Here is a 288358-nt window from a genome sequence, read left to right as displayed (position 1 = left end):
CCTCCTGTCCAGTGCCCCCACAGCAAGCAGCTTGCTATGGGGGAACCCGAGCCGAGTCACAGCTCCGTGTGTCCATACAGACACGAAGACGTGGCCCGGCCCCGCCCTGCCCCCTTTCTTCCCCAATTGGCTAAATGACTTTGATTGACAGCTGTGGGAGCAAATGTCATAGCTGCTGTGTCTCAGCCAATCAGGTGGAGACTCCTAGATGGCTAAGACTCTGGTGGACATCGCTGAAGAGAGATGGGACTCAGGGAAGTAATTAGGGGGCGCTGGGGAGGCTGCTACACACAGAAGCTTTTTTATCTTAATGCATAGAAAGCATTAAGATAAAAAACCATCTGCCTTTACAACTTTAATGTAAAGTCTTAAATTATTGCAATTTCTCTCAGCTGAATACAAGCAAATCCTGGAATACAATTCAAGTAACACTGTACTTCTCAATGCAATTCTCAAACAATAGAAATATGCATTTCTGCCACTAGGGTCACTGCAAGGGAAAGGCTTCAGTTTAATTTGCTTTTGGGCTCCATCTTTTACCTACTACAGTTGGGTGATTGTTGGGATACAGTAGATGAGTTTCTGTCCTCTAAGGCCTTAATTGACAGGTAAGAGGGTTCAATTGTCTGCAATATTTGTTTATTTTTTTAACTGAGATTCCTATCAATATTCACCATCATCACAGCATAAAATTTCCCTATATATAGTCTGTTCAGTAACTTGTTTTTTCTTTTTCCTCCTCTCAGTAAAACGATGAGACCAACAAGCTGCAATTTGCAAATATTTGGAGAAGAAATATTCTTTTCCAAATGCTACAAGGATAACAAAACACATCCTGGCATGCCAGAGGTGCCCTAAAGATATTAAAAATACTTTATGAAATTAAATGATGAGGACCATAACCAAAGTGCAAGTAGCTTTACTATCCATAACTCTCATTCCAGAAACCATTTCTGCTGCTTTTGTTACATCACAAAGTGTTTCTTCACCAGAAGCATGTTCAAGTAAGGAAGTGTTGCAAACCACTGCCTCCCAAAAAATCATTAATTTAAAGAAAAAATTACACCTGAAAATCGGGAGAACATTGATCAAGCTCTTGCAATAGCAATATATGCTACTGGATGAGCATTGTCAATTACTGAGAATGCATATTGGCAGGAAGCCTTTAAATTATTATGAGGGGAAGGGGGGTGGTTACCTGTTCTCATGTATATTTGAAAAGTCCTTAACATATACAGTGCTTGTTAATCCATTTGTAATAAATACAATTTTAAAAATCGTTTTGTTTATTTACTGAAGAAGCTGTGCTTTTATTTCAAGCATAATAATTTTATATACACTGCATTTCACATCCCCAGTGTAACAAAACGACTTTTAATTTGTAAAACTACACTGAATTTTTATCAGTTTTTCCCAAAATTTCATTTTTTTCTGGAAAAAAACAGGGAAAATGTTTTTTTGCCATGGCTTCAATATTTCCGGAAGTTTTTCATCTCTAGTCACTATACTAAAGTTTGCCAGTAAGGCAATACCTGCAAACTAAGATTGTTAATATGTACCTTTGCTTCTGCCCATGCCACTGCTTACTGCTCAGAAAATCTAACTCTAATGCCGCGTACACACAAACGCACATTCCAACAACAAAATCCATGTTTTTTTTTCCAACAGATGTTGGCTCAAACTTGTTTTGCATACACATAGTCACACAAATCTTGTCGGAAATTCCGAATGTCAAGAACGTGGTGACGTACAACACGTACGACAAGCCGAGAAAAATGAAGTTCAATAGCCAGCGCGGCTCTTCTGCTTAATTCCAAGCATGCGTGGAACTTTGTGCGTCGGAATTGTGTACACACGATCGGAATTTACGACAACAGATTTTGTTGTCGGAAAATTTGAGATCCAGATCTCAAATTTTGTTTGTCGGAAATTCTGATGGAAAATGTTTGATGGAGCCTACACACGGTCAGGATTTCCGACAAAGGGCTCCCATCGAACATTTCCTCTCAGAAAATCCGACCATGTGGACGTGACATAAGGCTACTTTCACACTGGGGTGGGCGGGCACCGGCGGGCACCGCTTTACTGTTGTTTCAGACACGCTATTTGGCTGCTAGCGGAGGGGTTTTAACCCCCCCGCTAGTGAACGAAAAAGGGTTAAAACTGCCGGCAAAGCGCCGCTGCAGCGGCGCTTTGCCGGCGGTTTGGCCGCACTGCCCCATTGTTTTCAATGGGTAGGGGCTCTTTAGGAGCGGTGAATACACCACTCCTACAGCGCTGCAAAGATGCGGCTTGCAGGACTTTTTTGACCGTCCTGCAAGCGCACCGCTCCAGTGTGAAAGCACTCGGGCTTTCACACTGGAGACACAGGAAAGGCTCTTTACAGGTGTATACAGGCGCTATTTTTAGTGCTGAAGCGCCTGTAAAGAGCCTCAGTGTGAAAGTAGCCTAAGAAATCCTTCTGCAGCGCAAGTTCTACTGGCAAACTGACACTTCAGACGGTGTTATTCTCCTGGGTCCCCAAAAGCTCTTACTGGTTCCTTGTACCAAAGCTGGTCCATACAGCAGTAGATTTTTTAACCAACGTTCATATAAACATTGATTCAAAAATTCGTCAAGTCATCAAATACATTTGATGACTTGACGAATATCACTCAAAAGTAATTCAAAACTGTATTTGCTTTTAACATTCCATTTTGAAACAAATAAACTTTACTGTAGGAGGACCATATTCACTATTACAAATTAATTCCTTCAAGAAACATTTTCCATCCTGCTCCTTCAAATTTTCTCATGACAGCAGTCAAAAAACAAACATTGATTTGACCCCACTAACCATTACAAAATATAACAAATGTTCTTCTAATTTAATTTTTTAAATGGTATTCTACTAGTTTATGGCCAGCTGAGTCTCCATATCACTATTGTTTCCTTTAGCCTAGGTTCACACTGTGGACCACATGGGAATTGCACAGGAATCAGAGTGCATTCCTGTACAAATCACATGCAATTCTGTGCCATACAAGTTGAGCACATTCATTCTGAATGGCTCAAATCACACCGCATCGAAAAGATGCAGGCAACTTTTTTAATTTGCACTAGAACCAGATCACATGGGTGTTTATACCCATGTAATCCAGTACAGGCAAACACACAATGTTTGCAACCTGCAGATTGTAGTGCAGTGCACAGTGCACAGGAGACGCTGCATTTCTCGCACCGCATCAGTGCGAACCGGTGGCTTAGTGATATGAAAACCAGAGGGAGATAAGTATTTAAAGTGATTGTAAAGTCTTGTTTTTAATAAAAACAAAAATAACAAACATTTTATACTTACCTGCTCTGTTGCAGTGGATTTGCACAGGGCAGCCTGGATCCTCCTCTTCTTGGGTCCCTCTGCTGCTCCTGGCCCCTCCCTACGGTTGAGTGCCCCTACAGCAAGTAGCTTGCTATGGGGGCACCTGAGCCGAGCTGCAGCTCCGTGTGTCCATTCAGACATGAAGCTGTGGTCTGGCCCCGCCCCCTCCTTCTCCTGATTGGCTAACTGACTTTGATTAACAGCAATGGGAGCCAATGGCGCCACCGCTGTGTCTCAGCCAATCAAGAGGGAGAGTCCCAGACGGCCGAGGGACATGTGGACATCGTTGGATAGAGATGGGGCTCAGGTGAGTATTAGGGGGGTGCTGAGGTGGCTGCTGCATACAGAAGGTGTTTTATCTTAATGCATAGAATGCATTAAGATAAAAAAAACCTTCTGACTTTACAACCCCTTAAGGCTCCATGCACACTGGGCTTAAAAAAAGTCTGTTCTCTTTGGAGTAAAAAACGCTCATATAGAGCATTTTTTGTACAAAGTTTAAACGAGTTTAGGAGAGTTTTAAGTTTTTGCTGCCAGTGAGCTCCAATCAGAAACGCGAATGAGAAGGGTTTTTTTTCTGCCTCTAAACGTCCATCTCAAAATATGCCTGTAATTGTCCTAATGTGCATGGACACATAGGATAACATTGAGTTTCTTCTACAGGCAGAACACAAAACTCCTGTAGAAGCAACGATTTTTACGCCAGCGTGCATGGAGCCTTAAACTTTTCTTTTAACAGGTATAACTTTGGTGTGAAACTTTAATCAGTTCAGGTCTATCCTATAGCAGTTTTACTGCTACAGGGCAGCACCTGTGCATTGGATCACGTATATATACGTAATCTAACACTTTTCGGGGAGGAGGCGCACATGCACGCTGCTGGTGGTTTTCTCCCGCTGTGTGTAAGCACACCGAGAGCCGCTTGGCAGGTACCGGGGACTCGATGTCCACCAGCACCCACCAATTGTGAGGAAAAGACACAGAACTCTGATCTGCCTATGTAAACAAGGCAGATCGCCGTTTTGACAGGAGGGAAGTGATGGAATGTGTGTCCCTGCGAAGCAGGGACTAAATTCCATGTCTTCCCCTAGTAAAAGCACCTCCCAGAGTATAGTAAAACACTGGCTGGCCACACAGTTAACCTTCGATCGTCCCTGATTCTTAGCCCCTTCCCAGTCAGTGTCATTAGTACAGTGACAGTGCATATTTTTAGCACTGATTACTGTATTGGTGTCACTGGTCCCCAAAACGTGTCAAAAGTGTCAGTTAGTGTCAGAATGTCTGCCGCAATATTGCAGTCCCGTGTGTGCAAACCAATCAATATATGCTTATTGGGATTTTTTACTAAAATATGTAGCAGAATACAAATTGACCTAAATTGATCATGAAATTTGATTTTTTTAAATCTTTTTTTGGATAGATTTTATAGCAGAAAGTAAAAAATGTAGTTTTTTAAATTTTTTTTTATAGCGTGAAAAAATAAAAAAACACAGAGGTGATCAAATACCATCAAAAGAAAGTTCTATTTTTGGGAAAAAAGGGCATAAATTTTATTTGGGTACAGCGTTGCATGGCCACGCAATTGTCAGTTAAAGTAACGCAGTGCCATATCGCAAAAAATGGCCTGGTCATGAGGGGGGGTGAACCTTCCGGAGGCCAAGTGGTTAACATAGCGTCAGGATCGTTTTAAGTGTATGGGGTAACAAGTATCTGTCTTTAAAACATAATTTCATGTAGTAGGTTTATGCACTCAAACACCTATAGCACATGTTAGGAATTCCTCAAATTTGGGATTTTTCCTCACTTTCTGTCTTAGTGACAACGGTTTCCAGGATAAACAAGAGGGTACATTTCCCCAGCAAGGACACAGTCAGCAATAAAAACATGACAAAAAATCTAAACACTAGTAGAATTTTGTTTGAAATTTTTTATTTTTAAGAACATTTGTTTGATTTTCTAAAGCAGGCCATAGATTATGCGATTTTCCTTCAGGAAAGAAAATCAGTCGCTTCCCCCACCAACACTGTCAGTGTTGATGGGGAAATCCCTCCCATGGAGCTGTTGTGTTCTCAGGGCAGGAGGGGGGGCACGGAGAGCTGTTACTGCTGGGAGAACAAGGTGATTACTGCTAGAATCTTTAATCACTGGCAATAATCGCATGCTAAATATCCGACATGCTGGTTGTACCCAAGTCAATCGATGGATTGATGGACCTGTTAGTGGGGTCAAATCAATGTTTGTTTTTGAATACAGTGTTAAGAAAATTTGGAGGAGCAGGATGAAACATTTTTCTCAAACACATTTTAAGAGTGAATGTGGTTTACATTCAGGAAAATAAATTCACTCCAAAATTGAATGTTAAAACAAAGCTTTAAAACAAAGGAAGTAAACCCTCTGGAAAAAAAAAAAACACCCTGCAAGACAAAGGCATAATGAGCTAGTATGCATAGCATACTAGCTCATTATAAATTACTTACCTGAGGTTGAAGCCCCCGAAGCGGTCCTCCTTCCCCTCCTCCATCGCCACCATATCTCCCGGAGTGACTTCCGGGTATCGCGGCTCCGGCGCTGTGACTGGCCGGAGCCGCGATGACGTCACTCCCACGCATGCGCACGGGAGCCGCCACCAACGGCACGATCGCCCTTAGAAGCGGCACGCTCAGTGCGCCTACGCGCTGCTGTCTACGGCGCATGCGCCATAGACATCAGTGCCTGTCTTTTGCAAATATCCCCTAAACCATGTAGGTTTAGGAGATATTTCTTGCACCTACAGGTAAGCCTTTAACAACCACTTTAATGGCATTTGCCATGCTGATGAGCATTTTTGTACAAATGTTTGTATGAAAGTTCATTTGAAAATCTACTAGTGTATGACCAGGTTTACTCTACTACTCTTATGATGCTTCTTTTTTAAAGTGGGAGTAAACGCCCATGGTTGACATTTACCTTTAGGTAAGCCTGTAATAAGGCTTACCTATAGCATAGCTCCAACTGTCCCTGGTTTTGAGGAACTTTCCCTGATTTGGAACAAAGTCCCTCTTTCTCACTTTTCTCCTCATTTGTCCCTCATTTTGGTCTGATCTATATAGTTGTATATAAAATGCACTTTTTATCTTTCAAAAAGTGTTTCCCTGTGCTAAACCTTTCATCCAATTTCTAAATTGCTGCCTTTGTAAATTCTAAAAGCCAATATAAAGGAATAACAGTGGTTAAAAAAAGCACTTGTGAATTTAACCAATCTTTTTTTTTGTACAATTTAACTTTAAGGGGGCGTTGCAGGTTGTGTGTCCTATCCTACATACCTTTGCTAATAGGTGTCCCTCATTCCCATTTCAGAAAGTTGGGAGGTATGTCTATAGGTACAGTAAATATCACCTATACGCGCACCGTTAAGATGATATTTACTTGTGAATGGGCCAGTGACGTCACCGACGCAAATGTGCTCTGAAAGTACGGCCACCCGAAAGTTCCGTGCCGTGAATAATGGCTCCCACGCACATGTGAGGGATTGACACCTTTGCGGCGCGGCCAATCAGAAGGCCGGATGACGTGAACCAGGAAGGTAGACGGGTGATAGAAGACGGAAGCCCTGTCAACAGTGACAGTGCATCGCTGGAGGGCTTCGTTTTAAGGTAAGTTTCACATAATGTGCTAGTATGCGATGCATACTAGCACATTATATTTTTACCTTGCAGGTTTAAAAAAAAAAAAAAAAAAAGCATGGCGGTTTACCACCGCTTTAAGCTAACAATGCTTGAAAGTATTGCTAGGACAATATACATATCAGTTAGGACTAATATTAATAGCTTAAAACATGATTTAACATAGTGAAACTATAAATTTCCTTGAGTGGTAGAAGTAATTGTCAACAATCAAGGAACATTAGCACAGCAGCCATTGCTCTGCAGTGTCAGTTACAGCTTAATAATTTGACTGTGGATATGAAAGTGCAGCTAGAATGACTGCTTTGATGGAGGCTATTTAGTGAATTGTGTGAAATATAAAGCAGACAAAGGTGCTCACAGCCTGTCTTGGGTTCTTCGACTTGTGTTTGACAGCAATGCCTTTTATTTGCTGGGTCTTTGTCTATCACACACAGCCAGGACATCTCAGTACATTTTAGAAGCATATCTTCTGCATATCTGTTCTTATCTGTCTTCCCTTCTGAACTGCCATAAAAGTCGCCCTTCCTTCTTTTCTTAATCCTGCTTTCTTTCCCGAAATAGTTTTCTGCTGCTCATTAAAGGAGTTTGAATGAAGAGATATCACAGTTTCACAGCAGCTATTGATCGCTAGGCAGTTGCATGTAGCTTCTAAGAAAAGAATATCTATAGAACAATATACATTTCTCAAGAAAAAAAAAAAAACACTTTTTTTTTTTTATAAAGCTAGGAACACAGTTCAATAACACAAGGCAGCCAATCAGAAATGTATAGTCTATGTAAAAATCTTTTTTGGGTGAGATCGTAATAGTTGCTAAGGGTTTCTGTACCTTCTAGATAGTTGCACCTTTGGGATAAAGAAGAAGAGCAAAAACATGCCTATAGAATGCAATCAGGTTTCATTTTTCAGAGGAAACAATATATGTTGCTGCTTCTTGCTCATTGGCTTATTACATATAAATTCAAGATTATATACAATAGAAAAAATAAGCACTAACATGAGCACAACAGTGATGAACATTGGTTAGCCAAATGGCAAGCAAGTAGGTTTGGGGATTATACAACATGGATCTGTCTTCTCAAGAGTCCTTACTCTACAATGTTTTCCAGTTTTCACAATCACAACCTATCTTTGCTTTGATTGTTCTAGAATGTGTTTCAGGGAGAGGATATGAACTTGAAATGAAAAAAAGCTAAAGATTCTTTTTGGGCATAACACTGGGGGATTCTGAATTGACTGCGAGATATCATCCACAATTATGCTCCAGGCCTGCTCTTTTTCTTTCTAGCTGACTGTGCCTGAAATTGTTTCAGTATGATTCTCCCCAAAGCACATCTATTTGAGATGTCCAAATTAATTCCTTGTAGTTTGAAGACAGATCTCTCAGGTTAGAAAAATGTATTGCTGAACATGGCCATGGCTGCAGGTATAGGAGACTATGGGGGTTATTTACGAAAAGCAAATCCACTTTTCACTACAAGTGCAAACTACAAGAGCAAAGTGCACTTGAAATTGCACTGAAAGTGCACTTGGAAGTGCAGTCGCTGTAAATCTGAGTGGTAGATCTGAAATTAGTGGAAGCTCTGCTGATTTTATTATCCAATCATGTACAAGCTAAAATGCTGTTTTTTATTTTCCTTGCATGTCCCCCTCGGATCTACAGTGACTGCACTTCCAAGTGCACTTTCAGTGCAATTTCAAGTGCACTTTGCTCTTGTAGTTTGCACTTGTAGTACAAAGTGGATTTGCTTTTCGTAAATAACCCCCTATGTGTGTAATGCATAATGCCTTTGGCAGCGTGAGTGTCAGTGCATATGATTTAACATGCGCTGACAATATGCATTGCAGTGAATCTTTGCATGCTCTGCAATCTGTTTTTTCACATGTATTGCATTGCATTTTATTGCTTTTTTACATTTAAAAGATGCTTTTACTTTTCCTTTTATCTAATGCATACTTCAACACATCACAACATGCTGCACTGTGTTCAAATGTGATCTTTTTTTTTTCTTGTGTTGCACAACACAGCCCAGCACATGTGATGTGAAAGAACCCTTAGACACTGGGTTCCCCACTGATGTCCCAGGGGAAAAAAAAACAACAAAGACTTGATGTTACAATTATTAATTTTTTTAATTTTTTTTTTTAATTCTGTGCATTTAGGTTACATATTTATCAACCAAAACAGAAACAGTAATATAAGATACAAAACAAAGTAAACAGCACAGTGATACAGGGAAATGTTAGTGAGTTATTAGATTTCATATTCCTGATCGCTAAACACAAAGGTTTGAAGGCACTGTATATATATATCTATACATATCTATATATATATAGATATATATCTATATATATAGATATATATATATATATCTATATATATAGATATATATCTATATATATATATATATATAAATATATATAGAGATAGGTATCTATATCTATCTCTATATCTATATATATATATATATATATATATATACACATTGCCTTGAAAAAGTATTCATACCCCTTGAAATTTTCCACCACCAATAACATAAATGTATTTTATTGGGATTTTTTTTTTTTTGATATATCAACACAAAGTGGAACATAATTGTGAAGTGGAAGAAAAATTATAAATGATTTTCATTTTTTTTTACAAATAAATATCTGAAAATTGTGGCGTGCATTTGTATTCAGACCCCTTTACCCCAAACTAAAATCTAGTGAAACCGATTGCCTTCAGAAGTCACCTAATTAGTAAATAGAGACGACCTGTATGTAATTTAATCTCAGTATAAATACAGCTGTTCTGTGAAGCCCTCAGAGGTTTGTTAGTGAATCAACAAACAGCATCATGAAGGCCAAGAAACACACCAGACATGTCAGGGATAAAGTTGTGGAGAAGTTTAAAGCAGGGTTAATTTATAAAAAAATATCCCAATCTTTGAACATCTCATGGAGCACTGTTCAATCAACCATCTGAAAATAGAAAGAGTACGGCACAACTACAAACCTACCAAGACATGGCCGTCCACCTAAACTGACAGGCCAGGCAAGGAGAGCATTCATCAGAGAAGCAGCCAAGAGGTCCATGGTAACTCTGGAGGAGCTGCAGAGATCCACAGCTCAGGTGGGAGAATCTGTCCACAGGACAACTATTAGTTGTGCACTCCACAAATCTGGCTTTTGTGGGAAAGTGGCAAGAAGAAAGCCATTGTTGAAAGAAAGCCATAGAAGTCCCATTTGCAATTTGCGAGAAGCCATATGGGGGACACAGAAAACATGTGGAAGAAGGTGCTCTGGTCAGATGAGACCAAGATTGAACTTTTTGGCCTAAAAGCAAAACGCTATGTGTGGAGGAAAACTAACACTGCACATGAACACACCATTCCCACCGTGAAACATGGTGGTGGCAGCATCTTGTTGTGGGAATGCTTTTCTTCAGCAGGGACAGGGAAGCTGGTCCGAGTTGATGGGAAGATGGATGGTGCCAAATACAGGGCAATCTTAGAAGAAAACCTATTAGAGTCTGCAAAAGACTTGAGATTGTGGCAAAGGTTCACCTTCCAGCAGGACAACGATCCCCTAAACATACAGCCAGAGCTACAATGGAATGGAATGGTTTACATCAAAGCATATTCAATTGAAAATCGATGGCAAGACCTGAAAGTTGCTGTTCACAGACGCTCTCCATCCAATCTGACAGAGCTTGAGCTATTTAGCAAAGAGGAATGGGCAAAAAAGTCACTCTCTAGCAGTGGTGTCTCCAGCTTTCATATTTAGGGGGGGGCACATGGGGGGACAGGGACAAAAGTAGGGGTGCAACTATAAAATGTATGTATATATATATATATATATATATATATATATATATATATATATATATATATAAATATATACTGGGGCGCTTTACTACGACCCCACAATGGTCCTTTCAGATGTTCTGCAGTGAGCACCCTTCCTACTGTATTGGGGTCCCCCAGGGTGGCAGAAAACAAGATATATATGTCACCAGCATACCAAGAAAATATAAGGATCCAAAGCAGTGGGGGAACTATCAGGGTTGCAAAGGTTGTCTTGCCTCCGGGCCCTGGTGTTCTGCCACTGTGGGGTTTCCCAGCCTCCTCTTGCTGTCCTGCCCCTGCTATTGACTGCTCTGGTCTGGCATCTCTTGGAATTTACAGGCTGGTTCTCCTGTCCTAAGGATGGGAGAAATCAGTCTGTTTTTTCAGTAACTGAGAGTCCTGGTGGAGTCCTTCCTGCAACTCGCTCTTCTCCCTGCCAATGAGGATGCAGGGGAAGGAGCAGATCGGGTGGCCGTGGTTGTGTGAGCGCTTGCATTATGCAGTGTCAGCAAGCAGAGGGAGGGTGGAGGAATCACCCGCAGGAGCTGACTGGGGATTCTCTCCCTCTTAGACATTGATTTTTTATAAAAAAAAAAAAAAAAATTTTATTGGGGGGCACATGGTGGGGCACAGCATAATGTTGGGGGGTCAGGGCCCCCTCTAGGGACACCATTGCTCTCTAGATGTGCAAAGCTGGTAGAGAGTATTGACTCAGGGGGACGGAATACAAATGCACGCCACACTTTTCATGTATTTTTTTGTAAAAAAATTTGAAAAAAATGTATAATTTTCCTTCCACTTCACAATTATGTGCTACTTTGTTTTGGTCTATCACATAAAGTCCCATTAAAATAAATTTACGCTTTTGTCTGTAACATGACAAAATGTGGAAAATTTCAAGGGGTATGAATACTTTTTCGAGGCACTGTACATATATATATATATATATATATATATATATATATATATATATATGAACACTGACAGGTTAAATGAATAACATTATGATTATCTCCTTACAATGGTATCTGAAAACTTGTGGGATATATTAGACAGATCAAAATCCCCAAAACTATACCTCTCACACGTGTACAGATAGAGATAGCGGCGCTAATGTAAATTGTGTAAAATAATGGGTCAGAGCAGTATAATGCCTATGACCCTCTACTTATGCATAAAAATATTAATAATAATAGTGTCATGAAAAATATTAATTTTATCATGAAAAGAAATTTCTTTAACACCCAGTGAAAAGTGTCACTATAAATAATAAATTACAAGAAATTAATGATCAAGTTCAACAGTTGTTTTTCAATCTTCTTGTGAAAAATCTTCTACTCTTCCACCACACCACCGTGATAGTGACACCACTCCCTCTGAAGAGCGCACTCACCAGATTGTATAGCCTCCCACTCTCGTGTTTGGCAAAACAGCAATTGAACCACACCTGGGTTGCATGTGATGAACCGTGACTCCAATCAAGCCAGCTCCATATGTGAAAAAATGAATAAAGTGCTCCACATAGCGTGATACCATTTTGACAGATTTATTAAAATCACTTCAAACACACTTCAATGGTTACACTCACTTTTAAACTGAAACATAAAAGCCTTTAAAAAGAAATCCACAGCAAGCACAGCAAGCAACAGGATCAGTGATCCAACGGTGCACCGCGGTCACAGCGGACCTGAAGTGTAAACTGGTGTATCTCTCACCCAACCTTCTAAGGCCCAGCCATCCGATCGGTGTAGTCCTCCTCAGACAGCGGCATCTAATGTCAGTGCGATGGAATGCCGTGTAACCATGCTTGATATTTACGTCACCGCGTTTAGAATGATCGGATTTTCCGACAACTTTGTGTGACCGTGTGTATGCAAGACAAGTTTGGGCCAACATCCGTCGGAAAAAATCCATGGATTTTGTTGTCGGAATGTCCGATCAATGTCCGACCGTGTGTACAGGGCATAAGTGTTTTGTGCACAATGAGTGCAGTGTGTAAGCAAAGATTACAAAATGGAATACAGAACTAACAATTTCTTTCAATGTTTATATCAGTTTTTCATCAATTTTCACATTCGTTTTAACAGCCCTTGTCGGCATCCTTAACAACTATAACTGAATCTGCTGGATTCCCCACTGACAGCAGATTGTAAACAAAAGATCAGACAAAATGAAAAAGAAAGCACCGTGCAGGTCCCCCTCTCAGTTCATATCAGGCCCTTTGGGTCTGGTTAAGATTTTTTGTGTGTTTATGTTTTGCAAACATAAACACACAGATCATTGTTCTTTCAAGGGAGAAGAGACAAATCGTGTGTTCATACTATGTGAGAACACCGATCTCTCTCTCCTCCTAGACAGTCCCATCCCCCCACAGTTAGAACACACCTAGGGAACACAGTTAACCCCTTGATCAACCCCTAGTGTTAACCCCTTCGCTGCCAGTGTCATTTACACAGTAATCAGTGCATTTTTATAGCACTGATCGCTGTATAATTGATAATGGTCCCAAAAATGTGTCAAAAGTGTCCAATTTGTCCACCACAATATTGAAGTCCCGATAAAAATCGCAGATTGCCGCCAAAACTAATAAAAAAACATAATAATAAAAATGACATAAATCTATCCCTTATTTTGTAGACGCTATAACTTTTGCGCAAACCAATCAATATACCCTTATTGTGATTTTTTTTACCAAAAATGTAGAAGAATACATATCGGCCTAAACTGAGGAGAAAAATAGTTTTTTTGATAAAAAATGTGGGATATTTATTATAGCAAAAAGTAAACGATATTGTGCTTTTTGCAAAATTGTCGCTCTTCTTTTGTTTATAGCGCAAAAATTAAAAACCGCAGAGGAGATAAAATACCACCAAAAGAAAGCTCTATTTGTGGAAAAAAAAAGAAAAGGATGTCAATTTTGTTTGGGTACAGCATCGCATGACTGCGCAATTGTCAGTTAAAGCGACGCAGTGCCGTATCGCAAAAAAATGGTCTGGTCATTGAGCAGCCAAATCTTCCGAGGCCGAAGTGGTTAAAGGCAAATCCACTCTGCAATACAAGTGTACTCACTGTAAATCTGAAGGGAAGCACTGGGGATTTTATCATTCAATCATGTAGAAGCAAAGATGCTGTTTTTTTACTTTCCTTGCATGTCCCCCTCAGATCTCCAGCAACTGCACTTCCAAGTGCACTTGTAGTGCAAAGTGGATTTGCCTTTAGTAAATAAACCCCAAAGTCCAAGATACCCATTAATTTGGGGTGTACGCAGCAAAATGCTAGAGTACAATATACCTAATGGGAAAACTATTAAGATTGACCAGTATGTCCCCAAGGAAAGACATTGGTGGGGTTTTACCCTCACTTCCTGTTTGGCTATGTGACAGGAAGTGAATAAATGTGAAGGACAAACCTATCAGGGGTGCAGACATCCCCAAAAACTGACAAGACTTCTAATCCCTCTGCACCCTATCCCCAAGCAAAAATAAGAAAGAATTTCATTTAGTTTAACTTTGCAAAGACACATTCCTAAGTTCAACTGTGATGCATGTCAATGGCCCATTTAGACCTTGTTTAATAGAAAACACCAGTTGCCTTTCACTAGAAACATTTGTTACTCCAGTCCCGGAAATCTGCATCTGCTTTACTATTAATTTCCATAAAATTTGAGTTCCTGCAGCTAGATGTGCCAAATGCATCCAGATGTGCGACCGCTGTGTATGTAAGATGCACAACTGCTGTGTGCACGGAGGCATGTACCTGTGGCGCATATCTGGTACCCGAAAGTGGTGGCCAGCACACAGGAATGACATCCTCCAGGAAGTTGCTTGTACTGCTGCTTATTTCTTCCCACCACCATGCCCCGCTCACTGTTCTCTGAGGAAGAGATGATCCTTATTTGCAAATAAGATAATTTTTTATTTATTCTTACATGGGGTGGTGTTTGTGTGGGTCATGTGTGTATGTCTAAATGATTTGGCCTCAAAACACACCTCTACCTCCGTATGTACAGATTCACTTCCGGGACAATGTATATTGCTTCCTGCTTCAGTGTGTGTGTCTATATAGATATATCTATATATCTATATATAGATATATCTATAGATGTAGGTTCTTGTGTCCACCAGCAGAGAGAAGTTGGGTAGATGCCACACTCCCAATTCTGGAGGCATAATAATGGTCTAGCACAGGGGTCTTCAAACTATGGCCCTCCAGTGTTCAGGAACTAAAATTACCATCATGCCTAGTCATGTCTGTGAATGTCAGAGTTTTACAATGCCTCATGGGATGTGTAGTTCCGCAACAGCTGGAGAGCCGTAGTTTGAAGATCCCTGATCACTCTAGCATGTCTTGAAAAAAGATGGTTTCTCATGTGCCTTGTATAATGCCCAAGAAATATCTTTTGGAAAATACAAGTGGGTCATGGCACATCTACATTCCAAATTTGGCACTTAAGATGGTCATGCACTATGCAATCTGATTGGCCAGTCTCTGTACAACTCGATATTAAGGCAAAATAGGTAATAGGAAGACGCACTTGAACAATTAATTCAAATTATAGGAAATCAAACAGGCTCTTGCACTAAATCAATTTTTTTTTAAGATCTAACTGATTGCAGTGTATGGTCACCTTTAAAAATCATCAAGATCTGAAAATATAAGTTTATTGGGTTTAGAAACACTTCTCTGTTCTTTGTAATGTATTGAAAGATTTGGGTAAAAAAGAAAAAAACACATTTCAAAGATATATTAGAAGTGATAGGAATGAGATTAGCATCAAAAAGGTTAATTAACTGACAACACCTACTAATTGCCTAACAAGACACATCCAAAGAGATGAAATTAACCAACTGTATTATCAATGAGAAAACCGCAGTTACCCTAGCGACAGTTGCAGTTTACATATGCGGGTATTTATTATCATTATTTGCACTTCAATGTGCGGTTCGATTAATGACTTTTCCGACGCACCAATTAATGTATGAACTGGTGCAGTGCCTTCTTCTTAGTAAATCACTTCCAGTATCTCATAAAATTGAGTACACCCCTCACATTTTTGTAAATATTTTATTCTATCTTTTAATCTTGAAACACCCAATACGAGGACAATATGCGACCGGTCTAAACTATGTGGCATGTTCACCAATGCCAGGAGCCTGGCGAACAAGATGGGTGAACTAGAGATACTGTTGTACAAGGAGGATTTGGATTTTGTGGGAATTTCAGAGACCTGGTTCAACAGCTCTCATGATTGGCTGGCAAACATTCAAGGGTATACCCTATACCGCAAGGATAGAGAAGGTAAAAAAGGGGGAGGGGTATGCCTATATATCAAGAATAATGTACAAGTGAATGTGAGAGATGACATCACTGAGGGGGCTAGGGAGGAGGTGGAATCTTTATGGGTAGAGCTCCAAAGGGATGAAGCTAAGGGGAAAATAATACTGGGAGTATGCTATAGGCCCCCTAACCTGAGGGAGGAAGTGGAGACGGATCTCCTATCACAAACTGGATTAGCAGCAAGGATGGGAAGTGTTATCATAATGGGGGATTTTAATTATCCAGACATAGACTGGGCGGAGGGAACTGCGCATTCATTTAAGGCTCGCCAGTTCCTTAGTGTCTTGCAGGACAATTTTATGGGTCAGATGGTAGATGCACCAACTAGAAATAAAACATTACTAGATCTACTGATTACCAACAATACAGACCTGATAACAGATGTGGAAATACGGGGCAATTTAGGTAACAGCGATCACAGGTCAATTAGTTTCAGTATAAATCACACAAATAGGAGACATGAAGGGAACACAAAGACACTGAATTTCTAAAGAGCCAACCTCCCTAAACTACAAACCTTGCTAAAAGGCATAAATTGGGATAAAATATTAGGAACAAAGAATACGGAGGAGAGATGGGTTTGCTTTAAGAGCATATTAAATAAGGGCATTAGCCAATGTATCCCATTGGGTAATAAATTTAAAAGAGCGAACAAACATCCTGGATGGCTTAACTCCAATGTAAAAATGCATATAAAAGCAAAGGAGAAGGCCTTCAAAAAATACAAGGTTGAGGGATCATCCACAGCATTCAGAATTTATAAAGAATGCAATAAGAAATGTAAGGGTGCAATTAGGATGGCTAAGATAGAACATGAAAGACACATAGCGGAGGAGAGCAAAAAAAATCCCAAGAAATTCTTTAAGTATGTAAACAGTAAAAAAGGAGAACAGACCATATTGGCCCCATAAAGAATGAGGAAGGACATCTGGTTACAAAGGATGGGGAGATGGCAAAGGTATTGAATTTATTCTTCTCCTCAGTCTTCACAAGTGAATCGGGGGGCTTCAGTAACCAAAACTGCAGTGTTTATCCTCATGACACAACACAGGAAGCACCTACATGGTTAACAGAGGACGGAATTAAAATTAGACTTGAGAAACTTAACATTAATAAATCACCGGGACCAGATGGCTTGCATCCGAGGGTACTTAGGGAACTCAGTCAGGTGATTGCCAGACCGTTGTTCCTAATTTTTACAGACAGTCTATTGACTGGAATGGTACCAGCTGATTGGAGAAAAGCCAATGTAGCACCAATATTTAAAAAGGGCCCAAAAAACATCCCTGGGAATTACAGACCAGTTAGCCTAACATCAATAGTATGTAAACTCTTGGAGGGGATGATAAGGGACTATATACAAGATTTTAGTAATAAGAATGATATCATTAGCAGTAATCAGCATGGATTCATGAAGAATCGCTCTTGCCAAACCAATCTATTAACCTTCTATGAGGAGGTGAGTTGCCATCTAGATAAAGGAAGGCCCGTAGACGTGGTGTATCTGGATTTTGCAAAAGCATTTGACACAGTTCCCCATAAACGTTTACTGTACAAAATAAGGTGCGTTGGCATGGACCATAGGGTGAGTACATGGATTGAAAACTGGCTACAAGGGCGTGTTCAGAGGGTGGTGATAAATGGGGAGTACTCAGAATGGTCAGGGGTGGGTAATGGGGTTCCCCAGGGTTCTGTGCTGGGACCAATCCTATTTAATTTGTTCATAAACGACCTGGAGGATGGGATAAACAGTTCAATCTCTGTATTTGCAGACGATACTAAGCTAAGCAGGGCAATAACTTCTCCGCAGGATGTGGAAATCTTGCAAAAAGACCTTAACAAATTAATGGGGTGGGCGACTACATGGCAAATGAGGTTCAATGTAGAAAAATGTAAAATAATGCATTTGGGTGGCAAAAATATGAATGCAATCTATACACTGGGGGGAGAACCTCTGGGGGAATCTAGGATGGAAAAGGACTTGGGGGTCCTAGTGGATGATAGGCTCAGCAATGGCATGCAATGCCAAGCTGCTGCTAATAAAGTAAACAGAATATTGGCATGCATTAAAAGGGGGATCAACTGCAGAGATAAAACGATAATTCTCCCGCTCTACAAGACTCTGGTCCGCCCGCACCTGGAGTATGCTGTCCAGTTCTGGGCACCAGTCCTCAGGAGGGACGTACTGGAAATGGAGCGAGTACAAAGAAGGGCAACAAAGCTAATAAAGGGTCTGGAGGATCTTAGTTATGAGGAAAGGTTGCGAGCACTGAACTTATTCTCTCTGGAGAAGAGACGCTTGAGAGGGGATATGATTTCAATTTACAAATACTGTACTGGTGACCCCACAATAGGGATAAAACTTTTTCGCAGAAGAGAGTTTAATAAGACTCGTGGCCACTCATTACAATTAGAAGAAAAGAGGTTTAACCTTAAACTACGTAGAGGGTTCTTTACTGTAAGAGCGGCAAGGATGTGGAATTCCCTTCCACAGGCGGTGGTCTCAGCGGGGAGCATTGATAGCTTCAAGAAACTATTAGATAATCACCTGAATGACCGCAATATACAGGGATATGTAATGTAATACTGACACATAATCACACACATAGGTTGGACTTGATGGACTTGTGTCTTTTTTCAACCTCACCTACTATGTAACTACTATGTAATGTGACAATACTGAAGAAATGACACTTTGCTACAATGTAAAGTAGTGAGTGTACAGCTTGTATAACAATGTAAATTTGCTGTCGCCTCAAAACAACTCAACACACAGCCATGAATGTCTTAACCGCTGGCAACAAAAGTGAGTACACCCCTAAGTGAAAATGTCCAAATTGGGCTCAAAGTGTCAATATTTTGTGCGGCCACCATTATTTTCCAGCGCTGCCTTAACCCTCTTGGGCATGGAGTTCACCAGAGCTTCACAGGTTGCCACTGGAGTCCTCTTCCACTACTTCATGGTGACATCACGGAGCTGGTGGGGGTTAAAAAAAAAAAAAACAAGCACACATATGTAACGTATATATATATATATATTATATATATATATATATATATATATATATTTATATTTATATATATTATATATATATATATATATATATATATATATATATATATATATATATATATATATATATATATACAGTGGGGACGGAAAGTATTCAGACTCCCTTAAATTTTTCACTCTTTGTTATATTGCAGCCATTTGCTAAAATCATGTAAGTTCATTTTTTTTCCTCATTAATGTACACACTGCACCCCATATTGACAATAAAACAAGGAATTGTTGACATTTTTTCAGATTTATTAAAAAAGAAAAATTGAAATATCACATGGTCCTAAGTATTCAGACCCTTTGCTCAGTATTTAGTAGAAGCACCCTTTTGATCTAATACAGCCATGAATCTTTTTGGGAAAGTTTTTCACATCTGGATTTGGGGATCCTATGCCATTCCTCCTTGCAGAACCTCTCCAGTTCTGTCAGGTTAGATAGTAAACGTTGGTGGACAGCCATTTTTAGGTCTCTCCAGAGATGCTCAATTGGGTTTAAGTCAGGGCTCTGGCTGGGCCATTCAAGAACAGTCACGGAGTTGTTGTGAAGCCACTCCTTCATTATTTTAGCTGTGTGCTTAGGGTCATTGTCTTGTTGGAAGGTAAACCTTCGGCCCAGTCTGAGGTCCTGAGCACTCTGGAGAAGGTTTTCGTCCAGGATATCCCTGTAGTTGGCCGCATTCATCTTTCCCTCAATTGCAACCAGTCATCCTGTCCTTGCAGCTTAAAAACACCCCCACAGCATGATGCTGCCACCACCATGCTTCACTGTTGGGACTGTATTGGACAGGTGATGAGCAGTGTATGGTTTTCTCTACACATACCGCTTAGAATTAAGGCCAAAAAGTTCTATCTTGCTCTCATCAGACCAAGGAATCTTATTTATCACCATCTTGGAGTCCTTCAGGTGTTTTTTAGCAAACTCCATGCAGGCTTTCATGTGTCTTGCACTGAGGAGAGGCTTCCGCCGGGCCACTCTACCATAAAGCCCCGAGGGCTGCAGTGATGGTTAACTTTCTACAACTTTCTCCCATCTCCCAACTGCATCTCTGGAGCTCAGCCACTGTGATCCTTGGGTTCTTCTTTACCTCTATCACCAAAGCTCTTCTCCCCCGATAGCTCAGTTTGGCCAGATGGCTAGGAAGGGTTCTGGTCGTCCCAAATGTCTTCCATTTAAGGATTATGGAGGCCACTGTGCTCTTAGGAATCTTAAGTGCAGCAGAAATTTTTTTGTAACCTTGCCCAGATCTGTGCCTTGCCACAATTCTGTCTCTGAGCTCTTCAGGCCGTTCCTTTGACCTCATGATTCTCATTTGCTCTGACATGCACTGTGAGCTGTAAGGTCTTATATAGACACGTGTGTGGCTTTCCTAATCAAGTCCAATCAGTATAATCAAACACAGCTGGACTCAAATGAATGTGTAAAACCATCTCAAGGATCAGAAGAAATGGACAGCATCTGAGTTAAATATATAACTCCGTGACTGTTCTTGAATGGCCCAGTGTCACAGCAAAGGGTCTGAATACTTAGGACCATGTGATATTTCAGTTTTTATTTTTAAATAAATCTGAAAAAATGTCAATATATATATATATATATCATTCAAACAAGGATTGCTGCATTTCAAATTTATTCTGAGTCCAAAATAGACAAATGTTACATGTTATGTTCCAAATAGCTAGCTTTCAGGCAAAGTACAGAACACCCTTCCTCAGGCTAAAACATCATCTGAATAACATACATGTTTCACAAGTACAGTATATATATTATATATATATATATATATATATATATATATATATATATATATATATTTAACAAAACAATTAGCTGAACAAGGAACCACTGAAGTAATTATCTTGTATCCATAACACATGATTCTTTTGTTATTAGTGGGTATTAGCCTAGGTTCACATTGGATCGATTTCTCATGCGATTTGAGAGATCAAATCGCATGACAAGTCGCAGCCTATTGCAGTCAATGGCACTGTTCCAATTGGTGCGACAACGGTGCGGCACCGACTTGCAAAAGTAGTTCCTGCAATACTTTTGCCGATTTCAGGTGCGACTTCAATAGACGTCTGTGCATGAACCCACACGGATGTCTATCAAGTAGCACCTGAAATTGCGCTGACCTTGCTACTTTAAAATCGTGCTACTTCAAGTGAAGTAGCGCAATTTCAAAGTAGCATCAATGTGAACCAGAGCTTAAAAAGATAGCAGACAAATGGCAATCACTCTCCATTCCAAGGGGAAGAAATTAACCATGCTGATCCTATTGTAAAAAAGTAAAATAAGACAAAATGAAATAAAATAAAACAAAATAAAGAACCTTAATCCCAATTATCCATTTAATAAACCATTACAGTGACTTGTGAGTTGTTATCACATCTCTAAAATACACAAATATGTATCAATGTATCACAAAATAAATGTAAATCAAAATGAAAGTTCAAACCCCCAGGAATAAGGGTATCTAAGCGATGGATCCAATCTACTTCTAGTTTTTTTTAATTCAATTTACAATCTCCCCCTCGTCTACTTTTCTTTGCTTCGTCAGTTATCATCTAACTATGAGACTGAATATCCTTTTTCTACAAAGTGCCTGGCCAGAGGTAACTGAGTCAATTTATCCTTCACCGAACATTTATGTCGGGACAATTCGATCTTTAACCACTTCCGGACCGCCACACGCCGATATACGTCCTAACTTTGAAGAGGAATACCGTTGTTATGGCAGCGGCTAGCTGCCATAACCCCGGCATCCTCTTCTTTGGCCGGCGTTCCGGTTTCTGATAATAGTGGTCTCTGAGGCGGATTCGCCGTGAGATGACTTTTATCGGTGGTGGAAGAGGGGCCCCCTGTCACACTCCAGTGCCCTCTGCTGCTTACCGGAGCCATTGGCAGCGGCGGAGGCGATCAGATGTTGTTCCATGCTGGGTATGGAGATAAGTGAGGGGAAGATGGCCCCCACCCGTCTCCATACCATTGCAGAGCGGAAGTGACGTCAAAACGCCACTTCCACCCATAGTTCTTAAAGGGACCTTTTTTTTTTTTTTTTTTTACTTTTTTTTAAATGACAAATTTATTTATTTATTTTTTATTGCATTTTAGTGTAAATATGAGATCTGAGGTCTTTTTGACCCCAGATCTCATATTTAAGAGGTCCTGTCATGCTTTTTTTCTATTACAATGGATGTTTACATTCCTTGTAATAGGAATAAAAGTGACACTTTTTTTTTTAAAAGAACAGTGTAAAAATAAAAAATAAAAGGTAAAATAAATAAGATTTTTTTTTTTTTTTTAAAACGCAAAAATTGATCTGCTCGAACTCACCTATAGTTCTCCCTCTACAGCAGGGGTAGGCAACCCGGGGCCCTCCAGCTGTTGCAGAACTACAAGTCCCATCATGCCTCTGGGAGTAACTTTAACTGCCAGCTTCACAATGCCTCATGGGAAATGTAGTTCCACAACAGCTGGATGGCTACTGGTTGCCTACCCCTGTTCTATGGTAAGATGGTAAAGGAGGGGCACAGAACTCCAAAATGAAGGGATAATTTTCACTCAAAATGGCCCAATGTTTCTTTAAAATATTATATATTCTAAAAGAAAAAGAATGATACTGTGAGACAAACGGAATACACCGACCAGATAGTGTATTCCTATGCAATTGAGTTAAACCACTCCTCTCTTTCTGAACCATGTATAAGGGATATACTCTCTAGGTTAATTTCTGTTCAATTTCTCCCAATTTAATCTCCCGTGTAGCTGGATCAGTTACTATTCTTGTCACTCTGGAAAATTGGCTCCTAGGGATAGACTTAAATATACTTGGTGGATGAAAACTTTTAAAATGAAGCAATTGATTTTTATCAGTAGGTTTATTATATAGATAACTCACTATTTGATTCTAATGTATCCTCAAATATTTGTCTAGGAAGGAAATCTGTTCTTTATGCCACACAATATTACATTTTAAACTAGGTAATAGTTAATGTAAGTATGGAACAACATTAAACTCTCTAGCCTATATACCATCATTCCTCATGAATTGGGAATAGAAGCATGTCGCCGTTTTGATTGTCGCCCCCTATAGCGTCTAAAGCGGCCGACGTACAATGACGGTGATTCTCGTAGCGGTGCCAACCTACCACAGTACATCTGCGACAGCTGGTCGTCAAGTACTTAAACTGTATTCATTGCAATTGTATGATCAGGGGGTCAAAATTTTCTCACCCACATAGAGGAACTGACATTAGATTTAAGAATTATTTTACATGCCAATCTTCATTTGTTATATATATGTTATCAAATGTCCTTGTGGTTTACTCTATGTGGGCTAGACAACTCAGAAAGTTAAAGTTCGAATCGCCTGACATAAATATTCGGTGAAGGATAAATTGACTCAGTTACCTCTGGCCAGGCACCTGTAGAAAAAGGACATTCAGTCTCACCGTTAAAATATATGGTAATTGACAAAGCAAAGAAAAATAGACGAGGGGGAGATTGTAAAATGAATTAAAAAAAAATAGAAGTAGATTGGATCCATCGCTTAGATACCCTTATTCCTAGGGGTTTGAACTCTTATTTTGATTTAAAATTATTTTTGTGATATAATGATACATATTTGTGTATTTTAGAGATATGATAACAACTTACAGGTCACTGTGATGGTTTATTAAATGGATAATTGATATTGTAACATTCTTTACTTGTATAGTTGATTTAGGTTTAAAGCAGAGTTCCACCCAAAAAATGGAACTTCCGCTGATCCAGTTCCTCCCCCCTCCGGTGTCACATTTGGCACCTTTCAGAGGGGGAAGATACCTGCCCAATACAGGTATTTTCTCCCACTTCCGGCAAAAGATTGTTGCAGTATCCGTGGCGGTCTACACCATGTCCTGCCCCTCCTTTGTCCACCCCGCTGTCTTCTGGGAGACGTGCAGGTCCCAGGAGACAGCAGGGACCACTCAGAACATGCAGCGTGACTCACGCATGTGCAGTAGGGAACCAGGCTGTGAAGCCGCAAGGCTTCACTTCCTGATTCCCTTACTAGCGATGCCGGGCCTCCACCCGGAGCTGAGGGACGGGACGGCTTTGGGTGAGGACATGGCGGGCGCCCTGGACAGGTAAGTGTCCTTATTTTAAATGTCAGCAGCTGCAGTATTTGTAGCTGCTGACTTTAATTTTTTTTTTAGGTGGAACTCCGCTTTAAGGTTTTTTGTTTCATTTTATTTTATTAAATTTGGTCTTATTTTACTTTTTTTACAATAGGGTTAATTTCTTCCCCGTTAGAATGGGGAGCAATTGCCATTTGTCTTCTATCTTCTAATAACCACTAATAACATATGGATACAAGATAATTACTACTACATATATATATTAGAAGGACAGCATAAACTCATAGCCAGTAATATAGCAATGTCAGGCATCCCTGCCCTTTTTAGTTACCAACCTGCACCATGCACATTGCACCATACAGGCATACCCCGCTTTAAGTACACTCACTTTACATACACTCGTAAGTACGGACATACCCGCGAGTGTATGTAAAGTGGTTTTCAAGCTAAAGCTGCAGATGAATAATCCATGCACGGATAGTTCAGATTCCCTGCTACTTGGAAACACACTCCCTGACCGCCCCCACTACAGTCCCTGACCTCCCTCTACAGCCCCTGACACCCCCACTACAGCCCCTGACACCCCAGAAGTGAAAAAAGGTATTGCTTCACTTTAAGTACATTTTCATTTTGCATACAGTATCTCACAAAAGTGAGTACACCCCTCACATTTTTGTAAATATTTTATTATATCTTTTCATGTGACAACACTGAAGAAATGATACTTTGCTACAATGTAAAGTAGTTAGTGTACAGCTTGTATAACAGTGTAAATTTGCTGTCCCCTCAAAATAACTCAACACACAGCCATTAATGTCTAAACCGCTGGCAACAAAAGTGAGTACACCCCTAAGTGAAAATGTGCAAATTAGGCCCAATTAGCCATTTTCCCTCCCCGATGTCATGTGACTCGTTAGTGTTACAAGGTCTCTGGTGTGAATGGGGAGCAGGTGTGTCAAATTTGGTTTTATCACTCTCACTCTCTCATACTGGTCACTGGAAGTTCAACGTGGTACCTCATGGCAAAGAACTCTGAGGATCTGAAAAAAAGAATTGTTGCTCTACATGAAGATGGCCTAGGCTATAAGATTGCCAAGACCCTGTAACTGAGCCGCAGCACATAGCCAAGACCATACAGCGGTTTAACAGGAGAGGTTACACAAGTTGAGTGCACGTGTTCAGCGTTATATCCAGAGGTTGTCTTCGGGAAATAGACATATGAGTGCTGCCAGCATTGCTGCAGAGGTTGAATGGGTGGGGGGGTCAGCCTGTCAGTGCTCAGGCCATACGCTGCACACTGCATCAAATTTGCTCTGCATGGCTGTCGTCCCAGAAGGAAGCCTCTTCTAAAGATGATGCACAAGGAAGCCCACAAACAGTTTTCTGAAGACAAGCAGACTAAGGACATGGATTACTGGAACCATGTCCTGTGGTCTGATGAGACCAAGATAAACTTATTTGGTTCAGATGGTGTCAAGTGTGTGTGGCAAGAACCAGGTGAGGAGTACAAAGACAAGTGGGTCTTGCCTACAGTCAAGCATGGCGGTGGGAGTGTCATGGTCTGGGGTTGCATGAGTGCTGCCGGCTCTGGGGAGCTACAGTTCATTGAGGGAATCATGAATGCCAACATGTACTGTGACATACTCAAGCAGAGCATGACCCCCCCCCTTCAGAGACTGGGCCACAGTGGAGTATTCCAACATGATAACGACCCCAAACACATCTCCAAGACAACCACTGTCTTGCTAAAGAAGCTGAGGGTAAAGGTGATGGACTGGCCAAGCATGTCTCCAGACCGAAACCCTATTGACTATCTGTGGGGCATCATCAAACGGAAGGTGGAGGAGAGCAAGGTCTCTAACATCCACCAGCTCCGTGATGTCGTCATGGAGGAGTGGAAGAGAACTCCAGTGGCAACCTGTGAAGCTCTGGTGAACTCCATGCCAAAGAGGGTTAAGGCAGTGCTGGAAAACAATGGTGGCTACACAAAATATTGACACTTTGGGCCCAATTTGGACATTTTCACTTAGGGGTGTACTCACTTTTGTTGCCACCGGTTTAGACATTAATGGCTGTGTGTTGAGTTATTTTGAGGGGACAGCAAATTTACACTGTTATACAAGCTGTACACTTACTACTTTACATTGTAGCAAAGTGTCATTTCTTCAGTGTTGTCACATGAAAAGATAGAATAAAATATTTACAAAAATGTGAGGGGTGTACTCACTTTTATGAGATACTGTATTTAAAATGAAAATGTACTTAAAGTGCATTCACTTTTGGGGTGTCAGGGGCTGTAGTGGGGGTGTCAGGGGCTGTAGAGGGGGTCAGGGAGTGTAGTTGGGGGGGTCAGGGAGTGTGTTTCCAAGTAGCAGGGAATCTGAATGGATTATTCATCTGCAGCTTTAGCTTGAAAACCACTTTACATACACTCGCGGGTATGTCCGTACTTACGAGGGTATGTAAAGTGAGTGTACTTAAAGCGGGGTATGCCTGTATGGTGCAATGTGCATGGTGCAGGTTGGTAACTAAAAAGGGCAGGGATGCCTGACATTGCTATATTACTGGCTACGAGTTTATGCTGTCCTTCTAATATATATATATACTTTTGTGAGATATTGTACATGCTCTGGTCAAATTGTGTACTTAAAAGTGGGGTATGCCTGTATACAGTTAGGCCCATATATATTTGGACACAGGCACAATTTTAGTTTTTTTTCAGGTATTTACCAAAACATATTCAAGCTATAGTTATATAATGGATATGGACTGAAAGTGCACACTCTCGGGTTTAATTTGAGGGTATGTACATCCAAATTGGAGGAAGGGTTTAGGAATTACAGCTCTTAATAATAGCCATCCCCTCTTTTTCAAGGGACCAAAAGTAATTGGACAATTGAATCAAAAGCTGTTTTATGGCCAGGTGTGGCTACTCCTTCATTATTTCTTCATCAATTAAGCAGGTAAAAGGTCTGGAGTTGATTCTAAGTGTGGTATTTGCATTTGGAATCTATTGCTGTGAACCTACATCATGCGTTCAAAGGAGCTGTCCATGCAACTGAAACAGGCCATTAAAGGATTTAAACATCAGAGAGATAGCAGCAACATTAGGAGTGGCCAAATCAATTTGGTACATTCTGAGGAAAGAAGAAAGCAACTGGTGAGCTCAGCAACATAAAAAGGCCTTGATGTCCATGGAAGACAGCAGTAGTGGATGATCACAGGATCCTCTCTATGGTGAAGAAAAATCCATTCACAACATCCAGACAAGTGAAGGACACTCTCTGGGAGGTGGGTGTATCATTGTCAAAGTCTACAATCAAGAGAAGACTTCAAGTGAGCAAATACAGTGGGTTCACCACAAGGAACAAACCATTCATAAGCCTGAAAAATAGAAAAGCCAGATTAGACTTTGCCAAAAAACATCTAAAAAAGCCAGACCAGTTAGGAAAAAGCATTCTTTGGAGGTTTGGAACAGCTCATGATCCAGAGGACACATCATCATCATCTGTAAAACATGGTGGAGGCAGTGTGATGGCATAGGCATGCATGACTTCCAGTGGCACTAGGTCATTGGTGTTTATTGATGATGTGACAGAAGACATAAGCATCCTGATTAATTCTGAAGTGTTTAGAGATATACTATCAGCCCAGATTCAGCCAAATGCAGCAAAGTTGATTGGAAGGCACTTCACAGTACAGATGGACAATGATCCAAACACACTGCAAAAGCAACTCAGGAGCTTTTGAAGGAAAAGAAGTGGAATATTCTGCAATGGCCAAGTCAATCACCTGATCTCAACCCAATTGAGCATGCATTTCACTTGCTGAAGGCAAAACTAAAAGCAGAAAGACCCACAAACAAAGAACAACTGAAGACAGCTGCAGTTAGAGCTTGACAAAGCATCAGAAAGGAGGAAACCCAGTCGTTGAATGTCCATGGGTTCCAGACTACAGGCAGTCATTGCTAGTAAAGGATTCTCAACAAAATATTAAAATTTAACATTTTAATTATGATAATATTTATTTGTCTAATTAGATTTGAGCCCCTGAAAATGGGGGACTGTATATAAAAATGGTTGCAGTTCCTAAAATGTACTTGATATTTATGTTCAACCCCTTGAATTAACCTCCATGGCCGTAATCCCGAGTATGGCTCGGGGTGAATTTTCACTACAAAAAGCGGTAACCCCGAGCCACACAGGATTGCATCGCCGTATCCTGGGGAAAGTTACTTACCTTGTCCCCAGAATCCTGCAATGTACTTCCGCTGTGTCCGTGGGCTGTGTCCTCTGTCTGATTCATCACTGTGATGGGCTCCGTTCCCTGTAAGTGTCGCGACGCACGGGGATGGAGTGGCAAATTCAAAAAGTGCAAAAACCATAACACATACAGTACACTATAATCTGTAAGATTACATTACTGTATCAAATAATTTCACATCCCTTTTGTCCCTAATGCTTTGTCCAGTGCCTTACCTGCAGTTTTATATTATATATACTGTTCTTTCTGCCTGGAAACTTTAGAATGTCCATGGAAACCAAAAAGTGTCCCTTTACGTCAAAAGTGGTTTTAGACCAGCTAGAAAACAACGATAGTGAATTCAAATTACTTGCAGAATTGTATAGTGATTTGTGGGGAAATTTGTCATCAAACACTGAAAGTAATGACAGCGACAATTCTGCAACTAAACAAATTTCAGTGTTTTTGATTTGATTACATTATTGAATACATTTTATTATTATTATATTATTGTTTGGTATAATTTTTTATAGTTATTTATTATATTATAATTTATGATTTTGTGTTTCAAACTTTATCATATCCAGGATGTCACAGATTTAAGTGAGTTATTCCTAAGAATTACAGGCCTACAATAAAAACGCCAAATTTCCAAGCGAAACATTGTACCGCTTTAAGACGCAAAAACATAATCATACCGCAAGGGAGGTTAATGATGAAAGTCTACACTTCAAATTCATTTGGACTGTTTCATTTTAATTTTATTCTGGTGGCATACAGAGCCAAAAGTATGAAAATTGTGTCTGCGTCCAAATATACTGTACATGGATCTAACTGTATATTGATTATTTATTATAGTTTTTTGGGGGGATCCACCTGGTTTCTTGCATTGATAATTATATTTATCTGCTGGTGTTGTCCACCCTTTTAATCGGTTCAATACAGGGCATTTTCACCCCCTTCCTTCCCAGACCAATTTTTAGTTTTCAGCGCTGTCGCACTTTAAACGAAAATTGCGCGGTCGTGCGATGTTGTACCCAAACAAAATTGACGTCCTTTTTTCCCCACAAATAGAGATTTCTTTTGGTGGTATTTGATCACCTCTGCGGTTTTTATTTTTTACGCTATAAACAAAATAAGAGCGACAATTTTGAAAAAAAAACACAGTATTTTTTACTTTTTGCTATAATAAATATCCCAATTTTTAAAAAAAAATTTTCCTCAGTTTCGGAAAATATGTAGAAGAAAATATTCTTCTACATATTTTTGGTAAAAAAAATCGCAATAAGGCTATATTGATTGGTTTGCGCAAAAGTTATAGCGTCCACAAAATACGGGATAGATTTATGGCATTTTTAAAAAAAAATTATTTATTTATTTTTTTACTAGTAATAGCAGCGATCGCAATTTTTTTTTCATGACTGCGACATTATAGCGGACACATTGGACACTTTTGACATATTTTTGGGACCATTCACATTTATACAGCGATCAATGCTATAAAATTGCATTGATTACTGTATAAATGTGACAGGCAGGGAAGGGGTTAACCACTAGGGGGACACGAGGGGTTAAATGTTTCCTAGGGGAGTGATTATAACTGTAGGGGGAGGGGACGCATAAGGGGAGGAGACCGATCGGTGTTCCTCTGTACTGGGAACACAGATCGGTCTCCTATCAACTGACAGGACATGGATCTGTGTGTTTACACACACAGATCCACGGTCCGGCCCAGTCAACGGCAATCCCGGGTGCCCGGCAGACATTGCAGCTGCCGGGCACACGCACCAGGACCCAAGCAACGCGGCGCCCCCTAGACGGCCGGGAAGCCCAGGACGTCATATGACGTCCACTCAGGATAGGAGATCCCATCTGTGGATGTCATTTTACTATGGCCGGGAAGTGAAGTGGTTAAGCTTTGCATATATACACTGTATATACATATATATATTGTGACAGACTCGCCCGGGATAGAGGCTTTTGAAGGGGACTGAATGCAAGCCTCTTGCCGACCGATTATGGGCCCTGGCATTTGGGGTAATGGTGCTCTTTGTGAGCTGTATGCCTGGGGACTCTTGAGGTGGTATTACTGTGGATTCGGGTCCTGGTCCCCCAGGACACACAGACTCTGGGGACCCTGTGTATGCCATATGGGATGGTGACTTGGAGGGTATGTCTTGGATTGCTTAAAATGGGACAGTAATATTTACCCCCAATATCTCCCAGGATATATATGTAAAGACTATTATTGGTTTGTTTGATTCTGAACTCAACATGTTAATTGAGTGATTAAAAGGCAATAAGGAATAATTTAAATGAATAAAGTCTTTCAATATTGCAGCAGCGCTTCATGTCCAAACTAACAGGACATGCTTTCATATAAAGTTCAATATATCAAATGAATCCTGTGGTGAAGATCCTAGAGTGGCTCCTGCTGTGTTCTGTGAGTGAAGATATTCCTTCCACCAAGTGTTACACCACGTGTGGGGTACCCCTAATGAAATTGCACTCACCAGAAATCCAGCAAACATCAGCTTTGAATGGTAATACCAATAGCAGGTCTGCACCAATTTCTAAACGACCACCAGATGTCAGTATTACTCTTGGTAGCTCCAATGAAATATGTGGGAGAGATGGAATGTCCACATAGTGTGATATTGCTAAAACACTTTATTTAAAACATCCAAATATCCCCCCATAAGTAACAAGCGTACCAAAAATTGTGAATAAAAGAGCAAATAAGAAAGTGCACTGTGCCTGTTGCGTTTTCCAATTGGAAAGGTGTTAGGAGCGTTCGCTGTATACAGCTACAACTATACGCTTCCTGGTTCCTCCCTGGTCTGTGGAGCGCACACGTCACTTCCGGTCGATCACGTCCCTGACACGTTTTGTCACTTCCGGACTTCGTCTGAGGGCGTGATCTACTCGGTGAGAGGCCGGTATTTATATCAGTGACAGGCACAGCTACCAATCCAAAGAGACATAACCCAGACAGAGCCATAGACAGACGCCTACGTACAGATTACTGTCAGCAGTGAGAAAAAAGACTCCCCCACTTATCTGCTACTATAGATTATGCTTGGTTGGTGCTGAGCGAGCACCTTACCGGACTGATATGGAAGATGACAAATAAACATGACATGTAAATGAAGTACATAAACGCTTGAAGCTAATCTGCATGTATGCTGCGAACAATATTCCCCAGCACAAATGCAGAACAGAAGTAGCGTCAATTGACAATGGCTAAGGGACAAAAAGATCAAACATATGACAAAATCTGCATAGTAAACCATTCTATGAATCAATTTCTCAGTGCGGTATATATATGATAAATAATAGCCGCCGCCTCTAAGTACATAAACTGCATATTTAAAACATAGGAAATTATGTGCAGAATATTGATGTCTGCTATGTAATCACCATTAATGATATTCAAATCTTGAAGACACATTTAAATGACTAGATCTGAATGACAGGAAAATGAAAATCAATAGTAGATACCCAAATATATCATATATACACGCAATGAGAAAGAATAAGATATAAATATAATTATAAATAGAATGAAATTAAAATAGAGTAAATTGACAATGGACTGGGATATATAAACGAAAAATATATATAAAATATATTAAAAATATATATATACGTAGTTAAAAAATCACCATGAGATAAAACTAAGTATCGCTGATAAAACAATTAATATCTAGCTCTATATTGAGGCCCTTGGGGGAAATCACATCCACGGAATAAATCCATTTAGTTTCACCTTTAGATAATTCTCGGATGCAATTTATACCCCTCCAATGAGGTTGGAGATGCTCCACCCCCAAAATTCCAATCCTGTGGGGTCCCTGTTGTGTTTCAACTTGAAATGGAGTGAAACATTATGGTCCTTGTAACCTATTTTGATATTGTGTATATGTTCAGCGATTCTCACGCGTAATAGCCTTTTCGCGCGGCCTATATAAATTAATCCGCAAGGGCATTTTAATGCATATACCACAAAGGTGCTATTACATGTGATAAATTGTTTTATTTCAAAATTTCGATTGTTGGCAGGGGAACTAAAATTATCAATGCCCCTAAGAGGCCTCCCTACATGCCTTACACTTCCTGCACGCAAAGAAGCCATTCCGATCCCAGAATGTCTCAGGGCGCTCAGGGGGATCGATCACTTTTTTACTATTTTGTCGCCAAAACTCGTGGTTTTCCTGTAGATAAACTGAGGTGCAGGAGGTAGTACAGCGGTAAGTTTTTTTATCCATCAAGAGAATGTGCCAATGTTTTTTAAAAATCTCCTCAACTTCCTTATATTGAGCATGGAATTGAGAAATGAAGCCCCATTCTCTATTGCGATTTTTTTCTACCAATAATACTTCAGATCCTGCTGGATTCGCTTTTTGTAAACATGTGGCTCTAGGTATTATTGCTACTTCTTCAACAACCCTCTTCAGCATCTCTGGGTCATATCCTCTGGCTTCAAATCTCTCGTGAGGATCTTAGATTGAGCAAGAAACTGAGCATCTTCACAGCAATTTCTTTTTACCCTCATAACCTGACCTTTCAGGATGGTGTTCGCTTGAGATGGGTAGGTAACTGCTTCTGTCAGTTTTTTTAAAATAAACTTTAGTTTCTAACCTGTCATTCAACCGGTATACGTTGACATCCAGGAAATTTATTTCATCTCTATGCCAATCCGAGGTAAGTTTTATGTTATTGCTGTTATTGTTCAATGTCTGTATAAAAACTTCTAATGAATCGGATGTGCCATCCCAAATGAAGAAGAGATTGTTAATAAATAAAGGGTTTGTAGAAGACTAGTTCTGAACGTTGTTCTCTAAAGATGGTCTTGTCCTCCCATTCCGCCATAAACAAATTTGCGATGCTAGGCGCGAATTTCGCGCCCATCGCAACGCCTCTTTGTTATGAATAGAATGTACCATTGTACCAAAAGTAGTTATGGCTGAGGCAAAAGTCCAGGGCATTCCTAAGAAAAATCTTTTGGTTCTGGGGGAGGTCATCTCTTTGGCTTAAGGCCCAATTTAGTGCCAATAGGGAATCATCATGCTGTATAATGAAATAAAGGGAGGACACAGCCGCCGTTACCAAAAGTATCTGCTGTGTGCCTATTAAGTTCACACTTTGCAAACAGTTTAAAAAGTTTTTGGTATCCCTAAGATACGCACGAGTATTTGTGACACTTTTTTGCAGAAAACGGTCCAGGTACTGGCCCATTCTGGAGGAGACGGAGTCAATGCTATTGACGATGGGTCTTGCCGGAGGGTTCGAGGGGTCTTTATGGACTTTCGGTAAGGTGTATAGCGTAGGGATGCGGCTACTGGAAGGTAACAGAAACCTTCTTTCTTTATCTGTTAGAACCCCACTCCTTGATCCCATATGCACCAGAATTTCCAACTGATCTCTATAGGATTGAGTGGGATCACTATCTAGACGTTTATACGTTGCTTCATCTGAAAGCATATCCATAATCTGGCCATGATAAAACTCTTTTGGCAGTATCACCACTCCCCCTCCCTTGTCAGCTGGCCTTATAATAATGTATTTTCGTTCTTCCAGCATAGTGATCCCCTCACTGATATGTCTCATATTTAGCCCCTTATTGGGCTTGAGATGTTCTAAATCACGTAAAACTAATCCCTTGAATACCTCCACTTGATGGTTGGGGTTGTTGAGGGGATTGAAGAGAGATTTATTTTTAAGACCACTGCTGACAACTCCGCCGGGCTTTTGAACCACAGCTGTCGTACTAGGATTACATCCTAAAAAGTATTTTTTGATGTTTAACTTCCTGATATACTTGTGGATGTCAATGAAAACATCAAATTTATTGATTGTTTTTTTCAAACCACATTTTAAACCTAGATTTAAAATATTTATTTCCTTATGTGTTAGTTGCTTTTGAGTATGATTAAAGATGCCTCCTATTCTGATTCTCTTCTTTTTTTGGGCCCTAGATCCTGCCCTACAGCCCCGATGTTTTCCTCCTTTGGACATGGGTGCTGCGGATGGTCTTTCATTCATTGTGGGTGTTGATCTTTCCAATACGGGGCCTTGTGATGGTCCTGGGACTGTGGGCCCCTGTGTTGGACCCAAGATTGGGGGTGCGATGGTGGTCTCCCTCTGCGTGGAGGTTGGTTCCAACCCCTTGATGGACCCCCACTGTTGACAACTCCGCCGGGCTTTTGAACCACAGCTGTCGTACTAGGATTACATCCTAAAAAGTATTTTTTGATGTTTAACTTCCTGATATGCTTGTGGATGTCAATGAAAACATCAAATTTATTGATTGTTTTTTTCAAACCGCATTTTAAACCTAGATTTAAAATGTTCATTTCCTTATGTGTTAGTTGCTTTTGAGTATGATTAAAGATGCCTCCTATTCCGATTCTCTTCTTCTTTTTTTGGGCTCTAGATCCTGCCCTACAGCCCCGATGTTTTCCTCCTTTGGGCATGGGTGCTGCGGATGGTCTTTCATTCATTGTGGGTGTTGATCTTTCCAATACGGGGCCTTGTGATGGTCCTGGGACTGTGGGCCCCTGTGTTGGACCCAAGATTGGGGGTGCGATGGTGGTCTCCCTCTGCGTGGAGGTTGGTTCTGACCCCTTGATGGACCCCCCTCCCTAAAAAAGGACAGGGCTGGGGATAATTGGCATAATCTATTGTGCACAGGTATGTCATATGTATCAGATTGGTGATACCCATTTTGATTATTCTTCCTTCCAGTCCCCCTCGATTTCCTTCCTCCTTTTTGTATAGGGGTGGAACACCTAGCTGGGGAATTAACATATGAGGTATCCTCTATGTCACGGAACGTCCCACACTCCGCTTGAGTGCTTCCGTCATATACCACTTCCTCCCAGTCTGTATACAGATATCAGATATTCCAACCTCTCTGAGCACAAAACAAGGCGACACTTGCTTGTTGCTAACATGAGCTCACTTTATTCAGAACCAGAATACAGTCTTATATACAGGAGAAAATATTACTCTAACAATACAAATGTAACCTAATTAACCTAATTAACATGAGCTAATTAACTAATCCTTTATACAGCCTAGGTGACTGAGACATGACCTATTGCCCAGACTGAGTTAATTATCACAGGACATTTCTCACAATAGCAGCAGCTCCAATAGGAGTCGTCCCGTCTCCTACATTGTATAGAGGACAATGTCATCAGCTCATTCAATTAACATAAACGCAGGTAGTTGGAGTTGATGACACCAGCATCTCCTCACAGGATGTGTCCCAACAGTATGAATCAGTCTTATCAGCAGGGGGCTGCTGGAGGAATCCCCCCTCCCTCTTCAGGGACACAGATCCCAGATGACCACAGCAAGGAGTCCCCAACAGAATCAAACAACATACAATACACACATATATACACGACTGAGTCTGATCAGCACAGTTCAGACCGGACCTCCAATTCACCCCACAAAGAGCACCATTCCATTGAAAATCCAGGGCCCATAATCAAAAGGCAAGAGGCTCGCACCCAGTCCTCTCCAACAGCCTCTGTCCCGGCTAGGTCTGTCACATTTCTCCCCTTTCGGCAGGAGACTAACACAGGAGGAGACCCCAGATGGGTTGACTCCGAAGTTAGTCAGTAGTTCCAGTCCTCTACTGCCTGTACCCACACAGTACCCCAAACAAATTGTTCTAAACAGAGTATTACTCACCCAGCCAACCTCTGCCTCTCTCAGAGAACATATCTGCCGCTGGGGAGAGGCCTGGACTGGCCCTTCTCCCTGGAGTCCTTTCTGCCGCTGGAGAGAAGACAGGGGGACTGGGCTCACTCCGTCATGCTGTTGGGGATCTGGGCCAACTACCCAGCATCCCTGGAGTATACAGGTGGAGACTGAAGTCCCATCCACCTTCACAGGAAATCCATCTCCTGTTAGTTGAGGGCAGAGTCCAGCAGTACTCGGCCTTGTTGCCAGCCCTTCTGCTGGAAACCCCACACCATCTGCACCGGCTACCTGTTGGGGAGGGAGGCCGACTGCCCCACCTCCCTGGAACTCTGTAGTTGTTGCCGGTGATGGTTAGAGGTTGGTAGCACTCTGCCCGGTTGCTGGTGCTTCAACTGGGGAAGTTCCCTGTAACTCCACAGATACTGCTGTTGGTGCTGGGCAGAGCACAGTGAAGTTTGGCCCCAATAGCAGCTCCTCTGCTGGAAGCTCATCAGGTTGTTCTTCCTCAGCAGAAAAGTCTATTAAATCCCCTACCTCTATAACTGGTGTCTGTGGATAGAGGTTCACCATCTCCTGTCCGTGGAACTCAGAAGATGCCATCAGTGCTGAGCAGAGCGCAATGAAGTTCGGCCCTAATGCCAACTCTTCTGCTGGGGGCTCACCCGATGGTTCTTCCTCAGCAGAAAAGTCTATCAAATTCCCTGTCTCTGCAACTGGTGTCTGGTGATGGAGGTTCACCATCTCCTGTCCATGGAATCCAGGAGATGCTATCAGTGCTGGGCAGAGGTTAGCAGAGCTCTGCCCTGTTGTCAGCACTTCAGGTTTGGGGATGGCAATCTCCAGATTTCCCGCTGCAGATTCTCTGGCATGCTGCTGGACAGGCACATTCCTCCATCCAAGATCATCCCATTCAGAAACAGGATCATCAAGGTCAATCAGCACTTGCTGCATCCGCCATAAGACCTCCGCCTCCCTAGCTGTGGGGGCAGGTTGGCAAAGCACACTATTGCTCTGCCACATTGCCGACTCTTCAGCCAGGATTTCAGGGTTGTCAGCTGGCATTTCCTGATAGTCCCAGGCAAAGGGAGTCCTGGCACTGAGCAATGTCTAGCAGCCATCTGTAGGCGATCTCTAGCTCCCATTCCTGAACGGCCAGAAACTCCAAATCTTCCTGTGCCCAGTGCACTTCAGAAATGTTCAGTAGCCCTTCTCTGAAATCCATGATTTTGTCCAACCGCCACTCCAAATCACTCCCAAAGTTAGAGTCCCCTGTCAGCTTCACATACAACAGTCCCAAGCCGCCGTAGCTTAAGCCTTCCGTTGGGCTGTCATCCGCTATCCAGGGACATGCTTGGGATACATGCCACCGGAGGGCTCTGTAGCTCTCATCCAGCTTTATCTCTGCCCAGACCAGCCTGCTTAATTCAGCTGTCTGCTTCTTGTGTGGTTTTTGTCCCAAAAACCGCACCCGCAGTCCGTACTGCGACCAGTACTTTCCCTTGATGGAGGGGAGAACTTTTCCCTGGTGTCGCTGCTCACGGGCTAGTGCTTCCTTCCAGAGTTTGCAGCAAATAGGATCACACCATCCCAGCAGGATCTGCTCTGATACTGGTCCTCTCTGCTGTATCTGCATCTCTCGCAACCTCCTTCTGAATTCCTCATCCATGGCGGCTGGTATCTGTACCTCTCCTCTCCTGCTATCTGGACCTTGGATCCAGATGGAAGTTTGAATGTCCCAGACTGCAGGAAGCTTTCCCGCTGCTTGCCACCAATGTCACGGAACGTCCCACACTCCGCTTGAGTGCTTCCGTCATATACCACTTCCTCCCAGTCTGTATACAGATATCAGATATTCCAACCTCTCTGAGCACAAAACAAGGCGACACTTGCTTGTTGCTAACATGAACTCACTTTATTCAGAACCAGAATACAGTTTTATATACAGGAGAAAATATTACTCTAACAATACAAACGTAACCTAATTAACCTAATTAACATGAGCTAATTAACTAATCCTTTATACAGACTAGATGACTGAGACATAACCTATTGCCCAGACTGAGTTAATTATCACAGGACATTTCTCACAATAGCAGCAGCCCCAATAGGAGTCGTCCCATCTCCTACATTGTATAGAGGACAATGTCATCAGCTCATTCAATTAACATAAACGCATGTAGTTGGAGCTGATGACACCAGCATCTCCTCACAGGATGTGTCCCAACAGTATGAATCAGTCTTATCAGCAGGGGGCTGCTGGAGGAATCCCCCCCAGTTCTTCAGGGACAGAGATCCCAGATGACCACAGCAAGGAGTCCCCAACAGAATCAAACAACATACAATACACACATATATACACGACTGAGTCCGATCAGCACAGTTCAGACCGGACCTCCAATTCACCCCACAAAGAGCACCGTTCCATTGAAAATCCAGGGCCCATAATCAAAAGGCAAGAGGCTCGCACCCAGTCCTCTCCAACAGCCTCTGTCCCGGCTAGGTCTGTCACACTCTACATAGTAATTCACATATGTATGATGATTAGTGGATGATGACACAGGTATAGAGTGTCTTGGCTGTTGTGAGGGAGCAGGTGGCCTAGGGATGGATTGCTCAGCTGCCTCCTTACTACAAGATGCTTGTTGTCAAGAGTATATGGAATTGGTTTTAAAATCTTTCAAATCCCTATGGTATTTCTTTAAGTTCTTTTTTTGTGTGTCTCTATCAACTTTTTCCAATTTCTTTTGTATCCTAGCATTAAAATCAATAATTTGTTGGGTATGTTTATGGGGTCTAATTGCTGTTGTAGATCATTGATTTTCAATTCTAATTTAGCCAATACTGCGTTTTTTCCTTTGGAGGACTAATTCCTGTAGCTTGAAGACTACGCCGTTGAAAAAGTCAAGCCACTCCTGAGAAGAACCTTGATCGTCTAGACCATCCTGTGGGGCAATGTCCCACCTAAAGCTCTTAATAATGATGATGTATTGCTCAAGACTGCATATATCCCACCAAGTGCGTACTTGTTTTTCTAAAATGTGGCCTAGTGCTGTCATTGCTCCATTGTAATTGACCTGTGTGGTAGTGGGTTCATAACAGAGCGTCCACATCAATATGTCTGCTGCTTAAATACCATAGGACGTCCATAGCAGCAGAGAAATAAAACTAAAACAAAACGATATTAGATGTTGTAAATGCCCGCCTATTAAAACATCACTCCGCGCCCAGTACAAAATTACCAACGGTACACAAGCAAAACAAGTAAAAATAAGTGGCAGCTACTTAAATGGTTGATCGTGATTAAAAGGCAATAAGGAATAATTTAAATGAATAAAGTCTTTCAATATCGCAGCAGCGCTTCATGTCCAAATTAACAGGACATGCTTCCATATAAAGTTCAATATATCAAATGAATCCTGTGGTGAAGATCCTATAGTGGCTCCTGCTGTGTTCTGTGAGTGAAGATATTCCTTCCACCAAGTGTTACACCACATGCGGGGTACCCCTAATGAAATTGCACTCACCAGAAATCCAGCAAACATCAGCTTTGAATGGTAATAGCAATAGCAAGTCTGCACCAATTTCTAAACAACCACCAGATGTCAGTATTACTCTTGGTAGCTCCAATGAAATATGTGGGAGAGATGGAATGTCCACATAGTGTGATATTGCTAAAACACTTTATTTAAAACATCCAAATATCCCCCCATAAGTAACAAGCGTACCAAAAGTTGTGAATAAAAGAGCAAATAAGAAAGTGCACTGTGCCTGTTGCGTTTTCCAATCGGAAAGGTGTTAGGAGCGTTCGCCGTATACAGCTACAACTATACGCTTCCTGGTTCCTCCCTGGTCTGTGGAGCGCACACGTCACTTCCGGTAGATCACGTCCCTGACGCGTTTCTTCACTTCCAGACTTCTTCTGAGGGCGTGATCTACTCGGTGAGAGGCCAGTATTTATATCAGTGACAGGCGCAGCTACCAATCCAAAGAGACATAACCCAGATGGAGCCATAGATACACGCCTACGTACAGATTACTGTCAGCAGTGAGAGAAAAGACTCCCCCCACTTATCTGTTACTATAGACTACGCTTGGTTGGTGCTGAGCGAGCACCTTACCAGACTGATATGTAAGATGACAAATAAACATGACATGTAAATTAAGTACATAAACGCTTGAAGCTAATCTGCATGTATGCTGCGAACAATATTCCCCAGCACAAATGCAGAACAGAAGTAGCGTCAATTGACAATGGCTAAGGGACAAAAAGATCAAACATATGACAAAATCTGCATAGTAAACCATTCTATGAATCAATTTCTCAGTGCGGTATATATATGATAAATAATAGCCGCCGCCTCTAAGTACATAAACTGCATATTTAAAACATAGGAAATTATGTGCAGAATATTGATGTCTGCTATGTAATCACCATTAATGATATTCAAATCTTGAAGACACATTTAAATGACTAGATCTGAATGACAGGAAAATAAAAATCAATAGTAGATACCCAAATATATCATATATACACGCAATGAGAAAGAATAAGATATAAATATAATTATAAATAGAATGAAATTAAAATAGAGTAAATTGACAATGGACTGGGATAAATAAACAAAAAATATATATAAAAATATATTAAAAATATATATAAACTAAAAATATATATAAAAATATATTAAATATATATATATATAAGCAGTTAAAAAATCACCATGAGGTAAAACTAAGTATCACTGAGAAAACAATTAATATCTAGCTCTAAATTGAGGCCCTTGAGGGAGATCACATCCACAGAATAAATCCATTTAGTTTCACATTTAGATAATTCTCGGATGCGATTTACACCCCTCCAAAGAGGTTGGAGATGCTCCACCCCCCAAAATTGTGGACGCTCTGTTCACTAATTATGAACCCACTACCACACAGGTCAATTACAATGGAGCAATGACAGCACTAGGCCACATTTTAGAAAAACAAGTACACACTTGGTGGGATATATGCAGTCTTGAGCAATACATCAAAGAAAAGGTCATTATTAAGAGCCTTAGGTGGGACGGTAAAAGATACCCAACAAATTATTGATTTTAATAGTAGGATACAAAAGAAATTGGAAAAAGTTGATAGAGACACACAAAAAAGAAATACCATAGGGATTTGAAAGTTTTTAAAACCAATTCCATATACTCTTGGCAACAAGCATCTTGTAGTAAGGAGGCAGCGGAGCAATCTATCCCTAGGCCACCTGCTCCCTCACAACAGCCAAGACACTCTATACCTGTGTCATCATCCACTAATCATCATACATATGTGAATGCCTATGTAGAGGATACCTCATATGTTAATTCCCCAGCTAGGTGTTCCACCCCTATACAAAAAGGAGGAAAGAAATCAAGGGGGACTGGAAGGAAGAATAATCAAAATGGGTATCACCAATCTGATACATATGACATACCTGTGCACAATAGATTTCAACCTGTACATGAATATCAAGGAAATCAAGGGAATTATGCCAATTATCCCCAGCCCCGTCCTTTTTTAGGGAGGGGGAGGGGGGGTCCATCAAGGGGTAGGAACCAACCTCCACGCAGAGGGAAACCACCATCGCACCCCCAATCTTGGGTTCAACACAGGGGCCCACAGTCCCAGGACCATCACAAAGCCCCGTATTGGAAAGATCAACACCCACAATGAATGAAAGACCATCCGCAGCACCCATGTCCAAAGGAGGAAAACATCGGGGCTGTAGGGCAGGATCTAGGGCCCCAAAAAAGAAGGATGGAATCGGAATAGGAGGCATCTTTAATCCTACTCAAAAGCAACTAACACATAAGGAAATGAACATTTTAAATCTAGGTTTAAAATGCGGTCTGAAAAAAACAATCAACAATTTTGATGTTTTCATTGACATCCACAAGTATATCAGGAAGTTAAACATCAAAAAATACTTTTTAGGATGTAATCCTAGTACGACAGCTGTGGTTCAAAAGCCCGGCGGAGTTGTCTAAAGTGGCCTTAAAAATAAATCTCTCTTCAATCCCCTCAACAACCCCAACCATCAAGTGGAGGTATTCAAGGGATTGGTTTTACGTGATTTAGAACATCTCAAGCCCAGTAAGGGGATAAATATGAGACATATCAGTGAGAGGATCACTATGCTGGAAGAACGAAAATACATTATTATAAGGCCAGCTGACAAGGGAGGGGGAGTGGTGATACTGCCAAAAGAGTTTTATCATGGCCAGATTATGGATATGCTTTCAGATGAAGCAACGTATAAACGTCTAGATAGTGATCCCACTCAATCTTATAGAGATCAGTTGGAAATTCTGGTGCATATGGGATCAAGGAGTGGGGTTCTAACGGATAAAGAAAGAAGGTTTCTGTTACCTACCAGTAGCCGCATTCCTACGCTATACACCTTACCGAAAGTCCATAAAGACCCCTCCAACCCTCCGGCAAGACCCATCATCCATAGCATTGACTCCGTCTCCTCCAGAATGGGCCAGTACCTGGACCATTTTCTGCAAAAAAGTGTCACAAATACTCATGCGTACCAAAAACTTTTGAAACTGTTTGCAAAGTGTGAACTTAATAGGCAGACAGCAGATACTTTTGGTAACAGCGGATGTGTCCTCCCTTTATTCCATTATACAGCATGATGATGCCCTGTTGGCACTAAATTGGGCCTTAAGCCAAAGAGATGACCTCCCCCAGAACCAAAAGATTTTTTCTTAGGAATGCCCTGGACTTTTGCCTCAGCCATAACTACTTTTGGTACAATGGTACATTCTATTCACAACAAAGAGGCGTTGCGATGGGCGCGAAATTCGCACCTAGCATCGCAAATTTGTTTATGGCGGAATGGGAGGACAAGACCATCTTTAGAGAACAACCGTTCAGAACTAGTTTTCTACAAACGCTTTATTGACAATCTCTTCTTCATTTGGGATGGCACATCCGATTCATTAGAAGTTTTTATACAGACATTGAACAATAACAGCAATAACATAAAACTTACCTCGGATTGGCATAGAGATTAAATAAATTTCCTGGATGTCAACGTATACCGGTTGAATGACAGGTTAGAAACTAAAGTTTATTTAAAAAAAACTGACAGAAACAGTTACCTACCCATCTAAAGCGGACACCATCCACTATGGCTCAGAATAATCCCGAAAGGTCAGATTATGCGGGTAAAAAGAATTGCTCTGAAGATGCTCAGTTTCTTGCTCAATCTAAGATCCTCACTGAGAGATTTGAAGCCAGAGGATATGACCCAGAGATGCTGAAGAGGGTTGTTGAAGAAGTAGCAATAATACCTAGAGCCGCATGTTTACAAGAAGCGAATCCAGCAGGATCTGAAGTATTATCGGTAGAAAAAAATCGCAATAGAGAATGGGGCTTCATTTCTCAATCCATGCTCAATATAAGGAAGTTGAGGAGACTTTGAAAAACATTGGCACATTCTCTTGATGGATAAAAAACTTACCGCTGTACTACCTCTTGCACCTCAATTTATCTACTGAGACAAAATAGTAAAAAAAGTGATCGATCCCCCTGAGCGCCCTCAGACATTCTGGGATCAGAAAGGCTTCTTTGCGTGCAGGAAGTGTAAGGCATGTAGGGAGGTCTCTAGGCCTCTTAGGGGCATTGATAATTTTAGTTCCCCTGCCAACAATCGAAATTTTGAAATAAAATAATTTATCACATGTAATAGCACCTTTGTGGTATATGCATTAAAATGCCCTTGCGGATTAGTTTATATAGGCCGCACGAAAAGGCTATTACGCGTGAGAATCGCTGAACATATACACAATATCAAAATAGGTTACAAGGACCATAATGTTTCACTCCATTTCAAGTTGAAACACAACAGGGACCCCACAGGATTGGAATTTTGGGGGTGGAGCATCTCCAACCTCATTGGAGGGGTATAAATTGCATCCGAGAATTATCTAAAGGTGAAACTAAATGGATTTATTCCGTGGATGTGATTTCCCCCAAGGGCCTCAATATAGAGCTAGATATTAATTGTTTTATCAGCGATACTTAGTTTTATCTCATGGTGATTTTTTTAACTGCGTATATATATATATTTTTAATATATTTTTATATATATTTTTTGTTTATTTATCCCAGTCCATTGTCAATTTACTCTATTTTAATTTCATTCTATTTATAATTATATTTATATCTTATTCATTCTCATTGAGTGTATATATGATATATTTGGGTATCTACTATTGATTTTCATTTTCCTGTCATTCAGATCTAGTCATTTAAATGTGTCTTCAAGATTTGAATATCATTAATGGTGATTACATAGCAGACATCAATATTCTGCACATAATTTCCTATGTTTTAAATATGCAGTTTATGTACTTTGAGGTGGCGGCTATTATTTATCATATATATATCGCACTGAGAAGTTGATTCATAGAACGGTTTACTATGCAGATTTTGTCATATGTTTGATCTTTTTGTCCCTTAGCCATTGTCAATTGACGCTACTTCTGTTCTGCATTTGTGCTGGGGAATATTGTTCGCAGCATACATGCAGATTAGCTTCAAGCAGTTATGTACTTAATTTACACGTCATGTTTATTTGTCATCTTCCATATCAGTCCGGTAAGGTGCTCGCTCAGCACCAACCAAGCGTAATCTATAGTAGCAGATAAGTGGGGGAGTCTTTTCTCTCACTGCTGACAGTAATCTGTACGTAGGCGTGTGTCTATGGCTCCATCTGGGTTATGTCTCTTTGGATTGGTAGCTGCGCCTGTCACTGATATAAATACCAGCCTCTCGCTGAGTAGATCATGCCCTCAGAAGAAGTCTGGAAGTGACGAAACGCGCCAGTGCGTGATCTACCGGAAGTGGTGTGTGCGCTCCACAGACCAGGGAAGCGTATAGTTGTAGCTGTTTACGGCGAACGCTCCTAACACCTCTCCGATTGGAAAACGCAACAGGCACAGTGCACTTTCTTATTTGCTCTTTTATTCACAATTTTTGGTACGCTTGTTACTTATGGGGGGATATTTGGATGTTTTGAATTAAGTGTTTTAGCAATATCACACTATGTGGACATTCCATCTCTCCCACATATTTCATTGGAGCTACCAAGAGTAATACTGACATCTGGTGGTCGTTTAGAAATTGGTGCAGACCTGCTATTGCTATTACCATTCAAAGCTGATGTTTGCTGGATTTCTGGTGAGTGCAATTTCATTAGGGGTACCCCACACGTGGTGTAACACTTGGTGGAAGGAATATCTTCACTCACAGAACACAGCAGGAGCCACTCTAGGATCTTCACCACAGGATTAATTTGATATATTGAACTTTATATGGAAACATGCCCTGTTAATTTGGACATGAAGCGCTGCAATATTGAAAGACTTTATTCATTTAAATTATTCCTTATTGCCTTTTAATCACGATCAATTATTTAAGTAGCTGCCACTTATTTTTACTTGTTTTGCTTGTGTACCGTTGGTAATTTTGTACTGGGCGCAGAGTGATGTTTTAATAGGCGGGCGGGCGGGCATTTACAACATCTAATATCGTTATGTTAATTGAGTGAGCTGATCGCATTGGCCTCCAGGACTGGCTAGGAGATGAACAGTCTACTCCTACTATAGTTTGTTGATGACTAGGCTGAGGAGGGGGGAGATTGTTGTTTGTATTGTTAATTGTAATTAGCTCCTGCTATTGTGTTTATACTACTGTGTGAAGCTCGGTGACCACAAGTCTGTGTCCTACAGGTCATGTCTCTGAGTCATCTGGTCTGGGTAAATGATTTAGTAAACTAGCTCATGTTAATTAGGTTACAGGTAGGGATGAGCCGAACACCCCTCTGTTCAGTTCGCACCAGAACATGCGAACAGGAAAAAAATTAGTGTGAACATCGTTAAAGTCTATGGGACACGAACATGAATAATCAAAAGTGCTAATTTTAAAGGCTTATATGCAAGTTATTGTCATAAAAAGTGTTTGGGGACCTGGGTCCTGCCCCAGGGGACATGGATCATTTTTTTTTTTAATTTTGGCCGGGTTCCCCTTAATATCCATACCAGACCTGAAGGGTCTGGTATGGAATTTAGGGGACAAACACAAATCAAATTGGAAAAATTCTTTGAGCCACAATGATCTTAAGCCTTACTTGTGCTACCTCCAGCTGCATGCGCTAATCACGCTTCATATAACATGCATAGGATAAATTTACAAGTTATGCGCTGCGCTTGGGTGACCCCAAAAACAAAATTAATAGTAACCAACTCTGTGCTTACTAGTAATAATTAATATTATCGTACTAGTAAGCACAGAGTTGGTTATTATTAATTTTGTTTTTGGGGTCACCCAAGCGCAGCGCATAACTTGTAAATTTATGGAATTTAGGGGGACCTCCACGTCATTTTTTTTTTAAATTTTGGTTCGGGGTTCCCCTGTGCGGAATTCCCATGCCGTTTTTATTAATGAACTTTTATGTGTATTGTTGGACCGGCAATGCATTAATAGCCGCGAGTAGTTTTAAATGACTTTTTTTCCTTTGAAATGTCATTTTGCTGTCAGACTGTTCTAAACACGGGAAACATGCGCCCCTTTACAGGCATACTATAGACACCCCCCAGCTATGAAATTTAAAGGGATATTACACTTTTATTGTTTCACTGCTCCCGAAAAAACGTCCGTTTTTAAAACTTTTTTTTTGCATTGATCCATGTCCCCTGGGGCAGGACCCAGGTCCCCAAACACTTTTTATGACAATACCATGCATATAAGCCATTAAAATTAGCACTTTTGATTTCTCCCATAGACCTTTAAAGGGTGTCCCGCGGCATTCGAATTTGCCGCGAACACCCCAAATTGTTCGCTGTGAACTTGCGGACAGCCGATATTCGACTCGAACTCGAAGCTCATCCCTAGTTACAGGTGTATTGTTAGAGTAATATGAGCAGGAGGGGGGAACCTCATCTTCTACTGTATATAAGACTGTATACTGGTTCTAATAAAACAGTCCATGTTAGCAGTGAAACAAGCGTCGCCTTGTTTTGTGCTTATCAGCAGTTGGAATATCTGATATCTGTATCCAGACTGGGAGGAAGTGGTATACTGACGGAAGCACTCAAGTGGAGTGTGGGACGTTACGTGACATTGGTGGCAAGCAGCGGGACACTTCCTGCAGTCTGGGACATCCAAGCTTCCACCTGTATCCAAGGTCCGGATAGCAGGAGAAGAGAGGAGAGGTACAGATACCAGCCGCCATGGAGGAGGAATTTGGAAGGAGGTTGCGAGAGATGCAGATACAGCACAGAGGACAAATATCAGAGCAGGTCCTGCGGGGATGGTTTGTTTCTATCCGCTGTGAACTCTGAAAGGAAGCGCTAGCCCGTGAGCAGCAACACCAAGGAAAAGTTCTCCCCTCCATCGAGGAAAGGTACTGGTCACAGTATGGATTGCGGGTTCTGTTTTTGGGAGAAAAAACGAACAAGGAGCAGACAGCGGAATTAAGCAGGCTGGTCTGGACAGAGATGCGGCTGAATGAGAGCTACAGAGCCCTCCGGTGGCATGTATCCCAAGCATGCCCTTGGATAGCGGATGACAGCCCAACGGAAGGATTTGACTACGGCGGCCTGAGACTGTTGTATGTGAAGCTGACAGGGGACCCTAACTTTGGGAGTGATTTGGAGTGGCGGTTGGACAAATGATGGATTAATGAGAACAGCTACTGAACGTTTCGGAAGTGCACTGGGCACTGGAAGATATAGAGTTTCTGGCCGTTCAGGAATGGGAGCTGGAGATCGCCTACAGACGGCTGCTAGACTCTGCTCAGGGCGAGGGCTGGGCTCCCTTTGCCTGGGACTATCAGGAAATACCAGGTGACAACTCTGAAATCCTGGCTGAAGAGTCGGCAATGTGGCAGAGTGACCTTGATGATCCTGTTTCTGCATGGGATGATCTTGGATGGAGGAATGTGCCTGTCCAGCAGCATGCCAGAGAATCGGCAGTGGAAAATCTGAAGATTGCTGTCCCCAAACCTGAAGTGCTGACAACAGGGCAGAACTCTGCTAACCTCTGCCAGCACTGATAGCATCTTCTGGGTTCCATGGGCAGGATATGGTGAACCTCTATCCCCAGACACCAGTTGCAGAGACAGGGGATTTAATAGACTTTTCTGCTGAGGAAGAACAACCTGATGAGCCTCCAGCAGAAGAGCTGGTATTAGGGCCAAACTTCACTGTGCTCTGCCCAGCACCAACAGCAGTATCTGTGGAGTTACAACAAACTTCTCCAGCTGAAGATCTGGTAATTGAACAGAGGGTCCAAGACCTCTGCCCCACACTTTTAGCAATTCCAGAGACTGGGGATTTAATAGAAATTTCTGTAGAGGAGGAACCACCTAGCAAACCCCCAGCAGAAGTGCTGGCAACAGGGCAGAGTGCTACCAACCTCTGCCCAGCACCGGCAACAACTGTGGAGTTCCAGGGAACAGGGGGAGTTGGCCCCTCTCTCCAGCGACAAGCTGATGTAGTAAAGCTGCTACTCCCAGCTGAATCACTGGCAACAGGGCAGAGCGCCGCTGGCCTCTGCCTAGCACCTACAGTGTCTCTACAGTTTCAGGAAGCTGGAGCGATTGGCCCCTCTGCCCAGCAGCACACCAAGCCCCAGAATGTTAAAAACCACCCAACTGAAGCGCTGGCAGCCGGACAGAGAGTAAATGACCTCTGCCCCACATCTACTGAGATCAACTATTCCTTGCAGCCAAGAAAGCAGATCATGCGGACAGACTATGTGAGTTCACTCTGCCTGACTAATGCATGTCCAGACCAGGTGGAGGTCTGGGACCTTGTTAGTCAACCTTTGATGGGGGAGAAATGTGACAGACTCACCCAGGATAGAGGCTTTTGGAGGGGACTGAATGCAAGCCTCTTGCCGACAGATTATGGGGGAATGGTGCTCTTTGTGAGCTGTATGCCTGGGGACTCTTGAGGTGGTATTACTGTGGATTCGGGTCCTGGTCCCCCAGGACACACAGACTCTGGGGACCCTGTGTATGCCATATGGATGGTGACTTGGAGGGTATGTCTTGGATTGCTTAAAATGGGACAGTAATATTTATCCCCAATATCTCCCAGGATATATATGTAAAGACTATTATTGGTTTGTTTGATTCTGAACTCAACATGTTAATTGAGTGAGCTGATCACATTGGCTTCCAGGACTGGCTAGGAGACAAACAGTCTACTCCTACTATAATTTGTTGATGACTAGGCTGAGGAGGGGGAGATTGTTGTTTGTATTGTTAATTGTAATTAGCTCCTGCTATTGTGTTTATACTACTGTGTGAAGCTCGGTGACCACAAGTCTGTGTCCTACAGGTCATGTCTCTGAGTCATCTGGTCTGGGTAAATTATTTAGTAAACTAGCTCATGTTAATTAGGTTACAGGTGTATTGTTAGAGTAATATGAGCAGGAGGGGGGAACCTCATCTTTTACTGTATATAAGACTGTATTCTGGTTCTAATAAAACAGTCCATGTTAGCAGTGAAACAAGTGTCGCCTTATTTTGTGCTTATGAGCGGTTGGAATATCTGAGATCGTATCCATACTGGGAGGAAGTGGTATACTGACGGAAGCACTCAAGTGGAGTGTGGGACGTTCCGTGACATATATATATATATATATATATATATATATATACTGCCTGACTATAGCAACAAGACACAGGACTTTAACAGGGCACAGCAGGATCATCCTGGGTCCATGGACAATCCCACTAAATCTTTAACTGTTGGGAGGAATGTATATTCTGAACAGTTCTTCATCATCTGAGTTACATTTTTCCTCTAAGCTATGTCTGAAAATGTTCACACTTTAAGATGAATACATTGAAGTCAATTAAGCATTGTGTACAGTACAAAAATGCAATGCCCTAGATACCAGCTTTCTTCCACATTGCTTAATAGGTGTTTACAAAGAACAATCATTATTTAGCAAGCTAGACTGAACTGTCACTACATTCCTTAAAAATTGCAAAACTGTGCCACTGTGCTGGAGCAGAAAGCAGAAGTCTCAGTTCAGTAATGCTACTGATGGAATGAAAGGTAATAACATTTTATACCATCATGCACAGCACCTACCCAGGGGAACTAGAGTTCCTCTACATTCGTGAACCCAGGTGAAAAGTGGCAAAAATTTAGATTGCCAAGCAGTCACTTCTAATCTCATGTTACTTAGACTGTGCAGTATGTCTAATGCACTGAAGTGGAAAACTGTAAATGTTACAGCAAGCTATTAACCTTACTAGTCAACCACAACCTTTAGTTTCCTGCGCTTTCTTTCTTTAAAATGCTGTTCCAATTTTCTTCCCTTTGGAGCAATTTTAGAAGAGCAGAAGAGCTCTGCAGATCTTAAGTATTTGCTAAAAAGCTGAAGTCATGCCTATCTGTTTCTGAGGGCTTGGCTTCTAAGAATGCTGTAAACATATCTGCACATTATAATTACCAGAAGAACTTGGCTCAGATATTTCAACTCTAAGTATTTTAATGGTTCAGTTAAGTGTAAAATTAGGTGACAGGAACTAAAAAAAAAGTAAATTATTTCCAAAATGGCTTGTGTCTTGTTTGTGTTTAAAATGTTAAAAGAAGCCAGTGTAAACTTTCTATCTAGCTTAGTTGCAGTTTAACAGAGTATCTAATTGTATGCTCTCACCAGTGGTCAAGGAAATTGAATATTTAGCTAAGCGAATCAGGAAATAAACTGTAACTATTTGGCAAAGGTTAGGTAGGAAATGAAGCAGATTTCCATTCTAGATAATAGAACACAATCAAGACTGTTTCAGGCTGTGTTTTTAAATTTTAGATGTCAGCCCCTGTACAAAAGAAGCCATACAGTTATCTAGGTGATAAACTTAGCAAATATTGCACTACACACAAACAACAAGAGTATTTGCTACAGCTTAACTTTGACCTTTCAGTAACTTTATTTAAATTTGAATGAATAACATTTATGTCATTTACAGTATACAGTGCCCTAAAATAGTATTCATACCCCTTGAAATTTTCAGCATTTTGTCATGTTACAACCAAAAACGTAAATGTATTTTATTGGGATTTTATATCATAGACCAACACAAAGTTGCACATAATTGTGTAGTAGAAGGAAAATGATAAATGGTTTTTAAAAGTTTTTACAAATAAATATGTGAAAAGTGTGGCATGCATTTGTATTCAGCCCCCCTGAGTCAATACTCAAAAGAACCACATTTTGCTGCAATTACAGCTGCAAGTCTTTTTGGGTATGTCTCTACCAGCTTTGCACATCTAGAAAGTGACATTTTTTCCCATTCTTCTTTGCAAAATAGCTTAAGCTCTGTCAGATTGGATGGAGAGTATCTGTAAACAGCAATTTTCAAGTCTTGCCACAGATTCTCAATTGGATTTAGGTCTGAACTTTGACTAGGCCATTCTAATACATGTATATGCTTTGATACAAACAATTCCATTGTAGCTCTGTCTGTATGTCCAAGGCACTGTACATTTTATTCAACTCTACCTTTTATCAATAAACCTGAACTCCAGGGATGATATGTTTTGCATACTTGCATTAGGCTAGCTTGGCACAATGTAGGTATGCATAAGTGATACCCGATTCATTGTCCTCCATGGGAGCTATAAATCTCTGCAGTAGCTCAAATTACTACAGTGATGGTCACGATCTTGTGAGGAACGGCTTCCCCGGCATTGTGTCATTGTGTCGAAGGTTGCTCCTTCAACATGGCTGCCATTTAGAGAACGCCTTGCATCTTTCTCAACTTACTTAAAATTCATAAAAAGAAAAGAGTGGGAACAAGGGGACAGTGGCTGATGTTGGCCCAGCAATATTCCCACCCCGGAAAAGACTGGACTATATCGGTACAGATAGACAACAATAAAAATTAATAATTAAAAGGTTTATTACAAAGAAGAAAAATACATGTTGTACTTGTTAAAATTGCAAAAACAGAGGCTCGGGAATGCCCCAGGGACATCTGTAGTTACAGGGTATAGAATGGTCTGGTTCTCGACTAGTTTCGCGGTATTACCGCTTCCTCAGGAGGACCAATCTATGGGATAGATAATAGGAATAATACAAACATAATACATACAAACATTGTAATGCAGCATGTAAAAACCAACATAACCTAAGAGGTAAATACAGAAATGGCTTACCCTATATTTAGGTGAATGTGTGCGGCACCCAGCTGCCCAAACAAAACTCCCCCGCGGCGGACAAGGGGGATTGTACGGCATTTCCTGAAAATAGCAATTAAGGGGTCTAGTATATCAGTTGGTTAGGGGCAAAAAAGATTGGCCGTTAGCATAGGGGAGGGAGATAAATAAGGGCAAAAAGGAAAGAAGGGAATGAGAAGGGAGAAAGGAGAGGGGTAGAAGTCGGGGGGGAAAAATAGGGAAAGGGATGATTAGGATGGGGGGGGGGAAGGGGGGGGAGAAAGGGGATGGGAGAGGGGGGGAAAAAGGGGGGGTAGGGAAGGAGAAGAAGGGGGAAGGGCAAGGCAAGTGGTGGGGAGGGAGGCTATAGGCTAGAGGGGGAAGGACGGGAAGGGGGACTGGAGGTGGGAAAAGGAGGGGAGGGAAGGACAGATGGAGAGAGTAGGGAAAGAGGAATGGGAGGGGGGGGAAGCAGGGGAGGGGGGAAAAAGGGTAGGACAGGCAAGGCACAGAAACAAAGAGAAAAAAGAGAGAAAAAGGGAGGGATAAAGTACCCACACCCTCGCTAGTGGTATTGAGGCATATGGTGTAACTTACCATGATTATTAGCCCAGGGGGTGATATGGTACCAAGCCACATAGAGGCTTCTTGATAACGCAGAGGTCAGATGGCCCATAGGAAGCAAGAGCACCTACTGTGTCCACCGAGAAGGGGATCAGAGGGGGTACATGGCTGTGGGAGCCCAGCGGTATGAGGGGATACCCACAGGGTAACATGGAAATCTGTCAATGAAAGCGTATCACATATAACATGAGATACAGGATAGTATCCGTATGACGGTATCAATAGTAGATAACGTGAGGTAAAGGATAGTATCCAAGGTAAAAAATTGAGGATAAACGTACCCAAAGATGTCCCCGGTAAGACAGCGGAGGCGTCCCTTCCATCCAAGCCCCACGTGTGCAGGTCTTCAGTGTGGAGAGCCGCACTGCTCATGCCAAAAGGCCCGAGGGCCCATTAAGTGAGCTCCCCAACCCGGAGACGCCCACGACGCCGCCGTCCGGCGGCGTCTGACGTCGCCGGGTCAGTTTCCCCGCACTGCGCAGGTGCGCGACCAGCGCTACTGCGCAAGCGCGTTCAAGGCGAGCCCGTGGGCGGAGAGCCCTGGGCTCGACGAGAGCAAGCAGGGGATAAACAAAACACGTCATCCCTGCCAGGGGAAACACAAGTCCGCCGCTAAGGGAGGCAAAGGCAGCCACGAACCGCACCAGGCACCCAGGGATCGCCAAAACAATAAAATTGACATTTAAACAATAATGAAAGGAAATAATAAGTATGTAAATAATTGTAGGTAAAAATAAGTATGAGTGGCAGTGTGAATGCCACAATGACAATTACGGTGTTTGGTAAACACAGAGGGAATTGACACTCCATAGACGGCTAAGATTACAAGGGGAACCCATTAACGGAGGCCATTATGTAAGGTGAAGGGGGTAGTGCACAAGGACAGGTAATGGGTAAGTGATAAGGGTGGGGAACCGTAGCCAGGGGTGATCACTGGACTGCGGACACATTATGGATGATAGGAGGTGGGTGAGCAAAACAGATGGAAGAATAGATGAGGTGAAAGGGGTAGTGAAGAATGTAAGACAGTGAACTTGGAACAAGTGCACTGTAGGTAGAATGGTGTAGTGAGTATAAGGAATAATGAGGGTGATGTAGTGTAATGGCAACCCACAGGAGGGAGGCTAAATTAATTCAAATGGAAGTGAAGGGTATCCCAGAGGTGATAAATTTGGGGATCTAATGACATAGGAGGCAGGTATCACCATACAATGTCGTACTCAAAAATTATACAAGGATAGTTACAGATGATGCGATAGTATAACAATATGATAAGGTTAATTAAGAGGTTTATCATGGGTAAAAATCAGCTGAGGATTATAAATGTGGATAACAGAAATAATCGCAGTTGGGCCGGAAAGTTTCCGGTCCATGAAACACATACTCTTAGGTAAAGGCAGTGAGTTGAAGCTGAATAACCCAACTAATGAAGCATAGTAAGATGCACCTAAAGTCTAAACTTGATATAATAAGATGGCTAGAAGAGTGGCTGTATGGAGATGGTAAGTCTGCCTGATCCGTAGTGGGAGTATCCAGGTGTCTGAACCGTGTAGGAGGGGCAACTACCAACGTAATCGAGAATAGATACACATGAATGGTAGTAAACTTAAGAGTTAGAGGCACTCAGGGGAGAGAGAAAGGGGTGTGTTATCCACCCAATGAATATGCACAAATTTTGAGTATAGCCTCATGTAATAGAAAATAACAATTGTTTATAAAAACGTACCATCATCCAAATTAATATGCAAAAACAGAAAAGAGTGGGAACAAGGGGACAGTGGCTGATGTTGGCCCAGCAATATTCCCACCCCGGAAAAGACTGGACTATATCGGTACAGATAGACAACAATAAAAATTAATAATTAAAAGGTTTATTACAAAGAAGAAAAATACATGTTGTACTTGTTAAAATTGCAAAAACAGAGGCTCGGGAATGCCCCAGGGACATCTGTAGTTACAGGGTATAGAATGGTCTGGTTCTCGACTAGTTTCGCGGTATTACCGCTTCCTCAGGAGGACCAATCTATGGGATAGATAATAGGAATAATACAAACATAATACATACAAACATTGTAATGCAGCATGTAAAAACCAACATAACCTAAGAGGTAAATACAGAAATGGCTTGCCCTATATTTAGGTGAATGTGTGCGGCACCCAGCTGCCCAAACAAAACTCCCCCGCGGCGGACAAGGGGGATTGTACGGCATTCCCTGAAAATAGCAATTAAGGGGTCTAGTATATCAGTTGGTTAGGGGCAAAAAAGATTGGCCGTTAGCATAGGGGAGGGAGATAAATAAGGGCAAAAAGGAAAGAAGGGAATGAGAAGGGAGAAAGGAGAGGGGTAGAAGTCGGGGGGGAAAAATAGGGAAAGGGATGATTAGGATGGGGGGGGGGGAGGGAAAGGGGGGGGGAAGAAAGGGGATGGGAGAGGGGGGGGGAAGGGGGGGTAGGGAAGGAGAAGAAGGGGGAAGGGCAAGGCAAGTGGTGGGGAGGGAGGCTATAGGCTAGAGGGGGAAGGACGGGAAGGGGGACTGGAGGTGGGAAAAGGAGGGGAGGGAAGGACAGATGGAGAGAGTAGGGAAAGAGGAATGGGGGGGGGAAGCAGGGGAGGGGGGAAAAAGGGTAGGACAGGCAAGGCACAGAAACAAAGAGAAAAAAGAGAGAAAAAGGGAGGGATAAAGTACCCACACCCTCGCTAGTGGTATTGAGGCATATGGTGTAACTTACCATGATTATTAGCCCAGGGGGTGATATGGTACCAAGCCACATAGAGGCTTCTTGATAACGCAGAGGTCAGATGGCCCATAGGAAGCAAGAGCACCTACTGTGTCCACCGAGAAGGGGATCAGAGGGGGTACATGGCTGTGGGAGCCCAGCGGTATGAGGGGATACCCACAGGGTAACATGGAAATCTGTCAATGAAAGCGTATCACATATAACATGAGATACAGGATAGTATCCGTATGACGGTATCAATAGTAGATAACGTGAGGTAAAGGATAGTATCCAAGGTAAAAAATTGAGGATAAACGTACCCAAAGATGTCCCCGGTAAGACAGCGGAGGCGTCCCTTCCATCCAAGCCCCACGTGTGCAGGTCTTCAGTGTGGAGAGCCGCACTGCTCACGCCAAAAGGCCCGAGGGCCCATTAAGTGAGCTCCCCAACCCGGAGACGCCCACGACGCCGCCATCCGGCGGCGTCTGACGTCGCCGGGTCAGTTTCCCCGCACTGCGCAGGTGCGCGACCAGCGCTACTGCGCAAGCGCGTTCAAGGCGAGCCCGTGGGCGGAGAGCCCTGGGCTCGACGAGAGCAAGCAGGGGATAAACAAAACACGTCATCCCTGCCAGGGGAAACACAAGTCCGCCGCTAAGGGAGGCAAAGGCAGCCACGAACCGCACCAGGCACCCAGGGATCGCCAAAACAATAAAATTGACATTTAAACAATAATGAAAGGAAATAATAAGTATGTAAATAATTGTAGGTAAAAATAAGTATGAGTGGCAGTGTGAATGCCACAATGACAATTACGGTGTTTGGTAAACACAGAGGGAATTGACACTCCATAGACGGCTAAGATTACAAGGGGAACCCATTAACGGAGGCCATTATGTAAGGTGAAGGGGGTAGTGCACAAGGACAGGTAATGGGTAAGTGATAAAGGTGGGGAACCGTAGCCAGGGGTGATCACTGGACTGCGGACACATTATGGATGATAGGAGGTGGGTGAGCAAAACAGATGGAAGAATAGATGAGGTGAAAGGGGTAGTGAAGAATGTGGGACAGTGAACTTGGAACAAGTGCACTGTAGGTAGAATGGTGTAGTGAGTATAAGGAATAATGAGGGTGATGTAGTGTAATGGCAACCCACAGGAGGGAGGCTAAATTAATTCAAATGGAAGTGAAGGGTATCCCAGAGGTGATAAATTTGGGGATCTAATGACATAGGAGGCAGGTATCACCATACAATGTCGTACTCAAAAATTATACAAGGATAGTTACAGATGATGCGATAGTATAACAATATGATAAGGTTAATTAAGAGGTTTATCATGGGTAAAAATCAGCTGAGGATTATAAATGTGGATAACAGAAATAATCGCAGTTGGGCCGGAAAGTTTCCGGTCCATGAAACACATACTCTTAGGTAAAGGCAGTGAGTTGAAGCTGAATAACCCAACTAATGAAGCATAGTAAGATGCACCTAAAGTCTAAACTTGATATAATAAGATGGCTAGAAGAGTGGCTGTATGGAGATGGTAAGTCTGCCTGATCCGTAGTGGGAGTATCCAGGTGTCTGAACCGTGTAGGAGGGGCAACTACCAACGTAATCGAGAATAGATACACATGAATGGTAGTAAACTTAAGAGTTAGAGGCACTCAGGGGAGAGAGAAAGGGGTGTGTTATCCACCCAATGAATATGCACAAATTTTGAGTATAGCCTCATGTAATAGAAAATAACAATTGTTTATAAAAATGTACCATCATCCAAATTAATATGCAAAAACAGAAAAGAGTGGGAACAAGGGGACAGTGGCTGATGTTGGCCCAGCAATATTCCCACCCCGGAAAAGACTGGACTATATCGGTACAGATAGACAACAATAAAAATTAATAATTAAAAGGTTTATTACAAAGAAGAAAAATACATGTTGTACTTGTTAAAATTGCAAAAACAGAGGCTCGGGAATGCCCCAGGGACATCTGTAGTTACAGGGTATAGAATGGTCTGGTTCTCGACTAGTTTCGCGGTATTACCGCTTCCTCAGGAGGACCAATCTATGGGATAGATAATAGGAATAATACAAACATAATACATACAAACATTGTAATGCAGCATGTAAAAACCAACATAACCTAAGAGGTAAATACAGAAATGGCTTACCCTATATTTAGGTGAATGTGTGCGGCACCCAGCTGCCCAAACAAAACTCCCCCGCGGCGGACAAGGGGGATTGTACGGCATTCCCTGAAAATAGCAATTAAGGGGTCTAGTATATCAGTTGGTTAGGGGCAAAAAAGATTGGCCGTTAGCATAGGGGAGGGAGATAAATAAGGGCAAAAAGGAAAGAAGGGAATGAGAAGGGAGAAAGGAGAGGGGTAGAAGTCGGGGGGGAAAAATAGGGAAAGGGATGATTAGGATGGGGGGGGGGGGGGGGAAGGGGGGGGGGAAGAAAGGGGATGGGAGAGGGGGGGAAAAAGGGGGGGTAGGGAAGGAGAAGAAGGGGGAAGGGCAAGGCAAGTGGTGGGGAGGGAGGCTATGCAGTTAACCTAAAAAATATAGCTGATGTTAGATTCACTTTAATGGCAAAGCATTTTTTTTTAAAGAGCAATTACTTTGAACAAAAAAAAGAAAATTAGTGAGCTACCAATGCTACCAAGAAAAACTGTAGACATACAGTGCCTTGAAATAGTATTCATAACCCTTGAAATTTTTCACATTTTGTCATGTTACAACCAAAAATGTAAGTGTATTTTATTGGAATTTTATGTGATAGACCAACACAAAGTGGCACATAATTGTGAAGTGAAAGATAAATGATAAATGGTTTTCAACATTTTTGACGAAGAAATATCTGAAAAGTGTGTTGTGCATTTGCATTCAGCCCCCTTTATTCTGATACCACTAACTAAAATCTAGTGGAACCAAATGCCTTCAGTCGTCACCTAATTAGTAAATAGAGTCCACCTATGTGTAATTTAATCTCAGTATAAATACAGCTGTTCTGAGAAATCCTCAGAGGTTTGTTAGTGAATATTAGTGAACAAACAACATCATGAAGGCCAAGAAACACAACAGACAGGTCAGGGATAAAGGTGTGGAGAAGTTCAAAGCAGGGCTAGGTTATAAAAAAATATCCAAAGTTTTGAACATCTTATGGTGCACTGTTCAATCCACCATCTGAAAATGGAAAGAGTATGGCACAACTGCAAACCTACCAAGACATCGCCGTCCATCTAAACTGAGGGAAAGGGCAAGGAGAGCATTAATCAGAGTAGCAGCCAAGAGGCCCATGGTAACTCTGGAGGAGCTGCAGAGATCCACAGCTCAGGTGGGTGAATCTGTCCACAGGTCAATTATTAGTCGTGCACTCAACAAATTTGGCCTTCGTGGAAGAGTGGCAAGAAGAAAGCCATTGTTGAAAAAAGCCATTTGTAGTTTGCGAGAAGCCATGTGGGGGACACAGCAAACATGTGGAAGAAGGTGCTCTGGTCAGATGAGACCAAAACTGAACTTTTTGGCCTAAAAGCAAAATGTTATGTGTAGCAGAAAACTAACACTGCACATCACTCTGAACACACCATCCCCACCTTGAAACAAGGTGGTGGCAGCATCATGTCGTGGGGATGCTTTTCTTCATCAGGGACAAGGAAGCTGGTCAGAGTTAATGGGAAGATGGATGGAGCCAAATACAGGGCAATCTTAAAAGAAAACCTGTTAGAGTCTGCAATAGACTTAGGATGGAGCGGAGGTTCACCTTCCAGCAGGACAACGAACATAAACATACAGCCAGACAGCTACAATGGAATGGTTTACATCAAAGCATTTTCATGTGTTAGAATGGCCCAGTTTTGACCAGACCTAAATACAACTGAGAATCTGTGGCAAGACTTGAAAATTGCTGTTCACAGACACTCTCCATGCAATCTGACAGAGCTTGAGATATTTTGCAAAGAAGAAAAATGTCATTCTCTAGATGTGCAGAGCTGGTAGAGACATACCTGAAACAGACTTGCAGCTGTAATTGCAGCTAAAGGTGGTTCTACAAAGTATTGACTCAGTTGGACTGAATACAAATGCACACCACACTTTTTTTTTTTTTCTTTAAAGCCCCCAAAGAAGATATCTATGGAGGGGGGTGTTGGTGGAGGGTTTTTGTTATTGTACATCTGTACTCTGTGTTGCTCAGATAAACGCATTTGATTATTATTATTTTTTTAATAATCTTTATTCAATTCTGCACAATATACAAATATTTCCAAATACATAAATCTTACATGCACCGTGTACATTATAATGTATATATCACATACCATAGGTAATTACTCGCCTCTTTTTTTTTTTTTTTCTTCCCCCCCTTTCCAACCCTCCCACCCCACCTCTGATAACCTACCTACTTACCCTCCCCCCCATCTTATATTCCTTGCTAGTACACTTTCATGATTTCTAAGCGCCATATATAACTCTACACCTTCTCCTTTCTGCTCACACCTTATATAGGATACCCCATTTCCTCTAGCCATGGATTCCATATTTTTTTGAACTCCTTTAGATTTTTCCTCCTTGCATATACTACTTTTTCTTTCCAAACTGTATCGGTTACTGTTCTAACCCAATCGTCCTTTGAGGGGGGTCTCTCTGCCTGCCATCTTTGTGCTATTAATTTTCTTGCCTGAAAGAGGCATCTCAACGCTGCTTTCAATTTACTGTTGCCTCTCCCTAGACCCTCCCCAACTCCAAAGATACACAACTTTGGATCCATTTTCAGTTCTAATTTAAAGATCTTATTTATAGTTTCTAGAATTTCCCCCCAATACCGGAATAGTTTTGGACATTTCCATATCATATGGATCAAGTCCCCAGTATTCTGGCACCTTGGACAGTTGGTGTCCACCCTCCGCCCGAATTCATATAATCTTTTTGGTGTGTAGTAGGTCCTATGCAAGAGCATTAAGTGTGAGAACTTCTGAGCAGGTGAAACCGAGACCTGGTAACCTCCCACCAGTATCTTTTTCCACTGTTCATCTGATATGTTACCCAGGTCCCTTTCCCATTTACTTCTGCACTTAAGTTTTTCTGGTCTCTCCATGCTATCTCTACTTATATATGGGTATATTTCTGCTATAGATCCCCTGGGTCCTTCAGAGCTACCTATTCTTTGAAGAATGGGAGAATGACTCCACCTCGGACCTTGTTCCCCGAATTGAGCTTTTAAGGCATGTCTAATTTGCAGATAATTAAAGTACGAGTAGTTTGGTATATCGAATTCCTCCTTTAATGAGGAGATTGTTTTCAGGGTGCTACCATTGTACAGTTGGGCCAGTCTGACTATTCCCCTTGTTTCCCACGCCTTTATTTTCCCCATTGGTATTAATTCTCGTAGATTCTTATTATCCCATAGAGGGGCAAACTTAGCCATACCACCCATTCCTTTCAAGGTTTTAATAGATTTCCACACTTTTGTTATTAATTTAACCGACGGGACTCTGAAGGCAATAGAGTTCGCCTCCAGGACCTCCGGTAGTGATTCATGTGGTGCTCCCGCAGTCAATATTCCTCCATTGCTATCCCCTGATCCTATATGTTGTAACTGAGCAGCTAGGAAGTAACTTCGGGGGTGTGGGACCGCCATACCCCCTTCTCGAGTTGATAGTTGTAGGGTTTGTAAACCTATCCTAGACTGTCCCCCTTTCCATATACGCTCTCTAAGCAATGAATCAATTTTTTTAAACCATTTCCTGTGGATCCACATTGGTGTATTATGCATTACATACAATAACTGGGGCACAGCATTTTGATCAGATTACATCGACCAGCAACTGACAATGGGAGCCCTCTCCATATATCAATCTGGTTTTTAAATTTAGACAGCAAGGGAACCAAGTTATCATTTATATAATTCCCCGGATCCCTTGTTATATAGATACCTAGGTATTTTGTTGTCACTAGTGTTTCCATTTGGAGTTTATCCAAGGGGATGTCATTCTTGATTGGATCTATTGGTAATAACGCTGATTTCTCCCAGTTTATGGTGAGACCAGATAGCCTTCCAAAACTCGTGAAGATATCTATCACCTGTCTAAGTGAGTGCTCCGTGTCCCCCAGAAATATGAGGACATCGTCCGCGTATAACGCAATCCTCTCCTCTCTATCCCTTCTCCGGAACCCTTCCATAATGTGATTTTGCCTCACTGCAGCAGCCACCGGTTCCATTGCCAGGGCAAAAATCAGAGGTGACAGAGGGCACCCCTGTCTTGTGCCTCTTTCAAGTCGGAACCTATCAGAGAGAGAATTATTGACTTTAACTTTAGCACTGGGGTCATTGTATAGAATTTTAACCCATTTTCTAAAGGAGGGGCCGAAACCAAACTCCTTCAGGACACGCCACATAAAACCCCATTCAAGGCTGTCGAACGCCTTTACCACATCTAACATCATAGCCGCCCGTGAGCCTGCATTTTCTATTGGAATTTGCAGGTTTAGGAAAAACCTCCTAATATTCCTACTGGTAGATCTATGAGGTATAAACCCTGTTTGATCTGGATGGACTAATTTATGAATTATTTTTTTAAGTCTGGTAGCAAGAATCTTGGCTAAGATTTTAGCATCTGCACAAAGCAAGGATATAGGTCTATAAGACCCAGGATCTAGGGGGTCTTTCCCTTCCTTGTATAACATAATAATTGTTGCCTCGGACATTGAATTGGGTAGCCTCCCCTCTTTCTTTGCCCAGTCAAATACATTAAGGAGCTCCGGGAGTAGTACTTCCCCGTATTTTTTGTACGTCTCTGTGGGGAGGCCATCAGGGCCAGACGATTTCTGGTTTGCCATTTCCCTTACTGCTGTTCTAATTTCTTCTAAAGTTAGCGGTCCCTCCAGTATCTCCCTGCCGGTGTCTGTAAGGGAGGGCAGCACAATGTTCCCAAAGAAGCTGTCCATTTCCTCATCTCCCACCGCCCCCCGAGATTTATACAACTCTTCATAGTATTTCTTAAAAGTGTCGCCAATCTTGTCTACCGAAGACGAGACTTCACCACACTTAGTTCTAATAGCGAGGACCGTGGAGGGGGAGGAACTAGATCTAATTATATGAGCCAGCATTTTCCCAACCTTTTCCCCTTCCCCAAACGCTATTTGTTTTTGGAACAGTATCTTGTTTTCAGACTTCCTACCCATTACATCCTTGTATATTTGTTGCTTATTCTCCCATATACTTTGTTTAGCAGAGGATGGGTCTTTCACATACTCCTGTTCTGCGGCAACTAACTCCTTTCTGATCTTCTCCTCCCAGTTCAACAACGTTTTTTTAAACCTTGCGACCTGCTGGATAAGTAAACCCCTTAGGTATGCCTTTAACGTGTCCCACATCACCCCTCTTGTTGTTGTATCCTTATTGAGCACTATAAATTCGTTCAACTTAGCTGCAATCTCATTCTGATCCTCTATTATTTCAAACCACATTGGATTCATCTTCCATACCCTACAAGATTTCCTATATCCTATATTTACCGTGGCTGTCAACAGTGAATGGTCCGACACCCCTCTAGGTTGATAAATTATATCTTTAATTATTGGAGAGGCTAAATCGTTACTCAATATAAAGTCTATCCTTGAAAGTGTAGAATAGGAACCCGAATAGCATGAAAATTGCTGTGCCTCAGGGTTCCGTATTCTCCAGAGGTCCAGCAGGCCCGCTTCTTGTAGGAATTGGCCCATTCGATTTTCTTGTAGCCCCCGCCCCTGATTTCCTGGGGAGAACCTATCTATTTTGCTATTAATAACAACGTTGAAGTCCCCAACTACAATGATTGGTATGCTAGGTTTACCTGCTACGAATTCCAGTAAGCGAAACAAAACTTCTAATTTAAAAGGGGGGGGTGTAAATATTTGCTAATAAACATTCCTGGTTCTCTATTGTACAATGTAAAAAAATATAACGGCCCTCCGTATCTATATCACACTGCCTGCAGGAGAACATTACCCCTTTACCAATCAGCACCGACACACCTCTAGAGTATGAGGTGTGCACCGCATGGAATTGGTGCTGAAATCGCTTCTTTCTTATTTGGGATTTGGTGTCTTTAGACAAATGTGTCTCCTGTAGGCAGACAATACCCACCTTAAAAATATCCAATGTATCAAAGACAACTGCCCTTTTAGCAGGGGTACCCATCCCTCGAACATTCCATGATCCGATGTTCAAAACCATTTATTATTCTAAAAAATAGTTAACCAGGAGAAGCGAGACATAAAAACACATGCTTAACCTTAAAGACTTCATGGAAAGAGAGACAGCTAATACTAATAGTCCTTATAGAGCACCTTGCAATGTTAGATCCCAGACTCCGGTTGTCACTACTGCCCTTTGTGTCATATTTGCCCATTTGACCTAGGTTGCTCCCCTTTTTCAGAGAGGCAAACTTCCTCCTTATCAGATATGTGAAAATCAGTATCCCAATATTTACAAAGCATACACTTACTTTCTCACTCCAAACTTTACTAATGTGCCTATATTTTACTGTGCCCATTGTGTTATTACATATTCCAGTGTACAGTAAGGTAACCTATCTTTTGTTGTGCCCAATGTGCTAGAGCAGAATCCAGTGTGTCCGTGTATTTTCTTACCCTTTAGTGTCTCAAATATTCCCCTCCAATGTGTTCTCCTAGTTACATACCCTTTCCCCCCCCACCTCCCCGAGCCCACCCAACTCAAGATACTTGTGTTGTTTTCCACCCTCCCCCCACCCATCCCATACCATTCTAGGTTACCCCGCAAGGCTTTTTTAATGACCGTCACATACCATCCTATCCATACCGTGCTCCAACCTCCCATTCCCTCATCTCCCCTCCCCCCACCCGACGCCCACCCCACCTTCCCTAATACCGTGTAAACACTTTTTTTAAACCAACCCATTCCATTCCCACTTCCATTTACCGTATCAAAAACCCCACCCCACTCCACTTAAAAAGCAACATTATTATTTTAAATTTGTGCCCCACCTATGTGTGTCCTATTCAAACCATTTTACTAACTATTTCACAGTTATTTCATGGGTAGTTGATCTCTCTTATCCTCTAACCATGCTAGCGCACCGGCAGGTGAATCAAAAATCTGACTGCCTCCCAGTGCGTTTATCCGAAGCCTGGCAGGATACAAAAGAGCATATGTGACATTGAATTTTTGAAGGCTACGTTTGACTCCTAAGAATTCAGCTCTACGTTTCTGGAGGTCAGGGGAGAAGTCGGGGTATATTGATATCCTAGTGCCACTGTACAAGACTTTCCCCAACTCTCTGGCCTTTCGAAGAAGTCTTACTTTGTCCTTGTAATTTAAAAATTTCACTATCATCGGTCTTGGGGGACTTCCTTGTGTGGGGGGCCTAAAAGGGACTCTATGCGCTCTTTCAATCGAGAACTGTTGCGTAAATGTCTCCCTTCCAAAAGTCTCGATCAGCCAGCCCTCTAAGAATACTATCGGATCTGGGCCTTCACTCCTTTCAGGTAATCCCACCACCTTCACATTATCCCTTCGGAGTCTGTTTTCTATTTCATCAAATTTTCCTGCCAGACTATCTATTTTCTCTTTCCAGACTTTGGCCTCCTGCTTCATAGGGTACAGCTCATCCTCTATCGCACTTATTCTTTTTTTCCGTTTCCGTTACTCTTTCTACTGTTTTCTGGAGCTCATGCCGTGCCAGGACAAGCTCCTCTTTGATGTCCTTCATTTGATCTCCTAATTCACCCAGGGAGTGCTTGCATGTGTTAATTGCCAAATGAATGTCTTTCAGGGAGGGTTCTCCTTCCACTAGCGGTGTTAAGGTGGCGGGGGCCTCTATTTCTTTTCCAGTCCCTCCTGGCCCTTTACTAGTGGGGTTCTTTATACCAGAGGCACTTGTGGGCAAACTCGGGAGCCCTTGGCTCTTTCTATCCGTTGATGATTTTGTTTGTGCATGCTGCCCCCCCTTATTTGGAGTGTGTTCCGCTATGTGGACCATTCTCTCCAGTTTGGCGGTTGCTGCCACAGCCGCCGCTGTTGCACCTGCCACAGTTGGCTGAGCCCCTTTGTCCTTCTCCTTTTCTTTGGCCGATCGTAAAGATTGAATTCCCACACTCTCCTGGCTAGTGTGTTCATCTGCTGTCCTCCTTGTCGACATAGTGCCCAATCTACTAAAAAGGTTTTTTGACTGTGGTGGGGTGCACGAATACTTTAATTATCACACAAAGCACAGATAAGCAACCCCACTCATTAACGCCTGTTATACTTTAGCTATTGCAGCAATGAGATAAAAAAACAGATTATTGCTATTCTAATGTGCCCAAAGCAATGTTTTCACTCATGCTGTGTATAAAAGTCTCTTCCCAGGCTCACAGCTCGGCTTACAGTCCTTCACAATCCACATCCCCTTAGTAGATCACCCTCCGACCACAGTATTTATATAGGAGAGAGGAAAAAGGAATTTAATGCAGACAATACCTCCGTCTTGCCGAGCTGAATGTGCTTTTACTCACTGCTTTATCAGTGTACTGGTATCCACAGCATGTCCTTAGTGCCGCCCCAAACAGAGTACAGTTCTTTACATGGCTTCCCGGAAACTTTGCGGAGTGCACACACAAACGCCACCGCTGCTGTCTCCTGTTCCTGCAGCGGCCGTCCCTCCTCGAGGTCCCTAGTCTCGCGAGATTACGCTGCAGCTGTCAGGCTACAAGCGCCCTCCTAGATTCGGCAGGTGTCTACGTGTACACTGTGCAATCCCCGACAGACGCTCACAGTGGGGATAGGAGACACAGGCAGCACAGCGGTGAGAGAGGCTAGAGACACCAGGTACTACAGCTGATTACGCCAGGGACATCGTATTCGTGGAGCGGGGTGCGCACACGCTCTCACTCTTCACCAACACACACCACCATCTGCTTCCGGTCACGCCTCCCCACACCACACTTTTCAGATATTTATTTGTAAAAGATTTTATAAACCATTTATCATTTTCCTTCCATTTGATAATTATGTGCCACTTTGTGTTGGTCTATCACCTAAAATCTCAATAAAATACATTTACGTTTTTGGTTGTAACATTACAAAATGTGGAAAATTTCAAGGGGTATAAATACATTTCAAGGCACTGTACAGTCATTCAGTTTACCTTACTTTGAATTGTTAGTCATTGCCTGATTCCAGATTTAGGCTAACCCCACTGGCCTTGGTATCTCTGCTTCCTCCAATGCCAAGCACATCAAATCTTTCTAGACAAAATTGAGGCTGATTGGCGGGGATGCGGTGGGGCGGGAACTACTTACATATTTCACATGCATATTTTATAAAGCAATGTCTCAGTAATAAGTGTTCTATTATCATTGGGTTACCAAAAAATGGGAGTAAAGTCAAGTGCAAGTCAGGAATTCTTGGATGAAATACTGAAATGCAAAGCAGGTAGGTTGTGCTCCCAGTATGCACTTCAAGGTTTCGTTTTAAATTTTGATGCGCATCTTTAAAAGAGTAAATTGATCCAAAAAACACTGCGCCACGGGCTAACCTGACATTTTTTTCTACACCACCCCTGTTGCTCTTTCCACTATCCTGTGCAATATCCACAATGATGGTATATCAAATAAACAAAAATGAATGAGTGCTGGGTGTCTAGATGTATAAGTAGATGTATAAGTAATGACACCTGGCGCTCATTCATTTTTTGTTTATTTGATCTTTGAAAGAGTACCTTTAAGTTGGATGTAAACCTAATTCATGAAATTTGACCTAGGCACATAATGGGGGTAATTTACAAAAGGCAAATCCACTTTGCACTGCAAGTGCACTTAAAAGTGCACTTGGAAGTGCAGTCGCTCTAAATCTAAGGGGTAGATCTGAAATGAGTGAAAGCTCTGCTGATTTTATCATCCAATCATGTGCAAGCTAAAATGCTGTTTTTTATTTTCCTTGCAAGTCCCCCTCGGATCAACAGCGACTTTATTTTCAAGTGCACTTGCAGTGCAAAAGTAGATTTTCCTTTAGTAAATAACCCCCACTGTCTATCTGCAGTGTTTACTTATCACTCTCCAAACCACTAAGTCCCCTGTTTTTCTGCTGCTCCTTTCTTCTGTTATCGGCATGATAACTTCTGACAAGTTCCCCAACACAGGAGATAAAAGCAGCTGGAAATTTGTGTCGGGTGGTTGCTATAAATAGATTAGCAGAGGGCTTGCACAGCACAGCTCTGCAAGTTCCTTCCTTCCTCTGCCTATGTGGAGGGAGGGTGTGTGTCTTTCCTCCAATCAGCTGTCACATAGTGTATGCCAAGACTTCACTCCCACAGCTGGAACAGGAAAAAAAAATTCTAACATGGTGTGCACTTTCTAAAGAATATAGAAAGCTGATGACAGCCGATATACATGTAAAACTTATGTAGGGAGATTTGTTTCATCTCTGTGTACCATCTGAGGCTATTCAGTTATATTTTACTGGGTATAGGAGAGGGTTTACATCCACTTTAAGACTACAACTTTCTATAGCACACCTATAATCAAAAATATATATTTTCTGTTGTTCTAGAAAATTTGATGCTAGTTACTTGGTTGCCATGCTGAGCAAAGTAATTTGAAAGTGTAACATGACATAATGCCTCCTCACTGGCTGTCAAACGTCCTCTTAAAAGCCGTCCACCGTGGATTGCTCTTCAGATGGTGATGCTGATGTAAATGAGCCTATAGAGGAAAGAAAGCTTGTAAAAAAATATCCACTTGACATTATGTATAAATCATAACTTTATTGGATAATGCCATTTCATGTTGATTATGCATCACTCACACTTTTCAAAATATATTACACATTACTTAATTATGCACGTGCATTGACCAGCCATTTCAAGTCTCAGGAAAATATATCAACACACCTGTATGGTTGAATCTGAAACAGATCATGCCCTTAGCAGGAGTCTTCTGTTAATCAAAGTTTTTAAACCCTGATCACCATTTCAAAATAGTGCAATGATTTTATGTACTGGCCAAAATTAATTTCAAAATTGCATATGACTGCTGCAAACCCTTAGTACTGGACCTACCATTTGTCTTTATAATATGCTGTTTAAAAAGAGGGGATATTTAAAGTAATACTGTTGTTTATTAATATATGTCCCTGGACCTGAGCAAGAGTAGAAGTCGGTCTACCCCAGCGCATTATACTAAATTGCTATATTTTGAACAGAAGCTTAAAGGCTAAGTCCATCTTTTGCAAAAAGAATTGTAGACACTAGGGATGGGCCGAACAGACCCCTGTTCAGTTTGCATCAGAACTTTCGAACACCGCAAAAGTTCGGACCTGAATAACAAACCCCATTAAAGTCAATGGTACCCGAATGGCAAAAATCAAAAGTGCCCATTTTGGAGGCTTATATGCGAGTAATTGGGCATACAATGGTTATAGGGGTCCGGGTCCTGCCCTGGGGGACATGTATCAATAAAAAAAGTAACCAGAACCCTTTAGAGGTACTCTTGATGAAAGCAAGAATTGGCCTTGCTGTATAAAATTGCAATGATATGCACCTGTCAAACAGGTGCAGAAAAATTACTCTTTGGGTGTCAGGGGCACCTTCCCACCGTAACCCTATAGAGGTACTCTTAATGAAAGCAAGATTTGGCCTTGCTGTAAAAAATTGCAATGATATGCACCTGTCAAACAGGTGCTGAAAAATTGGTCTTTGGGTGTTAATTGTGCCCATGAAACCTATATCAAAAACATTCTTCCAGATGAAATGATTGAACACCCTCAAAGCTAGGCAACCTCAAAGTCCTGCAGAGATTCCACATCCCAAAACTTAATCAGTGACATCGGCATCAGGGGCTTCATAGCTGGTAATCCAGGACTGATTCATTTTTATAAAAGTCAAACGGTCCATGGAGTGAATGAATGAATGCTCGTTCTGAAAGCACGCTGGATGCAGGGCAGCCAAACAACTCAATAGCATACTGGACAAGTTCTGGCCAGTGGTCTATTCTCATGACCCAGTAAGTCAGTGGATCATCAGCTGGAAAGCTCTCAATCCCTGTTTTGGCCCCAAGGTAATCGTCCACCATGTGATGCAGATGCTGCAGATGGGATGTGGAAGCTGACAGCCCTGGGCGGCGAGGACTAAAAAAATTCTGAAATGCCTCACTTAGGCGGACGCCTTCTCCAACGCTCCTCTTTTGACCAACAGAAGACTCAAACTACGTTTTCCACGACACTGTAACCTACTGCAGTCAGGAAAAACATTCAAAAAGTCATCTTTAACGTGTCGTCAAGAGATTTTATCTTCTGCACTCTCTGTGGGGATGGGATTAGTTCTGAGACCTTCCCCTTATAATGGTGGTCAAGGAGGGTCGCCAACCAGTAATCATCCTTGTCCTTTATGCCGCGTATTATTGGGTCCTTTCGCAGGCTTTGAAGCATGAGGTTGCCTATGTGCCTCAAATTTGCCAAGGCTTGAGAAGCAGACTCCTGGGGGTCACTCAGGATGACAGCATCTGGAACTTCCTCCTCCCAGCTATGTACTACTCCCAAGGGTCCTGGGGTTGGAAAGCCATCGCTTACAGATTGACACGTCTTCCTCTTCTTCGAAGCCTATGAAAGTGCCAGAATCCTCCTTCTCATCTTCCTCCCCTCTCTCCTCCTGTGTGTTCTGTGACAAAGGAATGATGGTGTCTGAATAAAGTGGGCCTTGAGAGGAAAGGAAGTCCTCTTCCTCCTGCTGCTCTGCCTCCAGTGCCCTGTCCATAATGCCACGCAGAGTCACACCAGCACCAGCAGGAACACAACAGGGATTGTGCCACTGATGCATGCACTGTCATTGCTCACCATCCTTGTGGCCTCTTCAAATGGTGACAATACAGTGCATGCATCCTTAATGGTTAGCCATTGGCGTGGAGGAAAAAAAGCAGAGGCGGCCTGAGCCTGTAGTTGTGCCGTACTGGCACAGGTACTCGTTGACAGCTCTCTGCTTCATGTATAGCTGCTGCAGCATTGCCAAAGTTGAGTTCCACCTGGTGGGCTTGTCATAAATCAGGCGGTTTACGGGCAGGTGGAATTCCCACTGAATTTCAGCCAACCGAGCACTGGCTGTGTATGACCGCATAAAATGGCTACAGACTCTTCTGGCTTGCTTTAGTACATCTTGCAACCTCTTGGGTACGTAATTAGGAAACACTGCACCACCAAATTGAGGACATGTGTCAGGCATGGCACATGTGTCAACTTTCCCTGTCTAAGGGCAGACAGGAGGTTTGAGCAATTATCGGACACCACCATTCCTGGCTCCAGCTGGCATGGTGGGAACCACCTCTGGGCCTGTCCCTGTAGAGCTGCAAGAATTTCTGCTCTGGTATGGTTCCTATCCCCTAAACACACCAGCTGAAGCATTGCATGGCACCTTTTAGACTGGTTCTGGGAATAGCCCTTTGAACGCTTAGGAGGTACCTGATGTTCATAGGACAATTCTGCAGAGGAGCGCATGGAGGTGGCAGAGGAGGAAGAGCTCACGGATCTGGCATCATCACCACCAGCTGTATGGAGACATGGGGGCACAACAAGCTGCAGCACCGACCCCTGTCCTGCATTCTTTCGAGTTGCAAGCAGCGTTACCCAGTGTGCTATGAACGAAATATATCGTCCCTGTCCATGCTTGCTGGACCACGTGTCAGCAGTAAGGTGGATTTTACGGCTGACTGCCTTGCCCTACGATGCCAGAACATTCCCTTCCACGTGATGGTAGAGAGATGGAATGGTCTTACGTGAAAACTAGTAGCGACAATGGGAACCTCCCATTGTGGTACAGCACACTTTGCAAATTCACAGAAGGGGGCAGAATCCACCAGACTGAAAGGCCCGCTACAGTCTACAGCTGGTGGTGTGCTGCTGGCAGATGTGGTGCTAGGACCTGGGACACCCTGTACAATACTGTCATCCTTGTCAGTGGAGGCTGCTGAAAGGTAATGACTCAATATCGCAGGGGCAGACTGAAGTGGTTAAGGAGGAGGAGGAGGGACAGATTTGTTCCCCTTTTGTGTGAGTTTTAGGTGCTTTTGCCATTGGGCTGAGTGGTTGGACATTAAATGCCTTGTTAAGCATGTGGGACCCAAATGGTTGGTGTTTTTGCCACGTTTGATGTGCCTAAGACACAGTTTGCAGATAGCAACAGTGCGATCAGCTGCAGATGTGCTGAAAAAGGCCCAGACAGCTGAGTTTTGGAGATTGGGTCGGGAGATAACAGCTGCAGAATGTGATGGAATAGAGTGGCTGCTCTCTACTCTTTCTTGATGTCGGCCTCCTTGGGTTTGTGCCGCCTCACCTTCAGTTTCCTCCTCTGCTCTGGCACCCAAGTCGCATCAGTGACCTCATCATCATCATCATCATCTCCATCTCCTCCATCTTTATCATTACCACTGGAGACAACTTGGCAATACACTGCGGCTCGGAGAACATGAATGCCAATTTGTCTACCAGTGTTCCTCCCTCTCTCTAGGCTCATGTTCCTGTCATCCTCAACCTCAGAACCCACATCTGAATCCAGTAATGGCTGGGCATTATCAAGGAGCAAGTGGCTAATGCTGTGGTTAAATAACTCAGCTGACTCCTCTGGCAACAGCAGGGGACTGCACACTTGTCTCTACTGGCATGACAGAGAATGAGGAGGAAGAGGAAGGTTTAGTAAGCCAGTCCACCACCTCCTCTGCATGTTGTGGCTGGATAGCATGGGCAAACTAACTAAACAGAGGAAATGATGCCCTGCCTGAGTTCTGACCACAACATCCACCTTTACCCGTGGATACATTTGTTGCTGGCCCCTTAGAGTGCCAAGAAAACGTCTGCCTCTCCTTGTTGTTCTCCCAGATATTATTGGGAGGGAGGGGGCGGTGCTTATAAGCAAATGTAAAGAAGAAGTGGAAATGTGTACGTAGATGTACTTTAATCAATGTAAAGAGGTGTTTGGTGCACTTTAATTTGAGTACTCACACTACACAGACACACTCCACAGATACACTGTGATATACTACAATATAATGCGCCAAACGTACAGTGACACACAAAACTTTATTGTGTTAAACTGGCAGTAACGCATACAGAACTATATGGCGTTAAACTGGCAGTACCGCACACAAAATGATATGGCGTTAAACTGGCAGTAACGCACGCAAAACGATATGGCGTTAAACTGGCAGTAACGCACACGAAACGATATGGCATTAAACTGGCAGTAACACACACAGAACTATATAATGTTAAACTGGCAGTAACGCACACAGAACTATATGGCGTTAAACTGACAGTAACACACACAGAACTATATGGCGTTAAACTGGCAGTAACGCACGCAAAATGATAAGGCGTTAAACTGGCAGTACCGCACACAAAATAATATGGCGTTAAACTGGCAGTAACGCACGCAAAACTATATGGTGTTAAACTGGCAGTAACGCACACAAAACGATATGGCATTAAACTGGCAGTAATGCACACAGAACTATATGACGTTAAACTGGCAGTAACGCACACAAAACTATATGACGTTAAACTGGCAGTAATGCACACAGAACTATATGGCGTTAAGCTGGCAGTAACGCACACAGAACTATATGGCGTTAAACTGGAAGTAATGCACACAAAACTACATGGTGTAAAACTGGCAGTAACGCACACAAAACGATATAGCGTTAAACTGGCAGTAACGCACACAGAACTAAATGGCTTTAAACTAGCAGTAACGTAATCAGATGGTATTCAACTGTCACTACACTGACGCTATCTGAACTGTCCCTACACTAGCTATACACCAGTGTCAAGATTACTGACACAGTCTCACTACACTACACTGAAACTATATGAGCTGTCCCTACTCCATACTAATGTATGTATGAATGATACGATCTCACTACACAACAGTGAAACTATCTGAGCTGTCCCTACTCTAGCTGCACACTATGCAAATCTGAATGATGGTCCTCCTCACTACACTCACGCTATCCCTAGACTGACACTAAACTACTAACTAATAGCACTGGAACAGAGCCATGTTCTATCTCTCTCCACGCCAAAATCACACTGAAAATGGCTGCCATTGAAAGAATACTTTTATACTGTGGGGCGGGAATGAGCCATGATTGGATAAAGTCATGATGACAGTGTCCAATCATGACTCTGACAGTGCTCTGTGCCCTGTTTGGCTGAAGCTTTCACTGCTTCAGCCAGTCAGGGTTTGCAATGCACTGTTCAGCGCTGCAATGCATTGTGGTCAGTTCGGGGGCCGAACAATTGGTCAAACGACCGTTTGTTTGGCTGTTCACCGAATGACCGAACAACAAAAGTTCGGCCCGAACTTATGCTCGGGCCAAACTGTTCGCCCATCCCTAGTAGACACAGCTACATTTACCTTTTTTGCACATGAGCCTGTTGTCAGTGGATTGCAGGTGCAATCTTTCTCCAGATCTATGTCAGTATTGAGGTACAGACTTTCAGTCACTAAGCTAGAGAAATTGTCAGGGGACTACGAGTGCAGTAATCATCGAACATGTGTCCCATTGATAACTAAAGTTGCAGATAGGATTTACAGTTTATTCATACAAAGATCTTGCAAATTATAATTTTTATTAAATTTTGCATCAAAATTAATACATCATTCACATCATTTTATGAGAGCATGTCCCTAATTTTTTTTGTTTTACAGGGTATAGTTCAACCAGGCTTTCGTATCATGCAGAAACTGCCTTTATACTTATAATTCTCATACACAGTATCTCACAAAAGTGAGTACACCCCTCACATTTTTGTAAATATTTTATTCTATCTTTTCATGTGACAACACTGAAGAAATGACACTTTGTTACAATGTAAAGTAGTTAGTGTACAGCTTGTATAACAGTGTAAATTTGCTGTCCCCTCAAAATAACTCAACACACAGCCATTAATGTCTAAACCGCTGGCAACAAAAGTGAGTACACCCCTAAGTGAAAATGTCCAAATTAGGCCCAATTAGCCATTTTCCCTCCCCGTTGTCATGTGACTCATTAGTGTTAAAAGGTCTCTGGTGTGAATGGGTAGCAGGTGTGTCAAATTTGGTTTTATCACTCTCACTCTCTCATACTGGTCACTGGAAGTTCAACGTGGTACCTCATGGCAAAGAACTCTGAGGATCTGAAAAAAAGAATTGTTGCTCTACATGAAGATGGCCTAGGCTATAAGATTGCCAAGACCCTGAAACTGAGCTGCAGCACAAAACCAAGACCATACAGCGGTTTAACAGGAGAGGTTACACAAGTTGAGTGCACGTGTTCAGCGTTATATCCAGAGGTTGTCTTTGGGAAATAGACATATGAGTGCTGCCAGCATTGCTGCAGAGGTTGAATGGTTGGGGGGTCAGCCTGTCAGTGCTCAGACCATACGCTGCACACTGCATCAAATTTGTCTGCACGGCTGTCGTCCCAGAAGGAAGCCTCTTCTAAAGATGATGCACAAGAAAGCCCACAAACAGTTTGCTCTAAAGACAAGCAGACTAAGGACATAGATTACTGGAATCATGTCCTATGTTCTGATAAGACCATGATTTGGTTCAGATTGTGTCAAGCATGTGTGGTAGCAACCAGGTGAGGAGTACAAAGACAAGTGTGTCTTGCCTACATTCAAGCATGGTGGTGGGAGTGTCATGGTCTGGGGCTGCATGAGTGCTGCCGGCACTGGGGAGCTACAGTTCATTGAGGGAACCATGAATGCTAACATGTACTGTGACATACTGAAGCAGAGCATGATCCCCACCCTTTGGAGACTGGGCCACAGGGCAGTATTTCAACATGAAACTGACCCCAAACACACCTCCAAGACAACCTCTGCCTTGCTAAAGAAGCTGAGGGTAAAGGTGATGAACTGGCCAAGCATGTCTCCATACCTAATCCCTATTGAGCATATGTGGGGCATCCTCAAATGGAAAATGGAGGAGCGCAAGGTCTCTAACATCCACCAGCTCCGTGGAGGAGTAAAGAGGACTCCAGTGGCAACCTGTGAAGCTCTGGGGAACTCCATGCCCAAGAGGGTTAAGGCAGTGCTGTAAAATAATGGTGGCCACACAAAATATTGACACTTTGGGCCCAATTTGGACATTTTCACTTTTGTTGCCAGCGGTTTAGACATTAATGGCTATGTGTTGAGCTATTTTGAGGGGACAGCAAATTTACACTGTTATACAAGCTGTACACTCACTACTTTACATTTTAGCAAAGTGACATTTCTTCAGTGTTGTCACCTGAAAAGGTATAATAAAATAATTACAAAAATGTGAGGGCATACTCACTTTTTTGACCATTAAGAAAAACATGAGACCTTCTTTGATATCCCTAACATTGCTTGGACTCATAGACAGCAATGCCATCTGCGGAGTTCCAGCAAATCCTGTATTTGTTATAGATTTGTATGCTTCAAGTACAGCTGACCAAAAAGGTGCAATCCTGGGCCACCAAAGGGCCCAGGTGTGTTTTACATCTCCAATATTTGTTTGACTTTGGGGGGAATATTCTGTGCAGCTTTATTGGTTATCTTTATAATCATTTTTTCTTGTATTCTACTAGCTGTAGACAGTTTACAGTCCACATACTTGCTTTGGTAACGTTGTTACGTTCACTAACAGCCAAATTTGAAAGGAAATTCCAATACCTATAATTTAATAGTTAGTTATTATTAGTTAGTCATTATTTTGAATTTTTGTATTTTTGTTCTTTCTAATTATTGGATTTTCCTTTATTTTCGGATTTTCGAATTTCCGAATTTCCAACTTTCCGAATTTTTGAATTTCCGAATTTTCGAATTTCCAAACTCTGAATTTCCGAATTTCTGAATTTTTGAACTTCTGAATTTATGATTTTTCAAATTTACGAATTTATTAATTCTGAATTTTCAAATTTACGAATTTTTTGAATATTCGAATTTCCAGACAAAAAAAGCAGGATGGAAAAGGACCTGGGGGTCCTAGTAGATGATAGGCTCAGCAATGGCATGCAATGCCAAGCTGCTGCTAATAAAGCAAACAGAATATTGGCATGCATTAAAAGGGGGATCAACTCCAGAGATAAAACGATAATTCTCCCGCTCTACAAGACTCTGGTCCGGCCGCACCTGGAGTATGCTGTCCAGTTCTGGGCACCAGTCCTCAGGAGGGATGTACTGGAAATGGAGCGAGTACAAAGAAGGGCAACAAAGCTAATAAAGGGTCTGGAGGATCTTAGTTATGAGGAAAGGTTGCGAGCACTGAACTTATTCTCTCTGGAGAAGAGACGCTTGAGAGGGGATATGATTTCAATTTACAAATACTGTACTGGTGACCCCACAATAGGGATAAAACTTTTTCGCAGAAGAGAGTTTAATAAGACTCATGGCCACTCATTACAATTAGAAGAAAAGAGGTTTAACCTTTAAACTATCCATTGCCCTGCTTAGCTTAGTATCGTCTGCAAATACAGAGATTGAACTGTTTATCCCATCCTCCAGGTCGTTTATGAACAGATTAAATAGGATTGGTCCCAGCACAGAACCCTGGGGAACCCCACTACCCACCCCTGACCATTCTGAGTACTCCCCATTTATCACCACCCTCTGAACACTCCCTTGTAGCCAGTTTTCAATCCATGTACTCACCCTATGGTCCATGCCAACGCACCTTATTTTGTACAGTAAACGTTTATGGGGAACTGTGTCAAATGCTTTTGCAAAATCCAGATACACCACGTCTACGGGCCTTCCTTTATCTAGATGGCAACTTACCTCCTCATAGAAGGTTAATAGATTGGTTTGGCAAGAACGATTCTTCATGAATCCATGTTGATTACTGCTAATGATATCATTCTTATTACTAAAATCTTGTATATAGTCCCTTATCATCCCCTCCAAGAGTTTACAAACTATTGATGTTAGGCTAACTGGTCTGTAATTCCCAGGGATGTTTTTTGGGCCCTTTTTAAATATTGGTGCTACATTGGCTTTTCTCCAATCAGCTAGTACCATTCCAGTCAATAGACTGTCTGTAAAAATTAGGAACAACGGTCTGGCAATCACCTGACTGAGTTCCCTAAGTACCCTCGGATGCAAGCCATCTGGTCCCGGTGATTTATTAATGTTAAGTTTATCAAGTCTAATTTTAATTCCGTCCTCTGTTAACCATGTAGGTGCTTCCTGTGTAGTGTCATGAGGATAAACACTGCAGTTTTGGTTACTGAAGCCCCCCGATTCACTCGTGAAGACTGAGGAGAAGAATAAATTCAATACCTTTGCCATCTCCCCATCCTTTGTAACCAGATGTCCTTCCTCATTCTTTATGGGGCCAATATGGTCTGTCCTCCCTTTTTTACTGTTTACATACTTAAAGAATTTCTTGGGATTTTTTTTTGCTCTCCTCCGCTATGTGTCTTTCATATTCTATCTTAGCCGTCCTAATTGCACCCTTACATTTCTTATTGCATTCTTTATAAATTCTGAATGCTGAGGATGATTCCTCAACCTTGTATTTTTTGAAGGCCTTCTCCTTTGCTTTTATATGCATTTTTACATTGGAGTTAAGCCATCCAGGATGTTTGTTCGCTCTTTTAAATTTATTACCCAATGGGATACATTGGCTAATGCCCTTATTTAATATGCTCTTAAAGCAAACTCATCTCTCCTCCGTATTCTTTGTTCCTAATATTTTATCCCAATTTATGCCTTTTAGCAAGGTTTGTAGTTTAGGGAAGTTGGCTCTTTTGAAATTCAGTGTCTTTGTGTTCCCTTCATGTTTCCTATTTGTGTGATTTATACTGAAACTAATTGACCTGTGATCGCTGTTACCTAAATTGCCCCGTATTTCCACATCTGTGATCAGGTCTGTATTGTTGGTAATCAGTAGATCTAGTAATGTTTTATTTCTAGTTGGTGCGTCTACCATCTGACCCATAAAATTGTCCTGCAAGACATTAAGGAACTGGCGAGCCTTAAATGAATGCGCGGTTCCCTCCGCCCAGTCTATGTCTGGATAATTAAAATCCCCCATTATGATAACACTTCTCATCCTTGCTGCTAATCCAATTTGTGATAGGAGATCCGTCTCCACTTCCTCCCTCAGGTTAGGGGGCCTATAGCATACTCCCAGTATTATTTTCCCCTTAGCTTCATCCCTTTGGAGCTCTACCCATAAAGATTCCACCTCCTCCCTAGCCCCCTCAGTGATGTCATCTCTCACATTCACTTGTACATTATTCTTGATATATAGGCATACCCCTCCCCCTTTTTTACCCTCTCTATCCTTGCGGTATAGGGTATACCCTTGAATATTTGCCAGCCAATCATGAGAGCTGTTGAATGAGGTCTCTGAAATTCCCACAAAATCCAAATCCTCCTTGTACAACAGTATCTCTAGTTCACCCATCTTGTCCGCCATCATCCATCATCTGAAAATGGAAAGAGTATGGCACAACTGAAAACCAACCAAAACATGGCCATCCACCTAAACTGACAGGCCAGGCAAAGAGAGCATTAATCAGAGAAGCAGCCAAGAGGCCCATGGTAACTCTGGAGGAGCTGAAGAGATCCACAGCTCAGGTGGGAGAATCTGTCCACAGGTCAATTATTTGTGCACTGAACAAATCTGGACTTTATGGAAGAGTGGCAAGAAGAAAGCCATTATTGAAAGAAAGCCATAAGAAGTCCCGTTTGCAGTTTGCGAGAAGCCACGTGGGGGACACAGCAAACATGTGGAAGAAGGTGCTCTGGTATGAGATCAAAATTGAACTTTTTGACCTAAAAGCAAAACACTATGTGTGGAGGAAAACTAACACTTCACATCACCCTGAACACACCATCCCCACCGTGAAACATGGTGGTAGCAGCATCATGTTGTGGTGATGCTTTTCTTCAGCAGGGACAGGGAAGCTTGTCAGAGTTGATGGGAAGATGGATGGAGCCAAAATACAGGGCAATCGTAGAAGAAAACCTGTCTGCAAAAGACTTGAGACTGGAGCAGAGGTTCACCTTCCAGCAGGACAATGACCCTAAACATACAGCCAGAGCTACCATGGAATAGTTTAGATCAAAGCATATTCATGTGTAAGAATGGCCTAGTCAGAGTCCAGACCTAAATCCAATTGAGAATCTGTGGCAAGGCTTGAAAATCGCTGTTCACAGATGCCCTCCATCCAATCTGACAGAGCTTAAGCTACTTTGCAAAGAAGAATGGGCAAAAGTTTCGCTCTCTAGATGTGCAAAGCTGGTAGAGACATACCCAAAAAGACTTGCAGTTGTAATTGGCACAAAAGTTGGTTCTACAAAGTATTTACTGGGGGGGGGGGGGGCTGAAAACAAATGCACACCATGCTTTTAAGATATGTATTTGTAAAAAAAAATGAAAACCATTTATCATTTTCCTTCTACTTCACAATTATGTGCCACTTTGTGTTGGTCTATCACATAAAACCACAATAAAATACATTTAAGTTTTTGGTTGTAACATGACAAAATGTGGAAAAATCTCAAGGGGTATGAATACTTTTTCAAGGCACTGTATGTGCCGACAAGAAGCCAAACCACTTCCTAACTGTTGGCTACTATAAGTAGAGCTTCAGATGACAATTTGTAGGCTAAAGTAAAGATACAAGGAAGAACAGGTGCTCCAGTGTAGAAAACCCAGAAAACTGGGAAATGTAATAGCTGGACTCAAAGCATATGCACACATATTGGGCTAAAGGAAGTTCCACAAAAAACAATAATGTCCAAGAAAGATGCCAAGTTTATTGAAGTAATCAAATAGATCTTACATGGTGCTAAGCAGTAATCCCAGGCTGTGATGAAAAGTTGATTGAGAGCAGATGTAGTGTTCCGATCTTTGGTCAAACATCCAGCAAGGACAGGGAAATAGATGGCTGCCAGCCATGATGGGGAAGCTCCAAGAAACTCTAGCCAGGAAGTGATGTCACTAAAAACCCAGAAGTCCTCAGCGACTGACCCAGAGCAAACTGAAGGGACCCCAAGGAACAGTACACTAAGCCAGTTACCAGGACAACATATTTCAGGGCATCTTTCTTGGATAATATTGTTTTTTGTGGAAGGCAATGTGCATATGCTTTGAGTCCAATTATTACATTTCCCACTAATATAACAGTTTTCTGGGTTTTTTTTTACACTGGAGCACCTGTTCAGTGTTCTTTCTTGCCATTCATATGTTCCAAGCTAGCATTCAGCTGCTGAGCATGTCGATGGCTGGGACCGAATTTTTGTCGACGGTTTAGCAACCGGGGTAGGGAAATTTGCCTGCTACAATCGGATGTTGGTGTAGCAATAGCAAATTGCCCGCAAGTACTTGGCACACCTAATTTTACACCTTCATTCCTCTTAATGCAGGTTTCTGAGAGGACTGGAGGTATAGTGGAGTTGGACATCCCAGCTGATGAGGAGCAAGGAGAGGTCCACTTTGTTCTTTGGTGTAGGTCTTTTAAGTACTGTTGCCAACGGACTGCATGGGAGGTCGACATATGTCGACATATGTCTCGTCAAGCATGTGGTGCCCAAGCGGTTGCTGTTTTGGCCACGCTTGATACACTTCAGACATATGTTTCAAACAGCAATGGTGCGATCTACTGCACACGTATCAAAAAAGGCCCACACCAAAGAACATTTCAAAATACGCGGGGAGTCAGCAGTGTCCTGCACATGCGGAGCTCTGTGGTGTGATGCAGTCGGGTGGCTGCCCTTAAGCTGGCCCCTGGAGGGTATCCTGCCTCATTGGAGATGTGCCTCCTCCTCTCTTCTATCAGGCACCCATGTAGTGTCAGTGACCTCATCATCCCCTCCCTCCTCGTCACTGGAGCAAATCTGGCAGTATGCTGCAGCTGGGGGAACATGACTGCCAGTTTCTTGTCCTTCTTGGGCACCCCCTCTCTCTGGGCTCACATTACTGCCTTCCTCAACCAGGGTACCATCATCGGAGCCTTCAAAACACTGCACATCCTCCTACAGCATGTACCCGACACTGTGGTCGAACAGTTCAGGGGACTCCTTTGTGCATGATGGTGGGGCTAGGGAACAAGTAACTGATGACATTGAGCCGATGGAATAGGCTGCTTTGTCAGCTGCATTAGCAGACAAACTACTCTGAGCCTGGTTGACAGAGGATGAAGAGGATGAGGATGGCTAAGTTATCCACTCTACCAACTCTTCTGCATGTTGTGGATCAACATGGCCAGCTGCCGAAAAAAAGGACAAGCGTGCCTCACAGCCACGTGCAGAGAATGCACCGTGTCCATGACCAGCACTGTTGGCTGTAGACACAGAGCCTGCTTGCCCTCTTTTAGTGGCCTGTGAGCGTCTGCCTCTCCTTGGAGGCCTTCCAGACATGCTGTAAAATGTTATTAGCAAAACACCGCCTGACATTTACTAGAAAAAGTACACAAGGAATAGCCTGCAGTCAGATATAGGCTTGGCTAGACTGGAATGCAGTGGATATATATATGTAGGAGACTGTATATATATTTAATGCACTGCATATCACTGAATCACTTGCCTGCCTGAAAGTGTATTTGAAAACATACACCAAAAATGGCCTGCAGTCAGATATAGGCTTGGCTAGACTGGAAAACAGTGGATATATATATATATATATATGTAGGAGACTGTATAAATATATTTAATGCACTGCAGATCACTGAATCACCTGCCTGCCTGAAAGTATATTTGAAAACCTACACCAGGAATGGCCTGCAGTCAGATATAGGCTTGGCTAGACTGTAATGCAGTGGATATATATATGTAGGAGGCTGTATATCTATTTTATGCACTGCAGATCACTGAATCACCTGCCTGCCTGCCTGAAAGTGTATTTGAAAACGCAAAGCAGGAATGGCCTGCAGTCAGATACAGGCTTGGCTAGACTAGAATGCAGTGTGTATATATATATATATATATATATATATATATATATATATATATATAGGAGACTATATATTTTATGCACTGCAGATCACTGAATCTTCTGCCGGCCTGAAAGTATATTTGAAAACGTACTCCAGGAATGGCCTGCTGTCAAATATAGGCTTGGCAAGACTGGAATGCAGTGGATATATATATATATATATATATATATATATATATATATATATATATATATATATATGTAGGAGACTGTATATATATTTTATGCACTGCAGTTCACTGAATCACCTGCCTGCCTGACAGTATATTAGAAAAAGTACACCAGGAACAGCCTGCAGTCAGTTCTAGCTACACTGGATACAGTGGATGTATATATATATATATACACGAGACTGTATATATATTAAATGCACTGCAACTAGCTGAATCATCTGCCTGCCTGAAGTACATTAGAAATAGTACACCAGGAATGGACTGCAGTCAGATCTAGCTAAACTGGAAACAGTGGATATATATACATACGTAAACGGGACTTAAATACACTGCAGCTAATTGAATCACCTGCCTGCCTGAAGTATATTAGAAACAGTACACCAGGATACAGTGGATATATATATATATATATATATATATATATATATATATATATATATATATATACGAGACTGGCTGTATATATATATATATATATATATATTAAATACACTGCAGCTAACTGAATCGCCTACCTGCTCAATCTAAATGAAATGACACTCTCTCGGTCAACGCCAGCAACACACACTACACAGGGCTGACGTGCAGGCAGCACAGTGTGGGGCGCGGACTTAACCCCCTGAGCAATAATTGGCCAAAGGCACCCTGCCATTGGCCAATTATAGGCTCTCTTTGCTGAAGGCGCTGTGATTGGCCAAAGCATGCGGGTCATTGTGTATGCTTGGCCAATCATCAGACAGCAATGCACAGCCAATGTTAAGCTCATCCATAATGATGGCACATAACCTGTAGCAGACAGCTTAAACAAGAAATAAAAATACAGTATACACAAAGAAAAAGTTTTGTTTAGGAACATCACAGGTCTGATCACCATTTTAAAAAACATGGTTGAGGTAATAGCTAATGTACAGTATTTTCAACTCATTACATATTATTGTTTACATACTTTTCCTATCAATTACCATATTTGAATAATTTGTTCAATCACAAATGTCACTGTAAACACATTTTGTCTTGTTTGACATCTAGAGTTGTCTCTAATATTACTCATTAAATGAAGATTAGGTCATATTTTAGAAGCCAGTGATGCTATAATCCTGAAAATTCAAAAGAACCCATTCACCTTTGTATATGTTAACCATCGCATCAAGGTGCATTTTGAGTAGGCTCTCAATGCACCTCGGTGTATGAAAAGCACAAGGTAAGTTTAAAGCTAATAGAAACAAGATGAAACTGCGCTAAGAATAAACGATGTAAAAACAAACCATTGGAATTAGGCCAATGCGTGTAACAATAGTGAATAGTAAAGGTAACTCTGTAGTGGGGAGGCAGGTAAGCCCCAATGGTAATACCAAGTGAATGAAACACAAAAATTATAATAACAAAAATAGGTGTATATAAAGATGGGTTAATAAAACCCGAAAACTGAATTAATAACAAAAATGAAGTGATAAAAATGAAAAATAATGAACCATGATGATAAAAAACAATAAAGGTGAGTCCATATATCATATGGATATATACCTTTATTGTTTTTTATCATCATGATTCATTATTTTTCATTTTTATCACTTAATTTTTGTTATTAATTCAGTTTGTGGGTTTTATTAACCCATCTTTAGATACACCTATTTTTGTTATTATCATTTTTGTGTTTCATTTACTTGGTATTACCATTGGGGTTTACCTGCCTCCCCACTACAGAGTTGCCTTTACCGTTCACTATTGTTACACGCATTGGCCTAATTCCAAAAATAACAAACTTGTCATACTTACCTGTTCTGTGCAGTGGTTTGGCACAGAGCAGCCCAGATCCCCCTCTTCTTGGGTCCCTCGCTGGTGCTCCTGGCCCCTCCCTCTTGCTGGGTGCCCCCACAGCAAGCTGCTTGCAATGGGGGCACCCAAATCGGGCCGCTGCTTTGTGTGTCCATGCAGACACAGAGCTGCGGTTTGGCTCTGCCTCCTCTCTCTCCTCATTGCCTCTCTGACTTTGATTGACAGCAACGGGAACCAATGTCGCCACGCTGCCATCTCAGCCAATGAGGAGGGAGAGTCCCTGGCAGCCGAGACACTCCTGCAACATTGCTAGATTGAGATGGGATTAGGTAAGTATTAGGGGGGCTGCTGCACACAGAAGGTTTTTTATCTTCATGCATAGAATGCATGAAGATAAAAAAACCTTCTGACTTTACAACCACTTTAAGTAAAAAAAAAAAATAAAAAAACCCCACAAGACTCCATGAGCCACTACCCTGAAAAAAATACAAGGAGAGTGTTGTTGTGGCCCCTTTTTGTATGTAAAGGAAGTCTGTATGCAGGCGCTTACTAAAGTACTGTTGTTGCCTGTATTAATTATCTTTCTGGGTTACGTGTATTTTCTGCTGTGTTAGTAGCACTGTTTAGTTAAAGAGGTTGTATACCACAGTGGTGTAAAAAAAAAAAAAACCTGCAAGGTAATGGCATAATGTGCTAGTATGCATCGCAGGAATACAGGACCCATGCCTTCTGTACTGACAGTTTTAAAGTTTTTTTAATTGTATATCTTCTGCCTATTATCTTTATGTATTTCTGAATATCAAGTTTAAGCATTAAAGGAATTTTCACTTATAGGTGATGTCTGCTGTCTGCCCTATCCTTTGTATCTGAACTTTATGGGTCTGTACCCCTTCTTTTGTTTTTCCACTTCTGTACTGACAGAACAGCAATCTGCCTTGTTTATATAGGCAGACTGCCGAACAGCTCCCACTGTGTATAATCACAAGGGAAGCGGGCCACCAGCGGCGTGTGTGCTCCCCAGACATGGAATTGTCAGCTCACGTACTAGGTGTTCCTGTGCCTTCCACTAGTCAAAACACATCCCTTACTATCGGGGGAACTGGAGAAAGTGCAGAGAGAAGGGCAACCAAACTGATAAGAGGCATGAAGGAGCTCAGCTATGAGGAAAGATTAGAGGAACTGAATTTATTCTCTCTTGAGAAGAGGAGATTAAGGGGGATACGATCAACATGTATAAATACATAAGTGATCCATATAGTGAACTTGGTGTTGAGTTATTTACTTTAAGGTCATCACAGAGGACAAGGGGGCACTCTTTACTTCTAGAGGAAAAAAGATTTCATCCCCAAATACAGAAAGGTTTCTTCACAGTAAGAGCTGTGAAAATGTGGAATAGACTCCCTCCATAGGTGGTTCTGGCCAGCTCAGTAGATTGCTTTAAAAAGGCCTGGATTCTTTCCTAAATGTACATAATATAACTGGGTACTAACATTTATAAGTAAAGTTGATCCAGGGAAAATCCGATTGCCTCTTGGGGGATCAGGAAGGAATATTTTCCCCTGGGAAAACTGGGGTTTTTTGAATTCCTCTGGATCAACTGTGGATGAAGGATTGTGTGTATATAGAATTGATTTTTTTTTTGGTTGAAATGGATGGACTTGTGTCTTTTTTTCAACCTAACTATGTAACTACATGAATCACAGGCTAGGCACACAGTTAACTCTTTGATCACCCCTGATGTTAACCCCTTCCCAGCCAGAGTCAATAGTACAGTGACAGTGCATATTTTTTTAGCACTGATCACTGTATTAGTGTCATTAGTCCCCAAAAAGTGTCAATTAGTGTCCAATTTATCCACCGCAATATTGCTGTCCCGCTGTAAGTCGCTGATCGCTGCCATTACTAGTACAAAAAAAAATATATATCCTATAGTTTGTAGACGCTATAACTTTTGCGCAAATCAATTAACCACTTCAGCCCCGGACCATTTGACTACCTAAAGACCAGAGGACTTTTTCCAATTTGGCACTGCGTCGCTTTAACTGCTAACTGCGCGGTCATGCAATGCTGTGCCCAAACGAAATTTGCGTCCTTTTCTTCCCACAAATAGAGCTTTCTTTTGATGGTATTTGATCACCTCTGCGTTTTTAATTTTTTGCGCTATAAACGGAAAAAGACCGAAAATTTTGAAAAAAAATTATATTTTTTACTTTTTGTTATAAAAAAAATCCAATAAACTCAATTTTAGTCATACATTTAGGCCAAAATGTATTCGGCCACATGTCTTTGGTAAAAAAAATGTCAATAAGCATATATTTATTGGTTTGCGCAAAAGTTATAGCGTCTACAAGCTAGGGTACATTTTCTGGAATTTACACAGCTTTTAGTTTATGAATGCCTATGTCATTTCTTGAGGTGCTAAAATGGCAGGGCAGTACAACCCCCCCCCCCCAAATGACCCCATTTTGGAAAGTAGACACCCCAAGGAAATTGCTGAGAGGCATGTTGAGCCCATTGAATATTAATTTTTTTTTTCCCAAGTGATTGAATAATGACAAAAAAAAAAAAAATTACAAAAAGTTGTCACTAAATAGGGCGGGACTGGGCGGGACTGTAAGCGGCGCCGAGAAAAGCCGAGGACTCTCGGGTATGTGTATTTCGGCTCCGCCGAGTCCCTGCAGTCTCGGCGCCCTATTTGAATTTACACACGGCTGTGTATGTCGGCAGGGATCGCAGCGATCCCACAAAGCTGCACTGGGGCAAGGCTGCACTGGGGCAAAGCTGCACTGGGGCAAAGCTGCACTGGGGCAAGGCTGCACTGGGGCAAAGCTGCACTGGGGCAAGGCTGCACTGGGGCAAGGCTGCACTGGGGCAAGGCTGCACTGACAAGGCTGCACTGGGGCAAAGCTGACAAGGCTGCAATGGACACTGGGGCAAGGCTGCACTGGCAATTCTGCACTGGGGCAAAGCTGCTCTGACAAAGTTGCAATAGACACTGGAGCAAGGCTGCACTGACACTGAAAAGGCTGCAGATGGACACCGATAACGCTGCATTGATGGGCATTTTAATGTAAGTTTTTCTTCCTTAAACTTTACTCCTAAAAGTTTTTTTCCTTAAAATTCCCTCCTAAACTTGGGGTGCGTGTTATACGCCGGCGCGTGTTATACGCCGATAAATACGGTACATTTTGAAAAAAATTTTATTGGGTATGTTTTATAGCAGAAAGTAAAAAATATAGTTTTTTTTTTTCAAAATTGTCAGTCTTTTTTTGTTTATAGCACAAAAAAATAAAAACCGCAGAGTTGATCATTTAGAACCAAAAGAGAGCTTTATTTGTGGGTAAAAAAAAGATAGAACTGTTATTTGGGTACAGTGTTGCACGACCGCACAATGACGCAATGCTGTATTGCATAAAATGGCCTTGTCATAAAGGAGGGTAATCTTCCAGAGGTTAAGTGGTTAATGTCATCCATTGTGTACAATTGTGTTGTTAACTGTGTTTTGTCACACTGATCACATGGTACAGACAGGGCCAATCACAGCTCATCTGTACTATGTGATCATATGTGACTAATCACATCAAAACAGACCGAATTGATCAGTTTCATTCAGTAAAAATGGTTGCCAGTCAAATTTACTGATATAAACAATCATAATGTGTAAAAAAAAATATCCTGATCATGCTGTGTGAATAGGAATGCATAACAAACATTTAGTAGGGTGTTCCAATATCTGATTGCAAAAGTGAAAATATGCTTTAACCACTTCAGCCCTCCGGATGAATTGGCTGCTCATTTTTTTGCGAAACGGCACTGCGTCGCTTTAACTGACAATTGTGCGGCCGTGTGACGCTGTACCCAAACAAAACTGATGTCCTTTTTTCCCACAAATAGAGCTTTCTATTGGTGGTATTTGATCATCTCTGCGGTTTTTATTTTTTGTGCTATAAACAAAAAAAGAGCGACAATTTTGAAAAAAACACAATATTTTTTACTTTTTGCTGTAATAAACAGCCCCAGTTTTTTTAAAAAAGCAATTTTTTTCCTCAGTTTAGGCCGATATGTATTCAACATATTTTTGGTAATAAAAATCGCAAAAGCGTATATTAATTGGTTTGCGCAAAAGTTATAGCGTTTACAAAATAGGGGATAGATTTATGGCATTTTTATTATCATTTTTTTCTAGTAATGGCGGCGATCTGCGATTTTTATCAAGACTGCGACATTATGTGGACACATTTTTGGGTCGATTGACAATTATACAGCGATCAGTGCTATAAAAATGCACTGATTACTGTATAAATGTCACTGGCAGGGAAGGGGTTAACACTAGGGGGCTATCAAGGGGTTAACTGTGTTCCCTATGTGTGTGTTCTAACTCTGGGGGATGGGACTGACTATAGGAGATGAGAGATCGTGGTTCCTAGCTCATAGGAACTCACAATCTCTCCCTCCTCTCCTCGCAGAACTGGGATGTGTGTGTTTACACACACACGTCCCTGTTCTGCCTCTCGTGCCCGCGACTGCCAGTCACAAGCATCGGCACCCTCGCTGTGAACATATAGCTATGACGGTTCGCGCCGACCAGCCGCAGTATATTGACGGAGGCTGGTCGGCAAGTGGTTAACACTTCTTCTTCTACAGGTTGGTCACATGAAGATCCAGATGAACAAAATGGCAGTAACAATATAGTGAAGCAAGAATGGACCAGATGTATCCTCTGATGCAGATCTTAGAAGAAATTTTAGGTGGGTGGAGCAGGGGCGCCCGTCCATTAAGGGTGCATGGGCGCCGCCGCCTCTATCACACCACCCCCAATATGCATGTAGCGCTGGTAGATTTTCATCTACCGCTTATAGGTAAATTTCTGTTTTATACATAGTCAGATTTAGCCTCTGTTCCAGTTTGGCTGTGTTGCATGTAGTTTCACACTGTGCCTGTGGGTGTCGTTGTCACCATGGGTCGGTGTTGGAAAGGCAACGCGCTGAGGCGTATGGGTGCTCTTCTGTCCCGGAGATAACTCGGTGGAGGTGGTCCTCCAAGTTGCATTCTGGGAGAGGGTATTTATGGGACAAATGCCATGTTTTAGGGGTTTTTTTTTCATTCCACCTGCTGGCCCTCCTGGCCGACAGGTATGTATTAGGAGTACTACCGCGTGGTCCTCCGACCGGGAGGACCACTTTGCTGCAGCGTGTGGGTGGGCCCAGAAGTCTGTCTGGGGCCTACCACAGCAGCGGTCCTGTGCTGTCTGTCCTGCGGGAAGAAGCTGGACAACTGAGAAGATCCCAGGGGAGGACCTGTCATGGAAGGATCATGCAGAGTGCTGGTCTGGAGAGGGGCCTGGTGATTCAGTTGGAGGACACCTCTTAAAGGACCGCATAGTACTGCCGGGTTGGTTTAAAGGTTCTAGTGCTGTGTTTGCTGTCCATCGTAAACCATTACATCCTGTGGCAGAGGATCATACGGGTTTCTATTCCATTCAAGTCTGTGGCAGAGACTTTTGTTCGTGCTGTGTGCCGGTTGCTAGGTTAGTGAGAGAAACCTATCTGGGCGAGCAAAGATTCAACTCTAAAAGGAGAATACATTCATCTACAAGATTCCAATTCATAATATTACATCAAGGAAAGGTATTTGAACTTCCCTGCAACTCTTCTTCTACCTCTTTCCTGCTACTTCCTTCAGTTACTCATTATTAAAGCATTGGAAAAGATACTCAAGTGTCTGGTATCTACACTGTCTGGGATTAAACTCAACGGGACCCTAGACCCGGTTCTGGTGAAACTGAGGTAACAAAGGTGATGGCAACAGCCCGTTTTAAACCAGCAGCTCCACCGTGAGTTAGTGCTACATTTGGGGGCGTCATCCGGGATCGTTAGCTATCAACCTTCCGCAACCCTGAGAAGTATTTCACCGGGAGTTTATGTTAAAAGAGGTTTCTGGACTTTGTCACTTTTTTCCAGGAAAAGAAGGGGTTAAATTGCAGGACTTTATTTCTGACTGCGTAGGCTGTGGGTGAGAAGTAAAAGCCCGGGAGTTACGTGATCAGAAGAACAAGTGGGAGGAGCTTAACCTACTTGTTACCTCGTGGGACGCGTGTGTGTGTGTTGGCGCCAAAGGAGAAGAGAGGCCTCGCGATCGTGCTGAGAGGATCAGAGTACAGCCATGTCTTCTTTTCCATTGGTACCATTGACTGTGGGATATAATATGTTCCCTACAAGTACCGCTGCAGGTGCTATGCTGACCGGAACCCTGCTGACAGATACCGGCATTCGTTTGAAGCCGCAGGGGAGGTTTGTGCTATACACGGTTGGAGATATCGAAGGGCTGGGCATGCTTTGCCACAAGTGTGAAGGACTGGCCATACATCTCCGTCCATTTGTTCGCTGTTTGCAGTGCGGAGAATATTTGTTCATGGTGGAGCAACCTACCATGTTGCCCTGTGCTTATCGTGTGGATTGGGCTACAGGAATTGCCACAGTGGAAACTACTGCCATTGCTGCTGGAGAGCAACAGGCCGTGATCTTGTCTGCTACCGTGAGTGCTTCCGAGGAAGATGTTGCTGTTACCGCTTCCTCAACGGACATCACCTTTAGTTCCACGTCTACTACACCTATCCCCATTGCACCTGTTCCAAGGAAGGTGGGATATGTGAAGGCTTTCCGTGGCCATGGACGAGGCCTACCCCAGAGACTACCCGAACCGGAGCTCGAGAAAGACATGGATCCGGAGAAGTCCACATCAGGAACGGGTGAGAGTTCAAAGGGGAACATATCTGGGACTCTTTGTAAATATTTGCCAGCAGAAGAGTTGAGAGACTCGGAGATAGATTCTATGTCGGATCTCTTTGGTGATGATAATGTGTTTGAAACAATGTCACAGGAACTGTTGTGGGCCCAGGGTGAAGATGTTGCTTCTGTTTTAACCTTCTCAGAGTGGACAGCCCTGAATTCTGGGAAGATATCACCTTGTGTGGAGCCGCACAGTACTACCAAAGAGACATTGTCTAAAGTTGCTAGTTTGCTTTTGACACCCGTTGGATCTATGGTGAGTAAATCACCAAATTCTTGTGTGCCTCCTGGTTTGGGGAAAAATAGACCTTTGCCTAAACTTGCCCGTTTACAGAGAGTGCTCGCCAAGCGAGTTGTTACAGAACATGGTCTGGAATTTCCCTGTTACTCAGGACATTATGCAGTAAATCGAAGCCAACCGGGAACAGTGGTACTGTGCAGCTGTTTGGAACTATTTGTCTGTGCCAAAACCTTTCCGGAGAGCTGGGTATTCTGTTGCCATGGATGAACGCTTCAATGGATGTTTCCTACATTGGAACTATGGTTGGCACATCTATGCTGACAAAGTGGTCATTTGCAGACCCGGAAAAGATGATGTTGTGTACTTTATCACTACCGTGGATAAACTAGGAAAGAAACTGACATTGCCAGATCCTCGGTTTTATTGGTGATTATGAAAAGGAACTTTGGGGTGTGTAGTTAGAAAGTGTCAGTGTCTAGAGATCTCCATGGTCAAGAGATAATATTCACCTCAGCGTTTTTAAATCCAAAGATTCTTCGCTAGCTGGACTTTCTTTATTGAAAGGATGTAATCCACTCAAAGATAGGGATGGACTTTTCAAGTTACTTTAGTTTGTTTCCATTAAAAGGAAAATATGTGGGAAGAGAGTGTCATTCTTCTTATGGAATGATGCTTTGCTCCTAAACTGTTTAGTGATGATACTGTACATATTTAGAGTGTGTTTAACTTTGTTTTTTTTCAGGAACAATTGGATCTCCTATCAAGCTCTTAGGCTTTTCAGCTAGATAGATAGTGGGGTTTGTGACAGTTCTAATGTGATTTCTTTTGTGAATGTGAACATGTTGTATAAATGTTGAAGCTGTAATATTTCTATACTGTCTTTTTTTCTTCCTTATCCAAGTTCTAATACCTACTCTCTGGCTTGGGAGTTATTTTGACAGACGTTGAGGACAACCTCTATTGTAGTGGGGGGAGTATGTAGCGCTGGTAGATTTTCATCTTCCGCTTATAAGTAAATTTAGTGGGTTATCTGTTTTATACATAGTCAGATTTAGCCTCTGTTACAGTTTGGCTGTGTTGCATGTAGTTTCACACTGTGCCTGTGGGTGTCGTTGTCGCCATGGGTCGGTGTTGGAAAGGCAATGCGCTGAAGCATATGGGTGCTCTTCTGTCCCGGAGATAACTCGGTGGAGGTGGTCCTCCGAGTTGCATTCTGGGAGAGGGTATTTATGGGACAGACGCCATGTTTTAGGGTTTTTTTTTCATTCCACCTGCTGGCCCTCCTGGCCGACAGGTATGTGTTAGGAGTACTACCACGTGGTCCTCTGACCGGGAGGACCACGTTGCTACAGCGTGTGGGTGGGCCCAGAAGTCTGTCTGGGGCCTACCACAGCGGCGAGGGAATGGTCCTGTGCTGTCGGTCCTGTGCTGTCTGTCCTGTGGGAAGAAGCTGGACAACTGAGAAGATCCCAGGGGAGGACCCGTCATGGAAGGATCATTCAGAGTGCTGGTCTGGAGAGGGGCCTGGTGATTCAGTTGGAGGACACCTCTTAAAGGACCGCATAGTACTGCCGGGTTGGCTTAAAGGTTCTAGTGCTGTGTTTGCTGTCCATCGTAAACCATTACATCCTGTGGCAGAGGATCGTACGGGTTTCTATTCCATTCAAGTCTTTTGTTCGTGCGGCATGCCGGTTGCTAGGTTAGTGAGAGAAACTTATCCGGGTGGGCAAAGATTCAACTCTCAAAGGAGAGCACATTCATCTACAAGATTCCAATTCATAATATTACATCAAGGAAAGGTATTTGAACTTCCCTGCAACTCTTCTTCTACCTCTTTCCTGCTACTTCCTTCAGTCAATCTTTATTAATTATTGGAAAAGATACTCACGTGTCTGGTGTCTACACTGTCTGGGATTTAACCCCTTCCCGCCGACCGAACGCACATATGCGTCCTCGGCTTTCCGGGGTTATACCGGGATGATGCCCGCAGCTGCAGGCATCATCCCGGTACCGTTGTTTTCAGCGGGCGATCGGCTACCCGAATATAACAACCGATGCGGCTAAAAGCCGCTCGGCTGTTATACCGGAGGAGCGGGAGGGGACATCCCCCCCTCCCGCCGCCTCCCGCCGCTGTTACCGGGCCTCCCGTGCGATCGGGAGGCCCGGTGTCCATTCGGGAATCTCCGGCGGCTGGGGGCGGGCTGGAACGAAGCTGTGAGCGGCTTCGTTCCAGCCTTCTAATTGTAAACGCGGAAGCGACGTCATGACGTCACTTCCCGTTTACTCGGCTGCCAATGGCGCCGAATTTAAAAAAGTACACAGTATTCAGAATCGCCGTTTTCGGCGATCTGAATACTTTGAAGTGTAAAGGAGGGATGGGGGGTCTTTTAGACCCCCCATCCCTCCATAAAGAGTACCTGTTTTTAAAGCGCCCCCGTCCCCGCGAGCTCGCGCAGCGAAGAAAACGCATACGGAAGTCGCGCCCGCATATGTAAACGGTGTTCAAACCACACATGTGAGATATCGCCGCGATCATCAGAGCGAGAGCAATAATTCTAGCCCTAGACCTCCTCTGTAGCTCAAACCTGGTAACCGTAAAAAATTTTTAAAGCGTCGCCTATGGAAATTCATAGGTACCGTAGTTCGTCGCCATTCCACGAGTGCGTGCAATTATAAAGGGTGACATGTTTGGTATCTATTTACTCGGCGTAACATCATCTTTCACATTATACAAAAAAATTGGGGTAACTTTACTGTTTGGATTTTTTAAAATTCATGAAAGTGTCACTTTTCCAAAAATTTGCGTTTAAAACACCGCTGCACAAATACCGTGTGATAAAAAATATTGCAACAATCGCCATTTTATTCTTTAGACTCTCTTCTAAAAAAATATATATAATGTTTGGGGGTTCTAAGTAATTTTCTAGCAAAAAATACGGATTTTAACTTGTAAACACCAAATTTCAAAAATAGGCTTAGTCATGAAAGGGTTAACTCAACGGGACCCTAGACCTGATGAAATTAAGGTAACAAAGGTAATGGCAACAGCCCGCTTTAAAATGGCAGCTCCACCGTGAGTTAGTGCTACATGCATAATGGATAAATTCATGCATTGCAATCTATTCAGGCGTTCGGCCCCTTTTCAGATGCCGGGCGCTTGATATACAACAGCGGGGGTGGTAATAGGCTTCAAAAAGGTGGACTCGGAGCGCAGAGCATTGCGCTTGGAGCCCACCCAGTTGTGTTAGAAAAGCAAATGAATATTTGCTTTTCTAACACTGAACCGCCTCTCCACCAATCAGAAAGCGTGGGTCTAATACTGTGACCTGATTGGCTGAAGGCACAGGCGATCCTATTGGACGCCCAGCAGAAGGGAAGAAGAGACGCAAGGGAAGCATGGGCAAAGGAGCCGTCACATGTCCCGCTGCCAATCCCACAGATCACCTGCTGCCTGACCTGCCACCAAGATGGGGTAAGTGGCGGTCAGAGAGCGAGCAGGGGTCACAGCATTGGCTGCATTTGATGGGGCACAGTGGCTGCATATGATGAGCACAGTGCCTGCAGTTGATGGAGCATAGTGGCTGCATTTGATGGGCACAATGGCTGCATTTGATGGGCACAGTGGCTTTATATGATGGGCAAAGGGCCGCATTTGATGGACACAGTGGCTGCATATGATGGGCACAGTGGCTGCATTTGATGGGCACAGTGATGCTGCAATTGATTTTTTTTTCAGTATTTTTCAATTTGTTTGTCCCCTCCCAGAAATTTTGAGCACCAGCCACTACTGGAGCAGAGTAACATCTGAAAACATCTGACTGCATCTTGTCTCCTAGATCTGCAGAGCACAGCTGAGGATGTTCAGATCTGTAGATTATATCAATGCAACAAGTGGGCTTTAAATTATTATTACATCTAGGAAATATTTGCAAGCCCAGGGAGCTCCAAATGTGAGCAGAATGATGGCCCATCCCAATTCCTGGCTTCTTCAAATTTTTTTTATTGTCCCTACACACTGGACCAGGATGCTCTGCCTCTATGATTAAAGTTTAACTGCTTGCCGCCCACCTTCAAATGACGGCGGGGCGTTACGGCTATTGTTCTGGGATGCTGTCATATGACTGCGCCCTTGCACGCAGCGCGGCGATCGCAGCCACGCCGTGTTGGTAGGAGACGGCGCGACCCCAATCTCTGTAAAGAGCCACGTCCACGGCTTTTTAAACGTGATCGGCTGTGTCCAATCACAGTTGGTCACATGTAAACAAGGAGATGCCGGTAATCGGCTCTCCTTGCCTCACACTGACAGAGTGTGTGGTGAGAAGAGCCGATCAGCAGCATCTTCTCACAGGGCGACATCTAGGGATGTAATCAGGGCACTGATCATCAGTGCCCTGATTACAATAAATAAATACAGGGTCACAAAACAGTGCCCACCATTGCCAGAATACAGTGCCCACCAGTGGCAGCAATCAGTGCCCACCAGTGCAACCAGTCAGTGCCCATTAGCAATGACAGTGCTGGCAATCAGTGCCACCTATCAGTGCTGCCCATCATGGCTGTCAATCAATGCCCATCAGTGTCGCCCATCAGTGTCACCCATCAATACCCATTTGTACCACCTATCTGTGTCCACCAGTGCCGTCTATCAGTGCCCACGAGTGCTGCCTATCAGTACCCACCAGTGCCACCTATTAGTGCCCATCAGTGCTGCCTATCTGTGCTCATCAGTGCCCATAAGTGCGGCATATTAGTGCATCCTCATCAGAGCCGCCTCATCAGTGCCCATAACTGCCACCTCATCAATGCCCACCAGTTCAGCCTATCAGTGCCCATCAGTGCCGCCTCATCAGCACACATCAGTGAAGGCGAAAAATTGCTTACTTACAAAATTTACTGACAGAAAAAAAGTAAAAAACTTTTTTTTCAAATTTTTTTTTTGTAAAAAATAAAAAAACCCAGCAGTGATTAAATACCACCAAAAGAAAGCTCTATTTGTGTGAAGAAAATTATAAAAAAATTTGTTTGGGTACAGTGTAGCATGACTGCGCAATTGTCATTGAAAGCTGAACAATGGCTTGGGCAGGAAGGAGTATGTAAGTTCCCGGTAGGCAAGTGGTTAAGACAGTCTACATCTTACTCCCAACATTCCCAAGATCCTGCAAAAAAAATCAGAGATAGGGGGTTTTATGTGATTTCCATCTAACCATGTTGGTGTAGGAGGCATGATTTTCATAGCTATGCCATATGCTTGTAGCTGAAACACAGCTATTGCTTATATAAGACCTCCCAATCCAGAAGGGAGGTTAAGAGGAACAGGTTATGCAATTTGGCCAGGCCTTTTTAAATGGTCAGCATCATAACGTTTAGAGAACCATCTACTAAATCTATTTACTATAATGTATGGAAGGAGTTTTTTGAGTTTGCAATTATTAATTAGATTTATCCTCTGAATTCATTGATTGCCAACATCTTAGATCTTCTGCAGTCAGTCCTGAAGAAAAGTCTCAGTTTCAATTTTTCGAAAGTGCAAATGTCAGCCATATCAGCCGAAATTAGAAAAAGGTGTGGGTTGACACTATATCTGTCCCCATTCCAGAATTTGTCTAAATGCAAAGAAAAACAACACGGATGGCAGGGATTTTAAGGGCACCAAATTAGACAACCATTTTAAAAAAGTATACCAAAACTTTATTGTTCCAAGGAATAGAGATAAAATCTATTGACACAGAACAAAAAGTCACATACCCCACATAAAAAATAGAACCAAAGCTCAATTAAATCTATATATCTTACATAGAGTGTATAATTGTTCAAAAAACATATCCCCAAAACAAAAAGGGGTAAATAGATATTTCTAATATAGATATTATCATGCCCGACGCTTTGAGAGACTTGCTCTTCTTCAGGGAAAATCCGATGGACCTTCATAGTAAAGATGGAGGAGAAGTGAGAGATACATATACCCACAAATGTTTTAGTCACTTCATGATGTAGTAAATGTAACTACTTGCAAACTGATGAAATGCGCAATAAACAACAACATACAGTATGTGAGGGATAGCTCATGATTTAAAAATACTTTCAATGCATGCTTAATATGGTCCGGGGCAGGGAGAGCAGGGGGTGGAAAAGAAAAACCAGCAAACAAACACAGAAATCCAAGAAGGTGCAGTAAAAAATAAATAAATAAAAGTACTCCCAATTTCTTATCCATATAAGAAATATCTATTCACATCTTTTTATTTTGGGAATGTGTTTCACGCAACTATCAGCTCTATGTAAGATACAGTGCATCCGGAAAGTATTCACAGCGCTTCACTTTTTCCAGATTTTGTTATGTTACAGCCTTATTCCAAAATGGATAAAACTCACGATTTTCCTCAAAATTCTACAAACAATACCCCATAATGACAATGTGAAAGAACTTTGTTTTAAATCTTTGCAAATTTTTTAAAAATAAAAAAGGAAAAAAAAAACATTTACGTAAGTATACACACCTTTGCTCAATACTTTGTTGAAGCACCTTTGGGCACCAATTACAGCCTCAAGTCTTTTTGAGTATGATGCTACAAGCTTGGCACACCTATTTTTGGGCACCTCTCATTCTCCATCAGGTTGGATGGGGAGCGTCGGTGCACAACCATTTTCAGATCACTCCAGAGATGTTCAATCGGGTTCAAGTCTGGGCTCTGGCTGGGCTACTCAAGGACATTCGCAGAGTTGTCCCATAGCCACTCCTTTGTTATCATGGCTGTGTGATTAGGGTTGTTGTCCCGTTGGAAGATGAACCTTCGCCACCAGTCTGAGATCCAATACGCGCTCTGGTGCAGGTTTTCATCAAGGATGTCTCTGTACATTGCTGCATTCATCTTTCCCTCGATCCTGACTAGTCTCCCAGTTCCTGCTGCTAAAAAACATCCCCACAGCATGATGCTGCCACCCCCATGTTTCACTTTAGGGATAATATTGGCCTGGTGATGAGCGGTGCCCGGTGTTCTCCAGACTTGATGCTTCAGGCCAAGGAGTTCAATCTTTGTTTCGTCAGACCAGAGCATTTTGCTTCTCATGGTCTGAGAGTCCTTCAGGTGCCTTTTGGCAAACTCCAGGTGGGCTACATGTGCCTTTTACTGACCATACAATACATCTGGCCGCTCTACCATACAGGCCTGATTGGTGGAGTGCTGCAGAGATGGTTGTTCTTCTGAAAAGTTATCCTCTCTCCACAGAGAAACACTGGAGCTCTGTCAGAGTGATTATTGGGTTCTTGGTCACCTCCCTGACTAAGGCCCTTCTCTCCCGATTGCTCAGTTTGGCCGGGCGGCCTGCTCTAGCAAGAGTCCTGGTGGTTCCAAACTTCTTCCATTTACAGATGATAGAGGACCCTGTGCTCATTGGGACCTTCAATGCTGCAGAAATGTTTCTGTGCCCGGATACAATCCTGTCTTGGAGGTCTACAAACAATTCCTTGGACTTCATGGCTTGATTTGCGCTCTGACATGCACTGTTAACTGTTGGACCTTATATAGACAGGTGTGTGCCTTTTCAAATCATGTCCAATCAACTGAATTTACCACAGTTGGACTCCAATCAAGTTGTAGAAACATCTCAAGGATGATCAGTGGAAACAGGATGCACCTGAGCTCAATTTTAAGTGTCATGACATTTTCATTTTAATACATTTGCAAAGATTTCAAACAAACTTCACATTGTCATTGTGGGGTATTGTTTGTAGAATTTTGAGGAAAATAAAGAATATAATCAATTTTGGAATAAGGCTGTAACATAACAAAACGAGGAAAAAGTGAAGCGCTTTCCGGATGCACTGTATGTATATGTATATATATATGTGTATATATATATATATATATTTTTTTTTTTTTTTTTTATTGAGCTTTGGTTCTATTCTGTATATTGGGGTATGTGACTTATTGTATTGCGCTGCAAGAGCTTATGGAGCTGCTGGCACAACCAATGATACAACAATAATAAACAATAATAATTCTCAAAAAGTGCCATGCTAAAAGTAATAATGAAATCAAACATACATGAAATGACAGTGAATATTCCTATGAATAAATAAAGTGAAGAAAGGATAGTCCAAATGAATGTGCAAGTACATAAGTAATCCCAAATGGCGCAAATATCACAGATTCAAAACAATGGATGCCACAGTATTGGTTATAGTTGAAGATACTGACACCTCGTGCTCCGCCACCTGTGGTACAGTAAAACCCTTACTAAAGCAAATGGACTCTTTAGGGTAAAAAGAGTCAAATGTGTTTAAGTATCAAACTGGTCTCCTACTCAGCATAAGAAGTCTCCACTAGAATCCGCTGCAATCTCATGAATATGACATCCATGGACAAACATTATGGAATCATAAGGAAGGAAAAAGGCCAAGAAAGTCACATAGTGTGAAACCGCATTAACATTTTTTATTATAATAAATCTCTAATTACTCACAAAGGGGATAAAATATGACAAGCGCTCATCAATAAAAAAAAATCCAGTCCTGGGAATCAAACCAACAACTTCCTGGTTCTGAGATGAGTGGTGATGTCACAAGCAATGACTCCTCCCTACGCGTTTCATCATAACTGACATTGTCAGGGGCTCGTAAGTCACTCCAGCACTACACAAAACTATCTGCGTTCCACGCCTGGCTGCAATCCTAGCAAGGAATCAAGCCTTCAATTTTATGTGATGTTTTGGCCTGTGTCAATGGATTTTAGCTCTATTCCTTAATAAAATAATGTTTTTTGGTTTACTTTTTAAAATGGTTGTCTACTTTGGTGCCCTTAAAATCATTCCCATCCATGTTGTCAGCCATATCAGCTCTTACTGGAATTCAGTGGGCCTCACATACATAATAATGCAATTCATAAAGGTGAACTATAAAATGAAGACAATGTTTCCTAAATGGGAATTACCTATAGTTCCGAAAGCTATTACTAGTCTGCCATTTTATTCAGACTTCTAATTTTATTCATGGCCTTTAAAAAGAGTTTTTTTTTTTTCTAACAGCCATCACAATGACCAAAGATGCAGGCTTTCGCCAGTAGAGAGCCATGCTGCATGACAATTTCAGAAAGGGAATGACAATTTCAGAATTCATTATCAGGCTTTCTGCCGAAGGTCTCCTCCCATTTTCACTTTAAAGTCGTAGTAATGCCTTTTTTTTTCACTTGTACCTACAGGTACCCTATAATAAGGCTTACCTGTAAGTACAGTGAATATCTCCTAAACTCGCACTGTTTAGGAGATATTCACACTGTATGCAGCCAGTGAAATTACTGGAATATGTGCTCTGAAGGTACAGCATACCTCAGAGCTCCGTGCCACAAACCTGGAAGGAAGACTGGGTGAAGATGGAAGCCCTGTCAGCGGAGAGCTTTGTTCTAAGGTAAGCATTATACGATGCATACTAGCACATTGTGTCATTGTCTTGCAGGTTTTTTCTTTTAAAGAAGGATGCGGTTTACTACTGCTTTAACTAATAGTCAGCTCTGCTAGCTTTTTGCTGTAGAAGTTCTTGCCAAAGAACAAGAATGGACCAAGACTGGTCCAGGTCAAGATTATAACCAACTATTTACAAAGACTTGAGGCCTTTCGAACATCCAATAACCTATTGGTTTTTTTGATGGGATCAAAGAATCATATGGAATCTTTGGATTGCCAATAATTTTCAGTTTGCTTTAAACAGGGCTTCCTCCTCTTAATGCATTGACAGCATATTTAACCAGAGAAGTGGCAGCCTACTGGGAATGTTACATGTAGGTGTTGTTGGAGGTGGAGGAGTTGGAAGTCTCCCAATAATACCCGTTAGGAAATTATACTGTTGACTTGATGTTTCGGCGGGACCTTCCAGGTGGTGGGGGTCATCTGACTTGTCTAAGGCACGGTAAATCTTTTGAAACCTCAAGCAATTTTTTGTTTGCTTCTGAAGTGTAGTTTTATTTATCTTGTGCCTCACAATTTTTCAGATGACGTCACCGGCTGCATCCCATGTGAATATCTCCCAGACAGTGCAAGTTTAGGAGGTACAGCATTCACTGTACCTACAGGTAAGCCTTATATAGGCTTACCTGTAGGCACACATTAAAAAATGGACTTTACTTCCATTTTAACTTGCAAGAGGAAGATTTTTTTGTATTCTTTTGTGATTTACTACCGCTTTAAACAGAGAAAGGGCAGGTGAGTAGTGAGATTTTCTCGAATAATTAGGAGATTTTCCTGCTGGGTTCGGGGAATTTATGGCTGTTAGGGGATTGGACCTTTTGTTATTGAAGTCCCACATTGTTAAAATCAAAGAAGAGAGAGGGTGGACAAAGCTATGTTTATGTAAACAAGGCAGAGTCCAAAGGGGTTATTCCCTGCAAAGCAGGGGAATAAAATCCATCACATCCCTTAGTAAAAGAACCAAACAAAGTACACAGAAACACTGGCTAGGCACACATTTAACCCTTTGAACACCCTAGATGTTTAACCCCTTCTCAGCCAGTGTCATTAGTAAAGGGAAAAGTGCATATTTTTAGCACCAATCACTGTATTAGTGTCAATGGTTTCCACAGTGTCAAATGTGTCAGACTGTTCGCCGCAATATCGCAATTCTGCTATAAGTCGCTGATCGCAACCATTACTAGTAAAAAACAAAATTCCAGTATATATCCCATAAATGCTTACTGAGAATTAGTTTTTGCCATAAATATGTAGCAGAATACAAATTAGCCTAAATTTCTGAAGAAATTCGTTTTTTTTTTTTTTTTTATTTTATTGGATATGTTTTATAGCAGAAAGTAAAAAATATTGGGTTTTTTCAAAATTGTTAGCCAAAATTGCAGTGGTGAAAGAAAGCTCTATTTGTAGGGAAACAAATGACAAATGTTATTTGGTTACAGCTTTGAATGACAGCAGATTTGTCAGGTAAAGTAACACAGTGCCGTATCGCAAAAAATGGCCCGTGTCATGAAGGGGGGTAAATCTTCCAGAGGTCAAGTGGTTGACCACTTCAATACAAGCCACTTTTACCCCCTTCCTGCCCAGGACAATTTTTACCTTTCAGCGCTGTCGCTCTTTGAATGACAAATGCGCGGTCATGCAACACTGTACCCAAACAAAATTTTTATCATATTGTTCACACAAAAAGAGCTTTCTTTTGATGTAATAAACACTGGGTTTTTCATTTTTTGCTAAATAAATGAAAAAAAGACTGAAAATTTTGGTTAAAAAAAACTTGTCTTCAAATCTGTTATAACATTTTGCAAATAAATAATTGTTTTTCATAAATTTACTCCAGAATGTATTGGAAAATTAAGAAACTAAAAAAAAACATTTTCACAATCTTAGTAACATTGTACTACTCTGGGAAGTTTTCATTTTTTTTTTTTTTTTTTTACACATTATGTTTGCTTATAGCAATGAATTACATTGATCAAATACCATGTGATCAAATTGACCAATCACAGCTAGCAACACAATTGTACACAATGGATGGCATGAAAGGGGGAACAACTGTCATGTGACCTGCTGCGATTGGTTATGGCGGTCACATGGTACTTGGCAGCTAGCCGGTACACTGATCAATCGCGGGGCTGCGCAGATTGCACCGCTGAGCAGATCTTTCTGACAGGATGTCATATGATGCCCAGTCAGGATGGGAAAACCACCACCCAGCCGTCATTGTGCTGTAGGCTGGGTGGGAAGGTGTTAAGGTAAGTTCTTTATTGAAGGGCCCTTTATTCATGCCACATAAGGAACCATTTACACCAGATGCATTGGCATGTTTTTTCAATGTATGCCAACCCAAGGGCCTGTAAAAATAATAAGGTATTTGAATGGAAGCAGTTCACACTAGTGTGCTTAAACGTGCTGGTTTGCAGTGGAAAAAAAGATGACCAAGTCCTACCTTTTTTTTAGCGCAATGCATTGCAAGGTATCAACTCACAAAGGAGCAACTGGCCAGCACAAGTCTGCGGCCTCTGCCATGCCAGAGACCCTTTGCATGTTCCAGAAAATGAGGATAAAAGTGCTTGTAAAAAGGCAATGCAGCATACCAACACATGTGAGTTTACCTGCACTCAACCCATACATTGCAGTGTGAATAGACTTTCATATGTCTGAAGTTTTAAAATTAAACCTATCATCAAGTTGCTTCCCTGCATTTAGCACATAAAAAGCCTGATCACGCAAAGGAAACTCAGACTTTAATGTGATTTTGTCCAAGTTTTATTTTAAACAATAATACTAGAAAATGTTTTTCTAAATGACAAAACTGTAGAAGCAACAATGGTAATAATCGACAGTGAAGCCTTGTAAAACAGGGTTTTAAGGTTCTCTATTTCCCCCCTTTTGCTCAAAATATACACTTATTATGTTAAAAATTTCCTTTAATGGGTGATTGATAATGTAATAGAAATAAAAAAATCATTTATGCCTGTATGCTACATTAAGCTTATATTAACAACTGTAATTACTGTCCAGACAAATTTACAAGTAGCAGTTTTGCATCTTCTTTTGTACTGTGGCCTGTAATTTTCAGCCTATGTAAACCAGAAACTAAAGTGGTAATTTTAACCTTCTTTTTCACAGCGTACTATTTTTTTTTTTTTACAAGTACGTGACAGTGAGATACAATTAAACATACTGTGGCACCAGCTACTGTATGAATAAAATTAGTTCATAAAAAAATTCCATAGGGAAACCAGTATGGTTGTATTGGATTTTCTCTGGGTATTTTATTTAAGATTTTATCTGATAGTCTAAAGCAGTGGTCTCCAAACTGCGGCCCGGGGGCCGAATGCGGCCCTTTTCTTGCCTTTATCTCACTCTTGGGGCACTATTCCTCCCACTGACACCAACAATAGGGCCATAATTCCTGCACTGACATCAACAATTAGGCCTTATTCACACCTATGCAGGTTGCATACTGCAGGTACATGTTTTTCAATACACGTTTTTGATCCATTGAAGTCTATGGAGCCAAAAACCAGGAAAAAGTCCCTGGCCCTTTCCATAAAATGCACCAATGTGAACTACATCCATAGGAAGCCATGTTAAATTGACTGTAGTGTGTTTCTGCAAAACTGAAAACGCAATAAAATGCAAAGTTGTAAACCAGGCCTTAGGGACTATTCTTCCCACTGACACCAATGATGGGGCACTATTCTTTCCACTGACACCAATGATGGGGCACTATTCCTCCTACAGACACCAATGATGGGGCACTATTCCTCCTACAGACACCAATGATGGGGCACTATTCCTCACACAGACACCAATGATGGGGCACTATTCTTTCCACTGTCACCAAGGATGGGACACTATTCCTCCCACTGACACCAATGATGGGGCACTATTCCTCCCACTGACACCAATGATACGGCGCTATTGCTCCCACTGACACAAATTATGGGGCACTATTCCTCCCACAGACACTAATGATGGGGAACTATTCCTCCCACAGACACCAAGGATGTGGCACTATTCTTTCCACTGACACCAAGGATGGGGCACTATTCCTCCCACTGACACCAATGATACGGCGCTATTGCTTTCACTGACACCAACAATGGGGGCGTTTCACCCCCCTACAGTCTGAAGCACAGTAAACAGGCCCTTTGTTTAGAAAGTTTGGAGACCCCTGGTCTAAAGGCATTTTAAAAGAATGTTTGGCCTCTAACTTGTTCTTAAACCTGAAAGTTCATTCAGGCAGGCATTGTACAATATGTTTGGATCTAGTTCAAACTGTAAAAAGGAGAGTAGGGTAAATAAAAATAAAATGCAAGGGTTGGTGTAGCGACAATGACTAAATATGGCCTGGCCATTGACCAGTCCTTCCAGTGCTCCAGACATACATGCATTATCTTCTTTAGAGCTTAACTTTTTTTTAGCAAAAAATGGGAGCTTTGCTCTAGTAATTACCATGCAGTATTAAATGGTGCCAGAGCCATTTAACATACAGCTATTAACCTTTTTTTTCTCAGGGCTTACATAAGCCCAGATATTCCTCCTTTTGTAAACATCATCCCAAAATTAAAAATATTACTAAATGGGGCTACAAATTTTATATATATGTCATTTTTTCATATTACTTTACAGCAAATTACAAAAGTATCTGATTTTAAGGCAAAATGTACAGTGGGGATGGAAAGTATTCAGACCCCCTTAAATTTTTCACTCTTTGTTATATTGCAGCCATAATTGCTAAAATCATTTAAGTTCATTTTTTTTCCTCATTAATGTACACACAGCACCCCCACCTCAGAGAAAATGAGAATCATGAGGTCAAAGGAACTGCCTGAAGAGCTCAGAGACAGAATTGTGGCAAGGCACAGATCTGGCCAAGGTTACAAAAAAAATTCTGCTGCACTTAAGGTTCCTAAGAGCACAGTGGCCTCCATAATCCTTAAATGGAAGACGTTTGGGACTACCAGAACCCTTCCTAGAGCTGGCCGTCTGGCCAAACTGAGCTATCGGGGGAGAAGAGCCTTGGTGAGAGAGGCAAAGAAGATCCCAAGAATCACTGTGGCTGAGCTCCAGAGATGCAGTTGGGAGATAGTAGAAAGTTGTAGAAAGTCAACCATCAATGCAGCCCTCCACCAGTCGGGGCTTTATGGCAGAGTGGCCCGATGGAAGCCTCTCCTCAGTGCAAGACACATGAAAGCCTGCATGGAGTTTGCTAAAAAACACCTGAAGGACTCCAAGATGGTGAGAAATAAGATTCCTTGGTCTGATGAGACATAGATAGAACTTTTTGGCCTTAATTCTAATCGGTATGTGTGGAAAAAACCAGGCACTGCTCATCACCTGTCCAATACGGTCCCAACAGTGAAGCATGGTGGTGGCAGCATCATGCTGTTGGAGTGTTTTTCAGCTGCAGGGACAGGATGACTGGTTGCAATCGAGGGAAAGATGAATGCGGCCAAGTACAGGGATATCCTGGACGAAAACCTTCTCCAGAGTGCTCAGGACCTCAGACTGGGCCGAAGGTTTACCTTCCAACAAGACAATGACCCTAAGCACACAGCTAAAATAATGAAGGAGTGGCTTCACAACAACTCCGTGACTGTTCTTGAATGGCCCAGCCAGAGCCCTGACTTAAACCCAATTGAGCATCTCTGGAGAGACCTAAAAATGGCTGTCCACCGACGTTTACCATTAAACCTGACAGAACTGGAGAGGATCTGCAAGGAGGAATGGCAGAGGATCCCCAAATGCAGGTGTGAAAAACTTGTTGCATCTTTCCCAAAAAGACTTGTGGCTGTATTAGATTAAAAGGGTGCTTCTACTAAATACTGAGCAAAGGGTTTGAATACTTAGGATCATGTGATATTTCAGTTTTTCTTTTTTAATAAATCTGCAAAAATGTTAACAATTCTGTGTTTTTCTGTCAATATGGGGTGCTGTGTGTACATTAATGAGGAAAAAAATGAACTTAAATGATTTTAGCAAATGGCTGCAATATAACAAAGAGTGAAAAATTTAAGGGGGTCTGAATACTTTCTGTCCCCACTGTATAATGCACATGGATGCACAAAAAGTTCAGTTTATGTATATCAAGTTTTTAATTCTATAATTAACACATTAACAGGAAAAAGTGCAAGCCTAAATGCATGCTAGTATAAAATGCTTATGATAGTATGCCTATAATAAGGAGTACTGGAAAAGTATATCAAGAAAGTGAGGACTGGAGCTATGCCAGGTTCGGACCTACTGTGGAGATGCGTACAATGACGGACAGCTTTTCCTAGACAAAATGTAAACTATAGCAATAGGACTAAACAATATATTTATTTAGAGCTTTACAGAAATGTGGTTATTTCTGTGTGCACAACAGACATTCTGAGTCATATATTTTATTTCTGAGCAGACTCATTCCTAATTATACAGACTGTCACAGTCCTGTATTCTTCGTTTTATTAATAAGGCTACACTTGCGTCTCTGCATTTTAGTGAAGAGCATTAAAAAATAGATATAAATTTTGCTTGTGACATCTTTGGTGCAGTCTCCAGCATAGAGCATCTTCCATAAAAACGAATAGTACTGCATGTATAATACATTGCAAAGCATTAAAAGTGGACATTTGAAGAAAAGCACGAAGATGGAAAGGAGGTACATGTTGTAGAGAGGGTTTGCAGATAGCATTGGAAACCAAGAAACTGTTGATAATGTAACGTGAGTACTGACCCTGACTAATGAAAAGATCATTGTATGAAACTGTATTGCTTTGGATATGTCAGGATCTGATCACATTGTGATGACTTTTTAGCTAAATTATAGCAAAACATTAGTTAAAGGCACCACAGTTTATTCCTGCTTCTTTTCCCACTGAGCATGTTTATTTAAGAATAACAGCTCTGGAACCCTCACATTATTCTCTCTGCAGCAGGATAGTCTTGCCAACTAAAGCAGGGAACATGTGCAGGTCCCAACAGTGTTTTATCACTCTGCAGAGAGAGAATGAAGCACAGCTCGCCCTCCTGTAAGTTTCCTTCTTCACCGCTTGCAAGAAGTATACAAAACAATCAATGAGGCTAGTTTTGGATACTTGCTTGTGCACCCCACCAGAAAAAGCAAATCTCACCAGTGAAGCATGAATTATAGTTTAAAAAGAGCTGAGCTACTGTATATAACTCATATACAGTAGATCAGCTCTTCTGCAACTATGAATCATGTCTCCTAACACAATTTGCACTGATTGTGCAAATGTATTAAGTGTTTCCCTGCATTCATAATGACCTTTATTCAGATACTTCCAATCTTGCCTACAGATTTTTTTACTTCAAGTCCCATAGCGCTCTGCTATGACTGGAACACACACTAAAATGATAAAAATAACTAGCAATGGATTGTAAATAAACATATTGTTACAACTATTTATTCGCAATGAGCTATGCTAAAAAACTAAATATTTATTAAAAAAAAAAAAATACATGCACTTAAAAAAATACCAATGCTACTTTAATATATCCAGGAAAATCAAGTGAGTTTGCATATATAAACCTTTCACCCTTTCCCCTCTTTTGCCATTCTTTAAAAGCTGTTCTGCTTTCATCAGTGGTCCTCCCAGATAAAATATTCTTAGATTTCCTAAATAAGCCATATGCAGTGATTTCTGTATCAAGTTGTTTATTAAAGAAGGCATCCCCAGCACCCCTTTAGATGGGTATGTGCCCTTGCCCAGAGCCAGCTTAGCCAGGATTTACAAACAGGGTACATACATATCTAAAAGGGATGTCAGGCATACTTTCTTTAAAACACTGAAAATGACTTCTCTTTCCTTCCCTTTTTTCTGAGCACTGTGCATTTGTACATGCTTCTAGACACTTCACTAAAGGCACATGATAATGATTAGTGACCCTGGTACTGAATCAGCCATAGTTATGTAACTTCACACCAGTTTTTTTATCACTTTTTTTATATCAACTTCTTTACCATACCATTGAATGCACATTAGCATATTATAGCTGTCAGGAACTAAGTGGGTAGACCAGGTTAATTAAAAAAAGAAAATAATCAACTATACCAGTGAATAACCTGAAAATGTGCATTTCAGAGGTCTTTTAGGGACACTGCTAGTGTGTTTGTAGTTCTGTCCCCCCACAAGATTATGCACATTAAAGTATTTGCACATTCTGAAGCAAGTAATAAAAGCACTTTAAAACAAAACCCATTCATGACTGTTGCTTTAGGCATTACGGAGAAAATAATCTTCAAAGTGCACAATAGAGGCACTGAAATCTGGACATTTTCCTAATACTTTCTATTGCAGCAAAATCTTGCAGCAGTCTATTAGCCATCTAATCTAAACACATATCTTGTGTTTTAGGTTAGAAACTGACTGAAACTTGACTTTAAAGTCTTTATTATTTTTTCTGAGAATTAATTACTTTACATTAAAAGCAGTTAGAGAGGTCAATGATAGATTGTTTTAACCACTTTCCACCCACCCGTTGCCTACTTCCAGGTTTAGGACGCATGCATGCGCTTCCCCCTGGCCGGCACCCGATGTGATCACACACAGCGGGAGTCTGTCAGCAAGTTCCGGCCAAAGTTTCACGGCTGGCACCTGCTGATCATCTGTGTACAATCATAGCCCAGAGGTCTGTGTTGACAATCAACACAGAGCTCTTTGCTGAAAGAACAATCTCTCTGTTTCTCATCCCTGCAAAGCAGAGATCTATTAGTAAATACAGTACACTTTACACACATAGATAGTACACATAGTTAGGCACACATTTAACCCCTTAATTGCCCTAGATGTTAATATAAACTTTTGTTTTGGTACAGCGTTGCATGGCTATGCAATTACCAGTTAAAGTAGTGCAGTGCTAAAGAGCAAAAAATGGCCTGCTCATGAAGGGGGAAAATCTTCCGGAGTTCAAGTGGTTAAAGCACGTTTACTTGTTTTTTCTTTTCAATGCCCATAGTCTTGACACATATGTACCTAAAGGACATCTCTCTCCCTCACCACAGTATATAAGGGTGTCTCCCTCACCTTGATATTATCATGATGGTGTGTTTTATGCAGCTGAATTCTCAATGCATTTTACATTAGGGAGAAAGCAGTAGCAGGAGTTAAAATCTCTTATGTACATAGACATTGTGGTGTGCCTCTAAAATGAGTTAACAAGGCATTTCACAGCTGTGAAATACAGTTTTTGAATTTTATCCTAGGGAGGGTACACTGGCTGATCTCAAATTAAACTCAAATGCCCATGTGAAAGAATCTCAACATGATTTTTTTTATTACCTAAAGTTGCCAGCTGGACATAAGCAGTTAGTTGATAGCTGGACATAAGCAGTTAGTTGATAGCTGGACATAAGCAGTTAGTTGATCATTTAACCCAGTAGTACCAACCCTCAAATAAATGTCTTTTACTTGTGGAATTAACCTGTCATTTGCTTGAAACTGAATAAATATCTGAGCAAAAAGTAAATTAAAACACAGTTAAATAGACAAAATTATTAGAGTTTTTTAAAAATCTATATCATATGATAATCATTCAACTCTGACCCTTGTACACAATTTTTTAGTAAATACACTTTATGTACATTCTCTGAAACATGTTTCAGCTTTACAGAGGATGAAATACATCTTGCAATATCCAATGCATTAATTGCTGTCTGTTTACAATACCATGTTTACACGGATTGAACAGTCCACATATTTTCTTTATAAAGTTACAAATTTAACAAAAAAAAACCAAAACATTTTATTGGTTTAGATATTGGCTGATAAATTATGTACCAGTTAACACAAGATCATACGAAGGTGCATCCATAATCTGTAGTGGTTAATGCAACTAAAGCCATAAAGCAAATGAGCCCCTTTCTGATTCTGCAACGCACTGCGAAGCAGATGCCCCAAGAATTAAAATAGTTAAAGACTACAGCATTAAGCTGCCAGTGGACTGATCCTTGCAGTTTTCTGTGTACATTAAATAAACAAGCTGCTTAATGCTACTGTCTTTACAGCAGCTATCCAGTTTGCAAAATATGAAATCAAAACAACCATTGAAGCACTTCTTTGTGTAACATCTGCTACACTTGTATCATCTGATTCATAATTTTATGGATAATAATAATGATAATTAAAACTGCCTCAAGACCAAAATGTGGGCATTGTATCAGTGATAAAAAGGTGCAAAAAAGCGAATCTGCTGGAGATGTACAGATCCCATTACACAGAAAGTGAGAAAATGACATTTAAAGCTTAGCCTATGCAACGAGGACAATGGCATCCATTTAATTTACCCTGAAAATATAAACAAGTCATAAAGAAAAGAATCAATTAAATATGTAATCAAAATGATAAACACAGCATGACGAGAGTACTATCTATAAGTTACATGGGTCCTTCAATATTAACCTTCTTCGACAAGAGTAAAACTTACTCTTTCGACGGACAATTGGGGAACCATATTGTTGCAATATAAAATTTTCCCCAAAACTGTGATATTTGTAAGACAGTGGACAAAATAAAAACAGGATTGCAGTTACTTTAAGATTAATTGTGTGAACATAATTTCTGTCTATAATGCTATCGGTAAAATATCTAATTTGATATGACTGCAGCTTTGTGTGAAATACCTTGTCCACTGAGAACCAGCAAGTGCTTACACACCCTGTTCTAGTTCTCAGTAAACTGAAAGCAAATATCTATAATGTATGTAAGTGGAAATGACCTAACAGAATACAGAAAAAAAACTCCAAAGAAACTGTTACACCTTAGTGTATCACCTTTGACATTTTACCGATAGCAATCAAGTCAAAATGTACCTGTGCATCAAACAGTGTCATAAAAATAATAACAATACGCTATACATCTGATTAACAGCAACTCCCAGAACAAAGCCTTACAGTGTATAAAAATAGCTACGTAAAAAAATTTACATAAAAGGCAAACAAAAATGTTCAGTGCAGACATTTACATAAAAAAAAAAAGAACACAACATGGTAAGCTATCATCATGGCTGTTGGAACAGTTTTTGTGTTGATTCGTTGCAGTTTTTGTCATTATCCTGTGACAACTTGGTACAAACTTTTAATACTTTGACCATAAACATTTGCAGCTCCGTTATACACCACCATTAAGTACAATCCATAATCATGCTTCAAACTGTTCATCATGGTTTCCCTGAAAAAAAAAAAAACATGGAAATTACTAGTGGATAAATAATATTTTGCAATGAAAACGGTGCCACCAACAAAAAAACAAAACAAAAATAGAGAGAGAATGAGAGAGTTTTTTTTTTGTCCCTCTGTACTGTCATTTCATGTACGAGGGCTCTCGAGAAAGTTTACACACTTATATTTTCATTGGAGACTGCCAGGGTGGGAGGAGTAGTAATTGGTCTATGTCTGAGATTGTCATGTGACTAGTCTGTCTAGCAAGCTGGCTGACCTTGTAGTTTAGTATGAGTGATGTAATTTGTTTTCAAAATTCCTAATAAAAAAAGTTTAAAAAAAAGTGCAGAAACTTTTTGAAGAACCCTCATATATCAACATTTTGACTACATATTTTAGCAACCAAAGAAAGGATGCTTTACAAAATGAATGTGTGAGCAGTATCCCCTGGGCTTCCTAGATATCTTCTGAAGGTGAAATTTAACCCAATATAACACAGTTGACATGACCTTTAGGCACTAGGGGTTTGGTACCCAAAGACTGAGACCAAGGTAGAGATACTTTAACCGCTTGCCGACCAGCCGCCGCAGTTATACTGCGACAACATGGCTCGGCTGCGCGAATCGCTGTTATGTTACTCCCTCTGGTGGCCACTAGGGACGCGCGTGCCCACAGCTTGCCCCAGAGCCGATGCGAGTGCCCGGTCTCGATAACCGTGGGGCTCCCGTGATTGCTCGTAACACGGCGAGAACCGGGATCTCTTTTTTTTTTTTTAAATATTCTTTATTTATTCAAAGGGAGGCAGGTAGTCCAATGTCATATCCATTTCCATCAATTATATACACATTTGCTTTTAACTGCCATACATTTTGTACTAACTTAATATTCCATAGTTATATAAGCATGTATATATACATCTTCATTCACCAATACATATATGTATGTGTCTACTCATAAGAAAAAAGAAATCCTCCCTTTCATTTTATATTTTACTAAACAAAAACCTTCAAAAGTAAATAAATCGATAAACCCACAAAAACAAAAAACAAGTCAAAACAAGAACAAATAGAAAAAAAAAGGGGGGGGGGGGGGGTTATCCTCCGCTCCCCGAGGAGACGGGTGGACAAAGGGACAAAGCAAAATCACATTGGCGTAGGACCCATCATTCCCCAGAAGCACTCCCCATCAGTCTCCTCCCCTCTTCTGAGTATACAAATTGATCTCAGTCTGCCCATGTTCTAGTGTATTGCTTTTTTCTGTCTTGTGCTGACAATACAAGATCCTTCATAACCCCGGTATTTCTTACCCTATTTAGCCACTGAGCGATGGAAGGAGGTTTGGGATCCCTCCAGCTAAGAGTAATACAGGCTTTAGCTGCACTGACCATATGACATAACACAGATTTTTTTATATACCTGCCGGGAGATATGTGAACAATGAAGCAGAAAAAAGGTGGGGTCATCTGGTATTGGAAAGGCTGTAAACTTTTGAGATATCCTCTGTACCTCCAGCCAGTATTGTCTAATCTTAGGACAGGACCAAAATACGTGAAATAGTGTCTCTCTACATCTCCAACAATGGTCTGAGGCCTCTGGAGAAAACTTACTTAGCCTTGCCAGGGTGCAATACCATTGTGTCAGGAATTTTTAATTAGATTCCTGAATCCTCGTACATTTTGATGAGTTCAGCGAAATAGATAATATTCTGTTGTTGGACTGCGCTAAAGGTCCTATCCAGATCTCTCTCCCATTTACCAAAGCCTGGCATCACAAAATCTTCTGAGGGCATGCTAAGCAGAGCATATATCTTAGAAATCGTCCGAGGGAGGGGTTCATCTCCATTGCAGTATGACTCAAATATAGTTAGTTGGCGCTGATAATTTATCGGTGGTCCCAGAGACCTAAGGAAGTGACGTAACTGCAACGCCTGCCAGAGAGAACCGGGATCTCTGTGTGTAAACACAGAGATCCCGGTTCTCTGAGGGGAGAAGTGACAGATCGTCTTTTCATACAAAGTATGAATAGCGATCTGTCATCTCCCCTAGTCAGTGCCCCCCCCCCCCCCCTCCAGTTAGAACACACACTAGGGAACACAATTAACCCCTTGATTGCCCCCTAGTGTTAACCCCTACACTGCCAGTGACATTTTTACAGTAATCAATGCATTTTTATAGCATTGATCGCTGTATTAATGCCAATGGTCCCAAAAATGTGTCAAAATTGTCCGATGTGTCTGCCATAATGTCGCAGTCATGATAAAAAACGCAGATCGCCGCCATTACTAGTAAAAAAAAAATAATTAAAAAAATGCTATACATCTATCCCCTATTTTGTAGACGCTATAACTTTATATAAACCAATCAATATATGCTTATTGCGATTTTTTTTTTTACCAAAAATATGTAGAAGAATACATATCGGCCTAAACTGAGGAAAAAAATTGTTTTTTTTAAATATATTTTTGGGGAATATTTATTATAGCAAAAAGTAAAAAATAATGCGTTTTTTTCAAAATTGTTGCTCTTTTTTTGTTTATAGCGCAAAAAATAAAAACTGCAGAGGTCATCAAATACCACCAAAAGAAAGCTCTATTTGTGGGAAAAAAGGACGTCAATTTTGTTTGGGCGCGACCGCGCAATTGTCAGTTAAAGCGACGCAGTGCCGAATCGCAAAAAGTGCTCTGGTCAGGAAGGGGGTAAAATCTTCCGGGGCTGAAGCGGTTAAAAAAGGGATGGTGAAGGGTGCCTTGGGTTTTTTAAAAGAAGCCTGAGAACTGAAATGTTTAAACGTTACATGCAGTTCCACGGTTCCCTAAGCCTTTAGCCTCCCTACATAGAGAAACCACACCTTAGTTGCAGACATGCTGCCTGCCCCTGCCCAGGCCCACACAATTATTACAGGAATCATTACTACTGTACAACACAGCTCCTGCTTCTATGCCTAGATCTCAAAGCGTGCACATGCGCAGTGTGCTCCCCTAAACGTTAATGTAGGCATACTAGAGCCTGCAACCTGGAGGCCCCATACCTTTTATGGCAGCATATTGCATATGTACTAATTTTAAATTTCAGGCAGAGTAGTAGGAGCTGTAGTATACAATAGTGATGAGGTCTATAAACACTGTCTGGATCTCCATACAGAAGTAGTATGTATGCATGCATCTAATTTGTGATGTCTTTATCTTAACATGGTGAGAACAGCATGTAGAAAGCTGGGGGCAAAGAGAAAATAAAACCTGTGCTTACCCATACACACAAGAGAATGTTCATCTGGCTACAATATATCCACATTTGTGGATCCACTAATTGCCTTTGCCAATCAATTTCAGGAAAAAGAGTTATCAAGGCTGTTACAGCCAATCACTACTGTTGTTCCCCAAGATGTTTTACAGCTCTCTCCTTTCCCTCCTTTATGGCTATAATCATGCACACTCTGGTGGTCTGCACATGCATGTATAAATATCTCAGAAGAAAGCTCTTTGCTTTCGTTTGCAGCAAAATTGTCATTTCCTAAACACATTGCAAAAACATAGCCTGACTTATCAGTACGCACTTTATTCGAAAACGGGTGTATGCAAGAGACCCCGTTGAGGGGGTGCGTTTCTATTCTATGCAAACTCTTTATCACTCCATCTTGGAAACTTTCTTATCAGGTGGCATGGGAGAGGGATCTGGGCAGAGGACTGGTGTTCCTGGAGTACTCGGATCCACGAAGGTGTACTAAACACTGCTCTGATTGAAGATTGAAGGCCGAAGCGCCGTTTGAAGATGTACCCAGGTTCGTCAGCTTCCTGCTTTAGGGGTTGTGGTCAGAAGCGCACAACTTTGCACATATGATGGACTTGTCCTAAAGTTCGCCGATTCTGGATGAGGCTACACTCTTTTATTTACTCAGTTACTTTGGTATATATTACCAAAGGTGTGGGCATAGCCTTGTTGGATAAACCGGTTGAGAATGTGCTGAGACACACACAAACTTTACTTTATGTTTTTAGCAGCCAAAATCGATGTTCCATCTGCGTGGAAAAGTCTGGTTATTGATTTTGCCTTGGTAAAACGTAAACTTACTTGGATCATGCTGAACAAATAGATTGCGAGTGTCTTGCGGTATGAAAAAATTTGGTCCCCCTGGCTTAACTATTTGCAGGTACCAGACGCACAGAGTTGACTCCCAGGCTGGAGAGAGTTTGACCCCTGGTCGAAACCACTTTTTTCTTTTTCTTCTTAGACCTATTTTTTCTTTCCATCCTCCTCTTCTTAAATTTTTTTCGACTATAGTATTCTTTTCAGTATCTTTCCTTTCTTTTATTTATTTTTTTATATGGTAATTTTGGTACTAGTTGAGGGGTTCCTAGACCCCGATACCTGGTTGAACAAATGTTTGGACCTAGCTCTAGGATGTTACCTGTTATAAGTTTAGGGTATCACTGTTATAGAGAGCTCCCCACAGATGTTAAGTATTAATGGTGCCCTAGGTTTTATGGGCTTTCAATTCCTAATCTGAACAGCAATGCTTTTTTTCCAAACAGAGCCCCCTCACATTATGGAGCTGGGAGTCCATCAACTACCTTGACATCTAACTGAAATATTGGGCAGTCCAACCCTGTTATTTGGTGCCTTATGTATATCTATGTTGCTGTGTCTGTAATATTAGCAAGACTATTATTGTCGCTATATATTTTATTTTCCTTATTTATTGGAAAGAAAACATTTAATAAAAAAGAATGAAACAGAAGAAAGCTCTTTGCATGGTCAGGTTTGTGCCTGTAAAACTGCTATTGCTTATGGCTATATTGGGATCTCTAATTACAGCTGTCATGCTTGTTAGACTGAACAATTGTTTCTAAAGCCGCGTACACACGAGCGGAATGTCCGACAGAAAAAGTCTGACGATAGCTTTTCATCATCTACTCCGATCGTGTGTATGCCTCATCTGACTTTTTTTTCCCGAAAATTCTGACAGACCTAGAAATGGAACATGTTCTAAATATTTCCAACAGAATCAATTCCTATCGGGAAAACCGCTAGTCTGTATGCTGTTCCGACGGACCAAAAACGACGCATGCTCTGAAGCAAGTACGAGACGGAAGCTATTGGCTACCGAACTTCCTTTTTCTAGTCCCGTCGTACGTGCTGTACGTAACCTAATTCTGGACGGTCGGACTTTGGTTTGACTGTGTGTAGGCAAGACCACTTGAATGGAATTCTGTCGGAGAAACCGTTGGAGTTTATTCCGATGGCAAAACCGGAATCGATCCATGTATGGGCAGTATGTATGTATACCGATAAACTTCTATACAACTGCCCTATCAGATTTTTACCACACGAACAACGCCTCCGGCTTAAGCGGAAGTGATGATCATTGTATTCTGATGGCAGGGAAGTCTCCCTGTTGTCAGATTATAATGTCTCGGCAGGGAAGATTTTTCACCCATCCACTCAATGAGGATGGGGGAATCAGGTAATTTTTGGGTAAAAAAAAAAAAAAGACTTATGTATGGGCTGCTTTAGTTGCATGAATTAAACTTACCTTGAGTATTTTGAGTTTTTATGCTTCTGATTTATGATTGTTTTCTTCTAGTTTTTTGTTTTCTTCTGTGTTACCAAGTTCTTTCCCTACATGTTTTGACGTTGAGCTATAAAGCAAGGAAAATCATGATAAGATAACTACTTTATACTATAGCATGCAAATTCTGCAACAAAATACATTTCAGTATGACACTCAAACCTTTGAATTGAATAGTAATTGCTATATTTTCTTAAAGCTATTCAGGATGTTTGGGCGCAGCTTAAAATAATGATACCTACTTTATGTGCATCAATGGCAAAAAGGGATTCCAATATTAACAGAATATCACCATAGCCAGTTTGGGAACAGTCTGATAGTCAGCAGCTCATGGACAAGTCTGACTTTACATAGTTACATAGTTGGAAAGGTTGAATAAAGACAACAGTCCATCCAGTTCCAGTTGGTGTTTGCGCGTGTTTGCGTGTGTGTGCGCATGTGCAGAAAATAATTTCCCATATTCCTGTATACTGTTTTCGCCAAGATGCACGTCCAAGAGTCTTTTAAAAATTCCTGCCTACACCACCGATTTCCACATCCTTACCACCCTGTGAAAAACCCCTATGCAGCTTAACCACCTAAGGACAGCCCCACGCAGATATACAGCGGCACGGTGACCCTCCCGTGCGAAATCATGTACATGTACGTGATTTTGTGCAGTGGGTCTGGTGCGCCCACGTGCTGCCGGCGACCAGATCCTGCTGTGATTGGACACAGCAGAAGCCAATCAGCGACACCCCATGATCATTCATAGGAGATGCATAATGGTGGCCTGCCTATGTAAACAAGGCAGACCGCCGTTCTGTGTGTAAGGAAGATGGAGATCTTGTGTTTCTGCTAAGCAGAAACATGGATCTCTGTGTTCCTCCTGTCACAGCATTTCCCCCACAGTTAGAAAGCACTCCCTAGGAGCACACTTAACCCTGTGATCGCCCCTGATGTTAACCCCTTCTTTGCCAGTGTCATTAGTACAGTTACAGTGCATATTATTTAGCACTGATCACTGTATTAATGTCACTGGTCCCCAAAGTGTCAAAAGAGTCAGTTAGGTATCTGATTTGTCAGCTGCAGTCCTGCTAAAAAAAAAAAAGAAACAAAACAAAAAATCGCTGATTGCTGCCTTTACTAGTAAAAAAAAAAAAAAAAAAAAAAATTCCCTATTTTGTAGACAATATAACTTTTGCGCAAACCAATAAATATACGCTTATTGGGATTTTTGTTACCAAACATATGTAGCAGAATACATTGGTATACAATTGGCCTAAACTGATGAAGAAATTAGATTTTTTACATTTTTTTTATTGGATATGTTTTATAGCATAAAGAAAAATTATTTTTTTTGTTTTTCAAAATTGTAAGTCTTTTTTTGTTTATAGCGCAAAAAATAAAAACCACAGAGGTGATCAAATACCACCAAAAGAAAGCTCTAAATACAAAAATGTATTTGAGATAGAGTAAGGGAAGGTTATAACCCCTGTCAGATTTTTTTTTTCCACCATATCTGTCCCATTGTGGAGATTTCCCTTCACTTCCTGTCTTAAAGCCAAACAGGCAGTGAGAGGAAATCCCTGCAAATTAAAGGAATTCGAACTAGTGTTCCCATTGGAGCATTTCCCCCTTATTACTTTTCTGGGGACAACCCAAAATTTGGGGATATTCTTTTACTTTCACTTTCAATGATAATAGTAAACAGCACAATTGGAGAGGTTGAATCTCCTTAATGGGACCACAGATAGCAATAAAAAAAATGACAGGTGTTCTAATCTATCTCTTCTCTACCCAAAACTAAAAAAAAAAGTTTTGCCTTTAGTTATGATTAAGTTTAAACTGCTTCCCTTCCAGTCTCATCATGCGGCCCCGTGTCCTCTTACACTCCCTGGGACTGAAAAGTTTCATACTTACGCTGGGATCACCGATTAGATATTTGTATATTGCTATCATATCTCCTCTCAAGCATCTCTTCTCCAGGGAGAATAAATTTAGCACTTGTAGTCGTTCCTCATAATTGAGGTCCTCCAGTCCCCATTAAAAATGTATTTGCTCTTCTCTGGACTCTCTAGCTCCAGCATTCTTTCTCAGGATTGGTGACCAGAAATGGACGGAACACTCCAGAGTTTTTTAAAAGTGGCAGGATTATCATTTTATCTCTGGAGCAAATTCCTTTTTTTAATGCATGCTAATATTCTGCCGGCTTTGCTTGCAGTAGCTTGACACTGTATGCTATTGCTTAGTCTGACTTCTCCTAGGACCGCTAGATCCTTCTCCATCCTGGAATCTCCTAGGGGTTCTTCCCCTGAGTAAATTCCGTTTATATTGTTACCCCCCAAGTGCATCACCTTACATTTACCAATATTAAACTTAATTTGCCAATGGCAAGGCGATACCAGGGCTCAGAATGGGATATCGCCACGGCGCAGGTCAGCGGGACGGGGGGGGGGGGGGGGGTTCCTATGTAAGTTCACTTTACCTTACAGTGAACTTACACTTTAAGAGTTTGTGGGAGACTATCAATTGCTTTCGCAAAATCCAGATTCGCCACATCCCTGTGCAGATGACAGCTCACTTACTCGTAGAACGTTAATAGGTTGGTTAGGCGTTAGTTAGATTCATTTCATAAACCCATGCTGATTAATGCTAATGATATGGTTTTCATCAGAAAATTCTTGGATATGGTCCCTTATCATCCCCTCAAATAGTTTACAAACTATCAATGTTAGACTGACAGGCGTGTAGTTTCCAGCAATATATCTCTGCCCTTTTTTGAATGTTGGTACCATGTGGGCTTTTTTTTGCCAGTCAGCTGGTACCAATCCTGTCAGTATGCTATCCATAAATATTAGGGTCTGGCTATAAACTGACTGTGTTCATTAACCACATGCCAACCAGCCCCCGCAGTTGTACAAAGGCAGAATGGCACGGCTATGCGAAACGACGTTATGTAACGTTTGCTTCTCCCTGTGGCCAAAAGGGGGCGTGTGCACCCCCCCCCACCCCCCAAGCCGATGTGAGTGTCCGGCCTCGATCACCGCCGGGCTCCGCGATCACTCGAGGCACATGCAGAACCCGGAACTGTGTGTGTAAACAAACAGTTTCCGGTTCTCTGAGGGGAGAACTGACAGATCGTCTGTTCATACAGAGTATGAACAGCGATCTGTTAGCTTCCCTGCACAGTCCCCTCCCCCCCTTCAGTTAGAACACAAACTAGGACACACATTAACTCCTTCACTGCCCCCTAATGTTAACCCCTTCACTGCCAGTGACATTTTTACAGTAATCAATGCATTTTTAATCGCACTAATCGCTTTATTAATGCCAATGGTCCCAAAAATGTGTCAAAATTATCCGTGTCTGCCATAATGTCGCAGTCACGATAAAAATCGCTGATCGCCGCCATTACTAGTAAGAAAAAAAAAATATTAATAAAAATGCCATAAAACTATCCCCTATTTTGTAGACGCTAGAACTTTTGTGCAAACCAATCAATATACTCTTATTGCGATTTTTTTCTCAAAAATATGTAGAAGAATACATATCGGCCTAAACGGTAGAAAAAAAATGCTTTTTTTGTTTATAGCGCAAAAATTAAAAAATGCAGAGGTGATCAAATACCACCAAAAGAAAGCGCTATTTGTGGGAAAAAAAGGACGTCAATTTTGTTTGGGAGCCACGTCGCACGACTGCGCAATTGTCAGTTAAAGTGACGCCGTGTCGAATTGCAAAAAGTGCTCTGGTCTTTGGCCAGCCAAATGGTCCGGGGCTGAAGCGGTTAAGGACTATCAGCTGTAAGTCATCTTGTCCTGGCGATTTATTTATGTTAAGCTTCTCTAATCCTTTGCGGACTCCGGCCGGTGTTAGCCACAAGGGTAGATCCTGTAACGGGTTACTAACAATACAGTCGTGGTTGTTATACCCATCCTTTTCCTGTGCGAAGACTGAGGAGAAGGCGGCATTTAGTACAGCTGCCTTCTCCTGCTCACCTGTTACCATCTTCACTTCCTTGTCATTTATGGGGCCTATGTGTTCCGACCTCGCTTTTTTACTGTTAATATATTTAAAATATTTCTTGGGGTTTTTTTTTTACTATCTTCTGCTGTGTCTCTTGTGGTTCTTTTTAGCCGCCCTGATTGCGTTCTTACACTTTTTATTGCATTCACTGTAGTGTTCGAATGCTGACAATGACCCCTCCGCTTTGTACTTTTTAAAGGCCATTTTTTTGTCCTTAAAATTACATTTTACATTTTGTTTTAGCCACCCAGCTTTAAACTTTGTTCTTCTATATTTATTACCACTTGGAATGCACTTGTGATACTTTTATTTAATGTGTTCCTAAAGCACTCCCATTTTTCCTCCATGTTCAATGTTTCAAAGATTTGGTCCCACTTAATATCCTGTAGAATTTAGCACAGTTTAGAAAAGTTGGCTCTTTTGAAATTTAGTGTTCTTGTACTCCCCTCGTGCCCCCCTTTCTTATGTTTTATGCTGAATGTAATAATCCTGTGGTCGATAGTTCCCAAGTTGTCCCGTATTTCCACACCTGCAATCAGATCTGTATCATTTAGACTTAATAGATCTAGCAATGCACCATTTCTAGTCGGGCAATCCACCAATTGGGACATGAATTTGTCCTGTAAGACATTTAGGAAATGGTGGACCTTTAATGAGTGAGCTTTCCCTTCTGCCCAGTCAATGTCGTGATAGTTGAAGTCCCCCATCACAATGACATTTCCCTTCCTTTCTGCCATTTCTAACTATGAAAGAAGATCCAACTCCACCTCTTCCTTCAGGTTAGGGAGCCTGTAACACACACCCACTAGTAATTTCCCGCTTACTTCTACCTTTTGGAGTTCCATGCATACGGATTCTATATCCCCCCTGCCCCACCACTGATGTCATTCCTCTCTTCTACCCGTAAATCATTCCTGATATATAGACACACCCCTTCCCCTCTTTTTCCCCTCCCTGTCCCTTTGATACAAGGAATATCCCTGGATGCTTGCCAGCAAGTCATATGAACTGTCAAACCAAGTTTCTGTTATTCCCATGAAGTCCACATCTTCCTTGTGTAATAGCAGCTCCAGTTCCTCCATTTTATTGACTAGGCTCCTGGCATTTGTAAACATTCCCCTGAGTTTTGTACTGGTGCATTTAATTTTCTCCATATGATTTCTCAGACTTCGTTTTTGATTTGGTAAATCATTAACCCTGGGATTAGATGTTATGGATATATTATCACTAGTGCTTCCACTACTCCCTCTGTCTTATGCTCACTGCCAGCTATCACTTCCTCTGAACCCTCCCCTCCAACACCTAGTTCAAAAGCTTTTTTTCCCAACAGAGTTACGCCCTCCCCATAAAGGAGCAGCCCGTCCCTACTAAAGAGTCAGGAAGCGACTGAAAAGTCAGCCCAGTTCTCCAGGAACCCAAAACCCTCCTTCCTACACCAGTTCCTTAGCCACTTGTTAATTTCCCTAATCTGCTGCATCTCTGGGGTAGCTCAAGGTACCGGCAGTATCTCTGAGAATATCACCTTGGAGGTCCTTCTCTTAAATTCTGCTACTAAGTCCCTGAAGTCATTTTTTAGGATGCACCACCTTCCTCTTACATTATCATTGGTACCAACGTGTACCAAGACAGCTGGGTCCTCCCCAGCCCCACCCAATAATCTGTCCATCCTGTCCACGATGTGTCGAACCCGAGCGCTCGGTAAACATACCGTTCGGTGATCGTGGTCTTTGTGTCAGATTACCCTATCTGTCCTTCTAATAATTGAGTCCCCTACCCCTAATACCTGAGGTCTGACCAAGGAGCCGTGCATGCTCCGAAACGTGTTACTGCCCACCACCTTCATCTGATGTTACAGCGGCAGTTCCAGCTTGGTTCCAGAACCCGGGCCACCTCATCGCATCTTCACCTCCTCGCCAATCCATGTCACCAGGAACTCTGACAGCTGCAGGACGGCTTACTCTCTCCCCCAGAGAGATGAGGATTACAGCAATCCGCAGGAGGATGAATCGTTATATGCCTATGACCTCTTACTATCGTGTAAGTCTTCTTAATTCCATTGTACCTGTAATAAATCTTTTAACCACTGCACTTAAGAGGCACCCTTCTCTTTCCTTTATGACCCTCTAGAGCTGCTTCTTCTCTACAAAGCACTGCCTTCAGTGCCATTTCTCCACTGCTACAAAGGACCGGATACCCAGCCTTACCAGAGCAGCATCACCTCTCCTTTTCAACCACTAATACCTGCCTAACTGTACCTGTATCCTTGCCCCCCTCCTTACCAGAGCAGTTATTCCCCTGGCAGCTAGGGGAGGGTGCCTTCTCCAGAACTGCCCTGCCACCCCTGAGCTGATATCCTCAACATCATATAACTTGGTATATTTGTTGGGGTGTACCAACTCAGGACTAGCCTCCCTAATGCTCTTGCCTCTACCCCTCCTTCTATCTGTCATCCAGCTATCTGTCATCCCCCGCCAGCACCTGCTGGGTAATGTCCAAACTCCTTTCCAGGCTGTTGATACTGCGCAGTGTTGCCACCTTGTTTTCTAGATCCAGGATCTGATCTTCCAGAGAAACCACTTACTCACATCTTGCACAGCAGTATTCGCCCTTGATTGGCTCATCAAGGAACGCATACATGGAGCAAGATGTGTACTGGGTCGCATCACCAATCCTGTTGGACATTTTACCTGCTGCTCTAATGGGGATATTGAATGGTTACTCTCAGTACTCTACACTACTCCAAGTTACTCCTTGTGCTACAGTTCCACGTTGTTTCAAATTACTCAGTTACCCCCAATACTTCAAGTTACTTTAAGCTACTCTAAGACACTCCCAGAACACCAAGTCGCTACCTAGTACCCGACTTATCAGACTTTACTCCCAGTCACTACTCAGGACTTCAAGTAAGTACCCAGTACGCCAAATCAATAACCAGTGCTCAGATTCGATATTCAATACTCCCAGTTACTACTCCCGGTACCCTAAAGTTACTACAGGTACTACTCCTGGTATCTCCAAGTTACTACAGGTACTACTACCGGTACCCCCAAGTTACTACGAGTACTGATCTCAGTACCCCAAGGTTACTACAATTACATTTCTCAGTACCCCTAAGGTTACTACAGGTATTCCCAGTACTCCAAAGCTACTACAGGTATTATTCCCAGTACTCCAATGGTACTATGTGTTTTACTTCTGGTATCCCAAGGTTATACTACAGGTGTTTCTCCCAGTATTCAAAAGTTACTTCAGGTATTTCTCCCAGCAACCTATAGTTACTACAGGTATTACTCACACTACTTCAAAGTTACTACAGTATTACTCTCAGTACTCCAAACTTACTTCAAGTGTTACTCCCAGTACTCCAAAAGTTTCTTTAGGTATTACTCTCAGTTCTCTAAAGTCACTTCGGAATTTACTCCCAGTACTTCCAAGTTACTTCAGGTATTACCCCCAAGTTACTTCAAGTAAAACTCCCAGCACTCCAAATGATACCCCCAGTACTCACAGCGTGTCCGCTGCTCCTTCTTTCAGTCTGTCCCACCCACGTTCTCCTGCCGGCTGCTCCTGTATGTGCCGGCTGCTCCTGCTTCTGCATGTGTAAAACAATTTAAATAACTCAAGGATCCTAGTGTTATGTAAAGAAGAGGCATCTCAACAGCCTTTAAACACAGTGGCTAAATCCAGATTTACAGCACTAACAGCTAAAACTCCATCACATATTGACAAATGTATGACATGTAACAGGCAAACACAGAAAACCAGTTGTAATATATACATATGGTATACATATACCATATACTGATATATACAGAAGTTTCAACAGCTGCAATATTGAAGTCTATTTACAGGTTATCATTTAGACTGGTGTTCTGTAATGTTAGCATAAAATAAACAGTTTTTGCTTCTTTATAAATAACTGGTTTGCAGCATACTGTATATGTGAGCAAACCATTTTTTTTTAAGAGAGACTGTATAACGGTTTGTTATAAAAGTTGGCATACTCCTATACACCTTGTTTGAGAGCAACTAGGCAGGGTGACATCCTCCTGCTTCCGGTGAGATCTATGAAATGTTCAATTATTATTATTATTATAATAAGGGATTTATATAGTGCCAACAGTTTGCGCAACGTTTTACAATGTAGATGGTTGACAGCAAAATTACAATATAGTTCAATACAGAAGGGACAGGAGGGCCTTGCTCGTGGAACTTACATTCTAAAGGGAAGTGGTACGAAAGGTAATAGCTGCGGGGGATGGTCCGATGGGGGTGGCTCAGGTAAGGTTCTTAGGTGGGTGTGGAATATGCTTCCCTGAATAAATGCGTTTTCAGGGATCTCCTAAAGGTGGACAAAGTAGGGGCTGACCGGACATACCAGGGCAGGGAGTTCCAGAGGATGGGAGAGGCTCCAAAGAAGTCCTGGAGGCGAGCATGGGAAGATGTAACAAGGGAGTTAGAGAGCAGAAGGTCTTGGGAGGTGTGGAGAGATCGATTTGGGTGATATCTGTAGATGAGGTTGGTGACGTAGTTGGGGGTGATGTTGTGGACGGCCTTGTATGTTGTGGTTAGTATTTTGAATTTTATACGGTGGGGTAGAGGAAGCCAGTGAAGGGATTGGCAGAGAGAAGCAGCAGTCATGGATCAGTTAGTGAGGTGTAGGAGTGTAGCATTCATAATAGACTGAAGGGGGATAGTCTGTGTAAGGGAAGGCCATTAAAGAGAGAGTTGCAGTAGTCTAGGCGGGAAATAACCAAGTAGTGAATCAGTTGTTATGTGGTGTCGTTAGTCAGAAAGGGGTGAATTCTGGCGATGTTTCGGAGGTTAAGGCGGCAAGATTCAGTGATTGGATGTGGGGGCTGAAGGAGAGGCCAGAGTCTAGGATTACACCCATCACCCTGGCATGTGTGGGGGGACCAATGGTTGTGCCGTTGATCTTAATGGTAAAGTCACAGGGAAGAGGAAATATTACAAGCTCAGTTTTAGAAAGATTGAGTTAGAGAAAATGGTCTGACATCCATATTGATATGTAATTTAGTAAGTTTGTGACCTGTGAGGAGCTTCAATGATGAATAGCTGAAGCTGCATGCACCAGAGACATAATTCATCCATTTTCAGATGACTTTAGGCCTTTTACACAGTATACTGATGTTTGAGAATCAGCATTTTTGGATGTATTTTCTGGCATTTATGTTAGGCATTCATGCATATTCCCACAAAATACTGACGGTGAACTAGATTTTTGCATTTTTTCTCTACTGATTAAAATGCATGTAAACAATGGGATGCATTTTTTTCAAAAAAATGCTGTATTGAGCATTTTTAAGCTGCAGTACGCAAGAGGTCTTAGTCTGATGCAACAGCCAGAAACATTCTGACAGGCTTACGGCAGACTGTTTTCTGACACACTCACATATATTCAGATGTAAAACACCACTTTAATGGATAAGTACGTAACATGTTACACCCATATTCAGGGTGTAACATGTTACTGTTGCAGCAGGTCCCACACCCCACTGGTCCCCCATTGTGACAGCAAGCGGGGGATCTTCTCCCCTCACTCACTGTCACAATTAAAAAAAAATCATGGCTGTGAGGATCTCTGCCCACCCATTCATTCCCAGAGTTCTGTGGAAATTAGTACTACAAGTACTGACAGCCTTTGCAGCTGTCAGCTTGTAGTTCTCAATGAACTACCAGGGCATTGTTAAACGCTCTAGGTAGTTCATTGATGCATTCTGCCAGTGTGTAGCTGTCTGCTTGCACAAGGTATGAGCAGACAACTTACAGACAGTCTGTAAGTGCCCTGCATAGCACCCACGATCTGCAAATGCAAGTGCAATGCTTTGCAGGCTCCTAGTAAGAAAAAAATGCACTTTTTTTTTTTTTTTACCTGCAAAAAGATGTGCATTTATTATTATTTTTTTTTCACAAAGGTGAACTTATCCTTCAGTGCAGATGCAGATAGTCTATATAAGATGAAATGCATCCAAAATAGAACCAAAACAAGTTGGCAGCAGCCACACTGTTTGATGTGAGCACTATGCACCTTCACTAAATTATGAAATTGCTTTAAGTGTCCAAAAATTTTGGGAACAGGCTTTTTTTTCTTTTGTTCGCACAAAAGGTTTGGAATATTAGCTGGAAGCAGCAGTTCTCTATTGGAAAAAGTTTTATAATAGGGAAATAAATTATACAAAAGAAAGCACGGCGCAATCAAGAGGAGGGAGGAAATATCAATTCTATGATGATGGATTCAGATGAAGACATATAGTATATTGCGCAACAGTGGAACAGATAATCTAGATTATAAGAGAAGGCTAAGAAATAAAGACAGAAACAAATACATAGAGAAGTCTAGATAGATATAGAAGTGTAAAAAGATCAAGATCGAAGAGAAATAAAGAGGCTGTGAAAAATATGGAAAGAAATGCTAGGAGTCCATCCTTTTAAAAATATTTGAAGGAATGCATAGAAGAAAATATGATGGATTACTGAGGAGAAAAATGTATATATATATATATATAGAGGACTACCATTCTCAGACAATAACACATAAATGGTGTGTCAATAACATTGAGATACAGATTTAATTTGATCTGAAATAAAAGTTACGTTTAAAAAAAAATGTATCTTTGGGTTAGATGTGCAGGTTGTGAAGTGCATTATTTTCCCAAGCTTGAAAATTGTATTAATCCAATAGTATGACCAATATTTGCATGCTATACTGTATATACGAAAAAGGCCATGTAAAAATCATATATTCCAGGCATGGAACTGTTTCTTCCAAAGAGAATTCATTTGGTTTCCAACAGAGAGTGATATTATGTAAGAGGTGAGCGATATATGTGCTGCAGCGACTGAGAATAGTGCCCACAAGTCTGTTGGCGTGCAGGAGTGTTTATTAACCAAACAACATCAGGTGGAACTGGTTTCTGCCATTGCAGCTAGAAGGAATTAACTTTTTATCTCTCATATTCATACAGTTTAGATCACGAAAGGGAGAAACTAACAAAGCTGCATAATAGGAGGCTCCACAGGGTACACACACACACACACACACACACACACACACACAAACCCTGTACATATACACCAGAGTAGTTTTTTTTTCTGGGCACCAAACATGGAACATTTTTTAATGCAAATATTATCCATGCCCTAAAATATAGCTCAGCTATATCCTCCACATACCAAAATGCAACATCAATGCTTCAGTACAGAAAACTGACACATTTGTGAAGTTTTAAAATGATGTTAAATAAAAGGACCCAAACGTATTCATTTATAACTGTTCCTAAGCAATGACAATGATCCACTGGATGATGCATAAACCTTTGGCCTAGATTGCTCGTGACAGGGGGTTTCAAAATTTGAATTTGCATATGGAATAATTGCTGCTTCAGTCTCATGAGCTGTTATATCAAAACGTCTTTGTGCTGCAGGAAAGGCTTCACCAGATCACAGATGTGCTCTAGTCTTTGCAGAATAGGAAGTTGCACCTTAAAGCAGAATTAGGCCCCTTTCAGACAGGACGGATTCCATTTTGATCAGCGGGGGAATTTTCCGCTGATCCCCTGCTGATCGGAGCAGAGCGGGCAGATGACAGATCCATGTCCACTCAGTTTCTACAGAGTGGATACGGATAAAGCTCGCTCTGAATCCATTTACACCCGACTGCCCTTTAATCTGATTCGCCTAGACTAGAGGGGATGTAAACCCCTCCATTTTTTTTTTTTAGCGGACCAGGGGTAGGCTGGTGTAAACCGACACAAGTTCGCTTACAACCGACAGTCCATGAGTGAATGGACTGTCCAAACAGAACTGCCTGGAAAACTGACAGGGGAACCTGATCAGACCCTTTGTGTGAAAGGGACCATAAACCTAAGAGCAAACATTTAGTATATTGTAGCTTACCAATTCTTAGATGTGATGGCTGTGTTAGTATTCTTTTTTAGGCTTTCTTTCTTCTATTTTCATATGGTGATCTGGCCAGTAAGTCTGTTATTTTTTAATAGAAAGGCTCTCTTGCAGTTATAGGGATGAGACAGACCATTTAACACTCACAGGGGTGCTTAAAATGATCAGCTTTTATTTATGTAAAACCTTTATCCCAAAAGGAAAAAGACTGCTGTAACTGATTTTAATGTGTTATCTGGAGTTCAGCTTCAATTTGTTACTATAGCTAAATCTGCTAATACATCTAACACTTCCCTCCCCAGACTGACAATGCTACTGTCCAAATCTGCCCTCCGTACTCATTCATCCAGAGTGGTGTCAGTATAATACAGGTAGTTTGTTACAGGCCAGATCGCCAGGGGAAAAATAGTCTAAAAAAAAAGAAGATCTAACGATTTCATTGCTAAGCTACAATATATTAAATTTTTGGTTTTGGGTTTAATACTCCCTTAAAATAACAGCATCACACAACCAACACCGTTATGTACAATGGATAGAGATGCAAGTTTAAAAAAATATCCCATCTACAAAAAATATGGATGACCTGACAGTAGACATATTAGAGAAAACAAGTTTTCTTTGCCAGTGATGTCTGCACTTTAAAGAAAAGAGAAAAGGCAGCAGGTCTCCTAGGAGGAATTCAAATTTTATAGCTTCAAGAAAGGGAGCTGTATATAACGACACTGTGGTTAAATTTCAGATGCCTTGTATCCCATGAGCTTTTTCAACCCGAAATTTGAAGTGGTGTCTGAGGCCAGTATGTGGCATTTGCATTTACACGGCAAATTATGTTGCATAAAATGAAGAGCGATAATAAAATGCTTACCACAATGCAGCCAGCTTTAAAATTTGCTACGGCTAGAGGAAAACTGCATAGGCATCAATTTGTACTTCTAAATGGCAGTTTTTTTAAAACCATACAGTACATAGTAACAAGTCATCTGAATCTTGACTTGAAATGATATTTAAAAACTGACTGAGATATATCAAGAATATTTAATGCAAGAAAGCATGTTAAAGTGAAAGGAAAAATAAAAATCCTTCATAATGGGGCTTGATCTATTAAACAATAGTGAAAATTGGAGTGATTGTTAACTTTTACTTTATTTAGGGGGAAAAAAAAACATAAAACGTAGGATTTAACAAGGGTCTGCAAGCATGCATCAAATGACTCAGGTATATGAATACCTATATTCAGCAAGGCTGCACAAAGACATTACTGACCAGTAGACTACAGTCAGCCCCAAGATACGGGACTATCGTTTTCAGCAGCCAGGCATAAATGTTGTGTAACAATACACCCCACAAGTGGCGTACCTTGAGATGCCTATGCCTGAGGCAAGGCAAATATATATATATATATATATATATATATATATATATACACATGCACACACAGTATCTCAGAAAAGTGAGTACACCCCTCATATTTTTGTAAATATTTTATTATATCTTTTCATGTGACAACACTGAAGAAATGACATTATGCTACAATGCAAAGTAGTGAGTGTACAGCTTGAATAACAATGTAAATTTGCTGTTCCTCAAAATAACTCAACACATAGCTATTAATGTCTAAACTGCTGGCAACAAAAGTGAGTACACCCCTAAGTGAAAATGTCCAAATTGGGCCCAAAGTGTCAATATTTTGTGTGGCCACCATTATTTTCCAGCACTGCCTTAACCCTCTTGGGCATTTTCCAGAGGCGTTCACCAGAGCTTCACAGGTTGCCACTGGAGTCCTCTTTCACTCCTCCATGATGACATCAAAGAGCTGGTGGATGTTAGAGACATTGCGCTCTTCCACCTTCCGTTTGAGGATGCCCCACAGATGCTCAATAGGGCTTAGGTCTGGAGACATGCTTGGTCAGTCCATCACCTTTACCCTCAGCTTCTTTAGCAAGGCAGTGGTCGACTTGGACATATGTTTGGGGTCGTTATGTTGGAATACTGTGGCCCAGTCTCCGAAGAGAGGGGAATCATGCTCTGCTTTAGTACGTCACAGTACATGTTGGCATTTGTGGTTCCCTCAATGAACTGTAGCTCCTCTGTGCTGGCAGCAATCATGCAGCCCCAGACATGACACTCCCACACTCATTTTCACACCAAAGTGTATTCCTTTGATGTAAAGGACAAATTGTTACAATGTTTCTACTACGTTCCACTGCTAAAGAATGTTTTAATTCTTGGCAGACTGCCCGTTTTTTTTTTTCTTTCTTTTGACGGCTGTCAGCTTTAGCAGAGCAGAGAGAATTCTCTGCATAGAAAGAATCAGGAAATTCTTTTTTCAAGATCGCGATAACGATTCTGCATGATTAATTGTGCAGCTCTAATCTGTGCCATACTTTACCCCAAATTCTCTACCCCTTCCAACACAAATCTGATATCCCCTTCTAGCACAAATCCTCCCCATCTCAAATCGCCCCCCCCCCCCAGCACAGATCCTCTTACCAACCACCCCCATCACTCCTGCCAGCATAAATCTATCCCCACAATTCTTTAACTGCCCCCACCCTCTCCAGGTCATATACCCCCCCCCCCCCCCGTGCCATCTAGAAGTACAAATTGATGCCTATGCAGTTTTCCTCTAGCCGTAGCAAATTTTAAAGCTGGCTGCATTGTGGTAAGCATTTTATTATCGCTCTTCATTTTATGCAACATAATTTGCCGTGTAAATGCAAATGCCACATACTGGCATCAGACACCACTTCAAATTTCGGGTTGAAAAAGCTCATGGGATACAAGGCATCTGAAATTTAACCACAGTTAAATTTTCCCTCCCTGAAAAAACCTTAGATCAGCATGGCTCAAAACACAGGGACAGCCTTCCTCCCAGCTCCTCCTCTTGTGCATGATACATGTAAGAGCCGAGGAGGAGCCTATCTTTCCTCAGCTTTGATGTGTATTGTTACAAGCTCTGCAATAGTTGAAAAATGTCAGCTACTGCAGAGAGGGTTATCGAAGTGCTAAGGAACTGTGGCACCCTGCAGCAGATGTGAGGCAGGTGTCCTGGCTGCCCGGTGCTAGTGCGCCTCTGCCAGGTGAATTTGTGGAGCCAAGTGCCAGAAAATTAATTCAGCACTGGACCTGGATCTGCAGGATGCTGGTATTTTTTTTAAATCTTAGGACAGTCCCACCGAATTTGGGATGGTTGGGAGGTATGATTTTGCAATGCATCAATGGCAATGTTGCAGGCAAAGAAAGTTACAGTGTGGCAAAAAAGTATTTAGTCAGCCACCAATTGTGCAAGTTCTCCTACTTAAAAAGATGAGAGAAGCCTGTAATTGTCATCATATGTATAACTCAACTATGAGAGACAAAATGTGGAAGCAAATCAAGACAATCACATTGTCTGATTTTTGAAAGAATTTATTTGCTGATCCTAAACACACCGCCCGGGCAATGAAGGAGTGGCTTCGTAAGAAGCATTTCAAGTTCCTGGAGTGGCCTAGCCAGTCTCCAGATCTCAACCCCATAGAAAACCTTTGGAAGGAGTTGAAAGTCCGTGTTGCCCAGCGACAGCCCCAAAACATCACTGCTCTAGAGGAGATCTGCATGGAGGAATGGGCCAACATACCAGCAACAGTGTGTGACAACCTTGTGAAGACTTACAGAAAACGTTTGACCTCTGTCATTGCCAACAACGGATATATAACAAAGTATTGAGATGAACTTTTGATATTGACCAAATACTTATTTTCCACCATAATTTGCAAATAAATTCTTTCAAAAATCAGACAATGTGATTGTCTGGATTTGTTTCCACATTTTGTCTCTCATAGTTGAGGTATACCTATGATGACAATTACAGGCCTCTCTCATCTTTTTAAGTGGAAGAACTTGCACAATTGGTGGCTGACTAAATACTTTTTTGCCCCACTGTACATAGTACAGGCTTCAGGAAATAGACAATGATAGTGACTGAGCATGTTAGGAGCTCTGTGAATTCTTACTCCAGTCTTTTAACACAGCTGAAATGTGTGTTAGACAGCACGAGCAGTTAACTGACTGGTTTCATTGCCTGTAATAGCTTTTGTATGCCAAAACCACTTTGAAAATATGCAAAGTTGTAACTGGCAGCTTAATCTGTGAGGTGGGCTGCTAAAAACAAATTAAATGATAAGAAAAAAAAAATCTGCAAATCATTATGGGTTTATGAGTTAGTTGAGTAGGATATACAGTTTATTACACACATGAACATATACAGTATATAACTATATTAAATATGTACTCCTGCACACGTCATATTACATCCAAACTGTAAACAGTATATGTGCCCTTGGGCTTTTCAAGAAGTTAACATTTTATACAAGTTGCTCCTGGTAAAAGGCTAAACATATAGCAGCTAATCTATTATTTGTTATGGGTAAATGCTTTTACTGGTGCCTCCATGGCATCATACCTGTGACAAGCTCCGCCTTGGCACCTCCCTCAGGACCAGTGAATATTATAAAAGAAAAGGATTAGTGCACTCCCAGCATTCTCTTTTTTCCTCATACCTCATGGTCACTGAATGGTGGTCAAACATCCCTTACCTCTGCAGTCGGCAGCTTTCAGCTGGGTTCAAGCCTCTCCCAGGTGCAGTCCCTATTCTTGGGCAGCTAAATGTGCTAATAAGATAGGGAGTCCCTTCTGTGGGTCTTTTGGGACAGCAGTTGTCTCTTAACTAAGAGCTCCTATCTGCATTTATATACTGTCATTTGCTCAAGCCTGCAGCAGAGAAAGCAGCTATATCTATTTTTCACTTAGCCTTAGCCTTCCATTTCTCCTCCATTTCTCCCTCCTGTCATCTATTCTCTCTCACTATCCTTTCCTTGCACTCTTCTCTCTCTTTTTCCCTTTCTGCCTCCCCCACCACCTTCCCCTCCTTGTGATATTGTATATTCATTCCTAGTTGCTATAGTGGGAGGCGCGCACCTTGCGCCGGCTTTTCTGAGTTCCTCAGTATCTTCCTGCCCGCTCTGCGCAAGCGCAAATGTCTGGAGCCGGCTTGGTGGGCCCGGGCCACATATGTCCTAGTGCCACTGGCCACACTTGCGCGGTCTGGCCTGAGGTTGTGGCGGCCATCTTCAATAGGGGCAAATTTTAAATTTTGTCCCCGTTTGTCAAAATCATTTTTTAGAGGGTTGTATCTGCCACAGATATCCCTCCCCTCTCCATTGTTTATTACTGGGGCTTTCAGCATGGCATCCTGCTGTCATCTGAGGAGGTTGCCTATGCGGGGAGCTCCTGGAGGGGACCCTGTTTTTTGCCAGCGGTAAATGTAATTTCTTTCTTTTTTTTTTTTTACCCAGGAATACCGTTTCCTTTCTCCATCTGAAATACCAGTCACTAACTTCTTTATCTTTCTCTAGCTGCTTTTTCTGTCTGCTGCATAAAATAAGCAGTGCGCCACCTGAACAAGACCCTCTCCACCGATAGGGACCGTTGTCCAGGTGAGTAAAAAAGAAAAAAATGGTACGTTTATGTATTTCAGCCTTGTATGCCAGAAGTCCAAGCGGACATCAAGGCGACATAAACCTACGAAGGCCCCAACCAGGGCACGCCATCCAGATCAGGATACCGTGCAAGCGACGAGGATTCATCAGTGAAAACACATAGTACTTCACATTCAACAACTCTCAAATCCCTAAATGGCAAGCATGCGGGGTCATCCCATTACCAGCCAATTGGTCTGCAAAAGCTGTTTTAGAGTCTATGCAGCAGAGAGTCAGAGGGTTAACAGGTAAGCTGTTCTTCTCAAAAGATGGGCAGGGGTTACATAGCGGAATGAACAACAGCAGTTCCATTGCAGCAATTAGCTCAACCTCCTTCAGAGAAGTTAACTCTTCCTGGCCCATCCTGTAGAGAATCCTCTCACCACGCAGCAAGTATCTCTCCTAGACATCTGGATGATAGTGGGCCATCTGAGGATACCTCAGAAGAGCTTGGCACTCGGACTTCAAACTTTTCATAGTTCAGTCCTATGCCCAGGCTGTAAAGCCAGCTATTGGCTAGGAGGAAGCCGACATTACATCTGAGAAGTCAAAGATGTACTTCCCATTTCTAAAGAAGCAGGTTTCCCTCTTTTGGCTTGGTTTCCACTAGTGCGATTGTCATGCAACTTGGGACTGCAAAGTCGCATGACAGGTCGTACCCCATGATTTCCAAAGAATACCTTTCATATCTGTGCAACTTCAAGTCACAGCAATATCAAAATGGTCCCTGCACTACTTTGGTTCCACTTTGATGTGACCTGAGGACCGTAGACCTCAAGAATACACAGGCATTGTTTTAAGTCGCATCAAAATCGCGTGACTTTCAGGTCGCTATAGTAGAAACATAGGCTATTCTGATGGATAATGTCAGGGACATTGTTGAAGAAAACATTTTTTTTTCCCTCTCAATTGCCTAGGAAAACTTTATCCACTGTCGGAACAAGATTCTGCAATGCCTGATGGTCCACCGAAGGTAGACGCGGCAGTGGGTTGTATAACAAAGAATTTCATCTCACCAACCGATGGTTCAGCCTCAATTGAGGATCCTTTAGACAGATGAATAGTCTCCAACTTCAAGGCGCTTACTAAATGGCGGGCAAATACCTGGAAGTCAGCAATTGCCTTATCATCTGTATCCATAGCCCTGCGGGCATGGACCGAAAATATGGAAACAGCGATTCATCAAAATGTCCCTAGGGCAAATGTTGTCAAGGCTTTGGATGAATTATGGCTCTCAGCAGACTTCACTGGTGAGACGGCGATGGATACAATTTGATACTTCCTTTTATAAAAAGATCCAGCCCAGCTAGTGGAACACAGGTGGATGCTGTGGCCTACACTATCAAGATACGGTTGGATGGTAAATCAAACTAGTCATCTTTTCTCCAGTTTAGACAGCGATTCATCAAAATGTCCCTAGGGCAAATGTTGTCAAGGCTTTGGATGAATTATGGCTCTCAGGAGACATCACTGGTGAGACGGCAATGGATACAATTTGATACTTCGCAAGATCAGTGTCACTACCTGTGATAGCCATATGGGTATTGTGGTCAGAACTACACTGTGACACTGTGTCAAAACAAAATTATTAATACCGTTTTTTTGATGGTAAATCACTCTGTGAAGAAAGGTTACAGAAAGCCATTTCCCACGTCACAGGAGGAAAGCCAGACTTGATTACCTAGAACAGCAGAATTGGACGTAGGTACCCAGGGATTCAGGGATGCTTACATTCACTACCCATACTACAACTGTTACAGAAGTATCTGAGATTTTCGGTCGACCAGGTCTCCCCTTTGGACCCTGCACTTCCCTCAGAGCCCTCATGAGGGCTTGGATCACTATTTAAGCTTCTTTATGAGAACTGGGTCTCAGTTGTTATCACTAACGAGACAGTATCCTTCTTTTATCAAAAGATCCAGCCCAGCTAGTGGAACACAGGTGGATGCTGTGGCCTACACTATCAAGATACGGTTGGATGGTAAATCAAAATAGTCATCTTTTCTCCAGTTTAGACGCCTTATTCAACACCAGAAAAGGGACAGTGTCCCTGCCATCTCAGAAAGTGTGGGCGATCATTCAGAAAGTAAGGAAAATGAGGACATGGTCCTACATAAGAGCCTCGAGCTAACTCGACTTAATAGGGATTTTTGTCTATTTGTATCCAGATGGTCCCATGGACAAATGGATACCTCAGGCACCTTTTACCTAGCATTACTAAAGCAATGGAGCAAACTGTCTATCCCAGTCCATATATCAAACAAGTATGATGCACTAGTGGACAAAGAGGGAGATGCCTGTAAAGCCACGTTCATTAAGGCATGTCTTCTGGACCACAGTTACCACAGACGCCAATGTAATAGGCTAGGAGGCACATTACAACCAGATGTTGGTTCAAGAGAGATGGGCGTTCAATGCGGCAGACATCATCGCAAATATCCTGGAAATATAGGCGGTTTATCTTGCATCGACAGCATTTACTCTCTAAGATCAAGGACAAATCAGTTCTGATTTGAATAGACAATAGAACTGCAATATCATACATACACCACCAAAGCGGAACCCACAACAGTTCCTTACTAAGGGAAGTGGAAGCCATCTTCATTTGGGCAGAGAGGAATCTGAAGGACCTAATCTTCCAGCCCACTTAAACACAAACGCCAATCGTCTATCCCAAGAATTCCTGGATCCCAACAAATGGTCCTACAACCGAAGTTATTCAGTTGGATTGTGGGCCAGTGGATTTTTCCTGAACTGCATCCTTTTCCTTCAGCAAGCAATACCAAGCTGCGGAGGTTTGTTTTACATTTACCTCACCCTTGGGCAGAAGCAATGGATGCCCTGTCAAGTCCTTGGGAATGCAATCTAATTTAGGCATCCTCCGGCCTCCTACCTTGAAAATTATCTTGAGACTTGCAATATCAACAATAACGGTGATAATAGTCCTGCCTTATTTGCAGGGAGACACGTGATTCCCTAGGGCAATATATCTCAGTGTCCAGCCTCAGGTAAATATTCCTTTGATACCCTTTCTTCTGGCTCGAGGCATCACATCCATGAGAATACTCACAGATTGAACCTTCACATTGGAATGTAAAAACAAAGGCTTTAATCATTAGGATGTTCCTCCAGAGTTGTTTCAATTCTGCTGAAAGCAAAGGAGCCTTCAACAAACAATATGTATGACAAGGTTTGGAATGCGTTTATATCTTTTGCTAATGGCAAAACTTCAATCCTGATGTGTCCTCTTCCTCCCAACTCCTTGTCTTCCTGCAAACAGACCTGATTTAGGATTAGGATTAAGCAATTTAAGCTGGTGGCAATCTCTGCTGTGACCACAAGAGATGGGCCAAAGATCCTTTATAATAAAATTCTTCAAGACGGTCAAGAAGATAAGCCCATCCATTAAAACAAATCTTTCCCACTTGGGATCTCTCTATCACTGTGGAGACCTTTTCCAAACAGCCTTTTGCCTCATCTGATTCTGCATCCTTGTGGAATCTCACTTGGAAACTATTTTTCTTTGTAGCAATGGCATTGAGCTGGGAAGTATCAGAACTTCAGGCCCTGGGATCGGAAGACAATAATATTATTTTCTCTACTCGGATAGAGTGGAACTTAGAACGGCACATGGATTCATCCCTAAGTTCTCTTCTGCCTCTACTATCTCTGAGCCTTGGGCCCTGGAAATCTTTTCAGATCCAATTTCGACCTTCTTCATGAAGACGATATTACTTTGGTACTAAGACACTATATTCATCCACAACTCCCTTCAGACTTTCAGCTAATATGAACACCCCCCCCCCCCCCAAAAAAAAAAAAAAACAGGGGCAAAGAACCATCATCTGGGGTGAAGCCCTCCGGCCATCCTGGAATTGCAGTATCCATCATGCCTAGTCATGTCTGTGAATATCAGAGCTTTAAAATACCTCATGGGACATGTGGTTCTGCGGCAGCTGGGAAGCCATAGTTTGCATAGTTCTTTTATAATATTCACCCGTTCCTGAGGGAGGAGCCAAGGTGGAGCTTGTCACAGGTATGCTGCCATGGATAAGCACCAGGAAAAAGAAAATTATGGTAAGTATGAAACAATTTTCTGTTTTTCAGTTATGGATAAACCATTGCATATCTGGTTCAGCCACTGACTTTTTATTGCTCTATGGAATTCCAATAGAATTAACTGGAGTTCAGAGCTCTGTTTCTCTCTGTCATGGAGTCTCTCTCTGGCTGCAGCAAAGAGAATCTTCCCTCTCATTCTGATTAACAAAGCAGAAAAAAAAAAAGCCCTACAGAAAGATTAGGAAAACACTTGTACTAAGTGGTCATACCTCAGTACTAAAAGCAGTGGTTCTTATCCAGAGATATAAAAAGGCTGTGGGTGTGTCAGCCCTCTGAGTATCATTTCAAAACAAACATTCTGGATGGACTTCCCTTTAAGGGCAGGCTATATAGGGGTCGAATTTGGAAAGAATTTTATTTTGAAAATCTTATCTAAGAATTTTCATTCGTATTTTGCACCATTAGTGGGGATGCAGAAACAGCCGATTTTCGTGCCGCCATCAAATTTGAGTAATCGGACATGTTGGAAATTTTTTGAAAAACTAACGATTTTCTAATCAATCGTGCTAGAAATATAATTGAAAAAGAAATGCGCATGTGCAAGAAAAGAAAATTCCCGGAAAGAAAAGAAGATTCCCAGCCATGAAAAATCTTTTCTGTAGCAACATGGAGGTGAAATTGTTGTCTTGGTTGGCCGAATTTCGAAATCAATGGTGGCACCATCCAATCACAAAACGCACAAATTTTCTGATTTTCAAATGAAAATTCTTTCGAAATTGTATGGCCAGCCTAAGAAACCTAATAATGAATTACATTCCGTAAAATCTGATTCTAAAATGTGAACTTGTGTTTAAAGTAGAACTTTACCCATAACAACTTCATAAAAATAATGTTCTTTAGTAAGGAATATACATTACACATTATTAAAGCGGAGTTCCACCCAAAAATAGAACTTCCGCTTTAAGGGAGGTGACCCCCCGACATGCCACATTTGGCATGTCATTTTTTTTTTGGGGGGGGAGCCGCTACCCTCTTTCCAGAGGGTCCCAGCTCCCACTTCCTCCCGCCACACCACGGCACCGGAAGTGAGATTACCTCTCCCTCTCGGCAATCATCACACGTCACAGGTCCTAGATGATTGCCTGGCCAGTCACGGAGAGTGGCGCGGCTCGCACATGCGCAGTGGGTGCCCAGCTGTGAAGCCACAGCCGGGTGCCCACACTTACAATGCTGGAGTCGCAGAGAGGAGGGGAGACGAGCGGGGCTTCGCTCCCCCGCACCAGGACAGGTGAGTGTTTGATTATTAAAAGTCAGCAGCTGCAGTATTTGTAGCTGCTGACTTTTATTATTTTTTTTTTTTTTTTTTGCAGAACTCAGCTTTAATTATGCTACCAAAATTAGTGTGTGATGTAAATTGCCCCAGAATTGTTTCTGTTTCTTTATGCCAGGGGCTGCCATTTTGCTGAAGCCCAGAGCCCCTAAGCAGCAGTTTATCTTCAGGGTGTCAGCAGATTGGCATCTACAATTTGGCACATTGCTGAAAAATAGAGAGCAACTGAGCACGTGCAGAGCAGGGAGAGACAGTGTAATATTGGATCTTAAACAGTATAGGCACTTATGTTTAATGTTTTACATAGCTATACTTGCAAAATGGACCAGCTTGAAGTGATCCAGCAGGACTTCATTTTCTGACTAAAATTCCACTATAAAATATTTACAAAGATGCCTTTGTGTATAAGCTTCTGTGTTCGCATCAGAGCCACGAGACCTCTGGACTCACAGGTTTGTCCACTCCTGTTGCACTGTATAATAAACTGCTTTCTAGTGGTAATACAAGCATGACTTTTTTAAAGTAGGCTATATCAACTGATTTTGGTTTGAAATGGTAACTATGTGCTTTTAGTTATTAGAGAGACAAATTCTTTTTTTTTTTTTTTATCTTTCTCAGACACCAAGTAGACAATTTCTTTAAAGCCCAATGAAACTCAATTTAAGCTAAATATGAAATACAAGGTATGCAAAGTTTTACTTTTTTTTTTTTTTTTTTATGCCCGTGGTGTGTGAAACACACTTAGACTAACACCCGGTGCAAAAAAAAAAAAAAGTGCACACAAACGTGAGAACACAAAAAGTGCACAGGGTGTACACCTGGTCCTCCTGCGAAGAGAAAGGACCCTTACCCTACACCCCCCCGGGGGACAAAACTAATGACAGGGACTGAGGTACTGGTCCACTTAGCTGAAACCAAGTCGGCCCCGTTCTCTGGAAGGTCTGTCGAAACAGACCAACCCCAATTACTAGGTGGGGCTCCCCCGAAGGGAGACCCCATGAGAGAGGGCGAACTAAGCCAGAAGGCCATAGCCACCCCCTTCCAAGATTTTCAGGGCAGGCCCGAAGACCTACACCCTACTAAACAAACGTAAATAAAGTTTACTCTGCCGAAAAAAAAAAGGACAACCGTGACAAACGCAAATAAAAAGTGGGGAAAGGGAAGTGGCAAAGTGCAAGCAGCAGTGCCAGGAAACAAAATTTCCTCTGGTCCCAGCCAAAAGGCCCAGCCTTAGAGGCAGGTGTGAAAAAAGTATGATGTGGTGCAGTAACCTTGGTGCCAGTAAACTCAAAGTGAACTCTATACACAGTGAGTATTACGGCACCCCTGGACTGCCCCCCCCCCCCCCCCCCCCAGGGGCACATACACCACAGGCTTTTTTCGGAGCCCGGCCCATTGCAATTTATTTTCTTTAACCTCTTTCTGCTTAAGCAATGTGTGGTGGCAAAGATGGTGGTTGGGATATACACGTCAATGGGTGGTCAAGGTTCCTGTTCTGAGAGCACACACAATGCATGCTCCCAGCACTGTGACTGAGCTGTCGCAGACAGCTCCCTGTGTCTAGTATTGATTGGGAGCTGGCGAGACCAGTTCTTGATCATATGACCACTGTGACATCCACTCACAGATGTCACATGATCAAGCTGCCCTCCCCGGACAAAGACCCTGATAAAGGGACACTGGGACTGGGCTGGAAAAGGTAGACTAGAAAAGCCTTTGTCCTGTCAGCACGCTCCAGAATGGGACCCTTGCTCTCGGTGGGGAAGCAGCACAGAGGTCAAACACATCACCAAAGCTAGAGCCATCCAAACTGCAGGGAGCATAAGCTTTGCTGACTGCAAAGCTATAGGTCTGACTCAGTAGTGGCTGTGTCAGAACACTGCACTGATTCCCCTATAAAGAACAAAGGTCTTACTTTGCAGGTGCTGACAGGTGACAAACCCTGCTACTTAGGCAGTAGCAGCTTTCAAAATGAAATGAACAGTAAAACTTTAAACATATTTTGTTTAGATGCACCTAGAATATACTGTATATTCTGCTAATTCAAACTGAAGGTTCAGTTGAGAAAAATTACATACTTTTTTTCTGTTATTTCTGTTGGACAAGAGGGCTCCAAGAGACAAAATATTTAATCTAATTTAAAAATAATGCAGACCAATCTGTTGTTACTATAGTCACACGTTCCTGTCACATCTGAGCTCAACAATAAAAAAAATTTTGAAGTATGCATGCTGATGCAAGAATGGCTTTGGCAGACAAATTATTAAAAGTCAAGAAGGTAATTGCTTTGAATCTATATGTACCGCTGGCTTTGGCAAGATGCAGTGCTGTTTTTCGGATATCTGCCTGCTGCTATGTGATTCTTTTCATAGGCTACCATCCTTAAACCTAAGAAGGATTTGAGCTTTAGAAGCCAATGCAGCAGGTGGTCTCTGAAAAACGATGCTGTGTTATCAATAGGATTCCAGACCCGTTGAAATGTTAACACCGTCAGTGTAAAGCGCTAACAGCGATGCAGTGTGAAACTCAAAGCAAACATTATTACGCTCCTAAATATCCAAATTGTAAATAAGACTGATAATTGTCATATTGCTAATTATACTAAGACAATATTGAATTACCCAATAAACCATTCATTTTATCAAAGTTACACTCTAATGTAACACAGAAATTGGCCACTCTGACACATGGTACATAGGCAAAGGGAATGTCACAGTGTACATGACAACTGAATATATGGGGTCATGAACATTTGAATCAATAAAAATGCAGACATAGGCATGCCCACAGGGTGTGCCAGGTGTGCCCAGGCACACCCTAATCATCCCTGTGCTCTGTCGGTGTTTCACACCTTTTGTTAGTGCTGACTGCCTGTAAAATGTCTGTCCTGTCCATGTGTAACTCAGTCACCACCACTGGGGTCGGGTCGGGTCCGGCCGGCAAAAACAGCTGTGCTGCGAGTGGGAGGTGATTTAGCAGGGAACTAGAACCACAGCCGCGGGGCAACCCAGCCGCATTTGCCGATGCAGCTTCTATAGTTCCGGCTGCAGGTCCTGGTGGAGTGATCTACATCTGCACTCCTCCCCCCCTCCGGCCTCTCTCAACCAAAAAAAGTGTGTATATATATATATATATATATATATATATATATATATATATATATATATATATATATATATATATATATATTTACATACTTTTTTGCTGACAAGCCAGGGTTCATATAGTTTTGAATTGTATTATATGTAATATAATATTACATGTAATACAATTCAAAACTATATAAACCCTGTCAGCAAAAAAGTGCGTATTTATTTATATATACTACATGTCTTTGATATAAAAAAATAAATCCCAAGTGTATATTAACCACTTCCCATATGCCCACAGCCCCAATATATGGCGGACGGGAAGCAGTGCCAAATGTGGGTTGACGTACCTGTACGTCAGCCCACATTGGAGCAGTGGCGGCCGGTGCTCAACATTTTTGGGGGGGCGCAAACAAACTAAAAAAAAAAAACATCAATTGCAGCCACTGTGCCCATCAAACGCAGCTACTGTGCCCATCAATTGCCGCCACTGTGCCCATCAAATGCAACCACTGTGCCCATGAAACGCAGCCACTGTGCCCATCAAAAGCAGCCACTGTGCCCATCAAACGCAGCCACTGTGCCCTTCAAATGCAGCCACTGTGCCCATCAAATGACGCCACTGTGCCATCAATTTCCGCCACTGTACCATCAATTGCCGCCACTGTGCCATCAATTGCCGCCACTGTGCCATCAATTGCAGCTACTGTACCCATCAATTGCTGCCAGTGTGCCCATCAATTGCTGCCACTGTGCCCATCAATTGCTGCCACTGTGTCCATGAATTGCCGCCACTGTGCCCATCAATTGCTGCCAGTGTGCCCATCAATTGCCGCTACTGTGCCCATCAATTGCTGCCAGTGTGCCCATCAATTGCTGCCAGTGTGCTCAATTGCCGCTACTGTGCCCATCAATTGCAAGAAAAAAAAAAGAAAAAAACAAAAACAAAAGTGAATGGACAGAAATAAAGTAGGAAAACATGAAAGAAATAAACCATGCCCATTTAGCATCAGTTAGTCTACTGACTTTTCCTCCTTCACTGGCCTCAATTCTCATTCTGGCAATACGGGTTTCATGGTATGGGGCAGCAGTGTTGGTATATGGGTACTGTAGTACCATATGGTAGTTCCTCCAGTTCGGATATGGTGCTACAGAGGTCATTTTTACTTACCTTCTCATTTGTGTGGGACACAGGACATAATGTTGCAGGTCATGCTATGATTAAATCTGAGTAAAAACATGTAGCACCCTTCTAGTTAGGTGCTAGGTTGTCAGACAAATTTAGTTATTGTGCTCCTCTGTAATTAGCAGAGCAGTGGCTGATTGCTTTAGGCAGATCAGGGTCCAATAGGCTGTTTATCCCTGCTTTCTGGAAAGCTCCAGAACATAGGGGTGAAGCAGGCTAAGTGAGCATTTTGAATATTTATGAGCTCCCTGCCAATTCCTGGGAGGAATAGAAGGTGGCTGGAGAGAATATAAATAGCCTGGGGGGCTTGAGCAGTCAGTGCCTGTTCCAGGAGGAGAGGCACCCAGCCTGGAGGGCTATTGCCCTCCCAGGCAACTTAGCTGACACCTGTCAAGAAGCTCAATGATGCACCAGCCGACCCAAAACCGGGGGACCTATCCACACAAAAATTTCTGAGGTAAAAGAAGAAAGGGGAAATCTCACCGAGGGATTAGTCTAGAGGGTCCACCTGGCAAATGTCTGCCTGATGCAGGAGGCATTGCCTTGGCTTGAACTAAGGCATTGTCTATGGTGCCTCAGTGATGTCAATTTGCCTGGGAACTGACTAAGGGAATTGTTCTAAGATGTAGCCACAGAGAGAAAGGTATCCTGTTGTTAATGTTCAGCATTCTGGCATATCCTGCAGCTCCCCATCCTATCCAAGTTACTCATCAATAAATACAAAAAAGAAACCACTAGACTATTCATTGTGTCAGAGGAGTAAACACTGTTGTGTGCTTAGCTGCCATTGCACTGGTGGGAAGGAGAACCTGGGATACAAATCAGGGCCCTTACAGGGGTAGCTCTACACATATATAAAAAAAAAAAGAAAACACCAACTAATAGCTACTGGGGCCAGAGGGCTACTGTGCAGTGTAGCAAGTAGGGAGCAGTGTCAGAGGTTATGAAGTATGAGTTTACCAGGGAGAGAGTTGTGATAAGGGATCCAGAACCTGCATATTTTTTGCATGTAGAATAAAATTATGAATTGTATGAACAAATTCAAACAAAGCTGCACACAGTGTTCCACCAACCCTGAGAAGGTGAGATAACAATATGGAGTTGCTTGGCAACATTTTTTGGGAACAGAGTGATAACTACATCATTTGTCAGGTGGAAATTAAACATTAAAATGTGTACTACTAGAGTTTGTAAATTTTCTTAGCTAGAAAAAATTACCCAGTAAGACACAATAAACAATAACGTTCTATATTTCTGTTTAAATATTTAAAATAGAACTCCAGCCAAAACATTGTTTTTAAGCTAGAGTATAGAAGGGATAACATTCTCTGGTAAGGTATTGATTGCTGCTGTGGACTTTTTGGGAGGAATGAGGAAGTTGTGGCATCTCTCTTCAGGTTTTTTATTTATCCCAAATGGTAAAAAATTTCCTTACTTCTCTTTTTAATTACAGTGTATGCAACAAAATGAAGTGAGGGGTTATCTCCCCAACAGGGATGCACATCAGTCAGAGAAAAGTTAGTGCTGGGTATTGAAGCAAGAGCATCTGCATGACAGTAATGCCCTGTTCACACGACCGGTTTTCCCGTCGGAATAAATTCTGTAGGTTTTTACGACGGAGTTCCGACGGAATTCCACTCAAGCTGTCTTGCCTACACACAGTCACGCCAAATTCTGATCGTCCAGAATGCGGTGATTACAACATGTACGACGGGACTAGAAAATGGAAGTTCAATAGCCAGTAGCCAATAGCTTCATTCTCGTACTTGGTTCAGAGCATGCGTCGTTTTTGGTGCATGCGTCGGAACAGCATACAGACAAGCATTTTTTCCGATAGTAATTTGTTCCGTCGGAAAAATATAGAACATGTTCTCTATCTAAGTCCGTCTGAATTTTCGAAGGAAAAAGTCCGATGGGGCATACACATGGTCGGAATATACGATGAAAAGCTCCCATTGGACTCTTTCTGTCGGAAATTCCGCTTGTGTGTACATGGCATAAGGGAACTAACTACTGCAGTAATCTCCAAAGGAAGAAAAGAAAAAAAAAACCTTACTGTATACCTGACAAATTATATCAGAAATTATTTTCATTAGTGCTGTCATATACTATATACTTATGATAACCATTAGCTTACAGCTAATGAACAAATGCTGGAAGTAAACCTGAGGAGATGGGTGATAAACAATAAAAAAGTATTTTGTAAACTAGAATTAAATTCCAGATAACTAGCATTGCATATTCTGTCAATTGGTCTTTTAAAGTAATGACTACTGAATAAGAAAACAAATTATTCATCACATTCTGATACTTTCATAAAAAGCAAGAAAGATCCTTGTACCACCAAATCATGCTGTGCAACAGGACAGATGACACATGACCATTGCTTTCATGTCCTCATTTTTATCTAAGTGATGTGTATTTCAACCTACACCAGTGTTTCTTAACTCCAGTCCTCAAGGTGCCCCAACAGGTCATGTTTTCAGGATTTCCCTCAGATGAAAGGGCTGTGGTAATTACTAAGGCAGTGAAACTGATCAAATCACCTGTGCAAAATAATGGACAGCCTGAAAATATGATCTGTTGGGGCGCCTTGAGGACTGGAGTTGAGAAACACTGATCTACACACGCGTCACAATAACTTAAAGCGGAGCTCCAGGCTCTGTCAAAAAAAAATTAAGAGTCAGCAGCTACAAATACTGTAGCTGTTGGCTTTTAATATTAGGACACTTACCTGTCATTGAATCCAGCTGTGTCTTCACCCGAGCCAATTTTTCATTTTGGGTAAGGAAAACCAGCAGTGAAGCCTTTCAGTTTCAAAGCCGGTTCTCTACTGCACTACTGCACATACGTGAAGTGCATTGTGCTTTGTGAATGGCCTGGCGGCGGGGGAAGGAGGAGGGGGGCCGAACTTCAGGGTGACGAAGTGGAAGTGGGTACTTGTCAAAACCAGGTACCTACCCCCCAACCCCCCCCCCCGAAAGGTGCCAAATGTGACAGCGGAGTGGGGGAGGTGGCAAATAAGCGGAGTTTCCCCTTTCGCAAGAAAAAATTACTGAATAAGTAAATAACTATCAATTCTGCTTATTCCAAAAACATATCTATGCTGGATAGACAGAATCCTTGAATCTGACACCAAGTTTTGTTTATAAAATACTGAGAAAGACAAGATTTGTTTATGTTTAAACCCTTCATGACACAGGGTAAAAGAAATCTTAATGCCCGGTACACACGATAAGATTATCGGACGAATGACCATCCGTTTTTTTTTTTTTTTGCATGATAATCGCAAATCGAATCTGATGAGTTTACTAATGTCACGAAAATTCTCGTACGGCAGAATAAAAATTCGGAAGTGATGTCATGTGTTGTAATGCATTAAATGAAAATTGTTCGATCTGGTATCATACGGAAAAAAAATTTAGTTCATGTCCGATAGAATAATATCGGATGAACTGCCATGATCGGCTCGCGAAAGCTCTGTACTAATGGTCTAATTATCGTAGCTGTAAAGCGGTATTTTTCGTATGATTTTCTGATCGTGTGTATGGGGCTGAACACCTGAAAACTGCAACTTTGGCATGTGTTACTAAAACTTTACATATTGTCACAACTACTTGATATTTCCAGGTGAATACTTTGGGGTATTTTTTCAGGACAAATTGAGCCTTCATTTGGTGGTAAACGGTAATGGATATGTCCCAATTTTGTTGAATTTAAAGGATAATTTCACCTTTGAGAACATGTTGCATGTTCCACCTGTTTTAAGAGTGGAACATGGAACATGTTCCCAATGTTGCAGCCACTGCCCAATGCCTGCAATCCCTGTGACAGTAGTACAGGGAGAAGTTCCGAGTACTAGCTGTCACTTTTTGAAATCAATGAGGCGGGGCGGGCCTCCGCCCACACGGCCGCAGCATTCATTCAGACAGCTGTGTGTGAATGAATCATAAAATCTGGATAGACCCTCTGCACGCTGCCATACACCCCTTTAGCACCTGGTAGTTTAAATATATGTACAAGCTATTAGGATCTGAGCACAGGCACAGTGGGGACGGAAAGTATTCAGACCCCCTTACATTTTTCACTCTTTGTTATATTGCAGCCATTTGCTAAAATCATTTAAGTTCATTTTTTTTCCTCATTAATGTACACACAGCACCCCATATTGACAGAAAAACACAGAATTGTTGACATTTTTGCAGATTTATTAAAAAAGAAACTCCCAGTTTTCCCCAGTGTCTCTATGCCTCATGTTGGCATGGTGTCCACCTTAGCATTTGCAGTGGCAAGGCAGTGTAGCACTGGCCAAAAGAGGGGTTACTTTGATTTAGTTGGTCAGCTTAAACATGTATTGCAATATATGTGAACTAAATATCCCTGTTTTTCATTGCATAGTTTGCTGGGAAGAGTGCGTGGCAGTGTGCAGAGGGTCTATACAGATTTTGTAGCGTTAACATGTGGTCAAACCCCTTAAGCAACTGGTAGTTTAAATACATATACAAGCTATTGGGATCTGAGCATAGGTATATCTTTTCTATGAATGAACCACAGGCCCTGACATCCTTTGCAGCTGTCGGCTTTTAGTTCTCAATGAACACAGTGCTGTGGTAGTTTATTGATTCTTCCTGCACACAGATGCACTGACAGATCTGAAGGAGACCTGCATGGCACCAGCGATCTGCTGATCACTGGTGCAATACTTTACAAGCTCTAAAAAAATGCATAATTTTTTACCTGCTAAAAACGGCATTTATTATTTTATTACTAAAAAATTACATTATCCGTTAAAGAAAAACTGCCCCAAAATAGTAAAAAAATATAATTTATTTTAAATATTTAGCTGTATACTTCTTGTCATTATAGTAGCCTACCACCAAAGAGCAATCCAAAACAAACTCTCCTACTGGCAACAACAGCAATACAACTTGCATATATATTATGTGTTATTTGGAGCCACAGTAGGGTCAAACAACAATAGAAACAAAAGTCCACATTTTGCTGTTTTTATATGCTACCTAAAACACACTGATCCTAACCTTTGACCCCAACCACAATCTAGATCAGGGGCAAACAACCCCGGCCCCCCAGCTGTTTTGAAACTACAAGTGCTTGAGACATTGCAAGACCCTAACAATCACAGGCATGACTCCTAGAGGCAGAGGCATGATGGAATTTGTAAGTTCACCACAGCTGGAGGGCCGAGGTTGCTTATCGCTGATCTAGATCAAACCTGATCTACCCATTTTGTCTTTTTTTTTTTATTTATGTTTTTGTTAACATACTTCTCTTCTAACAGGAAAAAAAAATGCAATGTATATTTTTCCCATTCAAGAGGAGAAAGAGTGCAGATGCGAGCTGTACAGTTAATGATCACTGTAATAGCCAATCACAAGCTATCACAATGATCATGTTGATGGAGAGACGGTCCTCCCAGCTCCTGATCATTACTACCATACCCAGAGCTGTTGGTGAGGGACAGCAAGCTCTCAGCACAAACACGGGTATGCACATGTGTGGCCCCACAGGAGAAGTCCCACTACTGTGAGGGCACATATGTGGGTATGCCGTCATAAAGGATCTAAGGAAGGTTTTTAAGAAGATTGGAGAGCCCCCAGTTGACTTGGCCATTTACATTTGATACAGTTCCTAATTCATACAGTATCCTATGAAACATCAGTGGGTCTCCTGTTGTATTAGGTCTCTTTCACACAGATGTAATAATTTACTGATGTTTGTTATGTTTCATAAAAACCTAGCATATACACGTGTACAGGCACTGTTCTTCTTCATCCTCTTTTAGGTGTCAGTGTTTCAAATGATTTACATACACTTGTATTTACTTGCATATACGCCTAAATTACTGTACTCATTTGTGAAATTTTCTTTTTTTATGGCTTTTAATGCATTGCTACATTACGGATCTTTGCACAGCTCTGTGCATTATCCCATAGACAACAATGCATCTGTGTTCAGATCATTAAAACTAAAATATTACATGGCTATAAATGCTTTTTTTTTGCAAGAGTCCTTCCCATATATTTAAAAATAAAGAAAATAGCTGGATCAAGGTTTGATCTAAGTTAGTGTTAGCGTCAAGGCAAGGGTCGAAGGTCAAGGACAGGGCATAACTGCACTCCAGTTTTTAAGATTATTAACCACTCTTCTGTGCAAAATTCTTTCAGTTGAGTGATATTTGTCAATTTCCCAGGATGAACAGCTCATTTCAAATCCCCCACAATATTTCAATGGTACTCAAATTAGGGCCTTGATTAGGCCTGTTCATAACCCTAAATTTCATTCCAAATTTTAACTGTGGGCTTTGACTTTATATTGTGTTGAAAATCCATTTCTTGTCCAACTTTTTTTGAACAGATGGTCTTGCATTCTCATAAAGACTTCTATAAGATGCAGAATGAATGGAATCAATGACCACAAGCACTTAAAGTAGCATAACAACCCCAAGTCTTAAGAGTTCCACCACTGTACTTCAAAGTTGGTAAAATGTTCTTCTCTTGAAATGTCTTTGATTTTAGCCAAACATGTCTACTGATAGTGTGGCCAAACAACTCCTTTCAATTCATTAGTCCACAGCACATTGTCTTTGCTTACATTTTCAATGGCAAACTATGGTCTTGCTCTGTTTTTCTGGATAGGAATTACTTTTTCTTGGTACACCTCCATAAATAGGTGCATATTCTTTCTAAATGTAGATGTATGCACTTTGACAACTAAAGTTCCAGAGATTAAGATTTATTTTGTGCTAAATTTCCTAAGATGGACAGTTTTAGACAAATTTGCAGTCATTTGAAAATCTATGCCACTTCCAGATTATTTTTCTTACAGTGGACTCATTGATTTATTGATTTTAAATAATTCAAAATTTCATTGCTTTTAAATAATTTGGTGAAATTTTGAGAAATCATTTTGAACCCCCACCCCCCCCACCCCCTGCATTTCTAGCCACAGCCATTTTGAGTAAGGGCAGATGATTCATGTAGCCTGTACTTTCTGGACTCCATTTTCCCTTACTGTGATGATGCCCTAGAAAATCTTGTGCATGCACAGTACAATATACATGGGCTGTAGGTACACTTTCACAAGATCAGGCATGCAGGCAGGAGGGCATGCTAAGTTGAGAAAGCCCCTCCTCCAGATGAAAGAAAAAACATGTCCATGAAAACCCCTGGGACGTATAACATAATTTTTGCCACAAACCAGTAAGCAACTGAAGAAAAGTAAACAAAATATACCTTGCTATCCATTTACTAAGGCACAATGATTAAAAGTAGATAATTGTTGATTAAGTGAGTTTCACTTTTGAGTATTTTGTGTTTTTATCTGTGAGCACTGTTTGGAGTGCAAATGTCTTCAATAAGTTGAAAAAGTCTACAATTTCCATGGGGTGTACTTACTCATATGACTATATATACTTCACATGACTGTATATCTTTGTTTCACTACTTAGGGAGTCTAACTCTGATATGTGATCAGTACAAGTAATAAAAGTGAAAACTTTAATACAGGGTTGTATCAAGGTTTTTACTTGTATTATGAACACTGATTATTCATTATAGATTGATCAGCTTTATTTGTTGTCTTGACCTACTGAAGTTACGCAATGCATATTTCAGACAGTAAACTGACAGTGCCACTACATCAGCTACAATAAATAGAGAAAATATATATTTATAATATTTGTATATGCAGTGCAGAGGGCCATTTTGCTTTCCATACTACTGGGATGGTCTCTATAATGCCACAAAATATCTGCTACAAATAGAGTTGTGCATCCTATCACTCCTTTATCTTGCCTGAGTCATTGCATAGAACTACAGCTGAAAGAACTGAAGAAAAATAACTACAACATAACTGCTAGCAAAGGCAAAAATACAACTTAGGAAACATTATTTAACATAGCATTAGAAAAAAAACATTGTTCTAACGGCAACATTGTTGCTTAGGTTATCAATAGATTACATCTTTTACCTATATACGTTAAGTTGTGTAAAAATATCCAACCCTATTAATGCACAACAGCACACACAAAGCTACTTAGGCGCCTGTTCAACATTTGCATGAACGTATTTAAATACCAAATAAACACTACACTTATCTGACTGTCAAACAGTGTATACAGCCGTGTAAAACATAAAAATACATCAAACAGAAGCACAATGAATGTAGAATAAATCCTACATTTTACATATACAGACCACCATAAATAGCTATGTTGTGTATGTCTTACAGACAAAGCATAAATCAAAGCTGTACTTTAACTGCAGGAAGCGCCTTGTGTATGATATGATGAAACAATAAGTGTCTGGCAGGTGGTCAAAAGATCTACTACTTTACATCCACACAATATACCCACACATACAGATTCAGAAATATAGCTTTTGTTTAGTGAAGTCTTCAATTCCAGACCATGTAACTACATTATAGGCTGATTTGAATGTCTAGGATTTCTAAACAAATGTTAAGATTAAGTAAATAAAATTCCATACAGATCTTTGATTATTAAAGAAGCTCATTCTGCATAATAAACAGATCACCAGATACTAAAAAATACCATGTAAATGCTTGAAATGATGCACACACTTTTGGAGGATAGAGATAGGTTAGAGACATAAATACCATAATTCAAATGCAATATTACCAAACATGATGGTAAAATGAGACAACACCAGCTTGGATGCAAATTGCGGCAATAATCCAGTTGAAAATTATAGACCAGATTTGCCCATTTAAGGCGTACATTGTAGCGTGGTTGTATGGTGACCACATCTGCCTGTGTGATTTGATCACTTCTAATACTATATACAAGATTAGGTATTAACTTAACTTACTTCCAGAACCAAATATATGTAGCTACACCATACAGTATTAGGCCGTGTCAATATAACAGAAATAGGGATAAGTTGATATCAGAACTGCATCTGATGTCAGAATCTCAGAACTGTATATCTTCCTTTGTCTGTGTTTCTTTCTTTGTGCTCCAATATTCTCCCAATAACAAAAAACATACTGGTAGCTCATTGTGTTACACTACAAAATTGTACCCTACTCAATGGGTATGATTATAGAAGGGTCAATAGACTTTAAGCAATCTACAAACTTTGCTTCCATACATGAATTAATAAAACAAATGCACAGTGTAAAACAGTATCAAGGCAAAAAATTAATGTAGAGAACAAACATAAAAGTAACGCTTAAACTTGCTATTAACTTTAATGTTGTGTTCCCTTATTGGTGGGTAAAGGAAGGAAAGAATCAAACCAAGCCACATGGCATCTTTAGTCTATAAGCTAGCTACAACCTGAAAGCAAAACTTTCAGTTTAAAAGTTAAACGAGAAAGCTACTGAACCTAAAGTACAACTAAAGGGAAAACTTTTTTTTTTGCTTTTAATTTTGGATAGGGTGGAGATGAATTAAAAAAAAACTGTTGGCTTCTTATTGATTTTTGTTCCCCCCATTAGGGAGATTCCCCCTCTCTATGTATCCGTTAATCATCATCATTAAAAGTGGAAGTAAAAGGAAATCCCAAATTTTGGGTTGTCCCCAGAAAAGTAACAGATAGGAAATGTTCCAATAGGGACACTTACTTTGCAGGGATTTCCTCTCACTTCCTGTTGTGGCTATAGGACAAGAAGCAAAGGGAAATCTCCCCAATGGGACACAGATGGCAGAAAATAAACTGACTCTCCCTTACTCTATCCAAAATAAAAAATAAAAGTTTTGCCCTAACTTCATAATAACTGCCAACCTGAAGGGTCCAGAATCTGTTATCTATCAACTGGGCATTTGTGTTTTAACACATTAAAAATAGATCTTATCTGATCTAATATTTTGAATGCAAAAAAACACAAACAATGACCACAGTAACAGTAGTTGATACTTGAAACAGACTTCCTGCAAAGGTAGAGAGCTAGTCAACAGTAAGTGAATACAAACATGCTTGGGACAAACATAGGCATACTCAGGCATAAAGGTTAACAATGAAATTAAAATGTAAACAGAACATATAATATTACAAGAAATCCTTTGTCTATCACTTTAAATTTGTTCCTGAACTGTGACAACGTATTTATTAGTGCAGCTGCTCACATTTATTTAATGTGTCCTCACATGTGTAAGCAAACTAGGTATGTTTTAAATGTGGCGCTTGCTATGTGATATGTGAATAAATTAAATGAAATCTATTCATGCTTAATCACTTGCGGACCACCCACCGTACATTTACTGCGGCAGGGCGGCCGCTCGGTGCCAGATCATGTACCTAGTAAGTGATCTGACACTTACGGGTCTGGGGCACGCTCGCGTCCGGCGGCCCGCTCCCGTTGTGATTCTACATAGCGGGAGCTGATCGACGGGTACAGCGGACTCGATGTCCACCGGGACCTGCCGATGCTTCGGTACACAGGCGGAACGGCAGTCTGCCTATGTAAACAAGGCAGATTGCCATTCTGTGAGTACAGAAGGCATGGATCCTGTGTTCCTGTAAAGCAGGAACACTGATCCATGCCTTTCACTAGTAAAAGTGCCTCCCACACTACACTTAATTAAAGGCAAGGCACACGGTTAACCCTTTGATCGCCCCTGATGTTAACCCTTCCCAGCCAGTGTCATTAATACAGTGACCATGCCTATTTTTTTAGCACTGATCACTGTATTAGCATCACTGGTCCCGAAAAAGTGTCAAAAGTGTCAGTTAGTGTCTGATTTGTCCACCGTAATATCACAGTCCCGCTATAAGTCGCTGATTGCCACCATTACTAGTAAAAAATTTTTTTAAAACATCCCATAGTTTGTAGACACTATAACTTTTGCGCAAACCAATCAATATACGCATTTTTTTTATTGGATGTGTTTTATAGCAGAAAGTAAAAGATATATATATATATATATATATATATATATATATATATATATATTTAGTGTCTGTCTATTTTTGTTTATAGCAGAAAAAAAAAAACCCTGCAGAGGTGATCAAATACCACCAAAAGAAAGCTCTATTTGTGGGGAAAAAAATTATATAAATTTTATTTGGGTACAGTGTAACACGGCCGCGCAATTGCTAGTTAAAGTAATGCAGTGCCATATCTAAAAAATGGCCAGGTCACGCAGGGGGGTAAATCTTCTGGAGGTCAAGTGGTAATAAATTCTTCTTATAAACTATTATTTATTATTTATAATAAGAATTGATTAAGCACAAATAGACATATATATTGACATATCACATAGCAAGCACCACAGTAGAACATAACATTTACCTTCCTTGTACCCTCTCATAAGTCATTTTAAATAGAAAACCAAAAAAAAAGAAATAATAAAAAGTACATTTCAACCTACCCTGATTTCTTAATGTATAACCAGTAGGCTAATCCAGCAACCAATGCAGCAAGTAGAAGACCAACAACAATTCCCACAATGAGTTTTGCATGGTCATTATTGTCACCTAGGAATGTGGTTTTCAGGAAAAAAAGCAAAACAAAAAAACTCTTAATTAATTTGCATTCAGTTGCAGCTATTATCAAGGTATGTGTTGCAAAATATATGACAAATACTGTACAGAACATTAAACAGTGCAGCATAACCACTGCTGGATTCATCCACATAAAACATGAGATACAGGGGTGATTTTAACACAAGCTCTCAAACATTGTGTCATCCATATAAAGTTTTCACAGACACATACTTACTGTTTTTTCCCCACACACCATAAACTATTTAGTATGCACAGAGTTACAGTATATATCATAGTCGCAATTACCAAAGCAAATTTCTTCCCAAACAGAAGATTGCTGGCTATATAAGATATCTTATTTTGAGCTAGGAGAACAAGAAGTTAGGAATTAAAGTGCAGCAGAAAGATAGTCCCCTATATGGAACTTTTGCTGTGCAAAAGTACGAGGATATTAAGAAAAGAACACCACTGAAAGAAACCATGGTGACCTTTCAGATGCTACAGTTGATATACCACATATACATATAAAAAGATTTTCTAAAATATCCTTTTTATTGTACAAAACCATATAAAAGTCTCTCAAACAAGGAAGGAGCAGGTCCCCAAATGTTTTGGGGACCAGCCCCTTCCTTGTTTGAGGGGCTTTTGTGGTACTTGCTGGATGTGATCAATACACTGCCATTGACCTCCACTTCAAATGCCACCCTTTAATGCAAAGGCAGAATTCATTTTTGTGTAACTTGTGAACTGACACTGATATACAAAGACGTGGAAGATCTCATATGAGGGAAGTTCTTTACCAACAGATCTATCTGAGCATATATAAGCCAAATCCAGCTGTGTGTCGCATCACCCTACTTTCTCCTTTTGCGCTGAAACAAGGTTGATTGACTCATACACAGTCATACACACTATAAAAAAAAATATACATACACAAAGTATATATACTGTATATGCTCTCCACAGATCTGGTTAATATGTAAAATGCTACCCATAAACCATCACTGGAATAAGCTTCTAACAAAATGAATGACCTCATCTGTATGGATATATATGAACAACACCGAATAGGTAGGGTACTTTCCTATCTAGAACCCTTTGTAACTACAAACACTGTATCAAATTATAATATTGGTGGATAAATATATAGCCCTTGTTTGTATTTATTTATAAGTATGTGTATAATGAAAAGGAATTTTTAGTAAAACCTTTTTTGTATATATGCGGTATATCAATTATAGCACCTGAAAAGTCCCAGCAGTTTCTTTCTTTCATTAGTGTTATATATAATTAGGGATGCGGTGCAGAGACAATCTGCCAGTTTGAAAACATAACTAACTGAAGGATTTTAAGGAAAGGTATATTAGGAAAAAGGGAACTACAAAGGCTGTGAAGAGAAGACCTTACTCTACTACTATACTTACCACTGCTATCAACACGATCATCTGATTCTGGAAAGCTGACTGAAATGAAAAATTGAGAGGTGAAATTAAAAAAACTATTGCTGATAATCTAAGAAAGTCACCTTCACCACCATAATGTGCTTTAATCTGCAACAGTAAAATGACATCCCTTAGTGCAAGTAAAAAGAGAAAATCTTTCACTTTTTCACTCATCTAAAATGTAACTGACTCAGTTAAGATTCTTAACAGAATCCTCCTCTATATATGATGACAAGGTTAATACAGACAAAGGAGAACAGCATAGTATTAATTCCCAGTTCGCGGCTAACACTAAAGAACTGTTTTAAATCAGACGGATTAGTCAAGATCTTCATACCTAATAAAGGATCTTCAACCATAATATTCATGCATGTTCAGAGGCCTATTGGCTCTTTCTGCAGCAATTTAACTCTGGCCAAAGCTGCCATACTAATTTTTGCTCCAACCTTCCATCCATACGCACCATGCTACACAACATATATCAGACTATGGTATAATGGAAAAAATACTTTCTAAAAAGAATCCCAGCTCATACCATATTGATTTAATATAGTTTAAAATATACTATATTGCTCATTTTAAATACAATATTCTATTTATATAATGTAAAGCCTAGATTACAATTACCTTAAATCTGAACTATAAGGAGAAAGAAGATGAATTACACACCAGGAACTAATTTGTTATTGTTATCTGTAGTCTTAGGACAGACCCTAATTCAGTTTTGTCAGCACTGTGCCATATGAACTGATATAGATAAAATTGCTAGATTTAAAAGTAATTTACGCCTCCTAACATACTGAGTAATGGTCTAAAAGAAATCCCTAAACAGAAACATGCTTAATAGCAGGGAAAATCAGCTACTGACGGCCTATGGTGTGTCTTAGCAAAGGTACTTGCAAACCTGCAGGGCAAATAAACTGCGAGCCAATAAGGGTGGCTCAGGTGAGGCAAATGATAGCATGAAAACCTGAATCTTGTAGAAACTGCTATCTTTAACTTTATTTTTAAGAGGCTCAGAGTGGGATTGGGTGAATTTCTAGGTAAAGTAGAAGTCCCATTTAAGTGCACGTGTGGTAACATTTACATTATGGAAATAAAACATTTACTACAAAGAAATATGAATGAATACTTTGATTGGCAAAATGACAAACATGAAACAAGGACAAGAATTACACAGCAAGGCCTTTTCAGTACTTACTAGCAGAGACATTTAATGAATGGACCTCCCGCCCCAATTTGTTTTCAGCACTGCAGATAATAGTGACATTCTCTTCTGGGGAAATGATAATTTTAGCAGAATATTTTCCATTACTTAACATAGTCTCTTCAGTCTGTAATAAAAGAAATACAGTAAAGTCAGTTCTTGCTTTCTCGGCAAATGGTTCACAATAGATTAAATACAGTGACAGATAAAGCCTCATAAAAGCTATTGCATGTGTGAATCTTGGTCATTCCATCAGTGCAGCAGCTATAACTTGTGTTACATTCACACTGCAGTTTTCACTTCCCAATAAACATAATAGAGGATAAGCCAATTAGAGTAATTTAAGGGCATTGCAGTATTTATATTGGACCTATATAAAGGGAACTTGAAAGGGGTCACTCATGATTCTAACCTTTGTTTTACATTACATTTTTTAATGGAGCAGAAAATTCAACTGACATGCAATTAGCTTAAAAATACTACATTCATAACAGGAGTTTACTTTCTTTCCAATGGGTAGTAAAATACTTAAGACATTCTTTATTGTACACAAAGGCTGTCAGGCCTTCATTTACACACTAAAAAGATTTATTCCATTTTTTAATTCAGATAAACAACATATTGAAGAGCTTTATGGATGCTAAAGCGTAATTTCCAACATAAATAATAGCAATAATAAAAAAAAATTATATGAATCTGTAATTATTAAAGCAACGGAATAAACAAAAAATTAGGAATCAAAGGAATGTAACTTTCCCCTATGTTGCCATGATAAAAACACAACTATTTAACCAATTAACCATGTATAAACTTTAAGAGCTATAGTCAGCAAATAAATGCATATTTACAATCCAGAAATGGGGAACATGCACATTGAAAGTCCAACTTCGGCAGCATTAATGCACCCACGCTGCATTAACACTATATTCCTTCCTCTCTCAGAAGCCAGAATGCTCTTCTGCTGTCCAACACTCCTAAATATGGGACGGTCCTCAGTGACCTCCCATACAATACAGGATTGACGATCATGCATTGTATGTGATGGTTTAGAGAGCTACAATTGTCCAGGCAGAGAAGGCAAGCGGCTTTAGGTAATGATCACACAAAAAGAAGGAAGCCCTGAGGGTGCAAGGAAAAGGTTATTTGCACTTATTCCCCCCCCCCCCCCCCCGAAGCATTACAAAAGCAACCTATGCAATGCAGGTGGTGGTGGTGGTGGTGGGGGGGGGGTAGGTACATGTTTACATTTAAAAGAAGCTTGGAGTTGGGCTTTAGGGGTGCCATTCAACAGATCTGTATACAGAAATGTGCTTGACAGATTTTAAACAAAAGACTTTAAGGTGAAATGTAAATGCAAAAATGTGTCTGTATACTATAACAGGTAAAAAAACACTTACTTTGTTCAAGTATAAATCATTGCCCAATCGGCTGCATTGCACTTCAGGCTTTGGATAGCCATCTACCTCATACAGGATTGTTTTCGACCTTCCATCAGCATTTGTCTTTTTTGAGAGTTTAATCCGTGGTTTTCCTAAAAGGGGCAAATCAAATTATGCATTAACAGTAAAATATATTCACTGAGGAAATATATTAGCTATAAATACAAACAATTGCACATATATAGGTGACCATATTGTGCCTTGATAAGAAGATCAGGGCCGGTGCTAGACCATTTTGCACCCTGGGCAAGACCAGCTACCTGCACCCCACCCCAAAAAAATAAAGGTGCCTGTGCAGGGATGACTTCTCACCTCCTTGCCAACATTAGCTCCGTGTGGCGACACTGTATTTTAGCAATGAAGTTTACCAACCTTCTACAGTAAGGCTTAGTGTCTTTTTTCTTCTCAGACCATCAACTTCCAGAAGGCTGGTCTCACATTCATAAACACCTGAATCTCTGTATTGTAAATTTGAGAATGATGGCTGTGCAAGGATTTTTTGGTTCTGTCAAAAAAAGAAAAATGCCAGTTTAGCTCTGGTTTACAATATTTGTTAGGCTAATAAATAATAACAGATATAAATGGCAACCAAAATAAAGAATTAATAGTCAATACACTGTTCCCTTTATGAGAGCTACAAATAGACAGGGGATTTAGATTATTTCAGCAAAAAAAAAAAAAGAAAACCTTTAAAGACTGGAGCAGAGAAGATGTGGTAGACAGAGGTCTAACTGCAATTTTTTGGTTCCTTAACAATTGTATATATTAGTGAAATTCTGTGAGGGGGTTTTCCCATTCCAGCCATATACTTAATTACACTCTCCAGCAGTTTAAAGCCCCGTACACACGATCGGATTTTCCGACAACAAAACCGTGGATTTTTTTCCGAAGGATGTTGGCTCAAACTTGTCTTGCATACACATGGTCACACAAATGTTGGCCAAAAAATTTGAACATGAGAACGCGGTGACATACAAGACGTACGACAAGCTGAAAAAAAGGAAGTTCAATAGCCAGTGCGGCTCCTTCTGCTTGATTCAGAGCATGTGTGAACTTTTGTGCGACGGACTTGTGTACACACGATCGAACTTTCTGACAACAAATTTTGTTGTTGGAAAATTTGAGAACCTGCTCTCATACATTTGTGTGCAGAAATTCTGACAGCAAATGTTTGATGGAGCATACACACGGTCGGACTTTCCGACAACAAGCTCACAACGAACATTTCCCGTCAGAAAATCCGACCGTGTGTACACGGCTTAACTGTACTTTTATAAGAACACTGGCTTTTCTATGAAAATTTCAAGTTTCAAAATGCAGGCTTTACTGTCTCAACACACTAATATCACTGTGCAAAATTGCTTTAGGAGTGGCAATAGACCTGCACTAATTTGCGAGATATATTAATTGTTGCCTAATCCAGGAAATATAACAGATCTGCAGTCTTGCAATTCTATATAAGCCGCACTTATTAAACCGAAAGTGTAGCGGGGGTATAGGAGTACAACTTGCCAGCAAGTGAAGGCTATACCTTTCTAGTAATAAAAGTCCTCATTTAAATCTTAATATATGCCATTTTCTGCATTAGCATTACATGTTTTGAAGTCTAGCCAATGGATGGTAGGCAGAATAATGCTTCTAAGCATTTAACCACTTGCTACCCCGCCCACCGTCAAATGATGTCCACAGGAGGGATCTCCCATCCTGGGCGGGTGTCATATGACGTTCTGGGCTTCTGGCTGTCTAGGGGGCGCACGCGTGTCACTCGGGAGCCGATGCATGTGCCCGGTGGCCGCGATGTCCGCCGGGCACCCGTGATTACCGGTAACAGAGCCGGGACGTGGATCTGTGTGTTTAAACACACAGATCCACGTCCTGTCAGGAGACCGATCATGTGTTCCCAGTACAGAGGAACACTGATCGGACTCCTCCCCTTATAAGTCCCCTCCCCCTACAGTTAGAATCACTCCCTAGGTAACACATTTAACCCCTTGATCGCCCCTTAGTGTTAACCCCTTCCCTGCCAGTGACATTTATACAGTAATTAGTGCATTTTTATAGCACTGATCGCTGTATAAATGTGAATGGTCCCAAAATAGTGTTAAACGTGTCCGATGTGTCCGCCACAATGTCACAGTCACGATAAAAATCACAGAACGCCATTACTTTAATTTGCGTAGAGTGTTGCATGACCGCACATTTGTCATTAAAAATGCGACAGTGCTGAAAACTGAAAATTGGCCTGGGCAGGAAGGGGGTGAAAATGCCCTGTATTGAAGTGGTTAAGCTATGTTCAGCTTTCTGCTGGGAAAAAAGTGCACATAATGAATTATAGCAGTCTATCACAAATCAAACATGCTTAAAGCACTGCTTCCTAAAGTTTGGGGTATGTACCACTAACAGAAATTGCTCTCACTGTAAGTGGTTCTGAAAACCAAAATTGCCTTATATGAGAATATGCTCATTTCCAATTGCAAATAATGGAAGAGGCATGTCAGTTTAATATGCGAACTGAAACTGCTCCCATGGGTATGAGCTTGTGTAGACATTCCGAGATGATGGTGCCCTGATAAAATACACTAGTATAGTTAACTCTAAAGAACCGCAAAAGAGTAGCACACAACATTTGGGAAACCTTGGCTTACAGAAATTAGTTTTCATCAATCTAACTACACTCTGATACTAAAACATTTTGGGTGGGATGATGACAAAACCTTGCATTATGTTTTATGCCAAAGGACTGCGTACAGTTAAAAAAGAAAACAAAAGAAAGAAAACCAAGCTTACCTTCATCCACGTGACTGAAACATTTTTACTAGCAGAAGGAATGCATGAAACAGAAAGACTGTCTCCAACTTGTTTAGTTATTTCTCCACTGGGTGTAAGTGACAAATCCAAATCTGAAACAAGGGAAAAAAAATGAATTAAAAAAATTAAATATATATTCCAAAAAAAAAATAGCAAATTTGCACTTATTTAAAATAACCAGGTTTTATTTTTTTCAACAAATCTAAAAACAGTAAAAATATCCAAAAGCAAAGCATGACAGGAACTTTGAAGACCTACATCATACAATTTTTATACAAGAAATTATATTCTGAAATTCTACTGCTAGTGGATAGATCTTATGTGAGCTTGTTATATGGGTATCTAAGAAAAGCACACTGTCATTCTGAGGTGTGTTCTGTCTTTGGCTGACTGTCATGTTTATTAATGGAATGAATTTAGAAACAGTCATGGGAGTGGATTTACCCTGCCCTACATCTATATTCTTTGTAATTGATGTGCTTGCCATAAAAGGCTAGGTATATAAAAGGGCTGTCCGGTCTGATGCTCAGAGTTTCAGGTCACTGCCTTTCTTTGTGTCAATCACAAAAGACAGACTACATTTTATACTGCATACATCTTCTAGTTGCCAAAGCTTTCTCCTTCCTTCCTTGTAACTCTTACTTTAGCTGACTAGCAAATACAAGTCTGCTTTTTTTCAGTTATTTAACCTAATTAAGGCGTTTTATATTTTCCTAAATCACAATAGCTGTGCTTAAAGTATGCAACAAGTGATACTAGGTAAAAGGTATGCTGCGCTCACAACTGGACTTAGGTAGAGTAATAGTGAAAAGAATTGTGCAGTATACGAAAACAACCAGACTTTTTGTAAAATCAAATCAAAATATAATTTCCCACAGACTGGAAATCATAAGAGCATATTTTATAACTACAAAACAAATTTAATTATTTTTTAAAATACTTTTTTCCGACTGATTTTGTGTTTTCCTCTTTCTTAAGTATGCAGCAAACAAAAAATCCAAGCTGCGCAGGTATTCCTAACTGCTACAATCATAATAGCATCTTCAGTACACAATGACTTATATTCTAGATTACAGCCTACAAGATGTCTAACAGATAGGGAACAACTTGCTTATACAAGCTGAAGATAGCATCAGTTATGGAGCACTAAATACTATTTCATGTTCTAAAAGAGCAAAGCCTCCAGTTTCCAGACATTTAGCCCATTTTCAAAATGGAAAGCAAGCTTTTACATTCATATGTTACTTTACTTTCCAAGCACAAATAATCTCAGCATTTTATGAGCTGAATGAAGTAAACTGTATTCACATTTGTGCAGATTTTTTTTTTTTTAACTAGGAAGCATCCTATACCTAAAATGTCATACATTTGAATTTATTTTGTATGTCTCCAGTGTAGGATTTAGCAGGACTGATTTAAATCTGGTTTTTGTTCTTTCAAAATCTATATTGTATTGAAGTAATCTGTTCCAATATGACATCTAATCATGATTCAGCATGTTAAAGTGTGTATGTACTATAATAATTTAATATTGGAAGACGACCTAAGCATACCTTTTATAAAACCTGAATGATATTTCCCTGTCTACATGAATCTTCTTCCCATTTTTTTTTTACCAATAGAGGATGCTTGACTGGAAAGGGGGTTAATAAAAGTACCTATAGGTCAGACTATTGATTGCTCTATGACATATATGCTTGGCTTAGCTGAGCATACACATTTATGTCTGTATGTATGGGAGAAAAGCATCAAAGGGGAGAAAGCTCTAGATTCTTTAGCTGCGGCATAAACATTTTTTAAATTATTGTATCTCCCTGGAAAACAATTTATCCACAACTGCTATAGACATGAGATGGTTGACTGATCGAGTGCAGTCTTTGGAAACAAATTTCAAGTTTTGTCAACCACATCGAGTGAAGGTCAAATGTCTATGTGTTACAAGATGATAACAATGGCATGCCATCAGCCAAGACTATTTTGGGAAATAGAGATTGGGATGGGTTAGAAAGCCTCATCCATTCATTATTTTCTCACTTATAAGCGGACATCGCATGTGTTCTGCAGCATATGTTGTTGCATCTCACCATAGGCCACAATCACCCTAGGAAACCATTCTTTTTTTAGGGACTAGTCCATAAACAGATGCCAGAAACCTTCTACTCTTTATTGACTTTTTAGCATTGACAGATTTTTGATGATAACCCTATTTGTATTTTTAGCTTCAATGGCAGTCGAGAGAATAAGAGGCAATTTGTGAACCGTGTGTGCTTTATCTGTAGCTTGGCTTTAAGGACTCTTTCAGATTAAATTTATATCAATAAAAGTTGCATGGGCTTACTATAGATTAATCCACTCTGTACGCTGTAAATATGTAGCTGCAAATTAGGAGTACAAAATATTTTATTCACACAGCCTAAAGGTAAAAAGTTAAAGATCAAAAACAGTGTTCCATGTGCTATGGGTCAGCAATGTGTAACAAATCAGAGCTAAGCACTAGGGTTTTAATTACTATATAAAAACGGTCAATTCACCACCTAGTTTGTCTATGTTGATGGTATATAAAAAAGAGCAACAGGTCTTATAGGGGGAAAACCAAAACCACCCTGAATGTTGAATGTAAAAACAGATACCTTCCTAGGCTCTTATTTTTTATTTTATTCTTTGCACATTCACAAGCTTTTATTTATGAGACTAACATAAAGAAAACATAACAAATACAAAAACATATTTTATGTTCATATATTGCATTGTACTTTTTTAATAGTTACATTATTTGCTCTGTAAAATTGCTTTTACATAAGCTTTAAAAGGCAGTTCATCTACTGAAACCTTTTTATTTTTATCAGTTCCAATTATCTTTTTATCCAAACCACAAAGAAATACTGGACAGCAAGAAAGAGATCACTCTAATTTTTAATCAATGATCATGTAGGACTTTGAACAATTAAATTACTGTCTTGATTAATGCTTTGCTTGGTTTCTTGTTCGACCATTCCTCTCCAGCCTAATCATTCCAATTTTAGGAGCTCCACTGGTTAGGTTTCCATTTTTTTTTTTGTTTAGTGGCCTGCACATCTTCCACAAACTTTATGAGGATATTCCACCCTGCTAGATTTTTAAGTCAACTTTTTATTTTACAAAATAGAAAAGAAATGGAAGCACCCACAACTTCAGGTTGGGAATGGAGTCAGGAATTCCCAAGGAATGTAAAATGGCAGCATTTGGCTCAATTCACCAGACACTGACTATGACTTATACATGATGTCAAGATGGAATAACTCTTGAAATCAATATGATACAAATAAAGTGTAGCCTGGCCCTTAATATTACAATCAATACAGTGAGCAAAACATGCTATGTTAAAATATAAAGTAAAAGCCCTGCGCCCTTATCAACTATTAGAAAGATGGCAACGTTATTTACTGTAAATATTAAAATCCATAGCTAGCCCGCAACTGAGCATTACAAATTAAACAAAGATATTTTCACAATAAAACAAAACTAATTCATTTGCATCTGAGATATTTAGATTTCAAGCACAAATAACATTTACATTAATTAAAAAATAAATTTTTAACATACATAAGAAAATATAGCCCTTAATAAGCCATATTTTAGTTAAAATTCATTCATGCTGTACCTGTATGTAAATAAATATAATGATAGAAAGGAAAACCCATAACATCTGCCCACTTAAGACCATAAAGCTGACCTCAGTATTTACTTACTTTAGAAATAATAATTAACAAATCAAAATCAAATAAACCCATGTATTTCAATTACCTAGAAGCCAAACAGTAAAACTTTAAGCAAATGGCAAACCAATGTGAGGTCTGAAATAAAATAGAAGTTTACTTACAATGTACTGTTACCATTGTTGAAGCAATCATGATTTTATTTAACAAAGAACATTTATAATCTCCAGTTGCATTTCTTTTTATGTCAGTTATATGGTAGGCACTTGAACTACGTATCCCCTCTTCCTGACCCTAGAAAAAAACAACAAACGTCATTACATATATGTAAATTAGTTAAGGAAAAGAATTAGCCTAAAGGGAAAAAATTACTTTAACATGGACTTAAAACTTGAAGATTAAGCTTAAAACTTGAAGATTTATGTTTTAGGGAACATCTAGAAATGTTAAATGCGACTAAGCAGTTTCCTGACAAAATCCTCCTAAGAAAACTCCTGTGCCTTAAGCCCTGTAGCTGTACAGTATATCAGCAGTGTGAGGCACTGCTGCACCTCATTATTAGTCTCTTGGTATTTGGTAATATCATTACAGCGCTGCTCATTGTTCTCCTTGTTACAGAAGAAACTATTGCCTGTTACACACATTTATTTCTATCTATTCAAACCAGTGGGCTGTGTTCTGACAAGGGGACCAATTTGCCACGGGCTGCAAACGCTGATCAGATGCCGATTGGCTGCTGGTTTTCCAGAGCATGCTCATTCGACAGAAGCCAGTTGTGTGATTGGCTTCTGTCGGACAAGGAGCTGTACATATGGGTCGAATGTTGGCCAGTTTCTACTATGCCGGCTAATTTCTGCTGATATTCAGCTTTAGTCCAGTAGCCTGCAGTGCAACAATTTCCTTTCTTCTTTTTCATTTTTTGTGCAGCATTTGTGATTTCTCTGCTGCTTTTTGAACATACCTTATCCAGTCCTCATGGGGACCACTCTGACATGAGGAAGCAAACCTCTTACTCACAGAGAGACAGAGCAAAACGCATTTAACGTGCATTTTTGATGCGCATCATTTGAAGTTAATGGAGCCAAACATGCACATTTTCGTACTGAAAAAAAAAGTCTGTACTTTTTACAAGACACACAGAAGAGAAACACGCAGCCTTAAACCACCCCCTTTTTAAAAGAAATGTAATCCTCTTGCACAGGTGTGAACAGGGATCAATGGGGAAAAGACCATCTGCAGAGAAACCAGAGACAGTACTGGTGAGTAGTACCGTAATTTGTCTTTTGTTTGCCTTTTTTGGACACACCTGCCATAGTTTACATCATCTTATTTTTTTTTAAATGGATGAGCTTAGTGTAAACCTTATTATTGAATGTTAGTTTTAAATTGATTGTAAAGTCTTGTTTTTTTCCCTATAAAATAATAAACACGTTATACTTACCTGCTCTGTTGCAGTGGATTTGCACAAAGCAGCCCGGATCCTCCTCTTCTCGGGTCCCTCTTCTGTGATCCTGTTCAGTACCCCCACAGCAATCAGCTATTCAAGGCCATAGTACTCTCTCGTGTGCAAGATGGCATTTCTACTACATTCTAAAGTGAAGCAACAAATGCCATGTGCAGTGAGGGCATCCCCAGACTAGATTTTACAGAGGTCCATTCACACAGCAGCCTGTGATAGTATAGGCATATTTACACTACAGCTGGAGGATAAATGGGCCAATGTCACATCCAGTCAAAGAGTGTGGTGTGTGATGACGGTTACAAGGATGAAGCAGGATGCCATGCTAACAAGTCCAAAATATCCTACATTCCATTTAACTGCACATGTGGCTGGTACCCTCTCTTCCCTGTTGCAATAAACCATGAATGTTAAAATGTTAGTGGTATATTCATAAAATTAGGACAACAATGAATGAAGAGATTCATCCACAGACAATTTTTCTTTTCATTTCTCTCCCTATTCAATATTTGTTTCATAGAAATCACAGCACATTTACCACTTAGCATTATTTTTCCTATAAACATCCATAGCTCGCCTCATTTTCATTTTCCCTCCTACTTTTAGATCAATAATGATATAAATGTATGATGTAAAAAAATAAATCCCATTTACATCATACCAGTATTACACAGTTTTAGAATAAAAAACTGGTGTACAGAATAAATAGTTAAAATTCCTTTGCAACAGGCTCTCATTCCTTCTATCCAAATACTATAAAGGGGCTGTTAGAAATCCAAGTACACCACTTGGCAGTGTTGATAACATATTTTGTAAAAGGCCTATGTGAACAGAAGTAAATACTGTACACTTTTTACATCTAAATGCTAAAACGATAACAAACAGACAAAGAAAGAGAAAAACTTACTGGAAGGTAAAACAAAAATTCCTCCGGAGGCGGATTGCCATTCCCTATACATTTCAGTGTGATGTTATCTCCCTCTTTTATTGTCTTTTTGGGGGACTGTACATGAATTGTCACCTTCTCTGTAGGATCTGAGAAATGAATGGACATGTTAAAACAAATTTATCACACACAATATACAATTTAAATGACTGATTTATATATTATTTTTGCATAAAGAATGGGAAGGTAATTGTTTAATATATCTTTTAAACCTGGATTAAAGTTAATGTTTACCTCAGTTCTGGTTCACATTGATGCAATTTGACATGTCAAATTGCATGCCAAATCGGCGGCTATTGCCTGCAATAAAACCGTCTAAATCATTGCGACGCTGACTTTGAGGCGCCGCACCAATTACCAAAAGTAGTTTTTTACTACTTTTGGCGATTTCAGGTGCAATTTCAATAGACATCTGTGCAGGAAAGCAATCGTCGGACTGACAAGCGGGAATGAAATTGTGCGAGTTCAGCTGAACTCGCGCGATTTCAATCCCGCAGCCGCGTGAACCGGGGTTTATACACAGAAAACATTTCCTTATTAAAAGGTAACAAACATGCTAGTGATTAAAAAACAAAACAAAAAAAAAAAAAAACACAGAAATCCAGCTGGACTCACTATCTTTTAATTACTACCTGCTGTATTTCATCTTCTCAGACTGTTGCTGTGAGATTACCCCAAGCAAAAAGTCATTACATGGCCAAGAAAAAGGGCCAATTGATGCACACTCTATAATGGTTATTTTAAGAAATCTTGATATCAGAGTTTCCTATTGGTATAGGAAACCAGAGGTTGAATAGAAAAATAGAAATATCTGTTCTGGGTGGCCTTACTCTTTAATATTTGTAGAGTGCAATGCATTAAGTTTCAGATTTAAACATACAGTGTATCCGGAAAGTATTCAAAGAGCTTCACTTTTTTCCACATTTTGTTATGTTACTGCCTTATTCCAAAATGGATTAAATTCATTATTTTCTTCATAATTCTAAAAACAATAACCCATAATGACAACATGAAAGAAATTTGTAAGATAAGAAAAATAAAAAGCAAAAAAAAAAAAATCACATGTGCATAAGTATTCACAGCCTTTGCTCAATACTTTGTTGAAGCACCTTTGACACCAATTACAGCCTCAAGTCTTTTTGAGTATGATACTACAAGCTTGGCATACCAATTTTTTGGGCAGTTTATCTGGCAGGACCTCTCAAGCACCGTCAGTGCACAGCCATTTTCAGATCTCTCTAGAGATGTTCAATCAGGTTCAAGTCTCAAGGACATTCACAGAGTTGCCCCGTAGCCACTCCTTTGTTAACGTGGCTGTGTGCTTAGGGTCGTTGTTCTGTTGGAAGATGAACCTTCGCTCCAGTCTGAGGTCCAGAGCGTTCTGGAGCACACTTTCATCAAGGATGTCTCTATACATTGCTGCACTCATCTTTATATCAGTCCTGACTAGTCTTCTAGTTCCTGCCACTGAGAAACATCCCCACAGCATGATGCTGCCACCACCATGCTTCCCTGTAGGGATGGTTTTGACCAGGTAATGAGCAGTGTCTGATTTCCTCCAGACATGATGCTTGCCACTCAGGCCAAAGAGTTCAATCCTTGTTTCATCAGATCAGAGAATTTTGTTTCTCATGGTCTGAAAAGTCCTTCAGGGGCCTTTTGACAAACTTCAGGTGGGCTGTCATGTGCCTTTTACTGAGGAGTGGGTTCCGTCTGGCCACTCTACCATACAGGTCTGATTAGTGGAGTGCTGCAGAGATGGTATAAACGCTGGAGCTCTGTCAGTGACCATCAGGTTCTTGGTCACCTCCCTGACTTAGGAAGGCTCTTGTCCCCTGATTGCTCAGTTTGGCCAGGCGGCCTGCTCTAGGAAGAGTTCTGGTGGTTCCAAACTTCTTCCATTTACGGATGATGAAAGCCATTGTGCTCATTGGGACCTTCAGTGCTGCAGAAATTTTTCTGTACCCTTCCCCAGATCTGTGCCTTGATACAATCCTGTCTCAGGGGTCTACGGACAATTCCCTGGACTTCAAGTTTTGGTTTGTGCTCTGACATGCACTGTTAACTGTGAGACCTGATATAGACAGGTGTGTGCCTTTCCAAATCATGCCCAATCAACGGAATTTACCACAGGTGGACTCCAATCAAGTTGTAGAAACATCTCAAGGGTGATCAGTGGAAACAAGATGCACCTGAGCTTAATTTTGAGTGTCATGGCAAAGGATGTGAATACTTAAGTACATGTGATTTTTTTGTCTTTTATTTTTAATAAATTTGCAAAGATTTCCAATAAACTTCTTTCACGTTGTCATTATGGGGTATTGTTTGTAGAATTCTGAATTTAATCCATTTTAGAATAAGTAACATAACAAAAATCTGGAAAAAGAAAAGCGCTGAGAATACTTTCCGGATCCATTGTATTTATGGGATTTAGGTGGTCCATTGGGAACAGCACAGCCACTGGTTGAATTCTTTCTTGTTAATCTCAAAGTCTTTTTTTACCAGAACCAGCTAGGAGAATTTCCAAAAAGCAGCTGAGCAGCTCCCCGAGGGCCACACATCATGGATCTGACAGGATTATGGACAGATGAGTATAAGACCTGCGGGAGGGAAGAGTCATTTGAAGAAATAGTAAACGCCACTTCATGACTTATAACTACAGGTAAACCTATAATAAGGCTTACCTGTAGGTACAGTATCTCCTAAAGAGGTATCGTTTAGGAGATATTCACATTTGTAGAAGTCGGTGAAGTCACCGCTGCATGTACACTGCACTCTTAATAGAAGACACACTGGAGTAGCCGTCCATTTAGATTGCTGTGCTGCAACCATGTTATAGCGGCCCGGCCAGTCAAAGGACCGAAGAGTGCTTAACTGGAAAGAAGGCCAAGGTAAGATGGAAGTGGTGACAGCGCGCTGCTGGGCTTTATTTTAACGTAGGTTTGTTTTTAATGCTGAGCATTCCAGTACATATGACTTGAACCGCCTGGAGGCCCAAATTGTTTTCTTTTATTGTTGGAGTTTACTTTAAAGGATAATTGCACAAGAGTATAGTTACCCTTTATTGTGGCCAGCAGTTCAAGAGCCAACCACTGCAAGGGCATGTATCCTAAATACGATCACTGAAAATATCAGTTTCACAGAAAAAAAAATAGTACTTACAGTAAATATTAAATACAGATGGATCAGAATTCATTGTTGCCAGCCCATCTGGCATGTAAAAAGTCACTGCACATGAAAACTGTGCATTTATATCCTCTTTTGTTGACATGTACTCCAACGTTGATCGCATGCTATGAAGACCACTTGTTGAGTTTTTCTCTTTCCACCACTCCATATTTACAACTAAAATAAGAAAAACAGATAAATAATTACCAATATGAAATATTCTTCTTCAGATTCACGTATTTTGAGATCTGGCCCCTAAATAAGCATGAACACTGCCTTCCATCACTACATCTATAAGTTGAAAACTGATCTTGTTCAAATAGATGGAAAGCAAATATTTACCCAAATGTAAGTATATGATAAACATAATGCAGTGTTAGAAGATGAGTAATACTGATCTAGAAGCATTTATTCTTTGAACCCTGGAGTCCATCAAGTTATGGCACCAATTTAGCTCTAGTGATGGCACTGAGATTTACTAAGACTGGAGAGTGCAAAATCTGGTGCAGTTCTACATAGAAACCAAACAAACAGCTTAATTCAACAAGCTTAATTGAACAAGCTGAAGTTAGAAGCTTATTGGCTATCATGCACAGCTGCACCAGAGTTTGCAATCTCCAGTTTTAGTAAATCAACCCTATCACTTAGTAACAGATTTCTTTTAGACTACTTTTACACTGAGGCAGGCATCGACGGTAAATCGGCGCTATTTTTAGCACCACTTTACCGTCGTTTTAAGGGCCCTATTTGGCCGCTAGCGGGGCAGTTTTAACCCACGCCAGAGGCCCGGAAAAGGGTTAAAACCGCTCGCAAAGGGCCGCTGCAACGGCGGTTTGCCTGCACTGCCCCATTGTTTTAAATGGGTAGGGACGCATTAGGAGCAGTGTATACACCGCTCCTACAGCGCTGCAAAGATGCGGCTTGCAGGGCTTTTTTTACCGTCCTGCAAGCGCACAGCTTTCATACTAGAGAGACAGGAGAGGCTCTTTACATGCGCTATGCTTAGCGCGGTAGCGCCTGTAAAGCACCTCAGTATGAAAGTAGCCTTATGGGCCGTACACACGATAGGGTTTTCAACAACCCGATGTTCGATGTGAGCTTGTTGGTGGAAATTCCGAAAGTGTGTATGCTCCATCAGACATTTGCTGTTGGAATTTCTGACAATAACTGTTTGAGAGCAGGTTTTCAAATTTTCCGACAAGAAGACTTGTCGGAAATTCCGAGCGGGTGTACACAATTCCGACGCACAAAAGTCCACGCTTGCTTGGAATCAAGCAGAAGAGCCGCACTGGCTATTGAACTTCATTTTTCTAGGCTCGTCGTACGTGTTGTACGTCACCGCGTTCTTGGCGTTCGGAATTTCCGACAACATTTGTGTGACCATGCGTATGCAAGACAAGTTTGAGCCAACATCCGTTGGAAAAAAATACACCGTTTAGTTGTCGGAATGTCCGATCGTGTGTACATAGCATTAGGCCTCATGCGCACAGGACATTTTGCAAACTCTCTAATGCCGCATACACACGATCGGAATTTCGGCCCGTAAAAGACCGATGAGAGTTTTTCGGCGGAAAATGCGACCGTGTGTATGCTCTATCGCACTTTTGCTGGCTGAATTCCAGCCAGCAAAAGATGGAGAGCATGTTCTCAATTTATCGGTCGGGAAAAGTTCCTATCCGAAAATGTGATCGTCTGTGGCAATTCCGACACGCAAAATTCCTACGCATGCTCGGAAACAATTCGACGCGTGCTCAGAAGCATTGAACTTCATTTTCTCGGCTCATCGTAGTGTTGTACGTCACTGCGTTCTTGAGGGTCGTAAGGTCAGTGAACTTTTGTGTGACCGTGTGTATGCAAGGCAAACTTGAGCGGAATCCCGTTGGAAAAGCCGTCGTATCTTTTTCCGATGAGAAGTCCGATCGTGTGTACGCGGCATAAAAGTCTAAATGGGTTTTAAGGACCCCATTAACACTACTGGGTTGTGCCAAGTCACTTCATGTGCGTTGGTGCAAACTGGAGCCATTTATACTGAATGGCAGTCCAGTGCACCTTTCCAACAGTCTTGCGTCAGGTGCGCTGCCAGGAACAGCAAATGCATCATTTTTGTAGCATTAGGAAGCCCATTCGAAAAAAAGGGCTGCCTTAAAGCAACACATTTGTGCTTACATACTGCAGCCCTAATGTAGAAAAGTAGAAAACACACCACCACCTTCAGTTATGTATTCTTTAAAAACAAAATTTGTTTTATTTAGTCTCCTGCACAACCTTGCTATGAAGACCAGGGTAGGGAAGGCCAGTCAGGATCTACTTCATTGTACAGTGCAATCAATCTAAAGCCTCGTACATATGGTCGGATTTTCCGCAGACCAAACTTCTGACTTTTGTCTGAAGGGTGTTGGCCAGGAACTTGGCTTGCATACAAACGGCAAGGAATTGTCGGGCAACAAACATGAAAGTAGTGACGTACTACGTGGTTTTTCAGCTCTTTAGCGCCACCCTTTGGGCTCCTTCTGCTAATTTCGTGTTAGTAGAAATTTGGTGAGTGTTGATTTGCGCTTTTCATTTTGTGCTTTTTATTTCACGCTTTTCTTCGTTTCTTCAGTTCGTTTCTGAACGGCCGTTCGTCAACCAGCCATGTTGCGGAATCGAAGGAGATAACGTGTTATTTATTATTTGCTTTGGAGTTATTGCTTTGACCCAAGTTCAGTCCAGGAACAGGAACAGGAGAAGGATTTCTTGGACCAAAATATGGTTGCTTTATTAATCGTGACCAATTATGTCATATGCCTTTGCTGCGGGAGCTCCAGGAGAATAATCCAGATGATTTTCAGAATTATCTCTGGATGACGGACTCCTGCTTTCACCAACTCTTGGCATTGTTGACCCCCTATATTAAGAAGCAGGACACATCCATGAGGCTTTTATTTTATTTTTTGGTTGACTAATGATTTGATGTGGTATATTTTCTATATTTTTGAATGCATAGAATACACTTTTTGGTTAAGTTCTATTGGCAGATAGCATGTCTAATTTTATTTGTTTTCTTTTTTTAACGTACAATAAAAAAATTGTGGAGAATAATACTTGTGTTTTACTTCAAATGACAGTTTGGGAGTAGGCAGTTACATTGTAAAAATTACAATGCAAAATTAACATGGGACACCAACATAGTTGTATCTTTGATTCTACAAACTACAGGATAACGGTGTTGTGGTAACTTGCACCAAAAAAAATAAATAAATAACAAGCATAATAATAATATTATTGATATCACTAGAAAAAAAAAGCCTTTGAAAATTTGTTTGCAATAACTCCATCAGTATCATCAGCAAAGCAGCTTCATTATTATCCCATTAAAGAAGAAGAGAATGTGCGCTGCATTTCAAAATTTCATAGTCTGCTGCGTCACGAATGTTAATTCTCCATTACTGACACTAGTTTACAAGATCGACTGCTTCTGGCTCGTCCTTGCTTCCAAGCATGTGTGTTTGTATTTTGGACTTTTGTCCAATGGACTTGTGTACACACACTCAGAAAATCCAACAAACATTTGTTCGCAGAAAATTTTAAAGCCTGCCATCCAACATTTTGTCTGCGGAAAATCCAACAATTGTCCGATGGAGCGTACAAATGGTCGGATTTTCCGCCAACAGCCTGTCATCACACAATTCCCATCGGAAAATCTGATCGTGTGTACGAGGCTTAACACTTGGAGCTAGCTGACAAAAGGTGAGAGCAAAAAAAACAGACCGATAATGTTCCCAGAGCACCACAACACAGACGATTCACATCTGTGTGTTGTGTTTCACTAAATAGCAGGTCCATTGTGCTGGCTTTAGAATGTTTGTTGGGCTGCCATTTAAAATGGATGGTTCCACAAAACACCACAGTTGAGCCAGAGTCACATCTCTGTGTTGCAGTAATATGCAAAGTATTTCAACTGTGCACTTGAATGTTCTCATGGAGTTCAGCTTCGGGTTTAGTAGTAAATCTTTCTCTGTAAAGTGCAGCAGCATACATACACCTGTGAATGTTAGCGCTTTTTACAGACAAATGTAATCTACCTTAGTCATAGTAACATGTTTAAGCTTGCCATTCAGGATTTAAATGAACCATTACATTAGAATAACTATATTTTATGTGAGTTGACTAGAACACTTGCTTATGTAGGAAATCTACCCTTACATCTGTGAGTAATTAAAAAGCAATAAAGATATACTTGCCATTTCTTTGTTTATCAACTTAGTTCTGCTTACTTGTCTGGAGATATTTAAGAAAACTTGATGTGCTGGGAGATTTTTATCATCCTTATTTCTCCAGGCAATTGACAAAACCATTATTATACCAGTTAACTTAATTTTGTTCATTAAACTCTGTTCATGCCATTTTGTTTATTGTTAATTGAGCAGTTGAGCGTAATTAATAAAAATAAATAAATAAATATGATCTGTTATAAGGGCTGAAGACCATGCCTGGGACAAAAGGTTTAGGGAGAGCAGAATTCGTACACAATGTACATATTTTTATTTAATTTATTTCTTGTCCCATTTTTCACCCTGCTTGGGGCTACTTTTGGATATTTGTCAGTACACCCAGCAGCATAACTGAGAAAGTCAAACATTTCATCTGCTTTGTTGGTGCTGACTGCTTAGCACCATTGGTCTGTGGCATTTACAAGGTACTTTTGCAAATAATCACATTGCAACTAAGCTGATTTTAAATGCCTGCAGCTTTCAATACAAGAAGTATTGAATCTGAGCTGCTATATGGGTGACCACAAACATTTGGAGACTTGTGTAGCAAGAAGGATACTACATGAGCCGCAGCAAAGGTTTTTTTATTAGTAATATTGCAGAAAGATGTATACAGCAAATTTACAAGTTCTGCAGGCTTACTTATTTTACACACCTGAGCCTGTACAGAATAAAGTCCGACATATTTCCCCTGCTTGATGTGCTGTGTACAGCCGCCCAAAGGCAAGAATGGCTGTGCACAGCTGTCACTGAGTTATATGCTGATACTCACATAAAGACTTGTATAAAATGTTCTATTTATGGAATAAGACTCTATGCTATATCAGTGTTTACGTGAATATCAGCAGTTACCCAAGTACATCCATGTGCAACCATTAGGCCCCTTTCACATGGACGGACCGTCTATCCGTTTTTCTTCCATCCGTCGACGGACGACAATGCATTCCTATGGGCAAACGGATGACCATCCGTTACCATCAGTTAACCTCCGCTTCCGTTTTTATCCGTTTTTTTTAACGTACAAAGCTACGTCCAGATCCGTCAAAATGGATATTAACTGACGTTAACTGACAATGTCCGTCAACGTCCGATCAGTTAAGATCCGTTTTGAAGAAATAATTCAAAGTTCATACTTTGACAAATAAAAAAACAAAGTGAAAAAATCTTTATTTTAAGGGTTATGCAGAATAATAAAACTAAAACTGTTTTGAACATATCATGTGCTTTTGTGTCTTTTTATGCTATCAAAACACAATGAAATACCCAAATTAATGAATTAATAAATTAAAATTTGCACTGCATTATATATATATATATATATATATATATATATATATATATATATATATATATATATATATATATATATATATATATATATATATATATATATATATATAGGTACTGCCATGAAACTTCTCCTGATGGAGATAGAAAGTAGTCGGCAAATTGTTCACGCATGGCAGTGTAGGATGGGTGGAGCAAGGCTTTCTAGGTAATTTCTTTAAATGCAAAGAAACTGCTGTAAATGGGTGAAAACGGATACAAAAACGGATGAAAAAACGGATGTAAACGTGTACATTAACGGATGAAGACGGATATTAACGGAACGGAAGACGGATGAAAACGGAGATTAACGGAACAGATGACAGATGAAGATGGATGAAGCAACGGATAAGAACTGATACGTTTTTAACGTGGCTAAACTGATGGTGCCCGTGTGAAAGGGGCCTTAAAGTGGAACCCCCATTGTAACACCTATACTAACTACCCTACACTAACTAGAACAGGGGAACTGAATTACAATTTACAGAGATCTGGTCAATAGAATTTTCTTCCAGCGGAGGTCCGAGTCTCATGTTTGTGCTATGATTTACATTCTTCTAGTTCAAATATGTTATTGAGTAAATTTCAGTTAGCATATCCATATATATATATATATATATATCAGGAAAGAAAAAGGATGTCTAATCAATAAAATTTAAAGAACATAGTATAAGTTCATCACAACAAAACTTTAAGCAAAAACAGTAAACAGGAGGTTAGCGTCAAACAAGTAGTGCTAAGCAACTAGGGCTGCAACTAACGATTATTTTCATAATCGATTAGTTGGCCGATTATTGTTTTGATTAATCGGTTAATAACCTTAAAAAAAAAAAAAAAAGTGTGGTGTATAATTTAGTTAATATGTAAAGTTTTCAAAATAGGCAATTTATTCTTAAATATCTCTATGCAGTGGTAAATATAAATAACCAACTATATGGTTAGGGAGCAAAATATCTAATCCACTCTGAGAATAACAGACAGAAGAGATATACTGTATATACTATTAGAGGAGAGATGTACTGTATAAACTGTTAGAGAAGAGATACACTGTACATACTATTAAAGGGTGAATCTGATAAATATCAGACTCAGAGATCAAATGTCTTCCTTCTAAAAAAAATTTCATTTTAAGAACGTTCGTTCGATTTTGTAATCGTTAGTGGGGTCAAATCGACGTTCATTTTCAACCACAGTGACGGGAAAATTTGGAAATAGAAAACTGCTTGGTCAAAAGAATTTTCAGACAGTGTACGTGGTTTTCGTTCAGAAATTCCATTCATTTTAAAAATAGAATGTTAAAAACAAGTGAAAATTTCAAACAACATTCTTTCATTCAGCAAATGTACAAAGATTTTTCGTCTGAATATTCTCGTCTGAAAATTGATCCGTGTGCCCAGCATAAGGCTCAGTACACACCTATGCAGTTTGCTTTTGATCTGTTTCTGCAGTGCTTCTTGCTGTGCGTTTTGATTTTTGCGCACGTGATTTTGTGGCGATTTGCGTTTTTGCATTTTTGGCCAAATTGTTGTTGGGCAGATTAACCGCTTGACATCCGGAGGACGTCATATGACGTCCTCCGGATGTTATGACGTCACGCCCGGCCTCTGCATTAAAAAAAACGGCGCCGCTTCGGCTGTGAAGCGGCGATCGTTTTATTTATTTTTTTTATTTTAGGCTTCCCAGCCTAGAGGTGAGATGTGGGGTCTTACTGACCCCATATCTCACTGTAAAGAGTACTGATCGTGTCATATTCCTATTACAAGGGATGTTTACATTCCTTGTAATAGGAATAAAAGTGATCAAAAAAAAAAAAAAATTTTTAAAGTGTAAAAATAAAAATTTTTAAGTAAAATTAACAATAAAAAAAAAAAAAAAATTTTAAAGCGCCCCTGTCCCCGTGAGCTCGCACGCAGAAGCGAATGCATACGTAAGTCCCGCCCACATATGAAAACGGTGTTCAAACCACACGTGAGGTATCGCCGCGAACGTTAGAGCGAGAGCAATAATTTTGGCCCTAGACCTCCTCTGTAACTCAAAACATGTAACCAGTAAAAAATGTTAAAGCGTCGCCTATGGGGATTTTTAAGTACCAAAGTTTGGCGCCATTCCACGAGCGTGTGCAATTTTGAAGCGTGACATGTTAGGTATCTATTTACTCGGCGTAACTTCATCTTTCACACAATGCAAAAAAATTTGGCTAACTTTGCTGTTTTGTTTTTTTTTAAAGCATGAAACTGTTTTTTTTTTGAAAAATTGCTGCGCAAATACCGTGCAAGATAAAAAGTTGCAATGACTGCCATTGTATTATCTAGGGTCTCTGCTAAAAAAACATATATAATGTTTGGGGGTTCTATCTAATTTTATAGCAAAGAAATGATGATTTTTGACATGTAGGAGCGAAGTGTCAGAAATGGCCTGGATGCGAAGTGGTTAAAAAACACAAATTTCTGCAAAAACGCATTAAATGCTTTTCTGCAGCTTCTCCACTGAAGTATATTGAACCAAAAAAGCACCGTTTTTGCGTTAAAAAAAAAAAGTCCTTGACCCTTTCCAAATACGCAGCGGCTGAAAAAAGCATAGATGTGAACGTGTCCAATGGGAAACCATGTTAATAAACTGCAGTGCGCTTCTGCAAAAAAGTACCAAAAAACACATAGATGTGAACCAGCTGTAAGATGTTTAGTAACATAATGGAGTTAAAAAAACTAAAATTAGCCCTTTATAGTACAAAAAAAAAGCAGATAATCACTACTGTAAGGGGTTCATTTTTTTTTACTGTAGAACTGTGAAAGTAATATCTACAGTAGCGATTATTTGCTCTTTTTGTACTATAAAGGGCTCATTTTAGTTTTTTTTTAACTCCATTATGTTACTGGCTGATTAATCGATTATGAAAATAGTAATCGATTAATTTCATAATCGATTAATTGTCGATTAATCGATTAGTTGTTTCAGCCCTATAAGCAACATATTCAAAACTGAGGGTTAGTCCCTCATTGCTGCCCTTAAGTGGAATCTAAGTTGGACAGAGAATGGAAGGGTAGAGGAGGGGGGGGGGGGGGTCAAAAGGAATAGAAGTCCCTAGAATTAGCAGTGGGTCAGTCAAGGGTTTGTTGTTTAGGAGGGTTACAGCAGGGTCAGGTTGCAATGGCGTCTTGAATAAGGTTGAGAGGATCTTGAACACTTCAGTCCAAAATTAAGTGCTGTGGGACACCATATGTGTAGATGTGTGCCTGGTGTAGTACATCATCTAAAGCAATATGGGGAGTTTAGGGGTGGAATTTAGAGATCCTGGCGGGGACTAGATACCATCTGGTGATCACTTTCTAGTTGGTTTCCAAGGCTACTACGTTCAGTGAAAATAAAAGGGGAGTGGGAATAGGACCCAAGGTGTCCTTACCTTCAGTGAAGGAAAAGGAACAAACTGCGGTTTAACCTGATATAATTTTATTAGAACAATTAGTAGAAAAACATTTTAATCATTGAAAGGAAAGCATAAACAATAGTAGATTGCATAAGGTAAAAACTGACAACGTCAAGTGAAAATCATCACCACATTTGGTACACAGTGGGAAGTTGTGCGAACGATCTTGACTAAACATTGGCACGTACTGACTCGAGCTCCCCAGATGGCTTCTATAGTTGGCCCTAAACCCTTCATGGTAGCAAGAAGAGCCAAAAATCTGAATGATGAACTCATCAGATCTGAATATACCAGACCCAATCCACACAACTGGCTCACGGACCTGCCTCCACTGCGAGAGATGTATGCTTGTGGAAAATGCCATATTTGTAGATTTGTAGATAGATCTGACTCAATTACAGATGCAACAGGAAGAAAGGTGTATCAAATTAAACATTTCATTAACTGCAATACTACACGAGTACTGTATATGCTGGAATGTCCCTGTCATAAACTATATATAGGCAAAACAAAGCATCCTTTAAAGGTCCGTATAGGGGAACATCTCTTAAGTATTCGTTCCCCAGATGACGATACCCCCATAGGAGAACACTTTTCAAAATATCACAATAGGGAAACAAACGGACTCAAAATTAAGGGGTTCTGTGCCTTAAAACTCCCAGTAAGAAGAGGTGACTTCGACCTCATACTTTTTCAAAAAGAAAAGGAGTGGATTTTTTGGCTGGGGACGCTCGCGCCGAATGGATTAAACACTGAGCTGAATTTACAGATATTCCCAACTCCGTAAGTTGATCTCCACTGAATTGATCGATTGTCAAAATATCATACTAAGCCTCAGTTTGTACATATGTATCTATCTGTATTTAGCTTTACATTCGCATCTTAATATAACTACTATTGAATTTAATAGATGTGATTAAAAGCATATAATGTCAACTTGTGAATGGCGATTTTACCTTATACATCAATGATTATATACTATGAACTGCAACAGTCATATACTGCCACAAGATGGCAGCGGTGTAAAAACACTTTTTCCTTACAGCAGTCTGAATTCCCCTATGGGGTTAGCATGACCATGTCTAGGCAGGAAGTGATGTAACAGGAAGTAATTCACTGAGTGTCACTCTGCCTACAAAAGGATTCTGTCCATGCAAACACTTCACCCTGAAGAAACCCACGTCACAAGTGGGTGAAACATGTCGGTGTGTGTGCCTACACATGCCCTCTGCCAATAGTCAACCTGGGGTTTTCATCACTCTTTAGCCCTCATCCTATCTCCGCAAACTGGAAATCCACAAACAACCGAAAACTGGAAGTAAATGGCCAGGTGGCTCCATGCTGGTTTTGAGTGGATAACATCTTGTGCGTGTCACCAGGACTAGGAATACAGAGATTCGCATCCTGCACACCTGTGGACCCCTGCAAAGGACTCTGGATTCACCACCTTGTCTCTGCAATTGAGGACCAATCTAATATCATCTAAACAGTGAGTCTCTTTTCAACTGGTATATCCAGCAAGCAATCACAGCCTGAACATTTTTAATTTTTTTTTATTTTTTGGAGGCTCTGTGTTTTGACTCAGCTGACTATATTTTCCTATCCAAACTATATGCGGTGCAATCTTTAATGTTTCATGGAAAGATGGTGCTGAATGACTAACAGGCTTGTTGTGGATCTAATGTTTCTCCTTGACTCAAGTCGCATGCTTGCATCACAGCGTGCTGCATTTTTTTTTTATTTATATTATCTCTATGATTGACAGTGCTACATCCAGAAATCAAACCTGTCCTGTTCACTATCAGGAATACTTTCTATCCAGAATTGCATTTATTTGTCTCAGATAACCAATGCTTTCTTCAACATTGTAAAGACTTAATGCAGCAGCTCTATAGGCATATAGGGAGTCTGGAGGTCCATGGTTAAGCACAATACGGGTACCGACTTGTGCTACCAAGGTTTCCCGGAACTCACCTCGCCTAAACACATGTAAGCATTATACAGTATATTAAGTCACACTTAATGACTTGAGATGATTGACACGTGAGGATGACTGGGATATGGCTGAGCTCATGGGCATGCGTTTTTAAGTGACAACGTTGTCAGTTTTTACCTTATGCAATCTCCTATTGTTTATGCTTTCCTTTCAATAATTACAATTTTTTCTACTAATTGTTCTAATAAAGTTATATCAGGTTAAACCGCAGTTTGTTCCTTTTCCTTCACTGAAGGTAAGGACACCTTGGGTCCTATTCCCACTCCCCTTTTATTTTGACTACTTCTCCTGTTCTGGCAAGGAACACCACCCTATTAGGTGAGTCGGTAACCTGTTACCTGAACTGACCAACGATACTGGTCATCAGGACCCCGCCCATTGCGTTTTTTACTACGATTTGTATACTATGTTGGATGAGGCTGACTTAGTTGCCTGCCATATGTGCCCAATCGGCCGGATCTAGGGTTTGGTTAAGGCTGTTTTCCCATTTGCTTGTGTAGACTGCAGGTAGCGAAAGATTCCTGTTGATGGTAGACCTTGGGCATCACACAAGACTGGAAAGGGTTTGAATAAGCCATGAGAGAAAAGATGGTGGGCCCGTAGAAGACCGGCTTGAGTCCAGCCTGAAAAGGAGGATGGGGAATACCAAGCCGGGTAGAAGGAGGGGTTACGGTTAAATGACAGTAGGGGGTTGTGGGGGGATTGTAAACTGAAGCGACTCTTGAGTTAGTCCCAGATAGGTAAGTTGTGTTTGGTGACGGGGTTGATAAGGTTGCATCATTGCGCGGGTGTTAGCCAGAGAAGAGTGCAACCCATAGGGGTGTTTCCTTTGTGGCGTGGTATTTAGGTAGTTGTGCAAGCAGTGCAGCGTGATAATATTTCGTAAAACTTGGCCCCGAGGCCTTCTTTAATGCGGGGTGGGTAGAGTTAGTTTAGGTAGTCGAGGTTTGATTTTTTTCCCCATATAAATTGGAGGGTTCTGCGCTGTAGGATATGCAGAAAATATGACGGACTGGTATTGGTAGTACACGAAAGAGATAGAGAATTTTTGGGAGGATGGACATTTTCACTACCGATATTCTACCCATCCAGGCCAAGGGAAGTGTAGTCCATTTGGACATGAGAGTGGAAAGATGTGTTAGCATGGGTGGGTAGTTGGCTGAAAAGAGATCTGAGGGTCTAGCTGTAAATTTAACCCCAAGGTATGTGATATGCGAGGTGGCCCAGGGGAATGGTAAGAGTTCACTGAGGTGGGACTGTAGGGATGGGGGAAGGGAAACATTTAGGGCTGTCGATTTTTGTGGGTTGACATGAAGGCCTGAGAGTTGTCCAAAACAGGAGAGTATGATGTCTAGTAGGTTTGCGGAGGAGATTAAGGGAGGGGTCTGGAAGATAAGAACATTGCCTGCGACAAGCATAGCTTATGTTAATGTCCACCTAGCTCTAAGCCTTGTATATGCGGGTTCGAGCAGATTAAGAGTGCCACAGGCTCAATTGCCAGGGCAAAAATGAGAGGGGAAAGGGGGCAACCTTGACGCGTGCCTCGTTCAATGGGGAATGGGTCCGAACGGAAAGCAGAGTAGTATATATCTGCTTTTGGGTTTTGGTATAGAGCCGAAAACCATTGTAAAAAATGGGAGCCGAACCCCCAGCGACATAGAATGGAGTGAAGGTATGACCAGGACAGAGTGTCAAATGTTTTGCGTATGTCCAGGAAAATGAAGCAGGTTGGAATGCGGAGGGTGCGGGCGGCAGGGGCTAGAAGTGTGGCTCGGCCAATATTATCGCCTGGTTGGCGGGAGGGGATAAACCTTGTTTGGTCCTTATGAATTAGAGTGCCTATGAACAGGTTAAGGTGAGATGATAACACCTTAGCTAGTAATTTGATACTGAGATTTAGTATGGAAATCGGTCTATAGTTAGACCAGGTGGTTTTATCTGTGTTAGGTTTAGGAATCATGGATATTGCTGCTGTGAGAGATTCAGTGTGAAAGGATTGGCCCGAGAGAATTGAGTTGTATGCTTCCTGCAACAGTGGAGTAAGGAGGGTATTACATTTCTTGTAGTAGGTTGATGAAAATCCATCAGGACCTGGGGGTTTACTTGGTTTAAGGGTTTTTATTGCCGATAGTATTTCTTAGGCTGCGATGGGTTGTTCCAGGGTTTCCCGGTGGGCTGAGGCTAGGGAAGGAAGACGAATAGAAGAGTGGAGGTCATCTAGTTGGGGCTGGTCAAGTGTGTTGGAGTTTCTATATAAAGTGGAAAGGCGTCTATGAAATTCTTGTAGGATCTTAATGGGATTGCTGGAGTAGGTGTCCTTCGATAGTTTCAGGCGAATAGCTTTAGGGGTATAGTCAGCTTTGCGGAGTGCTAGGGCTAGAAATGTGTCAGGTTTGTACGCTTTAGTATAAAGCATGTGTTGCTAACTGGGGAGACGGTTTTCCACTGTCTCTGTTAAGAAAAAGTTGAGTTCTTTGCACGCTTTTTCGTAAGAGCGTTTATTTGACGGAGTGGGTGAGACTTGCAATGCCTCCAAGGCCTTATAGAAGGCCTCCTCTAGCCACTTATGTTAAAGGTGTTTTTCTCTGCAAATGTGTGATGCTCGGCTGATGGTTAGGTCTAGGGACTAAGGAAGAGAAGGAGGTTATAATTGCAGTGTGGTCAGACCATGAGCAAGGTGCAATCATCAAGAATAGGACCAGTGGGGAGGTACTGACAGTTACAAGAATGTGGAATGTGGTCAATTCAGGAAAATTGTTTAATGGGGGGGGGGGGGGAGTGGGTATACTGGCGTCTTGTTGGGTTCTGTTCCCTCCAGGAGTCTAGAAGAGAATATTGGTTCAGGAGTTGCTGAAAAGAATGGCGTTGGGCATTTGGTGGGATTGGTAATTTGTCTAAGAAGGGATATATCATCTGATTGGGGTCACCACACATCAGGAGCGTTCCTTTCTTGTGGGAGGCCACCACTGATAACAAATGGGAACGAAAGGTGATTGGGTCTTTGTTGGGAGCCTAATAGGAGACTATTGTCACTTCATTATATACAAGATTTCCAGAGAGTATGAGATAGCGACCTTCCAGGTCTCTGATCTCCGCTAGGGGAGCGAATGGTGTGGAACAGCAAAATGAAACAAGGACCCCCCCTTTGTTTGGTGGGAGCAGAGGCTGTGTATACTTGAGGGTATTGATGGCCAAAGAATTTAGGGTTGATTTAGTGGAGAAGTGTGTCTCCTGTAGACAAACCACTTGGGTTGAAAGGCCTGAAAATGACCAAAATGCTTTAGTTCGTTTCACTGGGGAGCTGAGGCCTTGAACATTAAGCGTCAGGACATTAAGGGCGGCCATCTTTGGGACCTAGTGTATTAGAGTTTGACTCACTTGTAACCTTGAGATAGGAGGGTAACTCTCTGGGCGGAGAGGGGTTAAAGTAGAAGGAAGATAGAGGGATGGTGGAGGGTTTAGATAGGGGGGTGACGGTAAGCACTACCGAGAATAAGGAAACGATGAATCTGGGGGTCCGGGGGTCTACTGCACCACTGGACCTAATGAAGGTGGGTAGTCCAAGGAGTACCTGGTGGTGAAAAAAAATAGGAATAATAATAAAGAGTGTGGAAGTGAGGTGCTCAAGGATTAGTTGGGGGAGCAGTGAACTGTCTCTGGGACTTTAAACAGCCCCAAAAAATAAGATATAAACAAGGTAAAACAGTACTGACTGAACAAGTTTCAACACTGTATATAGCACATAGGTTCCGTACCTACAAATGGGGAGCCATCATGGGTTACCAAGTTGATTGGGGGAGAGTTAGAATGGTTAACCTTAGCAATCTTTGGGCTGTAAGAAAGAAGATAAATCCTTATGGGTAAATCTTAAATGTGTCAGTAAATAAAGGCAAGGTGGGCCAGGTTTTGTGAGTTGTTTTGGTCAGGGTGGACCTGAGTCTCCTCATTCAGCATGGATCGAGAGGAGCATATGGTCACAGGGGGCGACCAAGAGTTAGTTTGGGGTATCAAGGACTATGGATGCCCTAGCACCGGGCGGGGGTTTAGGTTCTCCTATGTGGGGAGGGGAGGAAGATTTCTTCTTGTGAGGTGGTGCGGAAGCCAAAGCATCCAGAGAGCTTAAGTCACCATTGACAACAAACAATAATCTTAGTACATTAACCATTACCAATAGAGGGAGGGAGTGATGGGGAGGGAAGGGGAGGTGGAAGGTGAGGGGTAGTGGATATAGGTGAAAGGGGTAGGAGTTTGGCGGATGAGGGAGCTGTAAGCCTACAGCTAACAGAGCGTAATCTTGGCAATGAATTAATGAACTAGGTAGTAGGGTTTAAATGTTGCAGTAGGAGGGGCAGTAATTGAATATTGTTCCAAGAAGTGTCATCTAATAGATTTGCCGTTGAGGCAAGTGAAAGGAGAAGGATATAAAAGCAAGGGGGAAATACTTCTAATTATCAGGGTCATAGATTCAGTGTGAAACGCGTCAACTGTAACCTTGCAAGATCCTCGAGAATGACAGCGGCAGCGGCAAGAGCTACTCAGGCATGTATTTGTGTGTCTGCATTGGGAGCGTTAAGCTCCGCACACATGGGCACAGTATAAACTGGGTGACATTCGGCCCGGTTGTACAGCTCCTTGTCTGACAGAAGCTTATCTCATGACTGGCTTCTGTTGAACGAGCATGTTTGAAAACCAGCAGTCGATTGGCATCCGATCAGCGCTTGCAGCCAATGCTAACATGCCACATGCTACAGTGACCTCCTCAGTTTTTTTTTTTCATTCTGCCCGCTGGGTTGAACGAAAAAAAGAAAACCTAAGGTACGTACCAGGCATTATCCTGTAAAGAACCATATCTGATTTTACACAAGGATAAGGGCATGTGGAGGTCTTGAGTCTTAGATCATTTTGGACTAATATATAGCAGAAAATACTTTCTGCAATTATAATAATTACTAAAGTGATGCATATTTTTGCAATGCTGTAGGTGTGACTATCACTAGATATGGCCCTTATGTGATAATTCTACTGTATTTCTTTATTTCATTTAGGTCTGATACAACCAATCAGTAGAAGGGACCATTTAGGATTTCACTCATTTCTGGCAAATACCAAAAAGAAGGTAGGCAATCAAATACAGCTCAATTCTAGGCACCAGAAAAAGTATCCTTGCTGTACAACCTTCGGGAACTGCAAGAGTTAATGCAATTGGAAGAGGTGCAATACTTATCAGCAACCTTCCTCCATGCTTTGTGACCAGTTCCCCAAAGCTTATTCTCTAAGGTGCTCTGGACAGCAGTTAGATTCACGCATCATCACATACAAAATATGGCAATGTATGCAAGAGCATGAGAGCCGGTCCACAACTCCGTGTGCCAGAGAGAAGAGAAGAGCACAGACATCTGGGAGAGTGAGGTAAAATGTACCACCTAGACTTACCGGGCATTTAATCCCTGCAGTGCAGTAAGGAGAGGCACCGCAACAGTATTTTTTGTTTAAATCTTAGAGTTCTGCTTTAAGTTTTAGCTAGCAAGTCAGAAGGGCTTATATGCAAATCATTACAAAGCTCCCAGTCAGAGACAGAATGTCAGATTTATCTGTTTTGCCTACAGAACATTTCTGTCCGCCATAAAATTTGACGTTAATGTTTGTACAATCAAATTAATGCATATGTAGCAAAGAAACAGGAAATTCTACCAGTATTCATGTCCCTCCACAGAGCTGGTGTTCATTATAATATGGATAACACTATCTGAGCAGACAACTCTTCATCTGCACACTGAAGGAACAAAACCTTATGATATGGACAATTATTCCTACATTTGCAAAACATTGATCTTCAAACAAATGAGTTCTCTGTCAGCAGAAAAATATCTGAACTGCTTAGCACAGCACTAATTTATTTTGTAACTCTTCATTCTAGTGCAGACATTTATAGAATTTAGAATCATACTGAAAACAATTTAAAACACTAAACTGCTTTCTTCCAATCATTATCACCATTAATTGACGCCCACTTGGAACTATAAAAACATAATAAAAACAATGTATAAAAATAATAAAGTGCAAAAAAAGAATACACACAACATGCCCACACTTGCATAATGCAGGTGCTGTCTAGGATCTTTGCTGTTTTGAACAGTTCTAGTCATTTGGCAGAATCTTCACATCTAGCAGTTCCAGGTGTGTTAGATGCCTGCACCGTCCACTACATACTGTGGTTTCACCTGTCAGCACCTATTGTTCTTATTGTGTAATGTAGTAATATAGGGGCCAGCAAGTAAAACCAAAGTGCACAGCAGGGGTCCAGGCATTCGCCACAACTGGAATGCGGTAAATTCTTTAGTAGCCAGAGCTCTTCAAAGGTATGAAAAATGGTGACACTGTCCGCCAGTGAGGTAAATATTCTTTATGTTCGTTTTAGGGGTACTTTACAAAAAAATTAGAAAATAATCCAGCAATAGATGATACCAGCCAACTTGAATACAAACCCAGCAAAGATGGACATATTACCAACAACCACTCAGCAGTTTCAGAAATGTAGTATATATGACACGGCAATATAGCAATGCATAGTGCTTCATAAACTCATGCTACACTGTTATACACAGAGGGTGACGCCACCATTCAGAACATTTTAGCCCACTGTCTCTCACTGTCTGAGGCTATCTATGATATTGAGGCAGGAGAGGGCAGGTTAAAGTTCCAACTAAGTCCTTATTTGCATAATAGAATGCTTAATGTTTTAGGGCTCTTGAAAAAGCTTAAATGCTACTGCATGAAAGTGGCGGATTACCAATGCTTAACATCACTACAGGTACGCTTTTGAGCCAAGGCAAAAGAAATAGCATTTTTTTTTTCTATTATAAGCAAAACACATTTTCTAAATTCGATGAGAAATCTTAGGCTTTGGGCACACATTATTCCATTTAACCAATAAGGCAACAGAAACAAACAATAAAATCAATCCACAAAATCAAAGCAATATGGAGCATACCTCCATCTACTGGCAAAAGCACTTGGCCGTTTCTGTACCATGTAATATTGCCATCTGGATAGCTGTCTTTAGCAACGCAGTCTCCAACCTGCATCAATAAAAAAACACAAGTGCTGATTCTACACTGTATATAAAAAGAAATTATTTCTTTATAATTGTAATGAATAGACAGGTGAAGCTGAAAGAAAAAAACATACAAGATTTTTATAATTATGCCAGATAATTGCTTTTATTAGCTTACCTGGTTTAGCTTTCCTGTTTCCAAAAATGTTGGCTGGTTTATAATTTCAGGTTTTGAGGGTGGCTCTGTTACAAGGAAAAAAAATGATCATTAACAGAAAATGTGCAGTTGTCCTAAGAATTATAATACATTAGCGATACACTGCAAGAATACAAGATTTTTTTTTAACTCTAGATCTTTCTTTTCCAATCTGACGGAGATGCTTTTTACAGACTTATACATTTCAAATATAAGCAATTCCAGGCAAATTAAATTACAATGAGAGAACATTTTCCTCGTTAACTTGTGTGCTGTAAACATTTTTATGCACAAAAGTTGCTTAGCACAAAACAATACCCTGAAATTCTCATAAACCAGGCTGTCATATGCACCAGAAAAGCTAAAAGGTGCCATTGTTAAAGCTAGCTTAAAGTGTCAGTTCACCTTTACAGAAAGGTGAACCTTGCTTTATGCACTGGTCCAAATAATTTGGTGGAGGGGGGATTATGGTGTGGGGTTGTTTTTCAGGGGTTGGGCTTGGCCCCTTAGTTCCAGTGAAGGGAACTTTTAAGGCGTCAGCATACCAAGACATTTTGGACAATTTCATGTTCCAACATGACTGCACACAAGTACACAAAGCAAGGTCCATAAATAAATCGATGAGTGAGTTTGGGGTGGAGGAACTTGACTGGCCTGCACAGAGTCCTATAATATTATATATATATATATATATACACACACACATATACATACATACAGTATATATAGATTATTTTATCAAACATATTTTCTAGAAGAAAACAATGTTTATAATGAGAAGAAAATGTTTTGGGGTAAAGAACACAAAGGATATAACTTACCTGTAAAAGTATACCTTATGTCCAATGCATTGTGCGTGTGTGGAGGAGAAGCAGATAAATGGCCAAATCACACTTCTCTACTCATAGAGTGTTTTGCATTCTTTAAAAAGAATGCAAGGAATTATGTGAATGGCAGAAGGGAGGCAGAGGAGGGCACAGTCAGAGGGGCTATAGAGGATCTTTACACACATACACACAGCCAAGCAGTTAACCCATGCACTTGTGGAAGTTCATTGATATAAAAAGAGCCAGCAGTAGTGAAGGGAGAATTTTTACAGCCTACAGGATGGGAGAATACACTTCATCACAGGTTTAAAAAAAAACTTAAAAGTGTCACTAAACCCACATCATTAAAAACTATCAAATGCTGTTCATACTCACTCAGTCACTATGAGATTTGTTTTCTGTATTCTGCAAAAAACCTGCTCGATTCTGCCGTTTTCTATCTTCCACTTCTGTCCAAGTCCTCAATTCAGCTAGGGAATTTGTAGAGCAGTGTTGGCAGCTCTGGCCATGCTCAGTTTTCAGTGAGTTCTATGCTGAGCATTTCTTTCCCATCACATCTGAGCAGCCCATGTGACTATAGAGTCACATATGTGGGCGTATACACAGTGATAAATGACAGTCTACTCCCCCCCCCAACCTCCTCCAGGCCCACTAACCAGCTAAACACAATAGAGGTGGGATATTACATATAGATTGAAGGAGGTGTTACCTCCCTCTTATTCCAAGACAGGTTGGAGGGGCGTTACACAGCCTGTGACTAGCAGAAATCCACCCACACCATGTTATTGCCAAAAATAATAAAGATTTGATTCAATATATATATATTTGTATGACCATTTAAAACAATTTATTGATATTATTTATTTTTACGCTGTATTCCAAAAGGAGGGAGGAGGGAGGAGGAGGAGTTGGAGTTCCAAGGGAGGCTTTTGTAAAGCAGATAGTGCTAGATTGGGGTCCCATGGCATCACTGGAAAATGTCCAGGAGGAGCTAAATGAGTCAGATGCTGATCCAGACCTGATGGGAGAAAAGCCAAGATACTTTCCACAGAGTATTGTCTTGGATTAACTTTGTTTTTTCTTGTGACGAAAAGTAAGCCATGCAGGTCCCTCTGTTCCCAGCTGCATAAGAGCTGGGGGGAGGAGAAGCAGCATCACACTGAGCTTGCCAGTAAATGGCTGTGCATCAGGGACATGTCAGGACAAGTCTGATCGTTGAAGGAGAGTACAATGAGTTCCCAGCATAGCTAGAGAACTGACCACGATGTGCTCGCCTGCTTAGTGTGGTCAGTTTTTAATAGGAATGCAAGGGGACTAGCAGGAACACCAGGGATTTTACACAAAGGAAGCAATACAAAGAGAACAGGAGGGTTTCTCATACAAGTACATGGTACAGCAGGCACATATGAGGAATATGAAGTGTTGGGGTAATAAACGCTATAAGCCTTGCGAAAAAAGGTCTTTGTGATCTGAAAGAGGCCAAGGGGAGTAAGCCAGAAATGGGAGTATTTCCGAGTACCAAGTCCTCCTGGGCCTGTTCAGTGCCACAAGGATCACTGCAACAACCTCTGATTTGATCGTGCAGAGTAGTCGAGGTACGGTTTTAGTAAAGGAAAGGCATAGATCTGGTAAAATAGATACTACGGAGTCATCAGAGCATCTACTATGAAAGCACAGGAATCCCTGGACCTGATGATCAACCTATCCAAGACAACAGGTCCACATCTGGTTTCCCCACCTGCAAAAAAGGTTCGGAAAAACCTCTGGGTGAAGACATCACTCTCCTTGATCCAGACTCTGATGGCTGAAGCTGGACTGCAAATCTTCTATGCTTCGAATGTGCATTCCTCTTCTTTTTTGGCTGCTTGACTTTTCATGCTCTTGTGATGGTTGATTCAGGCCATGACCCTAGTGTTGTCTGACTGAACCTTCACCAGAAGTCCCCGAAAGTTGAAACATCCAGTGCAAAAGGAAAAGTGGAATCACTCTGAGCTCCAGAATGTTTATAAGAAGTTTGGATTCCTTTTTTGAATAAGTTCCCTGAACAGTCAGCAATCCGAGAACTTCCCCCCAACAGACTTACATCTGTCATGAGAATCTCCAATCTCATTGGAAGAAACTACTTCCCCGATGCCAGATCAAAAATCCACCAAAACAGGGAGAGGCAGGCTGAGGTATACACACGTATGGAACTGTCCAGAGACTACGTTTATTTGTCCCATGCAAACAGGATGCTGAGATGCAGTGTTCTAGAGTGGAATTCGGCATAATGTATAACCTCGAACGAGGCTACCATCAGTCCCAGTACTCATGCAAAAACACACTTATGGGCAAAGTCTGCATAGAGGATGAATACTTGTTCCTGGTTTGTGACCAGGACCAGTCCCAACTAATCCAGATGGTAAGTTGGATCCAGCAAAGACTTCTGAGGGTTGAGCAAAGTCTGCACAGTCTGTTATAGGCTGGCACTCAAAGCCTGTAAGGACCTTCACTAGCCCACAGTGAGGATGTCCTGAGAGCAGTGACTGACCTAGGTGACTCAATTTGACACTTCTGAATACAAAGAAAGATGTTCAGGCACTTTTGGTCCTACCTCCCTTACCACAGAGAGCCTAAGAAAGGTCTTAGGTGGCTTAGGAGACTTCTTAGAGCCAAATACTGGTAACTATTGGTCAGAGAGTCAGAAGCTCCAGGCTTTAAACAGGTCCAAACACAATATTCCCCACGCACGCGTTCCTGAAGATGGCTATTTGTTAATGATGGATGCTGCAATGACCATAGGCTGGGAACCATAAACGATCCAAGTGAATAACTGTCATCAGTACACCAAGAATTCCTCAAGATGGGGGCGAATGTACACAAAAGGCAATGTTTCGCAGGCAGGGCCCCTTCGTCAGGTAAGCGTGCCCCCGAAACATTGTCTTTTGTGTGCACTATATGACCACGGTAAAAAAGCTATGGGCCCTTCTTGAGGAATCTTTGGTGTGCTGATGACAGTTCTTCACTAGGCTTTAAACAGGAATGCACCTCATTCCCCAGGACAGATATGGTGTCTGAGTTTTGGCGAGGGAATAACCGAAATGTCCCCTTCCTGCATAGATTTCTCTGAATCAGAAGAAAGTGTTCTTTCATTTCATCAGGTAACATGACCTCCCCCTCTCCTTCCTCCCAGCTCTGTGGTAGCACAGAAGCCAAACCAGCGTCTGAGACAGGACAAGGGGGAAAACAAGGCTAGAAGTTTCAATTATGGCAGTGAGTTGCCCCAGAAACTTACTACCTGCTCAGGAATGGGGAGCGACCAATGGAACTAAAGAAGAAAAAACAGAAGGATGATAGATACCCCCTCTGTTTGAAGCAGGGCCTGTAGCAAGAGGAAGAAAACACCCCTTCATAGACCCGCTGGCAGAAAGTTTGCCTGAAAGCCCCATAATTCCACCCTTCCTCGCATATTATTCTCCATAATAGTGAGAAGAAAACACTCAGGTTACTCAAAAAACAGTGCATCATGGTAGAGGTTAGCAGCTCACTAGCGAAGCTAATATGGTGTTCCAACAGTAGGTGCCCTCATGAGGTAAAAACAGTCTGAATAGAAATTGCTGACAACATAGAGTACAGCACTCTAGGAATCCTCAGAAAATGGTGCCTTAGCTACTCTCACAACTGCAGACACGCACCACTGGGGAGAGAGAGGGGGCATTGTCAATTGACAACTAAAGCTACTGTATAGTAAACACTGGCAGTGTAAGCCTGGCCGTGAGCTGGCACACGCAAAATAAGATACATCATGGGAGGAAACAGTGGCAGCCCTAAATAGGGCTGATGCAAAAAAGAGACATACCTAACATGAATTCCCCAATTCTACCCTGAGATAGCCCTCTCTCTGTAGAAGGAAACAGCTTCACTTTCATTTATTTTGTATAGCCATTCCTTGTATCCCCCCAAAAAAGGCAAGAAGGCAATGGGACACTCAAACAGGCGCATTTTAAAAGGAATATATGTCTCACTCAATCAGGGAACAATATGGCCACAATAAGAGGGAACGTGTTCCCACAACATGCCAAAGAAAAGCACCTAGAAAGGGATCCAGTGCCCAAAGAGACTTTACTGGCAGGCCCTACGCCTTTCAGAAAAAAAGAAATCCCAGTAGAGGGAGTAAAAAAAAATCAATCACCTCAGGTTATATTCCCAAACACATCCACTTTAGAGTGTCTCACATACAGAGAGTCCCATAAGTTGGTGTTATTAAATAAACATTGTTCAGTTCAAACATAATGTCTAAACAGTTTAGGAAGTAAGAACTGCTGCAATAGCTCACGTTAAATGAACAAGAATTTACCCCCTAAACTTATAAATTATTCCAATGCCTATATAACTATTACCTATTGATCTTATTCCTGTTTTTTTGTTTGTTTTTTTTAAGTTTTTTTTTTTTTTTTAAGTTTCTATTAGCCAAGTTGTGGACACTGGATATGCAAACAAGCGAAGGAATTATAGGAATATAAACATGTGGTTTATTGCAGGACAACACTCACTGAACATATATTACAATTTCATTGTACAATCTCATAAAGAGTTAACAACACTGGACGTAAATTGAATGGATTGTGTAAGGTAGCCCTTCATGTAACTGTATGCAAATCTAAAAGTGACTACATAGCCAAACTGTAATGTGTTGTCAGCTTTTCTCAGAAACTTGCTGGTGCTAATATGTAATCTAATGTGGGTGCGGAAGGTAAATTAAACCAACAGAACATGACTGGCACAAGAACATTGAAAAAACATTTTTTAACAAAATATTTAAACATTTTAGTATAAAAACTGTGAAACAGGGGAGGCGCATGCGCGGGGCTCTGAAGATGGCCGCTTAAACCAGGCGCTCCTCACCACCCCAGCACAGTGGCACCCACAGCACCTCACACACCGCACCGGGAACGGCGATTCCAGCATCCATAGCACCCCCAGGCACCTGGGAACCCCTTCTATGCCCGGATGCTCGGCCAGGAGAGACCTCAGGACGCAATTCAGCAGCGCTTATTTACGCAGCAGATCCAAGATGGCGGCCGTGGCTCAGCCTCATGCCTTCAACTCTGAGGGTCTCCAGGAACACAGGCAAATGATTGCCCCAGTGACTCGGAACTACACCCAGATAGTCCAAGTGAGTACCCAGCAGGCCTTCTCCTGCCTCCACAGAGTCCCTGATAGGCCACACCATAGAAGACTCTTTTCCCCTATGGGGCCTAATACACCTGTCATGCTGGCACTTCACCTCCTGACTACAAGGCCAAAGACTCTTCCTTCCCTGTAGCTGAGCTTTACGAGGAGGAGGTGATGAAAGTCATCAAGGGCCTCAAAAAGGGCTCAGCCCCAGGCCTAGATGGCCTTTCCGTCCCCTACTACAAGGCTTTTTTGCAGGCACCCTAGCTCCGCACATGACAAAAAATTTTAATGCCAAGACACAGGGAGTCCCCCTAGGCACCCAACTCAACACAGTGTATATCACGGTCACACCCAAACCAGACAAAAACCCAGAAGAAGTCAGCAATTATCGCCCAATATCCCTCAAACAATGACCTGAAAATATTAACCAAAATTCTGGCCAACCGTCTCACCTTCTTTATTAGTACATATATCCATAAAGACCAGGGCTTTATCCTGGGCAGACAAGGTTCCGACCAAGTAAGACGTGCAACTGACGTATCGATACTTTAGACTAATTGGGACGGAGGGCCAAAACAACAGGGTCTACTCCTTGCACTTGCTTTTCAAAAAGCATTCGACTCCGTGTCATGGCCTTACATATTCTCCCTCTTGGAGCGTTGGGGTTTTGGTCAGCGATTCATGGGGCTGATACACACCCTCTATTCCCAGCCAAAAGGCTCAAATTCATTTGCAAGGTTACTACTCAAACCCGATAGACATAGCCAGAGGCAACAGACAGGGTTGCCCTCTCTCCCCACTCATCATTGCCATTGCAACCCTAGCCATTAGACATGTGCACACCGAAATATTTTGTTTCGGAATTTTGTTTTCTTACGAAAAATTTATTTAGTTACTCTCGAAATTCGTTTTTATTTATATTGTTTCGTTAAAAAATGCATTCGTCCGAAAATCCGAAATAATTAAGGTTAAATCTGTCATTGAAGGCTTATGGGGTCTGTTGAATGTTCTAAGAAGATTCGATGGAGCAGCTAAACTGTATGACGCCGTAATCGTACATTTCCGGTCGAATGTTCCGCCTACAAGCTATAGTAGAATTCTAATGTTGTATGCTTCGTCGAATCTTCATGTCGAATCTTTTCTCTCTATGTCGAATAATCTTGGACTAATAGAGTTAGGTTAGGCACATTCGACCTTCTTTGCTATTGTCTCTATAATTTCAAATCTTTTCTCTTCATGTAGAATAATCTTGGACTAATAGAGCTAAGGTTAAGCACATTCAACCACAGGTTCGATGGACACAGATCGCTATTGTCAGCCTCATGTCGAATCTCCTATCTATATCGAACTGTTGTCGCAACGAAAACGAAAACAAAGCACGTTCGTTATCGTTTGTTAAAACGATAACGAAAATACCCGAAATCCGGACGAAAATGCATTCGGACGAAAACGAATGCACATGTCTACTAGCCATAGCTATTTGCCAAAATCCCAACATTAAAGCTGTATCATGCGGCAACCAAAACCACAAATGCGGTCTCTTTGCGGACGAAATCCTCTTATTTCTGACTTCCCCCTACCTCTCTACCCTACCTCTGCAAAGTCCTAGCTGAATGCACCAAAATGTCAGGTCTTCAGGTTAATTACTCCAAATTGCAAGCCCTAAATGTCTCTTCCGCCCTCAACTGTCTCCCTTATCCAGAAGTCCTTTAAGTTTGTATGGAGTGAATCCTCAATCAGATACCTAGGGATCACCTTGACAGCCCGCACAGACTTCCTCTACACTAACAACTTCTCGCCCTTATACCGAAAACTGGAAGCAGACCTTAAGAAATGGTCCAAAAAGGAACTCTCCTGGCTGGGCAGAATAAACTCCATTACAATTACTTTACTCCCAAGAATTCTATACTAGATAATGGTAAACACAGTGTAAATTTTGACATCAAATTTCGATTTAGTTTAAGCTATAGTCTTTTGACTAAAATGCCATTTTAGTTTTAGTTGTATTTTAGTCTTTTGACTAAAATGCCATTTTAGTTTTTGGCATATTTTAGTCATCTGAGTTGTTATAGTTTTAGTCATATTTTAGTTGACTAACATCTCAAGTACATTTTAGTCGACTAAAATCAAATGTGTTTAATTAAATTTTAATGCAATATTTCTTTAGAACTGACAAACATTATATACTCCTGGAGTAAAAATCGAATAACACGTTTATTATTTATGGTATTAAGGTTTGAACATGCACTACAGACACGGATTTCGCCGTTGTGAAATAAATTAAATTTAGTTTTTGTCATAGCCTATTGACTAAAATGCCATTTTCGTTTTAGTCATATTTTAGTCTTTTGACTAAAATGTCATTTTAGTTTTAGTCATGTGAATTGTTTTAGTCATATTTTAGTCGGCTAAAATAGTATTAATTTAGTCAATGGAAATATTTTAGTCTATGAAATTAACACTGGGTAAACATGACAAATAGAGAGGATGAATCTCTCCAGCTATGATAACGACAGAAAAAACAAAAAAAAACCAAAAAAACAGGGGCTCTAATCCCTCTCGACTCAATCTCGTTTTGCCTTTAGTTATATCTTCTAAAAAGAGCGTTGCACAACAGAGATTCAGGTAACAGACAAAATCATTGCATTAATAGAGCATACACTATATTACCAAAAGTATTGGGATGCCTGCTTTTACATGCACATGAACTTTAATGGCATCTCAGTCTTAGTCTGTGGGGTTTAATATTGAGTTGGCCCACCCTTTGCAGCTATAACAGCTTCAACTCTTCTGGGAATGTTGTCAGCAAGCCCCTTCAGCCTGTCTTAGAATAAGAAGGAAGTGACACCTCCATCAATTTACATGTAATTTACATTGTGTTTAGCTGGTTAGTGGGCCTTGAGGAGGAGGGAGGGAGTGGGCTGTCATTTATCACTGTGTATACGCCCACATATGTGACTCTATAGTCATATGGGCTGCTCAGATGTGATAGGAAAGAAATGCTCAGCATAGAACTCACTGAAAACTGAGCATGTGCAGAGCTGCCAACACTGGTCTGCAAATTCCCTAGCTGAATTGAGGACTTGGACAAAAAGAAGAAGATAAAGAATGGCAGGATCAACCAGGTTTTTTGCAAAATACAGAAAAACAATCTCATAGTGACTGAGTATGAACAGCATGTAATATTTCATTTATGGACAGTTTTTTATGATGTGGGTTTAGTGACACTTTTAAGTATTTTTAAACCTGTGATGAAGTGTATTCTCCGTCCTGTAGGCTGTTGGTTCCTGTAGAAATTCACCCTTCACTAACGCTGGCTCTTTTCATATCAATGAACTTCCACAAGTGCATGGCTTAACTGCTTGGGTGTGTATGTGTGTGTGTTGAAAGATCCTGTATAGACTCTCTGACTGTGCCCTCCTCCTCTGCCTCCCTTCTGCCATTCACAGAATTCCTTGAATTCTTTTTAAAGAATGCAAAACATTCTATGAGTGGAGAAGTGTGATTTTGCCATCTGCTTCTCCTCCACACACACACACACACACACTGTATTGGACCTGAGGTATAGTTTATTACAGGTAAGGTATATCCTTTGTGCCTTTTCCCAAAAATTATTTTCGCATGTAACTTCTTCTTTAAGCATAATAACCATTGCTTTCTTCTAGAAAATAGGTTTGATTAAAAAAATCTATATGTACTGTATATATGTCTATATATACTGTATATAGATACACACTATATTACCAAAAGTATTGGGACGCCTGCCTTTACATGCACATGAACTTTAATGGCATTCCAATCTTAGTCCATAAAGTTCAATAGTGCTTTGGCCCACCCTTTGCAGCTATAACAGCTTCAACTCTTCTAGGAAGGCTGTCCACAAGGTTTAGGAGTGTGTCTATGGGAATGTTTGACTATTCTTCCAGAAGCGCATTGGTGAGGTCAGACACTGATGTGGACGAGAAGGCCTGACTTGCAGTCTCTGCGCTAATTCTTCCCAAAGGTGTTCTATCAGGATGAGGTCAGGACTCTGTGCAGGCCAGTCAGGTTCTTCCGCCCCAAACTCGCTCATTATGTCTTTATGGACCTTGTTTGTGCACTGATGCGCAGTCATGTTGGAATAGGAAGGGGGCATCCCCAAACTGTTCCCACAAAGTTGGGAGCATGAAATTCTCCAAAATGTCTTGGTATGCTGATGCCTTAAGAGTTCCCTTCACTGGAAATAATGGGCCAAGCCCAACCCCTGAAAAACAACCTCACACCATAATCTCCCCTCCACCAAATGATTTGGACCAGTGCACAAAGTAAAGTCCATAAAGACAGGGATGAGCGATTTTTGGGGTGGTGGAGTTTGACTGGCCTGCACAGAGTCCTGACCTAAACCCAATAGAACACCTTTGGGATGAATTAGAGCAGAGACTGTGAGCCAGGCCTTCTCGTCCAAAATCAGTGCCTGACCTCACAAATGTGCTTCTGGAAGATTGGTCAAACTTTCCCATAGACACACTCCTAAACCTTGTGGACAGCCTTCCCAGAAGAGTTGAAGCTGTTTTAGCTGCAAAGGACGGGCCAACTCAATATTGAATCCTACGGACTAAGACTGGGATGCCAATAAAGTTCATGTGTGTGTAAAGGCAGGTATCCCAATACTTTTGATAATATAGTGTATGTGAAACCTGGCTTCAGTAGATTATAGAATATTCTAATTCAAGTTAACTGAGTGAATTTTAGCACAGTTATTGGTGTCTGCTGCAAAATGGTACAAAACAGGTTTCTGGATTGCTCTTTCAATAAATGCAATAAGTGAAAGTTAATGATTTGCAATTTTTATACAATTCTTAAAAATGGCACAGAAGAAGCCCACTCCTATTGGAGATGTGTCCTAAACATAAGGACATACACACTTGTGAAAAAGGAGCACATTATATTTACAGTAGGAACAAAGCCAAGCTACAAATGTGTTACATTATGAATACATTTTTATATGAATATTAATTCCAGCAGAGCGCAGACAACCTTGCATTACTGAGCATTGTTACAGATAAATGACTTATATTATAGATCTTAAGAAACCTATAATATCTGAGGGCATGGGACTGTGATGAAAACACATGTTATAATACAACAGCTCTCATGTTATGTAGCCAGGGATTGATCCCCTCCCAGGGCTAACTGCTGGCTTCCAACCATTAACAAAGAAAAAAAAATGATGCTCACAATTCAAGGTAGCAATTTGAAAAATGCCATAACTTACAAAGTTTGTGAATCATATTTCATATTTGATAAGAAGTAATATTAAAAGTTAAAAAATTATCCCATTTTAATTAAGCTACCTGTAGAAAATGCCTAGGATAAAAGAATACATTTAGTGTGACTATAGAGGGTACTTACTGAATACTTTGATTATTGTGGGCTCTTCAAAAACATTATCTTCTGTTATGAGCATGCATACAAATCTCTTTTCATCGCTAATCCTTGCATTGGAAATAGACAATGTGTAGTTCTCTGACAGGTTCAGGCGACCATTATACTCTGGTACATCATCAAAACTGAATGATTTTTTCACTGCAGACCGTGAAGCTACAAAAACCGCAGTTCCATCTGGCTTTTCCTAAAACACAAGTATTTCATTTTTAGATTTATAAAAGTCGTGTGGCTATCAAATTTATTTGTACAGTAACAAAGTCAGACAGTATACCTATTATGTTCCTTACAATAGAAGAATTCATAAGTATTTTAAATAACCCCCCCCCAAAAAAAAAGTATTTTACTATGCAGGCTATGCATTTGCTATTAATGTTGAATAACGTTAAAATTGATCAGTAGGAATAACTCAGCAATAATTGCACTTAAAATAATGGTGTCTGCATATATCTAGTTCTTATGGTACGTTAAAGAAAAAATGAAGCCCTTTCCTACCACTTTTCATCATCAGCAACAAGAGACTTTTTTTGCTGTTACCCCAGATTAGCCTGCCAAGAGCTGAAGGGATAATTCCAGGAAACATTGAACTTGTCTGTTTAGAAGTGCTTTTCTCATTTAAAAAGTCCTTTAGCAGTCCTTGGAGTTCTCTTATTTGAGGTGGGGGGATTGGTTTATAGAGAATGGGGGTGCATGTGAAGGTTTTGCCCTTAGCAACTAGTTTCTAAATTCCAGTTAAAAAAATGAAATCCAATTAGCTGCTATGGATAATAGCCCCACTTCTGTCCTATACTATTTTGCGCTATAGGATATGTGAAGGTTTTGCCAATAGCAACTACATTCATGGTTTCATTTGAAAAATCAAATCAAATTAGCCTCTATGAATAAAAGCCATACAGTTCCCATCTACTTTATTCTTGAGTACCTTACAGACCAGTAGCCATAATTAATGATGGAGATGAGGGTGGTACCTTTAAAGCAGAGGTGGACAAATCAATAAGGAATTAAGGAGCCAGCAGAATTTTGTTTTATGATCCAGCTCCAATGACAGCAACTACAGAAAATCTTAAAAGTTAGGTGCCACCTGTATTATTTAGGCAGCATTGACTACCTGGCTCCTGGGAATTGTCCAGGCCTGGTTTAAAGCACACTTACCTTCACATTGAAATCTTCCTACATTCTCCATTGTACACTCCTCCATTGCCTACAATCACTATATCTTGCTACTGCCCTTTGAAAAACCTAGCACTTATTGGCATGGGGCACAAATCCATGCTTCCTCAGTAAAGAGCTTGTGCCTGAGTAGCCAATTGGCAGCATCCAAAAAACTTTCAGAAAAATTTAGATTTTGGCACAGAGTTTTGCAACTATGGCTGATCTGAGTGCAAGTGGGGACAGTGAGTAAGGGCAGTGCAGAGTGGTAATTTACTGTGTGTGTGCAGAGACTTCTACATCCACCTGATAGAACATGGCGAATGCTGAGAACTTACAACCACGTGACAGTCTTACAAAACTGAGCAACAGGCGCTTGACATCGGAATGTCCAGGAAACATCCACTGATCTGGTGGAGTGAGCACAAAAGGGTACCGGAGGTACTGTATATTTTGGAGTGTAAGCTCTTGCAATGAGTTCTCTTCTCCATCTAGCAATAGTGGACTTAGAAGCAGGATGTCCTTTGCGAGACCCTGTTGGCAAGAGGCTGTGGCTTTTAGATTTAGACTCGGACAGTTATGATTACAGCTAAACAATGGGGGGCAATTTCTTTGGGACGATTAGAAGCAGGACACAAGGAAGGAAGGACAATGCCTTCATTAAGGTGGAAGGTTGATACCAGCTTAGGGTGAAAAGGAGGGTCTTGGACAAACGAGAATTAGGAAAGGTTCCTTACAAGAGTGGGCCGCTAACTCTAAAATGAGTCTGACAGGTGTAATAGCCTCCAAGAAGGCCACTTTGCAGGAGAGATCACCCAAGTGAAGTTCCCTGAAAGGTTCAAAAGGTGGTTTCTACAGAGCAGAGAGAACCTGAGTGAAATACTAAGGAACCATAGAGTGCGGTTATGGAGGTCTGATCCTTGAGACACCTTTAATAAAGGTTTTTAAATTATGATCATAATATTTATGTATGCATGAAATCACTTATTAACAATCACTGTCAATTAAGTTTAGGTTGGTTTTATTACATTGTTTTAATATTTCTATTATTTTGAAAATTGATTTTATAAGCTTGTTTTGAAGATCCTTAGGGACATAGATCATACAATATGATTACCTTGTGTATAGCACTCTTAGAATGTAGAGTTTTTAAGCTTACATGGAGCTTTTCCAAGAGGGGGGTGTATGTTATCAGATCCTTTTTATAGAAGCAAATTCTAAGTACATCCAGCCCCTGATGATGTCTAATTGGATGAAATGCGCAGGGCAGAGTTGAATGCACTGACATCACATGCTGCTGCCACTTGCCGGACAGCAGCACATACGTAAGTGAATATAGTCCGCTTTGTTTTAGTTTTAATGTTTTGTTTTTAATACATTTTTCTACTTACTACACTATGAGTGTGTTTTCCTGGTCCCACATATTTGCTTAAACGTGCAGGACTGAGTCTTGTTGTATCAGCGTGGCAGTATCCAGAGTGCATACAAGAGGGAGCTTGGAGATCTGATAACAGCAGCTTGCCTGCAAGGAAGGTCTGGTTATTCTGTTTGAGTATGGCAAACCTCAATATGGAGGACATTATTTCTGGTGAGTGTGCTACTTACTTGTGTGGCAAGAAAGTTAAACCAAAGGTTATTGGAACAGAACAGCCAGGGCCAAAAACCTGTCCCCAAGAGTATTTTCAAGTTCTGACTACAGGAAAGCCAGAATACAATGTACGGAGTAGTCTCTGCTGTTGAAATGCTTGTGTTCACACCAGGCAAAAAAAGTATCTCCAGGTATGATGGTAAATTTTTCCTGAAGTGGCTTTTCTGGCTATGAGTAATGTGGGAATGACAGCGTCAGATATCCCTGTTCTTCAAGACCTGGGATTCAACAGCTATGCCAGTAACCACTTCAGCCCCAGAAGGATTTACCCCCTTAATGACCAGGCCATTTTTTGCGATACAGCACTGCATCGATTTAACTGACAATTGCGCGGCCATGCGACGTTGTACCCAAACAAAATTTATGTCCCTTTTTTCCAACAAATAGAGCTTTCTCTTGGTGGTATTTGTTCACCTCTGCGGTTTTTATTTTTTGCGCTATAAACAAAAAAAAAGCGACAAGTTTGAAAATAAAAACAATATTGTTTAATTTTTTGCTATAATAAATATCCCCCCCAAAAAAGTCTTCATCAGTTTAGGTCAATATGTATTTTTCTACATATTTTTGGTAAGAGAAATGGCTCCGCAGATGGGATTGTTCTATGGCCAAATTTACTTGTTGTTGTAACCTAGAGGCCAAGCTGCCAACATCTGGAGCCCCCCATTCTGACATAGCAGACTGAACATGTCAGATTGAAAGGAACATTCCCCTTGGTCTGAAGAAATCCACCTTCCAATTGTCCACTCCTAGAAAGTGAACAACAGAGATTACTGGGCCGTGCTTTTAGACCGAAGAGATAATTAGTACTACCTCCAAGGCTGCTTGAGTCCTGGTTCTCCCTTGATGATTGATATAGGCTACTACTTTGGCATTGTCTGACTGCACCCTAATTGGGTTCTCATGAAGAATGGGGGTCAAGGGGTGTCAAGCTAATTTCTTCACTCCAAGCTTCAAGAGGTTGATGGGGAGCTTTGCTTCTCTGGGTGACCAGATTCCCTGTGAGAGACTGAAACACTCTTCCTAGCCTGTGACACTGGCATATGTTGTTATAACCTTACCTGAGGGCTGAAGAAACAACTTTCCCATTTCACAGCTGGATTGGCAATCCAGTAAAGGAGTTCCTTGCTTGACTGGAAAGACGCACAGGGAAGCTGAGAGATGGGATGTTTGTTCTAAGCTACCAGTATATTGTGCTGGGGGGCTTTGAGTGGAATTGAGTGAGGGTAAGAGCCTCAAATTGAGAATCTCACTAAGTGCTGTCTTTTGAGGTTCGAGCATGAGACTTTAGAGACAGAAGCTTGTTTGCTGGAAGGGAAACTTTTGCTTGGATTGTGACCAAGTGTCTAGAATGAGGCCTGAATTCCTGAACAAGGAAAGGCTGGAGGGCAGACTTTTGGAAGCTGATTACCCAGCTGAAACCTGGAAAATTTAAATAGCCCTTTGGACATTTGCAGATAGCTGTGAGGGAGATGAATCCTTCAGAAGAAGGAATTTTCTGAGCGCAGACGACAGATCAAATGGCAGCATCACAAATTAGATGTGTCTGTCTCCTAAAAGCACAGATGGGGTAAAAAAATTAGAATATTGGGGTAGGCATCTTGAATATCTACTTATGCCAAGTATTTTACTTGTCTTAGAGAGGCAATAACTGACCTTGCGGATTCCATGCAAAACTTGAGAATACAAAAGGTATTTTTGTTTAGGGATTATAGGTCCAGGATAGGAAGAATAACCCTGTTGAGTTTTGGTAATGTGAAGAGATTTAAAGTGGTGTTCCACCCTAAAAAAAAAAAGTCATGATTGTGCCTAAAAAAAAAAAACAAAAAAAAATGTGGATATTTTTTTTTTTTACTTCTAAATGCCTGTTGCTAGGGGGTCCCTCGTAGTCTGCCTCTTCCAGTGCCTGGGCTGGTGACATCACTTCCCCCTTGGCACAGGAAGGGCTCAGCTCTGCTCCCTCCCTCCTGTCAATCATCTGGGACCCATTACAGGTCCCAGGTGACTAAGCGGCCATTCACGGCGCAGGGCGCTGCTCGCGCATGCGCAGTGGGTGCCAGGCTGTGAAGCCACAGCCCGGCGCCCACAGTTGCAATGCCGGCGCCGCTGAACGGAGGGGGAGACGAGCGGGGCTTCGATCCCCCACATTGCTGGACCCTGGGACAGGTAAGTGTCCAATTAAAAGTCAGCAGCTGCAGTATTTGTAGCTGCTGACTTTTAATTTTTTTTTTTATGATGGGCCCTCCTCTTTAAATAGAATCATTTGAACCTGTCTTCCAGAAGGACTGCAGCAACCACTCCCTGTTGAGACAAGAGATGGTACAGGACTGTCTGTAAAACCAGGTAAACATTGCAAGTTTTGTTTTGTTCAACCCAGCTGATTTTCAGACAGTGGGTACCCAGCTTAAATTTGAATTTTCTTGAGCAGATTTTGATAGGTTCGAGAGAAGTCTTGGATGTCTGTGACCCAGATGAATGCAAACTGTAACAGATGTCCCCCAATTCTTAGTAGTGAGGTCGCCCCTTCCTTGTAAAGGAGGTTTTGGGGTAGACTTGGTGGGCTGTGTGTTCCAAGCTTGTGCCAAAAAGAAGGGCGGAATTTTGACTTTGAAGCTGAAGTACGAGGAAAGCAGCGGGGCTCTGTTCTTTGAGAAGGTAGAAGCCCATGAATAGGGGGGTTTTGGAGTCTTATGCTGTGGAAGGTGGACCTTTCCTCCCCTGACATCCATCCTTTATAAACTTGTCAAGTACCTCACCAAAAGAGTTAAATCTTGAAAGGCAGGATCCTGTTCATTTTTCATCACCCTAGTCCAAGTAGCTGTGGTTTGACAGACAGAAATCCTGCAGAATCTTTAAATTAAAGAATGTCTTCTATAGGTACAGTAAGAAGTTTGTTTAAGAATGAGATGGCAAGGTCTACTACCGGAATATTCTGCCTTTTAGTGAATTCTTTTTCCACTGGGTATAGCTTGGTAATGACCCCTGGAGGGGTGAAACCCTTGCAGAAGAAACCCAATCATCATAAACTGCTCATTCTATTTTTTTATGAATGGAAAATGTATTTTTAAACTTTGCAGGTCTCATAGTACCCAGAGGGGCATGGCGAGAAGGAGGAGAATTAAGTGTGAATATACCAGACCTTTTGCACATAGCAGAAGTGAGAATATTTTCATTGGCAAGCATATTACGTGAAGCCATAACATCAGATTTATTGAAGGCTGGGGGTGAGAAATCCTCCAGTGCCTCCTTGAACACTGCCCCAGGGTCTTCATCAAAGTTTTTCATGCCTACCTCTTTTAAAGGCGGTAGCTCCACTTCTGACACAAGTAGAGAATGGTAGAGAAAGTGTAGGTGAAGAATAGGCCTGGCACTTTTGGGCTCTGGACATTGATGGCTGAATTAAGGCTGGGATGGTGAGGTCTCATACAGGCACAGTCCATTTTTTGTATGTGTTTAAGAAATTTGAATACAGTTGCAGAAAAATCTGCCTTGGTCATATAGGCTGTTTATTGTGTGCCTGAGATAGAGCTAGAATCGGATGCAGAGACCAGTTAGAATTGGATGCAGAGACCAGTGTTAAAACTGGGTCCTGCTAGACTGTGAGAGAAGCAGTGTCACTCTGAGTGGCTTGAGTGCTTTGCAGCCCATTGGCAGAGATAATGTTTGCCTGAGCTTTTGCTGTGGTTTCCTTGCACATGGTTTGAGCAAGGACACACAGCAATCCATGTGTTGACTGCCCAGCAGTGAAGTCCTTGTTGCAAAAGGGTTTGAATAAAAGTCTGAGTACCTTATAAGAAACTATAGGAATAGACCACAGCACTGTACTTCTATAGTACCCTGCGGCTAACTACATTCATTACACTCAGTGCCAAGGTGAGGGTCCCAACAGTATCCAGTGCCCAAATTAAAATTATAGGCAATTCCATAGCATGTAGGTATTGATGGGGTTGCACTGATCCGGAGGCACTGCTTTTATTGCTATAGTAGAAGACAGTAGAGATTTGAGTAAATAGTTGATTGAAGAATTCAAAATAATTAAAAACTAATTAAGCATAGAAATCTCTCCACAAAGGAGAAGAGGTCGATTACATACAGGACACTAGCAAAAAAAAGGGATGTAGGGTTATGGGTTATGCCAAAGGCGGACATGTCCAAACGCTTTGCCAGTGTCCTATCACTTGAAGGTAACAGCCCATAACTCAGAGTCAATGAATATTTAGCCTGGGTCCTGTACTGTATGATTAAGATATATAATTTCATGCAGTAAATAAGTACACATCAAGGTCAGCTAGAAATTATGACTACATTATATCTCTTCAAACAGTCATTGCCCTGAGTGCCTAGTTCCAAGGATCTACTTATGCACACTCATATTCAGCCTGTTTTACATAACCCAACTAACCTGGTTCACAGGTTTCAAAAAGAGACGATTTAGAACAGTGGGACCAGAGTGCCGCTTCTCACTACACACTTGCAAATTAGTTTATTTGAAAAGATAAAAGTTAAACTATTATATTTTGTGACCACACTCTATCTCTTCATGTATAGGCATCCAAAGCAGGATTTTCTAATCTAATCATTCTTGATGCACTAACTGAACATATGAGACATTTTAGCTCTTTACTACAATGTCTTCAAACTTCATAATGTAGAGTCATTTTATACTGATCAGCTATAACTTTATGACCACCAACCTATGGTCCGCCTTTTGCCACCAAAATAGCCCCAACCCACTGAGACATGGATGCCATTAGACCTCTGAAGGTATGCTGTGGTATCTGGCACCAAGCCATCAGTAGCAAATCCTTCAAGTCCTGTAAATTGCAAGGTGGGGCCTTCAAAGATCAGACTTGTTTTTCCAGCACATCCCACAGATGCTCAATTGAATTAAGATCTGAAGAATTTGGAGGTCAAGTCAACCCTTCAAACTCATTGTTGTGTTCCTCAAATCATTCTTGAACCATTTTTGCAGTGTGGCATGGAGCATTATGCTGCTGAAAGAGGCCACTGAATTCAGAAATAAAATTTTACACGAAGGGGTGTTCTTGATCAGCAACAATGTTTAGGTAGGTGGTATATGTAAAGTAACATCCACATTAATGGTGGGACCAAGGTTTCCCAGCATCACATTGCCCAAAGCATCACACTGCCTCCGTCAGCTTGCCTTTTTCCCATACTACATCCTGGTACCATCTCTTCACCAGGTAGAATATGCACACACACCTGGACATCCACATGATGGAAAAGAAAACATGATTTATCAAACCAGATCACCTTCTTCCATTGCTTCATGATCTAATTCTGATGCTCACATGCCCATTGTAGGTGCTTTTGGCTGTGGCCACGGGTCAGCATTGGCACCATGAGAGGTCTGTGGCTTTGCAGCGTCATACACAACAAACTGTGATGCCAATTATTTCTGCTTTCAACACATCAACTTCAGAGACAACATGATTTCTTGCTGCTTAGTGTATCCCACCAACTTTCAGATGCTATTGTAATGAGATAATCAATGTCACTTAAGCTGTCAATGGTCATTAAGTTATGACTGCTCGCTGTACATTGAAAAGTCATTATATTGACTTTTCAATGTGCCAGATCTCAGTAACTTCCTTCCAATATCTACATGGATCTGCTTCTCTCCTTTGATGTTCTACAGCAGTCCACCAGAATGAAAGCTGAACGCTAAGCAAATTGTAAACAGTAAAAGCTAGCGGCAGAAATACCTTTGTATTAAATAAATTTGTCTCAATATTATCCTTCTGTGATCCTATGTACACAAGAAACACAATAGGGACGTTTACTAAAACTTGAGCAAACAGAATCTGGGGCATCTGCACATTGTAACCAATCAGATTCTCATCTGAAGGGCTGCAAGGCACATGTGCAGAGTATCACTGTTCCTTCACATTCCAATTAGCAAACAGGCATGCATTCTTGACCAATCTGTGCTGCTGTTGCAGTGGTTTTGGAGGTCGGTCTGGCGTAGAAGTTTTGCTGAACAGAGATACAAATTCTTTCACAACTAAAACTGGTCCTAGGCATGTATGAATTGCAACTGTCTATTAAGCTTCTTGCCTAAAGTTCAGCTTTAAGAGTCTGAAGAATCTGGACAGCAAGAAGCAGCATTATATATGTCAACAAAGAAATGCCACAACTCTTTTCATAAAGTGGTCAGGGTAAACATCAGTTTACATAAAGACTGCCACATTACACCTATAATCCAAAACAGAATTAGAATATTTGTGTAGGCCTCTGCAATCCTAATCAAAACAAAAAAGAAAAAGTAATCATCTTAAAGGCTAAGTTCACCTTTAGCAACATGTTACATCCAAATTCAGGGTTTGACAAGTAACATGTAACGTGTTACTAAAGAAGCAGCCCTGCATTCCCTCCCCCTTATTCTGATTCCCAATTGTGACACCTGCTGTCACAATTTACACAGCCGCATCATTTTTCACAGAGTTCTGTGAATGAATGAACTACAAGTCCCGCCTGCCATAGTGGCAGCCAGCTTGTAGTTCTGAATGAAGTGTGAGGGCGCTGGTTCATCGATTCTTCCTGCTCTTCAGTAACAATATACAGGAAATAGGATTAACTCCGTGCTTAGGACTAATAGGTAGGTGTGCAGCCTCCCCTAATGGCACCCCCCACAAGCTAATCAGATAAAAGGTAAGGGGAAAGTGGCGCTCCCTATAATGATGGAAAACTGAGTTTCTACAAGAATGTTTTGTGCTACACTCAAGTGTAGATATGCTCCAACCACCTAAATAAAAATAAAATTAAATAATACAAATAAATGTGGGTTGTACGTTTGTGTCACTAAGTGTGTATGTCCTTTAACACAAAAAGGAGTGACGTATATATGTGTACTACACCTTAAAAATAGATGTGCCTCACCTAGTGTAGACAAGACCAAAAACACAGCGAGTTTTTTTTTTATGTGTTTTCCGTTCATTTTCACAGGAGATACGTTTTTTTGGACTTTTAAAAATGCACCGCACACACAGCATATTTGTGTGAAGAGTTCCATAGGATTTAAAGGGATATATTTTTCATGCATTTTTGTTCAAAAACTAATCAGTGTTAAAGGGTCCATGATGAAATTAACAAAGAAATAGCTATTTTCCTGCAGAAAAAAATAAAGCACACTTACATATTTCCATTTCCCAAACAGAAGGTCTTGCATTACATCTTGACCACAAGGTATATTGATTGTTTCTCCATAAATTGCACTAACTGTATGTAATCCAAAACCTGCAAATAAAATTGAAAATGGTCACAAACATTGAAGAAGCAAGCCCAGATAGGTTTAAGTGCAGAAAAAAAAACATGCAAGGAAATAGATCTATATATTTTACATATAAACAAAAAGAGCATTTTGATCAAAGGCAGACACCTGATAATTTTGTCTGTACAATTTTTTGAGTTTGAGTTCTTAAAAGAGAGAGGGATTCTAATCAAGTGTCCAGCCACCATAACAAGTACAGAACGATATAGTTAACAAGAAAAATCTTGCAGAATAATAATATTAGTATTAAAACTGTTAACCTGTCATGTCCAGGGGTAATCATTACCTTCATGACCAGGCCAAATTTTGAAGATTTAGTATACATGGTTTACTGAAGAATTTCTTTTCAACTGATACATACCAAAAATAGACTATTTTAAAGCACATTTGAGGCCTACATTTGCCAATGTTTTTAAATAATCTGAATATTTATATTAGGCAGTAAAATTGACAAAAATGCATGTACAGTAAATACAATTAGGGCTAAATTAGGATTAAAAAGACTTTTTAATTGCAAAGTTTTTTTACTCAAAATTTTTACCCTTAAGACTACATTCACATCTGGGCGTTTTGAAACGCGTGCAGATTTTCCACAATTCTGCCTGCGATTTCAAAACGCCCAGGTGTGAATGACTATTCGCACAACATTTGAATGTCAACTAAAAATGCAGTGTGGTTCTACCGCGATTGTTGTGCGATAAATCATGCTGCAATTGAGGCAAATCGCATCACGTAAAGCTTGTCGCCCCAAAAAAGTTCAGCAGCTGCTTTTAGGCAACATGCTTCATGTGATGCGGTCTGCCGTGACTGCACGTGATAATCGCGGCAGAACAGCACTACGTTTTTAATTGCCATTCAAATGAATGGCATCTGAAATGTGTATTGTGCAATGTGTCATACACACCTGGGGGGGGTTGAAATTTCGGGTAGAATCACGATTCAAAATGCCCAGGTGTGAATGCAGCCTGAGAGCTAAATCTTAGGGTCAGTAACTAACAGTGACCAATCAAAATAAAACTTGTTCAGGATTTACTTTAGTAGAGTAGAAATCTCATTGGCTTCCACAGATGACTATACTTAAAAGTAAACCTTTGCCCTGACCGTGCAGTCTATTCTAAACCAGCTGTACACTTAAAAAAAACATCATTCACTTCTATCAATAAGCATTGTGCAGAAAATTAATTTTCAAAGTTTACTCAGGCAGTATCATTTTAGCTTTTTTCTCTGAGAAGAGCAGATCTTAGTATATGGCTAATATAAGACTGCTCCCTGCCAACTATACCTTCCGAAGTTCTAACAGGGTGGTGCAAAGAGCAGTCCATACCTGGATCAAAACTTGGGACCGGCCAAATTTTGATCCAAGTATGGGCACTCAATCGACTTGTGTACAACCAGCCTGTAGGGGTTTTAACGAACATTTAGTGCCGCTATCTCTAACCGGCAACACTATTGATTGTGGTCTTCTGGAAGAGAGCACTTCCTGCTGGCAGAATACAATAGCAATCCTCCCTCTCTTACATTTCTGTTCTTCTAAGTAGCAATGGTTCATCTTGTTTCTTGTAGTTCTCCTATTGTGTGGGTGTCTGGTCTGTTCACCCATACACTTCCCCACTTATGGAACAAGTTCTGGGTCCTTCCCAGATGTTGAATTATGGGAGGCTTTTGTTGTATACTGTACCCCAACAAACCTGGTGTACTTGTTTGCTGCTGGCTTAAATTATTATATGCAAATCTACTGCACCTGTTTCTACTCCTGTAACCTAAAACATTGACTCCATTTTGGGGTTTGTATGTCTTATTCTGGGTTGTTTCTAGTGTTGCCTTAACTTTGTACTGTACAACTCTATAGAAGGATTGAATAAAAGTTTGAATGTAAAAAAAAAAAAAATATACAATAGTGCTGTTAGAGAGATTGTCAGTGTGATGGGGCTGTCAAGCAATTTTCTTTCTCTCTACCCGTGGTGGAAGGAAGGAAAATTGCATAATCTATGGCCTGCCTTAGGGCTCATGTACACAGGGCAGATGAAAACCTTTTCTGAATGCTGAAAACTTGACAGCTGGTAACCAACAGTGAAAACGTTGGTTTGACAGCTTTTACATACTGAGTTTATGCGTGTTTAGCTATGGTTATGAGCATTTAAGGTTAGAAGCATTTTTTAAAGATAACCTCAAGAGACCCTCGAAAAATGCCCACAATGCACGAGAAACAAGTAAATTATTAACTATATCACCCATTCTGTGAGGAAAGAGAGAGCAGTGTGCTTGTAGATAACGGTGTTATTTTTTGTGTTTTTACTATGGATCCCAGTATATGTGAGGAAACACTCCTGATGTTGCTGTTGCTGAGGCTCCGAAGATGTAGAAAATTGTGTGCGAGGACCAGAGTTCATCGCTACTAGACTCATCTATTGATGCAGGCAACCGCATGTGGGAAAATGTGTGTTTTTTCAACATTTATATATGTTCAAAAAGTACCAGAAATGTTTTGCCCTTTAAAAACACTTATAAACGCAAACGCGCATAAATGCAGTTTACCGCACTTACAAGCATTTGGCATTTGGAATGCAGGTAAACTACAGTCCTGAACGTGATTTTTCTGCGTTCAAAAAAATACCTGTAACCTCAACTGCTTCTAAACTACTACAAACCACTGCGTGAACATGTACACATAAGATAACATTGAGGAGAGTTCAGGGGCTGCTGAAAAAATGCCCAACTACTCCTAAACTTCAGTTCAGCAGCTGTAGTGTACATGAGGCCTTAAAGCAGACCTTCAGTAATTTTTCATCTTTCTATCTATTAAATCTTCTGCCCTTGTTGTTTTAACTTTGGATAGTAAAACTTTTTTTTCTGCCAGTAAATACCTTATACAGCCCACTTCCTAATTTTTGTCTGGTCATTAGCCTAGGCTTATGAAATCATGCACAGCGCGCTCTCTCTCTCTCTCTCTCTCTCTCTCTCTCTCTCGAGAGAGAGAGAGAGAGAGAGAGAGAGAGAGAGAGAGAGAGAGAGAGAGTTTGCCAGGAAGAGAGGGTGGGTGAGTCATAAGAGGGCCAATGAGAGCTGCAGAGCTGGAGGTGTGCCTCTGCGTAAATCCATAAAGTGAACAGGCAGCAGCTTCAGCTGCCCACAGTTAAAATGGTTGCAGCCAGACTTAGTGGAGAGCGATTTCTGCAGCAAATCTGGCAAGCACAGAATCACAGTATATATAAAATAATATGCAAAGTGCTTGGAGGGAAGCTGCAAAGATGTTTTTATTACAAATTATGTGAGCAGACTGCAGTTCCTCTTTAAAGGGGTTGTAAACCCTCACGGTTTTTCACCTTAATGCATTCAATGCATTAAGGTGGAAAACCATTTGTGCTGCAGCAGCCCCCCCACAGCCATTGGCTCCTGCTGCTGTCAATCATATCCAGTGACACAGGAGCCAGGGGGCAGGGCCGAGTCCTGCTGTCTGTGTCAATGGAAGGAGGAGCAGTACTCAGGAGCGCGCCCGCACAAGTGCCCCCATGGAATGCAGCTCTCCGTGGGGGGAATCGAAAAGAGGAGGAGCCAGGAGCCCGGGGGGCCTAGAAAAGGAAGATTGGGGCCACTCTGTGCAAAACCCTTGCGCAGGGGAGGTAAGTATAACATGACTGTTATTTAAATTAAAAAAAACTTTACAATCACTTTAATCTCAATGTGGACAGTCCCTATGTACAGTCTGTGCTTACAATCCAAGGGCTCCACAAGGATCAACCTGAACACTAACCTTTATCAACACATAAGCACTGTTGCAAACACAGGGACTTTTTAGATCAGCTAAAATTCACTTAAAATATATCCTACTCTATCAATAAGTGAGGAGCAATAGAGGCTGATAAAACAAGCTTAAAGTGGATGTAAAAGCCCTATGTCCCCTGGCTTTCTTCTGCCTAGTTCTTCTGTTATCAGCCTGATAACTTCTGACAAGTTCTCTGTCAAATGTGATAAAACCCAGCCTGAAATTTTGTGTCAGGGTTTGTGCTATAAATAGATCAGTAAAGAGCTGGTCTATTCACAGCACAGCTCTGCAAGTCTCTCCCTATGTGGAAAGGGGGCGTGTGCCTTTCCTCCAATCAGCTGTTGCACAGTGTATGGTAAGAATCCACACCCACAGGTGAATCAGGAAGTGAAAATTCTAACAGGACATGCACTTTCTAAACAGTATATAAACGTGAAGACAGCAGATATACATGTAAAACTTACGTAGGGAGATTTGTTTCATCTCTGTGTATAATCTGAGGCTGTTCACTTCACTGGGTATATCTGAGGGTTTACATCCACTTTAATATCTTCATTAGCTAGCCTTTAGGCTTCATGCACACTGGATGTTTTTTCAGCTGCTCCTAGGAGCATCTGACGTTTATTTTTTTCTTACCTCTAAACTCCCCTGCATGTTAGCCTAAGTACCCATACACACACAGGTTTTTAGTAGCATTTAGTGGCAGGGGCTTTTAGAGGCAGGAAAAAAAAAAACACTGCGCGTCCAGGAGCAGCAGAGTTTTGTAAGAGAAAATGCTTGTAAATGCGGCTAAACGCACATTAACACTAGGTAGATTTAGCGCTTAAGCGGTAACTCATTGCAGTGGCCAGAATAGATTATTATTCTGGCCAATGAAATAATGAACACCCAAAAAAATGAAATAATTAACACCCAAGTGCTTGTAAACATGTTATGCACTTTTACAAGCATCAGGCATTTTTTCTGCCAAAACGCTGCTGCTAGGAGGAAAGGCTTCTAGAATAGTTTGCAAAACATCCTATGTGCATGAGGCCTTTAAAATAATGCAAGTGAGTATGATACAGCAATTGACAGGGATTACAGAAATCACCATGGCTGCTGCAAAGAGTCATATTTGTGTCTACATTCTACATGTATGGAAGCAGCGATAAAACATTGGTGCGGTTACTTTGCACAAACATTATCTAACAAGCTTGGTAAAGCATATCTTTAAATATTTACTTTGCGTTCTGGATGTACTGCAGTTGGAAAAAATATTTTGTACAGAGTGGTGTGGGATGCAGTGTTTGCATTTGCTTGAGATTCATCCAAACGATGAGTGATACAAACTGTTTAAAAGAAATAAAACTATTCTGTGATATGCCCAGTGAAGAGTAAAGCAGATTTAATTACTGTATTAAAGAAAATAGCAGCATTTGATGAAAGTACACCAGTCACTAGACTATGCTTTCTTAAACCGTTATATTAGTAGCATTACCAATTACATTTTTCCACTCTGGATTCAACTAACTCAGGCGTGCTATAATGCAGACGTATCAATAATGGCCAAAACCACCTCTACTGGGATTACTGAAAGCAGCTTTGGCCAGGCTTGACTTTTAAAAATACCCTGCTACTGTGAATTTGGTTGCCCATGGGATTCCTTTTTTAAGAAAATGGTAGAAAATAGGCACTTCCTGTGAGCTAAACAGGAAGAAAAAAATAAATGTTCTCTTTCCTGTGTAAACTGATAATCCCATCAACCCATATTAAATGGAGATGAACAAAGGTAGATCTGCCTTATGTCCAGCCTGGGTGGCAACCATGGTTTCATCCATAGACACAGCACAGAAGTGGGCATTGCCACCCAAAGACAGGAAACGTGTAATACGCAGGATTGCAGAGAAAAAAAGAGCTGGGAAACCAGCCTGAAGCTGAAAAATATAAAATGTTTGTTTTTGGGTTTACATCCTATTGTCTAGTTTTATCTGAGTTGGGTAGAGGTGTGTGAACTATAAAATCCCCTAACAATGTTTCCTGTTAAAATGTCTGCTTCATTTCTGACATCCTTATGGAGTATCCACTCCCTGTGTTGCATTGCTTATAATACAAAATTAAAAGACCACAAAGATGAGGGAAAAACCATCAGTTCACCATTACCCACTTGAAGGGCAAGCCTATTTCTGACATTTGGGGGTTGATTTACTAAAAGCAAATAGACTGTGCACTCTGCAAGTGCAGTTGCTCTAGAGCTTAGTAAATGAGCAGAAGCTCTGCTGGCTTCCATCATCCAATAATGTGCAAGCAAAAATGCATTTTTTTTTATTTTCCTTGCATGTGATTGGGTACTCTTTGCAACTTGAAGCCTTATCTCATTTACTAAGCTCTGGAGCCACTGCGCTTGCTGAGGGCAACTGCATTGCAAAGTGCACAGTCTTTTTGCCTTTAGTAAATCAACCCCTTGTTGTTTACAAGTTAAAGTCAGTATTTTTTGCTAGAAAATTACTTAGAACTCCCAAACATTTTATATAATATTTTAGCAAAGATCCAAAAGAATAAAATGGTTGCAATATTTTATGTCGCAAGTTTTTTTTTGCGGTCTTTCAAACGCAATTTAAAAAAAAAAAAAATACACTTCACTGAATTAAAAAAAAAACTAAAACAGTAAAGTTAGCCCAATTTTTTTTTTTGTATACTGTGAAAGATGATGTTACGCTGAGTAAATAGATACCAAACATGTCACGCTTTAAAATTGTGCACACTCACGGAATGGGGACAAACAACTGTACTTAAAATTCTCCATAGGCAACATTTTAAAAATGTTTAACGGTTACCAGTTTAGATTTACAGAGGAGGTCTTTTGCTATAATTATTGCTCTTGCTCTAACAATCGTGGCGATACCTCACATGTGTGATTTGAACACTGCTGACATTTGCAGGCGACTTACATATGCATTTTCTTTGGTGCGCAAGTACACTGGGGGGGGGGGGGGGGGGGGCGCTTTACAAAAAAAAACGGTTTTCTTATTTCTGATGTAAATAAAAATGTTCTGATCACTTTTATGTAAGCATTCCTTGTGACAGTAATAGGCTGTTACAGGTACTCTTTATGGAGGGATCTGGGGTCTAAGACCCCAAACCCCTCCTCTGCACTTCAAAGTAGTCAAAACACCAAAATCTGCATTTTTGAATACCTAGTATTTTTCTAAATCGGTGCCGTTGGCTGGCGAGTAAGGCTATGTTTCCACTATTGCGCCCCCAAAGTCACACGATTTACACTGCGACTTTGCTATGCGATTTGTGTTGCGATGTCACATGACCGGTGAAAGACATGTGAGAACAAGTCGCACCGAAGTAGGAACAAAGTAGTGCTAGAACCTTTTTTGGAGTCGCTGCAACTTGAGTTGCACCAATTAGAATGAGGGCCATTTGAAATACATGGGTTTTGATTTGTCATGCGACTTGACATGTGACACACAACAACTCGCAGTAGTGGAAACAGAGCCTAAACCGGAAGTGACGTCATGACATCGCTTCTGGGTTCCTACATCAGAGACCCTATCAAAGCCGATTTTGGCTTTGTTCGGGACTCCGGCCAGACAGCATCCCCTCCCACTCTTTGTGATAAGAGGCTGAGTGGCTGTTTAGCCGCATCAGATATTATCACATGAAAGCCGACTGTCCACTCTAAAAAAAACAGTACCAGGGTGATGCCTCTGGCTGCAGGCATCACCCCGGTACAACCACTTCAACAAAATGAGGTACAGGTACATGATTTTGTGTGAAGTGGTTAAAGTGTCACTAAAGGCAAAACTTTTCTTTTTAGTTTTGGATTGAGTTTAGAGAGATTAGAACACCTGTCTGTTTTTTATTGCTGTCTGTGTCCCCATTAGATAGATTCACCCTCTCTATTTGTCCTGTTTACCATTATCATTGAAAGTGAACGTAAAAGAAAATCCCAAATTTTGGGTTGACATCATAACAGGAATAGATAGGAAATCTTTCAATGGGGGCACTAGTTCTGGTGACACTCCGGGACTCCCTCTCACTTCCTATTTTGGCTGTTTAGTGAAGGGAAATCTGCCCAATAGGACACCGATAGAAAAAAAAAATGACAGTGGGCTATAATCCTCCCTTACTGTATCCAAAATAAAAAAAAATGTTGTCTTTAGTTTCATTTTAAGGCAGACAGATATTTCATATCAGTGTGGCATATTAACGCAAAAGCTTCACTTAGTTTCAGCAACATCTCAAAAATGTTTTTACTGGTATTATTAAATACCTTCCATGCATAATATAAATAAACAGCCAGCCTAGACTGAAGAGGGGCTTACTGCACAATTCATTGCACTTTGCATGCTGTATCTGGAAAACAGCACTGCATAAAAAGGTACTGCTCTACTGAATTGTGGACAATTCTCTTTTCCATGGTTGCAGCACGGAATAAATACATTCATTATAGTTGTCAAAAAGAAACGAAAGCTAACATGCTTTCTTGTAACTACCATGAAGAACAATACAACTGCAATGCACAGATAAAAAGAAAGATCAAACCAGTGTTCCCTTGATCTTTATTAAGATGTCTCGCCTCTTGTTCACATAAATGTCTCAAGACAAGGGGTTGATCGGTTGCTTCTGAGTCACAAATGAGTTACATGAGTGACTAATGCCAGCGGAGGTTTGAAATTGTGATCCTGGCAGTGTTTAATCTGGCGGTTGTAACACAATGATCAAAGCTGCTTTTAACAGAAGTAGATGGCAGTGTCGCATTGGATGATGAGCACCACCTAAGTAGCTATGCAAGCATCTTCTCTAAAAATAGAGCAATTGAAATAATAAAACCAAATGTGAATAAAACTTGACTAAAATAACCTCATGTTCGCAAAATGAATAGTGCAAAAAGATGTTCTCGCTTTCCAGTTTAAAGCAAATCTTTGCTGAAAAGGATAAGGTGGCTGTCACTGCTTACCAATCTCTGAAAAAAAAAAAAAAAAGCTGATTGCCTGACTGTCACATTCACTGCTTCAGATATTTCTGTCTTTGACCCGCAAAGATTGTGCAGTAACTTGTGACGTTATAAGTTATATATACGTTGCAGATCGGTAACCCAAAAGAAGTTACTGTAAGTCAGATGATCAGCATAATATTTCAGAAAATCTGCAATGTCAGCAGAAACGGTGGTTAATACAACCACTGTGAATCAATATTCCATGACAATAAAGCATGAACACTTCCAAGGGAGTAAATCGTTTTCATAGGAGCGGGATTGGATTGATCGACAGATCCAGGTTCCTGAAATTTGTGTTGGTAATATCATCATCAGGAAGAAAAAAAAAAAAAACGTTTTCACTATCGCACATCACAATTATATTGCATTATATAGAAAACTGTTCCTTTTATTTGAAAAGTCAAACTGACTTCTATTAAAGTAGAGCGTAAATTAAATAACTGAAAACATGAAAACAAATACCAATGAAGTCAAAGAACACTTTATCAAGCCCAGCGCTAAGAATATCAAATTCTCCTAACAGTGACTCACACAAATATTGCACACATCTAGTCCAACTAAAAAATGTATTATAAATAAATACCAATGCTGCAAACAATGAAATTATAGGGTAAGTAAACTATCCAAAAAAGCTTCACAATAATAGTGAATAAAAGGTTATTTGGAATTGTCATGTCAGTGAACAGTCCAAAAAAGTCCTCAAGGCGCCCCAACAGGTCATGTTTTCAGGCTTTCCATTATCTTGCACAGGTGATTTTTTCAGTTTTACTGCCTTAGTAATTACCACATCCAGTTCATCAGAGGGAAATCCTGAAAACATGACCTGTTGGGGCACCTTGAGGACTGGAGTTGAGAAACACTGCTTTAAGGCTCCATTCACACTTGTGCGAATTGTCATGCAACTTTGGGCATCAAAGTTGCTTGACCAGTCATTCCCCATGTTTTCCAATGATACTCATTCATATATGCGCGACTCACACTGGGGCTTTTTTCAGGAGGTTTTGGGCTAAAAATAGTGCCTGTAAAATGCCTGAAAAATGCCTCCCCAGCAGCCCCAGTGTTAGAGCCCGAGTGCTTTCACACGAGCGGTGGCAGGACGTTAGAAAAAGTCCTGCAAGCAGCATCTTTCAGCAGCAGCGCTTTGAGTGTGCTTTTAACCATTTATTCAGCTGCTAGCGGGGGTTAAAAGCGCCCTGCTATCGGGCGATTTACCGCTAATGCCCTCCATCCCAGTGTGAAAGTAGCCTAATAGTAAATCAGAACAATTCAGATATAAAAGGTTATTTGTAAACAGCTAAATAAAAGTGTCCATGCACATACAAATGATCTGTTTGGTTTTCAAAGTATAAAGTGTCTATTTGCATGCCTCAGTGTGAATGAATAACCACTTTTCTCCCAGTGTGCTTCCCTTCCACCAGTGCAAACACCACACTCACTAGATCTTTATGCTTAGCTTTTCAGCTCAAAAATACTTCCAGGGACATAGCTTTCTCCGTCTGCACCGGTTTTACTTTGAAATCCCAGACCAGTCGGGCACACCAACAAAAGAAAGGAATCTCAAATAGTGTATTATGTTTTCGCTGAACCTTTATAAAAAGACACAATAAACTATACCCCAGTAATGTAGAAGCTGCAAAAGAAACACACTGCCGTCATTGAGCGGGTAACCCACGCCACTACACTGCACTCAGATTAGCCACCAACCACACTGTTTCAGAATCAGGCTCCTGATCGCCAGCGCTGGGTTACTTCCACTTTGAACTGTTGCTCTGCCCCAACGTGTTTAATTGCTACGGCAACTTCTGTTTTCATAGGGCATAGGGCACAGCAGCTGAGCATTGACTAATGTTTATTTTCAGCACAATATAGGAGATTGTTATTAACACTTTAGAGATGGGTTTTTAGCATAGTAGGTAAAATCATCTAAATAATTTTGATAATGTGTGTTATTTCTTTAACCACTTCAGCCCCGGAAGATTTTACCCCCTTCCTGACCAGAGCACTTTTTACAATTTGGCACTGCGTTGCTTTAACTGTCAATTGCATGGTCATGCGATACTGTACTCAAACTAAATTTGCGTCCTTTTTTCTCACAAATGGAGCTTTCTTTTGGTGGTACTTGATCAACTCTGCGGTTTTTATTTTTTACGCTATAAACAAAAGAACAGCGACAATTTTGAAAAAAAACACAATGGGGGTTATTTACGAAAGGCAAATCCACTTTGCACTGAAAGTGCACTTGGAAATAGATCGGAGGGGGTCATGCAAGGAAAATAAAAAACAGCATTTTAGCTTGCACATGATTGGATGATAAAAATCATCAGAGCTTCCCCTCATTTCAGATCTTCCCCTCAGATTTACAGCGACTGCATTTCCAAGTGCACTTTCAGTGCAATTTCAAGGGCACTTTGCACTAGTGCAAAGTGGATTTGCCTTTCGTAAATAACCCCCAATATCTTTTACTTTTTGCTATAATAAATATTCCCGTTTTTTTTAGAAAAACACATTTTTTCCTCAGTTTAGGCCGACATGTATTCTTCTACAGATTTTTGGTAAAAAAAAAAAAAAAAAAATTGCAATAAGCGTATATTGATTTGTTTGCACAAAATTTACAGCGTCTACAAAATAGGGGATAGATTTATGGCATTTTTATTATTTTTTTTTTTTTTTTTTACCAGTAATGGCGGCGATCTGTGATTTGTATCAGGACTGTGATATTGCGGCGAACAAATTGGACACATTTTTGGGACCATTGACAATTATACAGCGATCAATGCTATAAAAATGCACTGATTAATGTGAAAATGTCACTGGCAGGGAAGGGGTTAACACTAGGGGGCGATCAAGGGGTTAACTGTGTTCCCTCTCTGTGTTCTAACTGTAGGGGGGATGGGACTTGCTAGGGGAAGAGAGAGATCGGTGTTCATACTTTGTATGAACACACGATCTGTCTCCTCTCCCCTCAGAGAAGCAGGATCTGTGTGTTTACACACACAGATCTCGGTTCTCGCTGTGTCACGAGCAATCGTGGGTGCCCGGCGGTCATCGCGCCCGCCGGGCACTCGCACAGTATTTTTTACTTTTTGATAAATATCCCCCAAAAATATATAAAAAAAACTATTGTTTTCCTCAGTTTAGACCCATGTGTATATTTCTACATATTTTTGGTAAAAAAAAAAAGAAAATCGCAATAATCGTATATTGATTGGTTTGCGCAAAATGTATAGCATCTACAAAATAGGAAATAGTTTTATGGCATTTTTATTTTTAATTTTTTTTTTTATTATTAGTAATGGTGGCGATCTGCGACTTTTATCGGGACTGCAACAATATGGCGGACACATCGGACATTTTTGACACATTTTTGGGATCATTGTCATTTATACAGCGATCAGTGCGATTAAAAATGCATTGATTACTGTGTAAATGACACTGGCAGTGAAGGGGTTAACCACTAGGGGGCAGTGAAGTTAAGTGTGTCCTAGGGAGTGATTCTAACTGTGAGGGGGCTGGGCTTGAACACACAGGAGAGTGCTCACTGCTCTCGATCACAGAGCAGTGATCTCTGTCCTGTCACTAGGCAGAATGGGGAATGCTTTGTTTACATAAGCATCTCCCTGTTCTTCCTCTCTGTGACACGATCGTGGGCACCCGGCGGACATCGAGTCCGTGGGAGCCGCGGTCACGGAGACCGCAGCCGGTGTGCACGCGCTCATTACAGCGTTTCTTAAAGGGGACGTACCTGTACACCCTTTTGCCTGCCAGTGCCATTCTGCTGACGTACATCGTGCGCTGGTCGGCAAGCGGTTAAAAACTTGTTTTTTTATGTATATTTGTAATTACTTAAGTACATGTAGGCAGCCATTTGCGCATTGCATATGTAGGTTTCTCGTGCTGTTTTGCAGTGCTACACAATGGGTATGATTTACTGTTCCTTTTCAATAATTCAAGTCGAGTCAGTAGACTTACTGAAAATAATTATGACCATAATCTTAACAGTGGAGTGAGACAGAGAAATTGCATGGAGCATTTCCTTATGTGACTTCTTTTTAAACCTCTAGATTTAGTACAAAAATGTGAATGTCCGCGAGTTGTTTTAAATGCCCTTTTGCGGAAAAATTTTATCCCTACTCTGGGGTCACCAGTACAGTATTTATAAGTTTAAATCATATCCCCTCTCAAGCATCTCTACTCCAGAGAGAATAAGTTCAGTGCTTGCAACCTATCTTCATAACTATTATTAGTTTTTGTTTTTATTTTATTCACCTGGTGATCCAGCCAGTAACACACTTCTTGTCGTAGCCTCCCTGACGGTATTCCCGAGTGTGGCTCGGGGTTAAATTTCAGTCCCATTAGCGGTAACCACGAGCCACACTCGGGATTACATTGCAGGATCCTGGTGCGGCGTTACTTACCTTGTCCCCAGGATCCTGCGATGTCCCCCGCTGTGTCTGCAGGCTCTGTCTCCTCCGAAGCCTCTCCGTGCCAGGCTCTGTTCCCTGCGAGCGTCGCGACGCACGGGGGTGGAGCCTGGTGGCAAATTCAAAAAAATGTACAAACCATAACACATACAGTACTGTAATCTTACCGATTACAGTACTGTAAGAAATGATTTCACATCCCTTTTATCCCCAGTGCTTTGTCCAATGCCCTGCATGCAGTTTTATGTGATATATACTGTTCTTTCTGCCTGGAAACTGGAGATTGTCCATAGCAACCAAAAAGTGTCCCTTTACATCAAAAGTGGCTTTAGACCAGCTAGAAAACAGCGATAGTAAATTAGAACACTTGCAGAATTGAGCGATAGTGAATCGTGGGGAAATTTATTTTATTATTATTATTTTATTTTTTTTAATTATTTATATTTATTTATTATATTATAATTTATGTTTTTGTGTTTCAAACTTCATCATACCCGGGATATCTACATAGCTACATAGTTACCTAGTACATAGTTACATAGTAGTCTACTGACTCTTGGTGGACAGATTTAGGTGTGTTATTGTTAAGAATTACAGACCTACAATATAAAATGCCAAATTTCCATGCAAAATAATTGTACCGCTTTCAGCACCTAAAATCCGAAATAATCATACCGCCAGGGAGGTTAAAGTGGTTATAAGGCCTCTTGCACATGATGCTCCTGTTTGCGCATCTACTTTTTCAGACTGTTTTCTTGGTATGTATTTGCATTTTCACGTATATGTGTTCACACATTTTCGCGCAAATGTGTGCAAACTTATTCTCGCTGTTTCTTTCTGCGCAATATGTAAATGAGCATTTGCGCACATTTGTGCGTATTCACGCGCATATGAGGCGTAAATTACTCACCAAAAAAGCAGATTTTTCTTACTAAAGAATGCATGCCGCTTGTTTACATGCCTGTGTGCATAGGCATATTACAATGAATGGGCTGTATTTTAGCTCAGTAAAAAAAAAAACTGTACTAAGCTTTTTCAAGCTGCGAAAGGCCTAAACCTCAGACATAAAATATGAACAAAGCATATCCCTCAATAGTGTGTACTTGTCTCAGGAGTACTAAGTGTCATTTCTGTCTGCTGTCTCCTTCCTCTGCTATCTGTATGAGTCACTTCTGAAAGGTTTTCCTGACACCAAGAGAAAAAAGGTGACCGAGGAGGGACCTTCAGCTGATTGACAACCTCAGCTCTGTTCCTGTGTGCTGGGTGAAGGGGCTGTGTCCTTTCTCTCCAATCAGCTCCCAAATCTCTCCTCACTGAGCTCTGCAGGGTGTAACTTCAGCTTTCCGCCTCCCTGCTTTCTGAAAGCTCAGACAAGCTGTATAAATTCTGGAATTTGATCGGCTGTAGAGAACAGAGGACTGCAGATAAACAAGTGCAACTTATGTAGGAGGATTTGTTTCATCTTTGTGTATCACCTTAGGCTAGTCACTTCACTAGATATACAGTATATAAGGGTTTACATTCACGTTAGGCTGGCTGTAATGATTGAAATTCATCCAGTTCAGCAAGTACCGGCTAAATCTCGATCTGTGTGTGGCCGTCTCCAGTCAACAAAAGTTGATAGTTTGATCAACTTCTGCTGAAGAAACATGTTGGAAAATGTTTGTGGATCAGTGGCTGCAGCCGATTGGGCGGCCCACTGTCAGAATACAATATCCAAGCGCGGGGGGGATTCCTCCATCCACCAGGCTAAACAGAAAAAAAAAGGAACAGAGACACCCTTGGACAACAGCACTGACTGGAGATGGTAGTTTTACAATGCAGATGGATTAGTAGATTTAGAGAGACTTTACATAAGTGACTAAAGCTGGCCACATGCTTGCGGAATTTATCATTTATTATTACAGGTACTTTTATGAATTGCGTTTGAAAATTTTTATTTTAGGACTGTTCGATTTTCTAATACTTAGTGGGGTCAAATCAATATTCATTTTTGACCGCAGTGATAGAAACATTTGAAGATGGATGGAAACTTTTTCTCAGTCAATGTGGTTTTGATTTTTTTTTTTAAGTTCTTTCCAACGACATTCGTCACCTCATCAAATGTTCTGATGGGAATTTTCATACGAATGTTCATATGTATGTTCATTCAAAAATCTCCTAGTATATGGCCAGATTAACAAATAATGCCTGACACTTTGTAAGCAGTTCCAGAGACATTTTCCCTATTTGGGATTAAAGTGTTTGTCAACCCTTTTATTTAGGTCTATGCCAGACCCTCTATTTGAGCCTGGCATACCACACTGTGTAAAGGCCTGTACACATGAGCGGACTTTTCGACCAGACCGGTCCGACGGACCGAATCCGGCGGACAATCCAACCGTGTGTGGGCTTCATCGGACCTTCAGCGGACTGTTTCTGTCGAAAATCTGACGGACTTTAGATTTGGAACATGTTTCAAATCTTTACGTCGGAACTCCGCCGGACCCAGTTCCTATCGAAAAATCCGCTCGTCTGTATGCTAGTCCGACGGCTGAAAACCGACGCTAGGGCAACTATTGGCTACTGGCTATGAACTTCCTTATTTTAGTCCGGTTGTACGTCATCCCGTACAAATCCGTTGGACTTTGGTGTGATCGTGTGTAGGCAAGTCCATTCGTTAGGAAAGTCCGTCGGAAGTCCGTCAAAAGTCAGTTGAAAGTCCGTCGGAAGGACCGTCGGACCTTTGTTGCCGAAAAATCCGCCCGTATGTACAGGGCATTAGTCTTTTAAAAAAACAAGCCTTGTAAATACCTGTTTATAGCTGTCTTCAAGCCGGTCACATCACTCGCGACCGCTGTACACCTCCGCCACTGCAGGAGGGACCGAGATCTCCCTCTGACGTCAGCCGGGGAGATCACATGGTCGCTCAGCCTCTCCTGCAGTAGCCCTGGAAACCGGCCAAGAGTCATGTGACCGGCCTGAAGATGCTAAACAGGTATTTACAAGCCTCGTTTTTAAAAAGAATTACACAGTGTGGTAGAACAGGCTCTAACAGAGGGCCTGGCAGTGAGCAGGTATCAGTTTGTATTTTAATAATAGCGGTGGTGGTGGTGGCGGCGGGGGGTGGCGGCGGGGGGGGGGGGGGGCGGTAGCGGCGTGGGAATGGAGGCAGAGACACAGACATGGAGCAGGCAGGGAGGGAGGGGGTGAGAGGGAGAGAAGACAGCAAACAAATGATGACAAAGGGATGCAAACTGACCACGTTTTTCAGGGCTCAGCAGCCCTGATTTTAATGGTCAGCGCAGAGGGGGGATACAGGAGGTAGCAGGTTCAGGGAGGTTTTTTTTAACAGTTTAGAGACCAGAATTTGCTTTAAGAGACCAGGATCTGTATTTACCTCTGTGCTTGCCAAAAAGAGTTTCTCCACCAAGTACTAAGTAATTTTTTGCTTGGGATCAATTACTTATTTTACTCATTGAACTGCAACTTCATTGGATGGATGGATGAGTATTGCTGTGTATGGATGGCTGAGCATGGCTGAGCATGGATGGATGGATGAATATTGCTGAGTATGGATGGATGAGTATTACTGAGTGTGGATGGCTGAGCATGGATGGATGGATGATTACTGCTGAGCATGGATGGCTGAGCATGGATGGATGAGCATGGATGGATGAGCATGACAGAGGGATGGCAGTGTTCCTGCCAACGTCCAGCAACTTCACACAGCCATTGAAGAGGAATGGACCAACATTCCATAGGCCACAATCAACAACCTGATCAACTCTATGTGAAGGGGATGTGCCAAATTCTCTGAAACGCCTTTGGAGATGGCTTATGGTAGAGAAATGAACATTTAATTTAAGGGCAACAGCTCTGGTGGACGTTCCTGCAGTCAGCATGCCAACTGCACACGCTCTCAAAACTTGCAACATCTGTGGCATTGTGCTGTGTGATAAAATTGAACATTTTAGAGTGGCCTTTTATTGTGGCCAGCCTAAGGCACACTGTGCAATAATCATGCTGTCTAATCAGCATCTTGATATGCCACACCTGTGAGGTGGATGGATTATCTTGGCAAATGAGAAGTGCTCACTAACACAGATTTAGACAGATTTGTGAACAATATTTGAGAGAAATAGGTCTTTTGTGTACATGGAGAAAGTCGTAGATCTTTGCGTTCAGCCCATGATAAATAGGGGCAAACACAAAAGTGTTGTGTTTATAACTTTGCTCGCTGTATATACACACATACATATACAGTATATACATATGTATATGGAACGGGGGGGCTAGGGTAAGGTCTTCTGTTCTGATTTCTGTACACTTGTTACCTGTCCTTGTCTGCCAGAATGATCTTTTATTGGTCTTATTGAGGATTCATTCACATTTGCATATTTTACCATAGCAATGATCACTATTGCATTTTATCAATTGAGTTCTTGTGTTGCCTGGAGATACTTTTTTTTTGTTAAGTAATGTTGACTGTAAAAAACAGAATCTACACTTTAAACAACTGTACTACAGCCATAGGACTGATAAAGCATTCAAAGCATGTACTGTACAATGTATACATCAGATTAAGTCTGAAGTTTTCAACATTGTGAAAGGTATTATATTTTGACATGAAAATGATAGATGGATTTGCCTATTACAACATTACAAAAGTAGCAAACAATGCAAATGGGACAGAAGCTAAACTACGTCTCCTTTATAGGAGCATGTACATATAAACTACCAACAGTTCCTAGGTTAATGAAAGTATCAAGCCGCCACATTGTATATAGTTCTTTAAATATCTGCTCAAGGGCAAATCATATTTTAGCATACAGCACTGTTTGTCAATTATACTGCACCACATGATCACTTTAACCACTTCAGCCCTGGAAGAATTTACCCCCTTCCTGACTGGGCCATTTTTTGCGATACGGCACTGCGTTGCTTTAACTGACAAATGCGCGGTTGTGCGACATTGTACCCAAACAAAATTTTGTCCTTTTTTCCCCACAAATAAAGCTTTCTTTTGGTGGTATTTGATCACCTCTGCGTTTTTTATTTTTTGCGTTATAAACAAAAAAAAAGAGTGACGATTTTGAAAAAACACAATAGGTTGTATTTTTTGCTATAATAAATATCCAAAATTAAAAAAAAAAAAAAAAAAGAAAAGAATTTCTTCATCAGCTTAGGCCGATATGTATTCTTCTAGATATTTTCTGGTAAAAAAAAAAAAAAAAAATCACAATAAGCATATTGATTGGTTTGCACAAAAGTTACAGCGTCTACAAAATAGGGGATAGGTTTATGGCATTTTTATTTTATTTTTTTTTTTTTTTACTAGAAATGGCAGTGATCAGTGATTTTTATCATGACTGCGGAATTGCGGTGGACAGTTCGGACACTTCTGACACTTTTTTGGGACCAGTGACATTTATACAGCGATCAGAGCTAAAAATAGCCACTGATTACTGTGTAAATGTCATTAGCAGGGAAGGGGTAATCACTAGGGGCGATCAAGGGGTTAACTGTGTTCCTTAGGTGTGTTCCAATTGTGGGGGGGTGGGACTGACTAGGGGAGGAGACCGATCGGTGTTCCTACTTAGGAGCACACGATCTGTCTCTACTCCCCTGAGAGAACCGGGATTAGTGTGTTCACACACGCACATCCCCGTTCTTGTTCTGTCACGAGTGATCGCGGGTGCCCGGTGGTTATTGCGCCCGGCAGACATGCGCATCGGCTCCAGGGACACGCTGTGGGCACGCACGCGCCTGCAAAAGCGTCCTAAAGAGCCAACGTACAGCTACAATGGCTCGCGCAGGGGAGCCATCCTGCCGCAGTATAACTGCAGCAGTTTGTCGGGAAGGGGTTAAACTGGTCACAAACAACAGCCTGGAGATACACTTCATTGAAGGTAGATTTGATGGCAAAAATATGACAATATTATCAAATTGTTATAGGTAATATTTTGCTTTAGGCTGGGTTCACATTAGTGCGAATTGGACGTGGGTTTCCCTGCATCCAATTTGCATGACAGGAGAGTGTGACCGGCTTTCTATGGATCTCTCTGGGTCGGCTGCGGAGCGGCTTGTCCAGAGGTCCTGTGCGCCCTTGGCTCCGTTCCAGGGCCAAATTCAGGCAAAAATTCGGCCCTGAAACGGAGAACAGGGACCCCTGCTGCGAGGCTCACCTGTCGGCAGCATGAACCCAGCCTTAGAAATACCCCTTTTTTAAATATATGGATACAGTGGGGAAAGATTCGCACCCCTGTCAGGTTTTCATGCTATCAAGGGTTCCATTATATAGATTTCACCTCACTTTCTATACTGGGGACAAATGTTTACCAGACAGGAAGTGAGGGAAAATCTGTGACAGGGAATCGATCAATACCAAAAGCTAACAAGGGTATCAAAGTGGCAGTCCTCTAGCTGTAAAACTACAAGTCCCATCATGCCTCTGCCTGAGGGAGTCATGCTTGTAACTGTCAGCCTTGTAATGCCTCATGGGACTTGTAGTTTTGCAACAGCTGGAGGGCCATCAGTTTGAGACCCCTGACTTAAAATAATTTGTTGGCTTCTGTCTGTGCGGATGTTAGACATATCTCTCTTCCCCCACTGTCATTGGGACTTTTTTACCCAACAGGAAGTCAAGTAATCTCCCAAAATCACTAAAACTTAATAGGGGTAAAATTCTTTGTTACTTTTCCACTGCATTTAATATAGTGAAATTGCCCAGCAGTATTGTCGCCCTGAAGACAGGGTAGACTTAGATGAACATGATTTATTTAATGGATTCAAATAAGATACTAATTATTCCATTATTAATTACTTTTTAGAAGAAAAATGTTTAAACCATATAAAATAAAAGTAAATGTAAGCACCTCAGTTTGTCCTAACTCCTGTAACATGCACATTTGCTGGACAGCTCGGTCTGTTAAAGGAAGTGCAAAAATAATGGCTCTACTGGAAGGATTAAAAAGTAATACAATTGGCACCCCCCAAAGAAATTAAAAGTCAGCAGCTACACTACTGTAGCTGCTGACTTTTAATATAAGGACACTTACCTTTCCTTGAATCCAGCGATGTCGGCACCCCAGTCGATGTTTCCATCAGCTCTCAGGTGCTGCCGCCGCTATTGTCTGTAAGGGAAACCGGCAAAGAAGCCTTTGCGGTCTGATGACTGGGCCATTCAAAGATATCCAGGTTCCCAGTTTTAAACTACTCCAGTGTAGCTTTAGTCCTGTGTGTAATGTCACACATTCCTGACACCAGTTTTCCAGTCCCTGCCAAGAATTCCCACAAAATGATGCTAGCACACCATTTCTAATCACTGGGATGTCTTATGATGAACACTAATGCCCCGTACACACGATTGGACATTCCGACAACAAAATCCATAGATTTTTTCCGACGAATGTTGGCTGAAACTTGTCTTGCATAAACACGGTCACACAAATCTTGTCGGAAATTCCAAACGTCAAGAATGCGGTGCTGTACAACACGTACGACGAGCCAAGAAAAATGAAGTTCAATAGCCTGTATGGCTCTTCTGCTTGATTCCGAGAATGTGTGGAACTTTGTGCATCGAAATTGTGTACACACGATCGGAATTTACGACAACAGATTTTGTTGTCGGAAAATTTGAGATCCGGATCTCAAATTTTGTGTGATGGAAATTCCGATGGAAAATGTCAGATGGAGCCTACACACGGTCGGAATTTCCAACAAGCTTCCATCGAACATTTTCCTTCGGAAAATCTGACCGCGTGTATGGGGCATTAGGGTGGCTGGCAGTGTTGGCTTTCAATCCAATACAGTTTTGTGTTAAAAGAGAGGTATGGGGTTTGAAAAGAAAAAACAAACCTACATACTGACCTAGGTGCTGATCACTTGGTTCTCGGTCTTCAGTGAGCAGGACTTTAGCCCACTGTCGGCTGAATACAGAACACAGGAGAACCTTTTCCTTATGTACTGTATGCAGCATTTTTGTCCTCACTCTTTCATTAAATCCACCTTTAGGGAGCTTACATGTTTCAGTTTATATCAGCTGTGAATTTCAGGAGCTCCGTCAGTTAATGTGGCTTCCTTGGTCGTTTTTGTTTTCTGAGTAATGCTCCCCCTTACTCAGTCACTGATTTTTATTGGGTTGCCTTCTCAAAGCAGTCACAGTTGTGTCATATTCATTTTTTTTTAATTGGGCGGCACAGTGGCGCAGTGGGTAGCACTCTCGCCTAGCAGTAAGAAGGGTCGCTGGTTCGAATCCCGACCACGACACTACCTGCCTGGAGTTTGCATGTTCTCCCTGTGTCTGCGTGGGTTTCCTCCGGGTACTCCGGTTTCCTCCCACACTCCAAAGACATGCTGGTAGGTTAATTGGATCCTGTCTAAATTGGCCCTAGTATAGGTATGAATGTGAGTTAGGGACCTTAGATTGTAAGCTCCTTGAGGGTATAGGGACTGATGTGAATGTATAATATATATATGTAAAGCGCTGCGTAAATTGACGGCGCTATATAAGTACCTGAAATAAATAAATAAATAAAATAAATTGCAGCTTTTTCAGAATCTTTTCCATCAAGTCATTAGCAACTTGGACTTCATGATGCTATTTGTTCAGATGTGCTCTATAACAAACTCTGGGGGCTTTCAAAAATGGTCGTAATAATTTTGAGAACATTTAACTATTTAGTTGACTTCTCAGGGTATCTGGTTGGTTTTGTCTCTTAAAAAGACCAATTCTCTTAAAGTGTCACCAACTTAAAAAAAAAAAAGCTGCCAGTAAAAGCACATCGAAATCACATATTTTAATTACTTAGTTGCATAGTTTATCTTCTTTATAATTTTTTGAATTAATCTTACTTGCAATGTGCCTTTTACTTTGGGCTACTTCCCTAGCATAGCTCCTCGCATATCACAACCCTCTCCTCTTTTGGGAGTCTAACTACTATCTGTGCTGGCCCAGGATCTCCTCTACTCACCTACCTATCCATTATGCAGCTGCTGGGGAGAAGCAAACTCTATAGCATTTTATTATAGTGACAGATCTGAGTCTCCAGGGGCTTCTGAGATTACATCCACAATGGTGATGTCCAACAAGGAGGCTATTACGGTAAATAAAAAGGCATAAAATGCATTGAAGTAGAAGTTCAGCCAAAAACGAACTAACTCTAAATCTACTCAGTCACATTCTAAAACGAATTTATCTAGCCCTGTAAAGCAAAAATCGCTATACATACTTTTTCTAAAGCTAATCCGGCCAACAGCAGCTTGTGTGTGTGGGCATATACAGGAGAGGCAGCCGATAATGGAAGCCTCATAGTAACTCCATGGATGACATCACTTCACAGGCATTTCACAGCTGGCAGTCTCCTGCAAACAGCATCCACCGCTGGAGATCAGACCCAATCTACTTCTGAAAAGGTATGTATAGTGGTTTTTTGCTTTACAGCAGGGGTCTCAAACTGGTGGACCTCCAGCTGTTGCGAAACTACAAGTCCCATGAGGCATTGCAAGGCTGACAGTTACAAGCATGACTCCCACAGGCAGAGGCATGATGGGACTTGTAGTTTCGCAACAGCTGGAGGGCTGCCAGTTTGAGACCCCTGCTTTACAGGGTATGGATAGATTAGTTTTAGATCTGGCTGCCAGTAGATTTATGCCGCGTACACATGATCAGACATTCCGACAACAAAATCCTGGATTTATTTCCGACGGATGTTGGCTCAAACTTGTCTTGCATACACACGGTCGCACAAACGTCGGAATTTCCGAACATCAAGAACGCGGTGACGTACACCACGTACGACGAGCCGAGAAAAAGTTCAATAGCCAGTGCGGCTCTTCTGCTTAATTCCGAGCATGCGTGGAATTTTGTGCGTCGGAATTCTGTACACACGATCAGGATTTCCGACAACGGATTTTGTTGTCGGAAAATTTGAGAACCAGCTCTCAAACTTTTGTTGTCGGAAATTCCGACAACAAATGTCCGATGGAGCCTACACATGATCGGGATTTCCGACAACGAGCACCCATCGAACATTTGTTGTCAGAAATTCTGACCGTGTGTACGCGGAATTAGAGTTAGTTTTTGGCTGACCTTCTATTTTAAATATACATATAATCTTATAGGAATATTTTTGTTGTGATTTGGAGACAGGAACTCTTTAAAGTCAAAGTTCACTTTAGTAGCTACATAAGGTTAAGCTTGCATATAAAAATTACTTACTGGACTAGTAACCCCAAAAGCAGCTGCTCTGGTACTGCCTTACTGGTGCTTGTCCTCCTTGTAAGAGTAGATGAAACACTGCAACATGATTGCATTGTGCTCCCGAATTACTTCCTTTCAGCTTTTTCTTTACAAACTAAAGACGAAACTACTTTTTCAAAAATTTTGCAATCAGTGAGAACAAGGCTTACTAAACTGGTATGGCCATCAAACAATTGTGCTATTGTCAGGTCTGTTCAGAACGATACAACCTTGTATTAAAAGGGATTAGACAATGAGCTTTATTACATTTTTTCAAGATGAATGGCAATTTTTTTTCTTGGTCTTATATATACAGTATATAGTGACTAAAAATATGTCTACATTTAACAAAGCACAGATTTAAGATGTAATTTTTAACAAAAAACCTGAATTGAAATGACTCTCTTTCCAATTTTATTTGATGCAAATGTAATAATCTAAATAATCTTACCAATGAGTGCCTTGTACTCATGGCCACCAGCATGCGTATTTTAGAGCATTTAAAATGCATTCAGCAAGCTTTGAGCTGCTTTGACATAAAGTGTACTTTTTCTTCGATTTTGGGGTACGTATATTGGGAGTGCTAACTCATTAAACAAGCTGTAAGCAGAATTTCAGTAAGCTTCAGCAATAATTTCAAACTTCTTGAAAGGCTGCTAACAACTTAAAGTGACAAGCAGCATATTTCCATTATGTATATATATTGTACTCCCGCATTATCTCGCCTACTATGTGATAAACTACACCAACTGTATAAACTGCTGCAGGTACAGAGTAGTGTTCCCACAGCTATAAAGTACATAAATTGTAATATGTGGTGCTGCGATGTTTTTAGCATTAATAGGTAATTAGCGTTAATAGATGTGTACAATTCTAACTATGAAAATAACAATGTAATGATGTGTAAATCAAGCAAGAAAGAATAATCGGTAAAGTATGTAAATGTGTGGCACTCAGGAGTTCTCCTGAAGAAGTTACTAAATTAATTTAAAAAAAAACAAAAACATGTTTAATAGTTTTTTTAATTAATTTTTTAATTTTCAAATTTTTTCATTTGCTTATTATATTTCAGGATCCTCTTCCCCCTTTTATATTGCCCACCAATAGATATATTTTTTTGATACATTCTCTAAGAACAGCCCCCTTTGATGTGTTTTTTTATCAGTAAAAAGTTGGGGTGCCACCTTTTTTGAATAGAACCTCAAGGTCTATACAGCTCCAATCTGTCTGTGTAGCGATACACACAGAAGAAGAGCTGTCAGTCAAATACCAGGAGGATACACTCCACTAAAAATCCTGCACACGTCCTCTTTAAATGAATCACACTCAGAGCCTTCCCACGTGCTAATGGTTTGACAAAGGGGCGAAGCCATGAAATGCGTAGCCATGCCCCCCACCAACATGCTGACACCATCTTCGTGGATCAGCCGAGCCTGGCCAACCATATCAAGTGGTTCAACTGGATCTGGATGCCGCTACACTTCAGGGTAGCCTGCGATCCAGCTCCCAGCAACACCACAGCCTTCACTGAATCAAATGCAGACTGAAGGACAGAGGACACATAAGCCGTCATACTGCCTGTCAGCTTGTGCTCCAGCTACCTCCAGCACACCACCCCAGCTGTCCTGACACTCTCCAGCAGCTGCCATTTTTCCTCCATAATGCTGTCACACATCAACCCTTTTTATACCAGCCGCACCATCCATCAGTTGCCACCAGCCTGGATGTTACTGATACTCCACAGAATTACACGCACTACAGTCATCCCCATTAGGTGAGTGCAAAAGCTTTTTTCTTTTATCTTTATCCCAAATGACATTTACTTAAATAACCTAAATAATTTACATTAGATGGTGGTGCCCTCTTTGTTTATTTACATTTTTATATATATATATATATATATACAATCAGATGCCTGTCAACCGTTTACAAAGATTATGGTACATGTCATCTCTCCATAAAATTATCAAGTTTCTGACGGAGAGCAGACGCTAAAGCTATCTAGGAAAGTAGCTACAGCAAGGCCCTAAAGTGGAAAAAAATTGTTTCTCGGGGCTTGTGTTTTTTTTTTTTTTTTCATTTTAATGTCTGTAAGATTAATCCAATTTAACACATTTGTATCCCTTAAATAACACTTCTAAGCTTTTGATCTTAACTAAGTATTTTTTTTTTAGTTCTTTATTTTTGTTGCCCGCTAGAGACCCCCCTTCCCTAAGGACTGGAAGCAATGAGTATTTTGTCACTTCCAGTTTTGGTCTAATTTAAAGAAATTGTTATCAGCCTGTAAAAGCATCTAATCAAACCGATCTCGGTTGGATCAGATGCTTTTAAGGGCAGAGGAGAGATCTTGGGTCTAATAGGCCCAGATGTTTCAGGAAAGCATTCGGGTCACTGCCCATGCATCACATCCTGCTTTTCATCCTTAGCGATAGCATAAAGTAGAAAAAAAAGAGAGACAGTGTCAACATAAAATAAAAGAATAAAAAATAAAATAGAAAAAAGATATTTAAAACATCCTCCATGCTTGGCGCAAAGGCGAACAAATATAAAGGTTGCGACGCATATGTAAATGGTGTTCGCACCACACATGTGAGGTATCGCTGCGAACGTTATAGCGAGACTAATAATTCTAGCACCAGAACTCCTGTGCAACTCTAAACTGGTAACCTGTGAAGGCTTGCAAACCAACACATATGGGCATTTTTAGGAACAGTAGTAGCTGTTCCACAAGTGTGCACCATTTAAAAGTGTGACACGTTAAGTATCTATTTAGTCAGCGTAACATCTTCTCTTTTATTTTACCAAACAATCGGCCATTATATTGTTTTTTTGTGAATTAAAATTCACAAGTGTATTTTTTGCAATTGCATTTGAAAAACCGCTGCGCAAAATACTGTGTGACATAAAAAAAAACACCTACCATTTTATTCTCTAGGGCCTTTGCTTAAAAAAAAAAAAATATATATATTGATATATATTGTTTGGGGGCTCTAAGTAATTTTCTAGCAAAAAAAGCTGATTTTTACACTTATGTGAGAAGTGTCAGGCTTGGGAGGCAAGAGGTTGTGCATGTCTTAAGCATTTTTGGTCACTTTACTTTTTTATGTAGTGACATAATAAAAACTGAATACAATTTGAAATAAATGTATTTAATTTGTAAGTAATACTATGGTTGTATCCAAAAACTTATTTTAAGTGCCATAATATATGTGACGATTTATAGAGAAATCTATATACATAGACATCCCATCAATTTTTGTATTTACAGTAACACTGGTTGTTTTAAAACTAATAATAGTCAATGATAGAACAACATTTTTTTAATATTTTATATTAATCTTTTAAACAAATAAATCATTTAATCAAAGAAAACACCACTAAATAAATGCATTGTGTATTCCCAAAACGTGGAATTCCAGGTTACAATTAAAGTGGGGAAGTTCCGCTTTAAGGACTCTTTCTCTGCTCCTCTTGAACAATTGGCAATTGGCACTTTTAAAGAGCAGGGGGGCTAAGCAGGTACCGGTTTCCACTTCTGTTCCGACCACCGCGGCGCTTGGAAAGAGAACAGAAGTCGTCCCCCCCCCCCCCCCTGCAGTCTTCAGGGACACTGACAGGTCCCAGAAGACTGCATCCACCATTCACTATGCGCAGTGAGACTCACGCATGCGCAGTGGGCACCCGGCTGTGAAGACACAAGCTGTCACAGCCAGGTTTCCAAAGTGAAGATGCCAGTGCCGGGGACCGAAGACAGCAGGTGAAACCGACTGGGGTTAGCACACCTCTGGATCATGGGACAGTTGAGTGGCTGTTTTTTAAAAGTCAGCAGCTACAGTTTTTGTAGCTGCTGACTTATTTTTTCCACGTGTGACTGGTACTCTGCTTTAACTAGTGCTCCCTCCCCTCTCCTAACACCTATGATAATGATCCTGTTTAAGGCTTTATGTAAACAGGATGTTTCTCAACCTCTCCTGAACGCTGGAACATCACAGCTAGTAATCCACGTTTAAAAACGTGTGTTTAGCCGCATTTGTGTTCAGGAGCGTTTACTAAAGATAACCTGAGGAGACCCTCCCAAATGATTAGAAAGCACTAAAAACAAGTATTTATTAACTATTTCAGCCATTCTGTTAGAGAGCAGTGTGAGCAACAGCTGAGAAAGCAGTGTGCTTGGAGCTAGCTGTTATTTTTTGGTTGGTTTGTTAACTCTTTCAGATCCGCGCTATAGCCGAATTATGGCTACAGCGCTGATCTACTTTGCCGGGAGGCACGTTGCACGTTCCCCGTGCGCCCCCTGTGATCACCGAGATGAGACTCAATGAGACTTGGGTCGGAGTAAGGGGCCGATCCCGGCCCCTTACCACGTGATCAGCTGTCAGCCAATGACAGCTGATCACGTGATGTAAACAGAAGATTGGTAATCATTTTTTTTTCTCCTCACGCTGACAGCGTGAGGAGAAAAAAAAAGCAGATCACTGGCTTCAGTGCAATGGACATCGGTCTCGAGGAGGAAGAGGCGAAGCTGCCTCATCTGTGCCCACCAATACCGCCTTCCAGTGCCATCTGCCAGTGCCCACACAGTACCACGAATCAGTGCATAAGTGCCAGCAATCAGTGCCACCTATCAATGCCCAGGAGTGCCACCTATCAGTGCCTCATCTGTACCACGCAGCAGTGATGCCTATCAGTGTCACCTAACAGTGCCGATCAGTGCCCATCACTGCCACCCATCAGTGCCCATCAGTGCCACCCAGTGCCACCTATTAGTGCCCTTCAGTGCCACCTACCAATGCCCTTCAGTGCCACCCATCAGTGCCACCTCTCAGTGCCCACCAATGCAACCTATCAGTGCCCACCAGTGACACCTCATCAGTGCCCACCAGTGCCACCTATTAGTGCCCATCATTGCCACCTATTAGTGTCCATCAGTGCCACCTTTTCAGTGCCCATCAATGCAGCCTAGCGGTGCCCATCACTGCAGCCTATCAGTGCCCATCAGTGCAGCCTCATCAGCGTACATCAATGAAGGAGAAAAATTACCTGTTTGCAAAATTTATTAACAAAATGTAATTTTTTTTTTTTTTAATTTTGGTCTTTTTAAATTTTTTTAACAAAAAATAAAAAACCCAGAGGTGATCAAATACCACCAAAAGAAAGCTCTATTTGTGAGAAAAAAAATTATAAAAATTTCATTTGGGTACAGTGTTGTATGACCGCGCAATTGTCATTCAAAGTGCGTCAGCGCTAAAAGCTGAAAATTGGTCTGGGCAGGAGGGGGGTTTAGGTGCCCAGTAAGCAAGTGGTTAATATGGATCCCATGATGAGCGTGTGTGAGGAAATGCTCCTGATGTTGCTTTTGCTGAGGCTCCAAAGATGTAGAAAATTGCGCGAGAGGGAGTTAGTCTCTACTGGACACAACCACTGATGGCTCAATGCATGTCCACAGGATACTTTCCTAATATGTATGTTCAGCTGCGTAATTACCCAAAGAATGTGTATTGTACAGCATAATTGGCTGATGAAGGGAATATCACATGGTATATACAGTGATAGAGTTTTTGGTGTGTTTTTAGCATTTTCCAGGCTCAAATGTAATAAATAAAATGTTTCCCTTTAAAAACGCTACTAGACGAAAACGCACCTAAACGCGGGTAGCCACGTTTGAAATGCCTCTAAACACAGCTTCTGAATGCATTTAAAATGCAACTGCCTAGAAATGTCTATAAATGACCCTGTCTGTATACATGTACTGATAAGATAACAGAGGAGAGTTCAGGAGCAGTTGAAAAAAATGCCCAACTGCTCCTAAACGTCTGTTTACCAGCAGCACATGAGGCCTAAGAAAGATCTGTATATTTACCTATTTTCAGCCCACTCTGGTCCAGTCACTTGATCTCCAGTGTCAGCCAGCAGTGGCTGAAGGGGAGAGAGCACTAGGACAATGGCTGGAATGCCTGGGAGCGATAATGTCACTCATACGCTCCTATGGCCCATCCGTTGTCTGCTCCCTCCTCTTCCCTGCAGCCTGCGCTGGCTGACACAGAAGTACTGGATCACTTGATCAGACCAAAGCAGTTTGGAATTTCACTTTAAAGCAGACCTTAACAAAAGAAAGTACCGCTCATCTTCTCATTTTTTTTTCTTTTTCGGAGCAGGTATCTTTTTGTGACAGGTATCTGCTCCCACTTCCTTAGTCCTTGCCTCGGCAAGCCTACATTCAGCTTCATGGATTAATATCATACATCCCAGGAGGCTGCAGGACTAGTCTTCCTGCACAGCTCATTCCTGTACATGCACAGTGGTGAGGTGCCTGTTAATCATCAGAAAGTCACAGCCGCCTCCCAAATTGAAGATAGTGGCAATGGAGATCCACAGCACCAAGAGGAATCTGCTGGGGGGGGACAGTACTGGACTCCATAGGCCGGTAAGTATTTTGTAGCTGCTGGCTTTTATTTTTTCAACCAGAGTGAAGTGAGAGGCATCTGATCAATAAGCTGAACAAAATACAACCACAAGTGCCTAAAGCAAACCTGATCTTTGCTCCCTATTCACTGTGCATGTTTACTTTAAGTTTTTTAAAATAATCCTTTCACAAAGCTGGCCAAATCCACTCCAGAAAATGATTCATAAAACCACATAAAAACATTGATTACCTTCAGTGAAAAACCCATGTAAATCTTAAGTTCTAATGTGAAGGTCAACCCCTTTTCATTTTCTAAAGACACAATATTGATCATTTCATGCCATAGGCAGCCCCACTAGCCAACTGCATTTGAACATGCACTTTTCAGCGAAAGTAGATTTTGATTATATTTTCTATTTTTTTATTATTATTATTATTATTTGAATATTCCAGATCTGTAATGCTTTCTTTAAAATAGGGGATGCTAATTGTATTTCCTTATACACATATGACTACTGAAGGGAGTATTTACAGATCTGAATGTGAAATACAAAAAGCAAACTATAAAACCAGAAGAAAAAGTCTTTTTTTTTAGTTTTACATAGAGTAGGTAAGGGTTACATTTTCTGCCAAGTTTTTTTTTGCTGTCTGTGTCCCCACCTGGGAGATATTTGTCCTAGTGACCGCTGTCGCTGAGCAATAAAGTAAAGAGAAACTGAAAATGTTAGAGTTGTCAGCAGAGCAAGAGGTGAGGGTAAATCATCTAACACTTGGTCTGGTAATAGTCTAAGATTGGATTTCTTCTTATTTCCTGTTGCATCTTTAGAACAGAATGTGAAAAAGAAATGTCTCCTGGGAGAACAAAGATAGCAAGAAGCAACCTGACAGGTTTTAACCTTGCCCTGCTCTCTAAAAAAAAAGTGCATACACTTTATATATCTAAAAGCAGTATTGTTCATTTTATAAGCACAAAAACATTTTATGCATAGATAAAATGTTCTATTATACTGCTATTGTACCTTTTACTATTTTAAATAAATTGCACAGGTGAATGAAAGAAGTGTTGTTAACACCCAAGAATCGGGTTAGGCCTCATGCACACAAGACGCTGTTAAACTCGTGTTCAGAGGCAGTTGGACACTTTTTTCAACTGCCCCTGAACCCATTCAATGTTATCCTATGTGTCCATGTACACAGTCTCGTTTTTTTGCGTTTTTAGGCAGTTGCGTTTAACCTCGTTTTTCCAGAAGCAAAAAAATGGGTTCAGACGCAAAAGTTTTCCACATTTCAGACGCTAAATGCGGCTAAACACGGGTACCACGTTTAGCAGCGTTTGCTTTATAAGTGTTTTTAAAGGAACATTTTACAACCCGAATTGGGGTGCAAAATGTCATTCTCTGCTGCAGAAAAGTGCTTGACATTTTGCGATCTGACTTTGGGGCCCCATATCTTGGGACCACTTGGTGCTAGGAACCCCAAATTTGGATATGTTATAGTGTTAGTCCAACTGTGTTAGCACCAAATGGCCCCAAGATATGGGGCCCCAAAGTCAGGTCAGAAAATGTCATTCTCTGCTGCAGAAGTGCTTGACATTTTGCGACCCAAATTTGGGGCCCCGTATTCCGGGGCCACTTGGTGCTAGGAACCCCACATTTGGATATGTTATAGTGCTAGGCGCACTGTGTTCGCACACCAAATTTGGGGATCCTAGCACCCAGTGGCCCCAAGATATGGGGCCCCAAAGTCAGGTCACAAAATGTCATTCTCTGCTCTGCAGACGCTTCTAGACGCAAACGCGGTAAAACGCAGCTAAACGCGGCATGCAAACGCGGCAAAACGGGCGTTTCTAAACGCTGGTTTCAGCTTTTAAAAACATGTGTTCAGCAGAGTTTGCACCAGCGTCTCGTGTGCATGAGGCCTTAGCCTTGGCTCTAGGATTGAGAATTCTTTTGCTTCCAATTAGGGCTGGGAGATATTCCAAAAAAAAAAAATCTGCAATTTTCTTAAAAAAAAAAAAATTGATTCACGATTCGAAATTTTTTATTTTTTTTTGGACACTGCGCCGGTCCTGAGGAGCTGCGGGCAGGAGCTTTTAGGCGAGGCCGCAGCTTCGGCCTTTTCCGCGGTGTCCGGCCTTGCGGACTAGGCCGAAGCCGCGGCCTCACCTAAAAACTCCTGCCCGCAGCTCCTCAGGATCGGCGTGGTGAAAAAAAAAAAATCTAAAAAAAAATCAATTTGCTTGAATTTTGAATCGATTTGACCTCTCAACTCGATTCAAGATTTAAATCGATTTTTTCCCCAGCCCTACTTCCAATACGAAGAACTATTGGTGGTTATTTACGAAAGGCAAATCCACTTTCCACAACAAGTGCAAACTACAAGTGCAAAGTACACTTGAAATTGTACTGAAAGTGCACTTGGAAGTGCAGTCACTGTAAATATGAGAGGGACATGCAAGGAAAATAAAAAACAGCATTTTAGCTTGCACATGATTGGATAATAAAATCAGCAGAGCTTCCCCTCATTTCAGATCTACCCCTCAGATCTACAGCGACTGCACTTCCAAGTGCACTTTCAGTGCAATTTCAAATGTACTTTGCACTTGTAGTGCAAAGTGGATTTGCCTTTCCCAAATAACCCCCATGGTGTTGATTTCCTAAAAGCTAGCAGATTCATTTGGCATGGGAAGTTGCACTTAAGAGAGCATTTTCCCCCTGAGCTTATTGAATGAGGTGATGCTTTGCTGACTTCCATCATCCAATCATGTGTAAGCAAAAATGCAGTTTTTTCTTTCTTTTTTTCTTTTGCACATTATTGGGTATTCTTTGCAAAGTCAAATTTTACAACATTCACTAAGCCCTGGGAAAAATTCCCTTGCAACGTAAGCAGCCTATTTGCTTTTAGTAAATCAACCCCTATAAGTCTGGGTAATCCAAGTACACAGGTCATCAGACATGAGCAATTACTGCAGATTGCTACATAGAACACTCCACCGTGTTTAGTTTTTATTAGTACTAAAAAAAAAATCTTGGCAGTAAGTTTGCCTTTTTAAAAATATGTTTCCCGTTTTAGCACTCAAAGTGTTTATAAAACATTCATCACACATGGCTATAGACAGACGAATATCTCATTTCTCCTTTTCATTAAAGTAGTACAAACAGGACTTTCTGCTCAGTCTGTATTGGTACTCTGTAAGGTACATCTTCATTCATCGTAAAAAGGTCCCAGCAAGGACACATTTCAGTTCATATATCAGGGCTCAGAACTGGGCTTGTCAGTCACTGCTGAAATCATTACAGCCGTATCCAATTTCAGACGGTGCAAAGCTCTCATCACATCATATGTCTGCTACTGCAGATAAATCAAATAGCAGGTAAGCCTAAGGTTCATTACCTTGTAGAACTTTAATTTCCCCAGTAGAGTCACAGATTTTTTCTTGATTATAAACAAACTCCTGTCACTATTAAAAGATGATTTTTTGTGATTGAAAACTTGTGTGCTCAGCTCACATTACTGACCAGCAGAGCATCTTCCAGTGGAAGAACTTACAGTGCAGTAGACACTGACCTGCACATTTTAGGTATGTTGCAGGTGAACTGGATTTGAAGGACACATTTTATATGTGTTAACAAAGAACTCTAGGACATCCTTTACACTTATCATCAGGGGGTGGCAATAAACAGGTGGTCGAGTGCCCCTGGTGGCCACAGGAGATTGTACAATTGCTGCACCTGTGATTCTTTGATTCGTGGCTACAGTTAAAAGTATATCCCCTTTCACACGCAGCAAGCAGTACCACTGCTGAACATGACCCATTCAAGGGCTGTGCCACAAGTGCCCTGCAATGTTTTCCAATGCGCTATGCTCACAATGCACTAAAAAATGCAGAAGTTCATGGGGCCCTTTTCATCAAATTTGTTATGCTTTTTTGCACTAAATGCCCTGAATCTCGGATGCTTTGGTATGGAAATGTCAACCTAATTCTGATAGGAAACCGGGAAGTGTCCTCTCCAGCCCCCTAAAGCAGGCCATACAGTCATATATACATATAACCTCACTGCACACTTTATTTAGGTACACCTTGCTAGTACCGGGTTGGACCCACTTTTGGCTTCAGAACTGCCTTAATCCTTAATGGCATAGATTCAACAAGGTGTTGGAAACATTCCTCAGAGATTTTGGTCCATATTGACATGATAGCATCACATAGTTGCTGCAGATATGTCGGCTGCACATCCATGATGCCAATCTCCCATTCCACCACATCCCAAAGGTGCGCTATTGGATTGAGATCTGGTGACTGTGGAGCATCGTGATCTCATTGTTATGTTCAAGAAACCAGTGGTGAGAAGATCTGAGCTTTGTGACATGGTGCGTTATCCTGCTGGAAGTATCCATCAGTCATAAAGGGATGGACATGGTCAGCAACAATACTCAGGTAGGCCGAGCTGTCAGATAGTACAGCTCTCACTATATTTTATCTGTTGCTTCTTCCCTCTGGTTCATTCACAGAACCCTTTTGTATTTTGTGAATGATTTACTGCTTTCTGTTTCCCTGCACATTTTTTGAGTTGTCACAATCACAAAAAGGGGAATTTTACAATGAGAATACCTGTTCTGGTGACAGCTAAGAGGGAAAATCCCCTCGCTTTGAGGAGGTTTCATTTCATTTCCTTTTTCCTTCTCAAGGACAGCAAGTGAGCAGTAATCTCAGCAGGACACAGACAGCAACAAACACAGATATAAGTTATAACCCTTCCTAACCAAAACAAAACAAAAAACTTTGGGCTATACATAGACTTTAAGAAAACACAGCTGCCTACAAAATTAAACAAGAAATGAAAAAAACACAATGCAACACTGTGCTGGTGGTGATGATGATGATGATGGTGAGGCATTTCCCAGTGAGCATTCAGTTGACTGAACCAGCAAGCTGCAAAACTGAAATTGGAGGGTCGTCTGCCTAGCTATGCAGTCAGTAATGAGGTATGTGAAATAGAATTTGGTAGGATAAACAGTTAACACATACGCTTTTATATAGCGTATTTAGCAGTCTGGCCGAGTTCCATTTTAACTGTACAATGTTGATTGCTGCAATTCTTTTATTAAGTGGTTGTTTCACTAATAATTTCAAAAAATGCCACAAAGACATCAACTGAAAATGTTATGAGAAGAATTCATCGCACTCCAATATCCTGATACATCACTTCCCTAACCAGCATTGAACACACTAGGAAAATGCTAGCACTGTCTGGCCTAACTGAAACTCCATTGTATCCATGTTTGGCTTAGTCCAAGTTAAGATTTTATTTGCTGCAAGTTCTATTTCAATTAAAAAGAAAATGAAAAGCAACAACTGGTTGTATATTTTGTTACTGAAAGTTTAATTTACAACTACTGCTGTGGCACTCTTTACACAGGAATACAAGCGGATCTGCGATGATATACAGTATATATTTTTTTATGTTTTTTTTAAACATACAAATATACAAATATTACAGTAGTCATTAAACTGCCAGGGCTGAAATTAGATAAAACTTGTAACACGTTGGGGGTTATTTACAAAAGGCAAATCCACTTTGCACTACAAGTGCAAACTACAAGTGCAAAGTGCACTTCCAATTGCACTGAAAGAGCACTTGGAAGTGCAGTCGCTGTAAATCTGAGGGAAAGTTCTGAAATGAGGGGAAGCTCTGCTGATTTTATCATCCAATCATGTGCAAGCTAAAATGCTGTTTTTTATTCTCCTTGCATGTCCCCCTCGGATCTACAGCAACTGCACTTCCAAGTGCACTTGTAGTGCAAAGTGGATTTGCCTTTCGTAAATAACCCCCATTGCTACACAAATATATGAGAAACATTTTGAATGAAAATGTTTGATATATGACACAATTCCCTGCGAGTATTACAGCCCCTGGGGGGGATATCCTCCTATGCGGTAGAGAATTCTGTGACAAACAACTTTTCTATTCATACAGGACAGGAGAAATGCTAAAGGCTAAGGGCTACACGAAATTCTGAATGCCCGAGATATTCAAAAAACGAAAAGCACTGACTTTAGAAAAGTATCAAGTTAAGGTGACTCGCTTTTCACTTATCCTTAATCTCATTTACTAGTCAGTCTCAAATGTCCCCATCAGGAAATCAAACAATTGAACTTTATTAATCTAGACGACACCTGGGTATTGTGTTAAACCTTCAAAGATCAAAGTGGAACTGAAAGGGCTGGTTCACACTAGCTTCAGAGGAAAATATTCCAGTTTTTCGAGCGGGCTGGTGTCCATGCTGGACAATCTCCAAATGGTGGTGCCTTGGTTATCACAATGCAAAGCACTGTTCATCTATTTTTTAAAAACGTTATTGAAATGTCAAAAAGTGCCATTTCACTTGTTTCTAGGTAACCACAGGTGTGGTGCATAAAAACGCAAGGTGTAACAAAGAGCCATGTGCAAAAATGCAGACTTGTATTTTTACGCACAACAGTTCTGCTGCCTGCATTCAAGTGTTAAAAGAGCACATAAAAAACAACTGTTGTTTTCTCTTTACCCTTGCAAAAAAACAATGTTTTTCTGGTGCACAAAAAAATCTCTATAAAAAAAAAAAAGAGTGAGTGAGCAAAAGATACAAAATGTGCACATGCAGGCTTTTTACTGCAGAAGAAACAAAAGGGGGTTATTTACGAAAGGCAAATCCACTTTGCACTACAAGTGCACTGCAAGTACACTTGAAAATGCACTTGGAAGTGCAGTCGCTTTAAATCTGAGGGGTAGATCTGAAATGAGGGGAAGCTCTGCTGATTTTGTCATCCAATCACTTGCAAGCTAAAGTGCTGTTTTTTATTTTCCCTGCATGTCCCCCTTGGATCTACAGCGACAGCACTTCCAAGTGCACTTGTAGTGCAAAGTGGATTTGCCTTTAGTAAATAACCTCCATAGTGTTCACATGTGCAGAGACCTGTGTTTTTCTGTACCCGATCAACACGGGCACAAGGGCACAAAGAGAACAGCTCTTTTCTATGTGCCCCATTCACACCACAATGGAGTAAGAAAAGAAAGTACATAAAAATGCAGGGTGTCTGTATTCCGCCCCACAATGGAGCTAGCCTGAAGCCTCTCTCCACTGAGATACATGGTGATTAATAGCTTTGTGACATTCAATAAAGTAAAGAAAAAAAAGTAAATGCAGCTTAGTTGTACAAATCCATATCAAACAGAGGCGAGACCATTCCTTTAAGGAAAACTAAGGCTTACTTTATCATCATCTGGAAAATGCAAAACAACCACTTTCTAACACTACTGACATTACTGTAGACCCCCTCTTACAAAAATGTGTCTTCTTTTTAAATTGACAGTCTCCACTGTCTGAACTGCACCCATGTGTAGTGACAAACAGTATGACCACTTTAATAACTAATATATGCTTTTCTTTCATTCATAGCTGAAATGGTCGCATGCCTACAAAGTGAAAATTCAGCTTCAGCATTTTTACTTGACAGTGAAAAACAGTGAAAAAAAATATAAACACTGAAACAACAGCAAATCAATTCAACACTAAAAATAATCAGGTGTCAGCTTTCAAAAAATATATAATAATAATAATTAGTGCAGAATTTAGCAATGATGACCTGATACTAAGTATATAAAATCCTTGCACTTAATAAAAAAAAAAAATGAACAAATGCTGTCAGAGGGGAGAGCTTGCATGGTGAATACATGCTAGCATTGCATGATCTTACAGATTATTGACGCAATCATTACCCAATTTGAAGTAAACAGAGAGGTTACAGTGATGGACATAGCTGACCATTAACCAATTAAACAAAAAAAAAAAAAAATAGGCAATGATCCTACTTGCTGTACATGGGTCTGTCAAATTGTAAAATATCTAAAAATCTGTCAGGCCACTTCTCGTATATCAGATGGTCAGGTTACCAGAATTTTACTGACACAAATCAATGTCACTAAAGCCTCCTTCCTATACTTTGCCAAATGTTCTCAAATTGCATAGAATGCATTAAGGTAAAAAACCTTCTACCTTTACAAGCACTTTAATAAAGTCTTATAAGTTTTATTCAGCTATGTGAAAGGTGTGTTTTGTTTTTTTAAGGTGTTCAAGCAAGATTTTTAAATCTTTTATCACTTTACAAATGCTTTAGTAGCTACAGAAAATACCTGTTCTGGCAGAAATTCAGTATGCTCCTAACTTCCTGTTGAAGCTGACAACATAGTGGCAGAAATTCATAAGCCATGTCTATGACACTCTTTAGCAGGGCTTTTTTTTCAGCGGGAACGCGGGGGAACGCAGCACTAGGGGTCTATTGTTGCTGAGGAGGTCTACTGTTTCTGGTGGGGGATCTATTGTTGCTTAGGGGGGTCTTATATTGCTGGGGGTCAATTGTTGCTGGGAGAGATCTACTGTTGTGGGAGGGGTCTATTGTTGTTGGCTGTGAGAGATCTGTTGTTGATGCCAAGAACCTATTGTTGCTTGGGGGGAATTTTGTTGCAGGTGGTCCATTGTTGATAGGGGAATCTATTGTTGCTGGGGGGGGGGGGGGCTCTATTGTTACAGCTGCAGGGGATCTATTTTAGTGCTTTTCTTGTTATCATTCCCAAATTTCATAAAAATTCCATACAAATTACAAAATTATACTTGGTTCTGTATTCTCTAAAAAAGGCAGTATTGGGAGATGGGTGGGGGTGAAACCAAGGAATGGTGCTCATAGGTGGGTAGGGGCGGAGAAAGGTGACTCGGAAAGGGGGAGTTCCTGCACCTATTCTCTAAGAAAAAAAGCCCTGCTCTTTAGAATTCCCTCACACCTCTGCACAACAGATTCATATTCCTGTCAAGAACAGGCACCTAATCTTAGGAAGTGGAGGCTCTAAACCAGTGTGTCCATAGCAGACACTCTGCCCTAATGCAGCTTGGAATGACTGTGCTTCCTCCTCTGCCACTGCACTCGTCACACATACAGGCACATGGCTGTTTTGCAGTGGGGTGACCAAAGGCTGACAGATAACTGATTGACATAACATGGCAGTAAATAGGAATGGGCCTTAATAGGGAACTTTGAGACTAGTTTTGCATCAGGTCTGCCTTCCATAGGACTTGTCATTGCCCAAATAAAGACTGTGGCATATTTGGGTACTGACATCAGTCACTATCCCATCTGTTTATGATCAACCTTTCAGCTGGCTAATCTCCCAACAGGCAGCTGCATAGGGCTGGGGATGAGGTATACACATGACAGCTTCCGAGTACAAAATATCCCACTCTGAGCACTGGCGTCTCTCTGTACTCTGGCTCAGAGTTGGTCTTAATTTCCTAATCTACAAACTGGGGGTATGCCTTTTTAAGTAAGCTGCAGCCATAGCGATAGGTTCTTAAAGTGGCAGTGGTAAGAAGAACTGCCTGAATTTGTTGCATGTGTCAGTAATGTTACCAAACCTTTGCCTGCATTAGGCTCATGTAGATTTAAAGGCACTCACCACCAGAAAACAGTTGTAAATGCTTTATTGAATCCCCTAGAGTACTTATTTTCACTCAAATCCCACAGAACTGAACATTTTCCCCACACCCTTCTCAAATAATACTGCTTCCTATACTACTTCTGCCAAGATTTCCAAGAGGGGAAAGGACTCTTGGGAGATGTAGTTCTGGAGGTGTCTATCTCAATAGGAACTGAACTGTCAGTAGCTGCCACTGCTTCACAAACAAGGCTGATTCACTGGTATGCAAAAAAAAAAAGAAAATGTCAGGACACTTGCTTATGCATTTTGCATATGCTTCAAGTGACACTAAACTATATCCTTATTTTCCAAAAACCAATCAATACACATCCACTACTTAATGGCCCTGTAATCAATGTTTCATTAAATAGCTTCTTACTGTAATGGATAGAAAAGAAATATAGATGTATCAGACTTCCTCCACACACTCTCACAGCAATGACAATGTGTTGACATGCATCTTTCTGAAGTGAAAGTCATTAGAGCCCATGTAGGCAGCCTTTGTAAAAACTTACCTAACCTTTACCTGTCAAAGAATGTAGTTAGCCTGCATCTGTGCTTATAGCATTTGTTGTACCCTACAATTAGCAAACCAGCTGTGTGCATGTGCCCTTGGCTGTTTTGCCATGGGTAACACAAAGCATCTTAAAAAGGTACATGTCCACTGCAAAACATGTGCTACAGGAGGTTTGAAGTGTTGGGCAGGAGTAGATCCCTCATATTCAAGTCCGATACCTATACGTGTGTGACATGGATGTGGTAAAAATAAAAAACATCAGTTCTCAAATTTTTCATCATTAGTGAAGCACGTGCTCCAATAAAAAATATTTATCTTTGAATCCCTTATGTGCTAAAGTACGGTTTGAAGAAAGTGATTGACCAAAACAGATGACTAGCTTTTGAAACATTATCAAAACGAACACCTTTAAATTAGGTCACTGAACATAACGCTTACTTTTAATTCCATTATCACCACTCATTAAATTACGTCAAGTATAAATTCTTAAATTACTTATTTAATTAATTTTGTCAAGGACCACAGAAATGTGTTAACTGCAAAATCAAGCTATAAATATTATGTACTTCTACCAAGCTCTAATAAGGAAAATTCTATCAATATCTAAAGCAGTTGGATTTCACCACAGCAATTATATTAAAAAAAAATCTAAAATAAAAGATAATATTTAATATAGATAGATTGCTGGTAGCAGAGCAAAATCATCAGCTCATCTAGTGGTTTGAAGTACATTTGGATTAAAAAGTATATATAAATTTATTTTATTTTTTTGGATAGAGTGGGGAAAGATCAGAACGCCTATCAGTTTTTACTGCTGTTGGAGGCTTTGTTGAGAAACTTCTTCACTTCCTGTCTAGTTAAAAGGTTGTCCCCAAAACAGCAAGAGAAGGCTAGAAAGGATAGTAGATTTGCAAAACAAAAAATGAAAAAAGGAAAAAAGCAGGAGAGGAGGAGTTGAGGTAGAAGTGTGTATATCAAACTGTGGGGGCTAAATTGGGTAAAAGGAAAGAGTAGGGTTGAGTGAATGGATTTGAAGAACGAAGTAGTGGGAAAATAGGAAAATGTGAATGCAAGAGAAGGAAAACCGTAATTAAAGCTATGTGCAGACTACATAGCAGGGTATCTCAAATGGGGTTCAGTGACAGTATTGTTCAAAAATATACATTTTCCACTGAGCACAGATTAACTCAGTTAGTATACATTTTATCATGTATCATTCTATTAATATATCAACAACTTGCTGATCATGCAAACTTCCTGTGAGTAGATCAGAAAATTATTCCAGGGGCTCTTCAAGGCCTGCATATTTTTTCAAGGGTTTGTCAAGCCAAAAAAGGTTGAGAAAGGCTTTTCTGTAGTATACATCTTCGCTACTCCCCCAGTTCTGTTGCTCAGCAACTGCTACATTGTTATTCCATGAAGCAGTTTCTGAGATTTGTTACTTACAAGTTAAAATCCATAATTTTTGCTAAAAAATTACTTAGAGCCCCCAAACATATATATATATATATATGACATATCTCATATGGGAGACAGAGTGTCTAATGTGGAAACTAAAATGGGGGAAGTCACAGATTCTGTTAATGATTTAATTGATGCCCATGGGGAAGAAGCTGATGATATAGCATGGCTTAAAACTAAAATGGCCGACCTGGAAGACCGTTCCAGAAGGGACAACCTTAAAATCAGAGGCATTCCAGAGTCAGTTCAACAATCCGCTTTAAAAGATTACTTCTTACATATGTTGGCGACTTTTCTACCTGATTCCCCACAAAGCGAGCTAATAATTGACCGCATTCATCGCTTGCCAAAACCGCCTCATCTGCCAGAAACCATCCCAAGAGATACTATTGTCCGCATCCACTTCTTCCACATAAAGGTCAGATTCATGAGAGCTGCCAGAAACACTTCAGAATATCCACTGCAATACGCCAACTTCTCCTTCTACAATGATCTTTCTAAGTTCACAATGCAGCAACGCAAGAATCTAGCAACCATCACAAAACCTCTAAGGAACCATCAGATCCCATACAAATGGGGCCACCCGGTGAAGCTCATCATCATGAAAGATAGCAAATCCTACACTGTGAGATCTCTGGAAGAAGGCCTTACACTCCTCCGGCAATGGAATATCCTGGAACCACAGGAACAGCGTCACCCTCGAGAGAACCGCTCACACCGTAATGCCAACTGGGAAGACTTGGACCCTCCAGACGACATGACCACCTGAATCATATAAGCATCGCAAAGCGACTCAGTGTGCCCTGGATTGCTTGAACGAGCGCAGTTCATTTGTTAAGCACCCCAGATATTCGATGCGGTTACCACCGCGCATGCAGAGTTCTGCGTTTCCTTCTTAAAAGTTCTGTTTTGAACCACTGATCTCTGTAATTTTTTCGTACTGTTTTTTTTTTTTTTTCGTTTGTTTTCTTTTTCTTTTTTGCTGTGTGCATCTGTTGTAGAATTTACAATTGTTTACTCTTTATTCCATTTAAACCACCCTCAAGCAAAAACACCAGTAGCAAACTCTAGTCAGCTGAACTGTGACAGACCCTAGAAACAGAAGAACTCTCAAACAGTAAGTTATCCTCTTTACTAAGTCCTATACTATACACACAAATCCTGCCAACCTATCTCTCATAATTCGTGACTCCCCCACAGAATCATCATGCCTTTCAAAGTCACATCCCTGAACGCCAAGGGCCTGAATCATCCAGGTAAAAGGCACTCTCTATGGTCAGACACCCGTACACTTTACTGCGATGTACTTTGTGTCCAGGAGACACACTTTAGCCTAAACACAAGCGCCTTCCTTCTCACACAAAAATTTTCCACACTTATTCATGACAAACGCACCTACCAAAACCAAAGGAGTATTGATAGCAGTCAAAGACACAGTAGCCTTCAAACTAATGAACCTTCATACAGATACGCAAGGTAGGTTTATAATACTAATATGCAAACTGAATAACACCGTGTACACACTGGTAAACCTATACGTCCCAAATCTCATTCCTCAACAAAATTTGGAAAAAAGTGACCAAATTAAAACAAGGAAAAGTCAATCTCTGTGGTGACTTTAATCTAGTTCCGGATGCTACTATAGATGTGCAAGGACCTACACTGAAAAAACCCAGAACATCGACGCTTCTAACCTTCCTACACTCAAATGAGCTCTATGATGTCTGGAGATGTCAGCATGCCTCGGAGAGAGACTTTACTTTCTTTTCAAAGCCGCACTGTACCTACTCCGGAATAGATTTATTTCTAGGAGATAAACAATTACTACAAGATGCCGTTAAGTTAGAAATCCACACCACAACATGGTCTGACTATGCTCCCATCTCAATAACACTGGGGGGAAAACAAGAAAGCGTGACCTTTACTAATTGGCGCAACGACCCGTACTTAATGTTGCTTCCTGACAACAACATCCAGATTCAAAACCAGCTGAAAGACTTTTTTCACCTGAAAGACCGTTCAGGCAACAATCCATTTACAGTATGGGCTTCTCACAAAGCCTATATAAGAGGTGTCCTAATCAAGATTAGCTCGCAGGCGAAACGCCACAGGACACAGCAGCTTACAATAGGGTTGTCCCGATACCACTTTTTTAGGACCGAGTACAAGTACCGATACTTTTTTCAAGTTTTCGCCGATACCGATTACCGATACTTTTTTTTTAATGTCACGTGACAGTTTTTTTTTTTGCTATTTTTGGGGGGGGGGTGAACGTTGTGTGTGTGGTTTTTTTTTTTGTTTTTTTTTACAATTTTTTTTTTTTACAATAATATTTTTTTATTCTTTATTGTTTTTTTTTTTTTTTTTTTTAATCAGCCCTTTTGGGGGGCTTTGGTGAGATATCAGGGGTCTTAACAGACCTCTGATATCTCCCCCTTGAGACAGAGAAAGAGACAGAGGATAGATATTCCCCAGTCCCTTTCTCTGCAGCCTCAGCTGCACTGAGAATGAATGGAGAGAAGACAGCGGCTCCTCTCCATTCATAAACTGACACATCGTAATCACAGGAGATTACAATGTTTCAGTTATGTGAATGGACAGAGTCAGCTGACTCTATCCATACACAAAGGAAGGAGGAGGGGGACGGAGGAACTGAGGGGGAGAATGGAGGGGACAGATAAGGAGAGAGGAACGGAGGGGGAGAACGGAGAGGGACAGATAAGGAGAGAGGAACGGAGGGGGAGAACGGAGGGGGAGAACGGAGAGGGACAGATAAGGAGAGAGGAATGCAGGGGACAGCGGAGAGGCACAGAGGAACGGAGGGGGCATGGAGGAGGATGCAGTGACAGTCAGCTGTGAGCGATCACCGCTGTATGTCACTAAAGCTGGTGAAAGCCGCTGGAGGAGAATCTTGTAACTCCCCCACGCGCCGATCACAGCTGTCTTCCAGGTATCGGGGGAAGCATCGGGAGCATTTGCCCGAGTACAAGTACTTGGGCAAATGCTCGGTATCGGTGCCGATACCGATACTAGTATCGGTATCGGGACAACCCTAGCTTACAACCCTCTTAGATACCATAAAAGGCCTGGAAGTCACCAACAAAAAGGACCCAAACCCATCCACTAGTAACAAACTCTGGCAAGCAAGGAGTGAACTTAGATCCCTCCTCAATGCCAATCATGCTAAACTATTACTCAAATTGAGAGCCAATTTTTATGCCCACGGCAACAGAGCTGGCAAATTGATGGCAGCGCTGATCCAAAAATGTAAATCCAAACAAAAAATTCCGTACATTTTAAACCCCACCCAAGACAACAAAATGTTCCACCCGCGAGACATCGCAAACGCCTTTAAAGAGTACTATAGAAAATTGTACAACTTAAAGGATGACCCCTCAGTAAAACAACCCACAGACTCGAACATTGAAAACTTTCTAGCCTCCCTACAACTGCCTACACTATCTGACGAACAACTGTCAACCCCCAATGCTCCATTCACTATAAACGAAATTAATCATGTAATCTCATCTCTTCCGAACGGCAAAGCCCCAGGTCCGGATGGGTTCTTTGCTGAATATTACAAATCATTTTCCAAAACTCTAAATCCTTACCTATTTCACATATTCAATGCTGCTGTGTCCTCGGGCGAATTTCCCTCAGAAATGTTATCAGCTAATATAATTACGCTACCTAAACCAGGGAAGGAGCCGGTGTCACCACAAAACTTTCACCCAATTTCGCTACTAAACACCGATCTCAAGATATATGCGAAATTGCTGGCCCAGAGACTAACACCACTGATGCCAAACATTATCCACCCAGATCAGGTGGGCTTCACTTTGGGCAGACAGGCACCCGACGCCACTCGAAAAATTATAAATCTTATACACCTTTCTAAATCTACTAAAACTCCTGCAATCTTTGTAGCGCTAGACGCCGAAAAGGCGTTCGACCGGATCCATTGGGGATACTTAACAAAAACGTTTACTAAATTTGGATTTCAAGGCAACATATTAAAAGCCATACTAGCCCTGTATTCGTCTCCCTCAGCCCGAGTATTCACAGATGGTATCCTCTCTGAACCTTTTAAAATCACCAATGGTACTAGGAAAGGGTGCCCCCTCTCCCCTTTAATATTCACACTCATGATGGAACCCCTGGCCCAAACAATTCGAAATAACATATCAATCCAAGGCATACAGGTAACAGACCAAAATCATAAAATCACCCTATTTGCGGATGATATCATCCTTACTCTCACGGAACTGGCTTCTTCCCTCCCAGTGGTGTGCGACATTCTTGACAAATTTAACGCATGCTCATTTTACAAAGTTAACGAGTCAAAATCCAATATTTTACAAACAGGTGTAGCAAATCCCATAAAAAGAGAACTACAATCCAAAATTCTATTTCAATGTGTATTCTCCTCTATGTCCTATTTAGGCATATCCCTAACCATACCAACGAATAATCTATTCTCACATAACTTCACCCCGTTCCTAAACACTTGTAAACAAGATCTGCAAAAAATCAGCAAACAGCACCTATCGTGGGCAGGTAGGGTTGCAGCATTTAAAATGTTCACCCTTCCAAAATTATTATACCTATATAGAGCATTACCGATAGTCATTCCTGATACATTCTTCAAATCCCTACAAAGCATGCTGCGATCTTATATTTGGTCACATAAAAAACCACGATGTCCTCATTCTGTTACTATTAGACTTAAAAAAGCAGGCGGAATGGGACTCCCCGATGTGAAAGATTACTACGTAGCAGTACTTCTAGACCAGATTCGCCATTGGTTCACTCCCACACTGGGTAAGCAATGGAGACACATAGAACAATCCTTTATAACCAAAGGAGATCTGAGGACACTACTGCTAGCTGAATGGGTAACTCAAACAGAATATTACATTAGTCATCCAACAATCACAGCTGCCCTTAGGGTGTGGACATATTTTGTCTCCAATATCCAGGGAATAACATCTGACACAAAGATCACGATTAAATTGGAAATATTCCAATTTATTATGCCAGATCTCTCTTTAAGATACTGGGCGGACCTCAGAAAGGAAACACTGTCTGCGGTAACTCAGGACAATAAACTCCTTCCTTAGATTGTACTGTGTTTGTAGTGAATGATATCGCAGAAAAGTCATTTCACATACAGACAATTAGCTTCCTACATGACACAGAAAGAAGTTCCCATACTGAGATTACCTAAAAAAGTGTGGGTATTTTTATCCTCCACATCGCTAGCATTAAAAGGAATATCTCTGTTCTATACACACATCCGTGACAAAGGCACGTTCACTAAAGATTCAGCCCTCAAGCGCTGGGAAAGAGATTTAAACACAACCTTTTATGACCAACAATGGCGCCAAGCCATCCACTATAACCACACAGCCTCTAAGAGCATCAACTACTGAGAACTTTCTCAAAAGCTTCATCTACGCTGGTACCTAACCCCGGTCCAAATGTACAAATTTGCAAACATAGATGATAACACATGTTGGCGAGGCTGCTCACACAAGGGCTCACTGATGCATATACTTTGGGACTGCCCGCATATATTCCCCTTTTGGAAAAAAGTATTTACGTTCATATCAGACCTCACTGGAATTTTCTTAAAACCCACCCTCCCACTAGCAATCCTTAGCTTAGGGATCACAAATATTCCAAGTAAGTTCAGAAACATAACAATGCACATTTTATCCTCTGCTAGATTAATGATAACAAGAAAATGGAGACAATCCATAGTCCCTAACATCTCTGATGTCAAGACCCACCTCAAACTGATTAAAGAGTATGAACAATACTCGGCCTTACAATCGGGCTCCACTGGGAAATTTAGGAATTCTTGGGAGCCGTGGCTCCAACTCCAGCACGATGTCAGTTGGAAATAATCTTCTGTAAGTGACTTCACCATGAAACCTTTTTGAAACACTCAGTCTATCTAACATGTTGAGTTTACTATTAACTTTTTCTATTAGATGTTGTATGAAAATATTGTCCGACGTACATACCTTTGGTGTCTACATAATTACCAACTGTCAAAATGTTAAACTTCATGTATATTCGCAATTGTAAAGTGCTGTTAATCGTTATGAACAAAAAGCAATAAAAATTCAAATTGGAAAAAAAAAAAGAAATTGAGCACACTTGTGGACTGGGGACAAACTACGATACCTAAAAATCTCCATGGGCGACGCTTTAAAAAATTTAACGGTTACCATGTTAGATTTACTGAGGAGGCCTTTTGCTAGAAATATTGCTCTCACTCTGACGATCGCGGTGATACTTCACATGTGTGATTTGAATACTGTTTACATTTGCAGGCGTCACTTACATATGCGCTTTGCTGCACAAGCACGTGTGGACAGGGCGCTTTAAATTTTTTTTATTTTTCTTCTTCTTTTTTTTTTTTAACATTGTCTGTAAACATCCCTTGTGACAGTAATAGGTGACAAGTACTCTTTAAAAAGACCCCAAATCCCTCCTTTGCACTTAAAAGTATTCAGATCAGCAAAAAACAATGATTCTGAATACTGTCATTTTTTTTTAATTCAACGCCATTGGCAGCCGAGTAAACCGAAATTGATGCTGTGACGTCGCTTCCGTGTTTTTACATAGGGGATGGAACGAAGCCATTTCGTAACTGTTGGATCGTCAACAGTTGGGACGGGAGGCCCGGAAAGAGCTTTGGGAGGGGGGACGTCCGCTCCCGCTCCTTTGGCATAACAGGCGATTGGCTTTTAGATCCGCATCGGTTGTTATTCCTAAAGAGCCGACCGCCCACTCTAAAAACCGGTACCGGGATGATGGTGGCAGCTGCAGGCATCATCCCGGTAAAACTCCTTCATGCCGAAGACACATATATGCGTACGGTCGGCGTGAAGGGGTTAATACTGCTTGTAATATATATCTGTGAAGTCACTGTTTTCTCTGAGACCGCCTAAGTTTTTTATCCTGTGTTGAGCCCTGATGAAGGGGGGGGAGGTGGAGGCTGTTTTTATATGAATCATTTACCAACAATTGAAGTGATCTTAGACTATTTCATTTTTTACAGACTGCTGCTTCTTTTTGTATTTCCATAGTTTGAGCTACAGTTGGGTGCCTATTGAGGGAAGCCTTGAATTGTGGGAGCTTGTTTGAAGTTTTCCTTCATCTGACTGTACATACAAGGTTGAAAGTTTCCAGCGTCTTTTTACATATGCTGATCTGGAATCACAAATATCAACATCATTGTTAATGGCAAACAGGCAGCCCAATAGCCAATTGAAGGGACAAAAGTAGCAAGCAGACGGCACTGCTTTGCAACATACAAAAATTGGTTTGCTGGCTACCTCTTAATTTTTTAACCCCTGGCAAAAATGATGAAATCACCAGTCCCTGAGGATGTTCCTTCAGTTGTTTATTGTTGTAGAAAAAAAGCAGATCACAGACATGGCCAAAAACTAAAGGCATTTCAAATGGCAACTTTCTGGCTTTAAGAAACACTAAAAGAAATCAAGAAAAATTATTGTGGTGGCCAGTAACAGTTAGATTTATAGAACAAGCACAGGGAATAAATTATGGAATCACTCAATTCTGAGGAAAAAATTATGGAATCACCCTGTAAATTTTCATTACAAACACTAACACCTGCATCAGATGAAATCTGCTTGTTAGTATGTAGGTAAAAAGGAGTGATCACACCTTGGAGAGCTGTTGCAACAAGTGGACTGACATGAAGCATGGCTCAAACACCAGAGATGTCAATTGAAAAAAAGGAGAGGATTATCAAACTCCTTAAAGAGGGTAAATCATCACGCAGTGTTGCACAAGATGTTGGTTGTTCACAGTCGGCTGTGTCTAAAACATGGACCAAATACAAACAACATGGGAAGGTGGTTAAAGGCAAGCATACTGGTAGACCAAGGAAGACATCAAAGCGTCAAGACAGAAAACTTAAAGCAATATGCCTTGAAAACAGAAAATGTACAACAAAACAAATGAGGAACAAAAGGGAGGAAACTGGAGTCAACATCTGTGACCGAACTGTAAGAAACCGCCTAAAGGAAATGGGATTTACATACAGAAAAGCTAAAAGAAAAAGCCATCTCTAACACCTTAACACAAAAAAACAAGGTTACAATGGGCTAAGGAAAGGCAATCGCGGACTGTGGATGATTGGATGAAAGTCATATTCAGTGATGAATCTCGAATCTGCATTGGGCAAGGTGATGATGCTGGAACTTTTGTTTGGTGCCGTTCCAATGAGATTTATGCAGACTGTCTGAAGAAAACATGCAAATTTCCACAGTCAATTATGATATGGGGCTGCATGTCAGGTAAAGGCACTGGGGAGATGGCTGTCATTAAATCTTCAATAAATGCACAGGTTTACATTGACATTTTGGACACTTTTCTTATTCCATCTATTGAAAGGATGTTTGGGGATGATGAAATCATTTATCAAGATGATAATGCAACTTGCCATAGAGCAAAAACTGTGAAAAAATTCCTTGAAGAAAGACACATAAGGTCAATGTCATGGCCTGCAAACAGTCCAGATCTCAATCCAATTGAAAATCTGTGGTGGAAGTTAAAGAAAATGGTTAAAGAAAATGGTCCATGACAAGGCTCCAACCTGCAAAGATGATTTGGCAACAGCAGTCAGAGAAGGCTGGAGCCAGATTGATGAAGAGTACTGTTTATCACTCATTAAGTCAATGCCTCAGAGACTGCAAGCAGTTATAAAAGCCAGAGGTGGTGCAACAAAGTACTAGTGATGTGTTGGAGTGTTGTTTTGTTTGTTTTTCATTATTCCATTTTTTCCCTGTGCTTGTTCTATAAATCTAACTGTTACTGGCCACCACAATTATTTTCTTGAATTCTTTTAGTGTTTCTTAAAGCCAGAAAGTTGCCATTTGAAGTGCCTTTAGTTTTTGGCCATGTCTGCGATCTGCTTTTTTTCTACAACAATAAACAACTGAAGGAACATCCTCAGGGACTGGTGATTCCATCATTTTTGTCAGGGGTTGTAGATGCCTCTTACATTGGGAATCCTCAAAAGCTTTTTCATAATTGGTACCTCACTCCAGATAAACTAGCATCCATCTACTTCAACCATTCCTCACAATGCTGGAGGAACTGTGGACACACTGGCTCGCCTCCACACATCTGGTGGTTTTGCCCAAAAGTTACAGCTTTCTGGACTTCAGTATTCGCATTAGCTTCCTCCATCACTAAGCTTCCACTCACCCCAGACCCGAAGTTGGCCCTGTTCAGAACAGGAATGGGCTCTCGGGCTTTCACATTGGAGTAACAGGAGAGGCACTTTACAGGCGCTATTTTTAGCGATATAGCGCCTCAGTGTGAAAGGGGTCTTAAGGCTTAACTCACAAAGCTTTAGCACAAGGATAAGGATCTTTATTTCAGACATGTGCCTGTAATTTTCAAACCTTGTTGGACTCTGACACTAAATATAACTGCCACTTTAAAAAAAAAAATAGGGATCCTTACCTCATTGTTTCTTTGTAAATTGAGCCTATAGTAGTGCTGGTAATTAGCAGCTCAGGCAACCAGTTGTTATGGTAAATATTAAAGAATAAGTTCACCTTTTGGTAAAAAATAATAAATGCACATATTTTTGGAGGAAAATACATGTGTGTTTATTATTTTTTCCCTCAGGAGCCTGCAAAGCATTGCACCAATGATCAGTGAATCAGGGGTATAATGTCAGGCTCCTGCAGACAAGACCTGCAGCTTTCAACCCATACCTCTGATACAAGCTGACTGTTTACAAGCTGCAGGGCTGGACATTAAACTACGAGAGCGCTCATTAGCATCCTCAAAGTTCATTGAGAACAAGCCGTTAGCCACAATGACTGATGGCATTTGTAGTTCTCTCATTAATGACGAGGCTATGTGAGCCCACATATACCTCTGGGGAAATTCAGCACTCCCAAACCCTTGTTTTTTTTCAATAAAGAGGCTTCTAATTGAAGTTAAAATAAGTACAAGCTCATGGGGAGGTAGGGATGGGCTCATTAAAGCAAACCTGTTGCTTTGCCTTACACTGGCAAAGTGTTAGTTCAATAAAAAGCTCAGCTGGAAAAATAAAGTCAAAATAAAGACAGTTTTAACAAGTGAGGGGACATATATCTTCATTTACAACAGAAAAAGCCCAATAAAGTTAAAGCGGAAAATTACCCATAAGAACTTAATAAAAGATAATGTACTTTAGCAAGGAACGTACATTCCACATTAATAATTATGTCACCTAAATTAGTGTGCTCTAAATTGCCTTCAGCATTGCTCCTATTTCCTCTTGCTGGAGGCTGCCATTTTGCTGAAGCCCAGAGCCCCTGAGTAGAAGTAAATCATTAAGGGGAACTAAACCCATTGATTTAACAGTTTCAAAACAGTTACATTCCTGGAAAGCCAGAACTGTCGCATTTGCTTGTTTCCTCAACCAAACTGTCAAACTATTAAATGGCTGGTGTCATAACTGATCACACGTGCAGCACCATGGCAGTTGCAGGTCAAACAGAAGCAGCTTCTTTGGCTGAAAAGGATAGGAGTGTTTATATCTGCTTTAAGGTTGTCAGCAGATTGGCCTCTACAAATTCTTCAGTGCTTAAAAATGCCTGAAAATGGAGAGCAACTGAGCATGTGCAGAGCAGGGCGAGACATTATATTACTGGATTTTAAACAGTATAGACACTTATTTTTAATGTTTTACATAGCTATACCTGCAAAAGGCCAGCCTAAAGTGATCTAGCAGGACTTCATTTTCTGACTAAAGTTCCACTTTAAAAAGCTGCTAAAACATTTTATGGAGCATTGCCTACCTGGCTCTTACAAGTTATCCAGCAGTTTTCATCAAGGGTACAGATCTGTATGCAGAAGAACTAAACCTGACAACAGGTTACAACCTCAAGACCTGTTACTACCAGGGCCTATCCCAAATAGTATCTGCTAAAGCCGTATGTGAATATTCATAACTAAAACAGATATAACTATACAATATGTCTCTGACTATTAATCAAGCAGTGGCATGTAACTTCAGCATTATTATTGCTAAACAGTCTAAGAAGACTTATCCAAGCAGAATACACTACAAAGTCTCAGAAGATTAGAAAGGGTCCTACGTGACATAATTATAAAGTATTTCCATATGCATTAGAAATAAACTAACAGCACTGTAAAAGGACCAACACCAGCACTTGTTTGTCTTAAAATGTCTTTGTATATGAGGGCATCCCACAATGTATACTAGAAATTGATGTCTGTCCATTTTGATATTAAACAGCCCCACCCACGCCTCCTGGTTCTAAACCGACTCCATCATTTCCTTGTCAAATACCAAAGTCCCTGCTAATCACATACGTTCTGACATTAGATTGTTGAATAAGAAGTTGAGGCTTTGTAATGGTGGTTTATGGACCTTGTTCATGATGGGTTTACTTTTAAATTAGTTGTACACACACAAGTGATGGCGAACCTTGGCACCCCAGATGTTTTGGAACTACATTTCCCATAATGCCCAACTACACTGCAGTGTAGTGGAGCATCATGGGAAATGTAGTTCCAAAACATCTGGGGTGCCAAGGTTCACCATCATTGTTACATTTTCTAATACAGTTCTAACTATGCAGACATCATAACTGCTTTTGTTTAGTTTCAGAAATAATCTTTCTTATCTCTTTTACAAGGTTAAAAAGTTATGTCATGTGACCATTTATCTATTCTTCATGGTAGTGGGGGTGGGATTAAAGGACGTTGTGCAAACACACGTGCCTGTATTCCATAGTCTATCCAGCTTGTGGCAAGATGCGGCTGTGTTTCAATAGGAGGTGTGTTCAAGAGGCAGGCTGTACTTGGAAGGAGGTTTATATCAGAGGCAGGCTGTGATTGGTCAGGAAACAAGGCTGAACAAACTACCCAATACAGGCATCGTGTGTGCCTGCACAGTGTCCTGTACCTCTGAATAGCCAAAGGATGGCACCTGACCACACTAACACAGATCAGCTTCTGTGCTTTGTGTGATCATTTTCAAATAAGGAAGAAAGGTGCCTGGCAGGATCAACCAGATACTTCAGATGAAGAAATTCATGAAAACAATAGAGACTATGACATGCATAGAAAAAAAATATTTAAGGTAACATACATTTTAAATATAGTTGCCTTCACTTGAAGTCAGTAATTATTTAAAAATAAAAAGTATTTTTTGCAAAACTCTACACTCCACCCCTTCATTAAAATCTTATATATACACACACACACAGTTGTGCTCATAAGTTTACATACCCTGGCAGTATTTATGATTTCTTGGCCATTTTTCAGAGAATATGAATGATAACACAAACATTTCTTTCACTCGTGGTTAGTGTTTGGCTGAAGCCATTTATTATCAATTAACTGTGTTTACTCCTTTTAAATCATAATGACAACAGAAACTACACAAATGACCCTGATCAAAAGTTTACATACCCTGGTGATTTTGGCCTGATAACATGCACACAAGTTGACACAAAGGGGTTGGAATGGCTATTAAAGGTAACCATCCTCACCTGTGATTTGTTTGCTTGTAATTAGTGTGTGTGTATAAAAGGTCAATGAGTTTCTGGACTCCTGACAGACCCTTGCATCTTTCATCCAGTGCTGCACTGATATTTCTGGATTCTGAGTCATGGGGAAAGGAAAAGAATTGTCAAAGGATCTGCGAGAAAAGGTAGTTGAACTGTATAAAACAGGAAAGGGATATAAAAAGATATCCACGGAATTGAGAATGCCAATCAGCAGTGTTCAAACGCTAATCAAGAATTGGAAAATGAGGGGTTCTGCTGAAACCAAACCACAGTCAGTTAGACCAACTAAAGTGTCAGCCACAACTGCCAGAAAAATTGTTTGTGATGCAAAGAAAAACCCACAAATAACTTCAGGTGAAATACAGGACTCTCTGAAAACATGTGGTGTGGCTGTTTCAAGATGAACAATAAGGAGGCACTTGAAGAAAGATGGGCTGCATGGTCAAGTCGTCAGAAGAAAGTCATTACTACGCAAATGCCACAAAGTATCCCGCTTACAATATGCCAAACAGCACAGAGACAAGCCTCAAACCTTCTGGCACAAAGTCATTTGGAGTGATGAGACCAAAATTGAGCTTTTTGGCCACAACCATAAACGCTACATTTGGAGAGGAGTCAACAAGGCCTATGATGAAAGGTACACCATTCCTACTATAAAACACGGAAGTGGATCGCTGATGTTTTGGGGATGTGTGAGCTACAAAAGGCACAGGAAATTTAGTCAAAATTGATGGCAAGATGAATGCAGTATGTTATCAAAAAATACTGGAGGAACATTTGCATTCATCAGCCAGGAAGCTGTGCATGGGACGTACTTGGACATTCCAACATGACAATGATCCAAAACACAAGGCCAAGTCGACCTGTCATTGGCTACAGCAGAATAAAGTGAAGATTCTGGAGTGGCCATCTCAGTCCCAGTTGACACAGTTGATTGATAATAAATGGCTTCAGCCAAACACAAACCATGAGCGAAAGAAAAGTTTTTGTGTTATCATTCATATTCTCTGAAAAATGCGCAAGAAATCATAAATTCTGCCAGGGTATGTAAACTTATAAGCACAAATATATATATATATATATATATATATATATATATATATATATATATATATATATATATATATATATATATATATATATATATATAAACATTCCCCAGATTCTGACAAAAGGCAACCATATTGCTGAAGCCTGCCTGGGTCAGGTAGTGTTTACAACCTGCAATGCAATACATGCGCTGATGCCAAACCCAGTGAAACATTTTCATTAAAATTTTATTTATAGGTATTTGAAAAAAGTAAAAATTGCTACTACATACTGCAACCTCAAATTGTCCACTCGCCTACTCGCATTTTGCGAGTGGAAAATTGTTTCTAGCGAGTGTGGACTGCCTCTGAGGAGGGCAGGGGCGAGCACCGCCGGCAGGCTGGGTTGAATAGGAGCCCTTCTCCCAACGATCGCCCCCGGAGGAAGAGGCGAGCTTGCCGGATCACAGGGCGGGGATTGCCCGCTGTAACAGCTTACATTAGAATTGCCGTTCGCTCGTGTTTACACACAGTCCCGCCTTCTGACCTGCGCCTGTGACAGACAGAACACATCCCAGCATTGGACCGGCGTTCTGTCTGTCACAGGCGCAGGTCAGGAGGCGGGACTGTGTGTGACCACGAGTGGACGGCAATTCTAATGTAAGCTGTTACAGCAGTCTATCCCTGCTCTGTGATCCAGCAAGTTCGCCTCTTCCTCTGCATAGGTCACACTGCAATTATGGGCACAAGTGAGGCTGCATTGGTGGGCAGAGGTCACGCTGCAATGACGGGCACAGGTGAGGCTGCATAGATGGGTACAGGTGAGGCTGCATAGATGGGCACAGGTCAGGCTGCACTGATAAAGTTGTTGTTCATATTTATTTTTGGAACTTAATTCTGCATAAAACATTTAAGTGTCATTTCATATTTAGGGTGGTGGGATTAGGGGTGGGCAGGGTAGAGGTTGGGTGGGGTAACTGGTGGCGAGTAACCCTTAAGGCCTGGCTAGTAGCTCAGGACTTGAAATTCTGAGCCATGACATATTGGACACCTACTTTTACCCTCATCCACTAATATGCAATTTCACAACAACAACCAATGCTATTTTTGAGAAAAAAAATGACTTTACAGTTACATGGAGAGACCACGAACAATTTCAATATTATCTCATAAAAAGATTTATGCACAAATGATTTGAAAAAAGAACTCTATTGGGGCTCCATAAAAAAAATACAGAGTAATGTACAAAAATATATACAAAAGAAATCACACGTATAACCATCCAAAATGGAAGGGGCATAAGCTCAGATGTATAATTCCTAGGTAAATCCTCACAAATTGTAGTAATTATCATTAATTATGCAGCAGAATCATAGATTACAGCCCCCCACCACCACCACCACCATGTATAGCAATGTGTTTCACGGCCGCAGGCTGCTTTTTTAGAACAAAACAGCATAGTATGACTACACTAAATATAAATGAAGAACAAACAAAGGTATGTAGGAAATGTAGAAATTTTCTCTTCAGTCTTTTCTTTTTGAGAATGTTAATGTGTGAATCAAAGATAAAAAAACATAAAAATGTCTGTGCCCAAAATTGGGCTTTAAATGTCACCATAGACGTTGGAGAGTGGTCAGACATATAGACACAATCCCTGGCTAATAGGTCCCTCTAAATATCGGTCATTAAGTGGTGTGAGTGTTCCTGTTAAGACTGTGGGAAATAATGTAGAGAAGCTGTGCGGGAGACACCTTTTGTGCCAACTTATTGGGGGAGCAAGGACAACATATCCATTCACTCTCTCATTACAAGCTTTGTCTAGCAGTGTCCTAGAACACCATATATATTAGATCATTTCCTGAACCAGACACTAAAAATTACTATGCCATAAAATAAGTCACTTCCCATTATAAAAGGTAGGCATTAAACTTTTACCATACATTGCACATGCATGTTTACTATTTAGAGAGGTGAGGACAAAATTATTGGGTGATACATTTGAACACAAAATAGAAAATCTGAAACAGAATGGTGGCCATAGACAGATCAATTTTATATAAAATTGTATTTTCAATTGATTTGATTTGTGCACAGCTGCACCAGATTAGATTTGATCAAATTGTGAAGAATTGTTCACTCAGATTGTTACATGTATGGCCAGGCATATTAACAGATAAACGCAGTCAAGAGCACAAAATGAATACATATCCTAAACAAAGATGCTGTATACTAAGAAAATGTAAATGCCAAAATTACAAATAGACAGGCCATTAGTAGTATGGTGTGACAAAGACAAAGCCTAGCCTCAGTGTGTCAATTGAAACAAATTAGGTAACATAAGGTGTTGTCCCCCAGGGTTATCCCTTGTTTGAGTACATAAAAGATTTTTTTTAACAAAAACCAGACAGTACATGCTATAGGAAGTATGCAAAAGTGCTAACACGCCTTGGTTTAAAGAATATTCTTCTCATAAGCACCACACATGGTCACAAAGCAATATAGACCACCTGCCAAAATAACCTCATATTTTTGGCTTAAATTAAAATGAAATGGAAATGAATGGAAATATGAAAGAATAGATCAGTTTCCTGTATTTTAAGACAAGGTGTGAAATAATCTAGCATGGTTCAGTCATTGAGTCATCTCCCTATTCTTGCATATTACACACTCCGTTTACTATAGCTCCAACAGTGCAAAGCCACAACCACAATGGGGTTCAAAAGACAAATACAAAAAGGTCCAGGGGGTGAGTTTCTGAAAATAGTAAGCTGTGGGCTGTTACCTACAGTCCCAATTGCATTCAAATTAATTGCAACGTCAAACTGTATATTAAAATATGACACCAATGAAAAAGACAGTATCTGTTTTTGGACGTATTTAATAAATGCTCTTTTCTTGTACTTCTTGAACTGTGTAGCTATTTTCTTAACCCACACTCTCAAAGAAAGCTTTTTATATTCATTCCAGTATCTAGAGATAATGGTCTTACTATTTTGGTTTAATGGTTCCAATCTAAAAATATAAGAATGCTCAAAAATGTGCTTTTAATTAAACAGGTCTGGCTTGCTAGCATACTGACTATTGGTCAGAAACCTGGAAGAAGGAATAGGACTGGGCACCAGTTTTACCTGTAGGCTCCCTGCAGCGGATCTTTTTTTCCAAAGGCTGATTTACCGTCCCTTGTTCCACGGCAGGTTACTGTGTTTAGGTGGCTCTCTTGGTAAAGGAGCAGGGCTTTGCTTCCTCAAATATGACCCAATCCCTGAGGGCTGATGAGGTAAAGATTCAAAAAAATGGCTGCTACCTTAAGATACAGTTCCACTAGCTGTCTCAGTGGCTTCGTTGCGTGGACCCTTCTGAGAAGGTCTATGTTTGTAACATCAGGTTAAATGCCTACGACAGGCCTGAGGGCCTTTGCTGGTCTGTCATGTTATATAGTTTCCCACTACCCATTACTTCGCAAGTAATGTCCGGGGGCCTGGGTGGAGCGGCCCTCCACCCTCCGACACAGTTAGATCCCACATGGGGTGCCGGGCAGTGGGGGCTGTATCCCCCTCTATGGTTTCTGGTCTAATTTCTGATTTGATTTACCAGGCTCTCAATACGTGATATCCTGTAATGACTCTGCACTTCTCTACTGTACTTGAACCTCCGCTATGTACCAATTGTTACGATGCAAGTTGAAATGCACCGTTAATGTTCTATTCTGTTTGATCTGTGTACTTGAATAAAAAAACTATTGAAGTAAAAAAAATTGCTGCAAAAGTGGAGAAAGCACAAATTCACAAAATGAATGAAATTCATGAAGGCATGAAGCTGATGGCATTACTAGTCTTTAGGTTTCTCTTCTACAGCCGCTATCAGAAAAGCAATAAGCAGGAAATGGGTGACCTCATCAAATATAATGAGACCATCAGTCATCAAAGGCAAGATTGTGTGGGATAGATCAATATTGGCAAGTTAATGTAACCAATGTATGGTTTACTGTATTTCTTTTCTATTTTACCTTTGTTTTCTTTTTCTTGTATAGGTTTTTTGTATTGGAAACTTTGCTAAAAAATGTAAATGCATAGGATAATGGTTCATAACCCATTCCATTCCTCTTGCGAGCATGAGGCTGCTGTAAGCATTTTATTATTCCCTTTCTCACAGTTCTCAGGCAAGTTCGTTAGCAATTATGACATTTCTGTGCACTGCAATGCATATTGACATGCAATATTGTACATGCATGTCTATTTAGGCATTTCCATTGATTTCCATGTAAAATGTATCAGGGCAAAATGTAAAAGACACAAAAAAGTGTTTTCAACCTTTTGGGTAAAAGCTCTTTTTCTGATACTATACTAAATGTAGGCATGTATTAGAAGATAAACTGCCACCTCATTCAACGGCTTGTGCAATTATTACAAACGAAAGTATATACAAATATGGTACATCTGACATCATAAATATTTACCATTTACAAATAAATCCCTAACATTTAAACAGTACCCTTAGGCCGGTTGATATTACACAGTTCGAATCTCTGCTGGTTGCTGCTGAGATTTGAATCATTAATGGGCAGGCTGAATGTACAAAGATGATCGCTCTATCAACTTGGGTACAACCAACCTGCCAGATTTTCTTTCAAGTATTGCTAGTGGCTACTATAACCGCTAGTCATAATTACTGTCTTCCCCTGCCTGCCACCTCTGACAATTGCTGGGGAATTGTGCAAATTTCATTTCTGCAACCCGTGGTTGCAGGAAAGAAATTTGCACCATGTATGGCCTGCCTAAGGCTGAATGGAAGGCTCTCTTTCAATGCAGTTTTCTAGATAGACAAACTATTTAATGATTGCAAGGCCTAAAAACAAAGCTTTATCAAATGTAATAAATACTGAAGTTGTCAACTCATCTTACAATCCAAATTACATATGTAAATAAGAAATAGATTAATATTACTAAAAAAAACACACTATGTGAACAGAAAATAATGTACTATGTATTCATATTTACATTCTGCACTGTAATTCCACAAGGGGAAAGCAATTAAGGACATTGACGCTATATTTCAAATGAAATGGGAGTCACAACATGAAACAAGATGTAAGTGATATTCCCATGTGCCCCCCATGAGTTTACACAGCACACTGCTGGGTCCCCAGGCATTGCACACAAGAAATCAATTGTTTTGTTCTCTAGAGTTGTAAAAGCTGGGTGGTCTTTAGAAACTGTCCAGTTCACCAGAAGAAAGACAAAAACACATTGTCCATCTCCAGCCATGACAGTGCCCTGGTGTGGTATCTTACAGTTATTTGGAATATAAGCAAACAATAGTAACCTTATCCTCCTCTGCCCTGTGTACAATTTTCCATAAGGTTTCAGAACTGCACTTTTAATGGCCTTTAAATGAGTCAGACTGATTGTTATACAAACAGTGTTGTGCATGGCGGGAAGAAGCAGAGCAAAGCCGGGAGATTTCTGAAGCTGCATTTGTGTGATTCCCAGCAGGTTGCAAGCAGCAGCAATAATCTCATTACAGCAAGGACAGGAAAGACATGGGGAAGTGGTGCACATTTAAAGTGGGAGTCTGGCGACCATTCTTTTTTTTTTTTTTTTTTTTTTTTTTTTTAGGTCATTGAGACACTTTGATAATCCCAAAATAATACTCAGTTTGGGTGTAATATTTCCGCCTCTGTCTGTTTTCGTACTGAAGAATAACTTTAAAAATGTGATGCTCGCTGTTTCCATCTTGCTTGTGGGCATGTGAAGCCCACAAGCATTGATTTCCTGGATGCGGTGAATGCTGTTCATTCACAGCTTGTTCACAAGCATGATCATTGTTCCCGCACTGAATCTTGGGAAGCCTGACACTAAGCTCCCAGGAGACAGTGCGGCGCCGGGGAAAGGCAATAAACACGCCTACTCCCATGGGAGGAGAGACAGGAAGTGGCACAATAAAGTACAATATAAAGGTAATTACAGCGATAAAAAAAAATTTTGTGCAGCATTTGAACATCTATGCAATTAACTGAAGGGGGTAAGATTAAGTTAAAAATTTGAGTGGAACCCCGCTTTAAGAGGTAACTGTAATAAAATGAGCAAATACCTAACTACATTTTCAGCCTAAGTCATCTAGTAAAGGGTCAGTCACAAAGGTGAGCCATTCAGTTGTGTTTAATTTGCAGCATAAGCTATGGAACTCTGTAAACAGGATTATTACAGGTCATGTGAAAAGGTGACTAAAGCTCTGCCTGCTGGCTAAACAAGATTATTAGTATGCAATACATCATATTTTCCTGACAAATGCATACATTTCTCATATTACTGGTCATAATAAATAGAAAGGAAATATGTACACAACTATTACACATTCCCTCTACGTGTAACCAGATATAGAAAATTCAATCTAGCCAGGTATTTGCTAAAATACTTATGTATTTTTAAACAGTTCCTCAACCTGTCAATTTACTACCCTCATATTCTCATAGACATCATTATTCAGACTGTGATGGGAATGGCAGAACTGCAAACAAACTAAGCTTTACTACATTGCACAGGAGAAAAGATGGCCTAATTAGTGTCTTTCTCCCACCACCCAATCACATTCTTGACCAAGATAGATTGCTGTTTTTGCAATGCAAAATGGAAAATGGTAAGGACCTGCCCTGGCTGAACTAAATTATATGTTATGGCATGTAGGTTAGTTTAAACACAGGGGAGTTAATTTACTAAAACTGGAAAGTGTAAAACCTGGTGCATCTCTGCATAGAAACCAATCAGCTTCCAGGATTTTTTACCAAAGCTTAAAGCTGCACTCGAACTTTTGCTACACTTTACATGTCCCTCACTAACATGTGAAGCTGCTAAATGTGCGGTATAAACTGTATGTAGCTGAGTCTACATACATCACTGTGTTCTGGGTTCGAGTCGAGACTTCCCTTTTTATACCTGTAATGCAAAAGTGTCTGAGTCAGAGAGGTAGGCTGATGATGTCATAACCTCTGACTCAGCCAATCCGGAGAAGCTATCTATTCATTGATAGAATACATCACTTTCTCTGATTGGCTGAGTACCAACCAGATAGACTCTACCGTGTTCTGAGTATGAGACTGGAAGTCTCGGCTCCAAACCGAAACACAGTGCTGTATGTAGCCTGAGCTACATACAGTTTATACCGCACATCCAGCGGCCTCACATATAAATGAGTTACATTAATGAGGGACATAGTTTATTTGGGCCGGCTTGGCCCAAACAAACTATGTAAATTATAGCAAAAGCTGGAGTTCAGCTTTAATTGAACAAGCTCAAAATGGAAGCTGATTGGCTACCATGCACAGCTGCACTAGATTTTGCACTCTCCAGTTTTGGTAAATCAACCCCAGGTAATTAAAGTGTGTATTCAGCCATTTGCCTACACTTACATTTCACTAAAATATAATCAGCCAAATGTGTGTACTTATTCATAGTATCATCAAAAATTGGACATTTCTTTTTGCCATGAATATATTTAAAATACTAGTATCATAATACCAAGAAAGTAGAATCACCTACAATTTACTTTAATTATGATCTAAGCTGTGTATATAAGTGTTTTGAAATCTTCCTAGATAATCACTTTCCAAGGTGACTCAAGTTGTGAGCAACAGCTGTAGGAATGGCACAGGATGATGTTCTGTGGAGACACTGTATTGATCTTCCTATGAAAAGTAGTACAGCCTACCACAAATCTTATTTTCTCCTGAAGAGAAATAGCTACAGGTAATGACTCCCACATTATAGTTAGCACAGTACAAGCCATATTAAACAGCATGTCTGTTACAATCCGACAAATGTACTTCACTAAAACCGTGCCTTTTATATCATTTTTGACAACATTATTATTATGAGTAAGGAACAAACTAGTGTCCTTCAGTTGAGGAATCATTTGTCTAAATTATTATAAAACAGCAAAAGTTATCAAATAAGTAGGAAGCTAAACACTTTGCAATGATAAATCCTGGAAATAGCCTGGGCATGCTTACATATGGGGTTGTACTCTGAAAGCTGGGAAGGAAACATGAAGAGTATATTTCATAAATTGTGTTTCACAGAACATGAAATGCATATCTATCATGAATATTTCCATAAAAAGTATGTTTAATAATCAATAAAAAAACTTTCCTGGCTCCCCACTATTTGGATAAAAAAAACAACCAAACCCTACCCTCTGCCACACAACCACTATTTAATATCACGTCTGCTGCGGTGGACTGGTTTTTACAAAAGTGCTGTCATAGACACCAGTACCCTGGACCTCAGTTCTGGTACCTCTCTTAATAAAATCTGCATCTTCCCCACTACACAAGCATGGGGAAGCGCAAACAATTTCCAAAACACTACCTGTTAAATTTTTACAAAGTGATCTACATTCCCCAAGCTTAAAGAGGAGCTCCAGGCACCCCCCATAAAAATATTAATACTGTAGCTGCTGACTTTTAATATAAGGACACTTACCTGTCCAGGGATCCATCCTGCAATCGGCTTCGGGTGCAGCCGCCAGCATCTTTAGTAAGGGAAACTGAAAGAGAAGCCTTGCAGCCTCACAGCTTGTTTCCTTATGAATGGTCCTATAGTCTTCTGGGATCTATGGCGTGTCCCAGAAGACTGCAGGGGGAGGATGTGGGGGAGGCCAAACTTTCAGTTTAAATCACTGCGGCGATTTTACCCAGGAGTGGGAGCAGGGTGGAGTAGGGGAGGGGTGCAAACAAGCTGAGCTTCCCCTTTTGTGATTTAGAGGGCATCCCACATTTATATCAGTGCAGCTCTGATGCTGTTAATCACTCTTCTTACATCAGCCTAGTTTACCAGAAAGAAACATAATAAGTCAATAGTGTTTCTTTCCTGGAAATACTAAATCAAGCACCTTCATTTTTATGGAGAATTAAGGGTGGCAGGCAGGTGACACCACTGTCTAAACATAAACCCCAATTATACATCATAGTCATGGTGAAAGAATACATTACATGGCCTGAGGGATGATTAACACTAAACCCAGGACCCTTCATTCACTATATCTGGTCTCCCACAGTACACAGAACATGGAAATGCAATAATTTTAGTAAATATAAACTGATAAAAAACCTTTTCTCATCAGCAGTATATAGCAGTTTTGTAAGTGCTATCAGTGCCTGGTTAAAGCTTGTAGGAGGAGTTTCATACTGCACTGGCTGTCCTATTAGGATGCAGGACCCCTGACCCTCTGTCTGGACAGTGCTGATTGGCCCTGTGTTGATCACATGCTCTCCCCTAAGAAAAAATAACTCTCTAGCAATACACACCAAACTGGGCGTGTGCAGCCTGACTCCATTTACTCTGTCTTATCTGGACATGTTTTGGGGGCAATGCAAGAAGGGGAGGATCTATGCATACAGGATCAAACAGCCTTTTTACATAATGCAGAGGATTACCCCCACAGTGAGTATAGGAAGCATACTTTACTGCATATACACACTGATTTTACTGTTGTGGGTTTAGTAAAACTTTAAGATCAAACTGAATCTGGCCATACACTTGCATAAATCTGTTTGAAAATTTTTATTGTAAGAATGTTCGTCCAATTTTCATTACTGGAGTCAAAATGATGTTCATTTTCAAGCACAGTGTTGAGAAATTTGAAGGAGCAGGGTGGAAAATGTTTCTCAAAGGAACAAATTTCTAACAGTGAATGTGGTTTTCAATCAGAAAAGTCCATATACTCCAAAATTGAATATTAAAAGCAAACAAAATTTTAAAGTACATTCAAGCAACAATTGTCAAGTCACTGAATATACGGATGAGATTTTTTGTATGAATGTTCATTTTGAAAATCTACAAGTGTATGGCCAGATTGAGATTTGGTTGGATTTATCATTTAAATCTAGTGGCATTCACTTTAAGGAGCCACTGGTTCTGAAAACAGTTCTGAGTACTGCTTATTTAGCAATATTCTCTGCACAAAAAGAAAATGTCCATTATATGTATATGCACTGGGGTTGATATGCTAAAGGCAAATAGATTGTTCACTTTGCAAGGCAACTTACTCAACAGCTTAAAGCGGAGTTCCACCCAGATTTACATCTTTACACCATCCACTTCAGAACAGAAAAATAAAACATCATTGGCCGTTTTATTTATTTTTTTCTAGCTGGATTTACCTTGTTTTTATGGGGTAATCTTTTTTCTTCCAGTTAGGGTCGCCTTGGCGAGGTAAGTCATTTCCGCGATCAGGACGTGCCCTCTTCCTCCCCTAGGAGCAGAGCTGGAAAAACTTCCAGTGTGCATGAGGCCTAAATCAACCCCACTGTCTCATAAGCCTGGCACAGCCGATAAATAATTTGTATGGAAGGGATACCATGTATTTTAGTGCCTGTTATGCCTTTGCTTTGTGATTTTTTTCAAAAAAAAAATCCTTTCCTGAACTGAGCTATTTTATTTATAAACTTACTGTCACATTACCAGGCAGCTCTAGGTCTTAAAGGTGCCATAAACCACTTATGATAATCTGGTGTTCAGACACATTCTGACACTCCAAAGAGGCCTTATTTCCAAAGTTTTGTGTATAAATATGCACATATAATTCATCCTACCATGTATGTATATAAAAGGGAGGAACAGAAAGGCGGCAACTATGTAGCCAGCTTATCTTGGGACAATGAATACATTAAGTCAGGATAAGTCATTTGGGGCTTTTGCTTTGAGAATTCATTGTTTATTTTATATAGCAGAAATATTTGGATGGGTCATTCCATGTCCATATTCAATGCTGCTGGAAATAAATTTGAAATGTTTTCCAAATCAGTGTTGATCGGAGATTCTCTCCAGTGAAGACAGTGGGGGTTATTTACTAAAGGAGAATCCACTTTGCACCGCAATTGCACTTGGAAGTGTAGTCGGTGTAGATCCAAAATAAAAAACATAATTTTAGCTTGCACATGATTGGATGATAAAATCAGCAGAGCTTCCCCTCATTTCAGATCTACCCCTTAGATTTAGAGAGACTGCCCTTGCAGTGCAAAGTGGATTTGCCTTTCTTAAATAACCCCCATAGTCCTCATTAACCACTTGCCGCCCGCCATATAGCAATCCGACAAGCTGGTTGTACCCAAGTTGATTGGTCAATCAACTTGGGTACTTTCAGCCTGACCATACATGGTTCAAATTTTGGCCAGTCCTTGCTGAACCGGCCGAGATTTGAACCATCTATGGCCGGCTTTAGTAAGAAATTTAAATTTTTTTTTTTTTCTTTATACATCAACCAACTTTACTTGAGCAGAGTATAAGGAAATGAACCAAGGGATAGAGACAAGTCTTGTTTTGCTCACACACACATACACACAAAGGTGTTTTACTTTCCTTCACACAGCCCCAAATTCTAACCAGCCTCCATCCATATTGTCCCATCTTTATAGTGTCTGTGTATGTTTGTACAACTGTGGTAGAGTCACTGTACTGGTAGCACCTTCGGGAACATGGAATGAAGTGAATGGTGTAAAAAGCACTGGGAAATTTATTGCCACACTATAGATAAAAGTAGAGTATCAGTAAAGTCAGAAAGACATCTAAAAACACAGCTGTAATATATATTTTTGAACTTTATTATCTAAAGGAAATTCTGCTAAGCCGGTCTTGCCATTCGGACACCTCTGCCACACTGCACAGACCGGAAGATTGTTTCATTACTTCCTGGTTCAGCTTTACTAATCCCTGTTCACTGGATAATGAATTGGTACAATACTGATGCTGAGTCACTGTGCTCTGAACAGGAGAGATGCACAGATGGCTTTGAAAGGTGAACCAGACATGACATGTGTCACTCGGCAGAAGTGTGAGACACACAAGACTAATTATATGGAATTACAAATCATTTTGGAAGTTTAAATATTAACATTACGAGTATTTAAACTGTTTATTTCACAATTTAAATAGGGTGTACATCAAGACAATTTCTATCCACTAATATTCTATGGTAGCACACCAATAATGTTTTATGTATTCCAAAAAAAACCCTGATCTTTCAAAATGTGGAATATGCATTTATCGGCTCTGCTCATTAAGCTGCAATGCATGTGTTACGTGCCATAACACTTATTTTCAGCCATTTCACTTATTTTCATTTCTAATTGGTTCTTGTGGCTAAAAATAACAGTTGTGGTGAACAAAATATTGTTACAGCTTAGCGAATTAAGCTTTAAGTATTCATTTGTCAAAGAACTGGGTTGGGATTAATGTTTTGTAATTCCTAGTCATCTCCTTCCCAAATTAAAGTTCCCATTCATCTACTGATGTTTTAGTTACAACTGTCACTTTACTGCAGACAGCTGAATTTGAATCCTTACATTTCCAATTGGGTGTATTGGCATATTTGTCACTGCTAATTACAACACATTGTAAAAGAATATGTTTGCACTCTCCAAGCTTGACTGTTTCACACCCTTACAGCTTCCTCTACTAAGAGATCAGAAGAGCAAAAGGATAAAAAATACATTTGTGCACTGGCCACGCTCCAGTGAACTACAATAAAGTTAGATCCAGCTTGAAAATATAAATAGCCGAGAGACACATCATGTGTAAATCTGACCATTGCTTTTATGAAAAATAAAGTTGACAAGCTTTATGATGGAGACATGGACCATAAGGCAAACCTGATGTTTCTACCCAGAGGCTGGGGAGAACAAAGATTTTCTTATGCTTTAATATAACAATACATGACCAACATCTGTACCAAATACCAGCATGCTGCCAAAAATCTACATAAGAAAGCCATTCCTGGTGAAAAGTAATTTCCAAACATCAAATATCAGTCATGTTAATGCTATGCCCTCTTTTACAATGTAGTGAAAAAAAACAGTATGCCTGCATCACCCTGCAACATGGCTTTTCAATGAGTGCAGTGAACACACCCTTTAAAACCTAGGCTGATTTTTTTTTATTCTAAGTATACACAAATCATCCATCACATCTAGATAAGTGCTGGTCTGGAAAACTTTGGCAATTAAATCAAATGGTTAATGACACAAATGAGTATTTGTGATATTCTGTCCACAAACAATCAGCACGGCCTATGATTGTTATAAAACAAGTCTGCATAAATGATATACACATATACAGACAGTTCTGAAAATTAACAAAGACATTTCCAACTAATACATAAAAAAGCAGCCACTGTAGAATGCCATAAAGTAGCATATAAGAAAAAAAATGAAAAAAAAATGTTACATGTTTACGATTACATTGGAGTATGACAATAGGGAAAGAAAGGGAGCAGAAGAGATTTTATCTGATTTTGCTGGAATACAACTAGAAAGAGAGAGATGTTTGTGGTTCAGTGTCTTCAGCACTACATCAGAATGTGATGCTGCCTATATCCACAAGTTGGCAGTATAATTACGGCCAAAGGAGAGGGGGGGGTAGCAAAGCACGCAGGATGCATATTACAGAATTCATGTGACTCGCAATGAAATCACCTAAACACTTTTCAAGTAGCAAACAGAAATAAACTATGTTTAGAATACTGATGAGCCACAGAAAATCCCCTCATTATAAAGTGCTCAAATGTCCATCAAGGTTATTACTATTATTTATGTCTTGATATAAACACTTTGGCTACAACATTTGGGCAATTACTTGAAAATGAGCCGGTTATTTCATAGGGGACAGTCTAAAATCCACTGAAAATTGCTGCACTATGCTGGCACAGGACTGCTTCCACAGATTACAGCTTCCAAATTGCTTTACAATACTGGAGAGATGGATGCTGCTGTTAAATTCTGAAATAAAATTGTTTTATAGCCCACTAGCGCAGACAGTTGGAGATGTGAGAGCACTGGAAGATCAAGTAGCAAATATATGACCACAAATCTTGCGCTGCTGTGCTTTTCACCAAGGAGGGATTTTTTATTTTATTTATTACAGTTCTGTTTAAAGTACAGCCACACCCTATGCGTTCAACTTCCAAAATACCTTAGAGGAAAGAGTTTTTTTTTTTTTAATGTTATTTATTAAGGGAGTATAATGTAAATAAAAGGCTACAAAGTAAAGAAAATGATAGGGTTTGCTTTTGGATGCTTGAGGCTGCCCTCCCCCACCACCTCTTTTTAAAAAAAAAACTGACCAGTAAGTATACTTTGAAAATCAGGTTCCTTTGTTTTATGTTTGCATTCCTCTCACACAGGAGTACTAGTCGTAGGAACAATTATTCACACCAGCCTTCAGGGCTGAGTAACTAAACCAGAAGAACAGCTTTCACACACATACACAAAAAAAAAAAAAAAAAAAAAAAACTATTTTATTTTCCACCACTCTTTTGTCTGAATTAAGGGTAAAGTTTTAAAACTCAAACATCTAAGTGAGCAAATGTTAGTTTTCCAAGATAGGAGAAACGTCACCCTTAACTAGGACCCGGAGAATTAAAAAAGGCAGTAAAATGCTGTATTCTTGCTGTAGACATCTAAAAGTGCACGTCAAGAAGGATGCACACACCATCACAACACTTACAAAGCTGTTCAGCAGCAAACAGGTTTCAACATGCAAATGAGGCTCAGGGGTACTCCTCCATTCAAGAGGAGCCACAAATCAACTCAGGGTCCTACTGTGCTTGTGTAGTCTTTGTTACCACCCAACATAAGGGCTGTGGATTGCCCAGGGAAAAAAAAAAAAAAAGAGAGATATAAATCACTTTTCAATAGTAAAATAGCCTGATGAGGCTGTTACCGGAGTTGTAGGAGCCAAGAAAAGCCATAGAATACTGCTCAGTTGGCTGACTTTTATTCAAAGACGGAGGCTATAATAATATATCTGATAAATGCGCGTGTCTGTATAATTCTGATCTCCAAATCTACCATAAACAGATGTAAGGAAACATGACCATGACGCCACAAAGGGCTGAGCCTGGGATGAGAAGACACGAAGCATCACATTATTCCCATTCAATCCACAACACAGTGCTGCTTCTATACACAGAGCACAGTAGGTCATGGCTAAAGTGAAAGATTTCATTCTTACCCATCTAAAGGCTGGGGGAATCTTACATCATGAACCGTGGACTGCAAAACCTCCAACAAGTTTTGTTGACAAAACAAAAGACAGATTTATTATACACAGATTGCTATGGGATTACTTAGATTGCCAAAAGTGGAAAGATTATTCATCCACCGAGTGTCAACTGAATGAATAATTAAAGTATGGCAGGGCATCAACCTGGCTTCAGCTTTTGGTTGCCCATCTAGCAGCAAGACACTACTGCTCGTCATGGCCATGCTAACGTGTTCTCATGGTGTCAATGCTAACCTAGGAGTGTTGCTGTGTCCTGTATGAGAGGAGGGCTGTTAGGTAGTCAGGGTACTTCTGAAGCATGACATCAGTCTGAAGAAATGAGGCCATTACATGTTCAATAAACGATTGCCCTGAGCGGGAGAGTGGTTTCTTGTATCAAGAGGCACCCCACAGGGCAGAGGCTCTCCATAGTCCAGAGGCAGCTCACATGGAAGAAGCACCCCACAAGGCAGAGGCACCTCACGGGGCACATGGAACCTCACTGGGCACAAGGAAGCTCATAGGACAGAGGCACCTCATAGGGCACAAGGAAGCTCATAGGACAGAGGCACCTCATAGGGCACAAGGAAGCTCATAGGACAGAGGCACCTCATAGGGCACAAGGAAGCTCATAGGACAGAGGCACCTCATAGGGCACAAGGAAGCTCATAGGACAGAGGCACCTTAAAGGGCACAATGAAGCTCATAGGGCAGAGGCACCTTATAGGGTACAAAGAAGCTCACAGGACAGAGGCACCTCACTGAGTTCAAAGAGGTTCATAGGGCAGAGGCACCTCATAGGGTATAAGGAAGCTCATAGGGCAGAGGCACCTTATAGGACACAATGAAGCTCACAGGACAGAGGCACCTCACTGGGCATAAGGAAGCTCATAGGGCAGAGGCACCTTATTGGGCACAATGAAGCTCACAGGACAGAGGCACCTCACTGGGCATAAGGAAGCTCATAGGGCAGAGGCACCTTATTGGGCACAAGCTCACAGGGCTGATGCACCTCACTGGGCACAAGGAAGCTCATAGGGTAGAGGCAACTCATAGGGCAGATGCACCTCATAGGGCACAAGGAAGCTCATAGGGCAGAGGCAGCTCATAGGGCAGGGGCAGCTCATAGGGCAGGGGCAGCTCATAGGGCAGGGGAAGCTCATAGGGCACAAGGAAGCTCATAGGGCAGATGCACCTTATTGGGCACAAGGAAGCTCATAGGGCTGAGACACCTCACTGGGCATAAGGAAGATCATAGGGCAGAGGCACATCAGAGGGCACAATGAGCCTCATAGTGCAGATGCACCTAGGTGCCAGGTATACAGACAGCTGTGACGTCATCCCCGACCTAGATACAGACAAGTGACATAAACTTTGAAGTGTAGATATGAATTTTGACAGAGGAAGCCCCCCTCCCCCCATAATCCATCCATAGCCCCCCACCAATTACCTGTCCGGAAGGCGGTCGCACACAGGACACACACGGTCAGGAGGCTACTTGCTGCCATGGCTGAAAGATCCCGATGCCAGTCCACACACACAGAGACACAGGCTGGAAGGTGTAATGGCCCGGACCGGCCGGGTGTGAACAGAGGGCACCTGTAGTCCTGTCTTCTCCTGACACCGCAGTCACCAAGAGGTCACACACGTCCCGCCTGACACCACATCAATCCCAATGAAGAAGTTGTCCGGACAGGTGCTATGACTAGCGCACAGGGAGGCTCCGTCCTGCAGCCGCTGCTCCCGACTCACTACTGACTCTCTCCCTCCTACTCCGGTCCCCACAGCCTGCCTACGCGCGTCCCCGACACCATGCGCGCGCACTCTCTTACAGTGCGGACAGGGCACGGCGCGTGCACGTGCAAACTTTCCCAGGTGCTCTCCTCCACCCTCACCGCGGCTTTCAATGGAGAGTGCGCTGAAGACGCCTCACTCGGCTCTGCACCTCACTGGCACGGGCACGCGCCTCACTTCTCCTACTCCCCCTTGTTCCCTGTCACTAATAGGGGGAGACCGCTCACTCAGCCGCAGGTGTTTGGGGCGGCGCGCTCACGAGGCTTCAGCAGGTGTCTCCCGCCGTCCTCCTCGCGGCGCTGCAGGACCTCTAGTGAGAAGGGAAGTAGGGTAGTCGTGTGCGCGCCTGGGACAGCTAAGTACACGAGGGAGGCACACTCACTGTGTCCTTAACAACGTGGGCACCTGCTCGGTGTGTCCCGCGGGGAGGCTGTTCATACAAATGCCTCTATTAGTTTTCTCGGCGGCAACAAGTACTTCACCCGAGAGGAGGGGCGGGCACGAGCCTGGTTTATTGTGTGCCCTCAGAGATGGGCTAACGGCTGTGTCTGCTAAACAGGGCTGGGCGCATTCCTCACACATGACTCTCCCCGCTCACTCACTCTTATCACTTCTACTATTATTGTTATTACAGACACATGCCTGACTGACTGCTGGGAAGTACACGGGGCTTATCACAGCTATGTGTGGCCAATCAGCTGATTTCATGACAAGACTGAGGTCACCGCGAGAACAGTGAGGTCACATGGGGCTTCCCCAGACGGGGGGGAACCACACATTGTACATGTCATCTCACTATGTGTACTCATCAGACTTCCCCTACAAACTCCCCTCCTCACATTATACAAGACAAGGGTCATCTCTGTCCCCTCATCATTGTATACTGAAGACAAGTGTCATCTCTGTCCCCTGATCATTGTATACTGAAGACAAGTGTCATCTCTGTCCCCTCATCATTGTATACTGAAGACAAGTGTCATCTCACTATGTGTACTCATCAGACTTCCCCTACAAACTCCCCTCCTCACATTATACAAGACAAGGGTCATCTCTGTCCCCTCATCATTGTATACTGAAGACAAGTGTCATCTCACTATGTGTACTCATCAGACTTCCCCTACAAACTCCCCTCCTCACATTATACAAGACAAGGGTCATCTCTGTCCCCTCATCATTGTATACCGAAGACAAGTGTCATCTCACTATGTGTACTCATCAGACTTCCCCTACAAACTCCCCTCCTCACATTATACAAGACAAGGGTCATCTCTGTCCCCTCATCATTGTATACTGAAGACAAGTGTCATCTCTGTCCCCTCATCATTGTATACTGAAGACAAGTGTCATCTCTGTCCCCTCATCATTGTATACTGAAGACAAGTGTCATCTCTGTCCCCTGATCATTGTATACTGAAGACAAGTGTCATCTCTGTCCCCTCATCATTGTATACTGAAGACAAGTGTCATCTCTGTCCCCTGATCATTGTATACTGAAGACAAGTGTCATCTCTGTCCCCTCATCATTGTATACTGAAGACAAGTGTCATCTCACTATGTGTACTCATCAGACTTCCCCTACAAACTCCCCTCCTCACATTATACAAGACAAGGGTCATCTCTGTCCCCTCATCATTGTATACCGAAGACAAGTGTCATCTCACTATGTGTACTCATCAGACTTCCCCTACAAACTCCCCTCCTCACATTATACAAGACAAGGGTCATCTCTGTCCCCTGATCATTGTATACTGAAGACAAGTGTCATCTCACTATGTGTACTCATCAGACTTCCCCTACAAACTCCCCTCCTCACATTATACAAGACAAGGGTCATCTCTGTCCCCTGATCATTGTATACCAAAGACAAGTGTCATCTCACTATGTGTACTCATCAGACTTCCCCTACAAACTCCCCTCCTCACATTATACAAGACAAGGGTCATCTCTGTCCCCTGATCATTGTATACTGAAGACAAGTGTCATCTCTGTCGCCTGATCATTGTATACTGAAGACAAGTGTCATCTCTGTCCCCTGATCATTGTATACTGAAGACAAGTGCCATCTCACTATGTGTACTCATCAGACTTCCCCTACAAACTCCCCTCCTCACATTATACAAGACAAGGGTCATCTCTGTCCCCTCATCATTGTATACTGAAGACAAGTGTCATCTCTGTCCCCTGATCATTGTATACTGAAGACAAGTGTCATCTCTGTCCCCTGATCATTGTATACTGAAGACAAATGTCATCTCTGTCCCCTCATCATTGTATACTGAAGACAAGTGCCATCTCACTATGTGTACTCATCAGACTTCCCCTACAAACTCCCCTCCTCACATTATACAAGACAAGGGTCATCTCTGTCCCCTCATCATTGTATACTGAAGACAAGTGTCATCTCTGTCCCCTCATCATTGTATACTGAAGACAAGTGTCATCTCTGTCCCCTGATCATTGTATACTGAAGACAAATGTCATCTCACTATGTGTACTCATCAGACTTCCCCTACAAACTCCCCTCCTCACATTATACAAGACAAGGGTCATCTCTGTCCCCTCATCATTGTATACTGAAGACAAATGTCATCTCTGTCCCCTCATCATTGTATACTGAAGACAAGTGTCATCTCTGTCCCCTCATCATTGTATACTGAAGACAAGTGTCATCTCTGTCCCCTGATCATTGTATACTGAAGACAAGTGTCATCTCTGTCCCCTCATCATTGTATACTGAAGACAAGTGCCATCTCACTATGTGTACTCATCAGACTTCCCCTACAAACTCCCCTCCTCACATTATACAAGACAAGGGTCATCTCTGTCCCCTCATCATTGTATACTGAAGACAAGTGTCATCTCTGTCCCCTCATCATTGTATACTGAAGACAAGTGTCATCTCTGTCCCCTGATCATTGTATACTGAAGACGAATGTCATCTCACTATGTGTACTCATCAGACTTCCCCTACAAACTCCCCTCCTCACATTATACAAGACAAGGGTCATCTCTGTCCCCTCATCATTGTATACTGAAGACAAGTGTCATCTCTGTCCCCTCATCATTGTATACTGAAGACAAGTGTCATCTCTGTCCCCTCATCATTGTATACTGAAGACAAGTGTCATCTCTGTCCCCTCATCATTGTATACTGAAGACAAGTGTCATCTCTGCCCCCTCATCATTGTATACTGAAGACAAGTGCCATCTCACTATGTGTACTCATCAGACTTCCCCTACAAACTCCCCTCCTCACATTATACAAGACAAGGGTCATCTCTGTCCCCTCATCATTGTATACTGAAGACAAGTGTCATCTCTGTCCCCTCATCATTGTATACTGAAGACAAGTGTCATCTCTGTCCCCTCATCATTGTATACTGAAGACAAGTGTCATCTCTGTCCCCTCATCATTGTATACTGAAGACAAGTGTCATCTCTGTCCCCTCATCATTGTATACTGAAGACAAGTGTCATCTCTGTCCCCTGATCATTGTATACTGAAGACAAGTGTCATCTCTGTCCCCTCATCATTGTATACTGAAGACAAGTGCCATCTCACTATGTGTACTCATCAGACTTCCCCTACAAACTCCCCTCCTCACATTATACAAGACAAGGGTCATCTCTGTCCCCTGATCATTGTATACTGAAGACAAATGTCATCTCTGTCCCCTCATCATTGTATACTGAAGACAAGTGTCATCTCTGTCCCCTGATCATTGTATACTGAAGACAAGTGTCATCTCTGCCCCCTCATCATTGTATACTGAAGACAAGTGTCATCTCTGTCCCCTCATCATTGTATACTGAAGACAAGTGTCATCTCTGTCCCCTCATCATTGTATACTGAAGACAAGTGTCATCTCTGTCCCCTCATCATTGTATACTGAAGACAAGTGTCATCTCTGTCCCCTCATCATTGTATACTGAAGACAAGTGTCATCTCTGTCCCCTCATCATTGTATACTGAAGACAAGTGTCATCTCTGTCCCCTGATCATTGTATACTGAAGACAAGTATCATCTCTGTCCCCTCATCATTGTATACTGAAGACAAGTGTCATCTCTGTCCCCTGATCATTGTATACTGAAGACAAGTGTCATCTCTGTCCCCTCATCATTGTATACTGAAGACAAGTGTCATCTCTGCCCCCTCATCATTGTATA

General features: G+C 41.0%; 1 protein-coding gene across 4 annotated transcripts; it reads right to left on the bottom strand.

Moving 5' to 3' along the window:
- Nucleotides 1-108717: 108717 nt before the first annotated feature.
- Nucleotides 108718-284655, bottom strand: ALCAM (activated leukocyte cell adhesion molecule). Of its 4 annotated transcripts, XM_073614954.1 has the most exons (17): nucleotides 283846-284651; nucleotides 212337-212437; nucleotides 202354-202573; nucleotides 190961-191025; nucleotides 190720-190807; nucleotides 172724-172906; nucleotides 169523-169650; nucleotides 167321-167450; nucleotides 163441-163553; nucleotides 161026-161158; nucleotides 160612-160745; nucleotides 159209-159341; nucleotides 157990-158028; nucleotides 156451-156556; nucleotides 125506-125589; nucleotides 117957-118062; nucleotides 108718-112438 (listed from the first exon to the last, which is right to left on the bottom strand). In XM_073614954.1, the coding sequence occupies exons 1-16, from the start codon at nucleotides 283901-283903 to the stop codon at nucleotides 117975-117977; spliced, it is 1803 nt and encodes a 600-aa protein (XP_073471055.1). In that variant the 5' UTR covers nucleotides 283904-284651; the 3' UTR covers nucleotides 108718-112438; nucleotides 117957-117974. The 4 variants fall into 4 exon arrangements, with proteins under 4 accessions (XP_073471055.1, XP_073471056.1, XP_073471058.1 ...); XM_073614955.1 differs by lacking the exon at nucleotides 157990-158028 and having other exon boundaries at nucleotides 283846-284655; XM_073614956.1 differs by lacking the exon at nucleotides 125506-125589 and having other exon boundaries at nucleotides 110825-112438; nucleotides 283846-284646.
- Nucleotides 284656-288358: the final 3703 nt, after the last annotated feature.

The sequence above is a fragment of the Aquarana catesbeiana genome, linkage group LG02 (genome assembly GCF_042186555.1).
Source record: "Aquarana catesbeiana isolate 2022-GZ linkage group LG02, ASM4218655v1, whole genome shotgun sequence".
NCBI classification, from domain to species: domain Eukaryota; kingdom Metazoa; phylum Chordata; class Amphibia; order Anura; family Ranidae; genus Aquarana; species Aquarana catesbeiana.
This window is presented reverse-complemented; position numbering and strand designations above follow the sequence as displayed.

Bases quoted from the DNA above. Each gene is read 5' to 3' on its own strand.
- ALCAM (XM_073614954.1), bottom strand. From the start codon at position 283,903: ATGGCAGCAAGTAGCCTCCTGACCGTGTGTGTCCTGTGTGCGACCGCC. The intron at 190,808-190,960 runs GTAAGCTAATAA...TTATTGATGCAG, and splicing joins AAACAGGAAAGCTAAACCAG to GTTGGAGACTGCGTTGCTAA. The intron at 159,342-160,611 runs GTAAGTGTTTTT...CTTTTATTACAG, and splicing joins ATGATTTATACTTGAACAAA to ACTGAAGAGACTATGTTAAG.